Source organism: Anser brachyrhynchus (assembly GCF_964034855.1).
Source record: "Anser brachyrhynchus genome assembly, chromosome: 8".
Taxonomy (NCBI): domain Eukaryota; kingdom Metazoa; phylum Chordata; class Aves; order Anseriformes; family Anatidae; genus Anser; species Anser brachyrhynchus.
Genome location: NC_137702.1, coordinates 19,005,828 through 19,294,185, shown reverse-complemented (window position 1 = coordinate 19,294,185; position 288,358 = coordinate 19,005,828). Strand labels below are relative to the sequence as shown.

The 288,358-nt window shown below is 38.4% G+C and overlaps 3 protein-coding genes and 3 long non-coding RNA genes across 8 annotated transcripts in view; 3 read left to right on the top strand and 3 right to left on the bottom strand.

The window, feature by feature from the left end:
* The window catches only part of BRINP3 (BMP/retinoic acid inducible neural specific 3), a 245,326-nt gene extending 244,667 nt beyond the window's left edge, over positions 1-659 (top strand). For all 3 annotated transcript variants that reach the window (XM_080602066.1, XM_080602067.1, XM_080602068.1), the window contains exon 8: positions 1-659. This exon is cut by the window's left edge and continues 819 nt beyond it. In XM_080602066.1, coding sequence (XP_080458192.1) covers positions 1-298 — 298 coding nt within the window. In that variant the 3' untranslated portion in view covers positions 299-659.
* A 49,660-nt stretch (positions 660-50,319) lies between these two features.
* Positions 50,320-146,440, top strand: LOC308199439. The gene is made up of 2 exons (XR_013954652.1): positions 50,320-51,688; positions 140,284-146,440. It is a non-coding gene; the product is annotated as an uncharacterized lncRNA (long non-coding RNA).
* Positions 131,142-134,859, bottom strand: LOC308198773 (uncharacterized protein; the record flags this gene model as incomplete). The annotated part of the gene is made up of 5 exons (XM_080601765.1): positions 131,142-131,350; positions 131,530-131,599; positions 131,762-133,480; positions 133,643-133,771; positions 134,512-134,859. 5 exons carry the CDS (start codon positions 134,857-134,859, stop codon positions 131,157-131,159), a joined length of 2,460 nt encoding a protein of 819 aa, XP_080457891.1. The 3' UTR covers positions 131,142-131,156.
* A 3,010-nt stretch (positions 146,441-149,450) lies between the features above and the next one.
* On the bottom strand, positions 149,451-222,166 carry LOC308199431. The gene is made up of 7 exons (XR_013954641.1): positions 221,985-222,166; positions 220,081-220,188; positions 213,014-213,082; positions 212,435-212,561; positions 191,865-191,967; positions 150,814-150,899; positions 149,451-149,647 (listed from the first exon to the last, which is right to left on the bottom strand). It is a non-coding gene; the product is annotated as an uncharacterized lncRNA (long non-coding RNA).
* A 37-nt stretch (positions 222,167-222,203) lies between these two features.
* Positions 222,204-227,110, top strand: LOC308199432. Its single transcript, XR_013954642.1, has 3 exons — positions 222,204-222,340; positions 222,945-223,065; positions 224,701-227,110. It is a non-coding gene; the product is annotated as an uncharacterized lncRNA (long non-coding RNA).
* Positions 227,111-236,375: 9,265 nt separating this feature from the next.
* Positions 236,376-238,714, bottom strand: LOC308198636 (uncharacterized protein). Its single transcript, XM_080601395.1, has 3 exons — positions 236,992-238,714; positions 236,760-236,829; positions 236,376-236,580 (listed from the first exon to the last, which is right to left on the bottom strand). The coding sequence occupies exons 1-3, from the start codon at positions 238,429-238,431 to the stop codon at positions 236,387-236,389; spliced, it is 1,704 nt and encodes a 567-aa protein (XP_080457521.1). The 5' UTR covers positions 238,432-238,714; the 3' UTR covers positions 236,376-236,386.
* Positions 238,715-288,358: the final 49,644 nt, after the last annotated feature.

Here is a 288,358-nt window from a genome sequence, read left to right as displayed (position 1 = left end):
GTTTGGCTACAGCATGCACTTTGACCCAGAAGCAATTCGAGACTTGATTTTGCAGCTGGACTACCCCTATACTCAGGGATCACAGGACTCAGCACTTTTGCAGCTGTTAGAGATACGTGATCGTGTAAATAAACTCTCTCCACCTGGTCAACGTCGTCTAGACCTCTTCTCTTGCTTGCTCCGTCATAGACTCAAACTGTCTACCAGTGAAGTGGTGAGGATTCAATCTGCTTTGCAGGCATTTAATGCCAAATTGCCAAACACAGTGGATTATGACACAACCAAATTATGTAGTTAACCATAAATGTGAAGCACAACACAAAACCTTGAAGGAGTTTTTACAGTGCTTTTGTGGAACAGTTTATGTTTGGAAGAGTAAATTTAAATTGTCTTTTCAATATCTGTCTTATATCAGTCAATACTGTTGGATGGCAATTTACACACATGAACTTGCTGACAATGAATATATTATACCTGCAGTTTTGGTTTATGAATGAAATAAATACTGACACCAGTCTAGAAGACATTCTACTTTTTACAATAAATTTCATTTGTAATTTTATATGTTCCGTGGCAATGCTTTTGTGCATTACATCCTCTAGAGGGAACATAGAAGGATACCAATAAAATTTTGTAGCTGAACAGTTATTAAAAAGAAATGCTGTGGGATTCTTTCTTCTTACACAAAAGTAGTAACCTTGATATACTTTTGTGTGTTGAACACAGGTTGTAGGTAAATAAAAGATAGTGACTTATGGTTTTAACAAAAACCACGGAAAAGTCAAAACTATGGAATATTGTATTCTTAGGATATGAATCTAAATGTTCATGCTGAGCTGATGTGACAACTGTAGTGATGCTTTACTTGCTACACTTCTGAGACTTGAAAAGGCATGCCCTTTTCAAGTTGCTTAACATGACATACAGGCTCCCAGAGTGGTAATATTGAGGGTTTTAGGATGGTCAGGAGGTTAGTGTTGTGAGATGCACAGTAATGAAAGGTTGCATTAGCTCAATAGCAGACAGGTGAGAGCCTGCCTTTGAAACTGATATTACTCACCTACAAGAGACAACCATTTCCAGAAAAAGAGCTGTTCAGAAGTCTCCATAATCCTTTGCTTTGCCTATGTATTTTGTATGGTTCTGGAAAGAAGAAATAGTAAACCATATGTATATATTGTCCCTTCCCCCATGTACACACATTTTAGTATTAATATAGAATTATCTATTTTGAACTACTTACCTAAATATCATCCATGCTGACAAGATTCAAGTTCAATCAAGAAAATTCTCTAACAATACAATTGTTTAATAAGTGGATTTTTTTTTCCTTAGGTACAAATAATAACCTTTCAGTGCAAGATTTTTCAGTTTTAAATAACACATTCTTTTACATATACATGGCAGTTTTTGAATCTAGTTTAAAAAGCAGAAGGGGAAAATAAATGTAATTATCTATTAATGAAATGAATTAACTGTGGTGCATACTTGTGGATCAGAATTAAGTTCTTTGATATTTTAAACATTAAAAAAAAAAGCTTCTAAGATGGCATAACTTGGGACTCCCAAGAAATCTCTGCTGCATCTTGCAAGCAGTGAATACTACAAATGGCTTGGCTTTCAGAAGTCTTTCTAAGTAAATATAGGATAAAATGAAGGAAATTGATGCAACAATTGATGCAACAGAGGTAACACCTCTTTATGTGAAATCTGAATTCATGCCATTTATGTAAAGATTTTTTTTTTTTTAATGAAACAGAATTTAAATATAAAACCACTAATTATGTGCAAGCACATAAAGTAAAAAAATAATTGTAGTTAATTTCAATTAAAATTCATTTAATTTCAATTTAATTTCAATTTAGTTATTTTACAATTTAATTCTGAATTGCAGCCTAGTCTGAAATTAAGTTACACTCTTCAGTTTGTTTCTAGGTAGACCACAATAGCAAAAGTAATGCTATGTTTTGTAATTATATGTAAGCAAATTAAAATGCACGGTCAGAAACACTTCAAAAACTCTGCTACAAAGGAGACTCTTCTTTTTCTTCTCTCCACTCCCTCCTGATTTCATCATGTAGTTATAACATTTCCTATTTCACCAACACACATTCAGATAATTCCTTATACTTGCTATACCAGGAAGCCCAGCAGTACTAAAATTAACATCTTTTTCCCCAAATCAGCCTCTAGATGAATGCCTGTTTGATTTCTACTCACAGCTTTCTTTTGCTGATAAATAATGCATCTCGGTCTCTTTGTCTGTATCAAAATCCTGGCTTACATTACTAAGACCTTCTGAATTAAGATTCTTACTACTCCTGTTCCTATCTTCAGGTCTTTCATTTGGCATGTCTTTGGTAACTGTAATAAAATGCAGAATTAGACAATTTGATTTGACTAGTCAGTACCTCTTGTAGTCTTCTTATATAAACAGAAGACTATGGTGTAGCAAAATAAACAAAAAGCAAGAAATCCTATTATGTTCATAGAAAATAAAAATTGCAGTAGAAATGTGGGGCAGTGATAAATAAAGTACTCACATGTTATCCCTTTGCTAAGGAAAATACTGTTATGTTGTGGCAAATCACCTGAGATGTTTTCCCCTTTTTCAAATACCTTCCTAAAATAGTTCCTTTCTTTCCTTTTCCTTTTCCTTTTCCTTTTCCTTTTCCTTTTCCTTTTCCTTTTCCTTTTCCTTTTCCTTTTCCTTTTCCTTTTCCTTTTCCTTTCCTTTTCCTTTCCCTTTCCCTTTCCCTTTCCCTTTCCCTTTCCCTTTCCCTTTCCCTTTCCCTTTCCCTTTCCCTTTCCCTTTCCCTTTCCCTTTCCCTTTCCCTTTTCCCTTTCCCTTTCCTTTTTTCCTTTCCCTTTCTTTTTTCTTTTTTCTTTTTTCTTTTTTCTTTTTTCTTTTTTCTTTTTTCTTTTTTCTTTTTTCTTTTTTCTTTTTCTTTTTCTTTTTCGTTTTCTTTTTTTTCTTTTTCTTTTTCTTTTTCTTTTTCTTTTTCTTTTTCTTTTTCTTTTTTTTCTTTTTCTTTTTCTTTTTCTTTTTCTTTTTCTTTTTCTTTTTCTTTTTCTTTTTCTTTTTCTTTTTCTTTTTCTTTTTCTTTTTCTTTTTCTTTTTCTTTTTCTTTTTCTTTTTCTTTTTCTTTTTCTTTTTCTTTTTCTTTTTCTTTTTCTTTTCTTTTTTTTTTCTTTTTCTTTTTTTCTTTTTCAATATTTTTAATTTCTTGAGAACGAAAGTTCTTCTCTAGGCCCAAATATGTACACAGAGAAGATGAAACCAAGAGAGGATTAAGACAGACAATTATTATGCAACACATTAAGTGTATTTAACTGAAAAAAATCCTATTGACCAGTTACAGACTTTGGAATCAGGGTGTTCTTTTAATAGTAAGGGTTTTCAGTTTACCAAAATTAGATAAAGATAAAGATAAAAATAAAAGGAAAATCATAAGTGAATAGTGAAAAACAAAACAAAACAAACAAAAAAAATCCACAGAATTTATTAGGTTTTCAAGTTACAAATGGGAGCCACTGGTATTTCTCTTTTGATACTTTTCTATTTGAAATATTTCTATATTTTCAAAGAGAACTTCAGGGTGTATAAAAAGAGAAAAAAGAAAAAGTCTGGATAAGTCAAAATAGTCAAGAACTCAAGCCATAATTTTTTTATTTATTTAATTTTTTTTTTTTAGGTATGAATGCACTTGTGGATAAGAAGGAACTGTGGTTTTACATATGTACACTCATTTTCATTCAGACATTCAGACATAACATATTTTTCCTCTGCTTAGTGTTGATATACCTCAGATCCTCACTCTGTTTCTTTGCTGTCCATTCTCCATTGCATTCACTACCGCTTATTACATGCTGTTATAAACTGAAAAAAAAAGACAAGAAAATGATAGTAATATATGCAACGGCATGATAACAACCTGCAAAAATACTCAGAAAAAACCTTAGTGACTATAGGCACAATAACCAGATAGATATTCATTATAACACAGTAACCTTCCTGCTTAAGTGAAGGCAACTGCTATCCAATAAAAGTAAAAAGAAACAAACAAAAACACCACCAATGACAAACTTTTATAATAATCTTTTCCAAGGAAACACAGTTCAGACTTTGTTCAAAGACTAAGAAGCCAAACTAACATCTATAAGTTCTATTACAGGAACAAAGTGTAATAATGATTTGCTACCTTATCAATGCCTAAACCAGAATTATGGTGTTACTTCCTTTGCCACAGGACAGTTTTGTCTTTACAAATATTTGAAGGAAGCGCCTTTGTTTCCTAAATTATGCATAAGCTGACCACATTAATTGTGAAAGCAATTGACTCAGCAGATATTTTATTTGACTAAAGAAACAAAAGTAAGGAGTTTTTCCCAGGCTGGATAAGCAGCCAGGCAGTTTACACAGGAGGACAGGGATATACATGAAGGAGGGTGCTATAAAAATCAAAAGGTTATTTGCTTGAAAACATGGTGCATATTGGTACAAAACAAAACATAGCAGAGCACAAAGAAAGAAAATTGATCAACACACATTGCTGTCCTGCTGAGTTACGACATGTCTTACACGGCAGTAGAGGTGTAATAGGAAATGGGTAATGTGATATGATAATGGATTTTACAATCTAGTGGCTGTTGTTTCTTTGACAGGTAGATGGCAGAATCTGAACTATTGTTTGTTCTGGTACAGTCACTTTTATTAATGGGAGCATGCTCTAGGTTGTGTACCAGGGGTTCCTGACAAGATAGCTAGAGTGCAGTTTAGAACCTAGGAAAAAGTGGAGAGAGGGAAACAGAGTATCATTTTACTAGGCTTTTAAACAAGTGGAAGAGAACACCTGTATCTCACTGTAGTTAAGAAAAGAAGCCAAAATTACCCTGAGTGTGACAGAAGTTGGTAACAAAATATATCATGGCTCCTTTTTCGTGAGAATCAGTGGCATGATAGATCTTGACATACAGCTAGTAAAGTATTATTAATACCATATGCACTTTGTTGAGATTTACAGCACAGGCAGTTTACAGGCCTGTACAACTGACTTCAAATCCACACATTGACCTTCACATAGTAAGTAAAAAGTCTATTCTGGACGTAGCATAGTAATCTAATATTACACATACAGATCACTCCTGAAGCAACCTATAACTGTATATAATGTCAGTGTACCCATGTGTAAGTGGAGTGTATGGCTTTCTGAGAGATTATAGGATTACGCACATACACACACACACACACACCCATAATATATAGCCACACCACAGACTACTCTGTTTTGGGAGTACATGTATCTTGAGGAGCAGGACTCCTAATTTCTTTCTTTCCACTCATAACCAACATTAAGATTGGGTTATGAATAACTTCCAGGAATGGTGCAACTATTTATTTCCACACAGGTAAATTTATTTATTTATTTATTTATTTTGAGAGTAATGTGAATGTCAGTGTCTTTTTTTTTTTTTTCAGCACACAAAATGCTCTTATTTTATGGTACATTTTAGCCCAGCATAGATTAATAGAATCACATAACGGTTTGGATTGGAAGGGACCTTAAATATCATCTAATTCCAACCCGCCTGCTGTGGGTAGGTACACCTCCCACCAGACCAGGTTTCTCCAAGCCCCATCCAGCCTGGCCTTGAACACTTCCAGGGATGGGGCATCTACACCTTCTCTGGGCAACCTGTTCCAGTGCCTCACCACCTTCATAGTAAAGAATCGTTTTTTTCTAATCTAAATCTCCCCACTTTGAGGAAACGTTGGATGTGGTACTTAGGGACAAGATTTAGTGGGTGATATTGGTGGCTGGGGGGGTGTTTGGACCAGATGATCTTGGAGGTCTGTTCCAACCTTAATGATTCTATGATTCTATGATTCCAAACAACCATGCTGGTAAAGACGGATGATGGAGGCTTACCTGCTCTTAGGACACAGCTGCACTAGTTATTGTGTATCTCCTCGTCAACATACAGGAAACAGAAAAGAGAGAAAAGGCACCTGGGAAGCAGAGATGGTTTTGCTTTGGAAAAAATCACTCCTGTGAGAAGGTCCAGAATGTGACCATCTTTCAAATACACTACAAGAGCTTTTGTCATTTCCGAGCTGACCTGAAAGGAGAAAAAAAAAAAGGATTAAAGTAAAGCTGGGTGTGTGCATAACAATCTATGATTCTTCTGTAGGTGAAAGAGGAAGAACAAAGAATCTCTGAAGTGTCTTTGGGATCTCATCAGAAGTGTGTAACTCAGTCCAAGAACACTTAGATACAATAAGGATAAATACAACAGGAAACCTGAAATATAAAGATTAGGTACTATTGCTTGGTGTGATTGTGACATGAGATAATTTGCCAAAATTGGTTTTGAGACAAAAAAAAAAAAAAATTCTTATATATTTCTTTCCCTCTCAGTGTGGAAGAAATTTTAAGCATTAAACATGTGCATAAAAGAAAAACAAAAGATAATTAACGTTATAAAAGTGCATATGTTCTTTTATGTGCCTTTTTTACTGACATCTTCCTCCCCCCCTCCACTTTAGTCACTGGGTATGTAAGTTATTTATTAGGGCATAACTCTTTTACCTACAGAATTAAAGCACTGTAATATGAGAGAAAATCATTCTAATGTGAGTTAGTTCTCCATGTAATTTTAAATAAAATATATGACTTGCATTTAGTTACATATTTTCTAAGTAAGTCCTTCCTCACCACTAAACAAACAAATGAAAACCATCACCACCAACAAATGTAAAATGTAGTTAAGACAGTTTAAAAAAGGAGATGACATGATATAGAATGTATAAATTTTTGCTCAATGAAAAAAAAACAATTTAACCTGTTCTCTTAGAAACTGAAAGCATTTCATATTGTATTCCAACAACATAACAGTTATATCATTTAGTAACAATGCCAACCATGTGCTTTTAAAAGACATGCCAAAGAGTTATATGTTATATAAGATTAGATAATAATTCTATAATGTATTTGTCATCTGAAAATGAGTATATTTTTTTAACTGGCTTTGCTTCAGTGAAGTTCAATTAATCTATTTTATTGACATTCAGTGCTTAGGATTTCAACACCAAAATCAGCCTTTCTTGAAAGGAGTACTTTGACAGCATTATATATGAAAGTTCATGTTTAGCTGCAGGACAGATACATTACAGTTTTTGTTTGTTTGTTTTGTTTGTCTGTTTTTTATATTTGAATCTATGAAGTTAAGAAGGGGACCAAATTGCTAGGTGCTTTAAAGTGCTGACTTGTCAACACAATTGACAAAATGGAAATTCTTAGTTAAAATCTTATCTGGACCAGAGAAAACCTCAAAGTCAGACTTTAGTTATAAATCAGACTTTATTTACAAACACAGGAAATTACCAATTATTCATATACCATTTCTCAGTATTTACATTTTGAGAAATCAAAATGAACAGACACTACTGAATTAGAGTGAAAATACCAGTAATATTTCTAATAAGTCCTAGTGTAAATGTAGTATGCTCAAGAAAGGTCTTTTTCCTTCATCTGAAAAAAGTTAACAGCAATGAAAGTTCCGTCACATTCTCTTATTAAAATAAATTGGAATGGTTGTCACTTCAGTCTCATCTCAGGTTTATTTGAAAATCTTCATGTGAATATTTATTAAAATAGCTGGATTATACAAACATATATACGCACACAAGTACATTCAGGTATTCATTGAATTTGCCTAGCTACTTTTTTCTTTAAGAGGCAACTTTTAGACTCTGATAAAGTTAGTAAAAGCTATTACATAAAGAGCTGAGGTACACTAGGCAGTAATCCCCCTGCAAGCAAGAATATTTGACTTTAAGATTAACACTTGCCATTTCTACCTAAGCACTCTTGGAACAAGCAATATATGAGAAGCAGAGGTTGCTTTGTATGTAAGCTTTTTGCCACAATACTATAAGGTAATGTATATTTCAGATTGCTGAATCCATTCATATCTCTATGGAGGTATTCATTTCATAAAACGTAAGGCATCTAAAATTATTATTATATTTTTTTTTAAGATGAAAGCCTGGGCTTCTTCTAGTTATGATAAAGATCTGAAGAGAAATTTCAGACATCTTAATAGACTACACCTGGCCATCATTTACCCAAAAATCCTATGCTCATAACCTAGATTACATGTATAATGTTGGACAGCATGACTAATCAAGCCATGTTGGAAAATGAGCAGAACTTCTAAAGATCTTTTCATGTCATCAGTGCCAACTCTGTTGAAATTAGGGCCATTCCCTAGGAAAACCTGCAATATAAATAAGAAACTAGGGAAACACACACACACACACACACACACACACACACACACACACAAAACAACAACAACAACAAAAAAAACCCAAAACCTAACAAAACCAAAAAAGAACCAATTCAACGTTATAAAGCATCACCTGTGTAAGAAATTATTAAAGCCCATGTTTAGTCACTGCATGCTCATGAAGGAAGTTTCCTTATTCATTGTACTGAAATCCAGGAAAGTATAATGCAGCTTAATGTGAAGATTACTGTAGAATCAGGCCCTACGGAAATATTTTTAAAATATTAGGAGAAAATGTAAAATCTTATGAAATATGATGTTTTGATTTATAACTGATTTTCCCCTGGTAAATTCTCAGAAATTTCCCTAAATCAAATTAAACTCAGCAAATCCAGCCTACCTCATAAATCATGTATCTGAACTAGGCATGCTTCAGGTGATGCATGTCCTAATCAGAAAGCATCGGGATGAATCTGATGACATGAGATGACCCTGCTAGACCTGGATAAAACAGTGAAAATGCGCTTTTTATACTTATTTACATGACGCCAAACAAGGCCCATATTTGTAATATGGGATGAATTGTCCATATGTGCAAACTATATTGCCACATCCCACTTGATCTTATCCAAGAGCTTCTTGTACATTCACAGTAATGGAAAACCTTTCTGCTGAAACAATGCTTCAAGTTACTCTAAAGTTGACTCTGAAAATGCCCCCAAAAGTACCAAGTCCTGGGTATCTGCTTATCCACTGCTTGTGCTAGCAGACATCAAGCAACTAGAAAACAGACAAAATGCTGTGGATGAAGACCATTTATTTTAAGGAGTTTACCATTTCAATAAGAGTGAGATCTTTCTTCTCCTTAAAAAATGATCATAAATTCACAAGGTAAAGCTATAAAATATGACCACGCAAGAATTCATATAAAATGAATTAGATAGAGTGGAAAGCACCTGTTCCCAGCTTTCACTTCATAGGAAAGCAGCAAAGGCTTTCACTAGCTAATTGAACCTCATTTACAGGTGTTCAAGGGGCTCATACATAGCCTTTCAAGAAAGAGAAAGTGCCTGTACCCAGCTCCTGCAAAACTGGGACCTTTATCAGACTGAAGCTTCCAGAGATGCTAATATGTATATTAAGAAAGGAGCAGAGAGGAGAGGAGCGGAGCGGAGCGGAGCGGAGCGGAGAGGAGAGGAGATGACAAGCTAACTGTAAAAAGGATCCAGATATCAATTTTATACCAACCAAGTATACCAAGTTTTATTTCTCTCATTTTTTTTTCACCATCTTCAGAGAAATATGACACTGGACACTGTCAGTAGTAAAAAAATGAATTAGAGCATAGTTCTGAATCAGTTTGGCACTATTTATACATCTGTGATCATTTTTATTTAATGTAACAGTATTTCTATGATACTCTGTTCTACTTCTTGAAAACCTACTGATGAACCCCAAAAGACACATTATAAGCTGAGTATTATTTCAGTTATTTCAGTGGTACCACTATGATGGTCTAGTTTCCATTTAGAAGGAGATTGGCTTGCCTTTATTTTCATTTCCAGAGTGCTTCATTAAGTTTACAAATGTTTCATTAGGTTTTATTAAATGCATTAAGCTGAGAACAGGGAGCTGCACTTTGCACACTTGGTGAAATGCACTTCATGGAAAAAGCCTGTTATCAAGATTGATCAAGAGTCATCTATGAATGCTTTGGTTGCTTTGTGGCTTTGGGGAGGCACTTTCTGCTTGATGTTTATTTAAAAGAAAGAATTAACATTTTGCCAAACAGATCATACAGATAAAATAATTCACCATTTTTATTAGCTATTTTCTCTTGATTTTCTTTGAATTTCCCTGTAACAAATGTATATTCTCCTCTTAGCAGGCAGGCTGAACTAACTTGTTTGGGAAGTGCTGATGTTTTGCCAGCTCAGGGATTTTACTGTAAGTCTGCTGATACCTGATTAATGTTTTAAAGCCCAGGTCTTGGAGCTGTCACTAAGGGAGTTTTCATTACACACACTAAAGATGTTAAGTTTCTAGTCCTTATGTCTAGGTAGAAATAATTAGTAATGAAATGAGAATACACTAGGAAATAGACTTCGAGAAGGCGCGTTCCATACCAGGCTCATGCTAAAAGAAAAAAGTTTTCCAAGCTGCCAGAACCACCAAAGTTTCTGATATGCAACATCTCCCATTCCTGTGGCAGGTAACACCTTTTCACTGTACTTGTTTCTCTCAGTGCAACCTATGTGCAGCTGAAATTGTCTGGAGTGAAGGATCAAAACCAATAGACTTAAACAAATTTGAGTCCTTAATTTAACAATACAGTCACATGTTTTTAGGTCTGATTCAGAATATCATATGGTTGGTGTTTTTGTTATTATGCTAAGCATATGTAATTTATGCTAATACATCTCTCTGATTACTGATTTATTTGTTTTTTGATCACTAGGAAGCTCATAAGTAATCAATTAACCATTATTTCTTTGCTGCATGGAGCTTTAATTTCTATATTGAAAAAATTTTACTCTGTAATGTTCTTGGTTGCTTGAGATGAAGATACTGTTTCGGACCACACTAGAGCAGATATCCACAGTGCAGCCAATGGAGGACCCTATGCCAGAGCAGGTTTATCCTGAAGAAATTGTGCCCTGTGGATAGGACCCACACTAGAGCAGGGGAAGCTGTGAGAAGGAAGGAACAGCAGAAAGGAACTGTGATGGACTGACCAGAACCTTTATTCCCCACTCCCCTGTGTCACTTGTGGTGTAGGGTGGTACATGAACTGTGAGTGAAGGAGTGAAGTTGAACATGGGAAGCAGTTAGGGGGAAGGTGTTGATTTAATTTGTCTTTATTTCTCACTATTCAACTTTTATTTTTAATTGACAATAAATTTAAAATTATTTTCCCCAGCTTGCCTTTACATTGGGAAATATATGATATGTCTTCAATACACAGAACAAAGATCTGGCATTATCTGTGTTTCCTAAAGCATAAATTACCAGTAGGTCACTCTGCCACAAAAATTAATCCAAGTCATCATTCCTCAGATTTTACTGCTGAACCATACAGAGCCTACAGATAGCTGAAGGGTAAATCATGTCAAATAACTCTATCCCATTCAGAAATTCTTCACAAGACATACTTTCTAGTTTCCTGACTGATAACTCTTCTGAGAATCTAACAGGCAGGACATCCCTGAGCACTTTTCATCTAGCTGAAATAGGTAGTGAAGCAATGCATTTACAGTGGTTTTAAATACTATGAGAACGGCTAACAAGTTATACTTAGAATAGCTGTAGCATTACAAGGGCTAAGAATCCAGGAAGAGCTCAGCTTTACCTCCCCTGATATCAGTGGGACTACGTTTGATAGTCACTATTATGTGATGCACAGATTTTTGTAAAACCCATCAGTGATGTAAAACACATACTCTTTTGGCTTCTGCATTGTTATAAATTACAGTATCCATATGTTGAAGAGATCAATGTTAAAAACATAATAAAGACAACTGTGGAATTTTGTATTGTATTTCCAAAGTGTATAAACATTTCTACAGCATGACAGATTGTCTGAGCATAATGAGCTGCAACCGTAGTGCACCTCCATCTAAAATTTAAGAGATAAAAGGTTCTCACACATAAAATATCTATATCTATCATAAGTTATACCCTATATCTTACATCTTACACCTTACATATTATTATTATTAAAATATATTTCTCCAGCTTGTTGGCACTTGAGCTAAATGGAAGGTATTAAATTAGTGCTTTTTAATCATCGTCCATATCAATTTTTTTCTCAATCATTCATTCTTAGACCACCACATAGTTAACTTATAAACCTCACAATAATCTTATTATGAGGTTTCTAAACAATGATCCAGAAAGTTGAGATTTTCCATCAAGATCTAAATTGCCCGCAGATACAAAGATATATTAGAGAATAAATATGTATTTTGTTCATCTCCAGTAATTGTGAATATTCTTGTCTTTAAAGCATTTTCCAATGTGAGTAAATACATGGAGTCACTTCATTGCTGCTGAAGGCTCTGTAGACTTTTGCTGTCAGACTTTAACGGGGTAAATTCATATTCAGAGCTTCTCTCTCTCACTTTCCTCTCCCTCCATGAATCACTAAGCACCATTTGAGCCTGCAAGTCTTGCCTGAAAGAATCCGCATTAATTACTACTCATCAGTATTAAGCATGGTGACAGCTCCTGTTAGCAGCACTATTTTGTGACCACCTTTTCAGATCTGCTGTCAAATGAAGATTTTTTTTTTTAGTGCTCCCAAGAAAACAAGCTTTCTCTGTGACCAGTTGGTGAGATGGTGAGAGAACAACTCCACTATCCCTTTCCTTTCTAGTTCTAAATTTGCCATCCTTATTTCCTTGACAATGAAATTCTATCCTTATATTACGGGCCAATCTGGAATTACATATATATATTTAAGGCTGCTCAAAAGATAGGAGCTATATACTGCTACTCAGCCTAAATAAATAAATAAATAAATAATTCTTCTGAAATCAAAACTCCTTGAAGATCCATAAGGCAGAAGCTAAACTCAGTTAGGCCTTCCAGATCAACAGAGACTTTGATTTAAAATTACTCATGTTACGTATATTCAGTATATGACATTTTAACTGTCTTTTTGTCTTTTAAAATATCTTTATGTTTTAAGCCTTTCTTAATGATAAAGAACTTGATTTTCCATTGAACTCTTGTGTTATGTCTTCCTATTATAATGATTTTTTTTTCCTCTCGCCATCTATTCAGATCTGTAGGTATCTCCATACCTATGATACACTGACTGCCTTTTCCTATAGGCAGTCCAGTCAGTTGGACAGGCAACAGGGCTATGAATTGGGCACTGTATTTTTAGGAAATCTGAGCAAGACTTAAAAACAGATTGCTATGTATGTGTCACAATAAAACAGCATCCCTGCACGGAAAACTGATATTAATTTAATATACTAAGTAAATAGAAATATAAACAGAAGCCCAGGGAATAACACCTGTTTCTGTCTGACATATGAATCTTGAGTTACTTGTTTAATATCACCAGAATTATAGCAGTCACCATCAAACACACATACAGGAGAGTTTATAGAAGTATACAGATCATCTGCCTCTGTTGCATGGGAACTTTTTAGCTTAAATATCTCACCAGTTCATTTCCCATGGGGGACACTGCACTCCATTTAGGTCAATGTTCAGCCAGGACTGATTTAATATATTACTTCCTAAATCCTCTGTAAATTTTTGCTAGATAATGCGATCCAATTGTCAAAAAAATCCTCATTTTCTGTAGCTGCCTGTAGTTTCACTCTTGACAGAAATATTTCTTGTTGTAAAAGTTTGCTTAGAACTTTTTATTAACACACTCAATGTGAAAATCATTTCTGATGGAGACGCTATTCAGTAATTGCTAGCCATTTCATGTGTAAACTAACTCTGGAAAAAACGTGCCTGAAAAGCTATATATATATATATATTATTATATTTTTTTTCTGCAAATACCCCATGACAACATCTGAACTCTCTCAATTTTCAAATATTAAAATCCAAAAAGCTACCTTTTTTTTTTTTTTTTTTCTTGAATGGTAGGAGAACATTACAAATACTACCTAAAACAGAACTCTGTTTCTAAATTTCTATAAATTATAGAAGTTTTTATATCAGACATTTCTTAGTATTTTTTCTTTGCACAGGACCACTCTTAACAGTTGAAAAAATGGTTACTGGTGTAATAAAGAGGGCAGCAGTTTGTAACTCTTGCAGCTGGTCAAAGCTATGACTCTAAGCTGTTAGTTCTTCTTGGAAGAGTCACTGGGATGTGCTGTTTCTGGTTTATTGCTTTTCACGTGTGAGATCCATCAAAAGGCCTCATCCTACATATAACTCAGGTTAATAACTGTCTAACTTAGAAAGAAGTTTAGAAGTTTGTCTAAGGATAAAGAAGATGATCAAAACAAAACAACAGTCCCTGAATGAGACACCTCTGAATGAGAAGTTAAGTTTATTAATGAGTTAAAAGGTTTCAGAGATTAAACAGCAGAACGTGCAACTGTAATCACAATTTCAAATAAGTCTTTTTCACTGATACAATACAACATTATTTAAAAAATTAGAAAAGACTGTGATAGGAGTATAAAGCATATCTCTTGGATAGCTCCAGAGGATATTAAAGAGAGCAAGAGAGGAGGGGGTGGAGAGAGAGAAAGGAAAAATCAGAGAAATCTCTTAAAATGAAACAGTGTCATATTAATTATTTATTCCTATGCTCATTCATTTAGGAGCAGTGATAGATGGCTCAAAACAACATGACCATTTTTCCATTTTAATTTCTTAGGCCTCTCTCCTAAAAACACTGCACATTTCATTTAAACCAGGTAGAAGTTTCATCGACTCGAACTATTCTGCTCATTATACTTAGGTTAGTAAATAATGGTGCGGAGTATCAGAGTTACTGGCTAATCATTCTGTCAGAAACAATCTAGACAAAAAAGGATACTTATATGAGATCAGTTAGCTTGTCATATCACTACATCAATTTTATAATACAGATTACCTATAAAAAGAAAAGAAACACATTAGTTAAAATGTATTTCAACTGAAAGAGCCTTCGAGAACATAAAATTGAATGAACCCGTTGAAGATTAATATTTTTAAAGCTGAAAATAAAACTTGTATTAAACAAGGACTTCATAACATAAATGATGAAGATAGAAATGAAATAAATGAAATGAAATAAAATAAAATTAAACTAAATTAAAATAAAATAGGCATTTTTAACTCAATAAAGGGCATTAGTCAATAGGATTTCGAAGTTCTAAAATTATTAAGTAGCTGGTGGTTGGCAACTAGAACGCATTTATGTGCAGGACTTCCAGTTAGCAGTATGAACAGGAAAAAATAATAAATAAATCAGGAGGAGTAATGCACCAAGCAGCATGAGAGAGCCTTATCTTGAAGTACTTTAGTTTTAGTGTATTTTTGCAGTGAGAACTGAGAATTTAATTTGGTCGTTACCACAATGCTGCATCATTAACTTCCAAACACCTCTAGAGCTTTTCCATTTCCCTTGCTATATTGTTAGATTGTTAAATCTTGAATTAGGCTACATTAGCCTTCAGTTCAGGTGCAGTACTTACCTCAGCCTTACACAGCTGTTCTAGGATCATAGAATCAGAATGGTTGAAAGGGACCTTAAAGATCTTCTAATTTCAACCCACCTGCCCAGCATAGAATCATAGAATCACAGAATAGTTTGGGTTGGAAGGTACCTTAAAGACCATCTAATTCCACCCCCACTGCTGGGGGCAGGGACACCTCCCTCTAGACCAGGTTGTCCAAAGGCCCATCCAACCTGTCCTAAAACACTTCCAGGGATGGGGGCACCCACAGCTTCTCTGGGCAGCCTGTTCCAGTGCCTCGCCACACTGAGTGAAGAATTTTTCTTATATCTAATCTAAACCTGCCCTCTTTCAGCATAAAACCATGACCTCTTTTCCTAAAACTACATGCCCTTGTAACAACTCTCTCCTTCTTTCTTTTAAGCCCGGTTTCAGTATTGAAAGGCTGCCATAAGGTCTTCCTGGAGCCTTCTCTCCTCCAGGCTAAACAACCCCAGCTCTCTCAGCCTTTCTTCATAGGAGAGGTTCTCCAGTGCTCTGAAAATTTTTGAGGTGCTCCAGTGCTCTGAAAATTTTTGTGGCCCTCTTCTGGACCTGCTCTGATAGGTCCATGTCTCTGCTGCTGGGGCCCCAAAGTTGGATGCAGTATTCCAGGTGGGGCCTCATGAGGGCAGAGTAGAAGGGGAGAAACCCCTCCCTTGCCTTGCTGGCCACATTTCTTTTTGATGCAGCCCAGGAGTCAATGGCTATTTGGGGTGGCAAGCGCACATTGGCAGCTCATGCTGAGGTTCTCATCAGCCAGCACCCCCAGATCCTTCTCCCCAGGGCTGCTCTCAATCCATTTTTTTCCAAAGTCCATACTGATGTTTGGGATTGCCCCAACCCAGCTGCAGCACCTTGCACCTGGCCTTGTTGAACCTCAAAAGAGTTGCATGAGCCTATCTCTCAAACCTGACCAGGTCCCTCTAGATGTCATCCCTTCCCTTTAGATATCACCTGCACTACTCACCTTGGTGTTATCTGCAAAGTTGCTGAGGGTGCATTCAATCCCACTGTCCATGTCACCAATTAAAATATTAAACATTAATAGTTCCAGTAATACAGTATTGATACTGTAGTACTGATCTTAGCATTCCTAAAATCAGGGAGGAACTTCACTCCCCCAGTCCCTGCCTGAAAGTTTAGGGACTTGAGAGATTTAAGAGATGTGGTGGAAAGAGTGGCTGCCAGTGAAAACTGAATACCTCAGCCTTCTCCATGTCTGTTGTCATCAGTTCTCCCACCTTATTTATCAGAGGTTTTACACTCTTTAGTTTTCCCTTTCTGGCTAATGTATCTATTGGATCCCTTCTTATTATACTTTGCATCCCTTGTTAATTTCAGCTGCAGATGTGCCTTGGTTTTATTGATCCCATCCCTACACATCCAGGCAGTATCACTGTACTCCAAGGCCACCTGTCCCTGCTTCCACTGCCTGTACATTTCCTTCTTACACTTCAGTTTGACCAGAAGGTCCTTACTGAGCCATGTGGTTTCCCTGCCTTTCCAGCTTGATTTCTCACATGTGGGAATTGAGAAACCTTGCACTCTATGAAAAGTGTCCTTAAAGAGCTGCTAGCTCTGATCCGTTCCTTTATACGTAAAGATAGTTTCCTGGTAGACCCCATCCACTGATTCTTTAAGCATCTGGAATTTCAGCCTCCTAAAGTTCAGTGTCCTGACTTGAATCTTCACTAGGCCCATCCATATTCCTCCAGATCAAAAATACCAGTGCATGATCATGCTGCCCCGATTGCCTCTGATCCTAACCTCTTTAATGATCCATGTTGGTGAGCACAAGGTCTAGTAACACTTCTCCTCTGGTTAGGAGTTGTCCTTTGGTTCTAAGTCTCTTCCTTTATATAAATGTTCTATTTCTCCCCCTCTCTTCTTCCTGCTATTTTCTTTTTTCTTGAATTTTCAGGTAAAATCATGTGTATTTATTCTTCTGAAAACAGTTAACCAAGAACTGCAGGAAGATTCTGTTCAACAGCTATGTGAATAACAGAGATTGCTGGAGACCAGAAATACTATTTTGTGATTTTTCTAATTCTTTTTGCATTCCACTTCAGAGAAAATTTTTAATCATAGAATCATAGAAATATTAACGTTGGAAAAGACCTTGAAGATTATCTGGTCCAACTATAACCCTACTACCAATGTCACCTACTTAAGCATGTCCCTAAGCACCAGGTTCAACCTTTTCTTAAACACCCCCACTACTTCCCTGTTAAAAAGCTTTAAAAAAAAAATCACAATTTTGGAAAAAAAAGTCTATTTTTTGCTCAGAGAGGTCTGGTTTTCATTTCATCTTCTCAATGAGTGGATTTCAAAACCCTTCTGTGAGAAAGACTGTCAAAACAGACACAATTTCCTGAGATATTTAGCTTTTAAGGAAATGGAATTTTCTACTGAAAAGCTTTCTGAACTGTTTTGGTGAATAAAAGCAACTCTGACAGATCCCTCTTAAGTAGGGATATTTAAGAGACTGTATATGTCATATGTACATTCACCTCAGTAGCTCCTTGTTTTTGTAGTAATGAGGTCTTATTCTCTCAACACTGGCAAGAAAAGTTAGGTGTCAATGCCAAACTCAAATCAATAAAAAGCTGAAAATCTGTCAGAAGAAAACCTGTGCCAGAAGTAATGTTTCAATTAATCATTTTGAATTAATGTCTACTTCATTTCCAGGAAGTTCAGAGAGGCATGATGGACGTTTTGCACTATAAAACTATTACGACAAAAAAAAAACAAAAAACAAAAACAAAAAACAAACAAACAAACAAAAAAGGGTTTCAATGATTTGGATTACATACATGCAGGAGGAATTAATTAGGATGAACAAACACTTCCATGAACTAGTCTGATTCTGGGAACAAACAGAGAAAAGTGCAGTACCTTTTTATTTTCTTTTTGCAACCTGATGGACAAGCAGAGGAACAAGGACCATTGCTCCTGCACTGAACTACTACACCAGGAGCACAAAAACTAGCTATCAATTCAGTCTAAAAGTAATCTAGACTAGAGACTAGTAATCTAGTCTAGAGACTGGTGGAGTTGCGACATTGCAGAAGAACCACTCCAGCTGAGCTCTTCTTGAGGTTTTGGAATATTTAAGTGGTCATGTAGCATCACAATCAGAGAGAGGGAATGTTTCCTAAAACTGCTGGACACACACAAGTTCGTGACAGCAATTGGAAGAGCCCGGTCCTGTAAGCTCTAAATTCACACGCACCTTGGGGAAAATGAGCCACTTGTGCTCTCTTCTGCAAATACAGAGCATGGGTGCCTGCTGTCTTCCTCTCCTACATTCTCTTTCATAATAGGCTATTATAATCTGGCTGCATATAACAGCGATGAAGCTTTCTAGCAGCACTGCTGATAATGCTGTTATTATGCTGTAATTTCTTCCATTGTGAACACAGGAATGCAATGATTGTTTGCCTGATGCTTGATTGTGATTCTGTCAACATCAAGCTCTCAATTGCCAACCACCAAAAAAGTATCTGATTAACTCTTTTTTTCTTTACTACTCTTTTTTGCTTTACCTTTAAACATATTTGAGTCTCTGCGCTTTCTTGCTAGGCCAACTAGTAAGAGGGTTCCTCATTACTTCATTCATTGTTTAGTAACAAAACAGTTGTGGGAGTGCAAATGAATGTCTGAGTGGCAGAAACACTACTATATTGTTCCAGAACAGCACCTTTTGCACCTTGTCATAAGAAAATATATGTATACGATGCATGTTTGCAACATACTAAGATTACCATTGTGTAATTCAGTTATGTTGACTGTCAGAGCTCAGCAGTTCAATAGAATCCGTTATAAAGTTGCCACAAAAGAGAGGCAAACAGATCTGAAATGTAAGAACTCCACTGCAATTTCTTATTGAGTCACAATGAAAACTACCCATTAACACCAGAAAAGTGTGCGTTCTTTAAATATTTAAAGCTTCATTCTGTGAAGTCCTGTATACTTTTGCACAGTATGTATGTATGACAAATACATAAAAAATTTAGAAGACATATTACCTTTTGAAGCTGAAAGAATGCTTACATTGGCCAAATATTCTTAAAATTAATTTCCCTTATAAAGCTGTATGGCAAAGATGCCAAAGCCTGACATGTTAATGACTGATGGGGGGAACTTGCACAGTGCACATTGACGTTTGTTAAGAGGATTATTTTGTGTGAAGTATTTCCATGAACACTAAAGCTTTTATTAAGAACCAATTCTATATCAGGCTTTCTTTTCAAGACCACATGCTTACAAAGAAACCACTCTGGGTCATTAGATTTTCTACCTGCCAGTTTCTGGGTCTCTGGAAGAAGTAAATAACTGTATAGTATGTGGTGACAATCTTGCATAAAGATAGAAATAAAAGTTCCTGAAAGCTGCTGTTTGTTTGATTGATTTGTGGAACTTTAGTGGAAGTTTTTGCAAGGCTCTGTGAACAACTTCTGTTCAAGGCATTGGCATTTATGAACAGTATAAGTAAAATACTCTAGTTCATACTCACACTAACAGGAATATGAGCAGGGTTAGAATAAGCCCTAATATTTTCTTACTATTAAAAAATAATACTTAAAATATAGAAAAATACTCTCATTACTTGAAAAACAGATTGAGCATTATGTGTAATTTCAAGACTGTAATATATATTTTTCGTTATCTCACTGAAAGTTGGCAAATTATATATAGATAAAAGAATTTTTGGAGTAGCAATATTACTAAATCTAGAAGTTAATCCCTTTGTTACTCACTTTAATCAGGGTGCCATGCAATCCTAACACTACAAATGATCAGTAGAAAAATAAAATAGACAATGGAGGGCAGACATCATCTTTTTAATACTGTTTTCAAAAAATATATGTGGAACTTGCAGGTATATTAAATAGAAAATCAGCAACTTTCACTCTGCACTTTTACTGGGCACAGAGTTTGCATCTCATTTTGTATATACAGATGATACAAATATCTAATGAATAATTCATTGAAAAGCACCTATGGCACATGGGAGAGCTGGAAATTAAACCTATCAATTGCCACCTGAAACTTATATTATTAAACTTCAATATCTGATGAGGAGGGAGAAAATAAATTGTGTGACCCTCACTCAAGGACAACTATATGTACAACCTAAGATGCAACTTAGCTCAGTCCTAAAACGGCTTCACACTGAAAATCAGCATAAGTCTAACAAGGCCAGTGGCATTTCTTCACATTTATGATGTAGCCATTCATACCAGAACCTGGAAATAGGCATTCACAGAAGACACAGATATAATATAGTTTCACTATAGTTTGCAGCCCATAAGGCAATAAATGTCTTCTCCAGAACAGCTTATAAATGCTAATTCCCTCATTGTCCTGGTTTTGGCTGGGATAGAGTTTAGTTTCTTCATAGTAAGTGGTATGGTGTTGTGTTTGGGATTCTTGATGAAAATAGTGGTGATAACACACCAATATTTTAGTTGTTGAAGAGCAGTGCTTACAGTAAGCCAAGGACTTTTCAGCTTCTCACAGTGAGGCACCCCCCTGCTTCTCACACTGGCACCCCTGTACCAGTGAGGGTGCTGGGGTTGCACAAGGATCTGGGAGGGGACAGAGCCAGAACAGCTGACCCAGACTGGCCAAAGGGATATCCCATACCATATGGTGTCATGCTGAGCAATAAAAGCTAGAAGAAAGAAGTGGTGGTGGTGGTAGCAGGGTATGAATGTTCACAGTGTTCACAGTGCACATTTTACTTCCCAAGTAACTGTTACATATGACGAGCCCTGTTTTTCTGGAAGTGTCTGAAGGCCTGCCTGCTGACTGGAATTGGTGAATGAAATATTTATTTTGCTTGCCTGCACCGCTTTGGCTTTACCTAGAAAACTCTGTTTATCTTGACCCATGAGTTCCTGCACTTCTGATTCTCTTTCACATCTCATCATGGCAGGGGGAAGTGAGCAAGCGGCTGTATAGTGCTTGGCTGCCTGCTGGGCACAACACTCTGCTCCAGGGGGCATGTTCTGCAGTACTGTGGGAGACCACGGCCTATGAGGGGTGAGGGGGTGGGGAGGGTGGGATTTCCGAGGTGGAGTAGCTCCAGGGAGCGCAGAGAGCCCCCTGGGGCTGGCAGCTCCCGTGAGAGTGGCTGAGGAGGCATGGACAGAGCCAGCACTGTCGGCGAACACCCCCACCCTTGTAGGAAGCAGCCTGGGGGAGCATGGCTGGGAGGGTGCCTTTAGCAAGGAGGGGCATTCACCTGGCCAAATAGGTGACTGCCCCCCGACCCAGAAAGAATATTGTCACTTGTCTCATGCAAGAGGTAAGGCTTAAGCAAAATCAGAAAGAGAATCTGCATTGACTCTTTCATTGAGTCTGCTATTGCAAACAGGGCATGTCTCTATTCTAATTAAAAGCATGAAGTAATAAACAATTAATTTTGGCCCTTTATTTCTAATCCATAAAGATATGTCTCTTTGCTTTTTCATTTCTGTATGTTGTACAATATCATCACAAAACTTTAGTACATACAGAATCACAGAAAATGGTGCTGTCTGAAGTTCATTTTCTTGCAGCAAGGCATCACTAACTTTCCGAATGCCGTTCCTGGCAGATGGTGGTCTACTTCATTTGCACAGAGCTTCAGTAACAAAACCTCCCCAGCCTTCACATACAATTTATTCCAGCATTTCACTGCTATTATGTTAGCTAACAGAGCATGGTTTTAATATCAAATTCTAGGAAGAAAGATTAAGGTTTAAGCCATATGCTTCTACTCTCTTCATAACGGACAGAAAAAGTTGGATAACTTCCTTTCTCTTTAAAGTTTGTTATCAAGGCAATTGTTTTCTTTCTAGAATAAATATTTAGAAGAAAGTGACAGAATTAATGATTTCATAGTCCACCTAAGAACTTTGAAATAAGCTAGGTAGGTTTCAATAATTTAATTACTGAACCTCCTCTAACTAAAAAATGCTCATAAGAAATGCATCCTAATAACACAAGGGAAATTTGTCATTCCTAGTGAAAAAGTGTCCCTGCACCTTCAGAAAAAGAAAAATTAGATGAACATTTTAAAGACCTCATAAAAGTAAAAAAAAAAAAAAAATCTCTACAGATATAATACAGTTCTTTCTTAAATCTATTAATGCCAGTAATTCCAAAACAGTTTTCCTAACACAATAGTTAAAAAGACACTCTTTCTCCCCACTGCAAGTCCAACAAATTAGAATTACATCTACGGCGCTGTTTCCTGTTTTGCTGTTTTTAGCATAGTTTCTCTAGGAATTCTTTATCTTGCACATGGTCAGCATCAGCCATGATGTAGTAAGAATGGTGGGTGGGGAGGGGAAAGGGCAGAGTGGGACTGGGCAGGCTATACCTTTTCATTAGCTCAGACTGCGGAAGAGGTGGTGTGGCACAACTACCCAAATCTGTCACTACAATCAAGAGCATCACCTGCATATGCTACTGAATTCTTCAAATTACACCAATAAATAAATGAATAAATAAATTCATCCTCCAACAAGGCCAGAGTAGAATGTCACTGTCAATGGAAACAACAGTTTCCTTAGGCACTACCATAATGCAAGCAGTAATTTTTTTTTTCTTTTTTTCCTTAATGACACACAGGTAGAGAAGAAATTCATTACACTACAAAATACTGAAAAAGTGCTCTATTTAAAGCACAACTGATTTATAGCTTCTTAGTCATTGTAATTTCATTCTGGGGAAGACTTTTTTAGCAAAATTTTTCTTCCAGTACCAAAGAATACTTTTTTTTTTCTTTTTTTTTTTTTTTTTTTTTTCCAGTGGGAATGAGTGAAAAGCCATTCTGTGAAATGTCTGTTATTCCTATGTGCAAAGTGATTGATAGTGTTAGTTCTGTGTATTAACTTTCTCAATATACCTTAGGGGAGCTTATGGCCTTGCACAGGTGTCTCTGTATGCTTTGGTTTCAAAATATCCTGAAGTACATAAGAATGCATTCATGATTTTTAGGCTTTTTGATAAAGAAGGAACCTTTTGACTTTATTAAATCGTGTGCCTCTCTATTAACAAGGCTTACAGGCATTATGCTTTAGGTCTGATTGAAAATACTTTAAAGCCATGCGTGACTGACTTTTTTGTTGTTGTTTTTCTTTTGTTTGCTTGTTTGTTCATTTCCAATTTTAGCCTTTTGTTTTATTTTTAAGTGATGGGTTTTATTATGGAAAGGCTTTAAATAGTTTGATAAAATGTTCTTTCCCTTTATATTTAATGTCTTATTATTTATGGGTAAATCAAGGTAAAATATATAAATAAAGAAGACAGCATTTTATGGAAACTGTATTTTCTGATTTAAAACACTGATAAGGATATGGAAAGAATGATGGATGCTGTAAAATATGTAAGAGAAGTTTGTCGTACATTGAAGAAAATGTGCACATTTACAAGATTAATATCACTAAGATTATCTAAAATGTATATTTATTTATTAACAGTCCCAATGTAAAATTATCTTGAAAAGAAAGGAAACAAACTGGAAAAAAAATCCCTAATTAATAAAATATGTTAAGTTCCTAAGAAAGGAATTAATATATTTATTTATTTATTGGGGGGAAGTGTTTATTTTGCCTTATTCTTTGGATGTTGATGTATGCAGAGACCCACATTACATTCAGAAATGGTGAAATTAATAGTAAAGAATGGAGATGCAATGCTTCTTCCTCTTTGTAGCTTAAAAATCTCTCCTCAACAAGTTAAAAGTAATTCAAAATGCTCTGCTTTCACCTGAGAATCCTGCCTCTCTATTCACTTTTCTGCCACAGTTAATGTTTCAAACATTTCACCTCATTCTTCTCTTTTTAAATAAATCAAGATAGTTTATTCAGAAAAACAATGAAATTGGAATTCCTTTCAGTAGTATTAATGACTCATTTAGGGTAGTGGTTTTTCAAAGTGTACATGTAATAATCATATCTCACTGTAAATGCTTAGAATTTATATGTCCAAATGATCAGATACGTGCCATATACTTGTGTTTTTTCTGAAACATCAGATTTCCAGTGTGAAATACAATTACTGTGAATGCAGGTTAAAGATGTGAATATTTCCATATATTTTCAAAATACATCAAATCCATTTAATGATATTACAGCATGGAATATAACTTCCTGTAAAACCAGAGAATTGAGAACAAGCCAACATAAATAAACAGTGAAAAGCAGTTATTCTGGAGTTTAATGTTTGTATAGGTTTCAGGAACAGAACTGATCAAAACTCAGAGTGGTAGTCACTGAGATGTTTAGTATTCATTTCAACCAGTGTGGAAACTAGTCTCTATTCATAGGATTGCTCACGCTAATCTTTGTTGGTGTATTATTTAGTAAATTTGACTAAATTCCTCAGCAAATGATCTCTTTCTCAATCAATACAGAGAATACAGAACCTAGGCTATTAAAACAAGTAGAAAAAATATTTAAACTAAACAGGAAAATGGTCTGGAATTTAATCGTAAAATAAAGAAAAGTGTGTTATGGTTAGGTTCATATTTATTTATAATTGTAACGTTCTAACTTTAGCATATATTAGTTTAGTACAGCTTCTTTCTAATGCATTTAAAACAAAGTGATTTTTATTTCTTTTTTTTTTTAATTAAAAGGTTTTTTTTTAATAAAAATAAATATTCTAACTTCAGCTATAGTAAAAGTGGATCTTTGATTAATACAGTGCACAAAACTTTGGTTTCCTATGGCTTTGTGTTTTATGATTAGATTTCACAGTATCCAAAGCATGTGTAACCTCTGAATGAAAGTTTTCCAATAAGATGAAAAGTCCTGATAATCATTCTTTTATAACCACTCTTTTTTCTTTGGTGTCCAATACAGTTGTCTACTTCAGTAAGGCAGTATTTATTCTTCTGTATTCTGTTTTACCATCATTATTTTATCAACAATTTAATATTCTACTCTTCCTGGTTAAAACTGCTTAAGGTTGGCCAACATGTTACAATAGTATATGGACAATGGAAGCCATAAACATCTACCTAATAAGGACAGTGTAGTGAAGTCACTTCTTCCCTCTTCAGAGAGAGGAAACTGATTCTCCATTTCCACCTGTTGATCTCTATTAGGAAAGTGTAATGGGGATTTAGAGTAAGGGGGGAAATAAGAAAACAAAGACGGAGTTTTCCTTTAACCATCTCTCATTTAAACACACACACACTCTTTATCATTTTCCCTCGAATACCTGGAAGCAGGGAATTTTGTTTTCTTCAGGTTTTCAACATCAGCCCTATTAATGAGTTTGAATGGAATGGGGAAAAAAAGTTAGCTAGTTAGCCTACACTAATGTCTATGCCATAGCATTACCATAATATGTAGGAGTCTACAAGGTATTTGCAAAAATTGTATATGAACACAGGCTTCCTAGCATTCAGAGGTTAAACACGTAATGCACACGTATAATGCGTTTTAACTACATAGATTCATTTGTTGATCTCAGGTAATGGCAGGAACAATAGATGCAGTAGTTAATGCATTATACCTGTGCAAATTATTATTATTATTATTATTATTATTATTATTATTATTATTATTATTATTAAATTTCTAGGTCAGCTATGCCTTTTGGGAAATGTTTCTGCTATCGGAGAGTGGAGTCATCAGGAAGTTCTCCAGGACTTATGAACTGAGTAGAAGATACCCTATCATTTTACCTTGATTCACCATGTGACTGTGCTACAGCAAGGAACATCATGTTGTTTATTAACTAACAATGCAATAAAGCTGGAAGAAATAGAAACCAGACTTTCCTTCTTTCTAGTGAAGAGGAAACAGTTAATGTTAAGACAAAGTAGAATTAAAAAAAATAAAAAATAAAAAATAAAAAAATAGACGTTTCTGTGCTCAAGTAATATCACTTGAGTCTCTTTGGAAACTTTAGAAATTAGTGGACATCACTTGTTCCAATACTTTCCAAATAATGCAAAAGGTATGAGAGGTTCTAGATTCCCTTCGAGGGTCCGGACATTTACATATCAGGCATAGAGACCCTATTCTGCTAAGAAACCAAGCTCTTTGCTCGATTTAGACTCTCCTCTTTATTCTCCATTTAACATAGTGCTATTTAATGTGGTTTTTAGTTGAATAATGATTAATTTTTATAGGAATAATGCTTTTGATTTCTGTTACAATATTCAATATTTCTATAAAAAGATTATACAGAATTTATTCAAAATGTTCCACAAGATGTTTTAAATGCCAGGAAGTTTTTAAAGTTAAGGATTTAAGTTACATTCCTGGTTTCACACTCTTGTGGAAAAGAGGAAATTGAAGTTGCCTGGGTTTATATTACTTTAATTTTTGTTCTTCTATTTCTCTCATGTTAGTACCAGTCTCTACTTTTTTATCAAATTTAAGATCTTTACCAAATATGTACTAGAATAAACTCTAAATCAACTTTCTTACAAGAAGAAAATAGTGAATTGCTATATCTTTGCTTGCCAGGAGCACTGTTCAACAATGATAGCACTTTACTTCATTTGTATGGACAACTGCATCTTCTAATGAAGTACCAGGCAAATATTGATCTCTAACTGTAAACAAAATTCAATGCAATTTTCATTGAAACAAACACATAGAAACTGAGATGCTAGAACAGTAGAAAGTCTCTGACTTTATTAGACTCCTTTTAAGATAAAAGAGATTCAATCATCCATGATGACTGCAGTATGAGCCATTTACAGTCTCTGTCACTAGAGAACTTTTAATCTTATGGATGCTTGCGTATACATGGCTTAATCACTAGCATCAACATTATTGATGACTAACCCTATACCTACAACTGAGCACACAATTCAAGGTGCAGCCTCACCAGAGCTGAGTACAGAGGGACAATCACTTCCCTGGTCCTGCTGGCCACACCATTTCTGATACAAGCCAGGATGCTGTTGGCCTTCTTGGCTATCTGAGCACACTGCTGGCTCATACTGAGCCAACTGTTGTGCAGTACACCCAGTTCCCTTTCTGCCAGGTAGCTTTCCAGCCTCTCTTCCCCTGGCCTCTAGCGTTGCATGGGGTTATTGTGCTCCAGGTGCAGGACACAGCACTTGGCCTTATTGAACCTCATAGAGCTGGCCTCAACCCATAGGTCTGGCCTATCCAGATCCCTCTGCAGAGCCCTCCCTTGAGTAGATCAACACTTGTACCTAACTTGGTGTTGTCTGTAAAACTTACTGAGGATGTACTTGGTTCCCTCATCCTGAACACTGATAAAGATATTAAAGAGAACTGGCCCCAGCAGTGAGCCCCGGGGGACACTGCTAGTGACTAGATTCCAACTGGATTTTACTCCACTCATCATGACTCTTTGGGCCAGGCCACCAAGCCAGTTTTTTACCCAGCAAAGCATATGCCAATCCAAGCCATGATCAGCCAATTTCTCCAGGAGAATGCTGTGGGAAACAGCTTCAAAGTCTTTACTAAAGTATAGGTAGACAACACCCACAGCCTTTCCCTCATCCACTAAGCGTGTCACCTTGTCATAGAAAGAGGTCAGGTTCATCAAGCAGGACCTGCATTTCATAAACCCATGCTGACTGGGCCTGATCACCTAGTTGTCCTGTATGTACAGTGTGGTGGCACTCAAGATAATCTGCTCCATAACCTTCCCCAGCAACAAAGTCAGGCTGACAAACCTCTAGTTCCCTGGGTCCTCCTTCTGTTCCTTTCTTGTAGATGGGTGTCACATTTGCTAGCTGCCATTCAGCTGGGACCTCCCCTGCTAGCCAGGACTGCTGATACATGATGGAAAGCAGCTTGCTGAGCACTTTCACCAGCTTCTTCATTAGCCTTAAGTGGATCCCATCTGACTGCATAGACTTGTGTATGTCTAAGTGGTGTAGCAGGTCACTAAACAATTCCTCTTGGATTATGAGGGCTTCATTCTGCTCCCCATCCCTATCTACCAGCTCAGGGAGATGGGTATGCAGAGAAAAACTGGTCCTACTACTAAGACTGAGGCAGTTAAGTACCTCAGCCTTTTCCTCGTCTCTTGTCACTATGTTTCACCCCACTTCTGATAAAGAATGGAGATTCTCTTTAGTCCTTCTTTTCTTCTTTATGTATTTATTTTTTATTGTCCTTAATAGAAGGACATTTTCATTGTCCTTAATATAAGTAGCCAGATTGAGCTCCAGTTGGGCTCCGGCCCTTCTAATTTTCTCTCTGCACAGACTCATGATGACTTTGTAGACATCTTGATTGACCTGCCCCTTCTTCCAAAGGTCATAAACCCTCTTTTTCTTTCTGAGATTTAGCTAAAGCTCCCTGTTCATCCAGGCCAGTCTTCTACACTGACTCATCTTTCAGCAATGGGAACAGCCTGCTCCTGCACATTCAGGATTTCTTTCTTGGAGAGTGTCTAGCCTTCCTGAACTTCTTTGCCCCTCAGGACTGCTTCCCAAAGGGACTCCACCAACCGGGCTCCTAAACAGGCCAAAATCTGCCCTCTGGAAGGCCAAGGTGCCAGTTCTGCTAATCCCCCTCTTTACTTTTCCAGTAATTGAAATCTCCATTAATTCATGATTCTTATGCCCAAGACGGCCTTCATACCATTCACAGGTTCTTCCCTGTTCACAAACAAAAGATCTAATGGGATGCCTTCCCAAGTTGGCTCACTCACCAGCTGTGTCAGGAAGTTATCTTCCACACACTCCAGAAACCTCCAAACTGCTTCCTTTCCACTGTGTTGCATTTCCAGCAGACATCTGGTAACTTGAAGAACCCCGTGAGAACAAGGGCTAGTGATTGTGAGACATCTCCCAGCTGCTTACAGAATATCTTGTCTGCCTATTTCTCCTGGTTGGGTGATCTATAACAGACTCCAATCATGACATCTGCCTCATTGGCCTTCCCCCTGATTCTTACCCATAAATGCTCCATCTTGTTGTCGCTATTGTTCAGCTCTAGAAAATCCCAAAACTCCCTAACAGGAGAGACTACCCCACCACCTCTCCTTCCTGGCCTATCCTTTCTGAAGAGCTTCTAGCCATCCATTGCAGCACTCCAGTCATGTGAGTCACTCCACAATGTTTCTGTGATGGCAACTATGTCATAGTTTTCCTGCTGCACAATGGCCTCCAGCTCCTCCTGTGTAATGCCAATGCTGTGGGCGTTGGTATAGATGTACACATCTGTTACAGAGCTGATCTCCTAGATGAGTAAACAATTTCAGATGTCTCAGTGCCTGAGTGAGAAAGTCAGCCTGGTCTCATGGAGTATGTGTTCACTTCCACATTAGCTTAGTGCTTGGATTTGAAATTGAATACAGCTTCTCATTTAATGCTGTTTACTGTTAACTGAGCATCATCTGAATCATAACTGATTTGACAGATTTGCTTGGGAAGAAGCTTCAGCCCCAGGGGATGCTGCCTGAGATTCATACCTTATTTTTCCAGGCAACTGGAGTGTAATGAACCGAGCTAATAACAGCCAAGGTGTAGTGAGTTGGCCAGGAAATCTAAGGACATCTTTCACACATTCTTTCTTTTGTAAACATAATCCTCTCAGTTTTTAGAATGAAAAGCAAATATCAAGTTGAAGTTATCACAACAAAGAAAGAAAAAAATAGAAAACCATCACCAAGAAAAATAACAATCACACACCAAAAAATCGATCAATCAATCAAAAAAAAACAAAACAAAACAAAAACAAATAACAACAAAAACAACAACAACAACAAAGAAAAAACAACTGGAAGCAACTTGATAGGAGACCTGAGAAGTGTAAAAATGATACCTTTTCTTTATTAGAGAGTGTGGTTGTTAACTGCCATACCAACAAACCTAATCATCAAAGGGACAGTTTTTTAGGATAGACCAGTTCCCTCAACAAAATTGGTTAACTATCACAAATTCACTATTTTTTTCAGTCACATTCTTTACATCTATTCTTTACCCCTACACACTCCTGTTTTCTAGGAGAAATGTACTTGAGAGGGAAATGATTTTTCACACTCCTGTTTGATATACTTATGCTGGCAAAACCTCTGAGCAAAGCTTAGGCCAGAAAGCACTGGAGAATAGTCCCTGAACAAAGCATAACTAGAAAGGAAATTAATAATCTTTGTGTAGTTGAATTCAACAGAGGACAACAATTAAGTATGTTGCAGTGGAACAGCTAAAGGTATGATTGAATGTTTTTATACTATTCAAGGACCTTTAAAATAGCAAACATATTTATTGTTTAGTGAAAGACAACATAAACAGCTCACTGTTTTTAAAGGAAATCTTCACATGCACTGGCACAAACTGAAATTCCTTCACAGCTCAACCTTCTAGTTCCAGTTCAAAGTAGACTTCAAACACAAACTTAAAAGACAAATGTGAAATACTCTCCCCGCCCCCCCCCCCCCATTCAATAGGAGGAGCAGTATTTTATAAGGTCTGTTAAGGCAGCTCTCAGTTCCTTCTGCAATATTTCTGACATATGTTATTTTAATGTGTTGTTTCCATTTGCACTCTAACCCTTCAGCCAGCCACAAAAAATTGAAAAATGACTTTGTACAATTGAAGTGACAAATACAGATCCACACTACCAGCCTTCAGCAAGAATCAATGATCATAAATTTCATGTTTCCATTGTCTTCTTGAAAAATATATGATATAGTTTGGCTTACTTTTTAAATGAATGCTGAATACACATCGTCAGCAGAAGGGTTCCACAACTCTAAGCAATAACACTTTTTCTTTTCTTTTTATCTTGAAGATTTGTCCCAATGGTAAGGTTTGCAGCTTTACAGAAGCTGGTTGGACAACAATTTATTACTTTATTTAGGATCTCTAATACATTTTTATTGCGTTTTTGTTATTTATGATTTATTCTATACTATAAAGAAATGTGCTTCTAGAAGATGCCACTAGAATAGTGTCATGTTGTGCAAGGCAGTTTGGAAGTTAAAAATTATCTATATACTAAAATCTCCACAGTACAAAGATAAAATTAGAATCAGAAAAGCAATACATATGAAAATAGGATAAGAAAGATTTTCCTTTGATGAAAAAAGGGGAAAATAAAAACCAACCGACCAAAAAATATAAATACTCATAGATTTCACTTTCCATCTCTCTGATAATCATATTCATCAAATCACTTATCACCTTCAAGCTTCAGTTCTGTGTGTATAAAACAGGAAAAATGGATTTGCCCTCTCTTCCAACTGCAGATTTATGGTAGGAAGCTCTAACGGTTTTAGTCTTCTTTGCTAATCCTTCACTTCTCTTCCTTTAGTGACACAGGTAACTTACTCATTCCTGCTGACTCGTCTAATATTGCACATAAGACAAGGTGAAGCTGGGAAGAATTTGGATGATACTCAAAACCAGAGAGTATGTGCTTCTCTCCATTAGTAGGGCTACAATATTGATATATTTTGCCTTTAGTATAGTCTGATGCTGGATGGGATTCTGCCTTCTCACTGATAAGGGTTGTCTTTAGGTCTTGGTCATTTATGATCTCAACAATTAACTCATCATCTGCGTCATAAGTTTTGCCTTATTCCTGCCATCTTGACTGAGCATATTAGGAACTGCTAGCGTACAAGTATACCATTCTTTAATATCTTCCATTCTTTTTTATAAAATATGCTGTTCTTTATATTTGCCATTCTTTATATCTTCACATGTTCTGCGCCTTCATCATCATATTTACTACATGAGTTATACACCAACTTTTCATTTTTATCTCTCCTTGTAATCCAGGGCCACATTATTTTGTTTTCTACTGCAGTCTGGTATAGTGGGGGACCCCAACCCAACCAATTCTTTAGTTTGATTGCTTTCTATTGTTATAGGTATAAACTGAATAAAGGCTTTTAAGGCCTTTGACATTGTCTCACACAATATCCTTTTATCTAAATCAAAGAGAGATGGATAGACTATTAGATAGATAAGGAATTGGCTGGATGGCCATGTCCAAAGAGTTACAGTCAATTACTCAATGTCCAGATGAAGACCAGTGATGGTGAGATGGTCCTGGGTATCTCTAATGGGACCAGTACTTTTTAGTATCTTATTCAAAGTAGGACTTGATGATATGCACTTGGACTCAATGATTTTGTAGGTCCATTCCAAATGAACTATTCTAAATCTAATTTTTTTTTTTTTTAATGACACAGTGAGACTGAGTGCACACTCAGCAAGTTTGTGGAAGTCCCCGAGGCTGCCAAGAGGTGGTCAGGGCTTCTGCATGAATCGGGGGGTATGGCACCTGTCAATTCATATCTTCTGTATCAGTGGTATCTGTACTTAAGTTTTAAAGTATTTTCCTAGCATGCCAAAGATGCTCAAAACAATTCTTTCTATATTTCAGTTCCTGCTTTTCACTTTTTTTCCTGGTTCTTAAATTGGTTGATTATCTTTAGAAGGACTTCTTTGGTAATGCTTTCCTTTCATTCAACGCAATGCTGGTCATGACCTTGTCTTTTTGGGTGTTTGCTTTTAGATTAAAAGCAACAATTCACTGAATATTAATTTTAACAAATCATAGAAACACATAAAATAGGTGCTTCATGGAGCTGTTTTCTTCAACTGTTATTTCCAGTGTATCCAGTATCCAGGATGGAATTAATAGGATTAAAGAAAAAAAGTTAAGAGATGTACTGAAAAAGGTATAACTGATCATTTAAGTTGAGGATACATTTTTTAATGCTATCTGTGCTAGTTCTTCACTGTGAAAAGCAGTTCTACTGCTCATGAGAGAAAAGACCTGTTACTGGGTTGCACTTATCATGGCTGGGGAAAAAAGTGTAAAAAAGGAGGGAAAGTAGTTAGGTTCCACCTACGTTTCATCTAGTCCCAAACCCCCTGCCATGGGCAGGGACCCCTCCCTCAGGTTGCCCAGGGCCCCATCCAACTTGGACATAAACACTTCCATTTGCATCAACAACTTATCTGGACAACCTGTTCCAGTGCCTCATCACCTGCATCATGAAGAATTTCTTCCTCATAACTAATCTAAACCTACCCTTTCTTAACTTAAAACCATTATCCTTTGCCCTATCACAACACTTCTTGACAAAGAGTCTCTCCACATCTTTCCTGAAAGCCCTTGTAAGGACTGGAAGGTCACTAAAAGGTCTTACCAGCGCCTTCTCTTCTCCAGGCTAAACAACCCCAGCTCTCTCAGCCTTTTCTCATAAGAGAGTTTTTCCACTCCTCTGATGATCCTTGTAGCTCTCCAATGGACTCTCTCTAACAAGTCTATGTCTTATGCTACTACTGGTCCCAGAGCTGAACTGAGTGGAGTGAACTCCAGGTGGAGTATCATGAGAGTAGAATAGAGGGGGGAGAATCACCTCCTTCGACTTGTCTCTTGTCCCATTTTGCTGGGTCCCACTTGGCCAGGGAGAAAATAAATTTGATTGAATCTGTGGGTCATAAGACAAGAGAATATGAGTCTTTCAGGGTTTCAACAAGGTTATGATTTTTACTGATAATTTGGGCAGATTCAGAAGTCCTATGCAACCCTTTCTCAGGCATGTGTATTTTATATAGTGGAATATTCAAGAAATTAGTCTGGGGTAGTTCTCAGGGTACATGGTGATCTTCTATCTTCTCCCCCATTTCAGGTGCAGTCAACCACTTTTGCTGATGTGATGATATGAGGAAATAGGTCGAGAGACACTGCCCTGTCTCCATGATGCCCACTCCCTCACCTTAGTTCCCTTTTAAGGCAGATGGTTCACATGCAATGAAAACTGTTGTGATTGCTCTTGGGTTCTTTTTTTCTTCCAGATAGTCAGGTGGATGGTTAAGACATAGTGAAAACTGTATTGCGGGTGCACGGGGGAGCTAGACTCCACTACCTGCTAGCTAAGCTTCTTTTGATACAGTGCAGTATATGGTGGGCTTTCTGGGGTGGAAGTGCACATTCCCAGATCATCTCAAGCTTTTCATCCACCAGCAACACCAAATCCTTCTGCACAGGGAGAAGTGCTCTCTATCTACTCATTGCCTGGCCTGTATTCATGCTTGGGATTACATGACCTTGCACTTGGCCTTGTTGGCAACTGCATGTTGTTCACATGGGCCCACCTCTTCAGCCTGTCCAGGTCCCTCCAGATGGCATCCCTTCACTCCACCATGTCAAATACATGACTTGTCTTGGTGTCATCTGCAAACTTGCTGAGGGTACACTCAATCCCACTGTCCATCAGCAAAAAAAGATGTCAAATCATACTTGTCCTAATACAGACCGCCGAGGAGCACCATTTGTCACCAGTTTCCACTTGGACATTGAGCTATTCTAAGTGCTGTGTGGAGGGTTGGGTGGTAGAATTATAATTAAATAATAGTTGTATGTGATTCATCTGATTTGATAATTAGTGCAGTTGTACTAGTGTGAATGGTTTCCAGAATCAGTAATTAGAAATTTTAAATTAGAAATAGTGGTGGCTTTATTAGTTAATTTTGTTATTGATTATCCTTTTTTTTTTTTTAAATTAAGATTTTCTTAATACATATTGTAATATTTGAATAGGTTATATCTAATGCTTTCAATCTAAAGAGGGAGGGCTGGACATGAACAATAACAAGTTGTGAAGAATTTTTATTAAAAACAAGAAAGAAATTGTAAAAGTGTAAATTTTTGTGAAAGCGTACAATTGTTCCTCACAATATTTATTCATAGTCTCAATTCACTTAATGCTGTCATCTTCTATATTCAGGTATCTTCTGAGGTTTTGGTGTATTTTCTTCTATCCAAGAAAAAAAATCATAGTGTCAAAAATGTTACACAAATGGTAACAGTCATAAAACATGTTCTTTCCCCCTCTGAACAATCTGTCGGGGTCTTATATAGAGAATTAATTTTTTAGACTTGTTAAAAGCTTCAGATTCAATTGTATCCATCTCTCAAAAGCAGTGACTGTATATACGTATATATACATATTACTTAAATCTTGCAGGTGATTCTTGTGAGCCTGTAGAATGGAGAAATATTGTTCAAAAATAAGTAGGCAGAGAGTAGCTGGTGAATGAGTGTTGTTTTTGTTGAGGAATTTAAAATTCCATTCAACTATTTTGTTTGAAAAAAGAGAGGGAATGTTTAAAAGAGAAGGATTAGTACCTATGCAGGAGAAAGTAAGGCAGCAGCAATAAAGAAAGTATTACACCAATGAAATAATAAAGCGGGGGGAGGTGGGGGTAATGTCACCATACAAGTAGGAAAAGATATATCAAAGAGTAAGCCCCTGCAAATCAAAGTTTAACCAGAAACTGCAGAAACTAGAAAACCTTCTCAACAATGCTCTGAAAATATCGTGTTTTTTTTTTTTTTAAAATCTGTCCTGGAAATGAGTGCCTGATCAAGGCACTAAATTACTAGGATTTGCACACTGATTCTTATTCCATATTCTGGAACTGGTATCAGATAAATTTTCTATTTCATAAATACCTTGTTTTAAGGTCATGTCAAATTGCTCTCATGTGATAAGTTTAATATGTTCTTAGATGCTTTACAGAAAATGAACATTCCGCTTAAGATCTTAAGATAACATAGTCACATGTATACAAACTGCTCTTATTCATTTTTGGCTTTTGACATAGGGACATGTTAGTCCTACAGAGACATATTGGCTACATCTTAAAACAAACACACAAACAAACAAACAACAAAAAACCTACCATGATTCCAGAAAATTGTTTTAGACATAAGAACACTGTGATGTGTCTCATGTCAGTAGCCCAAAGAAGTCCTGAGCACTGCCTATGCTAAAGGATCATTATTCAGTTAGAACAAAATCAACATATTTTACAGTGTAGCATTCTAGTATCAAGTGTGCAGACAAAGACAAAATTGTCCTGAGCGTGTCTAATCATCCTGTGTAAACTGTTGCCAAAAATGTTATCCAAATAGCTAAAGAGCTCCAAATAATTATATTAATTCAATTAATTTTGTTCTGTTATTTCTTCCTTCCTTAGAGCTGAGGCTGTCCTTGAGATTGTGGGATGTCTTATTTGAATCAGTGATGACCATCAATGTAATTGGGTTCACTCACATCAACTTTTCCAAGAAAAGGAATTCTCAAATTACTGAAAAATCCCATGATACACAACTAAGGTTAATAAAGGTTATAAGATACACAACTAAGGTTAATAAAGGTTATAAGGTCAATATAGGTTATAAATTTATATATAACATATATAAAGACATCTTCCTTTGCAGTGTTGTAAGGGCTCCTGAAACTGCTACTGTAGTGAATTTATGTTTTCTTACAGTTCAATTCAGCTGCCATACATAGATGAGAAACAGAACTTAGTAGTATTTTCTAACAGTCATGATGTTTGGAGAAGAAGAATCATTTAAAATATGTTTCTAGATATATCGTATAACTTAAAAAAAATCCACTGATGAAGTTATTTCTGGGAACTAGAATAATTCCACAAAACTGATTTAAAGAGAATATTCTGAGCCATGATGTTAGTAAAAGGATCTTGGAGGTTGTTTCTGAAAGACTGCTGACTAGGATTTCTCTTGCTAACAATACATTTTCAGGCACAACTAAGCAAGACATCCAAACTTGCCTAACTTTAAACTTAGCAGATTGATCATTTTAGCCTCTTCTTTTCATGGTTCACTTTTATACAGCAGCAATTGAAAAGCTGTAGACTGCTGATAATTTTGGGGAGTGGGAGGATAGCAATATGTTTGTGTAATATAACTGAGAAAAATTGGTTACCTCATTCTCTTGTTTTAAATAAAAAGGAGGCAAAGAAAAACTGATATATGGGACATACTACCCCTGCCTTATGTTCACTTCTCACATAAGCATTGCCATTATCAGTGTCTTTGCTCCTGTACTTGCTTCTGTGATAACAATACAGACAGATTGAGAAGGTGCCAATATTGCTGTTGCAATCATTTTCTTGCTCTTTTTAGTTTATGAGGGAAGAGTGATGTATTGGGAGCTTTTGATGTTTTAATTCCTCTCTTGCTTCTTCTTTTGTTGTTGCTGCTGCTGTTGTTGTTCCTTCCAAATTAAAAGTTATTAGCTCTATTCTAATGATTAATATTTTATTCTCATTTCAGAAATAACACTTGACAATAATAATTGTCAATAAATTGTACTATTTTACCATGTTCTCCCCCTTTTCTGAGGCACTTTAAGAACTCATCAGAGCAGTCATTGCAGGGTATCAGTAAAGCAGGACAATTATCTTTAAAAAGTTCTCTGATATTTCTTGCAATTATTCTGTCTGAAAAGAGGATATAACAGAAAGTGAAGACCTCATAAAAACAATATTTGTGTGTCTGTTTGTGTGACTTGGCACTACTTGTAAGCATATTATAAATTAAAAACACCTCTATGTAACTCATAGACATGTTTTAATGGGTTGCTAATGCTTTTCACTTAATGTGATGCATAATAGGACATTTGTCTTTGCTCTTAAGTGTTTGACATCCAAAAAGCAAACAATACATTTGAAAAAGCAAATAACATACTAGATCTGAATGGATGAGTTCTCATCTTTTAAAGAAATATGTCCTCTGTGATGCTTATATGTAGATGAACCAATAAACTAGGAACCTGAAATATAGGGAATAACACTTTAAGATTACTGAAAATAACATTCTCCCATGTGCCTCTATGAACTGTGAATTCGAACACCAGCACACAAAGTTTTCAGCTGATCATCTCTTCAAACTTTCAATGGAAGCTTGATTTGTTTTACTCCACTTTGCCTTCAGATATTATCAGTTTCATGGGAATCTGTTCAAAAATGAAACCTAGAGGAATTCCTCAATAAGGAGGCCCTCAAACGTTTTCCCTGTTATAGGACAGGATGATCATTTGTATTTTGCTTAATTCTCATCATTTTGTTCTTGTCATCTTGGGATCTCAGTATCACAGAATCACAGAATTGTAGGGGTTAGAAGGGACCTCGAAAAATCGTCAGGTCCACCCCCCCTGCAAAAGCAGGTTCCTTAGAGCAGGCTGCCCTGGTAGGCATCCAGACGGGCCTTGAATATCTCCAGAGAAGGAGACTCCACAACCTCCCTGGGCAGCCTGTTCCAGTGCTCCGTCACCCTCACCGTGAAGAAGCTCTTTTGCATGTTGGTGCGGAACTTCCTGTGCTCCATCTTGTGGCCATTACCCCTTGTCCTGTCCCCACAAACCACTGAAAAGAGGTTGGCCAAATCCCTCTGTCTCCCACACTTAACGTGTGTCCATTCTGGATGTCCATTCTTGAAAACGTAAACTTAAAATACCCACATAAGTTTTTATGTTATTTAATTAAATATAAATTAAAAATACAAAGAATTATGCTAAAAGTGACTAGAAGGCTTACAGGTTAAATAATATAATTATTTAATGGAACTCTCAACCAAAACTTATGTGTGTATATATATATATATATATATATAAACTAGATGATATATACTGCAGGATACCATTTGACTTGACGGTTTGTATGATCTTTCTATCTTTCCCCCAACTTTTGTAAACGTATACCTAAAAGAATCAATGCTTTCCTATCTATAGTTCCTTGAGAATGTGTGTGCAAAACAGTTGCCCCAGTGAATGTTTAGAGGTGTACACTTTTTAATGGCGTTCACTGATGTGCAGCATTAGATATGTCAACATATTTCTGAGTTAAATGCAGCTAAGTCTATATTGTGGTTAGCATACAGTAACCAAAGAAATTGTGTATTTTAGTGACATCATTAGAAAGAGAATTTGCTTAAGTGCTTGCAAGGTCATAGCTCTATTACGTAAAGATGCGAGAAACAACTAAAACATTTTGGATATGGAGAAGGCTGAGGTACTTAAAGACTTTTTTTTTTGCCTCAGTCCTCACTGTCAAGAGCTCCATCCGCATGGACTGGGCCACAGAAGGCAAAGTCAGGGACTGGAAGAATGAGGAACCACCCACTGTAGGGGAAGATCACGTCTGGGACCAGTTAAGGAACCTGAAGGTGCAAAGGTCCATGGGACCTGATGAGATAAATTCGTGGATCCTGAAGTAACTGGCAGAAGTAGTTGCTAAGCCACTATCCATCACATTTGAAAAGTCGTGGCAGTCTGGTGAAGTTCCCACTGACTGGAAGTGGGGAAACATAACCCCCATTTTGAAAAAGAGAAAAAAGCAAGACCCGGGGAATTACAGCCCAGTCAGTCTCACCTCTGTACCCAGCAAGGTCATGGAGCAGATCCTTCTGTCAACTCTGCTAAGGCCCATGGAAAATAAGGAGGTGATTGGTGACAGCCAACACAGCTTCATTAAGGGCAGATTGTGCCTGACAAATCTGGTGGCCTTCTATGATGGCGTTACAGCATTGCTGGATAGGGGAAGAGAGAGCTGGGTATGTTCAACTGGGAGCAGAGAAGGCTCTGGTGACACCTCATAGCAGTCTTCCAGTACCTAAAGGGGGCTACAGGAAAGCTGGGGAAGGGCTCTTTATCACAGAATGTAGTTATAGGACAAGGGGTAATGGTTTTAAACTAAAAGAGTGTAGATTAGATATAAGGAAGCAATTCTTTACTCAGAGGGTGGTGAGGCACTGGAACAGGTTGCCCAGAGAAATTGTTGATGCCCCATCCCTTGAAGTGTTCAAGGCCCAGTTGGATGGTGATGGATGAACAACCTGGTCTAGTGGGACGTGTCCCTGTCCATGGCCGTGGGAGTGGAATTACATAGTTTATAAGGTCCCTTCCAATCTAAACCATTCTATGATTCTTATTCTATGAAATAGACAGTGAGATCGTGTGCACCCTTAACAGGTTTGCAGATGACACAGAGCTGGGTGGAGCAGTTGAAACAATAGAAGGAAAGGATGCCATCCAAAAGGACCTGGACAAGCTTGAGAATTGGGCACATGTGAATGTGCCTAATGAGATTCTATAGATCTATGTGCAAGGAGCTGCACCTGGGTTGGGGAAATCCCAGACATGAGTACAGACTGGGTGAAGTACTCATTGAGAGCAGCCTTGCAAAGAAGAACTTGGGGTTTCTGGTGGACTAAAACCTTGAAATGAGCCAGCAGTGTGCTTGCAGCCCAGAAGGCCAACTGCATCCTGGGATTCATCAATAGAAAAGTGGCCAGCAAGTTGAGGGAGGTGATTGTTCCCCTCTGCTGTGCCCTCATGAGGCCCCACCTGAAGTCCTGCATCCAAGTCTGGGGCCCCAAGCACAAGAAAGATGTGGGGCTGTTAGAACAGGTTCAGAGGAGGGCCACAAAGATGATCAAGGGGCAGGAGCACCTCTCCTACGAAGAAAGACTGAGAGCTGGGGCTGTTCAGCCTACAGAAGAGATCTCATTGCGGCTTTTCAATTGTTAAAGAAGGGTTATAAAAAACATGAAGAGCAACATTTTGCTCAGGCAGATAATGACAGGACGAGGGGAAATGGTTTTAAACTGAAACAGGTGAGATTTAGATTAGATGTTAAGAGGAAATTCTTCACTCAGAGGGTGGTGAGGCACTAGAACAGGTTGCCCAGAGAAGCTGTGAATGTTCCAGCCCTGGAGGTGTTCAAGACCAGGCTGGACGAGGCTCTGGGCAACCTGATCTAGTGGGTGTCATCCCTGCCATGGCAGGGGGGTTGGAACCAGATGACCTTTAAGGTCCCTTCCAACCCAAGCTGTTCTTTGATTCTGTGATTCCTGAAGGCCAGTCTTGCTAGTAACGTCTGAGGCAAGGCAGGCATTCAGTACCTCAGCCTTTTCCCAGTCCTGTGTAACCAGGTCTCTCTTTTTCTTCAGCAGTGGGACCACATTTACTCTTGCCTTCTTTTTGTCACTGATGTGCTTATAGAAGGTGAGGTTACACTCTTCACCATTGTCCAGATCATTAGTGAAGATGTTAAACATGACTGGACCCAGTTTTGACCACTGGGGTACAGTGCCGGTCACTACACTTTGTGCTGCTAATCACTGCAAAAGTTGGTTGTGCTTCAGCGCAGACTTCTTCATAGCTACACATTATTTATTTATTTATTTATTTATTTTGGAGAACACTTGAGAGATTGAAGGAACTTTCACATTTATAAGGGGAATTATAGAAAAGAGAGCAATAATTACTTATGTTAGCATACCTGTCATGAGACATCTGAAAGGTGCTGGAGTAATTGTGTTTTCCCTTGAGTAACCATTTATGACAGTCATAACATGTTGTTCCCACTATTACATTAGGTCAATGATAAAGTATACAAACTCAGAAAAACTGTTTAAGCATATTAAACAAGATCAATAAGCATATCAATTATTTACAGTCTAATGTGGAAGAATTTTCTTTAAGTTGGAAAGAATCTACGGCATAAATATAAAAATCAATATGCTGTAGTCATGAGGGAGAGTTGCTGTTTGCAGTGTGCTGAATATTTATGAGATCTCCAGAATGAATTAATTCTACAAACAGTGGCCTTGATCCATCAGCGATCCAGTCATTTGTTCTTGCAATTGAAGTATTTAGTGTAAAATTATGCTGCTGTTATACTCAGTAATAGTCAGATTTAACAAAACCAGTAACTGAAAAAAAGAAATCCTTCAAATGCTTTTTTTTTCCCCAAAATGCTTTCTTCTTAAACTATCCTTCCACAAATGGTTTTGTCCCCCCATACCATTTGTAACACAACATGATAGCTTCAGAATTTAAGCATTTTCATATGACAGTTTTATTTCATTTTATTTTTATTTTATTTTATTTTATTTTATTTTATTTTATTTTATTTTATTTTATTTTATTTTATTTTATTTTATTTTATTTTATTTTATTTTATTTTATTTTATTTTATTTATTTTATTTTATGTTATTTTATGTTATTTTATTTTATTTTATTTTATTTATTTTATTTTTTTAAATTTAATTTAATTTTATTTTTTTTACTTAAGACAAATATCTCTTGATCTAGGGTACCTGCAGATAAAAGGAGTTATTCCATAATTTCATGTTCATTCATAACTAACAAAAGAATTTTAGATTTTGCTGCTATGGTCCATTTCCACCATTTGACTTCCCAGGCCAACAGTGTCATAAGAACCTGTGCTTTGACGTACTTCAGTAGTCTGGAGTTACATACATAATGACAATGGGGTCTCTCTGGCATTGATCCAGCAAGCTAGAGATGTCAAATTGGTGAAAGGGCCTTTCAGTTGACAGAGTATCAGAAAGATGGAATTGCTGAGACCCTGTTATCAGTCATACATGCTGATGTGATCCTGGAGTCCAGTGCTACAAGTTCTGGCCTTGAGTAACCAGCTGGAAAGTTGTAGCCTGGCCTCACTCCCAGAATGCCATAGCTGTTATGGTTTTGACCTAACAGAAGCCTCTGCTGTGACATCAGGTCAACAGGATAAATGAGATATTCACAGAAATTATAATAAGCCTAATATGGCATTCAGCATTAAACAGCTTAATGTGACAATAAAACATCACAGAACTATGGTTCATAAGGCCAGTTTTCCTAACTAGGTAAATATCACTATGCCTGTACAAAATAAAAATCTTTAGCCATATAATCTCCATCAACTGTCCCAAGTCACTAAAAACGTGCAACTTGGGAGATTAAATACTTTTTAATACATCATTTTCTTTGCTTATTTCTGTTGGCTATTTTGGGGGTGATTTTTTTCCACACTGTCTTCCAGAAGTTGTGCAGCAGTTTGGGAAGGATGGGAAACGACTGCCATTTTAAGTCTTTCTTCCAGGAGTTTTCAGTAACACTGAGAACTTATCAATAGTTTACTGAGCAGTGACCAGGGTAAACGTTTCTCACATTCATCTGTATTTTAGCTGTGCTGGCAATTCTAATAAACAAAGAAAAAACAAAACAAAACAAAACAAAAACAATCAAGGAACAGACAATATTTAATTCATTTCATTCCATTTCATTTTCAGTCCCTTAAATTTTATAAAATAATCACTAAAATATATAATCCTTATGAAAAACATTTGATTGTCAAATCCTGTTTTTCGTTTGTGTGACCTGTACCAAACACCTACTGCTCTGTACACTGCCGGGTCATGTTCTGTCAAGCATAGATCAACACTTCCAGGTCCCTTGCTACCATCTGCAGCTGGAGGTGCTGAGCCATTGCAGCTTCATGTTTGTGAGGCTACTATTTCGAGCAACCCTTATCAATAATCAGTATAGCCATATCTGGTGCTTGTTCTGGGTGCCTACCCTCACTAGTGTAGATATGGTAAAACATGTTACCTAATCCTAAGGTACGTACAAGGCAACATAATATTAGAAAGCGTATGCAACAAACCATTTGTCATACGTGGAACACTACAAGGATTCCTTTGTTATACGTCTGCGTAGAAATTAGGAGTGGCAATAATTCAGCAAGTATTGGTGATCTGCTGGTGCCTGGTTCAACATCAATCTGTTTCCCTGGCATGCAGAAGTTTCCTTTCAGCAGCTGTAAAACCTTCTTCTGGCTTAACTTAATGGACCCTGATAGCAGTGTGAGGAATTCTTAAAAAGATTCTTTTGTTCCTTGAGCCCTGTCCACTCATGAAACCAGCCTTTTTAAATCCCTGCAATTATTCCCTTGTATTGATACCATGGGTTGTCACCAGTCTTAGAGTATACTATGAAAGTTCTGCTGGTTACATTAAATCATTTTTTTATTTTGTACACTGGATGTATATCCTCCCCCTGTCACAGAAGATTGCAAACAGTTCTTTTTATGAGTAAAGTTTTTGAAATGACTCTCAGATGATTTTATAATAACAGTAATGACAAGCCTAGTATGTGATTAATGTGATCAAGTAAATGAAATCAAAGTTAATCAGGTAAGGGGACATACAACACTATGTTGTAAGAGATATTTCAAGTTTACAGAGGTGAATGTTTTTATGCTTTCGATATGGCTTTAAATTCAGAAAAAAAAAAATAGAAAAAAAATCTTCTGTAGAAGGGTTAATCCCAACCTCAATGAATAAGAAATTTTCCATTAAAAACAAACAAACAAAATCTTTCTTTGGATATAAGCACTTTTCCATCCAGTTCTTAGAGTTCTTAGATATAATGTTTTCTCAGATTAGAACTTTCTTTTCAGACTAGGCTTTACTAAGAAAGAAGAATAAGCAATAATACAGGTACTGTTTTTTTAGTTGTCTATAGCAGTCCCTAAATACAGCCATTCAATGCAGTTTAAAACCACTTATCTGTTAGAGAAATACTATTATAAAAGATCAGAGTCACAGGAACAGTTTTGATAAAAATGCTTCAGAAAGTCATCTTCTTGCATCCCAGGGAGACTCCTGATGTATAAACTTCAGACGAAGGTGCATTATAAACTGATGCTTTCCTAAACAATTATCTTTAGTTGTTCATTTACCCTTTGTAAACCAGAGGCATATTATTACCTTTCCTGTTAAACCTTCCAGAGTATATATCCCCAGGTCTTTGAAAACATAACCTTATCAGAGTTACAATGCCAGGCAATAAAAAAAGACAGTCTTTACTGCAATTGTTTTAGCCTTGAAATTTCTGGCACTTCATTAACATTCCAGTCTGAGGGTTCTTGAATCAATTACTCAAGATTCTTTCTAGAAAATCTCTTTCAATTTTTTAAGCTTAAGAAGTATCATTTGAAACAATCCTGAAGAAGGAATAAACATTTAGACTTTCTAATGCATTCTTGACAGATACTTTAAAAAGTAAATTAACCTTCTGATACTTTTATAGAAGACAGTCTTCATTGGTTTTAAAAAGTTATTTTAGGTAGTCAGTAAGCAGAAAACAAGGAGCTGTCTTTCTATCATTAACTAAATTTATTTGCCATTGAATATAATGATAGAGAAAAAACATCTACCCATTTGGCAAACAACTTCTTAACACATACCCTCATGGAGAACTGCACAGTGCTAGAATAAGATTAGTTGTAAAACATGTACTTTGACACTTGATTCATTATGTATAATCAGAAGAAATTTTGATGAAAAAGTGAAGCTCTGACTTTTTCTTCAGATTTTTTTTTTCCCTCCACACATTGAAATTCCAGTTTCTGGAATCTTTCTTAGTCAGTTCTTATGGTGAGCTTTTCTTTTTTGTTGTTGTTGTTGTTTTTTTTTTTTTTTTTTTTCCCCCCATGTGTTTATCGATAAAACCTGAAGATGAACTCTACATCTTTACTTCTCATGAGAAATATCTATTGACAAATTATATTGTTATATTTTCTTGAATATGATAAGATGTAAGATGTTAATTCAGAAAGCTATTCCAAACATCATTTTGCAGCACGTATTAACCACAGTTGAATGCTTTTATTGTTGTCTTTTTTCTTTTTTTCTTTTTTCTTTTTATGTGGGTTAAGAAATAAGACTTATTTTGAATGCTTTTTATGTTTTATGCAATAGTTTAATTTTTCAGTAAGTCTTCTGAGCTTCATATATGCATAACGCTTGAGGATTGGAACTTCCATTCAATTATATTGCTGCTTAGAAACATGAGCAAATAAAGGAGATGTGAATTCACATGTAATCCAATAGAGGAAGTGAATTTTAAATGTATCATTTAACTTATTCTTTTTTTTTTTCTTCTGTAGTTCCTTTCTTCCCTCTTTCTTTCAAGCTAAAGGACTGCTACAAAGCCTATTCCAGTCAATAATAGTCTCTCCACTGATTTCAGCAGACAATGCTTCAGCAGTTGGGGGTATTACTAAGTGTTTTTGATGCATTTACTTCTTCCCAACTAAATTAGTTGCTTACAGCAAATTTATTGCAGTCATGAAAAAACAGCTACATTCCAATTCTTTGTTTTTATAGACAAGCTAGAGTTTTGGAATTAGAAGATAAAAGCCACTAAAGAATCAATTGGCTGAACAAGTAGAATGAAGGGAAAAACATTAAGAAAGCTCAATGCATGCACTACATAAACATTAAATGTCAATAAGAACAGAGAAGCAGAGTGCATGTGGTTTCCACTTATACATAAGGCAAACAGAACCCAAAAGCATGAGATACAATTTAAGGAACTTAACTCTGAAAATGTGCAAGTAAGGAATCCTTAACATAATTTCACTAACTTTTTTATTTTTATTTTTATTTATTTTCATTTTTTGTAATGCTTGCATCAGAACCAAGTATAAATTAAAAAAAAAGACAAAAAACCAATACTTTCAAGTTTCTTTAAACTACTGTTTCTAAATATTATTATTACATTTGTGAAAGTTGCCTTATCCACAGTTACCTACACACACATGCTTATCCTTACTATTTTCCATTTAGGGCATACAAGCTTTTATAATTTCTGTAATTAGCTGTAATGAGCTAATGGCAATAACCATCTGCTCTGACTAAGTGAATCAGTTTGAAGAGCTGCTTCTATTTGCTTTGTGCCTGCGAAGCTAACTTACGTGTTGTAGTGTGAAAATCCTTCAGAGGTACTGTTTACAACTCTACTGGTTAAAAGTATGAAAAAAAATACTTGAATCAGGTCTGTAAATAGACTTTAGAGTCTAACTATTGTTGGGTTTTGCACCAGGAGAATATCTATGACTAATCAAGAACATTTTTCCAATTTTTTGATGTGACTTTAGCTTTGTATGTAGGTAATAGAATAAACCTGCTAGTCTTTTCCTAAAACCCAATAAGTGGTCAACTTTATACTTCATTTTGTTCATTTTTAATTATTTCCATAAATTTCTTTTTTTATTTCATTATGTAAAGATTGCATTTTATATATATTTATATATAAACCTATATAAGTTTTACAAGTTTTATTTTTATAGAGAAAAGAGATATCTGCTAGATACAATTATTCAGGAAATTGAGTTAAAGTGTGGGAAGATTTTCATTTTATTTCTGGCCCTGTTAGTGGCCAGCAAAATGTTGAATGAGATGCTTTCTGTGCTTTAGCTTTCATACTCTGGAAACCTGAGATAATGTTTAATTTCTCTGTTAAACACATCTCTATTTATAGAAGCTAATACTGTCTTTCCAAAAACTGTAATGAAAGTTACAGTCTAATTTTCATTTCTCTTTTGTGCAAACCTTGTATTTTTTCTGTACCCAGAATTCTGGAGAAACTGAATGATGTCTAGATCCCTGGACAATCAAGTCAATACATAAGCTAGTCTTGGGCGTGCTCACTCTAATGAAAAAGATGAAAATAATCTCATTCACCTCTTCCCCCACCCTGCTAAGAAAAAAAAAGTGTGTGTGTGTGTGGGGGAGGAGGAATATAGTTTCTTGTCATTTCCTGATTCTTTCTTGTTATGTCAAGATTAGAATGATACCTGTCAAATACTATATCACCAGTGACAGCTGGGAGCTCGCCACTGTGCTGTAACAATTTACTGGGTGTCAGACATTAAGACTCTAGAACTACATTTCTACAACAAAATATTTTATTGCAAGACCTTTAATGAGTACAGAAAATAATTTGTTGGTGTTTTGTTTTTTCTTTTGTTTGTTCGTTTGTTTTTGCTTTTATTCTGACAAAGCACGTTCAGCAGTGTACTGGGTTGGGCTGGGACATTAACTTTCCCTGCAGCAGCCCATACAGTGCTGTGCTATGCACTTGTAGCTAAAACAGCAATGGTACCACACCAGTGTTGTGTCTGCTGCTGAGCAGTGCTGGCACAGCTTCAGGACTCTCTCTAACCCTCCTAGGGGGTGGGCAAAAATGTGAGAAAAGAAACATCACCAGGGCAGCTGACCTAAACCAACCAAAGGGATATTCTATACCATATGATGTCACACTCAACAATAAAAGGTGGAAAAAGGAAGAAGAGGGGAGGGGCGGGCTCTTGTGAAAATGTCTGTCCTCCTCCCGAACACTGGCTACGTGCATTGAGGCCCTGCTTCAAGGACGTGGTCAAGCATTGCTCATTTGTGGAAAGTAGAGAGTAATTTCTTTCCTCTGCACTTCCACATAGCCTTTACTTGTTTTGTTTAGTTTTCCCTTTCCCCCTCCCTTTTCCCCTTTCTTTTTCTTTTTTTTTCCTTTAGTTAAATTGTTAATTGTTTAGTTAAATTGCTTAGTTAAATTGTTTAATTAATAATAATCTTTCCTTAATAATTATTTCTTTTTTTCCTTTAATTAAATCATCCTTATCTCAACCCGTGAGTTGTTCTTTCCTTTACTTCTTCCCCTCCTCATCTAAGGAGGGGGAGTGAGAGAGCGGTTGTGGTGTTCAGCTGCCTAGCACGGTAAAACCACCACAAGCAGGAAAAATAAGAGTTGGCACTAAGAACTCCTTCTCATTACATTATTCAAAATGTATTTCTCTGGGCATTAGCTCCAATAGCCTGGGTTGCTGTTAATGAATATAAATTATTAATTCATCTCTATTGAATACAGTCATTAAAGAATCTAATTTACACACTTAAAATACATATGAAACAATACTCACATGGCAGATTTATTGCCAGCATTATATAAGTGAAATGAGGTTTATGGACTGTGTGAGCTGAAATTGTAACAAGCAATATTCTGCTTCAGGGCAGCTAATGTAAAGTCAGATCTCAACAGGGAAGAAGTTCTTTGTTGTCTCAGTTCGCCACCAGGAAAATATGAAATTAGAAAATTTCTTTTTTATGTGCTTTCCATATTTGATTGGTTTAAAAATCATTTGAGACACCCTTTATCTGTAATGTTCAAAGTACAAACTATTGCAGATGGAACCAGTGGGTGTAAGCGTTGTGGTGGTGGCGTGTGAATCTACACCCTTAAAGCAAAGTTTACTTACAGACTTGAAGATACACTTTTATGGAAGTAGTTCACATTATTCTATTATTCTATTACCTTTTTAATCATAGAAAATATGAAAGAAAAACAGGACGGCTCCCATTTTCAGCTAAAAAACAAACAAACAAAAACCACAAGAAATTTGGAAAAACGTGTAAAACAAAATGAATGTGTTTAGCCACACTCTAGAACAGGTAAAACTATAGCAAACTTCTAGTTGTTTGTTCTGAATTCTCATGGTTTTGAGTTGTACTATTCTGAAGTTACTTTCAAAGAATATTAATCATGCAATTTTGAATAATTAGTCACTGAAATACAGTTAAATGTATAACATGGCAATCTCATTTGCTAGCAAACCAATGCAAGTTGATATACAACACTGGCTTGTTGTCTGAGTAATATTTGTTATTGCAAAACTTCCAGTGCAAATTACTGTAACATCAACTAAAGCAGATGCCTGTCTGAGCTTTTAACAATTTATATCAAAATCTTGATATATGGCTAAGTGTATAATGAAGTAAAAATTAAATTTTAATTCAGGTCACAAATACAAGCTATTTGATAAAATTGAATATCAAGGTTGAATTTTAATATGCTTTTGGAATGATTGATACCTACAGGAACATGTGGGACTATTCAGTGCTTTAGATGACCCTTAAAAAAACCATAATTTTATGGAAAATAATTAATTAATTTTTACATCTTCTCCTTGTCTTATGCAGACCAGCCCGTTCAACTTTAAGATTCTGACATGATACTTTTTCTCAGCTGATGTGTTTAAAATCTTCATTGCTGAATTATTTGTACTTGTCCCAGATGAGATAGACATTTTCTTTTCTATGAGAAGAAGGCTATAAAAGCAGGGTTGTAAGTTATAAATAAATCAGGACAAGAGGGTACAATAAAGGCTTTCCTGCTGCTGTAACTATACTAGTCAGCTCTTCTCTTAGTACTATAAAAAATGATGTGTACAAGGAAAGAGAGTTATCCACCTACCTTATTAAAGGTATGCACTTACCTTATAACTTTATTTTGGACAGAATTCATAATTTGGAAGCCATCTGAAAGAAATTCTCGCACTCGCATTATTAGAAATTGAAATTAAAAAATTGTCTTGTTCATTTTTAACAGTAAACCTTGAACCTATTAAAAAGTAGTGGACAATGAAGACTTAATTATATTTCTCTGACAGCAATTAAGTTAGCAACAATTGCTTTTTGTAGCTCTGTTGAACATTAAACCAGTGGATAGATTCATGGGTAAAATTTGTGTATGTGGGGTCAGGATTTGATCATAGAATGTTTACGGTACTAATACAGGAAGGAATTTGTGTGTCAGGTAATATTTCATTAGACGCAGCAGCAATTCTCTCTTTACAGAACATTTAGGTTGCAAAAGATCATGTATTTCAGAGGTCTCACATTTTAAACAAAACATAATTTCACTGCAACATAAAAACTTCAAAAATTGCACAATTACAGAATCTTTGAGAGAGAATAATAATTGGAAACAACAAATACAAATATTTCTTAATGAAAATATTTCTATAAATGGGTAAGTATACCAAAGTGGCCTTCATTTAATGAAATGCTGGTCCTCAAGGAAGACATCAAGACACCCAAGATAATATTCCTAATACAAGTTTATTTACAATTTTAAAGATCAATATTAACTAATTTCATAGAAGTATATTATGTTTTTAGACATCAGATGTTCACTGTGTTTTCTTTACATTCTTATCGGATACTTGAGTCCAATTAGTACATCAGAAACCAATGTCCTTTAGGATTCAGTAAATGTTGCAGGCTGCAGAAATAGGTATTTGACTATTTTCATCATATATTAAAAAAAAAAAAAAAAAAAGAGAATGACTTTATTCTGGGAAACTATCAATGTTATTTTAAAATAGTCACATGATTTTTTTTTAATGGTAAGGAAAATCTTCAAAATTTGGGGATCCAAGGTTAAAGCATTATTTGGAGTTCATGAAACAAAACATTACAAGAGACAATTCATTTACAGTTTTCAGAGACTTTTGTTTTGTACTGCAAGAATCCTCATTAGCAGGTTAAACAGCTCTGGGTTTATGTGGCAAAGTTTTGATAGCAGAAGGTTGCAGGGGTGGCCTCTGTGAGAAGAGTCCAGCAGCTGCCCCATGTTAGATAAAGGCCATTTTCAGCCAGCTCCAAAGGAACCTGCCACTGGCCAGGGCCAAGCTAATAAACGATGTTGTTTGTGCATCTCTTAGAGCAGAGTTAAGAAAGGGGGGAAAAAATAAAAATAAAAATAAATAAAAATAAAAATAAAAATGCTGCACAAAAGCAGCTGGGAGAGTGAAGAGTAAGAAACATCCCTGCAACCACAAAGGTCAGTGCAGAAGGAGGGCAGGAGGTGCTCCAGGCACGCAGCAGCAGTTCCCCTGCGGCCTGTGGAGAGGCCCCTGGTGGAGCAGGCTGTCCCCCTGCAGCCCATGGGTCCCACCAAGGAGCAGATCTCCACGCTGCAGCCCATGGAGGAGCCCCCGGTGGAGCAGGTGGATGTAGCCTGGAGGAGGCTGCCCCCACAGGAGCAGGCCCTGGGCTGAAGCTGCAGCCCATGGAGAGGAGCCCATGCAGGAGCAGAGGGTCTGGGGGGAGGTGCTGCCCGTGGGAGACCCAGGTTGGAACAGTTTGTTCCTGACAGATGGACCCCATGGTCCCATATTGGAGCAGTTCTTGAAGAGCTGTTGCCTGTGTGAAGCCCACACAGGATCAGTTCAGGAAGGATGGCATCCTGTGGGAGGGACACTACACTGGAGCAGGGGCAGAGAGTGAAGGAGTGGTGGAGACAAAGCACTGTGGACTGACTGCAGCCCCCTGTACCGCTCTGGGTGAAGATGTAGAAGAGGGTGGATAGGGGGATAGTGTTTTTAGTTTTCTTTTAGTTTCTCACTGTTCTATCTTGTTGGTAATAGGCAATAAATGTTATTAATCTCCCTATGCTGAGTCTGTTTTGCCCGTCACAATAGTTGCTGAGTGATCTCCCTGTCCTTATCTCACCCTTGAGCCCTTTTCATAATACTTTCTCCCACTTTTCCTTTGAGGATGGGGAGTGAGAGAGCAGTTGTGGTGGAATTCAGCTGCCCAGTTGAATAAAACCACCATAATGTCTTACCAGAGCCATGGAATCATAGAATATTCAGAGGGTGAACAAGTCTTCTGAAGCTTCACTTATATGATGGGAAACATTTGCTTTTGAAGACTAGGAATTTAAACTGAATATAATTGAAATCTTGATCTGGGAAAGGACATCAATCATCATTAAATGATGATAGTCAAAAGTGCTTGCAGGGATATGCACAGCTGCATGGTTCACAGGTGATAATCTGGGGAGATAATCACACACCGGGTGATTTCCTTTGATTATTTAACTTTTTTAAGACCGAACACTATTTGATTTCAAACTGAAGATTTGTTAAACTCTATTCTCATGCCTGGATGAGCATCTTGGCTTCCACAGAAAGTTTACCAGTCTGCACACTTATTCTAGGATCTTGATCTGAACAATTAAGGTACTAGGAGCAGAAAGTATGCCATGCCTCACATTGTTCATGTTGCATGCATGACACTGTCATTATATATCTACATGATATAACTATCTGGTGCTGGATTCAGATTTGCTGCAGTTGTGATTTCTAAAGAGCATGTCCTTACATGTTATTAAAAGATCTCTTTGGATGTCTCCACACAGAAAATTCCTGTTCCAACATTGACTAGAACCAACACAGATTTGTCAATAAATAGTCTGGAAATACAAACCCCACAGTGTACTCATCATAAGAGAAGGACAGTCTGCTCTCCTCAGGGGTGTCACTTCATCAGAGAGAGCACCACAGGTGCACCTGCCTGGAAAAGCAAGTGCATGGTATGGGCACAACAATATACTTATTGTTCTGTTCCAGCTGTACTGGACAGATGCAAGGCTGTTTAAAAGAGAGTTACTTCACATGATTCAATTTATCTTATTTCTTTTTTCCCCCTTCATCTTCTCAAATAAGCAGATAAGCAGTGTTATTCTTTCCACATATGTCCTGGCTTTCCTGATTTTATACTCTTCTTTGGTTATATTGACTTTAGGCTTCCACCCCTGATTAGCAGGCACAGGTATTTCAGTATTATGTACATTCTTTACCCAAGAGGATTTCCCAACATTCCATTTACCAATTCTTCCCATTATTTTCTCATTAAAAAAAAGTATATATTTTTTATATCTTGTTTGTTACCATGCACAGAAAGCCAAAATTCTGAGTTGTCTATTTTTGCCCATACTGTCAACTACTAGTTAAAAAAAAAAAAAAAAAAAAAAAAAAAGGGCTAGATATTTATCACATGTAGATCTTTCTTTTAGCCTTTTTATTTTTTTTTTTCCCTTTGGCCTAAAGCTATCAAATTTTATTAGACTTTGCATGTGTTGTGGTGGGATGGGGGAGAGAATTAGAAAGGTAGAAGTGCAAGAACTCATGGATTGAGATAAAGACAGGTTACTAGGTAAAGCAAAAGCCACATGTACAAGCAAGACAAAGCAATGAATTCATTTGCTTCTTCCCATTGGTGGGCAGGTCTTCAGCCACTTCCAGGAACACAGGGCTCATCACGCCTAACAGTTTCTTGTGGAGACAAATGCCATCATTTCAAATGTCCTCCCCTTCCTCCTTCTTTACCCCATCTTTTATTGCTAGGCATGACGCCACATGGTATGGGTTATCTTTTTGGCCAGTCTGTGTCAGCTCTCCTGGTTCTGTCCCCTCACAGCTCCTGGTGCACTCACCAGCAGGGCAGCACAAGAAGCTGAAAAGTCTTTAGCTTAGTGTAAGCACTGCTCTGCAACCACTAAAACATCAGTAAGATATCACCACTATTTTCATCAAAGATACAAACACCACATTGTGTGAACACCTACAAAGAAAATTATCTCTGTCCAAGTCAAAACCATGACATTACGATGGCCCTACTCTCACTTAAACAAAAATCCCTTTAAATATTCAGTGTGCTCTTTGTCAAATAAACGTGGTTGGTCTTCACGGGCAAGTTTCTGGGAAATATCATTGCTCTCTACAAGCTGGTGATTTCTCTCATTAGATTAAATGTATACGTTCTACCACTTTTAAAACACAAAATAACACTTTAAAAATACAAGGCTTACATTGCAAGAGTTTTAGAAGATATTGAATCTACTTGTGAAATGAAATGTAAATCTAGCAAGAACCCTAGAGATTACTTCAATAAACCCATCCTATCAGTTTTGAAGGAAAATGGCATCTAGCAACACTGTTTACTCAGAAGACAGGATTTGTCATTTATAACTGGCCCAGATAAACACTGAAATGGCATAATCAGTCAGATTATTAAAGTCCTCAGGAAAAACAGATATAAGCTTTGCAGGACATTTTATTTGAAGCAAAAGAATTTCGTTACTGATAAATTCAGATCTGAAAAAAAAAAAATAGAAAAAGTGGCTGCTGCAGAAAATTCTTAAATAAACTGTAGAAAAACTTTTTTAAGGATATGTAGTAGCCAGGAAAATTTGGCTTTACTGAGAGCTCACCAAAAGTCTGAGCAGTTCTGGGCACCACAGTACAAAAAGGATGTGAAACTATTGGAGAACATCCAGAGAAGGGCTACAAAGATGGTGAAGGGCCTAGAGGGGAAGACATACAAGGAGTGGCTGAGGTCACTTGGCTGTTCAGCCTGAAAAACAGGAGGCCTCATCACGGCCTACAGCTTCCTCATGAGGGGGAGTGGAGGGGCAGGTGCTGATCTCTTCTCTTTAGTGACCAGTGATAGGACCTGAGGGAATGGAGTCAAGCTGCGACAGAGGAGGTTCAGGCTGGATATCAGGAAAAGGTTCTTCACCGAGAGGGCTGTTGCGCACTGGAACAGGCTCCCCAGGAATATAGTCACAGCACCAAGCCTTGCCAACCTTAAAAAGCGTTTGGACTATGCTCTCAATCATATGGTATGAATTTCTGGGTAGAGGTAGACCTGTGTGGAGCCAGGAGTTGGACTCAATGATCTTTGTGAGTCCCTTCCAACTTGGGATATTCTATGATTCACTTAAAAAAAAAAAAAAATATTTTATTATTAGGCATAGCTCGGCCATCTGAGACCTTGAATATTGCAGATATTTATGTATATGATGATGTGGTAGGTGACAGGAGGAAATTTTCAAAATCTCTGCAAAAGACTTAAGCACCTGAAGTAGAGTTTGATAAGAACTAGAAACCCCTATATCCAAAAATTATATTTCATGTGTATATATACGCACGACATAAATCTGAACTCCTAATCTTTAAAACTGTAGTCAGACATGCTGGCTAGAACTGTAAGAGATAGAGATGTCTATACCACTGTGTTCTGTGCAGGTTAGACACATACTAAGAAAACAAGTAAATCATAACTATTATGTCGTATATAAAGCACTTTGGGCAAAAACTAAATCTCAGGATTTACTCTTCCAAAACAAAACAAATCTCCTTCTCACTCAGTCTTGTTTTTCACCTCACCTTGTCTCCATTTTCAATTTTTATAACCGTGAAACTATTTTATTTATTTATTTATTTATTTTGTAAAATATGATAAAGCACATCTCCAGGAGAACAGGAAGAGCTACTTCCCATATACATAATGACTCCTGTGGCAACCACAAGCTTGAAACTCATCTGGCAGTGAAAACACCCCAGATCCACCAGCACCTGAGCAAGAAGTCTAAGTGCTCACTTGCAATATGAACAGTAAAGGGACTACCTCTGTTTGTGTTATTCAAATAAGAGTACTCTCCAGTGTATTTTTGAGAGACTTGGTTTAAATATTTTTTTGGGGGAGGTAGATTTTGAATGAGGAAATGCCATTTGTATTGTGCTCAGATACCAATTGTGGGGCATATCAGCAAGTAGTGATAGGATAATTGGCGGACTTAATTTCTTGTCCACAGTATTTTAGAATTTAAAGGGACAAACAAAACTGCATCAGAAGGTAATCTTGTTTAATGGAAATGGATATGCAATTAGAACACTGCTCAACTAAGCTGAATATGTATATTTTTTATCTGCAGGGGAAAAAAAGAAAAAAAAAGAGGAAGGGGGGATTAATTTTCTATCTCTTGATGCTCTGCTGGAGCTGTCATTACTCTGTACATTACTACTGTCATTACACTTGAAAACTGGAGTGAAAAATGATAATTTTTATGATTTATGGCTTTTATAAGAGCAAGACTGCTGTGCAGTAGTGACACAGTTAATACAATTCAAAATATAAAAATGCTATCAGTTTTCCTCAGATATGTTAAGGTCCACTTGATAGTTACAATGGAGCAACAGAAAACAGATTATCAATTATATTGATTATCTGTCAAAATGATATAATGCCAAGATAGCTTTGAGCCTAACACAGACTGTTATCTTAAGTGTTATAAAATTTATGAAATATTGAAAATAATGTAATCAAAAATATCAAGGTGAAGATTGCTTAATCTTTTTACTATGTAAATGTTAATGATTTAATGACCATTTTGAGCTATTATGAGGAATATTTAGTAGTACAATCAAAGAACTGTGCTTCTATGTAAAACAGGAGGATTCCTTGTACTACAAGTAATATAATTATTTCCTTGCAGGAGAAATCTGACTTACTTTACTTCTACTTAAATTGTATCTTAAATTAGAATCAAATGTAAAAAGTGGCACATAAATTCTGATAGCATATTCTGATAGCATAATCACATACTTGAAAATATACATCAACTCTTGTGTGGATATTATTAGACAATAAAACTAACACTCTGTAGTAAGAAATTTCCATAATTCATGTCATTTTTACCCCAAGTTGAAATGGCAATGAATGCAGTAAAAACATAAGAATATTTCCATCTCTCAGACTCAGACAAGATGTGTAAATATTATTTGGCAAAATCATTAGATAATCTGTAGTTACACCTAAAAATTATCTACCACTTTTATAATATCAAATAAGTAAAAAGTTGCGTCAGCAATTATGTGAATTCACTGTGATACAAGAATGTTTTATGATCCATGTGACCTGAAGTTCAGTTTCTCAGCTTGGTTATCAACCATATTTTTGATAGACTCTATGGTTAAAACTTATTATTTCAAAAAATCTGTAAGGTGTTTATAACCTATATTGAGCAGGTCTTTCACAATTACAGAACAAGAACTGATTTAGATTTCATTTAAAAATTATACTATTTCCTGTCAATGCTGAAGCCCAAGAAAATGTTTCTTGCGCTTTAGTAGAAACTGATTTTTATCATCAAACATATCAGTAGTTTTGTATGTATTTTTATTTATATAAACATTTCTTCATTCAGACTACTTTATTTCCTTATGTACTTCTGTTCATAAATCTCCATTTTTGGGAGAAAAATTCCCGAATTCCCACTAGAATTATTTTTGAGCATTCAGGAAGAACATTTCTTCTCAGCTGTAGTGAAAGCTTAAATAAAACTTAAAGATATATTACCTTTTTAAAAGGATTAAAAAAAAAAAAAAGCTGTCAGAGCACATTTTTATTCATATAATTATTTTAAATTTAGACAGAAACATTAATGCAATAAATACCATTATACTTCTTACAGAACTCAGAAGTTTGATAATATATTTCAAGTTGAATCTTTTGCTTTACTTGCTTGTTTATGAGCTTTTTCCCAAATCTGTTCTCTTCTGCATGCAGTTCCCAGTGCAATTAATTAAAGAATGCAAATTCCAGCAAACTAAAAAACCGTCTGTAACATAAAAAAGAGTAGTATAAATGAATCTGTTCCTCTGATTTTATTTTATTTTATTTTATTTTATTTTATTTTATTTTATTTTATTTTATTTTATTTTATTTTATTTTATTTTATTTTGTCATTTTATTTTATTTATTTTATTATTTTTTTCTATTTTAAAAGTTAGGGAAACATGAACAATTTACTGAAATAACCAACAATGATGTGTAGGTAAGTCTAAAAACACAACTTTCAAGAGGTCAATGAAAGATAAATTTAAAGAAACATTTAAACAGAATTTTCTTAGGGTGGAGGGGGAGGAGGAGGAAGGAGAGGAAAGCTGTCTGCTTAATCATCCTTTTCCCAAGTCCATAATTAATTAGAGTGTAACAACTAAGCAGAGCTGCAGAACAAGAAGTTTATAAATCCTAATACTGCAAATTCCTTCTCAAAAGCTTCACTCTCTCCATGCTCTTACTCTCATTAGGAATTTTGACAAATACAACATGAATAGAGAGAGGGGTTTCTTTCTTTCTTGTGCATACAACTACCTAATTTTGTCATATAGTTAAATAAATAAATAATATTTAATAATAATAATAGAAAAATCAAAACTCTGGCATAATACACCCTGGGTATTTTTGGATCTAGAGACATAGTAAGAGCTAATATTAATAGTTTTTTCCACATTACTTATTTTAATTGGCTGAGGAAGAAAATCAAAAGAGAATGAGAGAGAAACGATGATTAATTTTTTTTTCAGTTGTTTTTCTGTGTTTCTTAAAGTTCTCAGTTACAAGTTTTAAGCTTCTTTAGTGATACTGAGGCTGGAAACACCACACTTTAAATAAGAAGACTATCATCTTATTTAGATTGCACAGTATGTACTCCCTGTAAGAACATTTATTCTATAAGCAAGATCTTAATTGCTATCTTTATGCTGATGACACCCAAATATAATAGGTATATCAAACAGTTCATGATGACTTCGATAAATCTGTCTCTAGTCTGAAAATATATTAGATGTTCAGCGTTGAGTGTCTGCTAACATTTGGTGTTTAAAACAGAATTGATTTTCTTTGGCCCATCGCCTGCTAAATAGCAGTTCCTCATTTATGGTACCATTTTTTGGGAATATAAAATTGTCTTCTCACTAAATAATTTTGGTATTATGTTTAGCCCTGAGACTCATTTTGAGGGACACATTGTTAAGACTTCATATTTCTATGTCAGGAATTTAGCAAGGTTAAGAAAATTGCTGTTTCAGTAGGATCTAAAGCTTTTGATTTATGTCATACTGCATCAAGGTGGAAAAATATAATTTGTTTGTAGACTTATCCTAGATGTTTGCTTTACACACTTCAGCTGTATAGAATTCAATACCTACAGCATTTCCCAGAAATCCACAAGAGCACATCTGAGGAATATGTTGGCTGTCTGTCAAAATGATTTTGAGATACTTGTCCTCATTTAGAAGTTGTCACTCAGATATTAGCAAATTAGAAAGTATAGGTGGTTGATGACAACTAAAAACCTAAATCAGATTTTGAATAATTTTTTAATTAGTGGTTCTGTGTGAATTTCCAATGTTTCTCCAAATGAGTTCTCCAGAATTCACTGTTCTTCTCTAGAAAGTGATTTAAGTCATTCAGAGGAGATGCTTATTTTAATAGTTTATTTTACTTCTTCAGAAGTCTTTCATATGCACTGATAGAAATTGCTCAACTGCTTGAACTATTGTATGGCATTTTACTTGGAAAAACACTTATTTAATCTGACTGAGATCTAAGTATTTGATCTGAATTTAATTTAGTTTTTATGAAACCCTGTGGTTTTAGGAAATAGATGGTGGAATGATCAGCTGATACTCAATCCTGAAATTCAGGAAAGAGAAAGATGTGTAGTGATCCCCAGTGTCATGTTCACAGTGTCAATATTGATCTTATAAAGGTCCTGTATAAGATATAAGATACATAGTGTTATACTTACCAACAGGCACACTTTACTGCTCAGAACACTTTTCAATTTTCTTTTTATTTCCTAATAAACTGAATGAATAGACTCCTGTCATTATTCCCATTGGGTCCATTTACATTTACATTTTCTTAAAATGTGTATCTAACCTCTTTTCTACTGTCAGCACTGTTTACTATCAAGTGATAGAAAGTAATTTTACAGTAGATTAATAAGAGAAGAGGTTTGTGTTTCTGATGCTGAGAGCCAGACCACTACCACTTCTCTACACTCTTTGCAGAACCACTGTGTCCACTAAATTATAGGTATGTGTCCAAATGTTTCTAATTTTTCTATTCAAGCTGCACATTGTCACAAGTTTAAGGCAAGCACAGCTAAGTGCTAAAGTCTTGCATTACTGGGTCAAAACAGAGCCTATAGAATTTTACTAAATATAGCAAAAAATATATTTACTGGACTACAACAAATGAGAAGTGAGAGCGTGGTTGCAACCTTCTTTTTGAACAATATTGGCCAGAGGACAATTCACGTGATAAGGTAAATTCATTCTTCTATGTAGGTCAAAACCTTCAACGCAAGATTGCAGCAACAAAGCACTACAGCAAAGTTTGACTTCTTTCTTGGTATTCCTTATGATGGTATACAACTACAAGCAAAGGCCATTTTTCACACCTAAAGACAAGAATTATGATTTTCTAAATTAAGCTGGAGATATTCCAGCAATGCTGTATCTGTATGTCATTTGTTATTCATATTGAGCAAAATATTTGAAATAATGAGGAGAAAAAGGTAGTCTGAAAAGTTGTTTTATCTAAACAAAATTTTACCTAAATTACATAATTGGCATGTTTTTCAACTATTAAAATTAATTTTTAAATAAGTATTTAAAATAATGTGTTTAATTCAAACCTGTATTCTTGCTTAGTGACTGTAACTAGTGAACTAGTGACTGAAACAAAACGAATAGAAATGTCATCAACATTAATTAATGCTTATATGATTGTAAGTTTCATTTTGCTGCCATTACAAAGAATAAGAGTTTTCTTCATTTACATGCATTTAACTTCAATCTTTGAGTCAAGAATGTGTGCTTTTTTAGAAAAGACGTAACGTCTATCCATAAGTTAAACGTGCTTAACTTTTGCATTTTTTAATCCTTTTGAATTACATATGATCTAAGGATCAACTTTGTACATAACTTGATTACAGAAAGTGTTTTATGGCTTCCCTGAGCTGAGATATCAATATATACTTTTCTTAACATACACTTATGACCAAAATGGAAGACAACCAATATTTAAATGTTTTAAATGTCCTATGTAATATTTTTTTTTGAATTTTGTTTCAGTGAGTCAATACATTAGCAGTATTTGTTAAGAAAATGATTCTACTTAATGTATTTAACAATGACATAAAGTTTATATGAGGTCTGTACTCTTTTTATTTTCAGAAATACTAGTAGCATACTAAAATAAGCTAAGACTTTTTCTCCCATCCTTTTTCCACAGGAGATAGAGCACTGTGATCTCTATAAATGAACACAATCATTTTCTTTACAAGAACTTAAATAGAGAATATTAGTACTTAGTTATTCAGCAATGCCAGAAGCAATTCCACAGGTGCACTATTAAACTGTAGAGATGTGTTGTTCTTAACATCTTATAGAAGTTTCATTTTATTGACATTATATTCCACACTCAGTGTAACATTCTTGGGAACCCAGAATAAGATACAATCAACAAAGGCATTATTAAAATAAAGGTAAATATGACATACCTAGTTTTACCTTAATATTGAGAATACTATATGAACACTATAATGAGGGTAACATATGTTACTGAAAGTAATTCATGACAAATGAAATGAAATGAAGATTTTGGTAACCCACATCTTTCCATATTGTGGCTCACAGAAATAAATTTTAAATAAACAAATAAATAAATCTTAGAAGAGAGAAATACCTACTGCATTAATTAAATTTCCTTCTACAATAAAATGGGAAATAAAATACCTGAAAATGTACTTTCTCAAAACAGAAAAGGCTTTAAGTGGGATAACTGTATGTCAGTAAATCACTGCATGAGAGCTGTTAACTCATCATCATTCTCTGAAAAGCTGCTGACAATCTGAAGATGGGTTTCAAATATACCGTAGTTAAATATGGGGCATGGATATTGCAAGAACTCTGATGTATTAGAAGAATATTTATGTCCTCTGTGTAATTTTCTACCTCTGAATGCAACCACAGTTGAAAACTTGCGCTTTAACCTCTGATGTTAGACTAAACTGGACTACTAGAGATTACATGGTAAATATGGCAACCACCATATTTCTTTAAGGCAAAACAACCTCATGACATGCAGAAACTTGGATGTCTCACTACCACCAACAAAAGTAAAAAGTCTCCATGTCATGAAAAAATAGTCTTATACAATATTCATGATATAAAACTGAAAATGAGCTGGCAATGTGTGCTTGCAGCCCAGAAGGCCAGTCATATCCTGGACTGCATCAGCCAAGAGATTGTGGAAGACGGCATTTATGCTTTGTCTCAACAGAACTAGTCAAGAAACCTGAGCCATTGGAAAACTCCCTCCTTCATCCCATTTAAGTGGGGGGGGGGAGGTTACACTTTGGTACAAGAACTAGCTAAAATTCCCCCAGAACAGGGAGTCTCTCAAAGTCTATCAATATATCAAATATATATCAATATATCAATATATATATCAATCATCAATATCAATATATATATCAATATATCAATATATCAAATATATCAAAAGTATATAAATATATCAAAGTCTATCAATATATTGACGATGTCTTGATGGGAGGAGACAAAATTGTTCCAGTACAATAGGTGATACAGCAGAATACCATACAGCACTTAGAGTCTTTAGGGATTCAGATACCCATAGAAAAGATGCAAACTGCTGCTAGTGAGGTAAAATTTCTAGGAATATGGTGGAAGGGGGAATAGTATGTATCCCTTTCTGCGTTAGATTGGGTAAAGATTCCAGAAAATAAAAAGGAGTTACAACATGCCCTCAGGCTATTAGTATTCTGGAGAAAACATATTCCAGACTTTTCTATAATTGCAAGACCGTTGTACAACTTGCTGCAAAAGGAGGTGGCATGGAAATGGACCTCTCTTCGTGATGAAGCATTGGAGCTTCTGATATTTGAGGCGAACACCTACCAAGCCTTAGGTCCTATCCATCCCCATGATCTGGTGCAAATCAAATGGGGGTTTACACACTCTGGAATGTCACTATACCTTTGGCACAGAGGTCTGGAGGGCTCTATTCCTCCAATTGGGTTTTATTCCCGCAGCTTCAAAGATGCAAAAAAAAAAAAAAAAGTTATTCTACTTGGGAGAAGGGCTTATTTGTGATAAGCTTAGATACATAGCCCATTGTGTTGAGGGGACCTTTAAGGTAATAAAACCAGTGCTAGCAGGAACTCCTCCTCCTGATGGGGTGGCACAACGAGCTTCTATGTAAAAATGGTATGTCCAAATTGAACATTATTTTAACATATTTGAGATCATTGAAGGCACCCTGAAAACATTAAATATCCAAGAAGATGCTGCCTTGTGTGCTCTTCTATCTCTGTGCTTCCACATGGTCTTTTTTTTTTTTTTTTTAATCTTTCCCTCTTTCTTTTCCCTTTAATAAAATCATCCATGGAAGTCCAAGGGAACCTTACATTTATTCATCTATCTATCTATATTTATTTTTTTCTTAATTTACCATACCACTCATAGAACCATAGAATCTTTCAGATTGGAAAAGACCTCCATGATCATCTAGTCTAATCTTTAACCTAGTACTGACAAGTCCACTACTAAACCATTCTACTAAGTTCTAATTCAACATAGTTCTAGAAGACCTCCAGGGATGGAGACTCAACTACTTCCCTCAGCAGCCTATTCCCATGGTGTTTGGGAGAACAGCCTGATTCCCACCTCTCTTTACCCTTAGATGGATCCCATCTGGCTGCATAGACTTGTGTATATCTAAGTGGTGTAATAGGTCACTAAGCCTTTCCTCTTGGATTATAAGGGCTTCATTCTGCTTCCTGTCCTTATCTACCAGCTCAATGTCACTATCAGTGCAAGAAGTGGACGCAGAAAAACAGAACACAATTTTTTAACATATTGACCCAAAATAAAGAATTGATATTTCCTCAATTAATCTACACATTCAGCTCAGGAAAAAAAATAAATAAAGGAAGAAAACAACAACAAAAAAGTTTCTTCCAAATTAAATTTTAGAGTAAGAATGATTGCTTATTCATTACTCCATCACCTGTGAACTCTATCAAAGTATAACATCTGTGTCTTTCAGACAGGAAATATCAGCACTCATCAAGCTTCATCGAATCATTATTTGATTGTTCTATAAAAATCTAAGATGGAAATATATTCAGTCAGTATCGTTAAGAAAAGACATTCAACTGATTTAATGTGTTTTGTTGCATATCTACATTATTCCAGTACAAGAGGATCAGAATATTACCGAGGGAAGAAGCATATTGGATCATAACTTCAATTTAAATACTAACAATACTTTTTGGAAAGTATTTTTGGAAACAAGAGTGTCTTGTAAACCCAAAGATGTTATTGAAAATTTATACTTGAATAAATTTCCTCCTTGATATCTTCTGTGTATTACCATGCTTTTTTAGTCAGTCTGAATGAACAAGATCAGCAGAATACAGATATATTGAACAGGTTTTTCTAATAAGATTTTGCCACCTGTTACTCATCCTTAAGTACCATAACAATTCTCATTTTCTTAAATATTTGATTTTAAAACTCTTACTTCTTCATTCAACATCATATAATAGGTTGAGAAACGCAATAGCTATTTCTTATTATTTTTAAGATTATTTATAAGAGTTGACCCAGGAAAGAATACATTATTCTTTATCCTTTCTACACTTAATATGTTTTAAGAGAAAAATACAAGACTGACATGTTCACGGTTACGGCAGAAAGTGATCAGTTAAGTAAAAAAAAACAAAAACAAAAACAAAATAAAAAAACCCAAACATTTCTAAAAGCAATTAAAAGATTCTGTTCAGATTTAGTGATTCCCCACTCATCCTTCTTTGTGATGACAGCTTTTCTCATAGGTATTGGCCACCAGAAGGCCAATTGACCCTATGTCACTGCTAGGGAGTGGGGAGGTGAGAGTGACAGGATAGGCAGGAGCTGTAAAGGCACGGACCCACAGCAAAAAACAAGGTAAGTAAAGTGAGTCTGACAATGGCAGTCAGGGTCAGTGGTGGTCACCAGGAAACTTTATTGTGATAAGATAGAGAATGGCTTGGGTTGGAAGGGACCTTAAAGATCATCTAGTTCCAGCCCCCCTACGATGGGCAGGATGCCACCCACTAGATCAGGTTGCCTAGATTAATTGCAGCTCCCGGTGAAAAGGACTATGATCCCCAGCATGTCTCCATGAGGTCATACAAGCCAAATCCAAGATACAGCTGAGCTTGGACACGGATATCTAAACACCTAGGAAGAGAGAAAGGGAGACAAGGATGACAAAGCCTCCTGGTATGCATTGTCCACACTCTCTCCTGACTCTCGAAACCATCTAATGCAGTTAAAGGAGTAACCTTAATCTCCTTTAAATACACCCACAAAAAACAAAAACAAAAACAAACAAACAAGCAAAAAAAAAAAACAAAAACAAAAAACAGAGAGAGAGAGAGAGAGAGAGAACATTAAATAGAACTTGTACTCAGAATTGGTTCCGAGACAGATACGTGCTGCAGCGGAGCGGAGGATTGCGGTGGACAGGTGCTTTTCTGCATCAAGGCCACTCGAGGCAGCTGAGGGAGCTACCAGGACCTTGCAGCCCTCATGAGGGAGGCTGAGAAGGCTTTGGAGCAACCCCCCCAGCTGTACAAAGGCAGCCCCTAGGCATGAGTGAGCAGGAGCACTGCGACCAGGGCAGGCGACCAGGGTGTGGTGTGTCAGTCGTAGTGTGGCACAGCAGTTTGTGCAGGCAGGGCTAGCAGGGAGGGCTGAGGATCCCTCCTCACTCAGGAGACTGGCTCTCCTACTGGCTGCCTCCCAGACACCAAACCCAGCCAAGATCAACGCCAGGCGGCAAGTGCTTGCCAAAGAGCTCACCAAAAAGACCATGGCAATCCAGACCGAGTGCCTGCCCAAATATATGGCTGTTAGGTCTCTTGCTGCAGGGAGTGCCTGAGCCTGTTGCTGCCAATGGAAGGTGGCAGAGATACTGCCTGTGTGAGGTGCGAGCAGGTGGAGTATCTGGTCAGCCTGGTGGCAGAGCTCAAGGAGGAGGTGGAGAGATTAAGGATGATCAGGGAGTGCAAGCAGGAGTTAGACCAGTGGAATCACTCCCTGCCATGCCTGAAAGAAAGGCACTGGGGTGACACACCCCAAATAGTGGGGGACCCCCTGCCGTGTTGCTGTCAGGCAGAGGGAGGGGACCTGAGAGATGGAGAGGAATGGAAACAGGTCCCTGGTCGGTGTCACATGCGGGCCCCCTCCCTACCCACCTCGCCTCCCCAGATGCCCTTACACAATAGGCTTGAGGCTCTGGAGCTCGAAGGACAGGGTGGTGAGGATGTGGGGGAAAGTCCACACAGGAGGCTGTCTAGGGGAAGGAAATTGACTTATCACCGATTATTACCCCTTAGTGATAATTCAGGCTGGTGGCAATGAAATTGCTGAGAGAAGCCTGGAGGCTATCAAAAGGGACTTCAGGGGACTGGGGCATTTACTGGATGGAGTGGGAGCGCAGGTGGTGTTTTCCTCTATCCCTTCAATGGGAGGGATACTGAGCAGACCTGGAAGGCCTACCTCATCAGTACATGGCTGAGAGGCTGGTGCCATTGCAGGAATTTGGTTTTTTTTTTGATCTTGGGGAGGTTTACTTGGCACCTTGCCTGGTGGCTGCAGATGGGTGCCATCTGTCTCAAAGAGGAAAATGGATTCTAGCCCGGGAGCTGGCAGGGATCATCTAGAGGGCTTTAAACTAGGTACAAAGGGGAACAAGGGGGAAATGAGGCTCCATAGAGATGAGCCTGGGGGGGCAGTCCCAGGGTTGGGGGTGAGAGCAGTAGTGCAACTGAAGTACATCTACACCAATGCATGCAGCATGGGAAACAAACAGGAGGAGCTGGAAGCCATTGTGTGGCAGGCAAACTATGACCTAGTTGCCATCACTGAAACGTGGTGGGACCGCTCCCACAACTGGAGTGCTGCAATGGATGCCTACAAGCTCTTCAGAAAGGACAGGAAACTCAGGAGGGGCCGTGGCATGGCTGTCTGTGTTAGAGAGTTTTTCGATGCTGTTGAGCTCGGGGTTGGGAATGATAAGGTAGAGTCCCTGTTGGTAAGGATCAGGGGGTTGGCCAACACGGCAGACATCCTTGTGGGGGTCTGTTACAGACCGCCAAACCAGGATGAAGAGACAGATGAGGCATTCTGTAAGCAGCTGGTGAAAATCGCTCAATCGCCAATGCTTGTCCTCATGGGGGACTTTAACTTCCGAGACATATGCTGGAAATACAATACAGCCCTGAGGAAGCAGTCTGGAAGATTCCTGGAATGCATGGAAGACAGCTTCCTGACTCAGCTGGTTAGTGAGCCTACCAGAGGGGATGCCCCACTAGACCTGCTGTTCATGGACAGAGAAAGACATGGGAGATGTGGTAGGGAGTTGTCTTGGGAAGAGTGACCATGAAATAGTAGAGTGCTCTGTTCTTCGTGAAGTCAGGAGGGGCATCAGTAAAACTGCTACCTTGTACTTCTGGAGGGCAGACTTTTAATTGTTCAGGACACTGGTAGGGAGGGTCCCTTGGGAATCAGTCCTGAAGGGCAGTGGGGTCCAGGAAGGCTGGATGCTCCTCAAGAAGGAAGTCTTAAAGGGGGAGGAGCAGGCTGTCCCTGTGTGCTGTAAGATGAGCCAGTGGGGAAGAAGACCGGCGTGACTGAACAGGAAGCTTTTGCTGAGTGTCTGGAAGAAAAAGAGAGTTTATGTCCAGTGGAAAAAGGGGCAGGCAACTCGAGGAGAATACAAGGAACTTGCCAGCATATGCAGAGAAAAAATCAGGAAGGCCAAAGCTCCGCACAAGCTCAACCTGGCCATTATGGTCAAGGACAACAAAAAATGTTTTTATAAATATATTGATGGCAAGAGGAGGGCCAAAGAGAATCTCCGTCCTTTACTGGACGCAGGGAGGAACATAACTACTGAGGATAAGGAAAAGGCTGAGGTTCTTAATGCCTTCTTTGCATCTGTCTTTACTAGCCAGATCACTTATTCTCAGGGTACTCAGCCTTCTGACCTAGGATGGGATGAGGAGCAGAAGAACCCCCTCACAGTTCAGATGGAAACAGTTAGAGACCTGCTGCTCCACGTAGACTCTCACAACTCCATGGGGCCAGATGGGATCCACCTGAGGGTGTTTAGGGAGTTGGTGGATGTGATTGCTGGGCCACTTTCCATCATCTATCAGTGGTCATGGTCATCTGGAGAGATTCCGGATGACTGGAGAGTTGCTAACGTGATGCCCATCTATAAGAAGGGTCATAAGGAGGACTCAAGGAACTACAGGCCTGTCAGCCTGACCTTGGTGCCTGGAAAGGTGATGGAACTGGTCATTTTGAATGCAATTATGCAGCATATGCCAGACAACTGGGCGATCAGGCCCAGTCAGTATGGGTTCATGAAAGGCAAGTCCTGCCTGACCAACCTCATCTCCTTTTATGACCTGCCTGCTGGATGAGGGGAAGGCTGTTGATGTACTCTACCTAGACTTCAGCAAGGCCTTTGACGTGGTCTCCCACAGTATTCTCCCGGAGAAGCTGGCAGCCCATGGCTTGGACAGATACACTGTTTGCTGGGTTAAAAACTGGCTGGACAGCTGGTCCCAGAGAGTGGTGGTGAACAGAGTGAAATCCAGCTGGTGACCGGTCACCAGTGGTGTTCCCCAGGGGTCACTATTGGGGCCCATCCTCTTTAATGTCTTTATTGATGACTTGGATGAGTGAATTGAGTGCATCCTCAGTAAGTTTGCAGATGACACCAAGCTGGGGGGAACTGTCGATCTGCCGGGGGGTAGGAAGGCTCTGCTGAGGGACCTGGACAGGATGAGTCAATGGGCAGAGGCCAATGGGATGAGGTTCAACATGGCTAAATGATGGGTCCTGCACTTTGGCCACAACAACCCCATGCAGTGCTACAGGCTTGGGGCAGAGTGTCTGGAAAGCTGTGCAGAGGAAAAGGATCTGGGGGCGTTGGTGGATGCTCACCTGAACATGAGCCAGCAGTGTGCCCAAGTGCTAAGAAAGCAAACAGCATCCTGGCTTGTATCAGGAATAGTGTAGCCAGCAGGACCAGGGAGGACCCCTGCACTCTGCTTTGGTGAGGCCTCTGGTGAGGCTGTACTGTGTTCAGTTTTGGGCCCCTCACTACAAGAAGGACATAGAGGCCCTGGAACGTGTCCAGAGAAGGGCTACAAAGCTGTGTAGCTGGAACACAAGTCCTGTGAAGAGTAGCTGAAGGAACTGGGGTTGTTTAGCCTGGAGAAGAGGAGGCTCAGGGGAGACCTTATTGTTCTCTACAACTACCTGGAAGGAAGTTGTGGTGAGCTGAGGGTCAGCCTCTTCTCACAGATAACCAGTGATAGGACTAGAGGGAATGCACCAGAGGAGATTTAGGTTAGAAATTAGGAGACATTTCTTCTCAGAAAGAGTGGTCAGGCATTGGAACGGGCTGCCGAGGGAATTGGTGGCATCATCGTCCCTGGGGGTGTTCAAAGAAAGGTTGGACCTAGCACTTGGGGACATAGTTTAATGGATGACATTTGTAGTAGGGTGATGGTTGGACCAGATGATCTTGAAGGTATTTTCAACACTTAAGTGATTCTATGATTCTAATTTTTGTTGAAGTTTGCAGACGTTCTCTGAAGAAGATAACTGGAAAAAAAAAAAAAAAGATACCTCTTCCAACTGTTCAGGAAATCAATGCAGAGCACTGCAGGTTGGGAAAGTACCTGAGGAAGTTTCACTATATGCATTCCCAAGGTTTATGCAGTTTCTGAATCTTCTAGATTTTGATCACTGTTTAGAAATTTTCATCAGACTCTTCTTATGGCTGTGCTTATGTTCTTGCCATGATTTTCGTCTTGCCTTCTTTCTGCTCCTGAGTGCTCAGCTCTAAATATATAGTTTCTCTCTGTAAATCCATCTCAGCAGCTACTCTCCTTAGGCTTTTGAGAACTTTACTGCAAACCTCTTTTATTACTTTCTTACAAATACTTTTGAATTATACAAGTGTTAAAAGGAAGAAGTAAGGAAGGAATAATTGTGCCTTCTCTTACTGTCATATAGTTGCAGGTTTAGACAGAGACTTTCATATCAGAGTTCTGCATCATTTCATTGCCTCATTTTTGCAGTGGAATTTCTTTCCCTGTATTTCCAGACTAAGCCAGAACTTTCTAAGCAAAGCCTCTTTTAAGTAACTCCCCTTCCTCGCAAAGCTCAAAACACTCAGGACTGTACTGTTCAGTTTGAAGTGCAAAGAGAAATCTTGAAGCCCACTGCAGTTCTATTCATGCTCAGATAACTGCTGAAAATGTGGAAAGGTGCCAAACTCAGAGCCTGCCACAGTAAGACAATCCTGAAATGTTAGTTTAGGGCACTTAGTGTTAACTAATCAGACTAAGAAGTTAATTCTCTCTCTCTCTCTCTCTCTCTGATGCTTTCTAATCTGCTGTGGCTTTATTTTTAATTGTTTCTATTTTGTACGAAATTGCAATTCTTATGATAGACTAGCTGCATTTAGCTGGGCTGTATCTAAGGACCAAGGCTACTGTTATTGACTATTCTCAAAGGGAAATGAACTGCTGGTTGGAAGAAATTTACCTACCCCATACTTTTTAAAATAATGCTTTCTTAGTGCTGTTCAGAATTCTGTTGACTTTCCCATATGCCTCTCTCAAAGCAAAGCTGTTTATACTCAAATCTGTCAAACTCATGGTTTGCTGCAGAGTGGCTCATCAGTGCTTTGCTTAGCTCTTTCCACAAGCATTCAGTTTCTTTTCAACTTCTGTAGTCTTGCAGTGTCCCATATTACCTCTAACTGCTTTCCACAGGAAAGGCAATGCTTTCCTGAGGAGTGTCCTTACTATATTCTATAGCCATTTTGCTCTCGGATGTTGCTTATACATACCTACATATATTTCTTATTATGAATTTGACTACCCAAATAAATTTAAAAATCAACCTTATTGTCATACATATTTTATTGCTGATAGGATAATTTATGGACTGGCATACAGTTAGACCCTCCTCCATTTTGAGATCCATTTATTCTCACAGGGACTGTACTTAAGAAGTAGGGTTGCTGTGGGATATCTTGTACTTGTACTTAAATTTGTGGACATACCCAAAAGAAAAACATTGTTTCGTTGTTCAATAAACTCCCATAAGATTTCTTGCCATCGCAACGTCTACATAGCTGACATAGCTACCTTGCTGATGATTAATCCTTTACCATTCAAGTATTAATTTTGGGTACTTATGCTATATTCTGATTACAATCATGCATATTCAAGAAAGGAATTTTTTTTGCACACCTTATGATTGCCATCTCTCAATAAACATAATGTTTCCATTATTGGATCACAATACTTTTCCTTGATGTTAAAAGTCTTCTGTTTACTTAAATGAAAATAAGAATGCAATTATTTATAACTATGAATAATACACATCTTAATAGATAATCACAGATATATAAGGATGAATTTTGTTTTCTGGCGGCCCATATTCATGGCTTTCTAAAATTACCAGTAGTGTACTCATGTACATTCTTATAGTTAATATGCCATTCAGTCATTGGGCTTTTTAAGAAACAACTGCTTCTATTATCAGATGATAAGTGATTAACATAATAGACACTAATACTGATTGAATAACATTAATCTGATAAAATATTTTAAGTTACATATTTATGATTTCTGTGTTTATGGTTTTATTTACCTGCAGCAAAAACATTGGGAAGCTACTTTCTGTGGCTTTTATCTGATTATATTAATAATTCAAATTTGTTACATTGTAAATGTGAATGATACTTTCTCTTCTCTATGTAGTTGCTTGAAACTTTTTGTACAGCAGTTCTAAAAACCCAGAAAGTAAATGCATACAGTGGCAATAGGAAAATTGTATCATTTTTGAAAACTTTTTCTCAGTATTTAAGAAGTAATTTCAGTAGTGTTAATAATAAAACCTTTATGTAAAAATAATAAATTGCATGGTATAATAATAAACAATTTATATTGCAGTTTGTATTTATAATACATTTAAGGAAAAAAAAAAAGTAAAAAACTTACAATTTATTGTTTGAGCATGAGTCCAGCATAACAATTACTGATTGGTGCTTTTATTGGGGGGGGAGGGGGAAGGCAAAAGAAATAAAAAAAAAAGAATAAAGCAGTAATAAATGGTTCCTTTTCTGTTCTTTCTCTCTCTTTCTTTCTTTCTTTCTTTCTTTCTTTCTTTCTTTCTTTCTTTCTTTCTTTCTTTCTTTCTTTCTTTCTTTCTTTCTTTCTTTCTTTCTTTCTTTCTTTCTTTCTTTTTCCTTTTTCTTTTTTTCCCCAGAAGTTTTTATTCATTCATTTACCCAATATTCAATTTTTGGAACAGATCTAGACCAAAGAAAGGACTGAAAAGAAAGGAGCTTAGTACAGATAACTTCTGTTGTTTCTGGTGGTTCCCATTTTTTTCCTCTTAACTCGATGAAACCTTCCTGATACATTTGTTTGTTTATTTCATTAACTTTAATTCAGAAGGACCTTTTGGCAATTTATCCCGTGAGTATCCCATGAGTTTATCCCAAAGTTCCAACTTTATGAAATCTACTATTAAACAAAGGGTTTTCTTGCTCTTTCTTTTAGTGTTTATTTTGAGCATTACATCTTTTTGAACATAAAAATAAAACTTTTCATACTTTGAAGAGAGTCTGATATGGACTTGGGAATTTATAGGATTAATGTAAGTCTGCAGTCTAAAGCAAAAGCAAACAAATAATCATCATATGGTACCAAGTGTTTCGAAAAGAAACATTTATTCATGCAATATTACAATTAAAATAAGAGTAAGAATTGTCTGTGGTACTTCACACAGCGATCTTGTTCTGTAGCCAGACTCAGTATTTGCAAATTATTTTGCACTACATATGACTAATTCTAACCATAAGAAGAGAAAATGACTTTGCCATCCCATTTCCTTCAGCAGGAGCTGCTCATTGTCAGAACATTTGAAAATAAGGTCCTAACCCTACTGAGTTTGACTATATAGCATCTCACAATTTCAGCTTCAAACTTTATCCTTCAAATTTGTTCTACTTTGAGGGGGGAACTTGGTGTCACAGGTCATCCAAACTAATTGTTTTCTCTCTATTCTTAAGGCAGTTGACTATATCAACACACAATCTATGGACATGGTTTAGTGGGTAATATTGGTGGTTGGGGGACGATTGGACCACATGATCTTGGAGGTCTTTTCCAGCCTTAATGATTCTATAGTTGAATTTAGATTAACATATTGCATAAACCGTAATATATGATCTCTTTAGCAATATCAGTCTAATTGTAGCCTGAATGCTAAGAAAGTGTATATCTATATTATTCATTCTCACAACTCATCTCTCTTCCACTGCATGTTTTAGCATGCAACTCTTTCTGTTTGGAATGACATTATTTTAAATCACATTTCAATGCCAAAATAGCAGGATTAATTTCACCCGTTGTTTCATTGCATTCATTGTTGTTGTTGTTGTTATTATTATTATTATTATTATTTTGTTTTTCCAATTTTCTTTCAGAAATTTACTTGCTCAGTAACTTCTGCTAAAATGACAGATAGGATTTTGGATATATGCGTTACTCTCAGGTTATACTACTGGGCTTTATTATACTTTAGCTCATCTTGCAAAAAACATTAAATATCCCATTGATGCATGATGACTCACATATTTCTAGATCCTCTTCAAGGATCTAGAAATATTTGGAAGACACAAGATCCACCAGACTAAGGGGAACAAAAACACCTTTGTTAACACACTGGACAAGATGTCAAGTAGAGCTTTAAAGCAGGAACAATGAGGAGGGAGAGAATGGGCAGCTATCAGATGAGGAAGTGGTGGACTGTGTAGGGAAGCTGAGGGTGTTTGGTGATGTGGAGGATAATCAGCAAAACGTCAGAAGTGGTGCTACCCCAAGTGCTTGCACATAAATAAGGAAGTGTCTATCAGACAGTATTATGGGGAAGACTCTGATAGCCTCCCTGGAGAATGGCACTATTGGCTTGTTCACCAGTACATGCAACACGGAGAATACACAGGAGGGATTTGAAGTCTGTGTGTAGTTACAGATTATGATCTCATTAGGATCTATTTCAGCACTGTCTCCCTTAACATCCTCCTTGACAAACTGATGAAGTACAAGCTACGTAACTGTAAATTGTTATGGACTGCAAACTGCCCAAACAGTCAGCTACAAAGCATTCTGACCTGTGACATGAAGTCCAGTTGGAGTCCAGTAACTTGTAGTAATTCAGGGGTCAGTTCTCTGGCCAATACCTTTCAACATCTTCACTCATGACCTAGATGATGGAAAAGTTCACAGCAATTTCACAGATGATAAAAAAATTGAGACAAGCAGCTGAGATACCAGATGCTACCATTCTGAGGGACCTCATCAGGCTGGAGAAATGGGACAATAACAACCTTATACCATTCAAAAAGAGGAAAATAAAAAGTTCTTCACCTGGGGAGGAAAAACACAAGGCACTGGTAAAGGCTGGTGAGTGACCAGCTGGAATACAGCTTAACAGAAAAAGCCCTGGAGGTCCTCAAACTGATCATGAGCCAGAAATGCACCCTCACAACAAAGACAGCCAACAGCCTCTGGGGCTGCATTAGGCAGTTGCATTTCCCAGCTGGTTGAGAGAGGTGATGCTTCCACTCTGCTTTGCACTGGTGATGCCACACCTGGAGTGCTGTGTCCAGGTCTGGTCTCCCCAGTATGAGAGAGACATGGAGTGAGTCCCGCAAAGGTCAACAAAAATAATTAAGGATTTGGTGCATCTGTCATACAAGAAGATGCTGGGACTGTTCAGACTGGGGAAGAAAAGGCTTTGGGGATTGTGTATTGTGAGGGGGGCATTAAAGATGCAGCTAGACTCTTCTCAGTGGATCCCAGTGACAGAACAATGGGCAATCGACACAAACCAAAACATAGGGAATTCTATTTAAACATTAAAAAAAAAAAAAAAGTATGTTTTTTAACTGTGAGGATGATTGAAAGTTGGAACAGGTTGCCCAGAGTGGCTGTGGAGTCTCCATTCAGCAGGGCAATTAGATTAAGTGATATTCAGAGGTGACTTTCAACCTCAGCTCTTCTAGTGTTCAGTGACATTAATGATTTCATTATTGATTAAAATCACAATTTCAAGAACTTCATATGTCCATGAAATTAAGCAACACACCAGAAGTATGCTAAAATATTCAAAAATAAATTCTTGTTAAGATTCTTCTAACTTTTGACTAGATTACCAGGCACTTTACTGGCTCCTTTATGCTGTTCTTTTTGGATATAAGGCCAATTTGATTACTGCAATTCACCCCCACAGCATACACCCCTAAAAATTGCTTTTATATTTAGTGTTCCAATTTGGCAGTTATCAAATGTCATATATTTCATTTATATATATGGAATTATAAAAACTCTGCACCAATCTGTGAGTGTAATTTTCCATAGCTACATGGCCCCTCATAAAGCTAGGCTAATCAATATTTTCTCAGTCTTTTTTTTCTGTTGCAGACAAGTTATTTTTTTCCTACCTTGTCATTCAACTTCAAACTCTTAATACAACCTAACCTTTCAAAGGTCTCTGAATCAACTAATTCAATTGAAGCTCAAAGCATCTTATTGTCATGTATTACTGTGTTGAATTGATTTCCACTATGTAATGTTTACAAACATCATAATGTTACCCGACGTTCTTACTCAGGTGATTCAAACAAAAGGTTATTCAGTGACACACGGAGAACTTCAAGTTCTAAATTATATATGTTAATGTTATTTATCAAAAATAGATATTCTTTTAGCTTAAGCCTTCAATTTCAATTTTACATAGATTTTGGCAGGACACCAAAGTATTTGAAATAAATGGGAAAACATTGACTATGATGGATTATGATTTAAAATGCAAAAGATTAATCTGGAATAGTACACAGTACTCCTTCATCCTTAGTATTTTAATGAAATTTAATATTTTTTTGCTGTTGTTGTTGGTGGTTTTGTTTGTTTGTTTGTTTATGTGGGTTTTATTGTTGCTGTTGATGATGGTTTGTCTGTTTTGTTTTCCACACTGCAGGAGCTGCTATATCAACCCAATGGTTTAGAACAAATTTTTCTGCAAGTCTCAAAATGGATGAAATAAGAACTGTTTCAATAGATTAAGTATTAGAAGCAGGATCAGGTTCTTTTCTGTAGTTCTGGTTTATAAACTGAAATTAATTCTAAACATATCTAGGGAAGAGTCTTTCAAAACCACAAACACACACAGAGCAGTTCCCCTAATGATCACTGCAATATAAAAAGGTATGCCAGATAATTATTTGTGTTAGTTCCAAGCTTCAAAATATTTGAGTTAGATGAAACTTGATATTTTCTTCAGTTATCCTTGAATTGATATTTTTCCTCTTTCCACCTTATTTCTATATATATTGTGGTTCAGAATGGGGATAGCCCAAGAATATTCATTATATATCCCTGAAAGGCACAGGGTTGACTTTTCTGTACATTTTATTTCATAGACCAGATTTTATCAGCATCTGTTCAACCCTTAAAGCATCTTTTCAATTACAGTGAAATAAGGATTAAGGGAAGGTGAAGGTGAGGCTGGGCTGGAGACCTGGACTCAATTACTCTTGCAACCAGGGGAATTAAAAGCATTTTTTTGAAATCACCAAAGGAAGGTTAATATCTCTTGGATCATTACTCCGTACGTTGCTTGCAACAGTATATGCAGATTTGACTTTTTGGATTCAGACATGGATAAACTAGATTGAAAATAATTAGGAATCAAAATGCAGAAAATAGAAATATGCTGATAAATAGGCTCATTGTTGTTTTGTTTGTTTCCTTGCTTTTGGCTTTTTTGTTTGTTTTGTTTGTTTTGTTTGTTTTGTTTGTTTTGTTTGTTTTGTTTGTTTTGTTTGTTTTGTTTGTTTTGTTTGTTTTGTTTGTTTTGTTTGTTTGTTTTGTTTTAAATCAGCTTGCAGCTAGACTTAATAAACAGTATATGCTTATTGATATAATGGCAGTAAGTGTTCCAGCATTCTATCTGGTGTCATTGTTGATTAACCTGAAGAAAGCTGATGGCTGTTAACATCTAAAGATTAGGTTGAAACTACTTGTACATATGTATAACAAGAAAGAAGGGAAAAAGAAAAAAATAGCCTGAAGATAAAGAAAGAAGCTTGAGCTTTTTTTAGAAAACTACAAGCCTATGGGGCCTGATGACATGCATCCCAGGGTCCTGATGGAATTGGCTGATGTAGTCACCAAGCCACTCTCCATCATATTTGAAAAGTCTTGGAAGTCAGGCAAAGTTCTCTGTAACAGGAAAAAGGGAAACATCGCTCCCATTTTTAAAAACAGTAGAAAGAAAGAACTGGGGAACTATGGACCTCTGTGACTGGCAAGATCAGAGTTCACTAGACTGCAATACAGTGATTGGGAGGGTGTGAATCTAGTTTACAAGCATTTCTTCTTACATAATGATTCAGTATTTCACAGTTTTTTAAAATAAGTAACTATCAGAATTATTTTTAAAACTTTTCATGGATTTGACTTGGTACATACAATAGCCTGTTTTTGAATCATGTCTGAATAATGCTACCAAAAGCAGAAGTGTCACATAGAGTACAACGTGGCTTAAAGAAAGCTAGTCATGATGTATGAAAAGGAAGGAAAATAGCTTGGCTTTGAGGACACAATATAGAATCATAGAATAGAATCATAGAATCATAGAATATCCCGAGTTGGAAGGGACCCATAAGGATCATCAAGTCCAACTCCTGGCACCGCACAGGTCTGCCCAAAAGTTTAGACCATGTGACTAAGTGCACAGTCCAAACGCTTCTTAAATTCAGACAGGCTTGGGGCAGTGACTACTTCACTGGGGAGCCTGTTTCAGTGTGTGACCACCCTCTCGGTGAAGAACCTCTTCCTGATGTCCAGCCTAAACTTCCCCTGCCTCAGCTTCACACCGTTCCCACGGGTCCTGTCACTGGTGATAACGGAGAATAGGTCACCTGCCTCTCCACTCCCTCTCGCGAGAAAGTTGTAGACTGCGATGAGGTCCCCCTTCAGCCTCCTCTTCTCCAGGCTGAACAGGCCAAGTGACCTCAGCCGCTCCTCATACATCTTACACTTTAGGCCCTTCACCATCTTCGTAGCCCTCCTCTGGACACTCCAACAGTTTAATGTCCTTTTTGTACTGTGGTGCCCAGAACTGCACACAGTACTTGAGGTGAGGCCGCACCAGTGCAGAGTAGAGCAGGACAATCACTTCCCTCGACCGACTAGCAATGCTGTGCTTGATGCACCCCAGGATACAGTTGGCCCTCCTGGCTGCCAGGGCACACTGCTGGCTCATATTCAACTTGCTGTCAACCACAACCCCCAGATCCCTCTCTGCGGGGCTGCTCTCCAGCGTCTCATCGCCCAGTCTGTACGTATAGCCAGGGTTGTCCCATCCCAGGTGCAGGACCCGGCACTTGCTTTTGTTAAACTTCATGTGGTTGGTGATTGCCCAGCTCTCCAATCTGTCTAGATCTCTCTGCAAGACCTTTCCACCCTCAACAGAATCAAAAACTCATCCAAGTTTAGTGTCATCAGCAAATTTGCTCAGAACACCGTCTAGTCCTACATCCAAATCATTTATAAAAACATTGAAGAGGACTGGCCCTAAAATGGAGCCTTGAGGGAACCCACTAGTGACCATCCGCCAGCCAGATGTGGCCCCATTTACCACAACCCTTTGAGCCCTGCCCGTCAGCCAACTGCTCACCCATCGTATGATGTTTTTGTTTAGCTGTATGCTGGACATTTTGTCCAGTAGGATCCTATGTTAAACCGTGTCAAAAGCTTTGCTGAAATCCAAAAAGATCACATCAGCTGGTTTCCCTTGATCGACTAGATGGGTGATCTTACCATAAAAGGAAATCAAATGTGTTAGGCAGGACCTACCCCTCATGAACCCATGTTGGCTGGGACCCATGACTGCATTGTCCCCCAGGTGCGCTTCAATAAATTCAAGGATCATCCTCTCCATAATTTTACCAGGCACTGACATGAGACTGACAGGCCTGTAATTGCTAGGGTCTTCTTTCTTACCCTTCTTGAAAACTGGCACAACATTTGCCAGCTTCCAGTCCAATGGGACCTCACCAGATTCCCAAGATCGTTGAAAAATAATTGAGAAAGGTCCCACCATGACGTCTGCCAGCTCTTTAAGCACCCTGGGATGAATCCCATCCGGACCCACGGACTTGTATGGATCCAGCTGGAGCAGCAAATCCCACACACGTTCAGGGTTGGTTGGGAGTTTGTCATTCCCACCGTCATGGTCCTCCAGCTCAGGGTACCCTGGGTCCCGAAGCCCATCATCAGCGTTCAAGACAGAGGTGAAGAAGGCATTAAACATCTCTGCTTTGCCTATATCATTGTCTGTGAGGAGACCCTCCCCATCTAGTAGCGGACCTATGTTTTCTTTGGTTCTCCTTTTTCTGTTCACATATCTAAAAAAACCTTTTTTATTGTCTCCCACAGACATGGCCAGCTTCAACTCTAGTTGGGCTTTGGCCACATGAATTTTCTCCCTACAAACACGAACAGCATCCCTATCTTCCTTCATCGTCGCCTGACCCTCCTTCCAGCAGCCGTACACTTTCTTTTTTTCGCCTTAGCTCCAGTAGAAGATCCCCTGGTCAGCCAGGCCGGCCTTCTGCCCCGCCTGCTTGACTTCCAATATTTTGGAATCGCCTGATCTTGAGCTTTTAGGAGGCAGTGCTTAAAGATGGACCAGCACTGATGGACACCAATGCCTTCAAAAGCAGTTTCCCAGGGGACCTTGCTGACTAATTCCTTGAGCAGCCTGAAGTCTGCTTTCCCCATATCCAGGACTGAAGTTTTGGTGGCTGTTTTCCTTCTGTCACCATAAATTCTGAACTCAACCACTTCGTGGTCACTATAACCGAGATGGCCGCCAATTGCCACGTCTCCCACAAGACCCTCTCTGTTCTCCAGCAACAGATCTAGGAGGGCATCTTTCCTAGTTGGCTCACTTATCAATTTGAAGTATATATCAATTTGAAGTATATATCAATTTGAATTGAAATATATCAATTTGAAGTATATATATTTGAAGAATAAATATATATATGTGTGTATATATATGTTTAAATGACCACTTTTTGTATTGCATTGATGTAAAAAAAAATTAAAAAAATAGAAGCACAGAACACTGTAAGGCCATTTATAAATCCAGCCTTTAGAGTAAAACCACGTTAAAAATATATTTAATTTCAGTGATGTGTGGGTCATCAAACATACTATAGCAGGTTATACCAGCCTCTGAGACAGACTATATATTATGTAGCCTGTGGTCACCTATTCAATAAAAAGGAAAGGGCACACTGAAGAAAGAAACTAACAAACAAATAAAGTCAAAGGATTTTTAAGAGGACAGAGCCAAATAATAATAAAATAGGATTGACAGTAGACATGGGAAGAAGAGGGCAAAGGGTCTCAAACCCAGCATGTCTATACATGCTAAGATGACTCTCAGTCTTCCCAGTCAGGTACATTTAATTCATTCTCTATTTGTTATTCTATTGGCAACCAAGCCCCTACACCATGCATTTGTCAGCATTGAATTGCATTTGCTTCTTGTCAGAAAACTGTATATAAAAGCCTTTTGCTATTTTTTGTTGTCATTGTTTGCCACAGCTCTGAACTTTGGAGTAGTGAGTGTGCAGCGAACACTGGAACAAATATGTATATGTTTTAAAGCTTCATCAAAGTGAGGAACGTTGCCCTTTGAACTTATTAAGGAGTGATTTATCCAGGGGATTTCAGGAAAGCTGGTTTGTTGGATTCTGTTTCCTTTTCCATTTCCCTTTCAGTTTCCTTTTCCTTTTACCTTTTTCCTTTTTCCTTTTTCCTTTTTCCTTTTTCCTTTTTCTTTTTCCTTTTTCCTTTTCCTTTTCCTTTTCCTTTTCCTTTTCCTTTTCCTTTTCCTTTTCCTTTTTCCTTTTCCTTTTTCTTCTTTTTCTTTTTCTTTTTCTTTTTCTTTTTCTTTTTCTTTTTCTTTTTCTTTTTCTTTTTCTTTTTCTTTTTCTTTTTCTTTTTCTTTTTCTTTTTCTTTTTCTTTTTCTGTTTCTTTTTCTGTTTCTTTTTCTGTTTCTTTTCTGTTTCTTTTTCTTTTTCTTTTTTCTTTTTCTTTTTCTTTTTCTTTTTCTTTTTCTTTTTCTTTTCTTTTTCTTTTTCTTTTTCTTTTTTCTTTTTCTTTTTCTTTTTTCTTTTTCTTTTTCTTTTTCTTTTTCTTTTTCTTTTTCTTTTTCTTTTTCTTTTTCTGTTTTTTTTCTTTTTCTTTTTCTTTTTCTTTTTCTTTTTCTTTTTCTTTTTCTTTTTCTTTTTCTTTTTCTTTTTCTTTTTCTTTTTCTTTTTCTTTTTCTTTTCTTTTCCTTTTCCTTTTTCTTTTCCTTTTCCTTTTCCTTTTCCTTTTCCTTTTTCCTTTTTCCTTTTCCTTTTCCTTTTCCTTTTCCTTTTCCTTTTTCTTTTTCTTTTCCTTTTCCTTTTCCTTTTTCTTTTTCTTTTTCTTTTTCTGTTTCTTTTTTCTGTTTCTTTTCTGTTTTTTTTCTTTTTTCTTTTTCTTTTTCTTTTTTCTTTTTCTTTTTCTGTTTTTTTCTTTTTCTTTTTCTTTTTCTTTTTTCTGTTTTTTTTCTTTTCCTTTTCCTTTTTCTTTCTTTTTCTTTTCCTTTTTTCTTCTTTTTCTTTTTCTTTTTCTTTTTCTTTTTCTTTTTCTTTTTCTTTTTTCTTTTTCTTTTTCTTTTTCTTTTTCTTTTTCTTTTTCTTTTCTTTTTCTTTTTCTTTTTCTTTTTCTTTTTCTTTTCTTTTCCTTTTCCTTTTCCTTTTCCTTTTCCTTTTTCCTTTTTCCTTTTCCTTTTCCTTTTCCTTTTCCTTTTCCTTTTCCTTTTCCTTTTCCTTTTCCTTTTTCTTTTCCTTTTCCTTTTCCTTTTCCTTTTCCTTTTCCTTTTCCTTTTCCTTTTCCTTTTCCTTTTCCTTTTCCTTTTCCTTTTCCTTTTCCTTTTCCTTTTCCTTTTCCTTTTCCTTTTCCTTTTCCTTTTACTTTTCCTTTTCCTTTTCCTTTTCCTTTTCCTTTTCTTTTCCTTTTCCTTTTCCTTTTCCTTTTCCTTTTCCTTTTTTCCTCAATGACATAGACAATGGGATTGAGTGCACCTTCATCAAATTTGCAGATGACACCAAGCTGAGTGGTGCAGTTGATACCAAAGAAGGAAGAGATGCCATTCAAAGAGACCTGGACAGGCTGGAGAAGTGGGCCCTTGTGAACTGCACGAGGTCAACAAGTCCAAGTGCAAGGTGCTGTGCCTGAGTCAAGGCAATCCCAAACATGAGGACAGGCTGTGAGAATAACTCATTGAGAGCAGCCTTGTGGAGAGACACTTGGAGGTTCTAGTAGAGGAAAGGCTCGGATGGGGCTTTGGCCAACTTGATCTAGTGGGTGGCATCCCTGCAAAAGAAAATAATAAGAAAATAAGCTATAAACTCAGTCACTAAGTCTACCCAATATTCAGAAACCAAAGTCAATTATCTTATATGAAGTTAGCCTATATTGTAGCCTGGTTAGCCTATATTGTAGTGAATTCAAGTATAATACATGTGCCACTGCAGACTCAATGTAGAAAAAAATATCAAAGAGCTTGACAAAGAATTTGATACCAAGTAGCTTGATACTGGATATTCTGCAGTGCTCTTTATTTTCAGATGAAACAAGATGATGTGTAGAAACTGTAGAGAGTCCAGCAAGCTTCTGTTTTCTCTTTGGTAGTAAGAAAAACATCAGTGGGATTCATAGACTGTATCCACTTCAGATTTAGTAAGCTTCCAGTCAGTTGAGGAGAACTGTGAGAAAAAAAAAATAGGTAAAAATTCATGAGTTGAGATAAAGAGAGTTTAATAGGACAGAAAAGGAAGGGGAATAATAAAAATGATGATGATAATAATACAATGTACAAAGCAAATGATGCACAATGCAATTGCTCACCGATGTCCAGGTGGTCCCTGAGCAGTGGTCCCTCCCACCCCAGCCAACCACCCCAGTTTTATTGTTCAGCATGATGCCATATGGTATTGAATATCACTTTGGCCAGTTGGGGTCAGCTGTCCTGGTTCTGTTCCCTCCCAGCTCCTTGTGAGCCCCCAGTCTCCTTACTGTCAGGGAGGTGTGAGAACCTGAAAAGTCAGCGTAAGCACTGTTTTGCAACAATTAAAACACCAGCATGTTATCAACATTATTCTCATCCTAAATTCAAAAGACCATGCCAGCCATTGGTAAACACAAAACAAAACAAAACAAAACAACAACAACAACAAAAAACACCTCTGTCTCAGCCAAAACCACGACAAGAGAATTTCTTTGTATGGAATGTATGGAATTGCAAATAACTGAGTTTTTTACTTCTCTCATAAATTATTCTGCATATAACAGTTATTTAGATTACAAACTCTGTTTTAATGTAAATGTAATGTAGGGGTTTTTATTTTTTCCCTAAAATAAAGCTGATATACATAACAAATTTGTGATTCACACTGCAAGTGGCATTTTCTAGAAACTCCTGCCATTTAGTAGTACTAAAAATGATTTACCATCTGTCTGCTCTCTTCACTCATTTGTTTTGCTGTCTGGACTCATGCTATGTACTTATTGAAGGAAGAGAGAAAGTAAGCATAAGGAATGCAGATCATAGAATCATAGAATATTATATCCTCATTCCAGAAAGCACTCTCCACCTGCTGTGTCCTGTCCCCTGAATAAGCTTCTTTTGCATGAACTCACACATTTGGATGATGTATGCCATCAGTAATGACACAGAATAAATATAATTCAAATGTCAGGTTGCATCTGTTTGTCAAATAGTGTTAATTTTCTTTTTGTCCACTTTGAGCATGGCAAACCAGCCAGGCCATGGTACAGCACAGAAGTTTGCGTAGCAGTTCATGCAGGAGGGTGCAGGGAGGGCACTGAAGCTGGACTGGCTCGACCAGGGGGCAATGGTATCCACCCGGCAGAAGCCTCTCAGAGCTTGGCACCCACCACAATCGATGCAGCTTCCCAGACAGAGCTCCAGGGGAACACAGCACCACCCAGGTGTCAGGCTGCAGGTTGAGCCCTACTCCTACACCAGCACAGGAGTGAGCACAGCAGTGTTCAGGAGTGCACACAACCATGGGAGGTGTACCCAGGTGGAGGCACTCCTCTGCCTAGTGACAGAGCTCAGGGAGAAGGTGAGTGGGTTGAAGAGTATCAGGCAGTCAGAGGTAGAGACAGGCTGCTGGAGTTGCTCCTTACCTTCCATGGGACAGGCCCAGCAGACAGAAGGGACACACTGTTGGAGGATTTCCTATCCTCTCCCCACCTGGCTGCACACAGTGACCTAATGGACAAGGGGCAGTGGCAACAAGTCCCTGCCCGGCGTGGCTGGTGCATCTCCTCAGTGAATACCCCACCTTCCCAAGTGCAATAGGTATGAGGCTCTGCAAGTGAAACCAGATGATATTGAGGAGTACGGTTCATCTAGTTTGGAGGTGTCACTGAGGTTAAGTCAGCCTATGCCCTGCATCAAAACTGTTTGCACAAAGACAAAAGGTTGTGTCATTTTCAGAGGAGACTCCCTTCTGAAGGGAACAGAAGACCCAGTATGCTGACCAGACCCACTTCATAGGGAAGTCTGCTGCCTCGCAGGGGCCTGGGTTAGAGATGGAAAAAGAGAAAGCTTCCTTCTCTGGTGCAACCCTCAGATTAAGGGATCAGGAGCACAAGTAGTGTTTTCTTCTATCCCTCCAGTCGCAGAGAATGATTAGGGGAGAAACAGGAAGAGACAGTAGATCGATACCTGGCTCTGAGCCTGGTGTCACCAGCAGAATTTTATTTATTTATTTTTTGATCATGGGTCATTTTACAAGACAGCAGGCCTGCTGGAAATGGATGTAGCTCACCTGTCTCTAAGGGGGAAAAGGATCTTTGCTCAAGAGTTAACAGAGCTCACTGAAAGGGCTTTACACCAGATTCGAACGGGGAAAGGGATAAAAACAGGCTTGCTAGAGATAAGCCTGGGGGGCAGTATGCCAGTGGTTGTGTGATGGTGTGTTAGCAAGGTCCTTTGGTCTGCAATCCCAGTGCAGCTAGGGGATGGAGAGCCATGCAATAACAAAGGCACAAGGGATATTGATGGATTGATGGGTTAGAAATTATAGAAGTGTCTGAAATAGGAATTAGGGCTTCCCCTTCCTCCATCCCTCTCCCCCCCCCTCCCTCCCCCAGCTCTGGGTACCCAACCCCCTGAACTAGTAGATGGGGATGGGGAGCAGAATGAAGCCCTCATAATCCAAGAGGAAATGGTTAGTGACCTGCTACACCACTTAGACGTACACAACTCTACGTAGGCAGGTGGGATACAATTAACGGTAATGAAGGATATGGTGGAAAGTGCTTGCCAATCTGGTTTCCATCATGTATCAGCAGTCCGGGCTATCGTGGGAAGTCCCAGTTGACTGGCAGCTAGCAGATGTAATGCCCATCTACAAGAAAGGCCAGAAGGAGGATCCAGAAAACTACCGTCAGTCTGACCTCGGTGCTGGGGAAGGTTATGGAGCAGATTATCTTGAGTGCCACCACACAGTACATACAGGACAACTAGGTGATCAGGCCCAGTCAGCATGGGTTTATGAAAGGCAGGTCCTGCTTGATGAACCTGACCTCTTTCTATGACAAGGTGACACGCTTAGTGGATTAGGCAAAGGCTGTGGGTGTTGTCTACCTATACTTTAGTAAAGACTTTGAAGCTGTTTCCCACAGCATTCTCCTGGAGAAATTGGCTGATCATGGCTTGAATAGACATATGCTTTGCTGGGTAAAAAACTGGCTTGGTGGCCTGGCCCAAAGAGTCATGATGAGTGGAGTAAAATCCAGTTGGAGTCCAGTCACTAGTAGTGTCCCCCAGGGCTCAGTGCTGGGGCCAGTTCTCTTCAATATCTTTATCAGTGATCAGGATGAGGGAATCGAGTACATCCTCAGTAAGTTTGCAGACAACGCCAAGTTGGGCACAAGTGTTGATCTGCTCAAGAGTAGGAGGGCTCCACAGAGGGGTCCGGATAAGCTGGACTGATGGGCCAAGGCAAACTGTATGAGGTTCAACGTGGCCAGCTGTATGAGTTTCGACAAGGCCAAGTGCAAGGTCCTGCACTTCGGACACAATAACCCCATGAAATGCTGCAAGCTGGAAGAACAGTGGCTGGAAAGCTGCCTGTCGGAAAGGGACCTGGGGGTATTGGTCAATAGCTGTCTGAATATGATCCATCAATGTGCTCAGGTGGCCAAGAAGACTAACATCATCTTAACTTGTATCATAAATGATGTGGCCAACCGCATCAGGGAAGTGATTGTTCCCCTGTCATTGGCTCTGGTGAGGCCGCACCTTGAATTCTGTGTTCAATTTTGGGCTCCTCACTAGAAGAAGGACATCGAGGTGCTGGAGCGTGTCCAGAGAAGGGCAATGAATCTGGTGAAGCGTCTGGAGAACAAGTCTTATGAGTAGAGGTTGAGGGAGCTGGGGTTGTTTAGCCTGGAGAAAAGGAGGCTCAGGAGAGACCTTATCGTGCTTCTCCCAAGGATCAGGCTCTTCTCCCAAGCACCAAATGATAGGACAACAGGAAATGGTGACAAGTTGCACCAGGGGAGTTTTAGTTTGGATATTAGGAAACTTTATTCACCGAAGTGTTTGTGAGGTATTTGAACAGGCTGCCCAGGGAAGTAGTTGTCACCATCCCAGGAGGTATTCAAAAGATGCGTAGCTGTGGTGCTTAGGGATATGATTTAGTGGTATACTTAGCACTACTAGGTTAACAGTTGGACTAGATGACCTTAGAGGTCTTTTGCAACCTAAATGATTCTATGAAAAACAAACAAAGAAACAAACAAACAAACAAAAACCACTATGGTTTTATGATTTTTCCATTTGTTTTTTTGTTCTGCTGTCGTAGAGACATCTCAACTCTCTTGGCCCTCTTTGTCTTCATGGATCCTTTAATAACTTCCATATGAAAACTACCGCAACTTTTTGCAGGGTTAAAAAGAATTTTGCAAAAACATATAAACAAAAATATATACAGCTGATACTAAGTTGTGCAAGAGAGCAATTATTTGAATAATGTAGAATATATGTTGTATTTGTACAAGTAGCTTAAGAAAATATGGAAATCAAATCATAAAAGGATAGATTTTTAGGTGAAAAAATAGCATTCCACTGTCTGGCAATACCTCTTGTAATATATAAATATTAAAACTTAATGTAGTGTACTCTAAACCATCAAGCCTCCATTGTCTGGCTAAATTAGAATAGCTATTTTTAGAAAGTCATATTCATTCAAGCATTCAGAGTGACTAAGAATACATCTTTCATCTCTGCTTGTATTAATCACATTGTTAAAAAAATAAATAAATCTGTATTATTCCTCCAGTGTTGATTTTTCCTCGGTAAAAACATCACGCTCAGGAAGACTTTAAATGAAAATTATGATGGATTTATTAAGTTTTTTTGTTATACATTGTTAGATTATTTGTACATTATTTTTGTAATAGTGAAAGTATAATACAAATCTCTAGGACTTCTTCCTTTCGCTTCGTTGTGTTTTTTAAGATTAACTATGCACAACAACAGAAACAATAGTAGTTTAAGACCTGAAATTATTCTTTAATTATTTGCTTATTTGGCAATACAAAAGAACAATTATGGATGCTAAAATACATACAAATACAATTAAAATATATATATGTGTACGCACACACACATATATATAATTCACACTTTGCTAGGAAATAGGATCATTTCTGCAGCAGAATAGAGATTACTTATGATATATATACATAGATTTTAACCAATTCTTATCTACAGTATTCACTCTTTAATTGCAGTCTTTAATTACCTGCTTAGTATTTTACTAAAATTGGATTCTGTGGAACCCAGTTCAACCTGCATTTCAGCATTCCTTACTCAAATGCCAGTAACAAAACAAATTAGATTTCCTGTTGATGAACACTTATCTTCCTCCAATCTCTAGTTATTTCTGCAGTCTGCACTCAGTCACCAAAGAACCCAGTATTTTAAAATCTTATTGCATCCTGGTGAAGGTATTGTTTAACAGTTATCTGGTCCTTGAGAAATGAAGCACTGTGTGTAGGCAGATGAAACCAGCAAAGAAATAAATGAAGAAAAAATACAAATAGTTCTTTAAAACATATGACTTATAATAGATGATCTTTTTCATTTTTATTTTAGGAAGGTTGATTAGAATGCTTATTTTTAGAATAAACTGTTGAAATCAAATTGCAATTCACATTGGTACTGAGCCCAGAAGACTTTATCACGGTGATGTCATAATTTGATACAAATTTCAATCCTACATTTTGCCAAAAACATAAGTAAAACAAAACTCCAAAATCCTGGTCTGGCAGGAAACCACCTGATAAGCTTTGAAACACAGGAGCACAACCATGGTATAAATATGATGCTTTGCTCTGATTTTGCAACAGATTTGAGAATCAACAGACCACTTGCAAAAATGATGAACATGCAGTGATTGATGAGGATGTGTATGTAGAGTGTGATAATGAACAGCAATCCATCAGTGTAAACATATAATTTTGCAGTCATTACCTGTACATTAACATTTGATTTCATATTTTGTCAAACTCAAGTGGAAACACATAACTGAAGAGAATTTCATTTGGATGACTTCTCAGTAGAAAAAATAGCCTAAATCTTAAAAGAGCATGACAGGACACATTGATTCCACCCCTCTGCTCCACACACACATACACACACTCACTCCACCTTCCTGGGAGCTGTTTTGCTGAAAGCTATGGTAGTATACTGGAATATTGTTAGGACAGCTTGAACTGTGTGTGCCTTCTGCATGATTGCTGAACTTTATTCTCTGTTGCTGAGGAATAAGGTTCAGCAATAAGATTCAGTTAAACCTCTGAAAATGCCAGTTCATTTACAGTATCTGTAAAGTAAAAAATACGGAGGGGAAAAGCAACCAACCAACCAAACCAAACCAACCAACCAACCAACCAAAAAACACCATCACTGTCTAAAGCCAGTAGACACTGAAAATGTGAAGATGGATTTTTACCCTATGACCCTTCATTCATGGCAAATAATGATAACAATGAAAGTAAATAACAGATGGGATTATGAATGCTGAAAATCAGCTTCTGACACTGAACATACATCACAAATAATGTTAAAAATATATGTACAACTAAATACAGGGCTGTGCTGGTTTTACTCACCTGAGTAGCTGAAATCCACCACAACTGCTCTCTCACTCCCCCTCCTTAAAGGGAAAGGGGAAGAAAATACAATGAAAAGCGCTCAAGGATTGAGATAAGGACAGGGAGATCACTCAACAATTATTGTGACGGGCAAAACCGACTCAGAGTAGGGAGATTAGATAAATTTATTGCCTATCACTAGCCGACTAAAACAAGAGAAAAACTAAAAGCAAACTAAAAACACCTTCCCCACATCCAGCCTCTTCTCCTCCTCGTGTGAGCAGCACAAGGGAACAGGAAGTGGGGGCTGTGGTCAGTCCATGACGCTTTGTCTCTGCTGCTCCTTCACGGTCACTCTCTTCCCCTGCTCCACATGGGGTGCTGTCCTTCCCAAACTGATCCTGTGTGGACTTCACATAAGCAGCAGCTCTTCACGATCTGCTCCAACAAAGGGTCTGTACCACAGGCCGCAGGGGAACTTCTATACAAGTGATTTTTCTTGCAAGTAACTAGTAAAAATTTGAACAAGGGTAGATATCGGGAAAGAATGAAGGGAGGGAGGGAGGGAGGGAGAGAGAGAGAGAGAGAGAGGAAGGAAGGAAGGAAGGAGGGAAGGAAGGAAGGAAGGAAGGAAGGAGGGAGGGAAGGAAGGAAGAACACTGATTCAGAACTACCAAATTTTGGCTGTCAAAAGGCAAAAATTTTGACATCTTGATAAAAAAATATATATATATATATATATTTACAACCAGAATAACTTTAAAAGGGAATACTTAATGCCATCATATAATGTCTTGCACAGTAGGCTGTATTCACTTGGTTTTAAACTAAACTCCCATAATTTTTATGTTGATGCAGGGAAGACCAAAATTTGTAGTTTTATGTAATGGTTGGCACCCTGTGGAATAATTTCTTGATGAAGAACAAAACAACAACAACAACAACAAACTTTTTAAACATTAACATCATAAGAATATTTTATTTTTAGAAAATGATGCCAATCTGGGTTCTCAGTGAATGCTTTTCAAAATCAAGCCCTTCAAGAACCAAAATGAAGCCCAATCAACAGTCTCTTGTGTTCCAGCTTGTGCCCATTGCCTCTTGTTCTGGCACTAAGCACCACTGAAAGGAGCCTGGCTCCATATTCTTTGCACTCTCCCTTCAGCTATTTATAGACATTGATAAGGCCCCACGTGAGCCTCCATTGGACTCTTTCCAGTATGTCCACATCTCTCTTGGAGTGGAGGGCCCAGAACTGGACACAGTGTTCCAGATGCAGCCTCACTAATGCTGAGTAGAGGGAAAGCATCACATCTCTTGACCTGAATAACCCAAATTATCTGAATTTATGTCTCCGGAATGAAAGTTTAAAGACCATAATTGGGGATATTATTTCCAAATTCACCATCATTAATGCCTGAACAGAAGTTTTACAAATGACATTAAATGCACTATTTATTTGCCTATATTTTCAGAATACCATGGAAAACATTTCTCAAGACTGATTTATTTGGGAGAGAGTTGTTAAATGCATTTCCGTAGTGCTATCAGATGAAGGAACAGTAATAAGGAATTAAAAGCAAAGTTAATAAGGCTTTGTGAAAACATTCTTCTAAATAGGAAATTACAGCCATAAAGCTATTTTTTTAAGTAAAAATTGTTTTTGGAAAAAAAGAAAAAAAAGAAAAAATACAGATGTTACTAGTCTGTAAAACACTATATTTTAGGAGTATTGGAATGTCTTTGTAAATACTATTGCATTTCATAGAATCCCAGGGCTATGATTTGGAAACAAACATTTGTAATTTGTCATAGGTGGTTTATTGAAAAAGGAGCATCAGCCAGTCTGATTGATTGTTATTTCTGTATATTTTTGTAAATATGTTATAACCTATTTGGATTAAATATTGTATATAACTAGAAAACCATTATCTGGATAGGATTTCAAAGAAATATGGGTAAAAATGTAATGCACATGTATCAGTTTGTTGAATTCTTCTTCCATGGTACTTTTCCCAAGATCTGTGAAACACCTAGTTTGTTAGGTTTTTGAGGAAAAAAAAAAAAAAAAAAGGCAGAAGAGGGAAAGGAAGGAAAGGAAAGGTAATGAGAGTTAAAAGTGATTTCTTAATCTACAGTGTGTAGTTCCAGGAAGAACAGAAAATCCTTGAATTGCATATTTTAAGGCTCTTTGCAATGTACATTTAGGATTTTTAAAGCTTATTTTTTGTTTTTTAAAGAAAAACCAGAGAAGTTAGATTATCATTTAATACAATACATACCAAAAGTTTATTGTAAAAAATAAAATTAATTTGACTTAGACATACTGTTAACTGAATAGCAATGAGACCACACACACAGGACTAGTCTACAACAGTCAGCATTTGTACCAGAAAAAGTCTCATGTTACACGTTTCCCTTGGCAATCCTAGGAGAAGAAGAAAAAGTCTTGAACCCATAGACGAACTCAAAAAGTTATAGAAAGAGTCAGCAATAGTAGATAATTCTAGTAATAGAATAATAGAATAATAGATAGATAGTAGATAATTCTAGTAGAGAGAAAAGTAAATAATTCTTAACAATGTAGTGTATGTAAGAAGGTGATAGGAGAAGTTAATAAATGGTGTCAAGACTTTCAAAATGACGACTATGGCAAGACATGTATTTTAAGTGTAAATACACTTGATGTCAAAAGTGCCAAGAGAACAAATGAAAAAAGGGGTATCTCAAGCAGCAGTGTATAAAAAATACAAACACCCTAAAAAATAATAAACCATTTTGAAGATATTTGTTGGACCACTTCAAAATGTATTTTAACATTCTGCTTCATAAAAGCAATTGTGAAATTAAAAGTAAGAAGATATTCAACACCAAATATCAGTCAGGGTTCAAACAGACATATCCAAGGAAAAAAAATGATACAACAAATCTCTCCTCGCACACACCTTGTTCCCACTCCACACCCTTTTATCAAAATGTAATACTTCAATACTGACTAAAACATTATGTGAAGCAGAGTTCTGGAAGTTAAAGAGCACTTTGTAAAGAAAAGAACAGAAAACGTATTGCTCACATGAGAGGAAAATCCCATCATGAAATGAGGTGAAATGAGAAAGAAAAGCTGAAACAAAAAGTCAAAATTACAAGGACATATTGGCAATAGAGTAAAAAAAAATGTAGACAGGTTATAGAGCACAATATAAAGCTGGCAACTCTACACACTTATAGTTTCATATGGTGTATCAAAATCCAGTTAAAGCTTCCTGGCAGTTTTCAGTAGGTAGAGAATCCAAATGAATGGCTCAGTCAACAACAACAGCAAAAAAGACCATCCTAAATAGAACAGATTAAATAGATTAATGGATCATCACAGAACAAAAATATTTAAAAATGAAGGCCAATTTCCAGTAATGGCTTAACCTTAAAAGCATGAGAAAATTTTCCTTTTACAGATTAGCTATTATCCTGTCTTAATTTAAAAGCAATTTTAAATATTTTAAAAGTTGAATTAAAGATTAGGTAACCCCTGGAATTAATAAGTAGTAATTAATAAGCAAGTAATAATTTGAGTTAGCCATTATGCTTTTTAAATTATATTTCAGTCCTAAAAGTAATTCTGTTTAAATTTGCAAAAAACAACCAAACACCACCACCACCAACAACAAACAATCTTTTTCTGATGAGATCTCTGGAAAAAAATTCTTTCATATTCTTCCATCTCAAACACACTTAAGGGATTTTACTCATTTGAAGGTAGGATTTTGCTGGAACAATTTCCTAATTGTCCTCCTTTTAAAAGAAGAGTTTTTGCATCATGGCAAAGGATAGACAGGAGGCATGACACACCTTCTCTATGACAAATGTCATTATATTCAAAGGCTAAGAATGTGGCACAAGATAAAAATAGTCCTAATGTAACTAACAGCTAATATAATCTATGCCTTGTAAATGAGATCCTGTGTGAATTTTAATATATTTTTAATATATATTTGTAGTGATACATTAGAAAGGTCTAAGCTGGAAGTCCATAAGGGAGTAATTTATCTGGTTTATAATGTTTAATGAATGATTGACGCTATTTTTAACAAAATATACGGAAGGGAAAATTGTGCTTTCATTTTCAAATGTGTCTTTAGTTCATGTCTTTTCAGTATTGTTATCAGATACTTATTGTGTTTGTAGCAGTCACTTTGTTCAAAGATCTATGTATATGCTATGGCAAATTGCACAAATTACATATTCAGACCTTGTACCTAGTAAACAAGCCTTAGGAATTCAGACTTTCTTGTTAAAGAGAAATGATTACAACAAGCTCACTTTTTTCACCTTTTTAAAAATTTAATTTTTTTTTTATTTTATATTTTTCAAAGTGAGAAGGATTAAGAATAAAAGCATGACAGATGAAATCTTACAGTTTCCCGAATTACCTCAAATATTTTCAGCAACATGTTAAATGTTACCGCAGAAGAGTTGGTCACAGGAAGCATCCAAAAAAAGGTTGTGTGAGCCGCACTTTTTGTGAAAAAATATAAGAGCATTGGTTTAATGATCATTTATTCTGGAAAAAGCATATGTAACTATTGGCAAGTGGAGATTGTTGAAAAGATGATAAAATTACAAGGTCTAATCTACTAATCAGATATTAATTTGAAAAACCTTCATGTTAAATATCACAAGAAATAATGTCACTGGAAATACTTAAAGTGAAAGCACAAAACTCCCATGATTTATTAAATTGGAAAATGCCTCCTGTAAATTAAAGTAAAAAGAAAAGAAAAAAATGCAAAAAGAAAAAGAAAATGAGTTGAATTCTCTATGTCTGTTGCTATGCAACAGACATAAGCAGAGGTTCATTTCCATGTCAGAACTCATTGATGTGAAATTTAATCCCAACATATTCAATGACTTCAGTCTAAGGCTCTCAGGACTCAGTAGCATAAGCAAAGCTACTGTCTCTCTTTCTTTTCTCCCTTGAACAAGCATATCTACTCCAGGGCCTCTGATTCAATGCATGAACAAATTCTGTGAAACCTCTGCACTGTAAACACAACCAAAGTCTATAATAAAATAAATGTGGTAAAGACACAAAAATATCTCAGTTTTAGTATTTTAAGGAATGAAGAAGAGTATTTTAATACTCTTACTCACTAGAGTATTAAACTAATACTGAAATATCTCTTTAGCCAAGTATCCATCCATCTAGTGTCACATTCACTGTTACATTTCTTAGAGCAGAGCTATCTGAGGCCTGAGAACATCAAATCTTAATGTCAGAAAATGACAAGCTATGAATGATAGCTAGCAAGCTATCATTCTTCTTCCCTATTTTAAACTTGTTCTCTTCACTTTTTTGGCCCACAGCAAATTAGGTGGGGAATATCTCTCCCTCGTGACATCTGAGAATTTTTCCTTTTATGTCATTCCTTCTATATTTTTAGCACTCTTTTGTGTTTGGCTTAATGTTTAAGCTGCTTTATTCTTTTTCTTAATTCCTTTTAAAAACCATAACCCACTTAATGGTGAACATTAGATGTTTATACAGTCCAATAGACATTGCCACTGAAATTCCACAGGAAATTGAGATACATCTATGACTTACATGGGATCTAATGAGAAGTCATTGCAAATGTACAATACTATTATCCAAGTATTCCACACTACTGTGGAAATAATAAATGAAGCTGTGTGACATTCAGATATCATAGATACAGTTGGTGGTACAGGAATGTTCAAGCTATGAGTAATTTCGGATTGTGATCCTGCATAGTTCTAATTATAAAACATCCTTATTATTTTCTGTAACAGTTTTTGATATAACAGTATTTGGAAAATGACTGAATTGAGAGCATGACATTTGCTGAAGTGAATAAGCTTTTCATATATGAAGTCATTCCACTAAAGATTATTGTCCAAAACAGAAACTTCAAAACAGAACTGAGATAGAGATCAGTCCATTTCTTTTATGTTGTTAATCTATTTTATTTCATTTTATTAACTATTTTTATTTTATTAATTTAGGATCTTTCCACGTTGGTATCTTATTTCAAATGATAAATAAAATATAGATCCTGAAATAGTTTCTATTTACTTCAGTGAAGTTCAGTTTTATTCAGACTATTTCTATTATTATTATTTATTATTGATCTTTTTTTATTCTGAGGCACTCAATGAATTTTTTGTCTCCATCTTCACTGGCAAGAGCTCCATCCGCATGGCCTGGGCCATAGAAGGCAAAGGCAGTGAGAAGGAAGAATTATGATACACCCACTGCAGGAGAAGATGAGGTTTGAGACCAGCTAAGAAACCTAAAGGTGTACAAGTCCATGGGACCTGATGAGATACATCCATGGGTCCTGAGGGAACAGGCAGACAGAGCTGTTAAGCCACTATCCATCATATTTGAAAAGTTGGGACAGTCTGGTGAAGTTCCCACTGACTGGAAGAGGCGAAACATAACCCCCATTTTGAAAAAGGGAAAAAAGACCTAGGGAACTGCAGGCCAGTCAGTGTCACCTCTATGCCTGGCAAGATCTTGGAGCAGATCCTCCTGTCAACTCTGCTAAGGCCCATGGAAAATAAGGAGGTGATTGGTGACAGCCAACATGGCTTCATTAAGGGCAGATTGTGCCTGAGAAATCTGGTGGCCTTCTGTCCTGGTTTCAGCTGGGACAGAGTTAATTTTCCTCCTAGTAGCTGGTATGGTGCTGTGCTTTGGATTTATATTGATAATAATGTTGATAACATGCTGGTGTTTTAGTTGTGGCACTGCTCACAATAAGCCAAGGACTTTTCAGCCTCTCACACCGCCCTGACAGTGAGGATAGTGGGGGTGCACCAGGAGATGTGAGGGGACAGAACCAGGACAGCTGACCACAACTGGCTGAAGGGATATTTGTTTTCTGTCCTATTCAGCTGTCCTAATCTCAGTGCACAAGCTTTTACTTTTTTTTCCCTATTCTCTCCCCCATCCCACTGTGCAGGGGGAAAGGGTGAGCGAACAGCTGTGTGGTGCTTAGCTGTCATCTGGATTAAACCACTACACCTTCTATGATGAAATTTCACCATTGGTAGATAAGGGAAGAACAACTGACATCATCTACCTGGATTTGTGCAAAGCATTTGACACTGTCCCCCATGATATCCTTGTCTCTAAATTGGAGAGACAAGGATTTGATGGATGGACCACTCAGTGGGTGAGGAATCGTCTGGATGGTTGCACTCAGAGAGTTGCAGTCAATGGCTCAATGTCCAGGTGGAGATCAGTAATGAGTGGTGTTCCTCAGGGGTCAGTATTGGGACTGGCACTGTTTAACATCTTTGTTGGTGACATGGACAGTGAGATTGAGTGCAACTTCAGCAGGTTTGCCTCTGACACCAAGCTATGTGTTGTGGTCATCACACTGGTGGGAAGGGATGCCATCCAGAGGGACCTGGACAAGCTTGAAAGTTGGGCCTGTGTGAACCTCATGAGGTTTAACAAGGCCAAGTGCAAGGTCCTGCACCTGGGCTGGGGCAATCCCAAACACAAATACTGGCTGGGCAGAGAATGGATTGAGAGCATCCCTGAGGAGAAGGAGTTGATGGTGTTGGTTGATAAGAAGCTGCCAATGTGTGCTTGCAGCCCAGAAAGCCAACCATATCCTGGGCAGCATCAAAAGCAATGTGGCCAGCAGGACGAGGGAGGTGATTGTTCCCCTCTGATCTGATCTCACCAGACCCCACCACATTCAGCTCTGAGGCCCCCCCACATGAAAGGGACGTGAACCCTGGAGTGGGTCCAGAGGAGGGCCACAAAGACGATGAAAGATCTGGAGTTCCTCCCCAGTGAAGAAAGGTTGAGAGATCTGGGGATGTTCAGTCTGGAAGGGATGGCTCCAGGGAGACCTTATGGCAACTTCCAGTACTTAAAGGGGGCCTACAAGAAAGCTGGGGAGGGGCTCTTTGTCAGGAATGTTATGATAGGACAAGGAGAAATGGTCTTAAACTAAAAGAGGGTAGGATTAGATTAGATATAATGAAGAAATTATTTACTGTGAGGGTGGAGAGGTGCTGGAACAGTTCGTTCCAGAAAACCTATGGATGCCCCATCCCTAGAAATGTTCAAGTCCAGGCTGAGTGGGGCTTTGACCACCCTGGACTAGTAGAAAGTGTCCCTTCCCACAGCAGGGGGGTTGGAATTAGATGGACTTTAAGGTCCCTTGCAATCCAAGCTATTCTGTGATTCTATGATTCTATGATCATTTTTATTTCTAATTTTCCATGAACTAAGTAATCTAACATACCTGAAGGAAATTACAAGCACAGACTGTCTTTTTGTGTTAATTACAAATGTAATCAGGTCACAGTACTGGTTTCTTCTTAGCTTCCTACTGTAACAGTCCGCCTTCATGGAAGCTTTTTCTGTTTTTGCTAATTAATCACTGATATTCTTACACTTGCAGTTTGCATACAGAATATTGTAGCAGTCTTAGGCACATATTTGAGAGTTTATTTCTAATTCATCCATCAGTTATATATAGAGTTAAGCCTAATAAATATATATATCCATATACTAATTTCATTAAGCATTTAACATTAACTATTTATAATTTACAACCAATGTAAAAGAAAAATCAATAATTACTGTTTCTCTGTGCGTAACGGTTGAAAAAAAAATCTTCTAAACTCATATTGAAGTCAGTGATATTTGGATTTCTCTCAATGCATGTTGGACAGCAAATGTTTCTACTAAACTATATATCAGTATAAGCAATAATCCTGTAAATCTATTACCTTACAATCTTTCACATATTTATTTTATGTGATTTATTTTAAGTTAAAACTTATATTGCTACTTTCTCTTTACAGTATGAACCCTAACCACTTGATATTCCATCATTCAGCAGTAGTAGTACCTGTAGTACGTGGAACAGTTAGGCAAATTGACTTTATTTATATGTGTTTTTAAATAAAATGTTTGTTTAAATCTATTTCATTATTTGAAAAGTTTCTCCCTATACAGACTTTTTTTTTCCTAATGTTAGATTCTGCTTTTATAACCTAATTGTCTTCAACTTTCTTGGGCCTTTTTATGCATCTTCTTATTCTTGGCTCCAACTGCTGGCAATTGATAGATATTTTATTTATTTAATTATTTTATTTATTATGGCTTGTTTGTTCCATAGAAAGGTCATCCTATTCTACATTCTGTTGATATTTTTTAGTTCTGTTTATTCTTCCTTTATACAATCCTTCATTTTCCATTAGTTCATCTGCTCATTGACTTTGATAGAAAAACACCAACCCCAGTATTGTTTCTGAATAGGACTGGAAGATATTTCCAAATCCCATCAGACTGCAAAACATATAATTAATGGGGCTAAGCAGTGTCTTGAATTGCAGTGCTTGTGTTCAGTGGCAAAGCATCCACTGAGGACAGGTTACTTTGACAGACTGTCTCGAATCAATGTGTTGAATTCTGAGATTCCCCATTAACATAAATTTCTCCTTTTCATGTAAAAAAATGTAAAGATGATTAAATGTACATTTTATTTTTATTATATTTTGTCTAAAATTAGAAAAATAATACTATGGATATTTATCTGAATAAGACGTCATTTCTTTTTGCTTATGCTTACATAGCATTTACGCTCTCGAACAATATGAAATCCTAAGGCAAATATGTATAAGGATGTTCTTTTGATGATCATTTATTGATGGAATTAAATAATAATAATAATAATAAATAAAATTGGAGTTTTAACAAAAAAAATCATAACAGGGACTAGATTTCTTCTACTAGATTTATTAAATGATAACAATAGGGAAAATATCACTGACCTGTTTGGTTAAGCAATATTAACATCAAGAGTCACTAAAAAAATAATTAGGCAAAGGGACTGAATCACAGTATTGTACAGAAAGATAAAAATCAGTGCTAGTCCTGCTCTGTTCTTGTAGAGTGATTCAGTCAAGACTTGGCTTATGTTAAACAAATTCAGTTAATGAAATTTAACTTGCAATGAAGCTGAAAACATGCAGTGTTTGATTTGAATTATTGTGCTGGTTTTACTTGTGTGGGCAGCTGAGCTCCACCACAGCCGATCTCCCACTCCCTCTCCTCAAAGTGAAAGGGGGAGAAAATATGATGCAAAGGGCTTAAGGGTTGAGAAAAGGATGGGGAGATCGCTCAACAATTATTGTGATGGGCAAAACAGACTCAGAGTAGGCAGACAGTAAAATTTATTGCCAGTTACTAACAAGCTAGAGAACTGAGAAAAAAAAAAGGAAAGAAACCAAAAACACCTTCTCCCCATCCACCCTCTTCCACCTCTTCCCCCCAAGTGGTGGAGGGCAACGGGGAATAGGGGCTGTGGTCAGTCCGTAGCACTTCATCTCCGCCACTCCTTCTTGTTCACTCTCTTCCCCTGCTCCACACAGGGTCCCTCCCACAGGATGCCGTCCTTCCTGAAGTGAACCTGCGGGGGCTGCCCACAGGCAGCAGCTCTTCAAGAACTGCTCCAGATATGGGTCCTTACCATGGGGTCCATCCCCCAGGAGCCAACTGCTCCAGCACAGGTCCCCCACAGGCGGCAGCTCCCCCTAGACTCCCAGCTCCTGCGTGGGCTCCTCTCCACGGGCTGCAGCTCCGGCCTGGGGCCTGCTCCTGCGGGGGCTCTCCATGGGCTGCAGCCTCCTCCAGGCCACATCCACCTGCTCCACCAGGGGCTCCTCCACGGGCTGCAGCATGGAGATCTTCTCTGCTGTGGCACACCATGGGCTGCAGGGGAACAACCTGCTTCACCATTGTGCTCTCCACAGACTGCAGGGGAACTTCTGCTCTGGAACCTGGAGCACCTTGCCCCCTCCTTCTGCAAGGACCTTCGTGTCTGCAAGGTTGTTTCTCACTCCTCTCACTCTCCCAGCTGCTGTGTCACCGCAGGTTCTTTTTCTTTTTCTTAAATCTGCTCTCACAAAAGCGCAAACAACATCACTTATTGGCTCAGCTCTGGCCAGTGGAGGGGCCCTTACCTAACATGGGGCAGCTTCTGGATTCTTCTCGCAGAAGCCACCCCTATGGCCCCCTGCTACCAAAACCTTGCCATGTAAACACACTACAGTTATTACAACTGTAACACTTATACTTTCATATACCGTGAAGCCAAACCTTCCTAACATACAATTTTAGCAGCTCTTGTAAAGCATAGATATGCTTGAAATGAGGAATACCTTTGTTGTTTTGTATGTTACAATTATTTCAAAGTGAACTGATTTCTCACTCTTCATTTGTATTTTTTTCATTCTTATTTATCTATCTACTTATTTATTTATTTGTTTGTTTATTTATTTATTTAATTATTTTCCCCAAGTGCCAGGTCCTTTCAGGATTTCTAGACATGTATTTCCTTAAAGTTTATAGAATTTGAAGTTTTTAAATTTGAAGAATTTACATTCCATAATAATAAAAGGAGTAGTCAATTCTTCCTGTCAAACAATGACTAACTAATTTATTGGAATCATTAAAATTGTTCCAAGATTTATGATTGCACAAAGATGAATTTAAATGTCAGCTAAAATTGGTCTTAGTTCCACTGCTTGAAAAATAACATAGATACTCAGCACTGCCACTGCAGGAGTGCCATAAACTAGCCAAAACTGGCAATCAGAAGTTGTTTTTGCTAAAGGAGTTAAACCAGGGACTGCACCTATTCCCCTTATATCACTTAGACCGATCTGTCACATGCTTTTGTTTTCTTTCAAGGTTAACAGACACTTGGAGGCATAGAAACCTGCCTGAAGTTGCAAGATATAACCCCCTTTTTATTTATATATATATGTAATTTTCTTTTCTGATACTAACACAAATATTCAAATACTGACACAAATTTTCCTTTACTATCACTCAGCAGTGTGTTATATGTCTGAAAACTGAAAACTGTGAAAAGATTTCTTTTCAATCCAAGTCAGTCTTCATGATGACTTATCACAGAAACTCTGAACATACTTGTCTCAGGATCATCTGCTGGTTGCAACACAACTTTCCTGACACAAGGATTCACAGAAGTCCCCCCCTGTTTAAACTGCATGTAGATGATAGTACTATGCAATCAGATGCTAATGCAGAATCAGAAGGAAGAAAGGAATGAATACAAAGCAAATTTTCCATGTCCACCACAGTAACCTGCTTACATCAAGGCAAAATGGATTTTATGTTGTGTCTATTTCTTTTATGAAACACACAATGTAAGAGGAAAAGAGTTACTGATGATACTATTTAATGTACAGGCACTGCAACAGTGTAGGGTTGCCCAGCAACTGTAACTAGCACAATTTAGAGAGAGAGATGCCTGGCTAAATGGAAAGATGAATCAAAGGCATACTGAAACAAGCAAGAGAAGGCTGAATTCCCAGTGAACTTTGATTAAAAATAATGCAATGAGGCCCAGACATCTGCCTCTTGCCCTTAGTGCATAAGACAATCAGATATATGCTTCGTGTGAGGAGATTAAGTAAAGGGCAACTGCACAGTGGTTTCAAGTTACACTGCCAGGTTGGAGCTCATGCCCACATGCAATCAATCTTCAGGAAGATATTAGTGCTCAGAGATATATCTCAATTATGACAACACTTCTAATAGTAACTGCAGATCAAGCAACCTTTCCATACTACTTCTATAATGTGTTTCAATTTTGTCCTGTTGAGAAAACAGAAAAGAAGAAAGAACCATCCGTTTTCCACATCATGCAATGCCAAGTAGCCATCAATTATAGCTACAGCAGTGTAAAATAGAAAGCTATCCTTCAGACACAGAACTGCGCTTTTCTTTTCCTGTTCATCATTCTGACATGGATGTAAACTAATCCAAAAGTAACAAAGCAAGTGTAGCTCCAAGTGAGGGAAATCATTGAGTTTCTGCAGAAAGTTACCACTGAGCACAGTGCCACTAATGAATACAAAACAGGAAATTCTTCCATTCAGATATCCTTATTGAAAATATACATTATACATGAGATGAATAGAAGAGAAAGGAGCAAATAGACACAAAGCAGTAAACAGACTAAATATAGAAATTATATTTTTTTTGTCTCCTATTACTTGAAATTTAGTAGAGATTCAGTCAGAATGCCTGATGCAAAAAGATAGTAAGGAATGGGCTGGTTAAGAAACAAGAAATAATAAAATGTTTTCATCTTATATCTCTAGAAAAAAATATTTATTTTGAAGTGGCAGGAAGCAACATTTTAGAGAATATGGAAAGTAACACAGAGAAGGAAAAAAAGCAGATGGTCTAATATAAGCCGCAAGCAAAGCAGAGTTGAAATCAGTTAGTATAAAGGAAGAATGAATAAGGGAAGAAGAGTAGTGATGGTAAGAACAGTTATTACAACCAATTAGTGTCTCCTTATCTCCCTCCCAAGTAATTTTTCTGTCTAGTAAATATTCTGCATATGTGGAATTATAAATATTCAACAAAGATATGTTTTGCTGTTATATTCACACAAGTGCTGGGCTGCATCAACAGGGAAGTTGCCAGCAGGTTGAGGGAGGTGACTGTCCCCTTCTCCTCTGCCCTTGTGAGGCCGCACTTGGAGTACTGTGTCCAGGTCTGGGGCCCCAACACAAGAAGGATGTGGGACTGTTAGAGTCAGAGGGTCCAGAGAAGGGCCGTGAAGATGATCAGAGGGCTGGAGCACCTTTCCTGTGAAGAAAGGGTGTGAGAGCTAGGAATGTTCAACCTGGAGAAGAGAAGGCTCCTGGACGACCTCATTGCAGCTTTTCAATACTTAAAGGGGACTTATAAAAAAGATGGAGAACAACTTTTTCTTGGGCATACAATGACAGGACAAGGTGGAATTGTTTTAAATTAGGAGAGGGGAGAGTTAGGTTAGATGTTAGGAGGAAATTCTTCACTCAAAGGGTGGTGAGGCACTGGAACAGGTTGTCCAGAGCAGTTGTGGATGCCACATCCCTGGAGGTGTTCAAGGCCGGGTTGGACGAGGCCCTAGGCAACTTGATCTAATGGCTGGCGTCCCTGCTCACGGCAGAGGGGGATGGAACTGGATAATCTTTAAGGTCCCTTCCAACCCAAAACATGTGATTCCATGATTCTATGAAATGCTACTTAAATTATCCTGAAAGGACATTTATGAATTTTGTCTGAAATAGAAGTTAAAATGTGTGCTTTGTTGTTGTTGTTTTTTGTTTTGTTTCGTTTTTGTTTCCATTTGTTAGTATGCTAGTTTGTTTGTTTATTTGTTCATTTATATTCTGAATTACCCTCCTGGCAGTGCATATAGTGTAATTTCTGATGGGAAATCTCTGTTTTGGTGGAGATAAAACTGGTTAATCCAGAGCTAGATCTCATGATTTTAATGCAGGCCAGAACCAATTCCCAATACCTTATGACAGTTTAGATAATTGAAATAATTTGCGGGTTTCTGTAAAAATAGGTTAAGCACTTGATTCTTAGGAGAAGCAAGATGAATAGTATTACTCTTTTGCTTAAGTATTTTGCTAGATAAGGAACATTATGATAAATTCACCTAAGTCTGAATGGACAAAATAACATTTCTTTCCAACTACACAATGTCACAGATTTGGAACATAGCAAGATGTCCTCAGAAATTAAGTCTTAAATCAGCACTCAGGTAGGAGAAGATTTTAGTAAAAGTTTTCTTTCACACAGAAAGTGTGTTTCTGAATCTGCAAATCTGTATGTTCATGTAGAGGTGTCTATGTATTTGAATATATAAATACATTAATCTTTACACACACAAATACTATACATACACAGGTATACGTGCACAAAATGCTCCATTATTGTTAGTAAACATTTCGTTGGCCAGAAAATATTAGGCATAAGATAGAAAGGAAACCAACTACAGACACCTAACTTTCAAAATATTCAACATGGGTTTTGGAATGACCTTAGTAGATTTTTGAGTTAGCTTGAAAATTCTGTACCACATGTTTATAAAATACATCTTGACCCAAAGTTTTTTCCAGTGTGTGCTTGCTGACTACTCCTTACCCTTTGGGCAGGTGATGAAATTATTAAACAATATAGATCAAAGAGGAATTGCTATACTCAGGACTTTGGTCACTTGCTTTTTTCTGCTTTAGTTTTGTGGAACAGGAAAATGCAAAAAGTGATACAGAAACTCCACTGAGATTTCTGTTTGTGAAAATTGAAACAAACAAACAAACAAACAACAACAACAACAAGAAACACTGTAAGATTCCCTATTTCTGCTTCATCTATTTCAAGCTGGTAAGGGCAAGGAATGGGGGCCAATGCTTTTATGGAGGAGGTATTTGGAAGAAGCAGCATTTGACATTGCACCTTCACTGTATCTGCATTGCATTAAACTGTATATAATTATTTCCCACCTACTACAATGGTGACATGAATAATCATTTTTCCAGTCACATCTAGTGCTATGAGAGAAGAAAAATATATAATATTTGTTTGTGTTTGATATCCTGTTAAGCACTTCAACTCATTAGAGGCACTTGCTTTCAATTCAGCTTTAAGATCCTTGGTCAGTTTAAAAAAGTTTTGCCTTTCTGTCGTTTAAAAATATTTTAAAGCATTAAATCCAGAGAAAGCAGTTTTCACAGATGTACTTAAATGACCTAAATTGATGTTTCTGTTTGTTTGTTTGTTTCTTCATACCTCTACTTCTTCATTATTATCATTATTATTCTGCTGAAGCAAATTATCAAGCATTGCTACAGAGAACATGCTCCAATATGAGAAATATTAATCCAGATCCCAAAGGGTATTTTAAATGAGGTTAGACCATAGTATGGCATATGGTTACTTTTCCTGCTTCCAAATCCTTTTTCAGCATGCTTTTCATCCTTTTTCAGAAAGGTAATATTGGAGTGCAGGTGGCCTATAGAAATTCTATTTATTGAAATTTTTTTTTTCCTTTGAAAGCAGTTAATGTGAGTGTGGTTTTATTGAATTTTTATATTGAAGCATCTCTTTTAAAAGGTGTGAACACAATTTCAATTATGGTCTTAATCTTTCTGAGCACACGTCTTGTCAGCCTTTCAAAATGTCATATTCTGAAGCCAGTAATGCAGGACATTTAAGATGATTGTTTTCTAATGAGAAAGTATGTGTTTATTATTGGAAATAGTGTCTGATTTTTTTTTTCTTTTTTTCTTTTCTTGTAGTCTTATAACCTTGAAGCCATTATCTCTCTGTGAATCTCTAAAGCCATTTTCAAGATCATCAAGTCCAACCATCAACCTGACCTACCAAGTCCCATCACTAAACCAGGTCCCTTAGTGCCACATCCATGCACCTTTTAAATATCTCCAGGATGAGGACCCCACCACCTCCCTGGGCAACTTGTTTCAATGGCTAATCACTCTCTCCACAAAGAAATACTTTCTGATATCCAATCTAAACCTCTCTGTGCACAATTCGAGATCATTTCCTCACATTCTATCACTCAACACCTGAGAAAAGTGGCTGCCAGCAACCTTGCTACAACCTCCTTTCATCACTGTAGACAGTGTAGCTCCAGACTAAACTGCCCCAGTTCTCTCAACTGCTTCTCATAAGCCTTGTTTTCAGTTCCCTTTGCCAGCTTTGTTGCTCTTCTCTGCACACTTGAGCAACTCAATATCCTTCTGTGCTTTTAGCAACCTGGTCTAGTGGAAGGTGTCCATGTCCATATCAGGGGGGTTGGAACAAGATGATATTTAAGGTCCCTTCCAACCCAAATCATTCTATGATTCTACTAATTTTGAGTGACCTAAACTAGCAAGGACTGATTTCTCTCATTCTCCTTGCCATCCTCACTACATTAAAGTTAAAAAAGAACCAACTTGGAGACCATTACTTTAAAATTGTGATGGTGGTTCTGCATCATTCTCCTGCCTGTCCTGATTTATTTTATGTACCTTACATAAAATGCATCTTTGTTTTAAATTCTATGACAATACAACAAGCAGAAGATTTAATCTTTTCACTAAGGGAATCTCTTGTTTGGTTGGTTGGTTGGTTGTTTAGTTTTTGTCTTCCCTAGTGAAAGTTTAATTTTGTGAGTCAATAAAATGTATTAGGAAGCTCAGAGCAGATTTGTAGTTATTTGGTACTTTTTTGCAGTTCAAGTCACAAAGCAATATCAGTATATGTTCCCATCTAATTTTGTACCCTGTATACTCAGTAAAATTCTGAAAATTTACTAAAAAATACAAAACAAAAGGCAATGAAATAAAGAATTGGGAAATTAAGAACACCTTTTGTTTATTACTGCAAAAGTTTTAGATGTGCATATTGAACAAAGTAACATTCCCAGAGAGGGAATGACTGGATTAACTCAGAATGCTTTACTTTTCCCATGATGAATTTTAATAATCTAGAGAAAGATAAGCTTTATAAATCAGAAGATACAGGAATCAGATTCTGTCACTCTGTTTGTAATATCATTTCTAAATATGAAATTCTCCTTCTCTTTTTTTACACAATAAAAATTTCATATATATATATATATTATTTTTTTTCAATCAAAGAAACATTTAAGAGTCTGAATTGGCAGAAAGATGAGAATACTTGCCCAGGGAGGATATTAATTTCATTTTTATTAATTTTGCCCCAAATAGTCAAATTTATTTTTTTCCCTGTGTTCTTTATCACTTCTTATTGAAGCTACTGTGCAGGGTCAAGAGTTAATTTCATCAAAAGTTCAGGTTTATTAGAATAGTTATCCCAGATATTGTACTGTTTCAACCAGCCACTAGAAATTCTACCCTAAAATGTAAAATGTTGGAAGATAATGCTGCAGTTGTAGAAGTAAGTTTGTATAATCTATGTCTTTGTAAAGACAGACTTGCTTCCCGTAGCCAATTTGTTCATTTCTGCATCTTGTTCTACTTGTAAACACATTGAATAATGGGCCTTCCTCTTCTCTGGGAGTATCTCTAGCAGAAGTGACATTGTTTGGAGATTCTCAAAGCTTCTGAATTGTTCTAATTTATTTTGTCTGTAATTCAATAAAATAGCAAAGAACCAGGGTTAACTTAATGCACTGTTTAGCATAACTTTAAATTGTGTTTCATTTAAATGTCTTCAGCAAGATTTAATAGCATACTTAAAATTTTTCTGTAAGAAATGAATGTGGTGGGTTTATGTGGCAAGGTTTTTGGTAGCAGGGGGCCGTAGGGGTGGCTTCTGCGAGAAGAATCCAGAAGCTGCTCCATGTTAGATATGGGCCCCACGCAGCGCTATTGGCCAGAGCTGAGCCAATAAGTGATGTTGTTTGCACCTCTGTGAGAGTAGATTTAAGAAAGGGGAAAAAAAACACTACAGTGACATAGCAGCTGGGAGAGAGGAGTGAGAAACAGCCCTGCAGACACCAAAGTCAGTGAAGAAGGAAGGGGAGCGGTGCCCCAGGCACTGGAACAGAAGTTCCCCTGTGGCCTGTGGAGAGGCCCTTGGTGAAGCAGGTTGTTCTCTTGCAGCCCATGGTGTACCAAGGTGGAGCAGGTTTCCAAACTGTAGCCTGTGGAAGAGATGAAAGTGGAGCAGGTGGATCTACCCTGAAGGAGGCTGTGACCTGTGGAGAACCCCTGCCGGGGTGGATTCCAGGCCAGAGCTGCAGTCCGTGAAGAGGAGACCACGTAGGAGTAGGGGGTCTGGAGGGAGCTGCCGCCCGTCGGGACCCAGGTTGGAGCAGTTGGCTCCTGATGGATGGACCCTGTGGTATGGACCCACGTCTGGAGCAGTTGTTGAAGAGCTGCTGCCAGTGGGCAGCCCATGCAGTATCACTTTGGGAAGGATGGCATCCTGTGGGAGGGACCTAATATTGGAGCAAGGGAAGAGAGTGACTGAGAAGGAGCGGCAGAGACGAAGTGCTATGGACTGACCACAGCCCCCATTCCCCTGTTCCCCTGTGCCACTTGGGGAGAGGAGATGGAAGAGGGTGGATGGGGAGGAAGGTGTTTTGGGTTTCTTTCCTTTTTTTTTTTTCCTCACTGCTCTAGCTTGTTAGTAATTGGCAATAAATTTTACAGTCTCACTCTGTTTTGTCCATCACGATAATTGTTGAGCGATCTCCCTATCTTTTTCTCAACCCTTGAGCCCTTTGCATTGTATTTTCTCCCCCTTTCCCTTTGCAGATGGGGAGTGAGAGAGTGGTTGTGGTGGAGCTCAGCTGCCCACAAAAGTGAAACCACCACAATGAATTACATAGATATTTAAGTGCTTTGTTGAAATAAAAACTCTAATTTTAGTTTGATCAATCTAATTAATAAGATCAAATCTTTATCAGAATGTATTAGTAGTACTAGGAGAAGAGCAAATTAAAAAGAAATAAATATTTACCAGCCCACTTTATGTGACAATGTCATATTATTGATAATGTTTCTTATAATTACAAAACAAATAGAATAATAAGCTGTGTGTTGTTAAAATAGTTCTTATTGTGTTCAATATCTCTCTGGTAGTTCTCATGTTAATATCCTGAGCATGGCAAGGTTCTGATCTTATTTATGCTACTACAAAACTCAGACACTAGCTATGGTTCTCTTGGCACCAGAGAAACTAAAACTCAGAAGTACCAGTTAGGTTTTCCAACACAGGCATTGTATTGTAAGTTTTGAAGATATTCATTCATTCATTTAAGGTCCTAAATGTGATCTTCCACTTAAAACACAAAACGAGTTTCTAGTTCTTGTTGTTCTAAATGGAAATGAAAAACTAATTTTTGATTTCTATCATGAGCCAGGACAAAACAAACAGGACAAGACATAATGAGCTAGAAGAAAAGCAGGAAGACATTTGAACTGCTGGGTTAGTGAGGCATTGAAATAGGTTGCCTGTGAATATTACAAACCTTTCCAGTGACAAACTTATGACAAGGAATGAGCCATTTTTCTTGCAGTTTCCTAAAGGCTTTATTATCATTGTCTACAGATGATGGCATACTTCAAATGGAACTGTCTAATTTTCTTCTTGGGATGGTGGTTGTAGGGGATAGGACTTTGTTGCATTTTCATAAGCTAATGGAAAAGGAAAGGAAGAGAAAAGAAAGAGTGACTCTCAGGCAATTTATTCTTTTCATTAAAGCACACCATAACAATAGTATCAAGATTTGCAAATCCTAGGTCATGAGAACAGCACAAAAACAAAAGGGAAAAAATATTTCCACAGAGACTTTAAAATAACACTGCCAAGAAAATAGATGAGGAGCTGCAAGCCAAAGGTGGACTACAGAATGGTAAATAGCATGTGCTCAGCATTACAGAGGCTAAGGTTACCTGATGCACTGTTTAGCTTTGTGATGGACCAGATGAGGTCTCAAGGTCTTTTCCAGACTTATATTCCAGGTTAGAAAAACTTGCATGATTTGTATTTTCTTATTTAAAACATATTTGTAAGTCTTAAATAGTGTTTCATGTTTAAAAATTAAATTCAAATTAATTTAGAGCATGACGACATCCACAACATCCAAATTAAACTCATCATTTCTCAGGACCAAGCTTTTATAGAAGCTTAGCGGTGTCCAAATAGGACAAACAATCAGGTACCAGAGGCGAATCCAGCTGATCAATACGTGGCTCCCAGGCTGGTGCCACTGACACAGTTTTGGGTTTCTTGATCATGGGAAGGTCTACATGACATCAAACCTACTGGCTCCTGATGGGGAGCACCTTTCTATGAGGGTGGAAAGGATTTTTGCCCAGGAGTTAGCTGGGCTAATTGACAGGGCTTTAAACTAGATTTGAAGGCGGAAAGGGACAAAAACAGGCCCACCAGTGATAAGCTATGGGAATGCACGTCAGTTTTTGAGGAACTGCATGCTGGAGAGGCCCTTCAATCTGCCCCGTGAGGGTCTGAGTTGAATGAATGGCATCTGAAGTTTTCCTATACATACACATGCAGCATGAGAAATAAGCATTTCAGCTCCCTGAAATGCTTGCATACAAATGCACTTAGCATGGGTAACAAACAGGAAGAACTGGAGATCTGCATGCCGTCACAGGGCTACAATCTCACTGCAATCACAGAGGCATGGTGGGATAGCTCACATGACTGGAATGCTGTCATGGAAGGCTACGTGCTTCTTAGAAAGGATGGAATGCAGCCCAGGATACCGTTGGCCTTCTTGGCCACAAGAGCACACTGCTGACTCATGGTCAGCCTGCTGTTCACCGGGACTCCCAGGTCCCTCTCTGCAGAGCTGCACTCCAGCAGGTCAGTGCCCAGCCAGTACCGGTGCTTGGGGTTATTCCTCCCTAGGTGCAGGACCCTGCACTTGCCCTTCTTGAACTTCATGAGGTTCCTCTTGGCCCAACCCTCCAGCCTGTCAAAGTCCCTCTGAATGGCAGCACAGCCCTCTGGGGTATCAGCCACTCCTCTGAGCTTTGTGTCATCAGCAAACTTGCTGAGGGTGCACTCTGTTCGATCATCCAGGTCATTAATTAATAAGTTGAACAACACTGGACCCAGTACTGACCCCTGTGGGACACCACTAGCCTCAGGCCTCCAACTGTATTCTGTACCCCTAAGCACAACTCAATGCTCAGCTCAGAGAGCACAGCTCTCTGAATCATCAAGACAATTGTCAATCCACCTCACTGTCCGCTCATCTGCACAGCTTCCTGGCATCTTTATAGTCCTTCTTAGTGGCCTGCCCCTTCTTACTGAGGTTATAAACCCTCTTTTTCTTCCTGAGCTTTAGCCAAAGCTCCCTGTTCAGGAGTTTTCCACAGTTCATGATACATAGCAACAGGCCAGAAAACGATGAGATAAACTTTCGTAACTATTGGATACAGAACATTTCAGTAACAAAATTATAATTATTCCTAATTATACATGTATATAATTATTTACATGTTAATTCCTTAGTACAGAAAGATATTGAGGTAGTTTTACCCTGCTGGGCATCTGAACTCCACCACAACCACGCTCTCATTCCCCTTCCTCAGAAGAGGGAAGAAGAAACTATGCTAGAAAGAAAAATAAATAAACAAATACAAATAAACAAAAAGCGTCTCAGGTTGATATAAGGAATTAAAGGGAAAAGGAAGAGGGAAAAAAAAAAAAGACTGCATGGAATCACAGAGAGAGAAAAAAAAGTCTACTTCCCATCAACAAGTGATGTTCATCCATGTCCTAGGAAGCAAGGCCTCAATATGCGTAGCAGTTGTTTGGGAGGACAGACATCTTCATAACGAGAGCTCCCCCCTCTCCTTCCCCTTTCCCACCTTTTATTCCTGAGTATGACATCATATGGTATGGAATAATCCTTTGGTTGGTTTAGGTCAGCTGCCCTGATGATGTCCCCTGCCACCTCTTGCTCACACCCTGCCTACTGGCTCTGGGGGCTTGGAGAGAGCCTTGGTGCTGTGCCAGCACTGCTCAGCAATAGACAAAACACTGGTGTGGTACCAATGCTGTTCTAGCTACAAGTGGAGAGCACAGCACTGTATGGGCCGTTGCAGGGACAGTTAACTCCATGCCATCCAGAGCCAGTACAGATATATAATGACTAGAAATGACTATGTCTTTGTTTCTATGGCTTAAGCTTGGGTTTTGTAAAAAAATCTGTAATTTAGTTTATATTTCAGCAGTACGGTTTTGCTGTAATACACTGAGACCATATTTTCAAAATATTTACAAAAAAAAAAATTCTCAGGCTAATTAATAAATTTTCAGCTTGTTCAGCCATTTATTGATTTCTATTTAAAAGGAAACAAGAGTATAGTCAGCAGAAAAAAAATATTTTTACTGTGAGAATATACATACATATGGAAAAATAATATTTGTTAGGAAAATATCTTTTTTCAACGTTTTAGTAATGAAGATTGAGAAATTTTCTGCTGAATAAAGAAAAAAATATTGAAGAGAATTTAAGGTGAAAAATGAATGAAACTAAGCTGCTTAACCTCAGCTGAGAATTGGTTGTTTTTCTGGGTATGTTAACTGCCGTTACAGTTCTCAGAAATTTGTACTACCTACATCCCTTTTCTAGAAACAGAAGCTTGGCAGTATGTGGACATACCTAATTTTTCAGTCACTGCTGAACATCAGAAAAACTGAAATGGACATCTGTGACATAGGAAAAAAAAATGTCAGAATACATCTGAAACTCTCAATTCATGCTCATTTAACCATATATCACTTGACAACCACTTTCATGCTTACACTGGGACATAAGCTAATGTCCTCAAACATAAATGAGTATGGAGACATACAGTGCTAACTTTGGAGCTAGGTGTATGAACAGGGCAGTAGCAGAATGCAGCATTGCAGAAGCAGAACATTTTACAGGTGTACTCAGGTCAAAGATCCAGAGCTCTAATGATGTGGAGACAATCAATCACCTGAAACTTGTCTTGCTATCAATGTGCTAAGAGAAGTAAATTTACATAGCAGTTTAACACCAATTCTTATTCTGTCCGATTTTACCAAAGAATGATTTTTACAAGTCTTGTTCTAATAGTATAGTAAAAGAAGACCCAAAGCAACAACTATTTCCTCTTTTTTCCTGTTGTTAAGACTTTTTTATTGTTTGTTTTTTAAAGTTTACGCAGTGGTGGGACACGGTATATGCAGACACTAGACTTCTTGATAATTAATAGTATATCAATATAAGAACAGTACAGTGAAGTCAGTATATAATGCAAGATACAATTCAGAGTGATGAGGATATTAGAATATGATACTAAAGCACAGACTGCAATTATTCATGATTAGTACCCCAAAAGATTTCATCTACATGGGAATACATATGCAGTTCCTATTTTTAACTGTCTTGTGAAACTTCTGTCTTTTAGCTGATGTTTAAACAAAAGAGGCAAATGTGATTAAACTTTGAAAAAAAAAAAACACTTGATTCTGAGAAGTGAAACAGCATCTTACACTATCTCTATGTCTGAAAAAGTGAAAGTGAGCATTGTTAAAAAACAACAACAACAACATCAACAAACCTCTAACTCTTATCTCAATCCATAAAATATGAGCCTACTTGTGTTATGGAAAATTATCAAAGTGAAAACTGTTTGAGAAGAAACAGAAAATATATGTCTACATATCTGTATCTGTCTGTCTGACTGACTGACTATCTATCTGTCATAACAGCTGAAGGATTATCCACCTGACCTGTGGACACATGCAAAGATTGGCTCAGACACAACATAAAGGACAGGAGTTGTAAATCAATTGCTCTGAGAATTGTGCTTTTCCTCCTCTATGATCTCTTACTATCTGACTACAGTTGACATTTACCACTGGGAAGCAATTAGCATCACTTTAGTATTAGAAGTATTTCCATGTTAATTATTTTCATAAGAGGAATGTCAAGATTTCTTCAATATCCAATACTTTTTTTTTTTTTTTTTTTGGTACTGAATTACATATAAGAGTCTGTTAAAATGGCACGTCAGGTTTTTGGGCAGAGCTTTTCACAGGTGAAAATGAGAGATGGCTTCTAATTCTAAATGTCTCTCTCTTTTTATGTTGAAAAATAATATTATGTTGAATCTCTACACTCAGTTTTCATTCTAAGTTTTGTTAAATTTATCTGAACATACAGATAAGCACTACTAGATATGGTGTTCAAAATGACAGATTTTTATTAAGCAAGTTAACAGAAGTATGCATGATAAAACAAAACAAAACAAAACAAAACAAAACAAAACAAAACAAAACAAAGCTGTTTTCAATTATAAGGAAAAATATTCTTTTTTAGAGTTCTAATGATTTTTAACTCCTAACAAATAGCAGACTATTCTGTGTCAGGGAAAGGTAAGCTGACCTGAATACTTGTGTAACTGCATTCTCTTAAAACACTGCAATTTAATTTCTGTCTGTATCAAATCTCAGATACTAGAAGACCAGGTGGGTAATCTTTGAAACTGAGAGCAATGAACCAATACATCCAGCCCATTCCAACAGAAACGTGCTGCTTTTTTTTTCAGAACAACCACCATGCATTTTCCAAAGGTATCTGGTCACTAGGGTTATGAAAGAAGTAAGACTGCTCTTACTGTATGGTGACTTCTCATAGCTCACTGACAAACATTTAGGACAGCTCAAATTTAGTTCTCTTTCCTCTGTTATTTTTTTTCTCATTCTTTCCCAGCTGTCTAATTAAATTTACAGCATATTTTTTTTGTGCCCTCTTACTCTTTTATCTTTGTTTCTCTTCAGTCCAGGGTTAACATGTTGGTCTCTTGTCTATTGTTCTTTTAAGGCTTTTCTTTGCTAGAAGAAAAAAAAAAAGTCATTTACAATAAAATCATGTTGAATAAATAATCCTTAGAAGTCTATGGTAACTGAAGAATTAACATTATAAAGTCTGATTTTTTAGTGTTGAAGTGACTGAATTACTTCACCTTTTCCTTCTGGACCCAGAAGAATTACCCCAGGACGTAGATGTCCTGACTTTTTCTGTTCTGATAGAAAATCTTGGAATGTATCATATATTACACCAGGACCAGAACTCTGTCTTGTCTTTTATGTCTCTGTTAGCTCACAGAGGTGTGAGATACCTTGTTTCCTTCAGGATTCAGTAGGAAGCCTTGAATGGGGACGGAATTTAGCATATGTCTTCATTGGAAACACAGTTTAATGCAACCAGCAGGATAGAGAGTTCAGGCACAACAACTGGTCATCAATGGAAAATTTGTAATTCTTCAGTATTTTCATCTTCTAGCCCATGTATAGAAAGAATTTTTAGAAGATGAGAAAATAGAGTGCTAGGTTGGGGAAGGTGCAACATGATACATCTGGTCAAAATGGTTCAGTGTTCATACCTGGAAATAATCCAGAATTATTTAATTTAACTGTAACATGGCACATTAAGAGTATATATCTGAAAAATCTAATGATCCTGGTATGATGAATGTATGCCCAACACATTTCTGTGGAGAAAAAATAATCCTCCATTGCACTGATGGAACTATCTTGTTTTACTTTAATTGAGTAAGACAAAACATCCCATGAACTATGAAGTCAACAAGCCTCTTTGTAATATAAAAAGTTTTAGCATATTTAGAATCAAAGAAATAGGTTGCGTAATTTAATTACTAAGAGATAAGTTTGATCAAAGTTGAAGAATGTGAACTGCATTCTCAAATCTAAGAAGCTTCATTTAGAAAATGGACTTAATAACAAACACTTTTATTCATTGTTGGAGACTTATGATTAATATTTGATCTAAAGAATGCCTTATATCTAAGGTTCTTCCATTATTTACATTTATTATCCAGCTTTCTCCTGACACTGCCTTCTGGCTTCACGACTGTTAAGAAATATGCAACCAAGATAATCATATTATCTTCCATCAGTGCTGCAATCTGCTTAACTAAAAAAAAACATATGCAATATTGCAGTGCTTCTATTGACAGAGGATTTAAGTAGAACCGACTTTTTTGAGAGTAACTCACTCTCCTGACTTCCAAACAAAGAGTGCTGCAAACTTTGCCTTCATTTCAGAGGGCTGAAATTTAGCTATTCACAGCCCCAAAGTATGAAATGGTCAAGATAGTACAAGGGAACTAGAGTACATTTCTGTCTGATACATATAGTGATATAGACAGCCAACAGGTCACATAAAAGTGATGCACACTGAAGATGAATAGTATATTTTACTATACATCTAATTCCACTAATTTCACTAATTGTTTATTATGTTTGTGTTTTTTGTTTTGTTTTGTTTTGGGGGGTGTTGGTTGTTTTTGTTCATTTATTTGTTTTGTTTGATTTAAAGTATTTTTATTCTGCAAAGAAACATCAATTTTTAATGACCATGATACTACCAATTTTAGCATTTTTAAAACAATAAATATAATTTAAACTGTTTATTTAATATTCTTCTGGGATGTTTCAGCCTCATTAAAAGATAGCAAACATAATTGGAAAAATTAAGATTTATGTCAGGGAGGCTTTTCACAGCAATTTAACTGTCTTATGACTCTTGTCTAAAAGTTTTTTTGTAGCATTTTGTTGTTGGTTCTGGTTGTTTGTGGTTTTGTTTGTTTTGTTAAAGGTGTTCCTTTGTGTTTTGAATGCAATTGCCAAGAACAATCAGAATAACCAGAGAAAGTCAGTCTAATGTATAAATCTTCTTTTCCTTGAAATCTGCATGCTGTGTAGCATACGCAAGTCAGGGGTGAACGAAGTTCCTGATCTTAAAGAGAAAGCTCAAAGAGAAGGCAAGAGGTGACATTCAATTTTGTGGATTTCAACAGTTCCCCTGCTGATTTCTGTTTCTCTTCATTTTAAGCTGTTTGCTCACAACAGCTATAGAGTGCTACAGCCATTTCTTTCTTAGGCTCTACAATGCTTTATCCTAGTTATTGCTCCCAATGCAGATCAAATGGAGAAGGTGGGTTCTGAACAAGTCTGGCAAAGACCAGTCCATGTTGAATTGATGCTATAAGTGGTATAGATTTTTGAACTTCTTGAACTTTTGCAAAAATAGCTTTTCTAAAGTATCATGTGGGAGGAAGTGGAGTCCAAAAAAAACTGTCACCTCATGATGGGACTAAGTCATCCATTGCAACTTCAAAATCAATTTTGAACTGAGACAGAGAAGTTATGCAACTCACATTCACTCAACAAAATCCGTCTCCAGCATCTTTTACTGTTATTAGTAAAAATAGTAATTGCAGCTAAACAAGCAGCTATACATTTGGTTTTAACTTGTAGATAAAAGTATCAGTCAGTTTTATGCTCTGAAGATGTTTCACTTTGTATTTCTATTGATGGTTAATGGGGAAATTAATTTCATGAGGCAGAGAAAGAAATAGCATCTTTTGAGAAGCAAGCAATCGTCTAAGGTGCACTACAACTAGAATTATCAAAAAACACCTTTCAGCCTCTGAATATTTGTTATGATATAAAGATGATATAGGATGAACTTTATTTTCTAAGTCATATCTTGCTGCTTATGCTCAGAAAGAAATTAATCAGAAAGAACTATCCATTTGAGCTAAAAGAATTGGGAAGTAAGTTCTTAAACCTCACTGTCTCCATGTTTCTGACTGAATGAAAACAGGAAAGAAACAGCCTAATCTTCCCAAGGAACTGCCAGAGTTATATGTGAGACTATCCAATAATAGTAATATAGACAGAAAGAAACAGCTGTAAAGAAGTAATTGTATGCTGGAACTGCTGACAGAAATGAAAGACAGAAGTTTATGAAGACACGTAACTATGGAAAACGGGCTTTAATCGTGAAACATTTTGCAACCTTAACAGAAGCTCGTATCATTTTGTAAGGAGGTGGCTATTGCTGCTCTTGGAGACTTGGAGACTCTCTCTCTCTCCCTCTCTCTCCCCCTCTCTCTCACATAAAGTTTTTGTTTGTTTGTTTGTTTTTTGTTTGTTTGTTTTTCATAATACAATCAAAATAAACAGTAACTTAATTCTACCAACCAAGAGAAAGAAAAGGATCCATATTATTCCCCATATACGTGTTTTAATCTGTCAAGCCTGAAATATTTTATAACTTCTGTGAATTATTCAATTCTAAAAATTGTGCTTGCCATAGCTAGGGTTCCAAAAATAAAGTATTTTTAAATTTAGTGCTCAAGGAGAGGGTAACCATGGTATATCAGATCAAACTGTCAGGTACATTGCATTATAGAACATATTGAGATGAAAAATGACAAGTCATTGCAGGCTGACATTTCTGGAAACTGTTTTAAGGAAAACATGCTTTTTGTAAATGTTAAAGAATGATCTGGGGATAGGTACAAGAATTAAGAACTACGAGTTATGTTGAACACTCATTTCAGAAATTACAATCCTAGATTGCTACTCTCTCTCCTGAGAACTCTGTCTCATGTACCACTTATTTCAATACCTGCCTTTCTTTAAAGAAAACTTCTCTTGGCTTGAATTTGTCATCATTAATGTGTTGCACAGTATTCTTATAATGTGCATAATAATTTTACTATATTACTGTACTATTTTTTCTTTGCTTTTAAATACAAAGCAGAATAATTTTTACCTAATCTGAATCAATTCCCTCATAAAACCAGAAACAAAGAGTCTTACATACAGGTAGGTAGGGGAAACAAAATTAATTGGACTTTAAGACAGAGGGGATTCCTCCTCTGTGTTTGCTGTTGTTCCCATTTATACATTGAGCCAACAACAAGAATGAGCAGGTATTCCCACCACTCACACACACACACACACACACACACAAAAGAACATACCCACACAGAAAAATACCCAGAAACAGAGTTTAATAAGGCAATAAGGCAACAGGACAGTCTGTGGTGATCAGGCTCAGGGTATAGACAATGTACTGGCTGGCTACACATTACTGGTTCAATTTATCCCCCTTCTCTGCATTTTCTCATGGACGATCTTTTCCATGCACCCTAATCCCTCCCCTTCTCTGCTCTTATCCCCTCCCATATAAATAACCTGAATCTAACTGCTTTTCCCCCATTGTCTCCATGTATTGGGTTTACATGACAAGGTTTTGGCAGGCCAGGGGTGTGGGTGTTTGCGGGGGGGGGATGGGGGGTGGGGTGGAGGGGAAGGTGTTTCAGAGAGACCTCTGTGAGAGGAGACCAGAAGCTGCCCCATATTCTGGACACAGCCAGTTCCAGCCTCCTGCTGTGTCCACTGATCCCGCTACAGCCATAGCTGAGCCTATCAACAAGGCTGGTGGCACTTCTGGGAAAACTTATTTAAGAAGGTGCAAAAATACTAGACAGGCAGAGGACTGAAGAAATAAAAAATGTGGGAAACAGCTCTGTGACATCAAGGTCAGAGAAGAAGGAGGGGAAGAGGTGGTCCAGGCATTGAAGCAGAGATTGCCCTTTAGCCTGTGAAGAGACCACACTGGAGGAGATATTCCCCTGCAGCCCATGGGAGTCTGCCACACTGGAGTAGGGGAACATTTCCTGAAAGAACTGTGTCCCATGGAGGAACCCCAGGCTAGAGCAGGTTTATCCTGAAGGACTACACAATGTAGAAAGGACACATGCTGGAGCAGGGGAAAAGTGTGAGGAAGAAGGAGTGGCAGAGGGGAGCTATTATGGACTGACCACAAACCCATTTCTCATCCTTCTATGCTCCTCTGAGCAAGGAGGGAGGTAGAGAAGTCAGAAACAAAAAGGAAAGTTGAGCCTGGGAAAAGGGAGAGTGTGGGAGAAATGTGCTATTTTATTTTTGTCTTTGTTTCTCACTATCCAACTCTATTTTAACTAGCAATAAATTAGAAGAATTTTCCCCAAGTCAAGCCTCATAAGCTCCCTTTCTTCATCTCAACCCACCACATTTTTCATTTTATTTTCTCCCCCTGTTCTGTCAAGAGAGGGAGTGAGAGAGCAACTGGGTGGGCATCTGTCAGCCAGCCAAGGTCAACCCACTACCTCCCAGTTTTGCTACATCTGTACCTATATTTGCTATTTTAGATACTGTTACTGAGTTCAGCTTTGCCTTGGTATGGGTGACAGGGCTACCTCACTGCTGGTCTTGCACTACCTCTCTGCCTGGGAGGTCTCCAGTGCACCCCTCCTATTACCTGTGAAACTCTCATTTAAGTTCCCTTAACTACCCACAAAGTTTGGCCATTAAATACAATTTTCTTGTGCATTCATGAGACTCTCAGAGTCTATTCCCAATACTCAGGCCCAGGGTCAAGTCACCTACCTTTCTTTAACAGTGTTGAAATATTTGTGAAGATTACTGAAATCTTAGGCTTTGATGCAATTGCCATTTATCTACAAAGAAACATTTCTGGAATATAAGCAACATTTAATAATTTCTTTTGTAAATTCAGTATGCTCTTTCACATTAGAGATTTTAAGTTTTTAAGAAGCTTTGTCACCGGGCCCTGAGGACACTCACAGCCTTACCAGCCCTGCTCATTGGGCCCAGGACAGCATTTCAGCTCCCCACATGGACCGGGTCTTGCTCCATCAATGCTGTAGGATGTTGGTTTCCAACCCCATCTGTTCCCTGCCCAGAGATGGCATCTGCTGAGCCAGGTCCACCCAATCCATGGGCAAATGCCCAGGACTGTATCAGCCTTGTCCTCATGGTGCTGTCCAATGCCTTGGACTAGGGCTGTCCTTACCCTCGAGCTGCCATACTCCCTATCTGGAGTGGTGGTTTAGGCCTTGACTAGGCAGCCCCATGGGGATCCCACACAGTTTGTGGCTCTGAAGCTCAGCTGGGCCCCACTGGGACTTGGTACACAACTACAATGTATTTTGCTCTTCTTTCACAGGGCAAGTATATAATGTCCCACATTTATTTTTAAGACAATAAACCATTTAAATTTAATAAAATAATGTCAACAGTATTCTCATACTGTCTTAAATTTGTATTCTGGAAAGCAACTGCAGATCAAACTCTTAATGATTTAAGTGACAAGAACTTGAACTCAAGCCATTCTATGATTCTATGATTCTGTGATTCTGTGATTCTATGACTCTGTGATTCTGTGATTGTGTTTTCACTAATGAACAGTTCTTAAGCTAAGGAAATAGCAAATATTTATGAGTAAAATACATAAATCCTTGCTATTTCTTACTCCTGGGACTGAGATATTATTTTTCTGTTGCCACAGATTAATAAGTAATAAGTTTAATCATTATTGGCAACCTACCTATATCATGCTGCAGATTGACACACAGCTTCATGGGAAGTGAAAAATATTTTGTGTGTAGAAGGCAAAATAATGAATTTGCTATTTTTTTTTTAATATGTAGCTTAAAAGACATAATAAAAATAAAATAAAATAAAACAAAACAAAACAAAGCACCCTCATGAACAGAAAAACTAAACAAATCAAACCTGAAGTTTTTGTGTGGTTATGTTAATTCTCTGAATTAGCAAGTTCTAAAAACATTTGTTGAGATGCTTATAGAGGACACATCTAGGATTCCGTCCTCTAATTAGCATCCCGTTTTCACTCAAACTCATAGGCATTTGGTGAACTGTAAGAGCTCCATCACTACAAAACACCTAGTTGAACTTGGAAATTTTCTCCTCCCCTCCCCTCCCCTCCCCTCCCCTCCCCTCCCCTCCCCTCCCCTCCCCTCCCCTCCCCTCCCCTCCCTTTTCCCTTTTCCCTTTTCCCTTTTCCCTTTTCCCTTTTCCCTTTTCTTCCTTTCTCTTATTTTTTTCCCTTGATATAGAAACCATAAAAAAATAATAAAAAATAGAACAAACCTTCTTTGAAAATACAATAACATCATGAAAACAAACTTCCTTAAGTTTCAATCTAATAAATGTAACAGTATGATTCTTTCTTACAGAAGAAGGCTAGAACAGATAAATTCTAAAACTTATTGTACCAGCCTTGAAAATCTGTAACTAAGTTAAAGAAAGTCTAAGGAAATGAAAGTAATGAATGAAAGAACAAACCATTTCTGTGCAGTACATCATCCTACAATAACTAACATTTTTTATCACTACATATATTTCTCCAATTAGCTATCCAAAAATTAGGGTCTAAGTTAATTGATTCTGTTATACTTGTGTAAATCTCAGCTAATTCTATGTCCTTCAGAAGAGCTGATCTGGTGTAACTCGTGGCAGGATCTGGTTATCTCTACGGACTCCTTTGGTCATTCTTAGCTGTTCATTTATAAATGTATAATAGCTAATGAAAAGTACTACAAGTATTTATATGTGAAATATGTAAAATTGAACATTTGCTATCTTACTGTGTGAAAAAAATATCATCTAAGCACTACATTATATAAGTATATATAATGAAGTAGAAAAGTATATTTGCTTAGGAAATTTGTCCTTAAACTATCTGACATGTCTATCACAAGTGACTTTTTATTAAAGTTGAAAATACATGGGCAAGTGGAACAGTGTTGTATCAAGCATACAATTGTGAATTAGAAAAATCTGCTGGTGTTTGTGTTTTTCTTCTCGACTATAGACTAAGAGAGTTTGCAACAAGCAGTTTTAAAAGCATCTAAGTTATGTTATTCTGGGATAAAATACCTTTTGAAGAATACGCTGAAGAATTTCCCCCTTCAAGTATTGTTCTTTTATCTATAGTGGGAAAAGAAAACAGACATAAAAAATAATACCAAAAAAATAAACAAAACAAACAAAACAAATAATGCTTCTGAATTCAGCATATACAAATTATTCTTCTGACTTCTTTCTTTTTGACAGAAATATATTATGCTGGACTCAATAGTGATTAAATCTATCTCTAACAGTTCTAGAGACAGCTTAGGGCTTTTTAGTAGTCAGATAAAACTTAACTTTATGGTAGCAGCCAAGTGGGCTAAGAGGGAGATTTGTGAGAAAATTAACATCCAGTTAGTATGGATTTGGAAAGCGATGTGATGAATGGAGTTGAGATGGATGGTAAGGAACAGTTGTGGAGCAGAAACTGTGATGTCGTGGAGTAGAAACTGTCTTTCTCTTTTTTCCACCCCTCCAGTGGGAATCTGGGGGGCAAATTTTAATAATAATCACATGCAATTTTGAAACTGTTCTTCAACAACTTGTAATACAAGTATTATTTCATGACATGGTCTAGCTATGTAAGACTGATCCAGCTACTCAAAACCTCCTCCAGAATTATTGCTACTTCCATTTTAAAGGGAAACAGTTGCCTATATTTATTTCAGACAAATATATTAAAATTAAAAAAAAAACAAAAACACAGAGCTGTTAAACTTAAAATCTGAATGAGAGTTTTCTTCTAAATTCTAGCTTGCATATTATATTCAAAAAGACAAAAAAATCTTATGAAGAAGAATATCTTATATATTGATTTTCAGAAGGAGTGTTTCAGAAGATACGTTATACTGGCTCCTAAAAATGGAGGTTCAGAATATTAGGATCAGTGTCTTTTTTGTTCTGTGGGAAATTCAATTTTATTATTAACAAAATGTATATTTGCTGCTGTGTCTTTCTAACTTCCCCCCCCCCCCCCCCCCCCCCCCCCATGGAAGACATACAAAAAGGAAGAAAAAAAAAGTTTCTTTAACTTAAAATCGATTACAATAAGACCTATAAAAATCTCTTAAAAACCCAGATGAAATTCTCAGAGCTCACTAGGGTCAGTGAACTCTCATCTCTTATTAGGGTGGCCTCATCAGAGACTAAACATTTCTGCTACTACTTACAGCCGGAATTGGTTGGTCTGTTAAAGAGCATGAGGGTCACTTCTCATAAAGGTCAGAGGCTTGTGTATACAAGCGCGCACACACACACACACACACACACAGTAGTATAGTTTTAGTTTTGTGATATCCAAAACTTTCAAACTTATAAAATTCATAGAAAACTCAGATGACCAGATAGTAAACTAAACTCAGGTATGAAACATGCCAGGCAAATCCCTACAAAACTCTCATATTGCTAATACACAATAACTAATACCTCAATGTAGCACTATAATGTAATATTATTTTTTCTTTCTGCATGAGAAGAAAGGAAAAATTATCTGGTTTCCTAAAGCACACTCTGAAGGATCTGGCATTTTTTTGCTGTCCCCCTCAACGAGGAAATGGTCCTTTGACAAATTGCATTAGAAATTAACAGTCCTGTTAATTTGAGACCTGGTGCTTAAGATAAAACTGGGATTCAAAACATGTCTTTACATACCTATTTGCTGAATATCATGCTGCCATCTGTTCCCTTTGTCAAAGTCTGTTGTACCAGGTATTTCAGGGGGAAAACTTCATGAATTATCTATACTTTTGAGTCTAGCCTGTATTAGAAACTAAACTAAGCTAAACTAACTAAAATCTTCATTCCACTGCAATACAAATATCGATCTGTCAAAGGATAGAAGTTATTTGGTGAATGTTAACTAGGTCCATATATCATAAAAATGCATGTATGGACTTTTTTTCTAGGCCTAATATTTTCTTTCTAATTCCTTTTTTGTTTGCTTGTTTTTAATACTAAATCAGCATCTTCCCAGCAACAATCAAAAACGTACTGAGTAGGCTACTTACTCAATGTTTATGATGTCTAGGGGAGCTTATATCATCCCTTGGTAGGAAGAAATCTTTGATGGAAATATATATATATATACATACATATATATATATATATATATATATATATATAATCCTTCTTAATCCAAGCTTATATGTGGGATTTCTGTCTGTGGAGGTACTCACAGCTTCAGGGAGCAAGGTCCCTAGTGACGTGCACTAAATTTGAAGCTGGCCTTGTTTGGAACAGGAGGTTGGACTAGAAAGATCCTCCTGGCAATCCTGCCCACCACATTTATTTCAGGATTTTGTAATTATTTTTAGCGGTTTTAGAAAATATGCCATGACTTCTGGCCAGTACTTGTAAGGATCCTTAGCTTTTGTTTCAAGTCCTCTTTTTACAGGTCTGCTGATATTAATGGTCTGCATAGTCAGCTGATTAAAGTCAGCCAACTTTAGTGATGCCTGTAATATAATGTGTAAGCTGATTTAACCCCTACTGATAATTTGACCTTTGGTTATTGATACAAAGGTCTCCATCCAGATCCTTAAGTTAAACTTAGGGCTGCTTTATTTATACACTGCTAGTGGCAGTACAGTTGTAATGTTAGTCAGGTGGACTGTGTACAACATGCCACCATCTCTGTATAGGCTAGCTGCAAATCTGTTCACCATATTTATTTTCTAATGCATAAACAAGAAACCAACAGAGTTCTTAACAATTTTCTCTTTTCTACAGAAATATCAGGTCATCATTATTCACTCCTGTTATTTAAATTTTTACCAGAGGAGCTGTACCCTAGATGTACCTTTCTTCCTCCAGTTTTCACTGTCTCCAGGTGTTTAATTGGGTCACAGTACTCCTGCCATAAAAACAAAAAACAAGAGGCAATTTCACCCCTTCTTACTTTCTAATTGTCTTTTATTCCCTTCAGTTGATTTTGTGAAAAGAAAGACCACTATTGCAGTAAGCATGAACAATATTGAAAATGATATGCCTAATCTACCTGACTTGGCTGAAACAACAGCTTCGTTTTTAGCCATTATACTGCTCATGTTTGTTAGAAACCAAGTTGTAGGTAATAGTGTCAGTAACACATTCCAAATCTAACCAGAGTAGTGAGTATGTGAAGAGGCTCATTTTACGTGTGTTTTACACTTCACCCAACTCTGGATAAAATGTGTTTCTATAAAGTCATTGATGTGTACAAAAAACCTCCCTGCCCCCTACCCCCCCTACTCCCCCCCCACCCCCCCCACCCCGAGCCTTCCCAAACACTGCCTCTAAGATTTATTTTCCATTCTGTATTAATTCATCTGTCTAATGTGCTTGGTAAGCATCCAACTCCATGTTAAGCTGTATCCTCAGTTCCCCATCCCTCCCTAAAAGCTACATCTCCACTCAACGGTAATACACCATCCTCTTTCAACTTACACAGGGCCATTAGTACAACAATTATTTGTAAGTGAGAGCAGAAATGGTACGGCAAGATGACTTCCTGAACACACAGCTCAATAAATTCATGCTTATTCCGTAGTAAATTCATGCTTGGGTCATGAGACCTGAGTGAAACCCCCTGTGGATGTGGCCGGCTTTTAATAGAACTGTTGCTGATCCCACCAGCTCAGAAACCTATTGTTGCAATGTCTCTTGAAATCACATATTTCACAGTCTTCTTTGAACACTCCTACTACAGGCTGGAACAAGTATGTAGCTCATGAATTTCTCATTCTTTTAGCTATTTGAAGGTAAATACTTACTACTTCTGCTGACTTCACTCTTCTGCCTGTGCAGCAGGTTTTTTCAGTGGGCTGATGCTACTTTTACTCCCACTTCAAGCCAATATCTGTGGAAGTAGCTGCCAGCTCTGTTGGAAGCCGTAGTAGATAACTGGTAGTTCTATGTGAACAAAGAACCTTTGCATTCATACATAAATTTAAACATTCTTTCAGCAACATTATGACATTATGATGTCTTTTTTTTTTTTCTTTTTTTTTTTTTTTCTTTTGGTCCATTTTCAAACACCTCAAAGACAAAGACGTTTCTTCTTGCTTAAAAACATCTACAGTCATTCCAAAATGAACATCTGAAACCATTCTCGGACATATGTAACAACAATTCATGAACCCAGAAAACATCAGAAAGCCTTCAATTTGATTAAGTAATTTATTTTTCTAAACACTCTTTTCCCACATTGCACATGTTGAGGTACGGAAATTAAAAGAATAAAAAGAATAAAGGAGGTTTTAAATAGGTTTTGTTTTGTTTTGATGGAGGAGAATATATGAGATGTTAAAAACAGAAAGTGGAAAGAAGCAATTTTTTTCCCCTATTTTAATTATATTTTTTCCTATGAGACGTCAAGAAGGGAAAGGGTCTGAGTTTACCTAAGAATCAAAAAGAAATTTCACACTGCTCCAGGAAAGGTAGTTATAAAAACAAAACAAAACAAACAAACAAACAAGTAATTTGGTTAATGACAACCCACCCTTTGATATTTTCATCAGCAAAACAAATTGTCAGAAAGACATAACTTATTTAAACTTGTGTGTCAAAAGATTTCAACTCCCCACCTCCCCATTCAATACAGAAAGATAATTTTACAGTTGTAATTATTTATTGGTTGATTAGTATCAGTGAAGGTATACAGGAAGACCTTCTGATCTAGAGTATTTATTCATGCCCTTCTTATTTACTGAATTATTTATTTACTATTTTACTTGTGTAATGATTTCTTAAAATGATTCCTTGCAAGACCTGTTGTCACTGTCTTCCTGTGTATGAAGTGCTATGTTGAGTGATGTTATTTTAGACACAGAGGCAGGAAAACAAATGTTAGGTAGGCTGAATACTCTTTAAGGGAAAGTGATAAAAACAATCCTATGTTATGTGCAACTTACTGTGGGTATACTGCACATGAAATTGTCTGTATGTGTACAAAATATAGAGAAAGTGAGAGACAACATTTCTGTCTTTGTATTACAGGAAACTTTTTTTTTTTTTTAAATTGTCTCTGTGTATGTGTGTGTGTATGTGTACGTGTTTTCCTGTTCTTTCTTGTTAAAGAGAATGCCTCTTTTGGTTTACATTTAACAGTTATGTTTTCTGAGAATAATCCACATATGTTTAACTTTCCAGTGAAAATAAGTGCATTCAACACTCCTAAACAATTTTTAAGTAGGTACGCAACAGACAGTGATATTCTTAATTTCACGGAATTTACCATTTCATTAAATCTTCTTTAGTATGTACAGAAGATTAAATCAGATTGAAATCCAAAGCACAAGGCATTCATATTGAGGAATTGTCCTATATATAGTTTATTTTATAATGTAACATTTAAGCTAAAACTAAGTTTATTTAATAATAACCTAACACAGCTAAAATTAAAGAAATAATAAAAAAAAGTCAAAAGTAAATGGAGCTTTTACTGTTCTGAAAATTGTATTCCATTTTAAGAAAGTAGTCTTATTAAAAACAATATACAACATATACAATATAGCAATACATATAACATACAATATAACAATCTATGACACATATACATTTATCTTTAAGTGTCCATAATTAGAGTCAGAAAATACAGAGATTGAATGTATTCTTAGTAAGAAATGGAACTAGGGGAGAAATTTAGGAATATATTAATACTGAAATTAAATTTATTGTACTCAAAAGAAGTGATTGCAATTTGATTGTTTTGAAGTGAAATATGACAGTATATAGAAGTTTTACGTTCTCAGTTTGGTATATCAGCTATTGATTTATCCTGAAGCTGCTGAGTAGAATCAGGAGGTAAAACAAAACCAAAGTTAAAAAAAAAAAGGGGGGGGGGGGGGAAGGGAGGGAAATTATTCCTAGTCTTGGGCTTCTGTTGGCTTTCTTGACATGTTTTTCAAAAGCAGATCAAAACTATGCTGTATTTGAATTGTAGCAATAGCTGAAAAGAATGGAATTTTTAGAGGAAAAAGGACTGTGGATAAATCTATATACTCTGAGGCAGTGGCACCACTACTGGCCAGTAACTATACCCATGACTATGTGACAATGAACAGGGCTTCAGTCAAGTGTTCCATAACCTGGTGTTTAAAGGTAGTGGAATCTGGTTCTCCTTTTGATGCACTATTGAAAGTTTTATTGTAATTTAACTACACATATTTAAAGCCAAGAAACTGTTTCTCTTACATCAGAGAAATGAATAGTAATATTAAAACCAAGGTAACTTTCAAAGGCAATCTGTTAAAACATGACCTTTTTTTTTTTTCCTTTTTTTTTTTTTTTCTTTTGTGATAGTGTTGCACGCATGAAGATTTGAATTTCATCTTTATTGGAGAGATGTGTGATTGAGTTTTCAGATTATCTTTAGTTATGCCAAGTAAAGTCATAAACTATAACTAGATTTATGCTATCGGCATATGCTACATATGCAATGGCATGACTATTTAGGAAATGCTTTCGTAATGAGAATGTCTGAAAACCAAACTTAGAGATGAAAAATTCTTATAACTCATTATTTTCCAGGATAAAAGGTGAAAATTTTATAAATTCACCATTTATCATTTTAGGGGCATAAGTTTCCATATGGTCTTACAGATGATTTGCTAAAATATTGAGTCTTAATATTATCATGACAAAATTGCATATTCTTTGTCCAGTGTTTCAGACCACCGTCACATATGGACTGGTTCAGAGGGCAATTAATGAACTATTCATCTGGCATGTTTTTAAACAGCCATGTGTGACTGAAGCTACTGAGAAGTCTGAAATGGCATAAGTAGCTCTGCAAGAAATGCAAACTGGAAGACAGAATACACATGAAGCTGTCCCAAATATATGACAAATTTAATTTATCACTAGCTACGGACTTATTGCATTTTTTTTTTTTAATTATTATTTAATTATTTATTTTTACCACAATGGGCAGAAAAGGAGTGAAATAAGTTATTTAGCACATAACCAGGTAGATAGATGATGGAAAAGCTGTGGACGTGGTCTATCTTGATTTCAGTAAAGCCTTTGACACCACCTCCCACAGCATCCTCGTAGATAAACTGAGGAAGTGTGGTTTGGATGATTGGGTAGTGAGGTGGACTTTGAACTGGCTGAAGGGAAGAAGGCAGAGAGTTGTGGTCAGTGGGACGGAATCGAGCTGGATTCAGCGGGAATTCGTGGGGCCCCTTAAGGGTTGGTGCTGGGACCAGTATTGTTCAATATATTCATCAATGACTTGGATGAGGGAATGGAGTGCACTGCCAGCAAGTTTGCTGATGACACTGAACTGGGAGTAGTGGCTGACACACCAGAAGACTGTGCTGCCATTCAGTTGGACCTAGACAGGTAGAATTGGGCGGGAAGAAATTTAATGAAATATAATGAGGGCAAGTGTAGAGTCCTGCACCTGGGCAAGAACAACTCCAGACACTAGTATAAGTTGGGGACTGACCAGCTGGAGAGCAGCGTAAGGGAAAGAGACCTGGGGGTCCTGGTGGACAGCGGGATGATCATGAGCCAGCACCATACCCTTGTGGCCAAGAAGCCTAGTGGCATCCTGGGGTGTATTAGAAGAGGCATGGTTAGTAGGTTGAGAGAGGTTTTCCTCCCCCTCTGCTCTGCCCTGACCGCATCTGGAATATTGCATCAAGTTCTGGACCCCTCAGTTCAAGAAGGAAGGGAATCTGCTTGAGAGAGTTCAGCACAGAGCAACAAAGATGATTAAGGGAGTAGAGCATTTCCCTTACGAAGAAAGGCTGAGGGAGCTGGGTCTCATTAGCTTAGAGGAGACTGAGCGGTGACCTTATTAATGTCTATAAATATGTAAAAGGCTAGTGTCAGGAGATGACTTGCAGGGCTGTCCCCCAGCTCTCAGAACTTGCTGCCATTTGCAAGTTACCCAGGTTTTGCTGAGGATGTAGGATAACATCGGAGAGTCTGAAGGGCTCATGGTGTTTTCTCTGAATGGCGCAGAAGAGGTGGAGCCTACTGCTGGCAGAGTGGCAGCTGGGGGACATTTGCAGCTCCCACTGAATGCCAAGGTGCGGCTGTCAGTGTCGCTGCCTGCCTTGGGAGAGGCAGCAAGGCTGGCAGAGGCTTCCTCCCTTCACTGGTAGCACAGCCTCGCAAACATGTGCACCCTCTAGGCACTGGAAGCACGGAGATGGGGGCACCCTGCCCCGGGGTCTGACCCCAACAGCAGCACACGCAGCCCATAGACGCCCGTGCACACAGAACAGAACAGAAGAGACAGCCGTATCACTGAGCAAGCATTATGTACCATTGCAAGGTCAGAGTTTCCCCTTGCTAGTCTTAAAACAATGGCTATTTCACATCAGACCAATTTAAGCCTTTTATCCCTAACACAGTGACCCCAGCGTGGTCTCAGTCCTGGAGACACATGGGCACTTGCACACCCAGGGCCCTCCCAGAGCCACTCGGCCCTCCACCTCCCACACTCACTGGCTCATCCGGCTTGACCTTTGCCAGCTATCACACTGCCTTGCACACCCACGATCCCTCTAGGCATTGGCACCACAGAAATGGGGACCCACTGCCCCGGGGTTTGACCCCAGCAGCAGCACTCGCAGCCTGTAGACACCCGTGCACACAGAACAGAACAGAACAGAACAGAAGAGACAGCCCTCAGCTAGGAAAGAGTTCTGAACGATTTTATTCAGAAGCCCCGTCCTCGGGACCGAAGCTGCCATCTCTAGGGAGCTGCCTGGTTCTGGCAGCCTCATGCTGCTGCTCTCGGTCTCCTGTGATGCAGCTGCAGGAGAAAGCCCTGCGCAGAGCCCGAAGCGCTGTCCTGAAGAAGTTGGGCCATCGCCGGCGAGCTGCAGCATGCGGGAGGGCAGCGGTGCCTGTGGGGGACAGAGAGCTGTACGTGAGGGGCTGGGCAGGCACTGGGCACGGCCCTGCCTGCCCCCGCCACCAAGGCTTTCCCCAGGGAGGGGACAGTTGGGAACAGTCCGACCCTGTGCGTGGAGTGCTGCCAGCCTCCATGCTGCGGGCTGTGATGGCTCCACACTCGGGGACATACCTGGGCCTTCCTCTGGCACTGCTTGGAAGTGCGAGGAGCGCTGTGCACTGCCTCTGGGCTCGGAGGAAACCTGCGTGGGGAGAGAAAACCACAGACCTGTAGGCCACCGTTTGGCCATGCTCTGGGCCCTGGTGCCCCGGGCCAGGGGGATAAGTGATGAGGGGCCTCGAGGCCCACCGGCAGGGTCTGTGGCTTCCACACCTGTGGGACGAGGAAGGTGTACCTTGCTTACCTCTTGCAGAAGGCTCCCAACCAGGGGAGAAGGTGCTGCTTCTTCTTCCTCACATGCCGATGGGGTGAGAGGTGCTGTGCTGGCCTCCTCCACAGGGTCCACAGCCAGGGGAGGGGCTGAAGATTTTCCATCTTCGGGCATGCAGACAGGGGTGAGCTCCTCGGGCCCGGGAACTGCAGCCATAGGAGCAGCTGAAGGCCCGGCATCGGCCTCACCAGATGGGGCAGGAGACATGCTGGGTGGGACGTCGTCTGCTTCTGCCACAGCTTTTCTCTTGGGGCTCTCTTCCCACTCTTCCTGAACATCCTGCAGAGTGGTCTTACTTGTTGAGGGGCAAAGGTAGGGAAGGCGCTGGCCCGCGGTCCTCCCTGCCATCTCCTGGCTGCCCGATGCGCTGGGTGCAGTGCCGGCAGCTGTGTCACCATCATGTGCTGCCCAGATCCCTCGCAGTCTTGGAACCCTCACGCTGCTCGGCCAGGACACGTTCCACCAGGACAACCGGCGGCCTTCCCTCTCCCCGCTAGGAATGGTCCGCATTGCTGGCAGAAAGGAAGAGCGCCCATAGACATCCCAGTTGATCTTGACCCGGTCTTGCAATGTCGACGGTCTTCCCTGGGTGTTTGTGGAAGGGTCAGGCATAGCAGCAGGCAGGGGAGAAGGCGAATTAGCATCTCTGGGTGCTGATGCACCCAGAGGCTCCTTGTCCCCCTCACTGGCAGGACCTGCGGCCTGCGCAGAAGCAGCTGGCTCAGCATTGGTTGTCCCTGACAGGGCAAGAGATGCACTCTGTGCATGGCTGACTGCCTCTCCTGCAGAATCTCCGCCAGTGTTATGGGGTGAGCCAGGCCCCTGCTGGTGGGCTGCGTCTGGGTCCTGGTGAAGGTTTGAGGTGGGTTCCTTCTGCTGCCTCCCTCCTGACGGGTCCTTGGTAGCAGCATCTCTTTGCTCCTCCCTCTGCATCAAGTCCCTCTGTTCCTCCCTTGATGGTCCTGCAGCAGTGCTCTCCAGCTCTTCCAGAGGCTCTGGCTCACTGTCCAGACACTGTGCCACATCCCCAGGGTGTGGGGTCTCGCCCTGAGGGTGGCAGGCAATGCCGTCTGCCTGCGCTGCTGGGCCCAGTGCTGCTGCCAGGGAACATGGCTTGGAGGTCCCACCAGCAGCTCTCGTGCCCTCTTGAGCGTGGTCATCTGTTTCTGTCTGTGCTGCCGGTGTCTTTTCAGTCTTGGTTGCCGGCACTTGGGCTGTCCTTGCTGGTGTTGCCAGACTGCTGGGAGGGGCATGGTGCCTTAGTACCCCCTGCTGCACCCTGAGTCTTGGGCTCTTGGCTGCAGCATGGCTCGGGGGTAGCCTGTTGTGTTGCTCAGGTCTGGCCTGCAGAGGCGTCAGAATGGATGCGGGGACTTGCAGGGCTGTCCCCCAGCTCTCAGCAGTTGCTGCCATTTGCTGTTTACTCGGGTTTCCTTGAGGACGTGGGACGACCTCGGGGAGTCTGACAGCCTTGGTGCTCGCGATGCGGTCTCTGCATTGCGCAGAAGTGGTGGAGCCTACTGCTGGCAGAGCGGGCAGCCGGGGGACATTTGCAGCTCCCACTGAATGCCGGGGTGTGGCTGTCAGTGTCGCTGCCTGCCTTGGCAGAGGCAGCAAGGCTGGTAGAGGCTCTCTCCGTTCACTGGTGGCACTGCTGCGGGGCAGTGCCTGCCTCAGCTCCGGCCTGTCTGTCTGCAAGGGAAGCAAAGGAGAAAGGTCATGTTACTGTGGCCCTTTCCCACCTGCCCACTTCAAGCACCTGCCCACCTGCCCCCTCCAGCACATGCTGCCTCCTTGTCAGCAGCTCCCAGGGCTTGGGAAGGCATCTGGCCCCATCTCCCTTGGGCTCCCTACCTGTGTGTTCTGATTCCTAGAGGCCTGCGACCTCTCTGGGCAGGGGAGCAGTGGCAGCCTGACCCCATGGATGGATGAGGACGGGCTCTGGCTGCCCGGCAGTCCTGCCTGTGGTGGGTTGCGTCGTGCCTGTGGGGAGAAGGAGGTGTGGGATGGCAGTGGCTGCGCTGCCACCAGCATCCCTTGTGGTGCCGGCACACCCGGCCTCACCGCAGTGCCAGGTCCTTGGGGCAAAGAGCTGCCTGGCCCACGCGAGTCGCAGCCATCCCAGGCCTCAGCTCTGCCCCGGGGAACCCCCCAGGGCAGGAGGACCTGGGCCTGGGCCGCGGACGCTCAGGGCCAGGCCTTGCGCCCCGGTGCCGTGCCCCGCCGCCTGGCGCTCTCGCTGCTGTGTCGGCCCTCTCCCTCCCTCCCTGTCCCGCACCTGGCGGCGCTTTTGCACGCTCGGCAGCCCTTCGTCGGGCTGGGAGCGGGCCTTCGCCTCTTGCTCCTTCGACATCTCTCTGTCCTCTCGCAGAGACAAAGAAACAGGCACCCAGGGCAGCTGCTGCCTCCTGACGGCGCTGCACTCCTGGGAGTGGGCACCACGGGGGCTCGGGCCCCACAAGGCACACCGTCACCATGGGGACACTCGCCCTGTCACAATGGTCTTGTGGCCTGACGCCGCCCCATGTCACAAAGCCCTGGTGCTTGCTGTGGAGCCACCTTGCTCCTGGCAGCCTCCCGTCGGGACACTGGCTCACAGCAGTGTGGGGGTCAGGAGGCACCTCTGGGCTCCCCTACTCCAGGCCCGCTCCGTCATTTTGGCGGCCCTCCGCCAGATATTTCCCCAGAGGCACCATCACCATCCCTCACGGGCTCACTCTTGCCTGCACTGGGGCTGTTGGAAGTGCCTGGAACCACGCTGTGTCTGGCACGGGGCAGCCTCTCCTCTCCTCTCCTCTCACAGAGGCCACCCTGCGGCCTCCCTGTTGACAGGCATCTGCCTCACTAGATGTGTCAGGAGATGTCCTGGGTGGGATGTCATCTGCTTCTGCCAGAGCTTCTTTCTTGGGGCTATTTTCCCACTCTTCCTGAACCTCCTGCAGAGTGGCCTTACCGGCTGTGGGGCAAAAGTAGGGAAGGCGCTGGCCCACGGCCCTCACTGCCACCTCCCAGGTGCCCGATGCACTCTTCTGTGATTCTGTGATTTTGTGAAAATGGTTAGTGGGAATCATTATCTAGTCAAGAAAAGGGAAATGCCTCTCATTCAGTCCAAATTTCCTGATCAGCTTTTGGAGCAGATAATAACTAAAATTCTGTACCTGGATTTCTTCCCTTAAAAACAAACAAACAAACAAAACAACAAAAATAACCAACCAAACAAAAGTAGAGGAATGGATTTAGTGAGGAATTTTACCTTGTAACACAGAGTATAACAATAAGGAGCACAGCAAGTTAGTCTCATAACTGAATCCTGAACTTCAGAAACTGTTTCCTGTCACACAGACGCATTCACCAGGACACAGCTTTTAATGTGGAACTCAAACTTTTGTAAGGAGTGACATCAATAATTTCTGATAAGATGGAAACAGCCGTGTTGAGTTTATGTGGTAAGGGTTTAGCAGCAGGAGGGCTGCAGAGTTGTCCTCTGTGAGCGGAGCCGACAAGCTGCCCCAGGTTAGATCAGAGTCAGCTCCAGCTGGTTCCAAAAGGGAAGGGACCCACTGCTGGCCAGAGCTGAGCCAGTAGGTGATGCTGGGTGGGCCTCTGGGAGAACAGCGTCAAGAGAGGAGGGGGAAAAAAATGCTGTGCAACAGCAGCCGTGAGAGACAAGTGAGAAACAGCCCTGCAGCCACCAAGGTCAGTGCAGAAGGAGGGCGGGATGTGCTCCAGGAACAGAGCAGAAGTTCCCCTGCGGCCTGTGGAGAGGCCTGTGGTGGAGCAGATCTCCATGCTGCAGCCCATGGGTCTCATGGTGGAGCAGATCTCCATGCTGCAGCCCGTGGAGGAGCCCCCGGTGCAGCAGGTGGATGTGGCCTGGAGGAGGCTGCGGCCCATGGAGAGCCCCCAGAGCCCCCACAGGAGCAGGCCCCGGCCTGAAGCTGCAGCCCATGGAGAGGAGCCCACGCAGGAGCAGGAGTCTGGGGGGAGCTTCCGCCCATGGCGGGGGGGGCTATGTTGGAGCAGTTTTCTCCCTATGTTAATTCTGTTCACATAATAATTGTTTTCCCTGTCCTTATCTCAACCCTTGAGCCCTTTCCATCTTAATCTCTTACACTTTTTCTTTGAGGAGGGGCAGTGAGAGTGTAGTCATGGTGGAGTTCAACAGTGTGTCCAGCAGTGTAATACCACACAGGATGACCCAAACACCAAACCCTATGTCTAAGTGCCTATGAGAGGGCACTACTTTACTGTGACGGTGACAGAACAGGTTGCTCAGAGAGGTTGCGGAGTCTCCTTCTCTGGAGATATTCATAACCTGCTTGGATGCCATCCTGCGCAATGTGTTGTAGGTGACCCTGCTCGGCAGGGGGTTGGACTAAATGATCTCCAGAGGCCCCTTCCAACCTTGGCCATTCTGTGATTCTCTCTGAGAGCATTGTCCAAATGCTTCTTGATCCCCAGCAGTCTTCCAGACCTCCCAGAACCAAACCACATACTCTCTCTAACCTAGTGTTGCTAATACACCATATGAATTAAGACTGATTTAAAATTCATTAGCAAATATGTTAACTTTCTATTTGAATATTCTTCAACTGTTCCAAAGCATTGCAGGAAAGAAAAAAAAAAAAAAAAAAAAAAGGATACATGATTTCAGTCAATGACAACACAAAGCTATGCAAAATTATTCCTTAAGCAATAACCACAACATGTGTATGCTTGCTTCTAGTACATCCATACCATAGCTTAAATATAAGATGTTTGATTTAAGCATGTTCACGTTTTTACCAGCTTGTTTTTCCCCAAAGTTTTTCAACAGCCTTAAAATAATAAAAATAAATGATAAAAGAGTGTGCCATATACACCATGACCATGCTCAAACCTGTGACCTAAGTGACTACTAGCCTAGGAAAATATACCTTAACATAGAAAGGGTAATATCTACAAGTAAATTATGTTACTTTGGTGAAAAGGAGTTGTGATTTCTTTATGAGTCTTTCATTTGTACACGGGAAACCAGAATCTTCATGATAAGAGTTTCTGAATTGCTGCCCTGGAATAAATTATTATTATTATTATTATTATTATTGTTGTTGTTGTTAATGTTATTATTATTATTATTATTATTATTATTATTATAAAACATGAGATAAGATAAAGAAATTATAAATTAATCAGTCCTAAGGAGGTGAATACTTCAGGTGATTTTGTGATATAATAACATTATGCTAGATGTTTTAATGTATAATGTACAGCCTTCCACTAATAGAATGAAAAAAGGTGAAAGCTCACCTTGTCTGTCTTTTACCTCTTTACTGTCAGAAAAGGGAAGAAAATTGAAGAGTTCGCAATATAGTGCCAATGTATTTTAAAATGTTGCAAAGATTACACAAACAAAAAGTAAAAATAAAAAAGCTTTTAAAAAATGTGTAAAGGTGTTCCTTCCTCATAGAATATAAACTCTTCAGAAATATTATAAAGGTAATTTAATTAACCTAAGTGACTAAGGTATTACAAAGAAAATAACCTGTCTGAGGTGATGATTTGCAGCAGCGTGTTGCTCTAAAGTATCCGAGGGTCTGTTTCCTATAATTGACTTAACTTTTATACAAAGAACTCTATCCAAGAACAACTACTTAGATACAGTGTTGAGAAGAAATAAAGAGAATTAAAAGCACTCCTGTTTGAAAATACAGCTATACTTCACTGGTTTTCTACTGATATCTAATTATTTTCTTCTGGTGGAGGAGGAGTAGATCAAGCTGCATCTTATTTGCATATTGAAAGTACTGTGCAGTTTCTGTGAAGTGCTGAAAAAATAATTTTCTGATTTCTGATTTCTGATGAAAGGTCAAAGTTCCTTTAACTACTCGTAGTACTGTAACTTATCTGTAAACAATCTTTTCAAAAGTATATAAAAATAAGGATTCCCATGGCATACTGGTGGATTAGGAGACAGAATAGTTTTGCTACAAGTAAAGTATTAAGAAATTATCTGGACAACCAAAATAGGAAAATGCTTGCAATTTTGACAGTAAAGCTTTGAACTAAAATTGAAATGCTCCTCTTTTGCATCTATAGACATCAGGCCCTGAAATGAGGTAGGGCAAACTCCACCGAAGCAGATTCTTTACTAAAATGTTCCCCTTTCATGAAAGCTATTGCAGATGATGTTTGCTGTTCTGAAAATACCTAGATGGCCTTGTATGGCATACTACAATCCTGAAAGAACTGTAGTTGGCAGGGTCATCAGGAGGATTTCTCTAGTTCTGTATCCTTTTCCGAACAGGGCCAACACAAAAGCTAGTGCAGGTTGCTCAGGAACTTTTATCCTGGAGCTGTGAAGACCTTCAGCGACTGAGATCCCATACCCTCTCGGGATCTACTGTGCCAGTGCTGAACCATCCTCATGGTGAAAATCCTCCTTTTCATTGCTGCTGCTTGTTCATTTGCTCTTATTTGCTCAGAAGACTGTCTGTATGCCTAATGCCTATCAGGATGTTAAAGAGCACATTTTGCCCCTCTTCCTGGCCCATAGACTTCTCCTTTTCAGTCTCCACAAATGTAAATCTCTTAGGATATCTTTGTACTTCACATGCTATTTAGTGAGGCTTTTTGTTGATCGTCTGCTGAACTCTCTCCAGTTTATCATGAACAAGACAGGCCGCTTAAGGTACAGCCTCACAAGTGCCAAACAGACTGAGCTCTGTATTATGAATCCTAGGCCGTTCTTTTAAATTTCATCAAGAGAGTCAAGTCAGCTTTTTGACAATACCCCCCAAAAGAACATAAACTAATAAACATTCTGTTAAAGCATTATCTGCTAACAAGTATCTGAGTTTATTAATAGAAAGGCATTATCCTTCAAGTTTTTCTCATCAACAAAATCAATCTTTTGAATTTTGTTTTCTACTTAGCTACTTTTATTGATTTAATAATTACAGAATTTAGGTACTTCAACTTTTTGTCTCTTTGGAAAGGCAATTACAAAGAATATAATCTGCATAGTTTTAGAGACTATTTATAAATAAACACAGATTAAAAATGTGGGGAAAAAAGGCAATTTGGTTAATGATAAATATAAGCAATAGAATGAGCAGAGAAAAATTATAAATGATATTCAAAGGTTTTTTTTTGTTGTTTTGTTTTGATTTTTTATTTTTTAATCACCTTGACATTTTGACTGGTAAGCTATATATAAATCAAATATACAGGAATTTTCACCATTTCTGTGGAGAAAGAGGGATAAGTTAGATTACCAAAAGACAGAAATAACTTTGAATAGCTTTTGAGGAAGAAAATAGCACTCCTCATATTAATAACAGGGAATTTCTAATTTTGCTAGCAAGAACACAAATCTAAGACTTTGATCTTCTCTGTAAGAAATGCAGTGACAAAGCAGGTATAAACTGATGCAGCTTTTTTCTGATGCTTCATAGGCTAGTTTCATAGGCTAGCATTCATTGGACAACTACAAAAATCTTTAAATAAACTAATAAATAAAATTTACTGTAAAAATAATTGAATTATAGAAAAGAGGGAAGAAAACACATGCTGGATGTAAGAAAACAAATTACATTTTCAGTATGTTTCAGGTTTCCCTGAATGAGGGATGAACAAACATAAAAAGAAATAAGCAGTATTCCACAGCAAATGTGTTCTATGAAATGCTATGATGGAATCCATGATTGTGGCAGCCACATATTGCGGAAGGCTGGGGAATTGTATTTGCAATTCTAAATGAACAAAATGCTTATGAGGCAACGCAAAAGCATCTTCTTTGCAGCATGTTCAGAAGTGTGAAGTGAAATGAGGACAAAATAGCCATAATTTTAAAAAGAGTGAAATAAAATAAAAACTATATAAAGTATGAGAAATAACTTCTAGAGATTATATTAGATCATAAAATAGTAACAAAGAAAAATGTTCATGATATACACAGAGAAAAAGGAAAAAAAAAATCTAAAAGTACATTTGTTAATGTGGATAAAAAGTCCGGTTCTGCAAATGTTAAGAAGGTTGCTAGGTGGAAAGAAGTACGATGTTTTAGTGAGATTTCAAATTTTATTGGGCTTATGTGTCAAGGTTTTGGTTGTGGGCAAGCTGCAGAGGTGGTCTTTGTGTGAAGTGTCCAAAACCTGCCCTGTATTAGAGAAAAGCCAGTTCCAGATGTCTGTAAAAGGGATCTACCACTGGCCAAATCTGAACCAATGAGCAAAACTGGTTGTGCCTCAGGGAGAACAGATTTAAGAAAGGGGAAGAAAAAAAAATGTTGTGCAATATCAGCTCTAGAGAGTAAGACAATGTGAGAGGAACAAGTCTGCTGACACTAAGGTCAGTGAAGAACAAGGGAAAGAAGATGCTCCAGGTATAGGAGAAGTTCCCCTGTGGCCTGTGGAGAGGCCCCTGGTGGAGCAGGCTGTCCCCCTGCAGCCCACGGGTCCCACACGGAGCAGATCTCCATGCTGCAGCCCGTGGAGGAGCCCCCGGTGGAGCAGGTGGATGTGGCCTGGAGGAGGCTGTGGCCCATGGAGAGCCCCCGCAGGAGCAGGCCCCGGGCCAGAGCTGCAGCCCGTGGAGAGGAGCCCACGCAGGAGCAGGGGGTCTGGGGGGAGCTGCCGCCTGTGTTGGTCTCATGTTGGAGCAGTTTGCTCCTGACAGATGGACCCCATAGTACGGAGCCATGTGGGAGCAGTTCTTGAAAAGCTGCTGCCTGTGGGAAGCCCACTCAGGATCAGTTCGGGAAGGACGGCATCCCGTGGGAGGGACCCCACACTGGAGCAGGGGAAGAGTGAATATGAAGGAGTGGCAGATGATGAAGTGTTACAGACTGACCACAACTCTTATTCTGCATTCTCCTCAGCTACATGGGGGGAGGAGAAGAAGGTGGATGATATGGGAAGGTGTCTTTAGTTTGCTTTTAGTTTCTCACTGCTCTAGTCTGTTAGTAACAGACAATAAATTATATAAGTCTTCCTACCCTGAGTCTGTTTTACCTGTGATGGTGATTGGTCAGTGATCTCCCTGTTCCTATCTCAACTCTGGAACCCTTTTTCTTCATACTTTCTCCCCCTTTTTCTTAGTGAGCGATCTGTGTGGTAGAGTTTAGCTACACAAAGTGTCGGAAAGATTCCTAGGGTTTTACAGATTGCGGACAAGTTATTTTAAAATATATTATCAGCAGCCACAAAACTTGATGAGAAGTAACTTCAGGTCTGTGATATTGGTAGATTTGGACTGATTGATTCTGGAAAATATTGCAAACATTTTCTGCTACTTATAAGCTCTCTTTGACTGTCAATGACTCTATCAAAAATCAAAGAAAGTATCCCTTGGAACTGGTATTTGACTGAGATAGTTTTCATACTATGAAATCTTATTAGAACCACTATATGCACATTTGACCATGGCAAAAAAAAGTGTGTGTGCACAAATGCACACGTGTATGCGAGTGTGTCTGTGTACAATTTATATTTTTTATATATGCATATAATTTAAATGTTTCATGTATGTAGAAAGTCTATATTTCACAAATCATTTAGACTGAAAGGAGTCTCTGGAGATTTGTCTCCCATCTTAGGCAGGGTCTGCTAGAGCAGGCTTTCCAGGATTGTGTTCCATCCTGTTTTGAATATCTCCACAGCTGGAGAATCAATGATCTGTCTGGGCATCCCATTCCAGTGTTTGGATACCCTTACAGTAAAGAAGTGGTTTTTGGTGATAGTTAATTTCATGTGTTTTACTCTTCGCCCACTGCCTTTTGTCCTGTCAGTGGGCACTGTTGAGAAGAGTCTTGCTCAATCTTCCTTACAAAGGCAATACTCCACAACATATCAGCCAGCTCCTTCAGAACTCATGGGTGCAATCTGTCAGGCCCTTTCTATATAAGTATGTTTAATTTTTTTAAGTGCTTCCTAACCTGGTACACCTCCACCTTGGGTAAGTCTTCCCTGTTCTAGAGTTTTCCATGGTCTCAGGAGCCAGGGATACGTACAAATGGATTTAAAAATGCATGTATTAAAGAATTAACTGCTCTAGAACAATTTTTTACTTTGTTACAGCCACAGAAAGCTCTCATTTCACCGTAGTTGTAAAGGATGCCAATCAGGAATGAGAAATTTGAACAACTTTAGGAACCTGTGTCTTTTTATCCTGAAGAAGAGAAGGCTCATAATTCACTCAGTCATTCTCAGACTTTTCAAGATCCCCTAGATTGCACCAGCTTTGCTTTTTTTTTTTTTTTTTTTTTTTTTTTTCCACTAGCATTTTAAGGAAATATTCACAAACCTAAAATAGACCGGGTACACAGAATATAAGCAATGAAAACACATAAGAAGGCATATATCCCAAAATAAACCAAGGTAAAACAAACTGGTTATAAAATATCTTTAATTTTTTTTAAGGTATTTAAAACTAAGTTATGTTTCAACTTCTGATCACTTGAGCTTCAAAAGTCTGTAAGGCAAACCCTGTCTCACATTAATATTAATGTGTTTGAAGGAAAATGAAGATTAATACCAGTCTCATAAAAATAACTGATTCATAAAAATTAAACATACCTTTTGCTATGAATTTGTATTTTTTTTTCTGTTTTCTCTTTCTGTTAATGCAAGCCAATACTAAAATATTTTTATTTTTTCTGCTTTTGATACAGTGATGCAGAACAGAGCAGAACAGAGAATCTGACAAGTACCGGTTAGACTTACAGATTCGAGTTGAGATAGGCCTGTCTACTCAAAATGAAATGTACAGATTACATTTCAATGCTTCACTGCTTCTGGAGATAAGATAGTTCATTTAGCTTTCTCCTGTCCCATATTAATGTCCATTTTTCAGTTTCACTAGAGGCCAGTCCAGCCATAATATAACATTTTAAAAATAGACTGGGTGGATTATTTTGAGTTGCTACTATCTGAAGTGAGGTAAATCCAGAGATCTGAAGTATTAATGTCAGTCCGTGAAGAAAGCCTTCTACAGCTTGTGGAAAAACAGCGAGTTATTTAATGACTTGGAGATCAGTATTTCTTCCATTCATTTCCACATCTCTTTCATTTAATTTTAATTTTGTCTCCTTTTAATTTTCATCCAGTGTTTTAGCTTCCATTTAGAGTAAACCACAGTTTAGAATATTAACACAATAATAGATTGGAAAGAGCTATGTATAGCTTTTTTTTTTTTTTTTGTCTTTATTTGGAGGAAAGGAAAAAGAAATTGAATAGAAATCACAGTATCATATTATTTTCAAAGCTTTGCAGAAGAACTTTATATTGTGAAGTATGATGAAAAATTGAAAGCAGTACACATACATGTATTGCTCAGCAGCCGCACACAGTCCTTATCTGAAAACTAAAATGAACTGAGGTGCAGTGTTTAATAAAGTTAATATTTCCTAAGTTTCAGTGCTAGTATATCTATGCAAAACACTTTAAGCAATTTATATTAAAATAAAAATGATAATAAACAATTTCCTAGCAATATTATCAAAAGCTTTTTCATAAATTGCCCTTAAACTGTGTCATGTCCTTGAATTCTATTCTTCTTGTGAAACCACGTTACTTGAATATCTACTGTTGCATTCATAGGGTGTAGGGCTTTAGGGCTTTCTAGATATGTTGAGTCACTACAGTTCTTAACTGATTCCAAAACCCCTTGGGAAGAAAGATGTAACAGACTCTCTGAACTACAACAAAAAAGTAAAGAGATAGCATGTCTTTATGAAGCAAACAAACCACCACCACCACCACCACCACCAACAACAAAACCAAACAGGGGCCACAAGAAAATTAGAAAGAGCTTGTTTCTTTTCCTTTGTTTCATGACTCAGGTAGGAAAGCAGTCAACTACGAAAACAAGATCATCATAATACCATATGCTATATGCTGTTGAACTTAATAATTTAAATATCTTTACCTTTACTCAGTTAAGAAGGTTAATTCCTAAAACTTTTTATTTAATAAAATTCTTTGACAGTCATCATGATATTTGGTCCACTGACATAAAATCTGTTCCTGAACAGTTAGTTATTTTGCTAACTTGACCTTTTCTATTGTGAAACATTTTGGATATGATTTCATTTATAGTAGTGGCTACACCACAAGGTGATATTTCAATTGAATATGACAGATTTACTATGTCTCCTTCTGTCTAGGATATATTTTATGGACACAATGCAAAAAATAATTTAAAATGTATAATAAAAACAAAACTGAGCAACTTTGCCACTGAGATGTATTAAATTGCTTTAGACAGTGCCTATTAAAGAAAAATAGAATGTTACGAAATCCTGTATTATGTATTTTTTCCTGATAAATTTTAATGAGTTGAACGATCAAATTATTCAGAATAAGTACACTGTTGAAATGGAGTGAGGAAGCTAGGGAATGCTTGACATCTGTTCAACAGCTGTGTGCTCATGGGTGTCTCAGGGTATGTTCTCCTGTGTCTATGTAGCTCTCATTGACAGCAGAAGGATTGACAAAGAATAAAAAGTAGATATACTATGAATGGAATTATGGAAACATATTTACATATATAATTCATTCCTTGAGCAGTACTTTTAATGGTGTCTCCAAAAAACTTAAGACATACAAGACCAGGTTAAAACCAACAAGGTAGTGTACTATAAGGGGAATCAGGTATTGGACTAAACTGAAATCCAAAATGGCTATAGTTTTAACATAAGTATGAGATGACAGGTAAATTGAGCAAGGCCTGAATGTAATGAAAAATGCAAGAAAATTAGTAGAAATTATGGTAATATTTTTTTTTAAATGTTCGGAAGTGTATTCATCATAACTGCTGTCTTTTAAATTTCCATTTCATTTATTCAGAACAAAAACTTATTTATGCATCAAAATGCATATGTCCTAGTCTTAGTAAACTGAAGAAATTTGCAGTTTTGTATTCAAAATAACATTGATATTTTGACAACAATATGCTGTGACTTTTGAAAAGCACAATGAGATTTCAACATGGAGAAAAAGCTCCTGAAAATATTACTTCTCCCTAAGAAACATTTGTGAAGTGAAACACAGTCATATTTGTAAAGTTGTAACGACAAATCCTAGCCATTGGCTATATTTATGCTACATTATTCATTTGCAGACTATACCAAGGGATACAGGTTGTCATTAGCAAGATCTCTTGCCTTCAGGACTTACGTTAAAGTTTTTTATGGCAAGAAATTTCAATCAAGTGAATACAGAAAAGGTAACAAGAATAAATCTCACCCTGCACAATGGATCTTGCATAGTGTTGCATCACAACTTTACTTTTAACCTCAATTGCATTGTATTCAATTCAGGTTGAAATCTAAACTGAGTATCTGTTGACTTCAACACTTTTCTAAGTGTTTGAAATTAAATCAGAATTACAGCTATAACAGAATAATTCATGAATACTAGTCCATTTTAATGTAGTAAAAACTTAAAACAAAACAAAACAAAACAAACAAACAAAAAACTTTAACCCAGAATACAACCCAGAATAGAATTTAGCTTAATTAAGAGTTAAACAAAAGAAGCTATGTAAGAGAATATCTGGGAAATACTATTTATATTACTAATAATAGAACATTTTAAATTTTAGGAAGGTGGGAGTCAAAGGAAAGAAATGTAATAATGGGCAAACAGATAAAGAAATGAAGGCAGGCATGGGATGTGTCATTATCCTTATGAGAGTAGCTGTGATGATTTTCAGGGTTTTTGTCTTATTGTCAGCTTCTACTTTTTCCTCCCTCTAGAGCATTTCATTCATTTCTATGGACTACTTACTTTATTTTGATTATGAAGTTTTTGCATTACTATATTGTTAAACTCTTATATTAATTTTAAAAAAAAAAGGAGATTGGGAGATTGATTTTATCTATGCATCTCTGCCTGATATCAAGTCTTGTTGATAACATGATAGATGACGACAACCTGGGCTCTTTTCATACTCAGTCAAATACAGTTGAAGAACTCATTTCAACAGGGACACAACCAAATCTGTTCTTGGTTCACAGGACTTCAGACTTCATCTCTATTGAAAATCATTTGAAGACATGTTAACATAATCTAGAGTTTATAGAACTAGGGTTCTATAAAAGGCAGGAAAATACAGTGAAATATACCCAGTCACTCACTGAAATCATGAGTACTTTACACACCGAACAAAATGTACCCATTTAACAGTAGTCCTGTGATAATGCCTTTTCACTCGGCTGCCAGTTCAGAGTGGCAGTTCTGGAGTTCAGAGGCATTTCTAATCCTATGTCATAATAATGAAGTTAATCAACACTGTATCCCTGCGGAAACCCTAAAGAAGCCCTGGACTTCTGATGTCTACATTTATATCAAATATGTGCAGAATGATTAAAATGAAAACCAATAGATACTAGTAGAAAATAAGTTACATTACTTGAATGCATGACTTCATAATTCAACCATGTTTTCAATATATATACGTTTATTTGAGTACTTTTCAATAACAAAAAGGACAAAACCCTCAGGGTTTTTAGAAGTGCAGCTTTTAAATGTTTGACAGGTCAAACTCTTCTTTTAATTTCCAGCAAGACATGTTAACAATACTTGCATGGAGGAAAAAATGAAATGAGGACAGAATTGCAATTCTGACACACACACAAAAAAAAAAAAAAAAAAAAAAAAAAACCAACAAAGAATTCAAACAATATTGATATCAGTGCTGAGAAAAGCCTTACTGTTCTTTCTCCAGTTGTATTGTTTTGTATGTTGAACTCTCATGAAAGAATTACCTTAGCGTAGCATAAAGATGGTGTAATAACTCTCCTGAGAGAAAATGATTTTGATTACCAAACGCTGGCAACCAAGGCATAATCTGAGAGTTTTTTAAAATCACAGAGCCCAGTATGTCTTCTGTTGATAGAGTTTTATACTTTGAAAGATGACAGAAAGTGATATTTTGCATCATTTTTTAATTTTAGTTAAACATATGAATAACATGTAACTCACAAATTCAGCAAAGCATTGTTTTTCCAAAACAATGATTATTTTAACAACTATATTAAGAAAAGGAATAAATTATTCACATGAGTATTAACAAAGTGTAGCTGAAACACCTAGATTGGTGCAAATAATTCAATAAAAAATGAGGGTACAACTGTAAAAGCAACATGTTGTAAAATGCCAACACATTTACTAATGCTGTGTTAATCAAATGTTCTATTTTTATAGCCATGACAGTGAATAATCACTACTAATGTTTTACTCATCTAAAATACTTTACCCTGAAGTCTTTAAGCTGCTGAGATGGAAGCTGCTCTTCATAATGGAAGTTCATGACCTTGTGCGGGAAAAATCTTTCACTACACTCACTAAAGTGTAATGCCATTAAAAATGTGTTTAATACATTGATTTCAATTACATGGTAGTTTTATATAAGATACAGTGTAGTTACATGGTGAAAGAGTTATTTTTTGTAAGTAACTCCAGTTCACAGAATTGGAAAGATGTTTATATGACAGATGCCCTTATTATTTTCCATTTAATGGTTTTTTTTTTGTTTGTTTTTAATAACTATTAGAATTCAGGTTTTATTCCCAAGATTATAATTACGGCGGTGTTTTTTTAATTTATAATTGTTATTCTTTTTTTTCTTTTTTCTTTTTTTTTTCCCAGTAATATAATTTCTTTCTGGTCAAAAAGTATAATAATATTATATATATATATATATAAAATATATATAATATAGTATAATAATAATATAGTATAAATATAACTGTTCCGAAATTTCTGCTTGCACATTACAGAGCTCAATTTAATGTTTTGGTTGCTTACAAAATTATTTATGGTAATGATAAGAAGCAAAAAAGGAAAGAAGATCTAAAACTTTTTAAATATAAGACATTATATTCATACCCCTATTCTCAAATAATAGGAGGAGTAAGAACAACTACACTAAACAGCAGTGATTATCTTCGAACTAAACTGAAAAATATTTAACAGAACAATTAGATTGCTGTTCATCCATTGATTCTGTTTTTAGATTGACAGAAAAGGTATACTGAATCAAGAAACTATCAACAAACGGAGGCTTCCTTTGGTATTGAAAAGGTCATCTTACCTAGACAGTCCATTGGCTAAAAAGTTTTATCAGAAGTGGCCCATCTTAGAATTATGATGCCAAAATCAGAGCTGGTTTATTTGTGTGGAAGACCAAACTGAACATAAGTTACCATTTATAACAGGGTCAAACAAAAGAAGTTGTAGTAGAAATCCAAAGCCAACTATAATATCATTTGTCTGGAAAATTTACCAAGATGTTCCTGGAACTGCAGAGTGTTATATTCTAGAAAAAAATGTATTCTGCAGCTTATCCAAAAGGCATCAAGATTTGATGCACTTTGATGTTGCAGTTTTCAATGAGCAGAGAAGAGAGCATTTCATTTTACTAAAAACAAAACAAAACAAACGTATTTGTTGGATTTTATTTTTATTTTTCTGCTGTACAAATACCTTCTGGCAGCGTGAAAGCTGACACTGGAATCTACATCCCTGTTTGCTCTTTGTGTCGTGTTGAGAGATACAATATTTACTGGGAATAAAAAAGTCTTCAAAAAGTGTCACATCTGTTCAGCTGTCCAACTTATCTTTCACTGGCAGGTTGGCTGTCATCTGCTCTTTTAAGTATCAGCTCATGAGCCAGATGTTTCCACAGGATAATTTTCAAAGTGAAATCATATTAATTATTTTTCCTGCTTATATTCATTTAAGTTGTGCATCAGGTCACCATAGGTTTTCCAAAATGCTATTGAAGCAAGAGCAACTCAACATATAAATATAGAAACATATCACATACACAGAAACAATTGTGAAATGTGGAAATGGACCTAAGCTGACAGGTGAGAGTATGTTTCAGCATTTAGTGGGAGAAGAGAGAATGCGAAAGGAATAAGAAGGGAGAAACAAGCAGCATATTAAAGCAAGCCTGAAGTGCTTTTTACATTATTTCCCAGTATGTTTTCTTAAAGAGAATGTAATATAAGAAGGTATTGAAATAATAGTTGTCTTTCTTGAGTGTCTTTTAAATTTTAGATATTCATTACTACTACTATTTTTTCTTGACATACTATAAATCACTTCGTCTGTCCACTGATAGAAAATACTATATAGACCTGTGTGAGAGCTAGTTTTAGCTAAATAGACACTGCTGCTGAAAACCTTTGCATTTGTGTTTAATGGCTTATCATATTTTTTTTACTTATTTTTTTAAAAAAAAGATTTTGCAAGCACTCATTTCACCTGAAAACAGAACCTTTGAATCCTATAACATTTTTATACCGCATCACCTTTGATTTTTTTATATTTATTGATACTTGACTCTTACTACAAACAAACAAACAAACAAACGACTGTCTTTTAGTATCATAAAAGACACCTATTTGTATCTGTAGGTACCTAAATATCTTTGAAAAGCTTCTATCTAGGAAATGTAATTATAAGATTTCCCTTTAAATCTTTAATGGAAAATGTTTCCTCTTAACAATGTGTACAATTTTGCTTGTCTTGTTGGAGCTTTCCTCTTAGCTGCAGATCATAAATCATTGCAAAATTACTGACAGTTTTTATCACTAACATACTGTACCCTATTCTGGGATTTAATTATATCAGCATCCAATGGCAATACTATAAAAATAGGTTTGTCAGCATTTTCAGTAAATATCCATTTATTAAAGGTAGATGAAAAAATACGTCAGTAATTTCAAAATTGTACCTGCTTGAACAGACACAAAAGATGACAGTTAGGATATTATTTTACTTGTCCAGGGTATGCTTCCATTTTGCATATTTATTTCCAGTAGGAATTCAGGACAATACAGCAACTTGTGTGTATTTTTTAAAGTTCCTATAAAAACAAACAAACAAACAAACAAAAACAAAAAAATACAAAAAAAAAGAAACCAAAAAAAAAGCACAAAACGTCACCACTGGCAGCAAAATAAAATAAACTAAAATAAAATCTGTATTATCCACTTATTTAACAACTAATCATAGGTATGATAAATGGCTGTTGGATAATGAAGTGTTAAATATATTCAGTGCACATAAAGAAGTGCTCGAGGGTGGGAAGGAAAGTTATCAAAAATAATTACCTGCTAGCGGTGCCTCCTGGGATTATAGTAAGTGAAATGATATCATGAATTTTAGATAAATTTTTTTGCCTTTAAGAGTGTTGTGAAAAATACAGAAGTCTTTACAGTAACATGCATAATACATACCATATTTCTTGCATGTTTGTACATCAAGATTTTATTCATTTTGGATTTCTCCCTGGTATTTATTAATAGTTGTTGTTGTTGTTGTCATTCTGATGAATTTATATTGATATATACTGTAGGTGTTTCTAGTTTGGGAAATCATTATTTTAATTTAAACTGATTAAAACCCTTTAGGTATTTCTGTTGGTTCAATTTCTCTGAATGAGGCACTAGTTAGAAAAAATAAAAAACAAAAATTAAATCAGGGATTAAATCAGGTACCAGGGATTGCTTTACTATTAAAATGTCAAATTAATCAGCAAGACTCAGAATTTGACTGGTGGAAACGGTACTGATGGTGGTCACTACTAATTATTAGCTGTTGACAGGCAGGGTAAAATGTTACTTTCAGCATTAGTTGTAATAAAAGGAATCATATCTTGGGCATTCTTCTCCCACTTCATTCTGCAGCACCAAAGTCAATGAAAAGCATTCATATAGCTGGCTGTTGGCTCAATATAATATCCATCGGGAGCACTCTGACTGACATTGTTTTATACATGGATATCCTCCAAATTCAACTTAAGAAGAAAGATATCTCAGCATATTTGATAGAACCACCTTTTCTACCTTCCTCAATCAATTTGTCTTATGAAAAAGAACACGACTTGCCTCACAGTTATGTGGAGAACTCTTTTTTCTTTCTTCTGAGTATGGGAAAGCTTCTTTCTCTGAACCCTAATTACATTCATGCACAATATCAAGAGTCTTTGGCAAGGAAATTATGAGTCAGTATCTTTCTTAACTAACTTACCTTTAATATTCAGAAGAATTCATAGATTTCTCTTCTTTTTTTTTTTTTTTTTCTCTGTCAGCCCAGCTTCCTCTTAGGGATGTTTCCTATGCAAAACAAGCAAACAAACAAATAAACAAAAAACAAACAAAATTATATTGCCTTATTTGGAACTTACTCATATTCTGAAGCTGCAGCCTCCAATACTAGAATTCTGACCCATCTGATCGTATTTTCAGTGCTGTGTTTTATTCTGAATTTATGTTGCAGCTTTCAAAAGCAGAATTCAGCAAAATTCACGTTTTATTATAAATGCTGAAGTGTTTCATTTTCACCTATATTGGTCTTACAAGTGTTATTTTTCATTTCTTTTGCAATTACATTCACTTGTGAGTCAAAATATTAATTGGCAACACTACTGTATTATAGAGGCTTATTATATTTGAAAGAGCTATCCCATTCAGCTACAGTGTTTCATATGCTAATATAAGGAAAACTAAAACAACTTTTCAAAAAGAATGAATCATTGATAAAGATTTTACAACTAGAGTTTGAAAGCCAGGTTTCATACAGTTTTCTTTTATGGTAGTAATCAGCCTCATAAGGAAGTCTATAAAACTTAGGCAACAAAATGAGAGCACAGATGAATCCAAACCATGATAAATCACCAGGGATCAAATTGCAACGCTTATTTTAGCTGAACCAAACATGTCTGAGCTACTGAAAAATCAAATCAAGTGCTCGTGCATCTCAGGGAAAAAACCAACCAACCAACCAACCAACCAAACAAACAAAAAAACAGCACATCAAATGAAGCCCATAAAAGGTAACTAGACAGAGCAGCATCATATTCTGCTGTCAGAATACCTTTTTGGTTTCATCAAAAAACACATATTTCTTTCTTTCACAGAAAAATATCATCTTAGGAGAGATATGCTATATGAAGAAAAAAATCAGTTAATGACAGGACTTCATGTTACACATATTTGACACAAGAAGCACACAAGAGTCTTCCTGACATGAATTTGCCTCATAGGAAGAAATACACCAACAGACACTCTGACTTCAGTTCCTAATTCTGGCATTCTGTTTCAGATATAGTCCTGTTTCAGTTTAATCAATTTCCTAAAGTAAAGTGCAAGGACTTGAGATCTTGTTTTGCTCAGCATGAGAGCACTATGTGAAAATAAGACAAAAGCATAATCATAGAATCATAAAATGACTTGGGTTGGAAGTGACCTTATAGATCATCTAGTTCCAATACCCCTGCCATGATCATGGATGCCAGCAACTAGATCAGGGCATGTCGCGTTAAGGGGTGTAGCCGATTATTACAGCAACAGGTTCTTTGGGTTGCTGGTGATAGTTACTGTCTGCAAAAGCAAGCTAGCATACATGAAATACACAGGTGCGCAGCCTGGAAATTAACGCGTTAGAAGGCACAAAGACTCTATAGAGATTTCTAAGTTTCCTCAGAGACACACAGTATAACCAAGTGTTCAAATCTCACCCAAAGGCGTCCCAATGGGGAGGAAGAGAGGTTCAGCCCGTCAACTGATCCCAGGAGTCAGGAGGTCCTCGAGATGGTGTATTCCCTCGGGATGGTATCTTCCCTCACGGTGGTATCTTCCCTTGACATCCCCTCTCTCTTAGGCCAATTTATATTATTTTCTATCTTTTAGGTGGAGCTTGAGTGACTCTAGTCAAGCATATCTCAGTTATGATTGGTGATTTTCTTAGTTACTTTCACAGGACATCCACAACTTCTCCGGGAAACCTGCTTCAGAGCCTCACCACCCTCTGAGTAAAGAACTTCCTCCTGATATCTAATCTAAATCTCAATTTACATATATATATATATGTATATATATATATATTAGTTTAAAACACTTTCCCTATGTACTATCACTATTTGAGTGTGTAAAAAGTCACTCTCCATCTTTCTTTATGTGGGCCTCCTTCTTCAACTTACCCTGGTGCCTTTGAATGGCATATTCTCCTTCTGTTGTATCATCTGCACCACTCAGCTTGGTGTCATCTGAAAATGAGCTGAGGGTGCACTCCATCCCATTGTCTTTGTCATTGATAAAGGTATTGAAAAGCACTGTTCCCAAGACAGACCTCTGAGGGACATTACTAGTCACCAGCCTCTACCTGGGCATTGAGCTTTTGACTGCAACACTCTGTGTGTGGCCATCCAGCCAATTCCTTATCCACTGAGTGATCCACCCATCATATCCATATCTCTCCACTTTGGAGATAAGGATGTCATGTGGAACCATGTCAAAGGCCTTACAGAAGTCCAGGTAGATGACATTGGTTGGTTCTCCTTTGTCAACTGATGCTGTCACTCCACCACAGAAAGCCAATAGAGTTTTGGCATGATTTGCCCTTGCTGTCTGTCTCAGATCACCTTCTTGGTTTGCCTGTGCCTTGATATTGTTTTCAAAAGGATCTGTTCCATGATCGTTTCAGGCATAGAGGTGAGGCTCACTGGTCATCCTTTCTACCTTTTTTTTAAAAAAAGGGGAGTGGACACCCCTTTTTCCAGTCACCAGGGACTTCACCTGACTGCCATGACATTTCAAATATGGAAAGAAGCTTCGCAACTCCATCATCCAGTTTGCTCAGGACACTGGGCTGCATGGCATTGGGCCTCATAGAATTGTACCTGTTCAATTTCATCAGGTGGCCTCAAACCTGCTCTTCACTTACCATGGGAGAGACTTTTCTCAACCGATCCCTTTCTAGAGGTTCAGGGACTTGAGAAATGTGGGAAGCCTGATGGCCAGTGAAGACAGAGAAAGAAGTTGTTGAGTACTTCAGCCTTCTCCATGTCTGTTGTTACCAGTTCTCATTTCTCATCCATCAGAGGGTACACTCTCCTTGGTCTTTCTTTTCTGACCAGTGTACCTATAGAATCCCCTTCATGTTAGTCTTTTCATCTCTTGCCAAGTTCAGTTTCAGCTTAATCAAATTATATTTGCTACATTTTTTCTAATTCCTCTATATTTATAAGTACTAATCTTAGCAGTGCTGTGTTGATAATAACAGTCAAAGATTATCCATGTGGTATTTCTACAAAATCAGTATTTCAAAGGAGCCCAGATTTTCGACTGAAAATCACTCCATATAGAATGCCAGGGTTTCAAAAGAAATCAGATTCTCATTTAGGCACCTAAGCAGGAAGCTGCCTTCTAAAAGCGCTCGTCTCTCAGCAGCAAGTACTGATAGTAGACAAATTTTCAAAGATCTCTATGACCTAAACATGAGCTCATCTGAACATGCAGGATTAGATCTTATCCCACCTTGAAATCAGTGGGGATTTTGCCACTCAATACAAATGAATCAATCCCACAAAGAGATGGCATCCCTTTAACTGCTTGTGGATGCTGAGCTTTTTAAATATTTCTAGCTTTGTTACTTTTATCTGAAGGTCCCCTCTCTCTCCCCTGCCCTCCCCCCCCCCCCCCCCCCAAGTTTTATGAACAGTTTTCATTATGATTTACTGTACAGAAAAGAAAAAAAAAATCCTTATCATTTAGTAAACAATTGGACAAAGGTCCATAGAAAAATATAACTATGTTAAATTCTAGGTTATTTTAGAAAGTCAGTTTGTATGTTAAATTCTACATTATTTTAGAAAGACGGTATTATAAGAATCAAGAGGTTATCAGTGCCATCATTGCAATGGTGGACAGAAAACCATAACTTCCAAAACAGAACTTCCAAAGGCAAAACAAAAAGGCATATCAATATTTCAGGGTCATAGATGAAATATCAGCTTTACTAGAGTAACAGATCAGAGGTAGACTATTGTTTCCTGGCTATATGCAAGCAACCATAGCTACGGACCCATATACTAGAACTAAAAATGTGTCCTTCAGGTTTCTTCCCACCAGAATTGAAGACTACCTAATACATTTCCATTAGGACTTTAAAATTGTTAGAGACCATAAATTTTGGTGACGTTATTTATTTATATTGGGAATCTGTCATATATGTGGCTCTTCTTTTCTTACTGTAAGATTTGAAGGAGTTCTAATGAACCTTACACCTAATTAAAAAACCAGTTTCTCCCCCCCTAAAAGCACTTTCAGTAGGGAAAAAGCCATCTAATGCACTAGACAACTAAACTACTTATGCAAAGCTGTTCTGTGGGCACATGGCATAAATGGATCTGAGCCAGCACCCATAGCTCCATTATAATTTATATTTATTATCCTAGTACATGCTTCTTCAGTCCAGTTTCTAGACCTCTATTTTAAATCTTCAACTTGGGTGTTTTACACAAGGACTAGATTCAGACAAATGGCAATCCTGATGCCCGATTACAAAAGAAATCAATCAGATGTCATAACTGGAAAGGTACGTGAAGCAAGATAAATATAACAGGTACTACAGCACATGGAATTGCTTACAGCAGGGACACAGCTCCACTTTCATCTGTAAATCACGGGGGATTTTCCTTTTTCTACAAAACATAATTTGTTAAGGAGAAAAAATCCTATAGTTATTTAAATGTACCAGCATATTATGGTTTGAGTTTCATTTTTTTAAGATGCTATTAATTACCACTGACAACTTTCTCCCAGAAAAAGAAGTCTGTAGGGAATAGGTCCAGGACAAGAATGTTTCTTCCTACATTTATGGAAAATCAACTATGTCTCACACTACACAACCACTCCACACACTGTGAGTTTAAAACCCTCACAATGTAGTTAAGGAATTGTTTTCAAACTCTGAAAACTACAAGAATTTGTAGTGGATTGAAAATAGTATTTACATTTAAAAATTTGTACAAAAGTATAAGGAAATGGTGACAAAATACTTGGCATTAAGAAATTGCAGTCAACTGAGAAAAACCTTGTCAAATGCAAATCAAAACCTTGTCTAATGGAAATCGTTACTCACATACATAGGTAAAATTAGATTAGGTCTCCTAGTTGTATCCAGTTTGGGCTCAGTCTATCTGAATTTGCTGAGTGCAGCTGTGAGAGATCGATTTTATATTTCCTTAATCCCATTTTCTGTTAACCAGTGGCACAAGCTCCAGAATTATTTTGCAATCAGTGTGCGCCAGCCTGGTCTCAGAATTTCCACAAAGCCCTTCAGTTTATCTCCAGGACCAAAAACCAAAGGGACTGAGGAACCTGGGGTCTTCCTAGCAATTTCAGGATACACAGTTGAAAAGTATTGAGGTCACTACCATAAAATATGTTCCAAAAGGCAGGGCTGGGTCCTCTAATTTGTGTTGGAGAAGAAACATTTTGAGGTAAGAGATTGATTGATTGACTGATTTACTGAATGGTTATTTGAAAATTCATGACTTCTATAGTTTTTAAGAAGCTGAGCAAGACATGTGCACAGGTTACTTGAGGGAAAAGTAGATGGTAATTTATATTCTCTGACATAACTGTTTTTTATATGTCAATACTTCAAAATATTAATTTAACTCCAAGATCTGATTTAAGTGAAGTCATGATTTTGCCTAAGAAAATTCTTAGGAAACTTAAGGAAACAAAATAAAACTGAAAAAAAAAATAGGCTTTGTTTCTGAGAAAAAGTGATTTGTCTTTGATATGATGAGGCATGATGCTACAGTATTACACTAACAAGTGGAATCATTTCAGACCTGAGTAACAAAAGTGAGAGTTAGCATTTTGTAGCAACTGTCTGTAAGGTGACTTTTAAGCTGATTTCTCTTTTGAACTTGATGAATGCAATTCTGATAACTTAAGGAGTTAGTTAAGTTTATTATAACTTTTTTACTCTTCGGGTATCCATCCATGCCTGGCTCTAACATAGGACAGACTTTAGTCAGAAAGAAAAACACATAATTTGAGAACTGCAAGCAATCTTTTGTAACATTTTAAGTTCTCCCCAGTCTGGTAAGTAGTTGACTGTATTAATATATCACGACTTATTAATATAATTTGTTAATCTGTGTGGAAGACAGCATTTTTGCTCTGTCTCAAACATTGTTTGCAGAATTTCCTACCTAGCAACATAGACCTACCTATCTGTATGGCTAGCACATCTCTTCTTGATCGGCTGGTGCCTGAACAGACTGGAATGCATGGGCAGGACAAAAATGCCAGTATGGCATGTGCTAGGCATGTGGTACTGGGGGAGTCCCTGCCTAGTGGCAGTGGTCTTAACCTATCAGAAATAAGAACATCCATAATGTGATTGCAAGCTATCTCTTGCAATCTATAAGACACCTTTGCTTATATTTCATTACTTTTTCTATCACTCCCTCCTTGTCCTGGTTTCAGTTAGGATAGAGTTAATTCTCCTCCTAGTAACTGGTAGGGGGCCATGTTTTGGATTAGGATGAGAAGAGTGTTGATAACACCTTGATGTTTTAATTGTTGCAGAGCAGTGCTTTCACTAAGCCAAGGACTTTTCAGCTTCTCACTCTGTTCTGCCAGAGGGCAGGCTAGGGGTGCAGCAGGAGCTGGGAGGGGACAGACCCAGGACAGCTGACCCAAACTGGCCAAAGGGGTATTCCATACCATCTGATGTCATGCTAAACAACATATAGGGGTGGCTAGCCGGGGTTAGGGGGGCCGGCTGCTCAGGGATAGGCTGGGCATCGGTCAGTGGGTGGTGAGCAATTGCATTGTGCATCACTTGTTTCGTACACATTATTATTATTATTAATTATTATTATCTTCCTGTCTTAATAAACTGTCTTTATCCCAACTCACAGGCTTCACTTTGCCGTTTGTCTCCCCCGTCCCACAGAGGGAGGGGTGAGGGTGAGCGAACGGCTGTGTGGTGTTTAGCTGCTGGACAAGTTAAGCCACAACACCCGTTCTTAACTTTCACTTCTCTTTTGATATTTTCACACAAAAGTAATAAACTGGTGGACAATATTGGACCTTCCTTATGTCTTAATCTCACTGTGGGTGACTCATGAATGGCCCACTGAGCAATTGGAATGGGACAATCTGGTAATTCAGTTCAAGTTGGCACCCTATGTTTCTGAAAGGAATAAAATAAAAAGAGCATAATGATGAAAACTTATCATCTTGCCATCTGCAAATCTGAATGACAGAAAAAGTGAAATCCACACTGATGAATAGTTAGGTATCTCATGGTGATATGGTTACTATAGCCGTAGGCCAAAAGACACAGTGCACTGTAAAGATACTACCACAATTTAAGAAATATTAAACGAAGCTGTATGACTGGACTGCCTTGACAGCGCAGACAGCCTGCCTGTAATAAATATACAGCAGTTGCGAAATTACTAAGGCATTCAATCAATCACAGACATAAAGAAACCTCTAAATTTCTTCTTTTTGACTTAGCCAGATGGTCCTTCCTGAAAATAGGAAGCAAAACTGGGAGCCGTATGAACTGTAATATTTTTGTCTTGATTCCTTTATATATCATACTGTCAAAAAGGTACTCTTTTTCTTCTATGCAATAAATAGCCTTCAGTCCCCAAATCTGGGTACCTAAGAGGTCTACAAAAATATAGTACAATTTTCCAGAAAAGCAAGAGATTGTGTATACAGTGCTAAATCTAATGTCATTTGAAGAGGACCTGACAGCATTTAGATTTTTCTACTGTTGAGTTAGAACTGATAACCTAGGACAAACACAGAGAACTTGTACCACAAACTAATTCCAGCCTTCAGGTGGTTGAAAGATTTAGATTGTCAGAGCAGACCCCAAAACTTTGGAACTGACTAATAATGGAGCATCCCAGACAAATGAATATGGTACCAAAGGTAGCCTTTATTGTGGATGTTTCTAGTCACTGCTGCAGAGCCTGAGGCATCCACAGAACTAACATGAACTTTGGTTTCACAGTTATTAGGCCCACACAGCATATTTTATTTCTGAAACACCATTTTCCAGTATTTCCTCTACTGAGTCCTGTTTGTAACTTTTGAGGTGTGAGGGGATTTTACATATGTTGTTACCTAATGTAATCCAAAAGGATATTAAAACACTGAAATGACTTTCAAAATCTGTCCCCTCCATTCTATTTAAGCAACCCCATATCCACTGCACTTATTTATTTTCCAAGTAAACAACATAAGATGGTGCACCACTGTACTAGCATTTATTGCTACTAATAAGACAGAATTTCTACATACCATGAAAATTTATGTATTTTTTTCCTTTTAAATAGTCATTTAATATTTCATATACTCTAACGTGACCACCACTTATTTCCAAAAGTTGCTAAGATATTTTTTTCCATTGGCTTGATTGCACACAAACTACAGTGAAACATAGTTAAGAGGAATTGGGCTGCCTGTAAACTCAGTCTTGTTTGGGGACTGCATATGGTAACTGGTAACTCAGATTTACAAAATAATTTACTATTCTCATCTGGAAGAAGCAAAATACAGAGCAAAAGCTACATTGGATCAACAATATATGACTGATTCATATTTATTTACCACCCAGATGATTATATGGTGGAGTTAAAAAAAAAAAGTATGGATTTAAAGTTTTTAAAAATAAATTTACATTTCTTTCCCCTAATGTAACAAATTTCTACTAAATAATTACTTGGATGTTTCACAATAATATAGGATTAGTATATTTTGATATGGCTATTATGACTCTTCAGTTACAGAAGAAGATATTTTCAGAATAAAATGACTTACTGATAATAAACGATAGTAAGGTTAGAAGCAGTGACCATGTCGAAAAGTTCTACTGCCATCAAAAATAGAAAGAGAGAAAAACAGCAAGGAAGGAAGAAGGAAGGAAGGAAGGAAGGAAGGAAGGAAGGAAGGAAGGAAGGAAGGAAGGAAGGAAGGAAGGAAGGAAGGAAGGAAGGAAGGAAGGAAGGAAGGAAGACAGAAAAAAAAGAAAGAAAAAGAAAGAAAGAGAAAGAAAGAAAGAAAGAAAGAAAGAAAGAAAGAAAGAAAGAAAGAAAGAAAGAAAGAAAGAAAGAAAGAAAGAAAGAAAGAAAGAAAGAAAAAGAGAAAAAGTTATTTTCATTTGACCTGAAGAGGTCAGGCAGTTGGACTAGATTGTCTTTGAAGGTCTCTTCCAACTGATCTGTTCTATTCTAATCTATTAAAGTTGTACAATAATGCTTTATCAGAAAAAAAAAAAAATCATTTTGTGGAATGAAATACATTTCATTTTTTCTATATGTTCACTTTTTCTGTGATCAGTTTGTGTTTTTCCTAATGATAGAATGATTTGTGTTTGAAAGGCATTTAAAGATTATCTAGTTCCACCTCCACTGACAACGGCAGGGACACATTGCATTTGACCATGTTGCTCAAAGCCCCATCCAACCTAGCCTTGAACACCACCAGGGATGGAGCACACACAGCTTCTCTGGGCAACTTATTCCAGTGCTTCTTCACCTTGATAGTAAAGAATGTCTTCCATATATCAAATGTAAACATACCCTCTCTTACTTTAATACCATTAGCCCTTGTCCACTAACTGCATTCCCTAATAGTAGGTCTCTCTTCTGCTTTCCTGTAGGCCGCCTTTATGTACTGGAAGGCCGCTATAAGGTCTTCCTGGAGATTTCTCTTCTCCAGGCTGAAAAACCTCAGCTCCCCCAGACTGTCTTCATAGGAGAGGCAGTCTAGCCCTCTGATCACCCTTGTGAACTCCTCTGAACTTGTTCTAATACTTCCATTTCCTTCTTATATTGGAAGCCCAGAGATGAACAAAGTACTCTAGGTGGGGTCTCACAAGAGCAGAGTAGAGGGGGAGAATCTCCTACCTTGACCTGCTGGTCACACTTCTTTTGATGCAGTTCAGGATACTGTTGGCTTTCTGGGCTTCAAGCGCACATTGCTGGCTTGTGTTCAGTTTCTCATCAACCAACAAAATATATATATATATTTTCCCAGTTGTTACCCTCTTTCTCTAAATATTTGATTATATTTTTAAAAATCTTTTAATATTCTTCAGAAAGAGTATTCAATAAATAATTAGAAATGATTGTCCTGACCAATGCCAGTAAAATATCCACGCATTCGTGGAGCTCCTCTGACAAGAACTAGAGAGATATAATTAACTGCCTAATCATATTCAGATTCTTCATTTTTGCAAGTGTGTTCATTAGAAACAATTTAAACACCTAGAGTTAAAAATAAAACTTTTAGTTCTAGGAACTCCAATAGTAAAACTAGTGGGCCCAGAATAATGACTTTATGAAATTAAAAAAAAATAAATTCATTTTACTGCAGTGAGAAAGCAATGCTGCAACATATTTTTCAACTAATCTGTGAAGACCATGGTGTGTGCTTCATGATACATCTTTTCTGTTTGGAAATCCTTCACAGAAAAAATCTAACAACAGAGTTGGAAGCAATGGCACAATTAGAGAAATATAAATTGTTTGCTATCACAGAGATGTGGTGGCATGGATCACACAGCTGGAACACTGGAGTAGAGAACTACAAACTTTTCAGAAGAGATAGGCAGGGAAGGAGAGGTGGGGATGTTGCCCTCTATGTTAAGAAAGGGATAGATTGCAAAGAGCTGTCTCTGAGAAACAGCCACGGACAGGCTGAGCTTGTGAGTAAAAGGTTAGGACTGGACCAATAAGGGACACCTTGTGGTCAGGGTCTATTACAGGCTGCTTGATCAAAGGTAGTCTTTCTTGCTTCAATTACAAGAAGCATCACACATGCATGCTTTCATCCTGATGGGGGACTTCAACCACCTGGATGTCTGCTGGAAAAGCTACACAGCAGGCTGTGAGCAATGCAGGAGACTCCTGGAGTGCACTGAGAACTTTCTGGTCCAGGTATTAGGCAAACCGACCAGAGGAGAAGCGTTATTGGACCTGGTGCTCATCAGTGCAGATGAACTCAGTAAACAGGTTAAGATTAGAGGCAGTCTGGGGTGCAGTAACAACACCCTTGTTGACTTTGTGATCTCAAGGAATATGGGCCTGTCAAAGAGCAGAGTCAGGACCCTGAAATTCCGAAGAGTGAACTTCCAGAAGTTTAAAGACCTAGTGGATGACATCCCCTGGACCACTGTCCTTAGGGACAAAGGAGCAGAGCTGGCAATTCTTTAAGGATGTTTTTTCTTAGAGCACAAGAACTCGTGGTGAATGGAGTTAAATCCAGTTGGAGGCCGGTCACTAGTAGAGTCCCCCAGGGCTCAGTATTAGGGCCAGTTCACTTCAATGTCTTTATCGATGATCTGGATGAGGGGATCGAGTGCACCCTCAGTAAGTTTGCAGACGACACCAAGTTAGGTGCATGTGTCGATCTGCTCGAGGGTAGGAAGGCTCTGCAGGACAATCTGGATAGGCTGGACCGATGGGCTGAGACCAACTGTATGAAGTTCAAGGCCAAGTGCCGGGTCCTGCACCTGGGGCACAACAACCCCAAGCAGCGCTACAGGATGGGAGATGAGTGGTTAGAAAGAGAAGGACCTGGGAGTATTGGCTGATAGTCAGCTGAATATGAGCCAGCAGTGTGCTCAGGTGGCCAAGAAGGCCAACAGCATCCTGGCTTGTATAAGAAACAGTGTGGCCAGCAGGGCTAGGGAAGTGATTGTCTCCCTGTACTCGGCTCTGGTGAGGCCGCACCTCGAGTACTGTGTTCAGTTTTGGGCTCCTCACTACAAGAAGGACATCGAGGTGCTCAGGCGAGTCCAGAGAAGGGCAACAAAGCTGGTGAGGGGTCTGGAGAATAAGTCTTATGAGGAGTGGCTGAGGGAGCTGGGATTGTTTAGCCTGGAGAAGAGGAGGCTCAGGGGCGACCTTATTGCTCTCTATAGGTACATTAAAGGAGGAGGTGTGGATTGGTTTATTCTCTCATATGCCTAGTGATAGGACAAGGGGGAATGGCCTCAAGTTGCGCCAGGGGAGGTTTAGGCTGGATATTAGGAAGAACTTCTTTACCGAAAGGGTTTTTAGGCATTAGAATGGGCTGCCCAGGGAAGTGGTTGAGTCACCATCCCTGGAGGTCTTTAAAAGACATTTAGATGTAGAGCTTAGTGATATGATTTAGTAGATGACTTGTTAGTGTTAGGTCAGAGGTTGTACTAGGTGATCTTGGAGGTCTCTTCCAATCTAGATGATTCTGTGGTTCTGTGATTCTGTAACTCTTCATCCTTCCTGCTGTGTAAGAAAGTGAGCAGGGAGGGTAGAAAACTGGGATGGCTGACCAAGGATCTGCAGGTCAGACTGAGGTGCAAGAAGGAAATGCACAGAGAGTGGAAGCAGGGACACCTGACCTGGGAAGAGTAGAGGGATGCTCCCTGGATGTGCAGGGATGAAATCAGGAAAACCAAGGTACAGATGGAATTGAGCTTGGCAAGGGATGCAAAGAATAACAGGAAGGGTTTCCATAGGCACATTGCTCAGAAAAGAAAGGCCAAGGAGAGTGTTCCCCCTCTGATGGATGAGAAGGGTGAACTGGTAGTGACAGACATGGAGAAGGCTGAGGTACTCAACTTCTTTCTCTCAGTCTTCACTAGCAGGCAGGCTTCCCACGTCTCCTCTTTCCCTGAACCTGTAGATGAGGGCTAGGGAGCAAAGTCCCTCCCATAGTAAGCAAAGAGCAGGTTTGAGACCACCTGATGAACCTGAACAGGTACAAGTTTATGAGGTCTGATGTTATGCTTCACTTCTGTGCATATGAAGATCATTGAACAGACTCTCCTGGAAGCAATATCAAGGCACATGCAGGACATGGAGTTGATCTGAAACAGCCAGCATGGCTTCACCAAGGGCAAATCATGACAAAACTCTCTATTGGCTTTCTGTGGTGGAGTGACGGCATCAGTTGACAAAGGAGGACCAACCAATGTCATCTACCTGGACTTCTGTAAGGCCTTTGACATAGTCCCACATGACATCCTGATATGCATATGATGGCTGGGCCACACAGTGGATAAGGAACTGGCAGGATGGCCACACACAGAGAGTTGCAGTCAAAAGCTCCATGTCCAGGTAGAGGCCAGTGACTAGTAATGTCCCTCAGAGGTCTGTCTTGGGAACAGTGCTTTTCAATACCTTTATCAATGACAAAGACAATGGGATGGAGTGCACCCTCAGCTCATTTTCAGATGACACCAAGCTGAGTGGTGCAGATGATACAACAGAAGGAGAATATGCCATTCAAAGGCACCAGGGTAAGTTTGAGAAGTGGGCACACATGAAACTAATGAGGTTTAACAAGTCCAAGAGAAAGGTGCTACACCTAGCTCGGGGCAATACCAGACATGAGTACCCACTGGGGTACTTATTGACAGCAGCCCTGCTGAGAAGGACTTGCAGGTTCTGGTGGACGAAAGGCTTGACATGAGCCACTAGTATGCAATTACAGTCCAGAATATCAACTGCATCAACAGAGGAGTGGCCAGCAGGTCAAGGGAGGTGATTGTCCCACTCCACTCCGCCCTAGTGAGGCCCCACTTGGAGCCCTGCATCCAGGTCTGGGCCCCCAGCACAAGAAGGATGTGGGACTGTTAGAGCCAGAGGGTCCAGAGGAGGGCTATGAAGATGATCAAGGGACTGGAGCACCTCTCATGTGAAGACAGGCTGAGGGAGTTAGGGTTGTTCAGCCCGGAGAAGAGAAGGCTCTAGTGAGACCTTATTGTGGCTTCCAGTACCTAAGGGGACTTATAGAAAAGCTGGAGAAGGACTCTTTTTCAGGGAGTGTAGTGATAGGCCAAGGAGTAATGGCTTGTTCTACTCTAAGAGAGGATAGATTTAGAATAGGTATTTGGAAGCAATTCTTTACTCAGAGGGTGGTGAAGCACTGGAACATGTTGCCCAGAGAAGCTGTGGATGTCTCATCCCTGGAGGTGTTCGAGACCAGTTTGGATGAGGCTCTGAGCAACCTGATCTAGAGGGGGGCATCCCTGCCAAGGCAGGGGGGGTGGGTGGAACTAGGTGATCTTTAAGGTCCCTTCCAATCCAAACAATTCTATGATTCTATGATTCTACAATGATATGATCTCGTCACCACGGGGTGTACTTCACAATATGTCTTCTGTTTGGAAAGCCTTCAGAGCAAAAATCTAAGAAGTAGCTAATTGCACAGAAAGCATTCACATTGCTGCTCTTATTCAGGAAGAGTGACTTTCCTGAGCCTTCTATTCTGCTAGCAAATCATGAGCTGTATTTTTCCTAATATAAACCTGAGAAATAATTCTATTACAGCTTATCCTCTTGCTAACCAATTAAGTCTATTAACACAATACAAGTCTTGTATAATTACAATTAAAAGTGTGAACAAAGCTGAGACCACATGTTGGTGCAATGAAATGCATATCCTTAAAAGTCAAAGTCTAAAACAATGGGATGGGATTTTCTCCTGTAGCTGAGGAAGAGGGAACATCAGACATCCATGTCCAGAAGCCACAGAAAATGTCAGAATGGCAGAGAACATCATGGGGCTTTGTACTGGGTCTGACTTGAATGGAGTTAGCTTTTCCTGAAGCGGCCCAAATAGTGCTGTGCTCTGCACTTGTGGCTAGAACACCATTGGTATCACACCAGTGTTTTGTCTATTGCTGAGAAGTGCTGGCACAGCATCGACTCCCTCCAACCAACCCCCAGAGCCAGTAGTCTGGGGATGGGCAAGAGGTAGGGAGGAGACATCACCAGGGCAGCTGACCTAAACCAACCAAAAGATTATTCCATACCATATGATGTCACACTTAGCAATAAAAGGTGGGAAAGGGGAAAGGGGAGGAGCGGGGAGGTGTTTATTATGAAGACTTTTATTCTTCTGAACAACCACTGCATGTGTTGAGGCCCTGCTTCCTAGGACGTGGCTGAACATCGCTCCTTGATAGGAAGTAGAGAATAATTTTTTTCCCTTCTCTTTGTGCTTCTGAATGGCCTTTGCTTGGTTTTTGTTGTTGTTGTTTTTTCTCTTTCTTTTCCCTTTAATTAAATTATCCTTATCTCAACCCATGAGCCTTTATTTATTTATTTATTTATTTTTTTAACTTTCTTTTGGGCATACTTCCTTCTCCCCCTCTTCTTTTGAAGAAGGGGAGTGAAAGAGTGCTTGTGGTGGAATTTAGCTGCCCAGCAGTGTAAAACCACCACAGGCTTTTATCTAAAATTATCACAAACAAATCACTGCCTCATGTTTCCTTTGAATATAATGATGATAACAATTTATATTGTGTTGATTGTACAATATGAAATCAATTGTTAAAAGCAAGTGTAGGTTATGCCAGCAGTAGTTAAGTCTACTTGGAATTCAGATCTTGCTCTGTTTCTCCAATATTCGATCAGGTTACTGCTTCACAAATAAATATCTTTTGCTCCTCAAATTCTTTTTACAATTGCACTTCCCACTTTACCACTGCATTTATAAAGAATGGAGGGCAAATAAGAGTGCTGGTTGCACATAGCCTATTAAACACATCAAAGAATTTTTGAAATCTCTTTAGGTGACTATAGTGGTCATGAGGGTCATTTTAGGCAAATTAGCAAATCAAGCAATCTGAAATTCCTCTGCAAATTAAGTTCTTCAGTTTAGGAATGATCAGTCAGATTATCAATTTATCCTTTCTCTTTCTATTTCACTCTTGCAATTACCAGACAATCTAGAAAGATGAACAGGGCTGTGTGTGCTAAAAGTCTTTCACATTGCTGGTTTCTTCTCTCTTTTACATTGAATTTTCATAGTTAATGTAGAATGACTATTCTACATTTCACTTAGCAAATCAAAACCTGCTTTACTTTGAGTAGAGAGTTTAAATAAATAATAAAAAAAAACTGTGTTGATGGACCTTTTGATCAATAGTATCGACAATCTGCTTTCAAAATTCATTTTTATACTGTCAAAACAAATCATCTAAGAAAATAACACCATTCATTTCAGTGGAAATGAAAGTCTGTAATAGTATAAATGACATATCTCTAGATTGTTGCATGCCTTAGAAAATAGATCTGCAATAAAGCAAGTCTAATCCTTGAGAATTTACTTGTAGAAAATCCATAATACTGAAATACTGCAATACTGAAAACACTCTATCAAAACCAAACATAAGGCAAGGCCTGTCTAAAGCACATGTAGTCAAAGTAAAGTGTATTTTAACAAAAAATTACTTCTTTCTGAGTTGCCAGAAGGAAAAGCCTCCAGAGTATTTCTGCTTCTGGGAGGTGCAAACGTTTTTCTTTAACTGGAAGAGATGAAGATTTTTGTTAAGCTTTTACATTTTTCAGAAACCCTTTATTCATCAATGTTCATCAATGTTATGTTTTGATTTAGAGCTTTGCATTCAACATCTTTCCAATGTCATTCAACATCAATATTTTTTGAAAGCAATGTACTTGTTATATGTTTTTGATGATCTCTGCTATTGAAAATACAGACAAAATAGAGAGAATTCCCACTTTTTTTTTTTTTACGGGAAAAGTAATAAACAATCATTTTCTTTTACTTACATCTTCTTTATTTACCATGCATTTTACCCTCTGACTGGATCTGAACTAACAAAAAGATTTGTGGAGGGAAATGGTATCTTCCTTTTTTTTTATATATATATATATATATATATATATATATATATATGTATATATATATATTTTTTTTCAGTATGTCCTCAGGAGTAAAAAACAGAAAAAAGACAACCAACCAACAAACCAAAAATAAAACCACGTCTTTCACGATCCACAGCTTTTTAGAACAGAGATGAAAAATTACTTTTTTTTTTTTTTTTTTCCATAGTCCTTTTATATTCCTGGTATATTTTTAAGTTCAAAAGGTTTATATTAATATTTATGTAGATGAGCAGTACATGGTATTTCCTTAATTTGATTAAGCAATTAAGTGTGTAAGAGACAGAAGTTTTTGTTTTGTTTTGTTTTGTTGGTTTTTTTTTAGAATAATTAGTAGTCAAGCAGTTTACCTCCTGAATTCGAAGGTAGTGAGGGATGCATATGAAAATTAAACTGTTGTAATAAATTTGCTGTAGATGGAATGTGTTATCAGATTATCTGTTTTCTTTATCTTAAGGAACAATGCTTACCAATGAGGAAAACATGGAAAAAATCAACTTTTAACATACAGAGATTGTAAGGGGAAAAAAAAAATAAAATTGTTCAAATGTAAATTTATTATTCAGGAGGGCAAGCTAAACCTTTTTTTTTTTTTTTTTTTTTTTGCCTAAGAATTTACTTACATACATTATGGTCAGCATAGGTTAACTGTCCAGAACCAGGTCTGATTTAGACTTCAGACATGGCTCTTCTTGTAGTGTGATTGATATGTGTTTTCCACTAGAGATGTATCTTATTAACTGAATTCCATTTCAGCTCAGACTTTTCAAATTGCAGGTCTGGAATAAAAATGGTGTAATGAGGCAGTCAACTGCACTTTCAAATAGGGTACATATATAAATACTACATTATAAAGAAAAAAAAATAAATATTTTGAGTCTTAGTGTTCCCAGAAAAGTTTTTGGTTGTTTTTGGTTTGGTTTGGTTTATTTAGCTATTTTTTTATTTATTTTTTTAAGTCTTTCAGTGAACTTGTAGCTTTATTGCATCTATATTTATATTCAGCTAGCAAATTTTTTAAAATATATTCCTCTGTTTTGCCAGGAAGTATTTTATTCAGCGATAGAGTGGGTATCTCTTTAGCTTAGTTGCTCATATCCTAAAATGATTTAACTGGTCCTTGAGATGCTTTAAGAGCAAATGCTTTTGATTAAAGCAGCCAAAAACATTTAATTGCTTCCAAATTCCAAGATCCTAAAATGTCTAAGGTACTAAAACAATGGAAGTTGTTGTGGTCAGTTTTTTTATACCAGCAAGGTCTTTTTTTTTTTTATTTTTTCTTTTCTTTTTTTTAAATAAGCTTGGATTTTCTGTGACAGATAATTTTTTTTTATATATTATTTTATTTTTTTCACACCTGTAACTCATGCAGATCAATAAGGGACCGGATATAAAGAAATAGGAAATATACTTAGAAAATAGAACCACTATATAATTTAAAATGATTTGAATACAAAAGGCTATTTTTCCCCCACTAGATTTTAGCTTAAATTATAAGGGCACAAAGAACAGGAAAGAGATTAAGAAAATTTTAAAAAGTCAAATAAAAAAGAGAAGGGTATTGAGTAGAAGGAAAACTTTCTGTTATGTATACTGATATTGGGGAGTTCCTTGCTCATAGCTGCAGTGGCAGATATATTCTAGCTGAATAACATAACTGCGTAAGAGTAGAAATTTATCATCTGTGTGAAATTATTGAGGAAATAAGTTTCTCTAGACATGTGTGTTTGGTATAACATATATTTGCATTAATTTATTTGAAGGAATGGAGATTAGAATACTGCAATAGTGATGGATTGCTTTAATTTAAGACAAATATCAATTGTTTAAAAAGTTCCCAGACAATTTAGGTGGAAAAAATCCCTACTGCATGTAAAGTACATAGAATAATATAACTGTCTGCTGTTGCTTTTACAATATGCCATAGAAAACTACAATTAAAATAATAGGACTATATAATTCAAGTACCAGAGACTCTAGGGACTAGAAATATCTGGTTCTTCTATGTTCTTCTATGTATGCTTTCAAATTGTCTGATGTTGGCAAACATGACTATTTTGGATACTTTACATATTTTACATTTCATCTTTATACACTTTTAGACCTATAAACTCACTTTTTTTTTTTTAAATCCTGTCTCTATGTATGAAATTTTCTAATGAAGCTCTCATACTTATTAATGAGTAGAAATATCTAACCACTGAACAGTTGAGCTTTTACCAAAAATGTGTTATGTACTGTATATTGAAAAAAGTTTTATGTCTTCAATTCCTGAATTCAAAAGAACACATATTCATACTTTCACTCATACACATACCGTATGCATAAATTTGAGCATATGTGTGTGGTGGGAAGATAAAATCGTCTACAGAAAGTGTTTAGGATTTAGGATTTCTTTTATATTACTCAGATTATTCAAGTCACTTAAAATTAGTGTTAACTAGAAATCTACAAAGATAGCTATGAAAATAAACACACACAATGTTGTTTAGATTTCTCCTGAGAGCTGTGTTTACAATGACATATTTAATTCACCTTAGGCTTCTTGTGATAAAGCTAGACTGCAGTTTTGGGATGAAAGTTTCTGAGATTATGTCATAACAAAATCATTATTAGACAGTTTATAAATAAATTCTTCTTTATAATAAATGCTTTACTCGGAGGGTGGTGAGGCACTGGAACAGGTTGCCCAGAGAAGCTGTGGATGCCCCTGTCAGTGTTCATGGCCAGCTTGGATGGGGCTTTTGGGCAACCTGGTCTACTGGGGATGTTTCTACCCATGGCAGAGGGGTTGGAAATGGATGATATTAAAGGTCCTTTCTAACCCAAACCATTCTATGATTCTATGATTTACCATTCTGGAAAGAGTAGCTCTTGCCTCAAGGCAGTTTCAAAGGGATGGTTTTTTTTAGGTTTGCTTTACTTCATTATTATCTTAAGGAATATAAAATTGATTTCAATTTGTGCAAACATTTCCCAGGTTTGCTATTTTGGGGAGTGGCACTTGATCTCATCTCTTCCATAGAAACTAATCAAACACCTGTAAAATCTTGTTTCCCACAGTTCTTTCCCAAAGATTTTTAACTTGAATTTGCATTTGAAGTTTCAAACTATTGATTAGAACTAGAAAACTGAAGACCTGTACAAAAACTACATGGTTTTTGTAGTAACTTGACTGTCAGATTTCTTGACTGTCTGCTGAACAGGCTTCTTGCAGCACTTCTTATTTCCCACTGTCCAACTCGAATTATATAAAGGCACTCTCCTCACTGACATCTGTTTAGTTCAAGTGTATTGTAAATAGTGGTGTCAAAAACTGCTAGAATTTATTTTCATGAGGTACTATTCATGTCTGCTGTAGCTCAAAAGGACAAGGAAAAAAATGAAAACTACACTAGTATTTTTCTAACCCAGTCTTATCCCAAGAGCATAATGTCAGCAGAGGCTTGATACATTTACTGATTAACAGAGGAATCATAGACATCACAGGCACAGTTCTTTAAAGGTGGCCAAGACTCCCAAATATGTTCAGAATTTTAGCTGCTAGGAAAGTTGTAAGCAAATCCCCATTACCAGGACTTGAAAATATTCTTCCAGAGATCTTGGTAGGGTTAATAACAACCTATACTGATGAATGCATGGTTTGTGTTTGTTTGTTTGTTTGTTTGTTTATCTCTTAATAGGTAACTAAGTTTTTTTTCATGCTTTGTACTCATGTTGTTTCCAGAACAACATAAAATATAGCACAACTGGAAGTTGATCACAGAACTGATGAGGTATCAGTGACTCCTGTAAGATCAATGAGTCACTCTAAATGTTCAGGTAGCTTTTAACATAGAGTTAGGGCCCAAGTCCCTATTAAATTCAATACCGGGTAGTCAAACAATTCTACAGAAATTCCCAACATAATCTGTGTTATATATTGACCAAAAACTTCAGTTTACTGTCACTGTACATATTTAAAGCTTTGCATATAGATATATGAAGAAAAAAATAAACAACCTACTATCCTAGTTTTAAAACTGTATTAACGTTTTTGATATAGCATAGTTAACTTCAAAATACGAATCTTTTGTTTTTGGTTCTGAACACTGGATACAGGCAGAGGAAGGTCAGGAGAAGAATTTGTACTTAATCTATTTTTCTCAAGCCTATATTTTGATTAACTATGACCTCATGAAATGTCTTTTTAACGTATTCAAATGGTATGAGATGCGGTGAAAAGTATATAAAAAACAGGTACACTAATCCTGTTAATGGGATATTAACCCCTCCCTGTACTGGGGAAAACAAACAATTACAAACAATTACTAGATTACAATGGAAATAATTGCTGAAAATACCAATATAACTAAGTAACTGACTGCCTTTTTTTTTTTTTCTTTTTTTTTTTTTTTTAAGGCACTAGTTAGAAAAAATAAAAAATGAAAAAGGATTAAATCAGGTACCAGAGATTGCTTTACTATTAAAATGTCAAATGTCAAATGTCAAATGAATCAGCAAAACTCATAATTTGACAGGTGGTGACTACTAATTATTAGGTATTGACAGGTCAGGTAAAATGTTACTTTCAGCATTAGTTCTAATAAAAGGAATCATATCTTGGGCATTCTTCTCCCACTTCATTCTGCAGCACCAAAGTCAATGAAAAGCATTCATATAGCTGGCTGTTGGCTCAATATAATATCCATCGGGAGCACTCTGACTGACATTGTTTTATACATGGATATCCTCCAAATTCAACTTAAGAAGAAAGATATCTCAGCATATTTGGTAGAACCACCTTTTCTACCTTCCTCAATCAATTTGTCTTATGAAAAAGAACACGACTTGCCTCACAGTTATGTGGAGAACTCTTTTTTCTTTCTTCTGAGTATGGGAAAGCTTCTTTCTCTGAATCCTAATTATATTCATGCAAAATATCAAGTCTTTGGCAAGGAAATTATGAGTCAGTATCTTTCTTAACTAACTTACCTTTAATATTCAGAATAATTCGTAGATTTCTCTCTCTCTGTCTCTCTCTTTTTTCTTTTAATCTAGAATGTCCTAATTGAATCCCAAGTGCCATCCAACATAAGGAAAATATTCTAAGAACATAGAACATTATATGCAAGTACCCATTGAAGCAATAAGTGTTTGAAATGTCCTTCAGATATCTTTAATGGGAAAAGTTGATTCCTCTATGAGACTTAAATCTCACTCAGAAAATACAGTTCAGCACTTAAAGAATGGGAGGACACAATTGCTCGCTACCCTAAAAACATTTAAGTGACTTTCTTAGAATCTTATAAAATCTTACAGCACAGTCATGGAAAGAATGCAGTTCTCTGTGTATTTACAGTTTTATCTGAAAGTCTCCTCTTCTTGCATTTCCCTGATCTTTTATTTAGTTTTTCCAAAGTATAAAAGATATACTTAAAAGACAATAGTGTTCCCTAGAACAAAACAATCTCATCCCACATGCCTACCCTTTATGCACACTGAAAAAGTAGAATTTTGATATAAAAATCTATCAGTCTCAAAGTAGAATGAGCTTTTTTTTTTTTTTTTTTTTTTTTCCGTCTTCACTCAAATATTCTTCTTCAATGTGCAATTGGTTGTTGGTATTACAGGAAAGAAAGGCTTTGTGCATTCAGTTTAGGTATAAGTCTCTGCATCCTGGATGGCCTAGTACAAACAAGTCCTGCATAGACTCAGATAAAAGTGTTCAGAGGAAAGAATTTTATGACAAAGTCCTTTACTCCTGATTTTCCAAAGGTCCAATACCTGAATAGATTCATATTGATTTCAAAGGATGCATGGTGACTTCATTCTATGAATAAAGAAGATAAAAGTCTTAAAAAGAAAAGGTCTTGGAATTATTTCATTGTAAATGAAACATCCTGCATTTTGAACTAATCTCTTGCATTCAGGACTACTTGTTTTCAGATGTTTAGGGCAGAGGTTTGGAATACTCATTCCTCCTTGATCCATTATTTCTAATCATTTTTTCACCACAGTAAAAAGAACTAGAAAACTTAATGTAGCGTCTTCCATACAACAGCTGTATGATTATGTTATTTCATTGGACAGTTTAATAAACAGGCACTTTTTTTTCCAGTCAAACGATCAGAAATTATTATTAACTTTCCCTTTAATGAAAAGCAAAGCAAAATAATGGGCATGACTGGGATATATTTTCTGCCCTCTAGACATATTAACTGGTGTAAATTCTATGAATCTATGAAAAATAAGATTAACAGAAGAAGAAATGAAAAAAATGGTGTGAGAATGTATTTCAAATAGAAAGTAGGGGCAGGACTGCAACCATAGAAAAAGAATACATTAAGGGTCTGAACTTTATATCCCCTTACCAAGCAAAGTTGCAGCTAATACCATTTTATATTTTGTTGAGTAATTTAAGAAACAGGAATAACTGGGAAAGGCTGAGAGTGGTAAGTGGTATAATTCAGGGTAGTTTATGCTGGCTTTTAGTCCATCTGACTCTTTAGAGTCATAAATCTAGGCCTTTTTTTTTTTTTTTTTCCAGAGATAGCGCTTCTCTCTTACACCATGGATGTCCATTCAGTAAATTCAGAAATGAACACTGAAGAGCTACCAAGTGTTATACCCTATGTGAAATGAGGCCAATTTCCCCCTTGTTACTTTCCTGTTGCTCCAGCAGCAGAGGAAATTATGACTGCTTAATATACAGTTCTTGTCTAAAGCTTGGTACTAGAGGCTAACACATAGAATCATAGAATCACAGAATGTTTGGGGCTGGAAGGTACATTAAAGATCATCAAGTTACAACCTCCCACTAGACTACGTTGCCCATCCAACTTGGCCTTGAACACTGTCAGGGATGGGGCATTAACAGCTTCTCTGGGCAACCTGTTCCACTGCCTCACAGCCCACATATTAAATAATTTCTTCCTTATATCCAATCTAAATCTATCCTCTTTAGGTTAAAGCCATTACCCCTTGTCCTATCACTACACTCCCTGATAGAGTCCCTCTCCAACTTATTTGCCTTTCCCCTTGTGTAATTGATAAATAAACAATAAAATTATTGTACTTTGATTACAGATACTTCGCTTCTCTGTGAGGTGATTCTAACAAGGTTGTACTATTAATTTCACTTAGTATGATGAGCTTTTCCATATGCAATTTTCTGATATTTGAATCAGTCTTTAATTTACTTAGAGATTGTGATTTATGAATTAAAATCTAATTTTGTACCACTGATAGATACCACTGATTATGTATACTGTACGTTAAAGATATGAGGTATGTTAAACTAACATGAGAGGTTCACTGTATTCATCAAAATAATATCTTTGAAACAATTATCTTAAAAATTCAGAACTACAAGAGAAAAACAAAACAAAAAAAACAAAACAAAACAAAGCATAGATAGACACAGTGCTGGGCCAAAACTGCAAAATATAGTTAGGAACATTTATTTGAAGAAAATTTTATCACAGTGTATTTATCACTCCTACATGGACTTTTAAAAATGTTTGAGAATATAAAATAATGTTTTTAAGAATATTTATGGAGAATTGTTGTAAATATTTATGTGAATATTTATTAAGAAGTGTATCCAAATAACTCATGCAGCTGACTTAAATGCATTTTTGCAGTGCTATCCATCAGCAAGTAAAAGTGTCATGAACAGAAATCAGTTAAGAAGAGAGGGAATCCATAATGAAAATTTTGCCATAATAGAATTGATTAGTTCAAAAACCTGATCCAAGTATCTCTACCTAAAATAAAACTGAAGAATAAGCTCTGAAGCAGAGTCTGTGAACTAAAAACTGCTCATCGGGTTTGGTGAAAACACTAACTAAATTTTCACATAGTCTACCTCTTGCAGAGGTAAGCAATTCTTTTCACGAGTCACTTGAACTCTGTATCTCCAGTAATATGTCTTCAAAAGGACTGAGATGAGAAACACAGTGTGACTGAACAGCCCATAGACTTCTCCCATGCCCTGTGCAAGTACACCAGCAGACACCACTAACTCTGTTTTTCTGGATAGCTCTTAAAAGATGTTTCTACTAAATCAACAGGATTAACATTTACAGCAGGCAGCTAAAGCTAATTAACTTGCCTTTCCAGTAACATTTCATCATTAGCTGGAAAAAGCAAGAACATAAGCATTGAGTAGTTAAAGGATCTTTTCCATACTTTAAATATTGTATACGAAAGCAGGCTGTTCTACATCTAGATCTTATCAAAAAAATGAAGGATTTTGAGGCAATTAGGATCACAGCTTTTTACAAAAGTAAAACTTTCTGTGATAGTTTCATACATTATCAAACCCACACTTCATTGGGGTGTACCCTAATGCCTGAAAGACTTCTAGGAATAATATATATTTGAAAAAGAAAACAAAGGCATTATTTTTGTGTTTTTTAATGAAACATAAGCATCTGAATTGAGTGATAATAGTATTACGGAATTAGAAGTAGAATTAATTAGAATTAGAATTAGAATTAGAAGATTCTTATTCATTTACACCTGTATAGTTTTCAGCTGCATATTTGCAAGTCACATTTACGGAATGTTGCCAATACTGCAGTAGCCTGAGGAACATTTTGGCTCAAACTCATTGCGTAAAAATCCATGAGGTGGTTTTGTATTCTACATTGTCTATTACAAAATCTAGCAATACAGTAATTGAAGAAATGAAGAAATACGTGCCTTGAAAATCCATCAGCAGGTCTTCTTAAGTTAAAAAGTACATATTTCACACCGTAACTCTGCATATTAAAATAGAGCATTTCAACACAAAAAAACATAAATGTCTGTTTGAGGCCCATTAAGCACTGTTATTTTTTCTAATGTATCACAATTACATAAACACCTGTGCTAAATAACATTGTGTTGATCATTTCTGAGAGAACTTACAGCATTCTATAGCCTTCAAAACATCTAATTCCTTACTATTTTAAATCTTCAGGTTATTGTTCCTCCTCTTCTCTGCAAGACTGCTAAAGTTTCTTTATACTTATGTGCTAGGGCAAGCATACAGATTTTTCATAAAAGTTGCATATATTAGACAACATTTGAATAGTTTAGTTGGTATATGTACAAATAACTCAGCTCCTAAACTGTCTGAAGGGAATAATAATGATAATAATAATAAATCCTGATTACCTTATGATACTCTTTATGTTTTTCACCTATGTTTCAATAATGTTACTTCTATTAATTCCATGAACTTCCATTATTGGATGTGAACGCTTGAATTCTAAGACAGTTTTACGAGAGCTGGATGATGTTCTCAAGTGTTGTCACATCAGCAAAACCCTGCCCAGCTTGCCCATAAGTACTCCACAGCACAACCAGGCAGCCAGTGGCTATGTTCAGTCTGTTTTGAGCTGCATTAACAATGCACAGCTGCTACTCAGCCCTGTGGAGCAAATTCCATCCTGCATATTTTCAAGATAAAAATATTGCACCTTAGCATTCTCCACTGAATCTATCCATAGTACTTTGCTTCCTTATGTCTTCTACAAGCACAAAACATCAGACCACCTGCATTTGACTGCTACATTTGCACACACTCTCTACGCTAATCTACATCGGTAAAAAAGTTAGTACGTTCTTGAAGAGTAAAAGAAACCATGCCAAGATTTGCCAATGCACAGCCAGCTTATTATCTTCTTGAGAAACCAACTCAAATTGGTAGTTTATGTAAGACAATGTTCAATGGCTTTGGAATAGTCACCTCCTTCTTCATTTCTTGTATTGGAGATAAAATAGCATAGATTACAGAGTTTCATACACTCACTTCAATGTTAAAAAAAAAAAAAAGCAACATATTTTCCATTTTCAGTAATTACTATTATGAGCATCTTACTTGGAATGGCTCAGGGCATTTGACACAATTCAATTCTCTGTTCTGCAGAAGGTAGGACAGTTACTGTAGAAGTATTCCAAGGTAATTTAGATAAATAAATTATATTTTGTTTGGTTACCAATCAGTAGAATTTTAAACTTTGTATTACTTTTTGGTAGATGTGCCTGATTTTCCTCATTCAGTTATAAACCTCAAGGAGGTTTTGTCAGGGAAGGTCCCAGTCAACGGGTGGGTAGCAAGTGTGACACCCATCTACAAGAAAGTCCAGGAGGATCCAGGAAACTACCAGCCTGTCAGTCTGACCTCAGTGCCGGGGAATTCAGCAGATTATCTTAAATGCCATCATGCAGCACCTACAGGGCAACCAGGCAATCAGTCCCTGTCAACACGGGTTTATCAAAGGCAGGTCCTGCTTGACTAACCTGATCTCTTTCTATGACAAGGTGACATGATCAGTGGATGAGGCTGTGGATTTGGTCTACCTAGACTTCAATAATATTTCTGACAATGTTTCTCGCAGCATTCTCCTGAAGAAGCTGGCTTGGACAGGTGTATGTTTCCTTGGGTTAAAAATTGGCTGGATGGCCTAGCCCAGAGAGTCATGGTGAATGGAGTTAAATCCAGCTGGAGGTCAGTTATTAGTGGTGTCCCCCAGGGCTCAGTACGGGGGCCAGTTCTCTTCAATATTTTTATCAGTGATCTGGATGAGGGGATTGAGTGCACCCTCAGTAAGTTTTCAGACAACACCAAGTTGGGCACAAGTGTTGATCTGCTCGAGGGTAGGAGGGCTCTGCAGAGGGAACTGGATAGGCTGGACCGATCGGCAGAGACCAACTCTATGAGGTTCAACAAGGCCAAGTACCAGGTCCTGCACTTCGGACACAACAACACCATGCAACGCTACAGAAAGAGTGGCTGGAAAGCTTTATGTTAGAAAGGGACCTGGGGGTATTGGTCAATAGCTGGCTGAATATAATTAAGTGGTGTGCTCAGGTGGTCAAGAAGACCAACAGCATTCTGGCTTGTATCAAAAATGGTGTGACCAACAGGACCAGGGAAGTGATTGGCCCCCTGTACTTGGCTCTGGTAAGACCGTACCTTGAATTGTGTGTTCAGTTTTGGGCCCCTCACTACAAGAAGGACATCAAAGTGCTAGAGTGTGTCCAGAGAAGGGCAATGAAGACAGTGAAGTGTCTGGAGAACAAGTCTTTTGAGGAGCGGTTGTGGGAGCCAGGGTAGTTTAGCCTGGAGAAAAGGAGTGGAGACCTTATCATGCTCTACAATTACCTTAAAGGAGGTGGGAATCGGGCTCTTCTCCCAAGCACCAAGTGATATGACAAGAGGAAACGACGACAAGTTGCCCCAGAGGAGTTTGAGGTTGGATATTAGGAAAACCTTCTTCACTGAAAAGGTTGTGAAGTATTTGAAAAGGCTGCCAAGTGAAGTGTTTGAGTAACCATCACTGGAGGTCTTCAAGAAACGTGCAGATTTAGGACTTAGTGGCATGGGTTAGTGGTGGACTTTAGCACTAGGTTAAAGGTTGGACTAGATGATCTTAGACATCTTTTCCAACCTGAATGATTCTATGATTCTCAACAGGTTTTGGTGAGGTTTAGTTAACTGTAGATAATATAGGTTATCTACATTAATATAGGTTACCTTGACATTGTCAATCATGATATTCAAGAAATTAAACTAAAAACAATGTGTTAAAAGTAGATGTTCCTTATGGCTTGTACATGACTTTATTAATAAAACACAAATGCTTATTTTCAAAGACTTTTCAAAATTCAGACAAACTTTAAGGGAAACAGGTAGTGTTGCCAGCCATTTTTTTCATTTCATTCTTAGAAGAGTGTTTGATAAGAGTAATTGTTTTGAATTAGTCTATGAATCTTTAGGGGCCCCCTGAAATCTTGAAACAAATGTTTACTACGCAACATTGCTAATTACAGGGGATTGGGCACAGAAAAATACAGTAGTTAAGATAAATGATTCCTGTATCAGTGAAAAGTGTTTGCCGAAAGTGGGCATGATAGGCATGTATTGTAGAAAAGCTGAAAATTGGGGCTTCATGTGTACTCATGTGGTAGCAAACTTTCTGTAAAGATCTTTTAGCAAAAGGGACCTAAGCAGGACAGGTTTTACACCTACTTTACAGTGTAAATGATGGCTCTGGATGAAGGGTATCTTTTGTTTTCAATGTTTTCCTTGTAGGACTGCTTTCACTTGAACAAGTACTTTAGGAAAGATTTTGAAAATCTTCCTAGATATAGATGACCAAAGGAAAAAAATATATTGGCTGTTTACTGCAATCTTTATGCTTCTGAATCTCCCTTTTTCATTTTAATTGCTACTATAAACAAGAAAAAAAAAACAGTCTGGAATGGCAAATATAATGATATTTGATCATAGCATCAATCCCAGAGAATGTAGTTAGGGGGTATTAAAAAAATTTCATCATGAAACATTTGATAATGTTACTATGAGCCATGGCACTAAAGGGAAATCAGAAAAAAACAACTTCTAGAACTGATGGAAAAATTCAAAGATAAAAATCTGTTTGATACTGAGATGAATTAATTAATTCAAAGTTGATAATCAATGAGGTGACATTCCTTTCAATCCTCTGTCTATCTCTTTTATGAAATGGTAAACTTGGCACTTGAGGGAATTCTGACTGAAATGTCTGGAAAAAAAAAGATCTGGTATGTAAGAAGACAAGTGCACATGCTACATCCAGCACAGACCAAGTTAGTACAAGTTTAAGGTTAGGGTATTTGTAATTTACCAGTGCTTCTCGATGGATCTCTGTATTTAATATCGTGTTTGTAAAGCAGTATCATTCTATCCAGTATATAGAAATAGACAATATAATTCACTTGGAGTGTTGTATGACTTGTAGTGTGATCTATGTGCAGCATGACCAAACTATTCTATGGATACAAGAAATGGAAAACTTTTTTTTTTTTTTTTTAAGCTACTTAACTAGAAGAAAATCATGAAGATAAAATGATGTAGAATATTTAACAGATAAATACTACCATTCAGCCCGTGTAACATCTATTGTATATATATTAAAAAAAAAAAAAAAGGAGTTTCAAAGAACTATGATTTTGTAATGAAGACATTTTTAAAAATTATGGAAAAAAAAACACTTTTGTTTCATTATTTTGCTTACGCTTTTAGCAACAGCAGTTCTGGTACATAGAAAATAGAGTCATAGCTCAACATGTGAAGCTTTGGCAGGAATTTAACTCTAAAGCTTAGTCTGACAGTGCCTGTTTATAAACTTCCAAGTGGACTGGAATTTCAGGACCCAAAACAGAGACTTAAAAAATAGAGAAGCTATGTTTTTTAACTATTTCCTAATAAAAAATATATTTATTTTATTTTGTGTTATTATTTGGATTTAATGGCATGATTCTTATTGTGTCCTGTATACAATTTATGTTAAGTGTATAGTCTCCTGTTTTTGCCAGAAAGGTGTAATATGACTTTATTATAAAGATAAATTTTTAAAAATCCTAAAATATCTTAAACAAAAGGAAAAGAAAAGTGAAAAAGGGGAAGAAAATAAGAAGGTGATAACTGGAAAAAGTGTTGGCTTTCCTTCCTTAGAAGCCTTGGATGCTAAAAACAACAGCTAAATATGATCAAGACTGTACAGTCACGCTTTTCATGAAGAGTGAAAGGTCCTTCAACATAATGTAGCTTTAGTGTATACAATGATGAACCACAAAATCTGAAATACAATAGATGCAAGTGTGCAATAATTGCCTGAGGTGCTTAGAAATTAAATTTATATTCACATTTTAAAGAAAAGGTACAGCATTGAAGAAGCTTCAAGGGTGAAGTGTAGCTGCACTACATAGAAGTTCCCCAGGCCTCCAACATTAGATGTTGATCACACTGGGGGAACCTGGTGTGCTGACTCTAAGAGGAACAGTCTGGAGAGTGGAGCAGAGTGGAGAGACTGTGGCCAGGCTCTGTGATAAGATGGGAACTTGATTGTTCTTGTGCACACCGAGACTGATAAGCTGCACATTTGCTACCCTGAGCCAACAGCCTATCTTGTTTCTAACAAAATGCTCTCCTTTTGATGAACTTTGCCCATTATAATATCATTATAATGCCAAAACACACCTCCAGCCCAAAGGCTACCTGCCTCCAAGGTGCGACCACTCCTCACTGAGCATGCACCCTGAATTTCTCTGAGACTATACCTTTTAAAAAAAGCAAAAAAATTTGCTCCAATCATAACAAAGGTATGTATGACTACAGTCACTCAAGCTCCACCTAAAAGATAGAAAATAATATAAATCAGCTTAAGGGAGAGAGAATGTTAGGGAAGATACCATTGTGTAAGGAAAGATACCTTCTGACTTCTGGGATCAATCGATGGGCTGAACCTCTCTCCCCCCACATTGGGATTCTTTTGGGTAAGATTCAAACACTTGGTTATGCCAAGTGCCTCCCCAGGAAACTAAGAAATCTCTATAGAGTCACTTTATATCTTTTAACACATCTGTAGCCAGGAAGTGTTACTCATACTTTTGGTGTTTGTATGTGCTTTGAAGACAGTGAATTTATCACTGGCAATCCAAAGAACCTGTGTACCTGTTGCTTTAATAAATTGCACTACTCATTAATCTAGCCTTGATAGTTCTCATTGAATGCAACCACACTCTTTAAGTGTGGGCGTGGTAGTTCATTGAATGTGACTAGACTGAGGGTGTATTACATTATTTGTGTATCCATTATTGTGATAGTTCAGTACACTGAACGTGACCAGACTTATTATGACTAACTGGGCATCACTCCCAATTACTTTTACCTTTAATGCAATAGCAGGTGAAAACAATCAAACCAAATTTAATAAAAAGTGAAGTGGAACTTAAAAAAGGGGAGAACTATTTAATCTTTTCAGGCTGATATGGCTGCAGTTTTTCCTAATGCTTCTCTAGGTTTTTCACTGTTTGTGTGTTAAATACTATGGCTGTGTCCCATCAAAATATGATTCAATAATGCAAGATTGTATTTGAATTCACCTATTGAATTGGTCGTATTTTCAGATATGTTATGCAAACTCTTAGCATTGCATTGACAAAATCCTAAATATTCTGTTGACATAGGGTATGCCCTGCTGTATTTTAAAAATGGTTTTCCATCTATGATGTGAAAAATATATTGAGCAAGTGTTGTGGTTTAACCTGGCAGGCAGCTTAGCACCATTTAGCACAGCCATTTGCTCAGCAACCCCTCCACCCTCTGCAGTGGGATGGAGGAGAAAATTGGGAGGAAAAAAAAATGGTAAAAACTCATGGGTTGAGATAAAGACAGTTCAATAGGACAGAAAAAGAAGGGAAATAATAATTATAACGACTATAATAGAATGTACAAAGCAAGTGATGCACAATGCAATTGCTTACCACCCACTCATCAATGCCCATCCCATCCCTGAGAAGCCATCCCTTCCACCACAGCCAGCCACCTCATATTAATTGTTCAGAATGACATCACATGGTACGGAATATCCCTTTGGCTGGTTTGGGTCAGATGTTCTGTTTCTGTCCCCCCTACCTTCAGGACAAGCTGAAAAGTCCTTGACTTAGTGTAAAAACTGCTCTGCAACAACAAAAACATTGATGAGTAATCAGCACTATTTTCATTCTAAATCCAAAACAGCACCATACCAGCTACTAGGAGGAAAATTAACCCTCTCCCAGCTGAAACCAAGTCAGCAGGAAAGAGAAAATCACAGTGCATGCAACCTCTACCCTCTGATTACCTGTCTGATATTTCACTTTCCTTGGTTTTGATCACTGAAGTAAATGTAGACTTTTATAAACTTCTATTTACTAATAAAAAAAATAAATAAATGGTACAGTACAAGCAAATACTAGATGCCAGCTGCAAAATAATGTTTTTAATTTGTTTTGTGCAAGCCTGTTAATGTCTCGTGTATTGGCATCAAGAGACCTTATTAAGATTTGTCTCAGAAAACGTAGGCAAAGCCCACTGATAATACCTGATGGAATGCTGGGACTGTAATAGAGGATTAGTAAGATTTATACAAAAGCCTTGTTTTTTATATGTGACTACTTACATGACAAAAAACCTCTTTTTAATATACCCAGAGAAAAAGGTAAAAGTCTGGAAATATATATATAGATTGTTAAATTCACAAAATCTACTCCAAAGTGTTTTTTGTTTTTAATTCCTTTCCCCCTCAGAAATATAAGTTTTATTAATCTTTTATGGTCCGTGGCCTCTTACGCTAAGGTTTCAGCTAATTGACACACTAGTTAAACAGAAACATCTTTCCTGAAGATGAACGCATTTTTTATTTCAGCTTATTCTGAAAATCTAGAGGTCTTTGAGAAAAGAAAGTTTCAAAAATACTAATTTTTCTAGACCAATGCTGGTTTATTCATCAAGGAGATGGAAGGGCATTGAAATATCATGAAATACTGTGCAAGAGTGAAGACTGCGTTTTGGCACTCAGATTTATTGCTACAATGATGGTATTGGATTTCTTTCTCATCTGTACCTAGCATAGCAACTGTCACTAGATGAGTAAGGAAGAGCCATTTCAGAACCTGGATGAACTGTGAAGAAAGACACCTTTGCTTTCAGTACATCACAATGAAAATGAGATTTGTGACACTCATGGGTCAGAAAAAAGGTGCTCCCAGACAGATGGGTAAATAAAACAAGGTGAGGAAAAAAAAAAAAAATCTCCAGAAAGCCTTCCCCCAAAATGCCTTCAAAGAGCCTTAGGAGTTCAGAGAATCTTGCAGGTTTTCGATTATGCTCATTTCTGAAATGACCCCTTTGTGGGGATTGTTAGCCCCTGCCTCACGCCCAGGTGTCCTGCCTGACCCTGAAGTTCCACCCCTGGCCTTGACAAGTGACTGGCTGGGCCTGCCTCTGGAGGTGGGCAGCACTGTGTGCAGCCCCCTTCTTGTCAGCACCCTGGGCGTAGCAGAATGCTAAGTGTCAACTGCTCTACTCAGCATCGGGAAACAGCAATACACACAAAAATACGCCAATATACAGGGGTGTACAAACATGTATAAATATTAAAACTCAAGTCTCTGGGACATGGGCCTAGTCCTGTGACATAACCAAGGAGCCACTTGGTTAACCCAAACACAGCAAATGCAGAACAGAGATGAACCTCATGGCCCTGCCCAGAAGGCCCCCGCCTGGCCCCAGGCCCGAACAATCACACGTTGTCCCTGGGGCAGCCCCTGGGCTTCCTGCCCTGTTCCATGATGCTGGTCACACAGACATGCAGATCGAACGAGACTGTGTGGCCAGTCTGTGGTCTCTGTGTCAGAACAGAGACCACAGTTTAAAGACCATGAATATAATCAGGCACAGAGAAGTATTGTAGAGGATTAAGGCCATAAAAAATGCTTGTGGTGCCAATAATTCTGGCACAGACAAGCAATTCCAGACACAATCACAACAAAAGCTGCTAATTTTAAACTGACTTTGCCTCACTTTAAGTATCTTATTGGCTTACCATAAGATCTCAGATGTAAACTGCTTTTGTGAACCTGGTGGTTCAATGGAAATATTTCCTGATAGGTCAGAAGATGAGTCCCTGAAAAGGAACTCCAGGACACTCTGTTCCTAGCAGGCTGTGAGTTAGCAGCCCCACAAGTTTACAGGGAGGACACTTTACAGAAATGGACGTCAGCTGCATTGCATAGCCCTAAGGAGGTCTTTGACAGTTCAGAACTACCCAGGCACTCAAAAGTAGCAGGGGAGGCAGATAGGCAGGCAGCCCGATATGCTTGTGTGAAATGTGTGCGTCAGTGGGAACAGCTGGGCTAGGCAATATGTGGAAGAATATAGACATGTTCATTTAGATCAGATATTGCTACCTGAAGCTTGTAAAACACATTTTTCATTGTACAGATTCAGTTTTTGAAAACCTTGGCTACCTGTTTGAACTCAGTGACTATGTTAAATTCAATCTTGAAGCTGTCAGTTTCTACAGCTCTTTATAATCTCCCACTACTCATTTAAACAATATGAATGCAGAGAATTTTAGATGGTGTCATCAATCTTTGTAAAATAAAAGGGAGATGGTTTTTAATTAGACTTTCCATCTGGTTATCATTATTATAAAAGCTTCTGAAGGAGGAGGGGACACAACCCTACTTTCTATCCTCTGTTCTAAAACTGTAAAATCTAAATTATCTAAATAGATAATTGTAGTCTAATAATAATAGTCTGTAATCTCTGTTTTGCTGATAGCTTCACAGCACTTGGAGTGCTGAGGGTCTGGACAGACATGGAGCTATTGATCAGTGCAAATGTTTGTGCATGTCTGTGCACAGGGAGGTCATACTGAATTGCTTCTGCAATTCATGCAGTATGTGTCATCATCTTATCTATGGGAAGAAAAACAAACAAACAAACAAAAAAAAAACAGTAATTTTTAAGCCAAATGACAAATGACAGCCTTAGTTGTCATAAAGCCTGTTTCCTTCTTTTACATGATGACATTTGTTACACTGTTAAGGAGGTAAAGGAAAGTATTCAGGAAGAAAACGTTTTGTCAGCTTTGTCGAATACTGTAAAGTCACATCCAGGGCCTTAAATATTGCTCGATTCAAACCTTAAGCAGGTTACATGGACATGAGAATAGAGCGCTCTAACTGCAGAGGACAGTGCAGGTCTGTGGGATGTTTTCAACAGAATAAGGTCCTGTCTATTAAAGAACAAATTGATTGATTGGTAATGATTTTATGTGAGATGTGAAAGGCCTGTGTGGGAAAACATCACAATTTTAACGGCTGGAAATGAATGTTCTATGAAGAGATTTACACCAAAAAACAGCATCAGTGTTTGTAGCCTGTGATCAGGAATCCAGCATCAGGGCAGGATTCTATTTTATATGACGTCTTTGTTTTATATCAATTGTTTGCTTATGAATACAGTTTTGGGGCAGAAAAGGGAAAGGGAAGGGAAAGGGAAGGGAAAGGGAAGGGAATGGAAGGGAAGGGAATGGAAGGGAAGGGAAGGGAAGGGAAGGGAAGGGAAGGGAAGGGAAGGGAAGGGAAGGGAAGGGAAGGGAAGGGAAGGGAAGGGAAGGGAAGGGAAGGGAAGGGAAGGGAAGGGAAGGGAAGGGAAGGGAAGGGAAGGGAAGGGAAGGGAAGGGAAGGGAAGGGAAGGGAAGGGAAGCTATAGTGTCCATTAAGTCCTTCAACACTCAGGATTGCTTCCTATCTTCCCCTATGGACTTATGAAAGTTAAACTGATACAGCTGTTCCCTCACAATTTTGGTGGCCAAAGACAGAAAGTGACTGTTTCCCCAATTATGGGGGAGACACTATGCTATTCATACTTGTCATTGACACATAATAACCATGACAGGAACCACCAGATACTAAGGATACTAGTCTCTGTGTTATTTTGGTCTTCCGCAGGAAAAACAAACAAACAAACAAGCAACAACAACAACAACAAAAACCCTCACAAACTAGGGACGTAGATAAAAGCAGAGATGTTTAATGCTTTCTTTGCTTCTGTCTTTGATGGGTGGGCCCTGGGATCCCAGGAGCCATGAGTTAGAGGACTGTGACTTTGGGAACAGTAAATTCCCAGCCAACTTTCAACTTATGTGGGATCTGCTGCTGCTCCATCTGAATGCACATAAGTCTCTGAGACCTGATGGGATTCGTCCCTGGATACTCAAAGAGCTGGCTGACATTATCATGAGACCTTTCTCGAATATTTTTCAGTGGTCTTGGGAATCTGGAAAAGACCCAGTCAACTTGAAGCTGGCAAATGTTGTCCCAGTTTTCAAGAAGGGTAAGAAAGAAGATCCTGGTAATCACAGGCCTGTCTGTCTCACTTCAGAGACTGGTAAAATTATGGAGAAGATGAACAGGAAGAAGGGAGTTCCTGAAAAATAATTGAAAGACAATGCAGTCATTGGTCACAGCCAACACAGGCTCATTAGGGGAAAGTCCTGTTTAACTAATTTAATTTCCTTTTATGACAAGGTTACCCACCAAGGAAACCAGTTGACCAAGGCAAGCTAGCAGATTTAAATTTTCTGGATCTATGCAAAGCTTTCGGTACTGTTTCTCTCTGTATCCTTCCAGACAAAATGTCCAGCATAGAGCTAGATAAATACATAATACAATGACTGGACAATTGTCTCATGGGTCAGGCTCAAAGGGTTATAGTAAATGGGGTTACATCAGGCTGGCAGACACTCATTAGTGGGATTCTGTAGGGCTCCATTTTGGGGCCAGTTCTCTTCAATGTTTTTATAAATGATTTGGATGCAGGATTTGAATGCATGCTGAGTATGTTTGCAGCCACCACTAAATTAGAAGGAGCTATTGACTCCTTTGGGGGTAGAGGGGCCTTGCAGAGAGATCTTAAAGGATTAGAGGGCTGAGCAATCACCAACTGAATGAAGTTCAACAAGAGCAAGTGCTGGATTCTGCACTTGGGACAGGGCAATCTTGGAAAAACAGCTCGTTTAAACAGCTGGAAATTCACTCTTCAAAAGTTCAGGGTCCTAACTTTGCTCTTTGACAGGCCCATATTCCTTGAGATCATGAACTCAACCATGATGTGGTCACTGCAGCCCAGACTGACTCCAGTCTTAACCTCTTTACTGAATTCATTTGCACTTATGAGCACCACATCCAGTAATACTTCTCCTCTGGTCAGTTTGCCTAATAGCTGGACCAGAAAGTTATCCTCAGTGCACTCCAGGAGTCTCCTGCATTGCTCACAGCCTGCTGTGTAGCTTTTCCAGCAGACATCCAGGTAGCTGAAGTCTTCCATCAGGATGAGAGCACGCAAGTGTGATGCTTCTTGTAGTTGAAGCAAGAAGGCCTCCCTTTGGTCAAGCGGCCTGTAGTAGACCCTGACCACAAGGTGTCCTTTATTGGTCCAGTCCCTAACTTTTACCCACAAGCTCTCAGCCTGTCCATGGCTGTTTCTCAGAGACAGCTCTTTGCAATCTCTCCCTTTCTTAACACACAGGGCAACATCCCCCACGCCTCCTTCCCTGACTACATTTTCTGAAAAGCTTGTAACCCTTGATTGTAGTGTTCTAGTGTGTGATTCTGGGGTTTCTGGTCAACAGTAAATTGAATATGAATCAACAGTGTATATTGTCAGCCAGGAGGGCCAACCATATCCTGGGGTGCCTCAAGCACAGCATTGCTGCCCAGCTGAGGGAAATGTTTGTCCTGCTCTAGTCTGTGCTGTTGTAGCCCCACTTTGAGTACAGTGTGCAGTTTGGGGCACCATGATATAAAAAGGACATAAAACTATTAGAGAGCGTCCAGAATAGGGCAACAAAGATAGTGAAGTGTTTAGAGGGGAAAATGGATCACATGCAGCTGAATTTGCTTGGGGCAGGGAAGTCTGAGGGTGACCTTATCACAGCCTACAGCCTCCTCACAAAGGGGAGTTGAGGGGTAGATGCTGATCTCTTCTCTCTGGTGACCAGCAATAGGACCCGAGGCAATGGCATGAAGTTGTGTCAGGGGAGGTTCAGATTGGATATTAGGAAAAGGTTCTTCACCAAAAGGGTGATGGGACACTGGATAGGCTCCCCAGGGCAGTGGTCATGACACTGAGCCTGCTGGAGTTCAGGAGCTGGACAAGGCTCTCAGACACATGGTTTGGGCTTTGGGTGGTTCTGTGTGGAGCCAGAAGCTGGACTCAATGATCTTTGTGCAACCCTTTCAAGTTGCCTTCACAACACCACTATTGTAAGAGAACCAGACTAGTTGTAGTTTTCCCCCTTTTCTCTGGCTTATCCCGTCCTCCTGTGATTTTGTTGATGAGGGTGCAGCCACTGTCTCCTGGAAACATGCAAAAGGATATGTAACCATAGAGCACAGCACAGCACTAACATTTTTATAGCCTGCTGCAACAAAGTATATGCATCCCTAGAACTCTGCTATCTCTTTAGATGCAAGATCGTTGCCTTTATCACAATGCAGACCCTCATATTCATGAGTCACTTGGATGACTGCATGCTCTTTTCAGGTGAGCTGACCTCAGATGAGCAAATTGCTTACTTCACGTCATCAGGTCCCAAATCCTACAGCTACCTGAAGTTGAGGGAAAGGTCTTATCTAGAATCTAAAGACTTCACTCTTAATGCAATCAACAGCAATTTTGTGCCATTGTGAGAGTTCGTGTTCAGCATTAATCCAGACAATGATGCCCCTAGAATGATCATCACAGAACAGTGTCCCACAGTTAGGAACAAGGAAGAGTGGGGTGAAAGAATCCAGACCCCCCCAGACACAGAAGGTGGTCTATTACAAAAAGATACTATCTAAAGTTTCTACAGCTTTTTGGATGTGCTTTGGAAGCACCCTTTTTCTACATTTCTATTAGGGACTGGCAACTGCAGAAAAAGTTATTTTGAAATATTTTGGGGGAGAATGCCAAAGACTTTCTCTCTGTTTTGCCTTAGAATGCGATGTGGTGTTACAGATGTTGGCAGCTGTTATATGAGGGACTGATCTCTAAATATCTTTTTAGCAAACCTGTGGAGGACTTTCCGGAAAGTCTTAGCAATAAAGACTTATTTCCACCTAATAAAGTGCACATGGTTGTGATCAATGATCTTATGAATATTGCTTATGAGAGAAAATGAAAACTTCAAAAGAGTGCATCACAAGAATTTTAGCATATCTATACACTATCTATACACTATACACTGCCACGAGTGATTTTTTTTTCTTTTTCTTTTTCTTTCCCAGGGCAAGAAAAGCCATCACTTAGCAAAAATACATGGTGTTAACACTCTTCTACTCCCTCAAGTTACACTCGAGGTTGTATCCCTACTGAGATAGATGTATCACAGCAATATAATTTTTTTCCTCCACCTAGTAACCACGAATTATGCAAGACACTGGGAAAGAAAGTGAATGATTTTAAGAGCAAGAGAGAAAAATGATTAATTTCTTTGAGAGTGACCAGTGAGAGTGAAGAGCAAGGTGGAACAGATTAAATTTCACAGGGTCATGGCTTATTTTTCACAAAGGCTATAGCTACCACGTATCAGTTTCTGTATGATATGTCTTTATAAATATATTGAACAATATAAATGAATAATGGAAAGAGAATAATAAAATTTGAATATGGCTAAACTCAGTGCTGTCCTAATATTGATTGTTCTTTGAGGTTTCAGTAACACTGGCAGTGTTCAGCATTTCATGTGATCCGCTTGTTTCCATGGATTTTATGCAGAGATATACATAAAAGGAGAGGGACAAGCAGGAAAAAAAAAAAAAAAAAAAAAAAAAACGGAATTTACTTTCATTGATATGCTTTAAAAACAGTGGAGGACAAAATTACATCATAAAGATCTCATCAAATTAGGTACTGAAATGTTATTTCATGTGGCATAGGAATATGTCTGAAGAGAAGATCTGAAAAGGAAGACTCAGATCTAAATGCCAACTGTCTTCAGAGGTATGGATCCTGTCTGACTCTCATTTCCTTATTAGGTTTTGCTTTGTTTAGAAATTAGGAGGAAGTTTTTCACTCAGAGGGTGTTGAAGCACTGGAACAGGTTGCTCAGGGAGATTGTGGATACCCCATCCCTGGAGGCATTCAAGGCCAGGCTGGATGCGGCTCTGGGCAGCCTGCTCTAATGGTTGGCAACCCTGCCCAGAGCAGGGGGGTTGAAATTAGATGATCTTTAAGGTCCTTTTCAACCCAGGCTGTTCTATGATTCTACGATTCTGTGATTTAGCTAAAGAGTGTTTTTACCATTTTCTTCCATTAGATGTTTTTGTGTCTTCATATGGGTGTTTAGAATTTCGCAGGTGATAATTAATTGGAGTATTTTTATTTTTCTTCCACTGTGAAAATAAATTAAGTGGTCACTGCTGAATATGTTTTCTTTCCCTAATTCTGCAAATCAGTGTAACCCTTATCTCTTATAAAGTTGTAATTCTCCAGAATTAATGTCTTCATTTAGTCTATGTCATATTATAGATTTTAGACAGAAACATCGTCAATCTAACTGTTCGCATAAATGTTTACAGGATATCTGAATAGTATACAAAGGTTTGAATAGAGTATTTTTTTGAGAGCATGGTTATATATATTCAAAATATACTGTACGGTGACTGTGAAGCAGCTGGTTTGGCTTTCCACATGGATTCATGGGAAGCAGCTCTAAGTTATTCCATGAATGTTTTGTTGTTGCTGTTGTTGTTCTTGAATCATACAGTGTTTAACCATTTTTTTTTTCAGTAATGATACGCCCAATATATCTACATCTCCTTTGAGATTTTTTTTCTTCAAGCAACCAATAAAAATATCAAAAATAATTAGTCTATCACGAATCAGCCCCACCATTTTTGTTACTGTTTTGTTTTATTTCTCATTTTTGTTTTCCTCCACTAGTATCAAGATCCCATATTTTCACAGATTTTACCTGACCTCTTAGGTTAGAAATTTCACAATCTCTGTATTTTGTAAACAGATCAATCAGCTTCTAAAGATAAGAAATGTCTATGAAAATTTGAAAGCTTCAGAATAGTGATGTAATTGTAAAAAAATGACAGTAAGCAACTCAACAGAAGCCAAATCCTGCTAAATTTGTGTACTTAGAATACAAATGTACTTTTTTTATAGTTAGTAACTATTCCATTTGTTTGAAGGCCAAAACTGAACAGTTTGACTGAAATCAATAAGGTCACTTACGGAGGCTGAAGCACATGAGCTTAGGTACGAGTGAATCTGGATCAGAGGAAAGATCAACTTCTAGGAAGCAGGTATGTCCTCCTTGTCCATATATAGATGTTTTCTGTGAAAAAAGTTGCTTCCCTTCATTGCTTTGTCAAAAGGAACACAACACATGCCCTTTCCATATTAGGGAATATTAGTCTTTGGAGATATCCTTGGAAATGGATGCATGCATTTCTTATATATGCAGGGAAGCCAAGTGGACTTAATGCTGTCTGAGCTTCCATAACAATCTCTATAACAGACGAAGACTAATTTATAATGCTTCCATGCTATTAAAAGGCTATGGGATATGCTTCTGCACAGGATATTGTGTGGTATGAATTTAGACATTTCTGCAAGATTATTGAAGAAAAGAAGAAGAATGGAATGTTTTGGATCTGTAGTCATTCTGCACATGGGAAAAGTAATGCAGGGGGACATGTCCAGAACTTAACATTAATTCATTCCTTGTCATCTTGTAACGAACAAGTTACTTTCTCATAAAACACTGATTCAGATAATGATGTGATCTTTTATACTGCTGTAATTGAAGTAAAATTTATAATTTTCTTCATATCCTGTTGTAGCTGCATCACACATGCAGAGAGGAGGCAATTTAAGGTACATTTTTCTGTTTTATGCATATGTTAAAAGCATAATTAAGAATAAAATATACTCGGCAATTTAATAGCTCTATAACTTCCCATTAAAAATAACAGGCTTTGATAGTATACAAGGTGACCTATTCCCAGTGACAGACCAACCAAATGGCACCATTGACTAGAACTATCTGGAAATGCTCTGCCAAAGCAAATATCACATTTTAAAGTTTATGTTACCACTTTTGCTGCATGCCTTCCCAGTGACAGTAAAAATTCTAGTGGTGTGCAGCAAAGTCTAGGCTTCCTCAATCTACAGATGCCAGGAATCCTGAATTATGTATCACTCCAGTGTCAGCCCTCAAGTTTCAGTACTTTCACCCCAATACAGGGTACCCAGCTTCTACAGTTCTGATATCATTATGAATTTGCAGTTTTGGTGTTACTGTGAGCCCCACTGTGCAGCAAAATCTATGAACTTTTTAGCATGGAATACCATATCATTATAATGCAAGATGTGCACATCTTACCTGTAATATAGGTGAATATAAACAAAAGATGAATATAAACAAAAAGAAAGAATAAAGGTAAATACTGAGAACAAATTAGATCACAGTTCTCATTACTAATACTTCAGTAACAACATCAGCCTTGTGCATCTCCACCTTTCAGTTTACACTATCTAGCACCACTGATCTTCATTATCAACTGTTACAGGAAACTGCTATAAAACCGTAATCCCATTTCCAGCATTTTTATATATATATATATTTTTAATGTCCAGACAAGTTTTCCTGACCCTGTTGAAGCATGGCCCAACAAAGAAATATGCTGGCATGCTGCAGTGCAGAGGTAGTCTTGCAGACTACTGCTGCCAAACTGGGTGTGTTGTGAAAGCAAGGATTTAATGTGATTGTTAGAATGTAATCTGAACATATAACAACTTGTCATTAAATCTTACCAATATTTTGTAATTTTTTAAAAGAGATTAGAAGCAGAAATCTGAGGTAGCTTTGGATGTGTTTATTTTTAATTCCTCTGCAGTAGAGAGACAGCCTAAGAAAAAGTACCATAATGCTTATCTGAAAATTAAATACGAAATTAAAAACCTGATCAGTGACAAATACTTATTGGGCTTAGTGAAGGCAGGCACTCCTTATTTGATAGCAAGTGAAAAATGACAGGAAAAGGGGGAAGAAAATACAATGGGAAGGGCTCAAGGGCTAGGATATGGACAGGAAGCTCACTCACCAATTGTCACAGGCAAAACAGACTCAAAATAGGGAGATTAATGTAATGTATTGCCTATCAGCAGCTGACTAGAACAATGAGAAACTAAAACCTAACTAAAAACACTTTCACCCAGTCCACCCTCTTCTATATCCTCTCCACGAGTGGTGCAGGGGAAGGGAGAATGGGGTCTGCGGTCAGTCTGTAATACTTTGTCTGCACCGCTCCTTTTCGGTCACTCTCTGCCACTGCTCCATGTGGGGTCCCTCCCACTGGATGCCGTCCTTCCCAAACTGATCTTGCAGGGGCTGCCCACAGGCAGCAGCTCTTCAGGAACTGCTCCAAATATGGGTTTGTACCACGAGGTCCATCTGTCAGAAGCAAACAGCTCCAGCACGGCTCCCCCACGGGTGGCAGCTCTCCGTAGGCCCCCTGCTCCTGCGTGGGCTCCTCTCCACGGGCTGCAGCTCCGGCCCGGGGCCTGCTCCTGTGGGGGCTCTCCATGGGCCGCAGCCTCCTCCAGGCCACATCCACCTGCTCCACCGGGGGCTCCTCCATGGGCTGCAGCATGGAGATCTGCTACGCCGTGGGACCCATGGGCTGAAGGGGAACAACGTGCTTCACCATTGTCGTCTCCACAGGCTGCAGGGGAACTTTTGCTGCGTGCCTGAAGCACCTTCTGCCCTACTTCTGCACAGACCTTGGTGGCTGCAGGGTTTTTCTCACTCATCTCTCCCGGCTGCTGTTGCGCAGCAGTTTTTGTTTTTCCCCTTTCTAAACTCTGCTCTCCCAGAGGCCCAACCAGCGTCACTCACTGGCTCAGCTCTGGACAGCAGCAGGTTCCTTTTGGAGCTGGCTGGAGCTGGCTCTGGTCTGACATGGGGCAGCTGCTGGGCTCTGCTCACAGAGGCCACCCCTGTAGCTCCCGTGCTACGAAACCCTTGCCTCATAAACCCAATAAAGATTTCTATCCATTTGTATACAGTAGGACATGAAGCTCCCTTATATCCAGATCATCAAAACTGCATGCAATATGGGGATTTACTGATGAAAGATGAATTAGAAGATTCTACATGGTGCTAAAACATTCTTTATGAAACAAAGATGTTTATAACAAGGCAACTATGCTCCAATAAAATGAAATGTTAAATTTAGATCATGTAATGATTAATAAGTAAATGTCCTTTGGAGCTTAATAGTTTAAACAATCGTATAAAGCTGTCTAAGAGATGATCATTCAACATATGTAAATTGGCTCTGTTAAAGTGATTGACAGATGCAGGCTCTAATAAATTGACTGAGGATGTTGTTTATTAAGTTTGTCTTATATTCTCCTCATCACTGAAGTTAAAATAATGTTTACAAAGGAGCAGAAAGTGACTTTTTTTTTCTTTTTTTTTTTTTTTTTTTCCTTCTGGATACTTCTTTTGTCCTGTGAAACATAGAACTTTTTCAGATCATTTCTCTGTCATTGTAAATCTCTCCCAAAATATACAAATTTGCTATATGGAGTCATAGAATGCTTTGGTTTGGAAGGGACCTTCAAGATCATCTAATTCCAGCCCCCCTGCCATGGGCAAGGACACCTCCCACCACACCAGGTTGCCCAAAGCTCCATCCAGCCTGGTCTTGAACACTTCTAGGGATAGGGCATTTACAGCTTCACTGTGCAACCTGTTCCAGTGTCTCACCATCCTCTGAGTAAATAATTTCTTCCTAATTTCTAATCTAAATCTACCCTCTTTCAGTTTAAAGCCATTACTCCTTGCCCTATCACTACACTCCTTGATAAACAGTCCCTCTCCTGCTTTCTTGTAGGCCCCCTTTAAGTACTGGAAGGCTGCCATAAGGTCTCTCTAGAAGACTCGAGAAGCCTCTTCTCCAGGCTGACCAACCTCAACTCACTTATCCTGTCTTCACGGGTGAGGTGCTCCAGCACTTTGATCATCCTCATGGCCCTCCTCTGGACTCGATCTAATAGGTACGTCTAATTCCTGTGCTGGGGGCCCCAAAGCTGAATGCGGAACTCCAGGTGGGGTCTGACAAGAGCAGAGAAGAAGAGGAGAATCACCTCCCTCAACCTTCTGGCCGCACTTCTTTTGATGCAGCCCAAGATATGGTTGGCTTTCTGGGCTGCAAGCACACATTGCTGGCTCTTGTTGAGCTTCGTGTCAACCAACGCCCCCACGTCCCTCCTCAGGGCTGCTCTGAATCCATTCTCTACCCAGCTTTTATTTGTTCTTGGGACTGACCTGTCCCCAATACAGGACCTGGCACTTGGCCTTGTTGAACCTCATGAAGTTCATACAGGCCCATCTTTCAAGATGGTTCTTCAAGATGGTCTCTTGATGTCATCCCTTCCCTCCAGTGTGTCAACCACTTAGTGTCATCAGCAAACTTGCTGATGCAAACTTGCACTCAAGCCCACTGTCCATGTCACCAACAAAGATGTTAAATAGTGCAGGTCCCAATACTGACCCCCTAAGAAACACCTCTCATTACGTCTTCTGCTTGAGTTTGGCCAGGAGCTCCTTGTTCATCCACAAAGGCCTCCTGGTGTTTTTGCCTGATTTTCTCTTTGCTGGGATGCATCTCTCCTGAGTTTGAAGGAGGTGATTCTTGAATATTGACCAGCTTTCTTGGGCTCCTCTTCCCTCCAGGGCTTTGTCCCATGGTATTCAAACAAACAGATCCCTGAAGAGGGCAAAGTCTGCTCTCCTGAAGTCCAGGGTAGTGAGCTTGCTGTGCTCTCTCCTCACTGCTCTCAGGATCCTAAACTCCACCATTTCATGGTCACTGCAGCCAAGGCTGCCCTTAGTTTCACATTTCCCACCAGTCCCTCCTTGCTGGTGAGAATGAGGTCCAGCATAACGCCTTTACTTGTTTGCTCCTCTATTACTTGGAGAAGGAAGTTATCATCAATGCATTCCAAGAACCTCTGGATTTCCTATGCCCTGCTGTGCAGTCCCTCCAACAGATATTGGGGCGGTTGAAGTCCCCCATGTGAATGTGGGCTTGTGAATGTGAGGCTACTTCTATCTGTAGAGGGCCTCATCTGCTCAGTCTTCCTGATCAGGTGGCCAGTAGCACTCCCCCACTATAATGTCCCGTGTCCCTGTCCTCCTTTTAATCCTGACCCATCATCTGTCTGTCTGCTCCTCACCCAACCCCAGGCAGAGCTCCATGCACTCCAGCTGCTCATTGACATTGAGGGCTATGTCCCCTCCTTGCCTCCTGTGCCTGTCCTTCTTAAAGAGCCTGTGTCCGTCCATTCCAACACTCCAGCCATGGTAGCACTTCCACTATGTCTCTGCAGTGCCAAAGAGGTCATATCCCTGCAGGCATGTGTACATCTCTAACTCCTCTTGTTTTTTCCCCATGCTACGTGTTTAGCCTAGAGAGATTGCAGTTGGGCCACTGATGAAGCTCCCCTACTGGCTGGTGGAATTTCTTTGTACTGCTTTCAGGTGCTCTCCTGCTGACCTGTGACCCTTCTCCAGGCTCTGGACATCTATCACTGACACTGGCATCAAGCTGGGAGGAGTAGGATGGATTGAGGTTCCCCTTCCCTGGCAACTCTGTACCTCTGACTCAGAAGGGAGTCTCCACCTACTACTACACAAAGCCTCTTCTTAGTGGGACTGGTTGTTATGCAGGGAGCAGACCAAGCTGCCTTACTCAGCTCCACACCCCTGCCACGGGTCTTTCCTTTTCTGTCTGCAGGGAGGTAAAGCAATTCTGTAAGGGCATCTCAGGCTTCAGCATAAATTTTCTTAAACCTTATGTTATTGAACTTTCAAAAGGGAAGACAGAGAGCAAAGATGTCATACAATTTCATTTCCAAAGTTCTTCACAAGGATTTGATCTTATTTCTAGTCAATATCTTTAAAATGCTTATGCATACACTTAAGCACACAGAAAATACTTATATCTTTCAAATAATGTAGAAATATAGTTAAACACAAAAGTAATTGCTGTCATGAGGAAAACAATTGGGATTTATCTTGGTATGAATATTCCTTTCTAGTTTTTTGTTTTTTTTTTTTTTTTTTAAGAAATGTGATAGATTGGGGTCTTCTATAGGAACAATTTTCTTTACGCAGCCTAAGAAAGCACACTCTTCAGTTCTTTATGTTGTGTTGTGACATTAGGAAGATTGTATTCATGATCATTAGCTTTTAATTTGATGACCATAAAGTAGTTGCTAATCCCCACACATATCCTTATCAGTTCCCCACTTCTCGCAGTACAGTTGCGGGGTGGGGGGTCGGGGGGGTAGTCCCTGAATGAAAGAAAGTTAATTCTTTCATGGAAAATGTTAACTTTCATTAGAAGAGAAGCAGCATTCATGATTAAAGAATTAAATTTTTGGCTATCAAAACTCAATCTAACTCATTTATTATTCAGAATGTTTGACCTTAAAGAAAGTATGAGAATGCTTTAGGTTCATCTCACTATGCACAAGATTTTAGGAATATAATGGCATATAGCTCCTTCCAGGAAGGAAGAAATGAACTGAATAAAGATTTGATAGTAGACTAGAATATTGATTTCAGCTGAGAATCAGCTGTGAATAACTAATCTCTGGATCAATCCAGAAATAGAGAGGAGTGTGCTCAACAGAGTGAGAATAGACAAATTAGTGACAGGAGTAATGATTCAGCTGCTACACACTTTCATTGTAATCAGGACTTTTTGCATGGTTGAAAAAAATAGCAACCTAGAGAGCAGCACAGGAAATTTACAATTAATTGAAGATGGGTCAGAAAGGGATGCAAAAGCTCAAACTACTGAGAGGAGAAAATATAAATAGCATGAACAGAATTAGTATAATATGAAAAAGGGAAAATTCAGTATAAGATTATAATGAAAGAAAGGAATGCAATGAGAAATATACAGTGGAACTTATAATTGGATGCTGATTTGCTGTTTTGTTCTGTGGTATACAGAAATGCTTTTTCTGATAAAATCAATAGTTTATTACAGGCAACAACTGACAGGACAGGAAAGAAAAGGGGGCAGGAACAACAGGAGATCATATCCCAGAAGTCCTGCTGCAAGTAGATGGAATAAGTTTCTTTGTTTACAGGTGAGGACTACAAAGAAGTCCTCCCAGCTAAGAACATCTAATGGGATTTTATACTTTACTTGCTCCCCAGCTGTACAGCTTAAAAAAATGGAAAAGGTTGTTTAACAGATTTTTTGTTTCTTTGTTTCAAATAGATGAATTCTTAGCAGCCCAGTGTCTCTGGGCCTGCTTGCTTTGAGACAGTCTGGTAGAGGTTCATGAGATTAATTCTGTAAATAGTAAAATGTGTTGTTACCACACACTAACTTGTATCTACTTATATGTATATGTGTGTATAGATATATGCAATCAGCTGCAATAATTATTAAAAAAAAAAAAGAATATGTGAGGTGGCACTTTGAAGAGACATTGGATTTAGCCTTTCAGACAGCTACTGCAACTTGTTCACTTCTATCTCCTGCTGTCAAGTCATTCTTTTTTTTTTTTTTTCCCCCGTTTTGCAAACACTGACCTTTAAAAACTGTTCCTTTTTCTTTTTTTGTGTTCTGTTTTGTTTTGTTTTTTATTGAGTTAACTCAGAAGTGTCCTCCATTACGCTTTACCTTGAGAGCTGGAACCAACCAGGGTAGCTATGGAGAAACTACATTCAGAATTTGAAAGACAAACAAGTATTTACATTAAAATAGTTTTCCTTGGTATTAGGTCAGATCTTATACCAATTAACATCACATGAAAAACTTCCACTATCCTTCTGCTTAAAAGGATTTTTTTAAAAGCTGAATTTTAGTAAAACAATAGGCATCTTTATTTTAAAGAGAAAATATAGTATAAATGTTTCCCAGAGATTCCCAGAAAATATTCCCAGAAGTGAAGTTTTTTTATTTAAGCATAGTTATGAGATCTATTTTATTACTCATTCAGCAGTGTCTACTTTTTAGTAGCTGTGCCAGTGAAAGATCAAAATCAAAAAACAGGTAAAAGAACAAACAGAACCTCCTTGAAAAAAACATATTCCTCCCTCTTCCTCCTCTTCCTTTCTTTTTCTCTTTTTGTCTCCGCCTTCTCTCTCCCCCCCCCCCCCCAATCCCCCATTTGTAAATATGAGTACCTAATTCATTGCATGTCAGCCCCATAAACTAATCATCTTGAGGACGTTCTCAGAGAGATTCAGAGTTTCTGGGAAGGAAGAAACTGGCCTTGGCCATTTGATTAAAGAGTTCAGCAGGGCCCAGTTAAGTTAAAAGTCCTCACTCCACAGGGAATAATGAGTGATTATAAATTTGCAGATGTTGGAGACTGATGAATCTGGTAGCTCAGTAGATGTGAGGCTTGTCCAGCTGGATGAGCTAGGCATGTCCTAGAAACAGGCAGTTACATGCACTGATCAACAGAGAAAACAGTTCCTTTAACAGAAACATGAACATCATGGACAGCCTAGTCTTGTTTGTTATATGCACACATATATAAACATATGCTACATATCCCACCAGGAGCTGACCCTAGTCCCTGTTCTCCCCAGTTACTGGCACCTGATCACAACAGCATGTGAGCTAACTGGGTCTGCAGCCCCACTTCAACCACCAGCTGCTTCAGCAGAGAGGTAAGATGATATATTGGCTTTTACATGGCAAGGTTTTGGTAGCAGGGGGAACTGCAGGGGTGACCTCTGTGAGAAGAGACCAGAAGCTGCCCCATATTAGATCAGAGCCAGCTCCAGCCAGCTCCAAAAATGCAGGAAGGAGCAGGCCCCAGGCCGGAGCTGCAGCCCGTGGAGAGGAGCCCACGCAGGAGCAGGGGGTCTGGGGGGAGCTGCCGCCTGTGGGGGACCCGTGCTGGAGCAGTTTGCTCCTGGGGGATGGACCCCATGGGAGCCATGTGGGAGCAGTTCTTGAAGAACTGCTGCCTGTGGGTAGCCCCCGCAGGCTCAGTTTGGGAAGGACAGCATCCCGTGGGGGGGACCCCACGTGGAGCAGGGGCAGAGAGTGACCGAGAAGGAGATGAAGCGCTATGGACTACAGCCCCCATTCCCCGTTCCTCTGTGCTGCTCGGGGGGGAGGAGGTAGAAGAGGGTGGATGGGGGGAGGGTGGTTTTAGTTTGCTTTTAGCTTCTCACTGTTCTAGTTGGTTACTGATAAATTACATTAATCTTCCTATACTGAGTCTGTTTTACCCAGGACAATAATTGTTGAGTGAACTCCCTGTCCTTATCTCAACCCTTGAGCCCTTCCCATCATATATTCTCCCCCTCTTCCTTTAACGAGGGGGAGTGAGAGAGCAGCTGTGGTGGAGTTCAGCTGTGTAGCAGGATAAAATCACCAAACAACAAATACATTTGGAGCTCAAATATGTATTTATTTACCAAATAGAACATTCTGTAGAGACAGAGACAGTATGCACACAGCTTTTTTAATGTCTTTATCAGAGAAGCTGCACAGATTCTTTCACTAACCTTTCTTAAAGGTCTGCACATTTCTGTTTTATTTTGTTTGTATTTAGGGTATACGTGTTTGTTTATTTAGCCTTACATACTTTTAGCTGATTTCTTGGGTTATAATAGAAAACTAAAAAATTGATAAATTAAGCACATAAAGCTTGAAATCAAATGCTTTCTATCTTAATTATACCAAATAGTTTAATTATTTTTTGCAATATAAAGAATTAGAAAGAATCACCAAACTCTTTGTCACTTAGATAATCCATGTAAAAACATCAGCTGTCATGCTTTAGGATTTTTATTTTCCTTGTCACAGATTTATGAGGACTGAAAAGTAAATGATTGGAACATAAATTAGACAGCCTGTATGCAGCATGAGAAAAGCAGGGCACTTTCTTAGTGGAAGGAAACAGGATCTCCTCATGTAAGAAAAAAAAAAAGGTAGTAATATCTTGACATGTCATGTAAATACCTTAACATATTCATCAGTCCTGCTTCTATCATCACTGATCTAGCACAAATGCAACAACAATTATGAAGACCTCAAAGACGATTCAGCATCCATGTGTTTAGAAGAAAACAGAAAAATAAACAGACCTCAGCTTTTAGCTCACCTTTGACATAATAATTTATAGTCCTTTCATTAGAACTGGGTTTAGCTTTTTTCATTTTTCCAGAACACAATCTTGATTAAAAGAATACAGATTGTAATTTATTATCTTTACTACTTTGTTTCTATTTATTTTAATGTTGCAGGTTGCAAGTTTTCTACTTCTTCTTTGAGCCACATTTAAGTAGTCCCTATAATAAATCTTTTCATCTATATAGAAAACAGAGTTTAAACAGCTACCAAAATGAAAAGTGTGTGACTAAACTCTCAAGCAGTTTTCAAAGGCCCAATGTTCTTTAATTCATTCCTTTCAATCTGCTAAACAGTAGAGCCTGACAAGGAAGAAGTTTAATTCATCGTTCATAGAAGACTTGGCTTAGGATTTTAGTTATAAGAAATTAAAGTACACAGCAGCTTTAAAATTGCAAGAGTTAGTAAATAAATAAAGAAATAAATATTTGAGGTCTCTTTAGTTGTTTCTATTGCAGAAAGTTCATATTTCAACTTTTTCCTCCACAAATGGCTTTAAGGAATAATACAGGTAAGATTTGTCTATATTCTAGCAACCAGCAAAGTTACTTGCTCCAGAATAGTATTGGTCTAACCTTTATATTTCTGACTGAAATTTAGCCTCCAATTATCTAAAAGACAAATTTAGCTCATTAAGAAGATTGAAGATAGTTAGGACCAAATTATATGTGATCTCACACGTCACTGCTTTCTAATTTTCCCGTTACCTTACTGCCAGCACAGTAAAAAAACCTGCTTTAATATGAACTTCCAGTATCTTATTTTTATTAGCTCTGCAATAGTCTACACTGTTTGTATCATTATAAAATAAATATTTTTATTAGTTAGGTTTAAGAAAATATTAATTCCTATTGCTCAAATACACAATAAAATTTTTATTTATGCACAACTTTCTCTACTTTTTTGATTAAAAAAATCAAATTAGAGATAATCATACAATATACCATTGGGAAAGAAATACACCTACAGAAGAAACTAGCTTTTCACTCACTTATTGTCCTTTTATGGATTGAACTAAAGCCAATGAAAATATGTGCCTAGACTGCCTTCAGTGTAGTCCAGATCAGGTCTCTACAGGAACAGTAACGCCCATGCATTATAATAAATAAATAAATAGATAAAATAAAATAGATATAAATAAATAGATAAATAAATAATGATATATAGACAACAATAAATAGATAAAAGGAATTTTCTAAAAAATGTTGTAGTCCCTTAGTCTTTTTCTTTGATAATATAATCTACACTAAGATCCAAATAAGCATATTAAATGACTGTACAAAATTATCTTTACATTTCTGAGAGGCACGTTATTATCACTGTTGCTGTAATTTGCCATGATGAACAGATAAGTTATTCTAAAAAAGAATTTGTGTTTTGCCAATGGCAAATCAGTTCTGTTCTTCATGAACAAGTACATGCATGGAAAGCCATCATTAATAATTTCAGTCATTACACTGCTGCCAAGAAAAAAATGTAGAGTCAACACAATTCTTCAGAACTAGCCTGTGCCAAATTCATAACAAGGTTGGGTAATGAAGCTTGAATAGAGTTGCTTACTCAATTGGTGGCTATTTCACTTCTCTTTGAAGACTTTTAAGTCTAAGGTTGGTTTGAATGGATTAACGTTTGAATAAATGGATTAAACGGCTGATTTCAACCCAAAATATATTTTTTCCTGTGAACTTGTTACTTCTCATACCCAGAAAAGTTATTTTCTAATCATAATTTTTGTCTTGAAAAGGTTCAGAGGTAAATATCCTAGATGATACTCACAAACTTAAATTGTGGTGTTTTTTTGTTGTTGTTGTTCTGTTCTGTTTTTTTCATTTTTTTTTCTTTTTTTTTTTCTCTTTTAAGATAGTTTACTACTGAATTTAGAAAGCCAACAAGGGAATAGAGAGAAAAGAGAAGAGAATAAAAAAAGACTGATGAAGTGCTGTGAGAATATTTATGCTTTTCTCTAATCAACCACTGCAAGAGAACATAGACATACAGAAAAGTAGTAGAAGCAGGTAGGATTACCGTCACATTTCTGTGGGATCTTGAAAGTTGAAATTATTCATGAGCAGTCTATAGATGTGCAGCTTATATTTTATGAACTTTTTTTTCATATTGTCATAATGTTAGAAGAATTAAAGAAAAAAAAAGGAAAGCCTTTCTCCATTTTCCATTTTAATATGAGGAAAAGGACAAGAAATGTTTCTACACTCAAAGTGTGGCAAAGCACTAACAGTAATTTCTTGATTTTTCACTTGCATTAATGTTTACCAGTGTACCCAGTTGATAATTTCTTTTTCCTTAAAGTAAAATAAATGTCTAGGTTTCTTCAATTGCTTCACTCTTCAAAAGTATGGTTTGACTAAGATAGATGAAAAGCTTTTAAGATTTCCAGTATTTTTTTTTTTAAAAGAAAATACAGAAGGAAACTTACGTAACTTGTACATTAACTGCCGTGCATGGTTTTTCCCAACACAATTTTGATTCTGTTAGTTTTTCTGCTATTGATTTTGCTTCATAACATATGGTCGTTAAAATAACAAATGAACCAATAAAACTTATCTATTATATATAGCAAATAGGAAATGAGCGCTTCTGACTATAAATTATAAAGGGGATGGGAGGATACTAAATTCTGTAGAAAGTTGTCGTTGCTCTCTCACTGTTGTGTGTGTTGCTGATTATCACGACATATAAAATCCTGATGCCTACCAGCTCTTCACATGAAACTTCCCACTTAGATCTTACAGATTTGATATCACATCATTTTAGCTAAGACTATATCATAGTTTTTGACAGAATTCACCAAAAACTTTGTTCTCAAATGTTATATAAAATACATCAACACAATCCTTTACCCCATCCTTGATGAAAGTTATTGACTACATTTTTTTTTCCCTTGATTTTATGTCTGCCTAATAAAGGAGAAAACAAACTCATGCAATGAACTATACTTGATGCGTAATTAACAAGATTCTTCACAGCAATTAGAATGAATAAAATGAATGTATCAGAAAGCAACTATTTGGAAGTATATGTGTAGCCCTGAAAATCATAAAGATTCCCATCATCTTTCTTGACTGTTATGTAGTATGCAAATCCATTTACAGGAAGGAGGACACTACCCTCAAGGAGTTAATGAAGACATAATAAATAAGAGCTTGTGGTGATCTGAGTCTGTGGAAGGGTTTGCAGAAACCCTGTTGTAACGAAGAGGTCATAGGCAGGACTGAACCTTTCTCATGGGGCTTGCTTTCAGATGACCCTCTAGCATCTGGCCGTTTTAAGCTACAGCCACAATGCATAATACTGTGGCAGGCCTGTCTCTGGTCTTCTCCTGCCACATATATCCATGTAAGATTCAAGTTTTCTTCAAAAGGAAAATAAAAGCAACCCACATGAAAACAAACAAACAAAACAACAAGAAAGCACAGAAAAATAGACTTCTGAAATACTTGTCACATAAAAAAACACTATAACAAAGTTTTTTATTATTATTATTATTATATATTTATCTGTGATAAAATAATGCAGCTTATCAAAAGTGCTAAAAAGTATGTGGTAGATTAGACTGCTCCTCAACAATTGATTTATTTTTTTCTCCAGTAACACAGTTTATGCTTGATTGAAGAACACCATTTCAGCCTCTCAAGTCCCATTAAAATCCCTGCCAGCCACATGGCTGGTATGTGTCTTACATTATTTCTGAAACCCATGACAGGATTTTCTGACACTCCCTGGACATTTTCTCACCAAACAACATAAAGTGTAGTTAGAAAACAAGAGAAATCATGCAGTTAAATTACCTTTTGTTAGGGCTGTATATTACTTTAATGGCGTATACCTAAATAACCAAGATCTTCAGAATACACTGGTGTCTGACATGGATGTTGACATTTAGGGGGCATAATTATGACTGAAGGATTCCCAAAGATCAGTACTCTACATTATGCTGTCACTGGCCTCCCTTTCAAACCTCATCCCAATATTAGGTTAAAGAAATTAAAGCCTTTAAATTGTGTGCTACCCTTGAAAGGAAAAGGTTCATCAGTTTAATCACTCAGTTATGACACTACATACTCAGAAAAGATATATTTGATTAATCGGGAAGCATATTTGGTAGAGAAGTAGGGCTTGCCTACAGAAATTTCACTATGTATTTAAAACTATTGTTTTCCCGTCTTCTTTCCCTAGCCAACAGGTAATTTTTTTATGTCCATTTTGTGTCCAATTTTGGTCCCAAAGAAATCGTTACAGTCACAGAGAATTTTCCAGTCATAAGGCTGACTGTGGAGACTTCCTATATTTCTAATGTATGAATGAAAGGGAGTTGTACCATCAACTGCAATTTTCATCAGTTTCAGAATTAACAAAACAAATAAACAACCCCAAAAGACACACCCATTCTGGAATGACCATCTATTTATTCTGACAGTTTGTCTTCTACTAGGGTGATTTTAGAAAAGTAGAAGCCCTATTTTTATTTTAACTCTGTTAGGGACAAACTTTATGAACAGTAAAGCAAACAACTATGAAATACTTGGAGCCCTCAGTGGAAATACAACTATGTTTGCTTGGTTTAACTCACTTCTTCAGATTCCTTTTTTTGACTGTTGGATATATCACTTGAAGAAGAAAAAAAAAAAAAACACAAAAAAAACTCATGTTCTTTTGATGAACACAGTCTACTTAGTTTTCGTCTGTGTGCCCTAGCAAACAAACGTTTCTTGATTTAGACGGTTCAAATTCATTATATCATTGCATAGGAGTATGCACAAATCCACATTTGATAATTTTTTTTTCCGTCAGAAATTAAGAAAAAAAAAGTTGCTAGCAGATGCCAGTACTCTGTGCCAAAAGATAAATGCACGTAAATTATAAATGATGATAAATTATGAACATGGAGATACAGAACTGTGAACATGGAGATACAGAACTGTAAAGAATACATGGAGTAAGGCTCTCTTCCAACACTGATTTTTTGTTTCATTTTTACTCTTTTAGCATAGGAGCAATCTTATAGACTTTAGTCTAATAATTGTTTTTGTCTAACTACTGTCATGCACATCAGGCCAAATATGATAAGCATCATCTATATGTTGGAGTCATGTATTAGGACTCTACAGATTCAAAATACACCCTTACTAACCTACTTCAAACACACTAATAAACACTAAATATGTGTGAAAACATAAAATGAAAACAAAACCATTATTATTTTTTTTCCCATTTGTAAGCTAATGATTCCAAGCATTAATGAAGAACACAGGGCACAACCCCTTCATTGATGAGTGACGAACAAGTGACTTAGAAAACAATTACCTCCCTCAAAACCAAGGGGTTATAGAATCATTAAGGCTGGAAAAGACCTCCAAGATCATCTGGTCCAACCATCACCCTACTACCAATATCACCCACTAAACCACGTCCCTAAGCACCACATCCACCCTTTCCTTGAACATCCCCAGGGACGGTGACTCCACCACTTCCCTGTACAACCCCTTCCAATGCCTGACCACTCTTTCTGAGAAGAAATGTCTCCTCATTTCCAACCTAAAGCTTCTCTGGAGAAACTTGAGGCCATTCCCTCTAGTTCTATCGCTGGCTATCTGCGAGAAGAGGCCAACCCCCATCTCCCCGCACCTTTCTTTCAGAGAGTTGTAGAGAGCAATAAGGTCTCCCTTGAGCCTCCTCTTCTCCAGACTAAACAACCCCAGTTCCCTCAGCTGCTCCTCATAGGACTTGTGTTCCGGGTCCTCCACCAGCTTTGCAGCCCTTCTCTGGACACGCTCGAGCACCTCGATGTCCTTCTTGTAGTGAGGGGCCCAAAGCTGAACACAGCACTCAAGGTGCGGCCTCACCAGAGCAGAGTACAAGGGGACGATCACCTCCCTTGTCCTGCTGGCTGCACTATTCCTGATACAAACCAGGATGACATTGGCCTTCTTAGCCACATGAGCACACTGCCTTTATGTCACCTGACATAAAGAAGCAATGGGGCGCAAATGCAGGGGAAATAAAAAAATCGATTGGCAAATTGGTCCACTGAGTGTGTGAAATTTTTCAGTGTTGTACAGTTTTGGTTAAAAAAATATATATAAAAAAAAATTCACTGAGATGAAACCAATTAATGACTGATAAAAATGACAGTACCTGGCATGCACTTTTTCAAGCTATTGTCACAATTTAAAACTCATGAATGAGGAGACTGCAGTCTCCACAGACTCACAGGAAGAAACTGGGGAAAGAAAATTCTGTTATTAAATACAAGAGGGAAATACTGTTCTCCTCAGGGTCAAAGTAAATATGAATTGGGCTGTGAAAACTCAAGTGAGCTCTAGTCATTGAGCAAAAAAATATATTTACTTTTTTTTTTTTTTCTGACTGATGGAATTTGCTTTTCTTCCTAAAGTACTTCTTTAAAACAAAACAACAACAACAACAAAAACACAACAACAAAAAACTTTGAAAAGAATTGCTATTTTTTCCCATGAAAAGTATCCAGTACATCTGCACAAGACCCTTTCAAATACTGTCTAGTCTCTAAACGTATTTGTTGAAAGGGAAATAATTTATTAAAGATCATCAGCAGCTAAAATTCTCCTCACACTTTTCATCGCTCTTTAGCTTTACGTTTTAGGAATGATACTAAAGTACCAGAAATAAATCACGATTAAGAGGTACAGGTTTTACAGATATTTTCCTCAGGAAGTTGAAATATTTTAGGAAAGACTGTTTCTACAGAATATTGACATAGAATTTGCTGGTAAATTAATTAAAAAAGTTAAATGACATCTCTCACATCTTGTCCTTCTTCCTGCAGCTCCACTAATTACACACAGAAAATGAGTTTACTGGAAAGTTGCCATTGTCAAGGCAACACTTCTGCCTGATGTTGAAAACTAACTCCTATGAACAGGAACAGAATAGATTTTGAATACAGTAGGTGATGGAGTCTATCATGACAATATATCCAGGAGGCAGAAGCAAGTATGTTAGAGATTACTGATGATAGTTAATATTCATGCAACGTGAGAGAAAACAGATATGTATCAATGGCTTGACCTCAGAATGCTAGATCATCAGAGCAAAGCAGGATACTGTGCTTCAGATGATTCATGTGCCCCAAAATTAACAAAACAGACTACTCCCTACCCCCAAATCATGCTGTGAAACAAGTTATTGTATAACTTGCACAACTCCACTTTCTGCTAAAATATTGACACAAGCACGTCCTTTATCCTAATCAGAGTTTAAGGGTTTTCCTATATGCATTCTATAAATTATAAATCGTGTCCCTCCCTAGTCTGATTTTGGAGCTTTGATAACTTATCTAAACTCAATATAGTAAGGATAGATATTTCACAAATGTCTACCTAAAACAAAAAATGTAACACAAGCTCCTATGGCATTTATTTGTTACAATTATATAAATAAATCTCTAAATTAAAATGAGCAAAATACAACATCAAACTGTGGAGAAGTATATTTAGAAAGTTACTTTTATTAAGTTCTAAAATTCAACTAACCTTTATTAGAAAACCAATATCATTTGCTGTGTTTTCTGTAGCTGCTCTACCTAACTAAATTTACTGGGAAGTTTCAAGGTAGATGAAAAAGACTCTAATGTTACAAAACGATCTTGCTATTAACTACATGTTCTGTGAACTCTGACTCATAAATAATATGTATAAATAACAAGCTGAAAACAAGCAAATGCTATAATTACATTTTCATTTTAGCATTGATGCTCATGTGAACATGAGCCAGTAGTGTGCCCAGGTGACCAAGAAGGCCAACAGCAGAGGTTGGACTAGGTGATCTTGGAGGTCTCTTCCAACCTAGATGATTCTGTGATTCTGTGATGGTTTAGTGGTGATACTGGTGGTAGGGTCTTGAAGGTCTTTTCCAGCCTTAATGATTCTATGGTTCTATGATTTAGATAGCTACTTGAGGTAGTCAGATGACTGCAGTTCAGGCGCAAATTTCATTTCCAGAAGTTTGATTACGATGCAACGAACCCTGACTTAGGCATATATATATATATATTTGTTTTGTTTTGTTTTGTTTTTCTAATAAATCTAAGCAGGTATAGTAGACCCTGACAATCTTACCAAGGCTAAAATGGGAAAAAAGGAAAAAGTTTGAGGATGGTGATTCATCCTGTGAACACCTTTAAATATACTTTAAAATGTCTTGCTTTTGAGAACCAAAGTTTATTTTTTTTCTCTGTCCAGAAAAATTTTTCAAAATGGGAAAAAAAAATAAATAAGAAAACAGATTAGTCATTTTAATTTTAACTAACAAAAATAAAATAAAAGGCAAATTTGCAACAGCTTGACAAATAAGACACTTCTGAAAAATATACTCTGGTTTAAAAGACTTGTGCTTTTTTATTTGGTTTCAATTGAACTTCCCCCTTATTAAACAATAATCTTTGTGGTGAATTCCAATAAAGATGAAAAAAGAAAGATTCTGAAAAGAATGCATAAATAATTCTGGTTGCCTAGCTGTGGCAATGAATTCTTGTTTGTCTTGCCACTGAAGGGTGAATGCAACCCTTTGAGCAAATGGAATTCATTATTCCAGTGACTGAGAAATGATCTACTTAAAGAACCTAATTGGTTCTACAACAGTGATTTCTTTCAAAGCACAGTTTCCGGAAGAAACAACAAAAAGACAGTTCTTTGACTAGCACAGGGTCTACAGAGTACATTTGCCTTCCGAGATGTTTCAGCTTTAAAAAGAAAATGTCACAAATACACAGGACAAAAGAACAAAGAACTAGTGTTTAAAAGGGTACAAAAATGTAGTAGGTCTTCCACTTCTTTCTTGAACAGAAAAATTGCATTTCAATAAATATTAGTGCATACTCATTACACTTGAACTACCTGTAAATAAGAAAATACTGTACTGACCACAGTTTCAACTCCTTTCAAGAGTGATTATGAATAGACAAAAGCTACTTAAATACTTGACTATGCAAATGAAAAGTAAATCGATTTTATTTAGCAGTAAGCATTGTAGAATAGGTGAATTAATATGCACAATCTGATGAAGCAAATAGAACATTGTAATTTATTTTTAACCTAGTAAATTAAAATATTCAAAAGAGGAAGTCAGACACCGGTAGATACAGACAGTTCTCATTTACATCTCACTAGTTACACTGGAAGAATAAAAATCTTATACTGATAGTTGCATTTAAATGCAAAATCTTGTTTAAGATTCTGCATTCTGGAAAGGAGACAGGCCAGAAACAATTCTGATTGAGGTTAACGGACAGCTATCTAATTTACTTCAAAATGAGCTTCAGAACATGTTCCCACACAACATGAAATTTGCATTTAAACTGAAATCTGAAGCAAAACTTCCAGTTCTGTGCAGATTTGACAGATGACCCAATGTCATTTTTGAATTAGAATGAGTGATATAAAGAGAGTTAATGCATTATTTATGCATCACTTGCAATGTGCATCCAGACCCTACCCGAGATCCCAGTGCATCCAATACACAGATCAAAACAGAAATCTCACTATTCAATGCACATGCCAACACAACTGTAATAATCCCAAAGCAGCAAGAATAATTTCTATGTTCACAACCAATGCACCTCATTTTTTTTTTTCTGTTCAGTCATCAGAGAGTAGTTTAGATGGGTGGCAACAAGAACAGACCACACCACTAAGTAACACAAAATCTAAACATTATGTACTGAGCAGGATAGTGATTTCTATTCTAAAATTTGTGTTCTACAACACACTCACCTGCACACAACACACCAACCAAGGCCCTACCCCTTGGTCCAGTTTAGATCAGCATCATAGACACAGAAAACACTTGTCCAGGACACTAGTGTCCCATCTGGGAAGGTGTCATACCCTAGCTGGTGGCTTGGCCACTCCACATAGTGATTCTACCTCAAGTACAAACATTTAAGCAGTTTCAGAGGTCCGTGTCTGTCTTTCACCATCCCTTTTAACTTCAAGGGGCTATTGTTTTCATTGTACTTTACTTTTTGCATTAGTTTGTCAGCATAAACAGGCAATTGTTTTGCTAATTGCTTTAGTAATTGTCTTAGAGGTTTTTCTCACCCTCTGGTGTCCTCCTTGAAAACATTACAAAAAGTACAGTTTTTCCCCTATTGGTATGAATTCCACATGAGAATAATCTAGTCAGTTAGAGGTGGGCAGATGCAAACAATGTCTTGTCTGGATGATATATTGACGCTAGAAATGTCCTTCTATTTGCCCTACATTAAAAAAGCTACTGTGCTCTAAAGTGCTCAGTCCTTTCTGAGCTCACCTCTGGACTTTGGCTTCAGACAATCAATTTAGAGACACTGCCAGAGAACTCATGAAAATAAAACAACCAGATATATTTATTCTGTAACCTCAGTCATTCCACATAAACAAACTTCTAAGCAAATTATCTCTTAGAGACCACTGCCTTGACGGTGGATCAGCATTATGTCTAGAAACAGTCTAGCCAAAGTAGAGAACAGATGGCCTCCAAAAACATTGCAAAGTACACAAACCAACACCACAAACAAAAATAAACAAATAACAGAAAGCTTGAAACACCAAAGATGTAGCAACAAATCCGCATTATTACCTATCTTGCAAGTGATTTTTGCCATCCAGTTGGGTCTCTGAGGTTCCCAGAGGCCTGTCATACCACATCAACGTGGTACAACAATCCATTGAAATCACAAGAGTTTCAATGTGAGACCTGAAATATACTGAAAAATGCTTGGACTAACCATCAGATTTGATATCTCACTTATTTAACTTATGCTATATATCAGCCAAAAGGAAATTAAACTTAATTTGCTTTCATATCTACTGACTGAGAATATTATTAGGAAATAATTTTCATGTTTCAATTATTCTGTGACTGACAAGCAGTGTTGCATAAGAGTTCATCATCTCTGTAGCCGCATTAATATTTTCTCAATTTTCATCTGTTGCAATTAAATTATATCAATTCAGATAAGTTACAGAATGTACAATTACAATTTTCTTTAATTGTTACTGGTTACATTTTGAGGTAGTTCTGTATTAACCCAATCTTTTCTAGTAATTATTTGTCTAATAATTTCCTAGTAAAAGGTTTCTAAATTCTGTGATAGACTGACTTATTTGACTTGTTTTATGCTTCTTGGAAAAGGCCTGCTTTCAGCCAGCTGCTTACCTTAAATATGGTGCTTTGCAATTACATCTTCAGAGAAAGTGGTGCTTCAGTAGACAGATGAATGAATTTCTTCAGAAAAGGTATTGAAACAACACACACAAAAACAAACAAAAAAACACAAAAATGTGAACATCTATAGATGTCTATGTACTCTAAACATTTTGCTTATGAAAGCTTCAACTACTATAAGTGAAATAAATATAAAATCTCACCACCATTTCAATGACTACATATTTACTCTTTAAACGACTGCCAGATAAATGTTTTTAAAAAGTATGCCCCATATCCTCAGATTCCAAATTAGAATTGAGTTTTGTTTTGCAAAATTGCTGTTTTTACGCAATCATAGAATCATTAAGCTTGGAAAAGACCTGCAAGATCATCTGGTCCAACCATCACCCTACTACCAGTATCACCCGCTAAACCATGTCCCTAAGCACCACATCCAACCTTTCCTTAAACATCCCCAGGGACAGTGACTCCACCACTTCCCTGGGCAACCCCTTCCGGTGCCTGACAACTCCTTCTGAGAAGAAATGTCTCCTAGTTTCCAACCTAAACCTCCCCTGGTGCAAGTTGAGGCCATTCTCCTTGGTCATATCACTAGTTACCCGTGAGAAGAGGCCGACCCCCAGCTCCTCACACCTTCCTTTCAGGGAGTTGGAGAAAAAATAAGGTCATCCCTGAGACTTGTCCTCTCCAGATTAAATAACCCCAGTTCCCTCAGCCGCTCCTCATAGGACTTGTGTTCCGGGTCCTCCACCAGCTTTGCAGCCCTTCTCTGGACATGCTCGAGCACCTCGATGTCCTTCTTGTAGTGAGGGGCCCAAAGCTGAACACAGTACTCGAGGTGCGGCCTTGCCAGAGCAGAGTACAAGGGGACGATCACCCCCCTGGTCCTGCTGGCTACACTATTCCTTATATAAACCAAGATGCCATTGACCTTCTTGGCCACCTGGGTACACTGCCGGCTCCTGTTCATGCGAGCATCAATTAGCACACCCAGGTCCTCTACCGTTGTACAGCTTTCAAGCGACTCTGCCCCAAGCCTGTAGCATTGCATGGGATTGATGTGGTCAAAGTGCAGGACGCATCATTTAGCCATGTTGAACCTCATCCCATTGGCCTCTGCCCATTGATTCATCCTGTCCAGGTCCCTCTGACGGGCTTCCCTACCCTCCGGCAGATCGGCAATTCCCCCCAACTTGGTGTCATCTGCACACTTACTGAGGGTGCACTCAATTCCCTCAATTCAAGTCATCAATAAAGATATTAAAGAGGATGGGCCCCAACAGTGACCCCTAGGGAACACCACTGGTGACCGGTCACCAGCTGGATTTCACTCCATTCATCACCACTCTCTGGGACCAGCCATCCAGCCAGTTTTTAACCCGGCAAAGAGTATATTCTGTCCAAGCCATAGGCTACCAGCTTCTCCAGGAGAATACTGTGGGAGACCGCGTCAAAGGCCTTGCTGGAGTCCAGGTAGACTACATCAACAGCCTTTGCCTCATCCACCAGGCGGGTCACCCGGTCATAGAAAGAGATGAGGTTGGTCAGGCAGGACTTGCCTTTCATGAACCCATGCTGAATGGGCCTGATCCCCTGGTTGTCCCACATATGCTGTGTGATTGCATTCAAGATGAGCTGTTCCATCACCTTTCCTGGCACCAAGGTCAGGCTGACAGGCCTGTAGTTCCCCAGGTCCTCCTTATGACCCTTCTTATAGATGGGCATCACCTTAGCAACTCTCCAGTCATCCGGGACCTCTCCGGATGACCATGACCACCGATAGATGATGGAAAGTGGCCCAGCAATCACATCCACCAACTCCCTAAACACCCTCAGGTGGATTCCATCTGGCCCCATGGAGTTGTGAGAGTCCAGGTGGAGCAGCAGGTCTCTAACTGTTTCCATCTGAACTGTGCAGGGGTTTTTCTTCTCCCCATCCCAGACTTCGAGGTCAGGAGGCTGAGTATCCCAAGGATAAGTGGTCTGGCTAGTAAAGACAGATGTAAAGAAGGCATTAAGAACCTCAGCCTTTTTCTTAACCTCAGTAGTCGTGTTCCCCCCCCTGCGTCCAGTAAAGGATGGGGATTCTCCTTGGCCCTCCTTTTGCCGTTAATAGTAGTTAATAAGTAGTTATAAAAACATTTTTTGTATCCTTAACCATAGTGGCCAGATTGAGCTTGTACTGGGCTTTACCCTTCCTGAATTTGCCTCTGCATACGCTAGCAACTTCCTTGTACTCTCCCTGAGTTGTCTGCCCCTTCTTCCACCAGACATAAACTCTCTTTTTCTTCCAGACACACAGCAAATGTTCTGTGTTCAGCCACGCTAGTCTTCTTCCCTGCTGGCTCATCTTATGGTACACGGGGACAGCCTGCTCCTGTGCCATTAAGACTTCCTTCCTGAGGAGCATCCAGCCTTCCTGGACCCCACTGCCCTTCAGGACTGGCTCCCAAGCGACCCTCCTACCAGTGTCCTGAACAGTTCAGTCTGACCTTGAGCTCTGCCACCAGGCTGACCAGATACTCCACCTGCTCACACCTCACGCAGGCAGTATCTCTGCCACCCTCCACTGGCAGCAACAGGCTCAGGCACTCCCTGCAGTCAGAGACCTAACAGCCACATTTTTGGGCAGGCACTGGGTCTGGGTTGCCACGGTCTTTTTGGTGAGCTCTTCGGTGAGCACTTGCCACCTGGCGGTGACCATGGCTACATTTGGTGTCTGGGAGGCAGCTGAGGTGAGCCGGTCTCCTGAGTGAGGAGGGATCCTCAGCCCTCCCTGCTAGCCCTGCCTGCACAAACTGCCGCACCATGCCATGACTGACGCACCATGCCCTGTTTGCCCGTGCTGTTCAACGTGCTCCTGGTCGCTTACGTTCCCTAGGGGCTGCCTTTGTACAGCTGGGGGGGCTTCTCCCAAGCCTCATCAGCTGCCCTAGAAAGGGCCCCCGGGTCGTGGTGGCCCCCTTGGCTGCCTCAAGTGGCCTTGATGCAGAAAAGTGCCTGCCCGCCGTGATCCCTCGCTCAGCTGCAGCACGTGGCTGCATCAAAACCGGTCACAACTTTTTCCACCAAAATGAAATGTTTTACTTTATCCCCAGTGATAGGTATTTCAAATAAAACATTATTCATATAAATATAAATCATTAGTTAAAGACTTTGTCATCAGTATCCATAGCTGACTTGACATATATTGCAGTAACCTGATCACCAGAGCCTTGGATTACAGAAGAACTTCCTATTCTTTACAAGTTACACAAAGAAGCATTAATGACAGTTTTATTTCCACTGTAAAGATTGTATCTTTATGTTTTACTATTCATTGCAATAGCCATTTCTAGCAAACAGCCTAATACTTAGCAAGTTTTAGTCTTTGGAAATGTGTTTAGTGTCTAAAGAGGTGTATAAATGTAGTAATCCTAGATTTAGTTCAGGTTTTGTTGCATAAATTTAAATGTTTTTTCCAGAGTCTCTCAGTTTCCTTTTAGAGAACTGAATGTCCCAGACATTTTAAGTGGATTTGAGATCCCTACATGATGGAAGCTCTATAAACATGGAATACTATTAATAATACACTCTTATATAATATGCATAATAAATTTTCCACAATCCTGATACTGGTTCACACTCGTTTAGCATTTAATTGGCACACAAGGTAAAATCACAGCACGAAATCATTAGTGGCTGATGATAGCCCAGTCCCTCTTATCAGAACTAAATTGAAGTAAACAAGTTAAAATACACTTCAGGTCCCTCTGGACACTAGATTAGTAGGAAGTCACTAAGTATCATCTGTCCATCATCAAAATCCAGGCAGCTGTGCACAATTAAGCTTTCAAAAAAACTGAAGTGAAATCACATTGCAGTACAAACACATTATGCAGTCATTAGGAAACTTGCTCTGTAAAATTGTAATATAGGAGCACTGATTAGCATGCTTTGATGCATTTAAAATCTCCTTTTAATTTAATAGTATTTCACAGAGTACTAAGCAGTTGTAAAAAAAAAAAAAAACAACAAAAACAAACAAACAAACAAAAACCCACAGGAAGTCACAGAATCAGTCCAGCTTATCATGCCATTGAGAACCAGGGATATTCATAAAGTGACTTTCCAAAAAAAGTGCATAACCAGGTATCCAACAGTTAGTTACCATTTTAGGCACTTAAAAGACAGTCATTTTTAAAAATGTTTCAGCACTGGGGAAATTTTTTAGAAACTCTATAATGGGTTTTGCTCCACAGACAATTTCTGTTTACATTTGCAGAAGATTTTGATTTACAAATTATGTTTTATGTCTTCCTCCTCAAGGAGTTAGCACATTTTAAGCCTCCATGGAAATAATCTTTCTGAAGTAAATAAGATGTGTCAAATGTTTCCTGAATTATATACAATTTTTTATTCAAATGTGTTTTATTTTTTAATCAATTTTAAAAGAAATAGTAGCTGCTGGAATAGTCTGGGAAAAAAAAAAGTATTATGCCTTTAAATTGGTTGCATTTCACAGAGGTCAAAATGGACCTTTTTCATTTGTAAGTATTTAAATCAGAACTTGTTAAGATGTGACTGATTCTTTTCACCTAGCTATAATAGCTGGAAATCTTTAAAGCCTGTTGTATTTGGAAAGAGTATCAAAAACAGTTGTAATGCACATTGCATAAAGTAATGATGACATAAGCCTCACAGCTTTAATAAGATAGATACATTAAGGTGGGGTGGCAGGTGTTGCTTAGGTGAAGGCTGCAAAACATTTGCATTTCCACAAGTCTTAGAGAATTCTTTTGAACTTCATATTGTTCCGCAGTAGAACACAATAGTAAAACTAAAATTAAAAAAAAAAGTAGTAAAAAAAAATAATAATATTGTATTTATCTGTGAAACACATGGTTATAATGTTGAAATCAAATGTGGACATCTAGAACACTAGAGAAAAAACAATTTTTTAATGTATTACTAATCTGCTTTCTTTAGACATATCTTTACCCTTGGTTTTACATAGTCTAATGCTTAAAGGAAAACACTATCATATTCAAAAACAGATATTACTTCTTTCTTGTTTCAAAATTTCAGACTTATTTGTAGAACTACTGCTTCATTTCAACTTACAAAATATTTGTTTCTGAGCATTTTATTTCATTTAATATTACAAAACATACCTGCATAAAACAAACATCCAGAGAGAATTTGTCACAATGATTTGAAATTTAGATCTTATTTCCTTATCATTAGAAAAGTTACTTTAGTCTAAATTTCATTTTTTTTCAGAAGATATACAAATGAAAACTTAATCCAGTCTCATGAATTTCAATCCACAATACCTAACCTAAAATAAGAATACAAAGGAAAATAGTTTTCAGGAAAGGTACTGAAATTTAATCCTGTTTCACAGGTCTACAAGTTTCACTGTTGGAAACTAGGGGCTGTACATCTCTTTTTAATCACGAAAACAGTACAAAACATATTAATGAACACAATAATTTTCACTTTCTTTAGGCTTGTGTTCAATTATCTAATGTAAAGAACAAATGGTTTTCATGGAACCGTATTTGCCTTTAAGTACTTAATCTCCAAAGTGATAATGTTCCAGTGTTAATTAAATGCAGCTGGAAACAAGTACAGAAATTAAAATTATAAAAATCCTTTGTAGAGAACAGTTTGAATGGGAAAACAGTTGATGTCCATCAGTATTGCCTATAGTGTTTACAGGTGCTGATATGGTCCATGAACAGGGCTAAAAGTCTTTTCAAGAAACAGTTGTTTATAAATATAATCCCTGTTGTTCTGCTAAGCCCCTCTTGCTTATTAGGAGCATTAATTATCATGTGTTCTCCTAGAAATTGAAACATACACACATATGATTATTTCTTTGTTGATCTTTGTTCTGCAAAGATATTAATTATCAGGAAATGTCACAACAAATCCTGCTGGTAATTTAGTTTATGCAGATTCCCTTCACACACACCCCAAAAAGGACAAAAAAATTCACTTCCTCCTACCCAATCTGTTAAATTAGTCAACACTATTACAGAAAGAAAGCTTAAATATGAAGCTGTTACTGGAGGGGTTTAGTTTGGAAACTCAAGAGAAAAAGAAAACAAAAGACTTCCTTTGCTGTCCTCTTTCACATCAGAGTGCAACTAAAGATACTTAGATCATGCAAGCAATTGAAGCTGTAAACAATTTTTTAAAAGACAGAAAGCCAGTTCCTCTAGTGAGGAACTGTTGTGTTGACACGCTATAATCTGTAGATCAGTCTTATAGTGCATATAAATGGGGTTTAAGCCTTCCTCTTTTCAAGGACATTAATTGTCTTGCTAGAAAACACACTCAGTCTTTGCAAAATTGCACTATTGTGCATGATGCTATCCTCAAAGTATCTGCCCTCCAGTCTGTTTACAGAAGAGACATGGAATTTAACATTTTGCACGACACAATTACAGCTCAGAACAGCTCCCATTTAAACCACCTAAAAACGTCTGTTGACTTCTATGTAATCAGTTGAAATCCTTTGAGTTTTTATCTGTAGCCATTTTCCAGAGACACATGAGGGCCTAGATAGACTTAGTTGAATGACATTCTTCCAATTCATGAAGAAGCAAACATTTTAAAAATTTGATTTGAAGCTGGACTAATTTCCCAAATAATAATATTAAAAAAAGAATAATAATTTTCACAGTAGGAGAAAACCCTCGAAAATCTTCAGGAAGCTTACATTCTTGTTGGTTTAATCTGAATTCCTTTCCTTTTAAGTCATTCCTGCTTCTGGAAACCTTCACAGGGGATTTTAATATTTATTCATTCCTCAGTCCTGAAAACTCTTGAGACTTCCTGATTTCAGACTGATTCTGCAGCACTGAAAAAAAATGACATTTCCACACCTTTTAGATTCCAGGCTTTCTGTAAAGCTCCAGAAACACTGACACCAATGTACTCATGCTAGCCCCCTATGTCATGGACCTAGATGTTTCCTAAATCTAACTTGAAGTAAGACTCAAATTCTGATCCAGGACTTCCAAACGTCAGTAATTCATTCATGACTACAAGCCCAGAAAGCTCACCATCATCAGAAGATATCAGTTCGTCATCAATCCATTTCAGTTGAATAGTGTTTCTATGAGATTCCTGTCTTCGTTTCAGGGAAATATTGGGATGTTTGATAGGTACTTCTATTTTAAAATAATAAGAATAAAATATATAAGAAGTAAATTTGTTTTGTTGAATTTTTTTCTTTAGTAATAGTAACACAAATTCTCCTTTAAACAGTTCCTCTATCCATTTTAAAGCTCAGTCACACACACAAAAGGAAGGAAAATTTGAAGAAAGGTCAGTGATCTGTTTTAGATAAATGAAGGATATAAGACTATAAAAATGTCACTACTGTGTCAAAGCAAATGGTAAATTTGGCTTTATATTGTTCTCTTAGAACATTTATGACAATTTGTCAAGATAGTCTTGGTAAAAAATTTATAGCAAGTCCTTCAGTAAATTAAAAATCAAACACCTCCATTACTCCATTACCTCCACGTTGAGTGTTATTCTAGTAAAAACTCATTATAAATGGTTTCAATTAGAAGAATCTATTTTTCCTGCTGTATATAGGTCAGTAATATGAATATTTGTTTATATTTTTGACCTCGTTTCCACATAACAACATTATTTGTTCTACAATGGTTTCAGCAGAATAAATTCTCTTCCCTTCCAGATCATTCTTGTTTTGATTTACAACGTGTCTTGTAAGTGATGGGCAAAATAAGCAGACACATGACAGATACTCTATCAGTAGGAGCTGTTCTGTATGTGCATGCATTATTGTCAAAGCTGTCTTTCTTTTTTCCTTTTTTTTTTTTTTAATTTGTCCTTTCTGAAAAATATCTATAAACTTTTTACATATTTAAACTGTGCCAGTTTAACCATGGCATTGTCATGTTAGGACCAATAAGAGTTAATGGAAAAGTTCATGTAGCCATTTTATTTTAATAGATTGTAACTCACACTTAAGACTTTAATATAACACTTGTAACAATAGATTTGTGAAGTAAATATCATTGTTAACCTTGTTCTCTATACACAGACGCTTATCTGAAAACATGGTCATTATAATTTCAGTTTAAGTGAGACTTCAAAATGCTTCAACAGTTTTCTTATCTGAATCAACGTCAACAGAACTGTAACATTTCTCCAGAAAAGCAAAAGTAAAAAACTTCTTCAGAATGCCTATTTCCACACTTTACCAGTTAACAGAATGACATTTTCCCCTTATAGAAGCCAAACTTTGCTAAACAGTATAAATTAAAGAATTTCATACTGTTATTTCAAACATTTATTTTATTTTTTCTACCAAATTTATATTCAAACCACAGAAATGCAAAAGCATCAGAACCTTTGTGTGGATCCTACTCTGTGTGCTTATTGGTGAGGTGCACTGGGCACAAACCTATGGATAACTACGGATAATTGAGATTGCTCAGGTAACACCAGAAATACAGAGAAATAGTCAAGGTATTCAAAATGCATCATAAGAACTAGGAAGGAAAACACCACTTTGGCGTGGAAGGAATGTACTTCTAATGACTAATACACAGCCTTGTTAGATCAATAAATAAATGAAAGTACAGTAAGTACACAATATACAAAACGTGCTGCTCCTCTGCTTCAGTACAGCAGCATACAGTTCTTTGCCTGAGCTAGTTTTGGTTACAAAAACAAAGACCATTTTCCTATATATTTATGCAGCATTGTAGTAGCTCTGCAGTCTCTGCAATAGCACAGGAGCTGCAAATGCCTTGCAAATCCACCACTACAACTGTGTGCATCTTGCCATTCTTCTCTCCTAGATATTTTAATGCAGAGCCCAAATCCTGAACTGAGGTTACATGTTCCACACTAGAAATCCTTTCCTGGAATTTTATTTCCGGCATAGGTCATCTGTGAACTACAAACTGTATAGCCTCTTCCAACTTACAGACTATTTTAACCCCTCGGAGGAGCGCCGAGGCGGGGGCGCCGCAGCCGCCATACAGACCGGTCGGGACCGGGCTGGGCCGGGGGGCGCCGCGCGGGTCCCGGAGCGCAGCGCAGCGGGGTCAGCCCGAGCCGAGGAGTCGGGAGGAGCCGCGTGCGCGCCGCCGCCGCGGCCCAGCTCGATCACGAGGGCCGGAGTCGTCACGGGGCAGGGGCGGGAGCCGGGGTCTGGCGGTGACGCCGCCATGGGGCGCTGAGGCCTGCTTTTGGGAGAGCATACTTCAGGCTGCTCGGGGAACTAGTTAGCAAGGTTCCCTGGCAAACTGTTTCTGAAGGCGTTGGCATCCATCAGTGCTGGTCAGTCTTTAAGCACAGGATCAGGCAATTTCAAAAATATCATAAGTCAGGCAGGCAGGGCAGAAGGCTGGCTTGGCTGACCAGGGATTTTCCACTGGAACTTAGGCACAAAAAGAAAGTGTATGGCTGCTGGCAGCAGGGTCAGGCAACATAGGAGGACCACAGGGAAGTTGTTCACCTTTGTAGGGAGAAAATTTGTGCGGCCAAAGCCCAATTAGAGTTGAAGCTGGCCAGGTCTGTGGGAGACAATAAAAAGGCTTTCTTAAATATGTGAACAGAAAGAAAGAGGACCAGAGAAAATATAGAACTACTACTCGATGGAGATGGTCACCTCACAAACAAGGACATAGGCAAAGCAGAGATGTTTAATGCCTTCTTTGCCTCCGTCTTCAAGACCAATGTTGGGCTTTGGGACCCTCGGTGCCCTGAGCAGGAGGACCGTGATGGTGGGAATGATAAACTTCCAACTGACCCTGAACGTGTGTGGGATTTGCTGCTCCACCAAGATCCATACAAGTCCATGGGTCCGGATGGGTTTCATCCCAAGGTGCTCAGAGAGCTGGTTGACGTCATTGAGGGACCTCTCTCATTTATTTTTCAACAGTCTTGGGAATCTGGAGAGGTCCAAGTAGACTGGAAGCTAGCAAATGTTGTACCAATTTTCAAGATGAGCAAGAAAGAAGACCCTGGTAACTACAGGCCTGTCTGTCTCACGCCAGTGCCTGGTAAGATTACAGAGAAGATTATCCTGGGAGTTATTGAAACACACCTGGGGGACAGTGCAGCCATTGGTCCCAGCCACTGTGGGTTCAAAAGAGTTAGGTCCTGTTTGACGAATTTAATTTCCTTGTATGATAAGATCACCCATCTGATCGATCAAGGCAAACCAGCTGATGTGATCTTTTTGGATTTCAGTAAAGCTTTCGATACAGTTTCCCATAGAATCCTACTGGACAAAATGTCCAGCATATAGCTAGACAAAATCATCATATGATAGGTGAACAATTGGCTGACAGGCAGAGCTCAAAGGGTTGTGGTAAATGGGGCTGCATCAAGTTGGTGAGCGGTCACAAGTGGGGTCCCCCAAGGCTCCGTTTTAGGGCCAGTCCTCTTCAATGTTTTTATAAATGATTTGGATGTAGGACTAGAAGGTATTTTGAGCAAATTTGCTGATGACACTAAACTTGGAGGAGTTGTTGATTCTGTTGAGGGTGGAAAGACCTTGCAGAGAGATCTGGACAAATTGGAGAGCTGGCCAATCACCAACTGCATGAGGCTTAACAAGAGCAAGTGCCAGGTTCTGCACCTGGGACAGGGCAACCCTGGCTCTACGTACAGACTGGGCAACGAAACTCTGGAGAGCAGCCCTGCAGAGAGGGATCTGGGGGTTTTGGTTGATAACAAGCTGAATATGAGCCAGCAGTGTGCCCTGGCAGGCAGGAGGGCCAACCGTATCCTGGGGTGCATTAAGCACAACATTGCTAGCCAGTCGAGGGTAGGGATTGTCCTGCTCTACTCTGCGTTGGTGTGGCCTCACCTTGAGTACTGTGTGCAGTTCTGGGCGCCACAGCACAAATGAATGTAAAACTGTTGGAGAGTGTCCTGAGAAGGGCTATGAAGATAGTGAAGGGCCTAGGGGGGAAAACACATGAGGAGCAGCTGAAGTCACTTGGCCTGTTCAGCATGGAAAAGAGGAGGCTGAGGGGAGACCTCACTGAGGTCTACAGCTTTGTCATGAGGGGAGTGGAGGGGCAGGTGCCAAACTGTTCTCTTTAGTGACCAGTGATAGGACCTATGAGAATGGTGTCAAGCTGCGGCACAGAAGGTTCAGGCTAGACATTAGGAACAGGTTCTTCACCGAGAGGCTTGTCGTGCACTGGAACAGACTCCCCAGGGAAGTAGTCACTGTACCAAGCCTTAATTAAGAATCATTTGGACTATGCTCTCAGTCATATGGTCTGAATTCTAATTTATGTGTGGACCTGTGTGGTGCCAGGAGTTGGACTTGATGATCCTTATGTGTCCCTTCCAACTCGGGATATTCTTTGATTCTATGATTCTATGAACTGTCCTACAAATATAAGAGGAAAAATAATTCGTATACAAATGTGTTTTAAGCAGAAAAGTAATAATGGTGTGATGGATACGTAGTAATGAGAAACAGTCACTGATTAAATTAATGCTTATGGCAAGCCGATGACTTCTATTCTACTGTAAATTCTCATCAAGAGACCTCTGAATGTCACGATTTCTATTACTGCTCAGATCAAATTACCTTTCATTTCATTTCCTGCTGAATTCTCATTTCCCAGGAACTAATTTTAAAATGTCTTGCTTTCTTGTTTTCTTTCCTGTATTAGGCACACACTTACTCAACTTTTGGAAAAGCAGGAATTCAACCAATACAGTCTGATACCCACTGCTGTTTTCAAATTGACACAGAGGGAGATTTTTCTTTTTGTCTGCCATTGGCAACTGTGCCACAGTGTCACAGTGGATCAGCTATGCTGGGATTTAGTTTCATGCTCCTGAGATAAATTTTGTCTCTTCTGTGAGAAAACAGTGAGAAAAAGAAATCATCTGGCAGAATATCTGACCTACATGGCAAGCTGGATAACTAAACTCCAATCAAATCTTTACTGAAGCTGAATGCCAAGACCTACATTAGCTTTTCTCACCCGTGTAGATTTTCTGGTAGCTTGCAGCTGGAATTGTGTGACCATGCTGTCTTACGGTGCTTATAACCCACAAAGTTACTAATATCTTATGCATTTTTTCAAGTTCTGGAAAGAAAAGGAAAAGAAAAAAAAACTTTCCCTGGATTTGTTACTGTTGCTTTGTTGCTTACCTTGCATTCAAGGTAATCTGTTGTCATTCAGAGGAACGATAGTATTTCGTAATTGAACTGCTTGATGACTTGCAACATGAAGATCTGTGAAACAATGCTTTGTTCTATCATTTAAATGAATAATTTTGTAATGTTTTCTGAAGTGATAAATGCTCAACAGAAAAAAAAACAATCTTTCTTAATGAGGTCAAGCTACAGTATGTGAGGGATAGAATTATTAATTTTAACAGGAAAGAAGGAGAAGGGATTTTTTTTTTCATTTTCAAAAAAAAAAAATCATTTGATAATGTCCACTGACTGAAGAAATGACAGAAAAGGAGAAAAAATTGTTAATGCAATATAGACTGTTGATACAAAAACAAACAAATAAGCAAACAAAAGCTGCTAATGCAAATAAAGAGTTTCAAAAGTCTTTTCTATGTCCTGGTCTGTCATTTAGGAATGGAACAGGACATAAATTAAGAAAACAGAACTGCATAGGTCAGGTTGGTGTTGGTGTTGGTTTTGGTTTTGTACCAGCCTGCACACTGACTCTTCGTAGAGTGGGGTTAGTCACTGTTTTGGAGATTAATTCTGAAGCAGGAGCAATGTGTGCTTTGTTTACTATTTCAAGCAGAAAATCTCAAAACAATTGAAGAATTATTTGTATATATTTCACTATAATGAAACATTAAAGTTTTTTGTTGTTTTTTGTTTTTTTTTTTTTTCACTGATAAGAACAAACTAAAGTGTCATAGGTGTTTATAGGCATAAGCACACGCTTGTGCTACAAGGGAAGAATAGTTTACAGCTTGCCGATACATTAAGGTAGACTATATTAGATTTAATTTCTTGAAGATTTCACTTTTTCTTTTCCCAGTATTCGATCCCGAACAATAATAGGTTGATCCCAGCTAGCAAATAAACACGCATGCAGTTTTTCACTCCCTTGCCTTTCCCAGAGGATGGAAAAAATATATATATATATATATATATTTTTTTTTTTTTTAAAAAAAGGAAATCAAGAAAACTCATGGAGATGCAACCAATGAAACAAACCCTGCCTCTCAGAGAAATGAATAAACTACTATGATCTTCCTAAGTTTAGTATGATTGGTATACTTTGCATATGCAAAACAAACAATTTCCAATAGATTTCTATTAAAAATTAAGGAATACATAACATACTATTCATATAAGTTGACTAGAGGAGTGAGGGTAGATGGGTTGTTTGATTTATGTTTTTTTGTTTTTTGCTTTTTGGCAATTGGGAATAAGACTTTTTATGTCTGCGTAAAATATAAATGAACTGTAACACTGTTATAAATAACAAAATTCTCAAAGGCCTCTCATCAAATTGCCTACGAAGTGCAATTCTTAGAAACCTGTAGATTAGTAATATATGCTTGGTTCCTATGAGCTTTCCTATTTGGTGGTAATTTTATAACTTCCATCCTTTCTAAAAAAAAAAAAAAAATGCTTAATATATTTCTTTCTGAGCCTGGAAGATAGCTCTGCAAAGTTTGGTAATGACATGATAGACAAAAACATTTTGGTTGAACGAGGACATCATATAATCAACATTATGTTAATGCAAGTGGGAAACTTAATAATTACAAGCTTTGGCCAAAGGTGGTATTTTGTAGGCAGAGCGTGTTACAGAAAATATTTTTATGAGGGAGGAAAATATTTATGGTAACAAAGGCTGGCTTGGGAAGCCAGGAAGGAAGGAAAAAAGGAAAATAATTAAGAAGATATTACTTTGCTTGAAAGTCCCTTATTGCAGCCCTGAAGCAGGTAGATAAGGAGGAGGAGAGGAAGGAAAAATAAATCATTTACTGGTCATAAGAACAACAATAATGCACTCTGTTTCTATCCAGAAAATAAAAGAAGAAAAGAGGAGACGAGAGGAGACGAGGGGAGACGAGACGAGACGAGACGAGGGGAAGGGAAGGGAAGGGAAGGGAAGGGAAGGGAAGGGAAGGGAAGGGAAGGGAAGGGAAGGGAAGGGAAGGGAAGGGAAGGGAAGGGAAGGGAAGGGAAGGGAAGGGAAGGGAAGGGAAGGGAAGGGAAGGGAAGGGAAGGGAAGGGAAGGGAAGGGAAGGGAAGGGAAGGAGAAAAGAAAAGAAAAGAAAAGAAAAGAAAAGAAAAGAAAAGAAAAGAAAAGAAAAGAAAAGAAAAGAAAAGAAAAGAAAAGAAAAGAAAAGAAAAGAAAAGAAAAGAAAAGAAAAGAAAAGAAAAGAAAAGAAAAGAAAAGGAAAAGAAAAGAAAAGAAGAGAAGAGAAGAGAAGAGAAGAGAAGAGAAGAGAAGAGAAGAGAAGAGAAGAGAAGAGAAGAGAGAAGAGAAAAAAAAAGAAAAAAAAGTGCTAAGAAGAAAAATCTGATTAAGTAGGAATATTACTTTACACACAATTGTACATAAATATGCCAACTTCTATGGTCCAAGGAAGCCAATTATCATTAATTACCTTGTAAGTCATATGATTTCGAAATATCCTCAACATTAATTATTCTCTGTGTTGTTTTGAAATTATTTCAGATTTGCACTTTCACCAAAAGCTGAATGATGTTTATATCTCTTGTGTATCATTAGTTCTAGAATGATGGTGTGAATATGATATATTATTGCTCTACATCATTATTTCTCTTTTTCCATTAAACAGGCAGCAAGAAACCATAGACCAGGAAAATAAACTAGTAAAAGAAAGTTTTATTTGGTAATTAGACTTCTTATTTTTTTCACACTCAATTTTTGTTCCTTCTGCTTTATCACCAAAATGAATCCTACATTGATACAATCTTTCCTAAAAGTGACATCTCAAAAGGTACCCTTTTTCAGAGCCATTAAATTACAACATAAGACATGTTTAACAGATCACATACCTGTAAAGAAAAATGAAAAACTCTGACTGTTATGCATAACAGTAATACTTTGGGCATAGTCCAATATAAACAACATCTGGAAAAAAAAAAAAGTAACAAAAAAAGTAACAGCCACCATCTTATCAATTTCATTTCTTATGCTTCTCTTCTTATTTTAATGTGAATAACTAACATGTCATTAATCACTTCCTTATTAATGCAGAGGTAGAAAGTTCTCGCTTCATTTCCCCAAAATAATTAGACATGAGCAAAATTTCTGAGGTTTAGGCAAGATTTCCCTACCAAAATGAAGTTTAGTAGAATCAGATGTGCATTTGAAATACAAAACATCAGATTCAAAGGACCATTCCACCTTTTCCTTCTTTATACATCATCTGAATAAGTTGCCTTTGTAGAAAAATAAACACAGGACTGATGAATCAAAATGTCACAGTTTCAGAAGAAAATGGTAGCTGTGATGTGGCTGTGACTATTTCATTACATATAGGATTTCAAGAGAAAGATTTCCATGTTTTTTTTTTTTTTTTTTTTTTTTCTCAAGAGAAAAATTTGCCTAACTCACAAACTTTTCTGTCCATGTATATATGGGTCTCAGAAATATCATAACCTGGAGGAGTCTGAGTAAACTGCTTTAGCAGCACATGCTTTGGACTTTTTCTGAGACCAACAAGGAAGCATTTAAGGAATTGCACTTTTGCAGACAGCTATGCAGAGCAAACCAAATTCCTCCAGGAAATATTAGTCCTTCCTGGCATACTGTCCTTCCCTGTTAAAGAAAGATTAGCGTTGCTGTGTAACACAGCTATGCCTGGGGCATCAGCTCATAAAATGATGCCCAGTAATGGACTTAAACACTATTCTGTCCAAACAGAAAAAGAAAGATTGGTTATGCTCTGTTAGCACGTAGAGTGCTACTGCCTGCAAGGCTTTGCCTGGGGCTGGCAGGACACAAGTCTATCTACAGTCTCAGTGTAGTGCAGGGGCAGACCACTGCACCAGCACATGGCTCTCTGCTGGCTCAGGACTAAGTTTCCTTCCCACCTTACTCCAAGCTGCTTCATTACCTTGGATGCACAATTTTTATATTGATTCTTAGATGAACTGTCATGTAGGAGATCTAATTAGAAGGGATTCTCAGCTTGGTCTCCATAGCTATGCAGACTGCTACGCAGAAGGAACATAAAGGTAGAATCATAGAATAATAAAACCATAGAATATCCCGAGTGACCCACAAGGATCATCGAGTCCAACTCCTGACACCACACAGGTCCACACATAAATTAGAATTCAGACCATATGACTGAGAGCATAGTCCAAATGATTCTTAATCTCCGACAGTCTTGGTGCAGTGACTACTTCCCTGGGGAGCCTATTCCAGTGCACAACAAGCCTCTTCAGTGAAGAACCTGTTCCTAATGTCTAGCCTGAACCTTCTGTGCCGCAGCTTGACACCATTCTCATAGGTCCTATCACTGGTCACTAAAGAGAACAGTTTGGCACCTGCCCCTCTGCTCCCTGTTGTAAGGAATCTGTAGACCGCAATGAGGTCTCCCCTCAGCCTCCTCTTTTCCAGGCTGAACAGGCCAAGTGACTTCAGCTGCTCCTCATGTGTTTTCCCCCCTAGGCCCTTCACTATCTTCATAGCCCTTCTCAGGACACTCTCCAACAGTTTTACATTCATTTGTGCTGTGGCGCCCAGAACTGCACACAGTACTCAAGGTGAGGCCACACCAACGCAGAGTAGAGCAGGACAATCCCTACCCTCAACCGGCTAGCAATACCATGCTTGATGTACCCCAGGATACGGTTGGCCCTTCTGGCTGCCAGGGCACACTGCTGGCTCATATTCAGCTTGTTATCAACCAAAACCTCCAGATCCCTCTCTGCAGGGCTGCTCTCCAGCATCTCATCACCCAGTCTGTACATATAGCCAAGGTTGCCCTGTCCCAGGTGCAGGACCTGGCACTTGCTCTTGTTAAGCCTCATGCAGTTGGTGATTGGCCAGCTCTCCAATTTGTCCAGATCTCTCTGCAAGGCCTTTCTACCCTCAACAGAGACAACAACTCCTCCCAGTTTAGTATTGCCTGCAAGCTTACTCAAAATACCTTCTAGTTCTGCATCCAAATCATTTACGTAAACATTGAAAAGAACTGGCCCTAAAACGGAGCCCTGGGAGACCCCCCTGGTGACTGTCCACCAGGCTGATGTAGCCTCATTTTCCATAACTTTTGATCCCTACCCGTCAGCCAATTGTTCACCCATTGTCTGATGTTTTTGTCTAGCAGTATGCTGGACGTTTTGTCCAGTAGGATTCTATGGGAAACTGTATCGAAAGCTTTACTGAAATCCAAAAAGATCACATCAGCTGGTTTGCCTTGATCGATCAGATGGGTGATCTTATCATACAAGGAAATTAAATTCGTCAAACAGGACCTAACTCTTTTGAACCCACAGTGGCTGGGACCAATGGCTGCACTGTCCCCCAGGTGTGTTTCAATAACTCCCAGGATAATCTTCTCTGTAATCTTACCAGGCACTGGTGTGAGACAGACAGGCCTGTAGTTACCAGGGTCTTCTTTCTTGCTCATCTTGAAAATTGGTACAACATTTGCTAGCTTCCAGTCTACTTGGACCTCTCCAGATTCCCAAGACTGTTGAAAAATAAATGAGAGAGGTCCCTCAATGACGTCAACCAGCTCTCTGAGCACCTTGGGATGAAACCCATCCGGACCCATGGACTTGTATGGATCTTGGTGGAGCAGCAAATCCCACACACGTTCAGGGTCAGTTGGAAGTTTATCATTCCCACCATCACGGTCCTCCTGCTCAGGGCACCGAGGGTCCCAAAGCCCAACATTGGTCTTGAAGACGGAGGCAAAGAAGGCATTAAACATCTCTGCTTTGCCTATGTCCTTGTTTGTGAGGTGACCATCTCCATCGAGTAGTAGTTCTATATTTTCTCTGGTCCTCTTTCTTTCTGTTCACATATTTAAGAAAGCCTTTTTATTGTCTCCCACAGACCTGGCCAGCTTCAACTCTAATTGGGCTTTGGCCGCACAAATTTTCTCCCTACAAAGGTGAACAACTTCCCTGTGGTCCTCCTATGTTGCCTGACCCTGCTGCCAGCAGCCATACACTTTCTTTTTGTGCCTAAGTTCCAGTGGAAAATCCCTGGTCAGCCAAGCCAGCCTTCTGCCCTGCCTGCCTGACTTACGATATTTTTGAAATTGCCTGATCCTGTGGTTTTAGGAGGCAGTGCTTAAAGACTGACCAGCATTGATGGATGCCAACACCTTCAAAAACAGTTTCCCAGGGGACCTTGCTAACTAGTTCCCTGAGCAGCCTTAAGTCTGCTCTCCCCATATCCAGGACTGAAGTTTTGGTGGCAGTTTTCCTCCTGTCACCAGAAATTTTAAACTCATAGATTAGAATCACAGAATCATTTATGTTGGAAAAGAATAGAATCATAGAATCATAGAATCATTAAGGATGCAATGAGGTCTTCCCAGAACCTTCTCTTCTCCAGGCTGAACATCCCTTGTTTCTCTCAGCCTTTTTTCACAGGACAGGTGCTCCAGCCCCCTGATCATCTTTGTAGCCCTCCTCTGGACTCGCTCTAACACGTCCACATCTTTCTATTTCAAAGGAGGTTGTAACTGTCTATCTCAAAAAAGGTTGTTATGAGATGGTGGTCAGCCTTTTTTCCCAAGCAAAAAGTGACAGACAAGAGGATACAGCCTCAAGTTGAACCAGGGCAAGTTTAGGTTGGATATTAGGAAAAATTTCTTCACTGAAAGTGTTGTGACACTTTGGAACAGGCTGCCCATGGAAGTGGTTGAGTGACTATCCCTGGAGGTGTTCAAAAAACATGTAGTTGTTGTGCTTAGGGACATGGTTTGCTGGTAGACTTGGCAGGGCTAGGTTAACCATTGGAACTGATGATCTTAGCAGTCTTTTCCAACTTAAATGATTCTGTGAAATGGTTAACTCACTCTGTATACAGCAAGTTCAGGATGAAAGAAAAAAACAATAATGAAATCAGGTAAAAGATCCTAATTCTGGGGTTCTAAAGCACATTTAAGTATGAATTTTACTTTATTAACGCTTCATTATGTACCTAGCTGCTTTGCTAAGTCAACAACATAAATTGACCATACAGAGTAATAAAGTAAATTCAAGGCAGCCAAAAGCTGCTAAGCTTATTCCAGCAAGTAACCATGTTGACCTCATTGGAACTTGAAGAAATCAGATAGAATTCATTCTGAACATAAAAGTGTCAACAGTTGTTACATCATACTGTATGTGTGGAATTGGAGTCCAGAAAATACTAGAATGTAACAAAAAAGATTTATACTCCACCCCCCCCCCCAAAAAAAAAAAAAAAAAAGTGATTTTTAGCCAAGAATAGCTGGAAAGATAAAAAGATAAAAAAAAAAAAGATAAAAGAACCTCTGATTTTATTTGACATATGTCAGCAGCATAAAAATGCTCAAATAAAACAAAGTCATTATTCATGAAATGTCAGTCTGCTCCAGGCATTCTCTATGAAAGAACTTGTTCACGTGACTAGGAACTAGGACTGAGTATTTATCATAGAATAATTAAGGTTGGAAGTTCATGTTCAAGGTCATCTGGTCCAAACATCACCCTACTACTAATGTCACCCACTATGCTATGTCCCTAATTGTCAGGTCCAACCTTTCCTTGAACATCCCCAGGGACGGTGACTCCACCACTTCCCTGGGCAACCCGTTCCAATGCCTAACTGCTCTTTCTGAGAAGAAATGTCTCCTCATTTCCAACCTAAACCTCCTCTGGCGCAACATGAGGCCATTCCCTCTAGTCCTATCACTAGTGAGAAGAGGTCAACACCCATCTCCCCACACCTTCCTTTCAGGTAGGTGCAGAGAGCAATAAGGTCTTCCCTGAGCCTCCTCTTCTCCAGACTAAACAACCCCAGTTCCCTCAGCCACTCCTCACAGGACTTGTGTTCCAGGCCCTCCACCAGCTTCGTAGCCCTTCTCTGGACACACTCCAGGGCCTCTTGTAGTGAGGGGCCCAAAGCGGAACACAGTACTCAAGGTGCGGCCTCACCAGAGCAGAGTACAAGGGGACGATCACCTCCCTGATCCTGCTGACTGCACTGTTCCTGATACAAGCCAGGATTCCGTTGGCCTTCTTGGCCACCTGGGCACACTGCCGGCTCATGTTCACAGAATCACAGAATCATCTAGATTGGAAGAGTACTCCAAGATCACCTACTCCAACCTCTAACCTAACAGAAGTCGTCCACTAAACCATATCACTAAGCTCAACATCTAAACATCTTTTAAAGACTTCCAGGGATGGTTACTCAATCACTTCCCTGGGCAGCCCATTCCAATGCCTATCAACCCTTTCGGTAAAGAAGTTCTTCCTAATATCTACCTAAACATCCCCTGGCGCACCTTCAGCCCATTCCCCCTCGTCCTGTCACCAGACACATGGGAGAACAGACCAAATTCACGCCAGCATCGATTAGCACACCCAGGTCCTCTTCCTCTGAATAGCTTTCTAGCCACTCTGCCCCAAGCCTGTAGCATTGCATGGGATTGATGTGGTCAAAGTGCAGGACCCATCATTTAGCCATGTTGAACCTCATCCCATTGGCCTCTGCCCATTGATTCATTCTGTCCAGGTCCCTCTGACCGGCTTCCCTACCCTCCAGCAGATCGGCAATTCCCCCCAACTTGGTGTCATCTGCACACTTACTGAGGGTGCACTCAATTCCCTCATTCAAGTCATCAATAAAGATATTAAAGAGGATGGGCCCCAACAGTGACCCCTAGGGAACACCACTGGTGACCGGTCACCAGCTGGATTTCACTCCATTCACCACCACTCTCTCTGGGACCAGCCATCCAGCCAGTTTTTAACCCGGCAAAGAGTATATTCTGTCCAAGCCATAGGCTGCCAGCTTCTCCAGGAGAATACTGTGGGAGACCGCGTCAAAGGCCTTGCTGGAGTCCAGGTAGACTACATCAACAGGCTTTGCCTCATCCACCAGGCGGGTCACCCGGTCATAGAAAGAGATGAGGTTGGTCAGGCAGGACTTGCCTTTCATGAACCCATGCTGAATGGGCCTGATCCCCTGGTTGTCCCACATATGCTGTGTGATTGCATTCAAGATGAGCTGTTCCATCACCTTTCCTGGCACCAAGGTCAGGCTGACAGGCCTGTAGTTCCCCAGGTCCTCCTTATGACCCTTCCTATAGATGGGCGTCACATTAGCAACTCTCCAGTCATCCGGGACCTCTCTGGATGACCATGACCACTGATAGATGATGGAAAGTGGCCCAGCAATCACATCCACCAACTCCCTAAACACCCTCAGGTGGATTCCATGTGGCCCCATGGAGTTGTGAGAGTCCAGGTGGAGCAGCAGGTCTCTAACTGTTTCCATCTGAACTGTGCAGGGGTTTTTCTTCTCCCTGTCCCAGACTTCCAGGTCAGGAATTTTGCTTTTTTTATTATTTTTATTTATTTATTTATTTTTGCTTATGGCATAGTTCAGCTTAAAATATTTTAAAATTACTTGAACAGCAAAATATTTTATTATGATTCCCCCCCCAAAAAAATATTGCAAAATGTACCATGCCCCAGAAAAGTAGTTAGACAGTAGAAAAATGAAACTATTACATGGCAATAAAGCCAAATAAGAAATAAATGGATTATAGGTTATGAAAAAGCCTGGAAGAAATAATATAGGTTATAATCTCATAAAAATATTATTATAGTTATGAAGAGTATAACAGAACATTCAGAAGTGTCTAAAACTCAAACTAATCCTCTAAATTTCAATATATATTCAATAAGGTATTAACTGGTTGAAGTTCAACTACTGTATTGAATCAGCTGTGAACTCCACAGCACTCTATAAAAAATCTACAAAATCCGGATACCATTTAACAAAACAAATTCTCCATCAAAGTGATACATCTGACAATTATGTTGGTATCGCAGATTCATATTTTTCATGAGCTCATACACTTGCAACTAGTTTCAAAATTTGAAATAAGTAAGTGCATAAAATTAATTAGTGTTGTTGGTGATCAATACTGCCTGCCTAGAGGACACACATGGAACTTAGAAAAATTCCTTTTGGTTCAAAAATTTAGATAATGGAAAACATATAAAATGATAGATAAACTCTTTCAAGTTTATCAGACTCAGGAAGTTTGCTGATGACACAAAGCTGGGAGGAAATGCTGATGTCCCAGAGGGCTGTGCTGCCATTCAGAGGGACCTCAACAGGCTGGAGGGTTGGGCCTAGAGGAACCTCATGAAGTTCAACAAAGGCAAGTGCAGGATCCTGCACCTAAGGACGAATAGCCCCAAGTACCAGTACAGGCTGCGCAATGACCTGCTGGAGTGCAGCTCTGCAGAGAGGGATGTGGGAGTCCTGGTGGACAGCAGGCTGACCATGAGTTAGCAACGTGACCTTGTGGCCAAGAGGGCCAGTGGTATCCAGGGGGGGCATTTGGAAGAGTGTTGCCAGCGAGCCAAGGAAGGTGATGCTCCCCCTCTACTCAGTCCTGGTGAGGCCACGCCTGGAGTATTGTGTTCAGTTCTGGGCTCCCCTGTACAAGACTGTAGCGAGTCCCGAGGAGGGCTACTAAGATGATGAGGGGACTGGAGCACCTGTCATACGAGGACAGGCTGAGAAAACTGGGACTGTTTAGTCTGGACAAGAGAAGACTGAGGGGAGGGAGACCTCATCAATGTGTATAAACATCTGAGGGGAGGATGTCGAGAGGATGGAGCAAGTCTCTTTTCAGTTGTGCCTAGCGACATGACGAGGGGCAATGGGCACACACTGAAGCACAGGAGGTTCTGGCTGAACATGAAGGGGCATTCCTTATCTGTGAGGGTGACAGAATACTGGAATTGTGTGGATGGCAGCATTGTCTCAAGCTGGATGACTGCAGCCTGGTGCCGTATCACTGAGCAAGCATTATGTATCGTTGCAAGGTCAGAGTTTCCCATTGCTAGTCTTAAAACAATGGCTATTTCACATCAGACCAGTTTAAGCCTTTTATCCCTAACACAGTGACCCCAGAGTGGTCTCAGCCCTGGAGACACATGGGCTCACTGGCTCATCCGGCTTGACCTTTGCCAGCTATCACACTGCCTTGTACACCCATGATCCCTCTAGGCATTGGCACCACAGAAATGGGGACCCACTGCCCCGGGGTCTGACCCCAGCAGCAGCACTCGCAGCCTGTAGACACCCGTGCACACAGAACAGAACAGAACAGAAGAGACAGCCCTCAGCTAGGAAAGAGTTCTGAACGATTTTATTCAGAAGCCCCGTCCTCAGGACCGAAGCTGCCATCTCTAGGGAGCTGCCTGGTTCTGGCAGCCTCATGCTGCTGCTCTCGGTCTCCTGTGATGCAGCTGCAGGAGAAAGCCCTGCGCAGAGCCCGAAGCGCTGTCCTGAAGAAGTTGGGCCATCGCCGGCGAGCTGCAGCATGCGGGAGGGCAGCGGTGCCTGTGGGGGACAGAGAGCTGTACGTGAGGGGCTGGGCAGGCACTGGGCATGGCCCTGCCTGCCCCCACCAACAGGGCTTTCCCCAGGGAGGGGACAGTTGGGCACGGTCCGACCCTGTGCGTGGAGTGCTGCCAGCCTCCATGCTGCGGGCTGTGATGGCTCCACACTCGGGGACATACCTGGGCCTTCCTCTGGCACTGCTTGGAAGTGCGAGGAGCGCTGTGCACTGCCTCTGGGCTCGGAGGAAACCTGCGTGGGGAGAGAAAACCACAGACCTGTAGGCCACCGTTTGGCCATGCTCTGGGCCCCGGTGCCCCGGGCCAGGGGCATAAGTGATGAGGGGCCTCGAGGCCCACCGGCAGGGTCTGTGGCTTCCACACCTGTGGGACGAGGAAGGTGTACCTTGCTTACCTCTTGCAGAAGGCTCCCAACCAGGGGAGAAGGTGCTGCTTCTTCTTCCTCACATGCCGATGGGGTGAGAGGTGCTGTGCTGGCCTCCTCCACAGGGTCCACAGCCAGGGGAGGGGCTGAAGATTTTCCGTCTTCGGGCATGCAGACAGGGGTGAGCTCCTCGGGCCCGGGAACTGCAGCCATAGGAGCAGCTGAAGGCCCGGCATCGGCCTCACCAGATGGGGCAGGAGACATGCTGGGTGGGACGTCGTCTGCTTCTGCCACAGCTTTTCTCTTGGGGCTCTCTTCCCACTCTTCCTGAACATCCTGCAGAGTGGTCTTACTCGTTGAGGGGCAAAGGTAGGGAAGGCGCTGGCCCGCGGTCCTCCCTGCCATCTCCTGGCTGCCCGATGCGCTGGGTGCAGTGCCGGCAGCTGTGTCACCATCACGTGCTGCCCAGATCCCTCGCAGTCTTGGAACCCTCACGCTGCTCGGCCAGGACACGTTCCACCAGGACAACCGGCGGCCTTCCCTCTCCCCGCTAGGAATGGTCCGCATTGCTGGCAGAAAGGAAGAGCGCCCATAGACATCCCAGTTGATCTTGACCCGGTCTTGCAATGTCGACGGTCTTCCCTGGGTGTTTGTGGAAGGGTCAGGCATAGCGGCAGGCAGGGGAGAAGGCGAATTAGCATCTCTGGGTGCTGATGCACCCAGAGGCTCCTTGTCCCCCTCACTGGCAGGACCTGCGGCCTGCGCAGAAGCTGCTGGCTCAGCATTGGTTGTCCCTGACAGGGCAAGAGATGCACTCTGTGCGTGGCTGACTGCCTCTCCTGCAGAATCTCCGCCAGTGTTATGGGGTGAGCCAGGCCCCTGCTGGTAGGCTGCGTCTGGGTCCTGGTGAAGGTTTGAGGTGGGTTCCTTCTGCTGCCTCCCTCCTGACGGGTCCTTGGTAGCAGCATCTCTTTGCTCCTCCCCCTGCATCAAGTCCCTCTGTTCCTCCCTTGATGGTCCTGCAGCGGTGCTCTCCAGCTCTTCCAGAGGCTCTGGCTCACTGTCCAGACACTGTGCCACATCCTCAGGGTGTGGGGTCTCGCCCTGAGGGTGGCAGGCAATGCCGTCTGCCTGCGCTGCTGGGCCCGGTGCTGCTGCCAGGGAACATGGCTTGGAGGTCCCACCAGCAGCTCTCGTGTCCTCTTGAGCATGGTCATCTGTTTCTGTCTGTGCTGCCGGTGTCTTTTCAGTCTTGGTTGCCGGCACCTGGGCTGTCCTTGCTGGTGTTGCCAGACTGCTGGGAGGGGCATGGTGCCTTAGTACCCCCTGCTGCACCCTGAGTCTTGGGCTCTTGGCTGCAGCATGGCTCGGGGGTAGCCTGTTGCGTTGCTCAGGTCTGGCCTGCAGAGGCGTCAGAATGGATGCGGGGACTTGCAGGGCTGTCCCCCAGCTCTCAGCAGTTGCTGCCATTTGCTGTTTACTCGGGTTTCCTTGAGGACGTGGGACGACCTCGGGGAGTCTGACAGCCTTGGTGCTCGCGATGCGGTCTCTGCATGGCGCAGAAGTGGTGGAGCCTACTGCTGGCAGAGCGGGCAGCCGGGGGACATTTGCAGCTCCCACTGAATGCCGGGGTGTGGCTGTCAGTGTCGCTGCCTGCCTTGGCAGAGGCAGCAAGGCTGGTAGAGGCTCTCTCCGTTCACTGGTGGCACTGCTGCGGGGCAGTGCCTGCCTCAGCTCCGGCCTGTCTGTCTGCAAGGGAAGCAAAGGAGAAAGGTCATGTTACTGTGGCCCTTTCCCACCTGCCCACCTCAAGCACCAGCCCACCTGCCCCCTCCAGCACATGCTGCCTCCTTGTCAGCAGCTCCCAGGGCTTGGGAAGGCATCTGGCCCCATCTCCCTTGGGCTCCCTACCTGTGTGTTCTGGTTCCTCAAGGCCTGTGACCTCTCTGGGCAGGGGAGCAGTGGCAGCCTGACCCCATGGATGGATGAGGACGGGCTCTGGCTGCCCGGCGGTCCTGCCTGTGGTAGGTTGGGTCGCGCCTGTGGGAAGAAGGAGGTGTGGGATGGCAGTGGCTGCGCTGCCACCAGCATCCCTTGTGGTGCCGGCACACCCAGCCCCACCTCAGCGCCAGGTCCTTGGGGCAAAGAGCTGCCTGGCCCATGCGAGTCGCAGCCATCCCAGGCCTCAGCTCTGCCCCGGGGAACCCCCCAGGGCAGGAGGACCTGGGCCTGAGCCGCGGATGCTCAGGGCCTGGCCTCGCGCCCCGGTGCCGTGCCCCGCCGCCTGGCGCTCTCGCTGCTGTGTCGGCCCTCTCCCTCCCTCCCTGTCCCGCACCTGGCGGCGCTTCTGCACGCTCGGCAGCCCTTCGTCGGGCTGGGAGCGGGCCTTCGCCTCTTGCTCCTTCGACATCTCTCTGTCCTCTCAAAGAGACAAAGAAACAGGCACCCAGGGCAGCTGCTGCCTCCTGACGGCGCTGCACTCCTGGGAGTGGGCACCACGGGGGCTCGGGCCCCACAAGGCACACCGTCACCATGGGGACACTTGCCCTGTCACAATGGTCTTGTGGCCTGACGCCGCCCCATGTCACAAAGCCCTGGTGCTTGCTGTGGAGCCACCTTGCTCCTGGCAGCCTCCCGCCGAGACACTGGCTCACAGCAGTGTGGGGGTCAGGAGGCACCTCTGGGCTCCCCTACTCCAGGCCCGCTCCGTCATTTTGGCGGCCCTCTGCCAGATATTTCCCCAGAGGCACCATCACCATCCCTCACGGGCTCACTCTTGCCTGCACTGGGGCTGTTGGAAGTGCCTGGAACCATGCCGTGTCTGGCACGGGGCAGCCCCTCATCTCCTCTCACAGAGGCCACCCTGTGGCCTCCCTGTTGACAAGCCCTTGCCAAATGCACCCCGTCCAAGCGAATGCTCCAGGCCTCAGCCCTTTCTTCCTTTGGCAGCTCTCCATGCTCTCATTCAGGGCTTCAGCCAGCATGGCTTCCTGAAGGCAAATGGTGCCTAAAAATTAAGTCTTGCAATCAGTTGCCCTCGTTCTCATGGGAGACTCCAGCTTACCAGATATCTGCTGGGAATGCAACACAGCAAAGAGGAAACAGTCTCAGAGGTTTCTATCGTCTGTGGAAGATAACTTCCTTCACTTCTTGACACAGATGGTGAGTGAGCCAATGTGGTGGTTTTACCCAACTGGGCAGCCAAACTCCACCACAGCTGCTCTCTGCGCAGGCAGGGCGAGCAGGGAGGGCGCTCTCACTGCTGTTTTCCAACGGTGGTTGTAACCTGCTTGCGAAGAGCCCAGCCATGTATCCACCTGGCAGAAAGCCATGGCCTCAGCATCCCTTGTGGCCTCTCCAGCCACAGCTAGAGATATGGCTACCCAGACAGAGGTCTCAGGGAAACACGCGGCCTTGCAGGTCTTGGGCTGCAGGTTGTGCCCGAGTTTTCTGTCAGTGTCCGTGGGAGGTGTGCCCAGGTTGAAGAACTGCTCAGCCAGGTGGTGGAGCTTCGTGACGAGGTGAGTAGGCCAAGGAGCATCAGGGAGTCAGAGAGGGAAGGGGTGGAAGCATACGCTAACATCTCTGAGACAGACTCATGAGCTAGCCACCACAGAAGAAACAAAGTTTTCCCTATCCCACCAGGCAGATGCTACACAAAAGACAAAATGAAGGGGCATTCCTTTTCTGTAAGGGTGACAGAGCACTGGAACAGGTTGCCCAGAGAGGCTGTGGAGTCTCCTTCTCTGGAGATATTCAAAACCCACATGGGTGCTATCCTGTGCAATGTGTTGTAGGTGATCTTGCTTGGCAGGGGTTTGGACTAGATGATCTTCAAAGGTCCCTTCCAACCTTGGCCATTCTGTGATTCAGCGATGCTCCAGTCCCTTGATCATCTTAGTGGCCCCCTGTTGGACTTTTCATGTGTATCTTGTACTGGGGGACATACAACCGGACGCACTATTCTAGGTGCAGCCTCCAGCTGGTCAGGAAACAGGGCTGCTGTGGAGCAGGACCATGCCACTGGAACTCCTCACCTGCTACCTGCTAGGCTGTTACAATATGAACTACCTCTGCCTACCCCTCGTGAACTGCTGTGATTCTGTGATACTTGATGGAAAGGTATAGAGAAGGTGGAGCTATATTTCACTTGCAAGTGCACAGTGGTGGGACAACAGGTAACGGACACAGGTTGGAACACAGGAAACACATTATATATATTTATGAAAATTTCACAATAAGGTTAATCAAACATTGGAACAGGTTGCTTGGACAGGTTTTGGAAACTTCATCCTTGAAGATGCTCTTGGATAAACAGGATGGAAAAGGCCCTGAGCTATCTGACCGAAATCACTTCTGCTTTTAGTGACAGTTTGGGTGAGACAACTGGCATAGTTAATTCCCTTTTCATAGATCAGCTTGCGTTGGAATGGACCTTAAAGATCATCTAGTTCCAAACCCTCTGCCATGGGCAGGGATGCCACACACAACATTAGTGTCCCTGGGACTCATCCAACCTGTAGTTCCCAAGGTGTTCCATTCTACCCTTTTTAAAAATGGGAATGATGATTCCCTTTTTCCATTCATCTGACTGTAATGACTTTTCAAATATGATGGGGAGAGGCTTGGCAGCTACATCAGCCAATTCCCTCACCACTAAGGGTCTAAGGAGTATCTTTTTGAGTTGTCATAGACTGCATGCTCCACCGACTGGCCTTCAGTTCTAATAATGTAATTGGATACCTGGTGAAGAGCACTGCTGCATTTAATTAGTTTAATTCTCTGTTTTAAAAGGTTAAATATACACAACAGAACACTCAGTTTTCTAGAAAAGATTGGTCTATGTCATTTTAGAGTTGTGGTACATTTTCTTTTTGTTTATTGGATGTCAACTGTGTAATAGCTAGCTTTAGTTGAAATATGCTTAAAATCTCCTCCCAAACTGAGTCACTACATGGATGTTACAAAACATCTTTAGGGTTGTACACATTTCAACAAAAATATTCTCTAACTTATTGTGATAGATACATCAGTCATGAGCACCATAAGAATGATCAAAAACTTACTGAAACTTGGACTCTCAGACTTCACTAATGTCTATTGAGTTACTAAATCTTAAGGCTATGACATATTCAAAATATTGTATATCTTGAATGTGATGATCTATGTAATTCAATGTAGAACACAGTCTATTTTTTGTCAGCAAATGCAGCCAATTTATGTCATAAAACATTCATTGCTAAATTACCTATTGATATGTTTTTACCTAAAAGACATAATTAATTTATTGATTAATGTGCTGTAAATCAATACACAGGCAGATATCCTTAAATGAAGAAAAGAAAAACAAAACAAAACAAACAAACAAAAAAACAGTTCTATGATTTAAAGACTTTTAATTAATTGGAAAAAAAAAGTCTATTATTTTTTTTTCAATGCATTTCTTATTCAAGGAGAGAAAATTAATTTACCAGTCCTTGAACTGATTGTGTTCTCTGTACATTCATGTACATGTGTACAGTATAGCATAGGTGAATGGACTTAACTGGTTCTTAGCCTGAAAATCTTGATTGTTGCAAAGTTTTGGTTACAGAGGAAGATTAACTATGGATCCTTTCTGTCTATAATACTCTTGATCCAGCAATCAGTTCCAATCCCTTGCCTATCAAAGACAAAAATAAAATGTAAATAGTCTCATATTTAGACCAGGCCTGGATAAGTAAGCAATTAATCATTCAGTCTAAATAGGACTTACTACTGAAATCCTTTCTCTGGAAATTTATCAGCAGTGGAATATATAGGAAAAAAAATAATTGCTATCTAAAAATGGTGACATCACATTTAGAGAAAGTGGGCTCTGGAGCATTCAGGCCATTTAACTTAAGGCTTGCAAGTAAAGTCTACTGTCAAGGTAGGCTTGAGATCAATAGGCAAATCTATACTTGAGTTGTTATTGTCACAGAATTACAGAACGGTTGAGGTTGGAAGGGACCTCTTGCTTCAGCAGGGCTACCCAGAGCAGGTTGCCCAGGACCATGTACAGGCAGCTTTTGAATATCTCCAAGGAGGGAGACTTCACAAACTCTCTGGGCATCCTGTTACAGTGCTTCATCGCTCTCACAGTAAAGCGTTTCCTGATGTTCAGACAGAACTCTTTGTGTTCCAGTTTGCGCCCATTGCCTCTTGTCCTTTGCTGTTTTGCAATCCAGGCTTTTTCTGATGATATTGTCTTCTATTAATAACCTCTAAGTGTCTGCAAATGGCATGTTGTTTTTAGTCCTTCTGTTCTCTTTCTTTGTTTTCCATTATTCCCCCATTAGATTAAACCAATATAATTAAACAGTAATCTACAAAATAACCTTCTCTATAGTATTCATAAACTCTCATAAAGAAGTCTGTTTCTGTCACAGAATCACAGAATCATCTAAGTTGGAAGAGACCTCCAAGATCACCTAGTCCAACCTCTGACTTAACACTAACAAGTCCTCCACTAAACCATATCACCAAGCTCTACATCTAAACATCTTTTAAAGACCTCCAGGGATGGTGACTGAACCACTTACCTGGGCAGCCTATTCCAATGCCAATGTCACATCCAGTACTTCTCTGGAACTTACTAAGAAATGTCTTAAGTTTATATTACAGTCATTAAAGGACAGGGGGGTGTGTGTGTTTAAAAAATAAAATAAAATAAAATAAAATAAAATAAAATAAAATAAAATAAAATAAAAGCATAAGGAGTGCAAGCTAAAAGCAAGAGCAAACCAAAATTCTTTACAGCAGTTAACACACTTATTTCAATGAAGCGTCTGTGGTATTATTCTCAGCAACACTTCTTTTAGGTCGGATATTCTAGACACAGAAAATAGGACAGGCTTTGCAAATCGCAATGTTTAGGACACTTGCTTTTTTGAGTGATTTCTCCTGCAGGGAAAAAAGCCAAAGAAAATAAATTCTCACAACATAATACACTTTAGGGTGAAGTGATTCTAGTAAATGCTGAATACGTCTTTGCATGATTATGTCAAAAAATGTATAAAATTTCACTCCAGGAAGAATACTGCAGAAGCCCCTGTGCACCAAAACAGTAAATGTCTGTGATTGCCTGAACTGAACATTGAGTTAAAAGCAAAGGAATGAAACAGGCTCAGAAGTGAAAGCAACTCACTGGAAAAATGAAAACAGCTGCTCCTGGTAGTTTAATTGTACTGTGTTTACTTCAGAAACTAAAATCTCTCTCAATGGAAGCAAAATCACTGAAGATATATGAATTGCTGGCAGAATAGCTCATAATAATAGCTCAGTGTGAAGGTTTGGTACCTAAAGTAATAATCTAGAAAGAACTACCTAAGGTTTAATTGATTATTCTGACTCAGTATACTCATTATAATCACTGCTTCAGCACAAAGTTGAAAACAATATCAACAACACAGGAGCTGAAGAGGTGATAAAAGAAAAGCAATGATAAGAAAGATAAAATTTCCTACCTGATTTGAGGAGGAGGAGCGGAACGTCAGTTCTGTGATTTATGAAGGAATTTGATGGTCCAATTACATTCCCAGGATATCCCTGTGCCCTTAGCATCATCTCCACGCTTCTTTTTCAGCCTTTCATTACTTAAAGGGGTCTTAATAAAAAGATGGAGTGTCTTTTTACAAGGGTAGGTAGTGATAGGACAAGAGGAAACAGTTTTAAACAAAAAGACAGAAAGATTTAGTTTGGATATTATGAGGAAATTCAGGGGGTGGTCAGGCACTGGATCAATTTGCTCAGAGAATTTGTGTATGCCCCATATCTGGAAGTGTTCAAGGCCACGTTGGAAGGGGTTTTGAGTGACCTGGTCTAGTGGGAGGTGTCCTTGCCCATGGCAGGAAGTTGGAATTAGATATCTTTGAGGTCTGTTCCAATCCAAGACATTCTATGATTCCATGTTATGAAATTAATGGAGTGATATAAAATTCCACATATTCTGCTCATAGTGCACATTTTTTCAATACCATGAGAGTTTGTGTCACTACCAAGCCTTAATAATTAACATTTTGCTGTATATGTTGGCCCCATTGAGGACTTATGTGGTACAGTTTTTTTGTAATGGCCCTTTCATCCATTATGCACACTTGAGGAAAAAAAAAATTAGAGTTGGAAAATGTTATACTTGAAAACAGACTATTGGCAAAAGGGATTACTCTCCTAGATAAAACCTAAGAATCTACCAATAATCCAAATGTTTTAACAGTCAAATTAACTCAGGAAAACTTCAAAAATACAGTATGAATAAAAAAGTTTTAATATCTGTTTTTTCCTTTTTTTTTTTTTTTTTTTCTGGTGGTGCGTTCATCCTTTCAGCATCCCTATGGGACCTAACGATTTAGCCTTCCTCAAGTAGAATAGAAGTGAGATTAGCTGCGAACAGCTAAGGTCTTTGCTGCAAGGGCGTTCATGACATGAGTCCTTTCTTTCTCAGTCTTGGGCGTGCAAGGAGTTATTTTGATGCATGTCCTTCATGAAGTCTGCTGACTTCTCCCAATCTGCTTCCTGGTACCCAGCTGAAGTTTGAAAGCTGGACATCAGCTTCCCCTAACCTCAGTTGATATCAACAGTTACAAAGTCAATGCAGAGTAACTCCATGATTTTGTCAGGATGGTTATATATGTGCATTCATATATTTGAAGAAATTAAGTGTGAGAGGTAATAAACATTTGAATAGTAGAAAAATGCTACAGGAAACAAAAAACAGAAGAGGTCAAGGTGAGCCCAAGAAGTCCTGAGACTCTCAGGTCAGTAAAAAGATTACTCAGTAATAGCAAAAGTCCTATTTACTAAGCTACAAAGAAAAAGTATGAAATTATTATTATTATTATTATCCTGCAAAATTCTGAATATGAAAAGAAGAAATAAAGTTATGGTATACATCTACTTCATAGGACACATCTAGAGATTCATTCTTCAGATATGTTGGACAGTGTAAAAGTGATACATTAAAATAGCTGTGTTTGAGCCTTAGACAGAAAGTGACTAATAACAATGTGAATTAAAACTATTGGATAGCCATGGGGATTAGACTTCTAAGTGGGCAATCTTTCAGTGCTTAATGAAAATAAGTTAATTAAGTTTGTATAGATAACATGAAGATATCATAAAGCTAAATATTACATAACGAGGGAAGGTAAAGCCAATGCATTACATTGTTTTGTATGAGGAGAACTATTCCCATGCATTTGAAAACTGCAAAATTAGAGTTTCAAATAAAGATAAAGGAGAAGAAAAAAAAAAAGAAAGAAAGAAAAAAAAAGTATGGGAGACTTTTGATAAAGGGGGAAAGATATGATCATATAGGGTCATATTGGGTGTAGGTGGGAAAGTATGGGCAAGAGGAATGTTCCAGATATGCATTTTAACAGCCCCATTGAAGGACACAGTTGACCGACCAGCGATGCTGGTGGTACATTTGTGAAAATGCATTTAAGAAAGGGCAAAAATGCCAAACAGGCAGTGAGGAATGAGGGGGGGGAAAGCGGGATGAACAACCTTTCAACACCAGGCTGAGAAAAAGAAGAGGAGAAGGAGGTTCTGCAGGTACTGGAGCAGGGATTTCCCAGTAGCCTGTGGAGAGGACCACAATGCAGCAGGTGTATACTCCCTGAAGAAAACAACTACAGCTTGTGGAGAGCCCCCACAAAAGCAGGTCTATCCTGAAGGACTATAGCCTGTGGGAAGGACCTACAATGGAACACGGAAAAAGTGTGAGGAAGAAAGAGTTGTAGAGAGGAACTGTTATGGACCAACCACAACTCCCATTCCCTCTTCCTCTGTACTCAGTGCAGTGTGGGAGGTAGAGCAGATGGAAAGGTGTGAAGTTAAGCCTGGGAATGAGAGGCAATGGAGGAAAGGTGTTGTTTTAATGTCTATGTTTCTCACTATCCCAAACTATTTTAATTTTCAATAATTTATTTTTCCCTAAGGCAATTGTCTGTGACAGTAACTGGTATATGATCTCTCTCCTTATCTTCAACCACCAGCTTTTTCATCTTATTTTCTTCCCTGTTCTGTTGAGAAGATGAAGTGAGAAAGTGTCTGTGTGGGGATCTGGCAGCCAACCAAAGTCAACCCACCACAATGGTCTAAAAAAAATTTTTGTGGAAGATAGAGAAAGATAGCATTAATGCAATGCAGGAAGAGACCCAGGTCCTGATACTGACTAAAACTGAACTTCCAAATAGTATGAAATTGGTGTTTCTTTACTTACCAAAAGTATGTAATCAAATTTTGTGTGTCCATCAAATTTCATCAAAGAAAGTCTTCGTGAACTAAATGTGAAAAATAAGAATAGGCTACATCTCTCGTTGAAGTAAATTAGCCTGTTCTTCGTTTCCAATAGCCAAAGGGAAGCATTATAACATCCTGACATTTGAGATTTGCAAAGGTGTCAGAGAATTGCCAGAACAAAGTGATAGTGATTATAGACAGCAATATAACTGTGTTATTTTGAGCACAAAAAGAACAGTTTAAAATGGAAAAATATAGCAAATGGTTCATCAGTTTTCATGGGGGTTGGAGAGCTTCTCATTAAAAAAAAAAAAAAAAGGCATTATCAAAATGAATGCCATGGAACATAATTTGAAAACCATTTTACCATAACAATCAACAAAAAAGAAATGTAAATATTCCCATAAAAAATAGAACACTAGTCACAGCCTAATTGGCAGAAATTCGAAGAGACTGGGGAATAGTAACATTGAAGCTATTGGGAATGACTGGGAATGCTGGGAATACATCACAGCCAGCTGCATCCACTAGTGCCGACAGCCCAGGAACAGGCAGTGGAGCTGAAAGGATTGCCTAGTTACAATGGTTAGATTATTTATTGTAAATATAGCATCTAGAGAGCAAATGGAAACCAAAACGGAATATAGTGGGTAAGGCAACATTCTAAAGTAGGTAGCCAAAAAATATAAGAAATTGCAGAGAAATTAGGGCTTAGAGGAATGGTAGGAATAGGAATAATAAAAATAGTATCGTCTTTTGTTATGTCTATGACAGTTATGTCCTCCTACCTACTGACTAAGAGCTATTATGGTATTTTCTCACAGGAATGTTTGAGCAGTTTATCATTGCTATCATAAAAATTTGCAACATAATGGGCATTTTTTGAAAATCATACCTATTTATTACTTCACAGTTGTGAACTTATTTTTCTCTCCTGTGATTGTCACTTCAGGAAACATAAAAACAAACAAACAAACAAACAAACAACAACAACAAAAAAAACCAAAACAATGAATTCAGAAAGTCCCACATATGCTATTTTTAGCCCTCTGTCTTATTTTAAAAGTATAGGTTCAACCTGTATTACATAAGTTTTCACAAAACCTCATGCCACTTTGTCTTAGAGTGGCTCATGCTGGAGAAGCAAAAAAGGAAAAATAAATCAATGTAAATTTTTTTTTTTCTGGAATGTTTTCCCCCACATAAATTGTTGAGTTAAGGATTCATTGATCCAGAATTATATCCGTACTTCTGTGTTTAATAATCTTTTCTCCTAAGTATTTCTTATAATCTTTCAATGAACCTTTCTTCTATGAGTTTCCCTAATAATTATTTTAACTAAGGTGTACAGTTGGTACCGAAGACACCTACGATGATGAACTCCAAAACATATTCAATATAACTTCCTTTCTTGGCTCTAGAACTTCTATGCTTAATTTCATTGGATTCTTCTTATTTCTTGCTTTATTAAAAAATACTGAAAAATAGGTCCTCATTTACCTTTTATTTGAGAGTTTTTTAATGTCTTCATTATAATCCTCTTCATATCTTTCTGAGCAAAAGAATCTCAATTTATTTAAAGCATCCATTCGCAGAATGAAATGGATTAATTTTTATATTTGCAGTCATACTTGTTTTTCTTCTACATTCATTATTCAGTTCTTTTATGCTCCCGGGGTTTCAAAAGTTGTAGTGATACCTTCTGTCTTGTTCTCTATTCTTTTCCTAGTTCTTAACTGATACTTGCTTTCTGAACCACCACTGAGTGCTGGAGCTGACATTGTCATATATTTATTCAGTGATTGAAAGAGCATTTCTTCAGAGGGTTAATATAACTTTAGAATCTACCATATATATAGGCAAATCTGCTTTTCAACTAATGACTTAACTCTATCAGTGCTGAACCTCATTTGCTATGTTTTTGCTTTTTCACACATCGTTATGAAAGACTTATGAGACAATTCACTAAGGTTTTCATTCTTCATTGCACTAAGAATATTTGCATCACTCAACAACCTTTGCCACTTCTCTTTCCCACAGTAAATTCTATTCTTCTGTGCTGAGGACAATAAGAAGCAGATTATACATCAGTTTCATAATAATGAATTACTATTTCATATCTTCTAGTACTCCTCTTTGGACAATGCTCATATGCGTTATAGTAATGTGTTTTAAACTGAAAGTTCAGCTTGAACTGAATCTTTATACATCAGTTTCATAATAATGAATTACTATTTCATATCTTCTAGTACCCCTCTTTGGACAATGCTCATATGCGTTATAGTAATGTGTTTTAAACTGAAAGTTCAGCTTGAACTGAATCTTCTCACTAGTGCCCTGTCAAAGAATATCCAATGTAAGAAACCATATATTGAAATTGCATATATTGAAACATACATTTTTACTTATATTACTATGCAATTTGACTATACCAAACTTGTGCTATATCTATTTATATTTTAAATTATTTTTGATAAATGTCAATTTGATAAATTGATGAATGATAAATTGTTACCACATTTTTCTTTGTTATCACAAAAGTACAAGTATTCTTAGTGGTTTTTTTTTTTTTGTTTGTTTTGTTTTCCTATTCCCACAAAGAAAATTTGCTTTAAAATCTGAAAGCAGACTTTGGGTTTTTGTCTTATATTATCATCCTTAAACTAATATTTCTGTCCTTGTAGAAAGAGACAGGTTTGAAAGTCAACTCACTGCTATTTTGCACCACTTGGTAAAGTACTGTAGTCCATTTGTAAATATAGAACTGAGATTACCCCAGCATTATATACTCCCAGCTGGCTGAAGAATAATAATGCCAGCTTTCACATAGGTAATTGGACATCTGACATTGTGCTCTGCCATCTGGACTCACTGTTGCTAGCACTGCTTGCCGAGGTGTCTGTGAAACAGGGGCTGCAATGACTATTCCTCCCTCCCTTTTTTATCAAAAGATCTGCTACAGAAGGGAACTGTAATGGTGCATTAGACAACAACACAATTATCATAGCTACACACCGCAATTGAAATGAGAATAAGTTTTTTCTTGACCCGTCATCTTTAACAGACCGTCAAAATAACAGCAGCACATATGCAGAACCTTTCCAGTTTCAATTCTAACATGCTGCATATTTTTAAAACAGTCACAGTTATTTTAAAATAGCATTTCTTGAATAGAAGATAAATTATTTATTTTTCTTTTATTTCATACTTATTATTTAAAAACAGATGTGTTTGTAATGAGATTTATGTTTTTTCTTCTTTCCCTCTGTTAATATTGCAGTGTTACTTCTCACACCTGCTATTAATTCAGTTTATTTTCTCATTTTCACGTTTAAATAGACTGCAGTGACTTTTTTTTTTTTTTTAATATAAACATATAGTTGTTACATTCACTTTTCAGCAGCATCATTAGCTGTCGCCTGCTTTGTTTTCTCTTGGGTTCACTTGGTAATTTCTTTGGTACTTCAAAATTTCCATTTTTGGCTGATCTAATGATAGCTTGTACTATTGCTTCCTATTTGCTAAGATGAAGGTCATTAATAATTATGATAATTATTTAATCCTCCACTTGCTGTGAGGTTGTCTGGACCACATGGCAGCAATAAATTCATGAGCTCGTGCTCAGGAGGCCTTTGTGGAATTTGGGCCTCATGAGAACGGACATGCCAGGGAAGGACACCTTACAGAGCGTTCACTTGCTATTTAAATCGCCCTTAGAGATCAAAGCAACCTGGATCACTGCAATGAGGGGCTGCAGACAGAGACTGGGAGAGGGCTCATGAAGGTTCCCCAGGGTGCTTTTCAGGCTGCTGTTTGCAGCTGCTGTGTGCAGTCTGTGCAGCACTTCCCAATTTTTCTTCTTTATCTTCTGTTAACTTCTAGATAATAGGAAATGGGAAATGCTGGGAAAGTCTGACTCCTGGTTAGAGAGTGACAAGCATCCTTTAAGCTATCACAGGGGAGGCAGAGAGTACAGTACCTTCAGAAAATAGAAAACAATATTCAATCTCATGTTTAAAATTTACCAGAGGGGAAAAAAAAAACTAAATGTTTAAATTAAAAATTAAATTAAATGTTTATTTTGAAAATGAATTTGCAAATGTGTTTCATGATACCATAGCTCGGTATTCAGGGCCTTCTGCTGATGAATGATACGGTAAAAAAAAAAAAAAAAACATTTTCTACAGTAATTTACCAGTATTTTAACCTTAATTTTATTATGATTTGAAAAGCAATTTTGATGAGTGATATCACCTTTTGTGTCATCATTACAAATAAGCAGGTTTCTGTAAATAAATTTTAATGACAATTTAAAAGTATTTAATTAGTATTCAAAAGGAGATCTGAGCTGTCTGGGCATATAACTAGTGATTATATATAATTTTCTATACAATTTATGGGAAGGGGCAAACTTTTGTTGGCTATAACAATATGAATTTATTTTTAAAATACTCCTAGTGAGAGAGTAATACTTTTCTATGTCCTTTGTTTTTCAAATCTTAAAGTCAAGGTTAAAATACTTGTAACCTATTCCCTGACCAGCTACATGCAGAAGAAATCAAGACTTATAAAAGTCACACTAAATATGTTAATACAAAATAATACAAAATAAATTAATTAAATTCCTCCAAGATCTTACTCTATTGTTTAGTAACCAGATTTTCAGGGATCCAGCCTGTTTGATCTCCCACATAGCATCCTTTCGATATTTACTGTAAGGAGTAATGGGGCTACTCTTTCAGTAGTCCCTTGGTAGCAAATGGCGAAAGAAAGCACAGGAGCAAAGAAAGTTCAAAAACTTTTTAGTTTCCAACTAATTTCCAAACTTTAAAGTAATGCTAAATTAACAAAGACAAATGCACACAGAGACATGCAAGATATACGTTTATTATTTTTTTGGGACTATGGAAATGGGAAACAAGAGAGTCACACTTCCACTCTTTGTTTTCCCTGAGTGGTTACACAGCAGTCATTTCTTCATGAATGCATCAGGAGACTTCACCTGAAATCATTACATACGTGGTTCTACATCATTAGTGTAAACTAGTGCCTATTCTGTATAAAACAGACAGATACAGGCTTCTGGTTCTGGATTTAAAGAATAGAAGCTTATGCTAGCATTCATATTCATTATGAATGACAGTTTAGGAAATACAAAAGCATACAAAGCAATTGTATTGCAGATAAAGAATCTTTTTCCCCTCAACTGCATTTCTCAGTGTCATGACCAGAGGGATGCACCTGATTCTGTGCAGTGTACAATACTGAACAATTTAACTGAACATTTTCTTCTCTGTCAGGTCAGATATTTTTGCCCCAGCAAGGATGAGGCATAAAGGAAAAGCAGTGGGATTTCTGTTAACAGAGCACCCTCTCAATTGCACTACTCACTTTAACAAGCACACCAATTGATGCAAAAGAACTATCTAAGACCAGTGAGTCATGCACTCCTGGGCATGGGATGAAAATGTTCTATCTGTATCAGAGACTGTAGTATTCTTTCTGTACAGTACATGTACAAGTACATTAAATCAGGACTATTGTACTGTGACATTTCTATTCTAAACAATTGCAAGTTAAATCAATGCATGTTTTATCATGTCTTTGAATGTGTAGAAATGGGTTGCTGCACAGTAACTTATCAAACACTTCAGTATGAAAATATTTACTCTGCAGAGCTTTGTAATTCTGCATTGGATAACTTGGACTGTGTAAAAAAATATCTCCCAATTCAGAAAAAAAATGTTGGTCATATCCTACTCATGCTTCACCATGGGAGTAATCTAGTTATTCTCTCTTAAATCAGCAGAAAACAGAAAACGGACTAAAGCTCTCCCCTGTCCTTCACAGATCCATCACTGCATCACACTTCACCAAGGAGGTCTGCAAAAGAGAGCATGTGCTTTTGACAGCAGAACGGGATTCAAAATTTGAGTGGGATGTGCAAGTATCTGGGACTTTACTATCCATTTACCTTGGTACAAGGTCAGAAGCAGGGCAGCAGTGAATTTCTTATCCTTGCTTTTGTTTTATTTAGTCCTTAAACAGAACAAAACCCATAACAAAACTAAATAAAATCATATTTCTCAAGTAAATACAAATCACTGAAATTACAGACAATGCCAAGATACCTATAAAATATATACTTTATAGTAGGTCTTACATTAATTTATTTTCTGACAGAATTTAAAAACACCACATTAACATGAATCTAAAACATAACTTGTAACAGTCAGATAACAATGATAAGTTTGGAAGAAACTACAGACTTATTCCCATGTAATACATAATGGTAGAAAAATCATATAGACATGAATATAACATTTACTTCAGTCAATGATGCAAGAGAAGGAGTATGAGAAATGCTACAATTTCAAATCAGTAAATAAATTTAACCAAAAATAATTGACCTCAGTGACTGAAAGCAGTTATTTATGAAGGAATTTCTGTGTAAAGAGACTATTTGCATGAGGTTATTACAATATATTCTATAAAGAATAACAACAAAAGAGCACCAAGCAGATTAATATAGGTTTCTTTGGGCTTCCTTTCCTAATGATTTTTTAAATGACTTTGAGGGTTTATTGTCAGTCAAAATTAAAACCAATCCCAAATAGAACAGGAGACAATAATGTCATTGCAGAGGGAAGGCAGACATCATAGAGGAAGTATAAAGATGAATAAACACTCTCAGTATAGTTTTTCTGTACTCAGGCAGCATAAAGCCACAGCTGAAAAACTGTAGAATATATTTAGAAAATCCAGCAGAGGACAAAAAAGAGGTTGGAAACCATGAATCAGGAGAAATGAGTGAAGAAAATGTAAAATTTAAGGAAATGATTGATATGATTTTTAGAAGTCCTCAGCTATGCTTGATGGGGGAAGGATTTTTTATTTTATTTTATTTTTTTCTGTGTCCACATAGTCAGAACAGAAGGTAATCTAAAATGAGAAAGATACAGATAAGACATTAGGTAAAACAAAGCAAAACATGCAAACAAAAAAAAATATTTTACTAGAGAAGGTAATTAGAAAGGAAATAAATTACCTAATATCTGTAGACTCCAGCTTACTGAATATATTGGAAGAATTCGTCTTAAATCAAGTATATATTACTGATCCCAGTTTAGAGGAAAGGAATTAACTTGGTAATACCTTGAGATACTTTTCAGCCCTGCTTTTTCATAACTCTATTAGAAGAAAAAACTATAGAATAGAAAAATGATTATCATGTTTACTGGAAAGATTATTTGAAAATCGCATACTTTCTGACTTTCATTGTGGACTAGCAGGCCTCAATTTGGGGGTCAGTACAAATCAATCACAAATGCAGAGATTGTCCTACTTGAAAACAAACACACTCTCTCTGAATGTGTGTACTTGTATGAGATAGCATTTACTTTCTCTTTTCTCAAGATACTTTTTCATGTGTGTGAATATGTATGGTAATTTAGAGTATTATATATATATGCATATATATGCATATAATTTAGAGTAATTATATAAAAAATAGATATAAAAAGACCAACTATGTAGTTAAAGAGCAAAGTAGAAAGAATGAGACTGTATTTTCACTGGTCTGAGGTTTAGACTTAATTAGATTTGACAATTGTAATGACAGTGACCATGGCTGCAAAGACAGAAAGTCCACCTTGAGTATGGACCATTTTCCTTAAATCTTAGAGCATAGATCTGCTATGTACGTCTAGTTCAACACAACGAATTCCTAACTAAAGACATCTTCTAGCAAACGAATGCAAATGCAATTAGGTAGAAAATTAATACACTACTCTTGGATGTATTTATTTTACATTGTTGTAAAATGAAGTAGGTATAATGTCTTTTATTTTTTTAATTTTTTTTGGTTAGAACACAAAACTTGCTTTAAGGCTTACTTTCCCTTTGTTGAATGACAGAAACATCTGCTAATATGCTGTCAGTGTATTTCAAGTCTCATTTAGCTCTTGTCTGTTGCAATCAACTGACATCTTTGCCTATTTTCACTAAAAACTGATAATTCTGGACACTGGATTTTCTAAATTAAGTACGAAAAGCCAAGATTATTTAAAATGCAATGGATCTTTACACCTGTGACTTTTGAATGATGGCAGCAACTTTGAACTGTGATTCCCCTATTCTTTATAAAGGGTAAATATGAACAAATAGACATGTTTTAACAAAAGCAGAATGACAGTATTCTGGCTGTTGGTCTTTCTTTTCCTTTGTTTTCTATCCAAATATACAAACTGTAGTATTTCACTCCTCTGTGCAAAGAGTTCAAATATTTTTGTTCTCCTCTCCTCTCTCAAATATTTTTGTTCAAATATTTTGTTCTCCTCTATCCTCCCGCTGGGTGGCTGGGACCCAGAAAGAAGGAGGAGAATGGGACAGGTAAATGACTTGTTGAGGGGGTGGTGTCCAGACCACGGATTTGGGTATTTCGATCTTGGTCAGTCCTTTGAGAAGCCAGGTATGTGGGCTGATGACCAACTCCATCTCAGCAAGTGGGGCACAAGTGTGTTGGGGAGCAAGCTCTCTGGACTGGTTACCAGGGCTTTAAACTAGGTTTGACAGGGGAAGGGAGGGGAGCTACAAGTGACAGAGAAGGGCTGGGGGAAGTCGTCACTGCTGTCACTGTTGAAGGCAGAAGGGAAGCACCTCTGAGTTGTCCCATAGGATTGTCTGAGGGCTCCTCAGAGGAGGTAATGATCCTGATATCCCATCCGGAATCTTCTTCTTGCATCCCTCCAGAGGTAACTGCGCCCACTGCTTCCCTCAAGTGCCTGTACACCAATGCACGGAGCATCGGAAATAAACAGGATGAGCTCGAGATCTGTGTTCGGTTGCAGGGCCACGATCTTGTTGCAATCACAAAGACGTAGTGGGACAGCTCGCATGACTGGAACGCTGTCATGGAGGGCTATGTCCTTTTTAGGAAAGACAGGCTGGGAAGAGAGGCTGTGGGGTTGCCCTTTATGTGAGGGAGCAATTAGAGTGTACCCAGCTCCACCTGGGAGAGGGTGAAGGACAAGTGGAGAGCTTGTGGGTGAGAATTAAGGGGTGGGCTGGTATGGGGGACACTGTTGTGGGGGTGCACTACAGGTCACCAGATCAGGAGGACGTGGTCGATGAGGCCTTCTACAAACAGCTGGTAGTAGCCTCACGATCACGGGCACTGGTTCTCATGGGGGACTTCAATTATCCAGACATCTGTTGAGTAAGCAACTCGGCCAGGCACGAGCAGTCCAAACGGTTCCTACAATGTATTGAAGGTAATTTTCTGACGCAGGTGGTGGAGGAGCCGACGAGGCAGGGGGTGCTTCTGGACCTTGTCCTTACCAACAGGGATGGGCTTGTTAGGGACCTGAAGGTTGGGGGCAGCTTGGGATGCAGGGACCACGAGATGGTGGAGTTCAAGATGGAACTTGGTGGAAGAAGTAAGGCTAAAAGCAGGATTGCTACCCTAGACTTTCAAAGAGCCAACTTTGACCTCTTCCGGGACCTGCTTGGAAGTATCTCCTGGGCTAGGTTGCTAGAAGGCAAGAGTGCTTGTGAGAGCTGGGCTACATTTAAACAGCACTTCTTCCAAGCTCAGGATTGGTGCATCCCTAAGAGTAAGAAATCGGGGAAGGGGGCAGGAAACCTGCGTGGATGAGCAAGGAGCTAATCGATAAGATCAAAAGGAAGAGGAAGGTCTATTTAATGTGGAAAAATGGCCTGTCCTCTTGGGAAGAGTATAGAAGTGTTGTCAGGGCCTGCAGGGGTGCGACAAGGAAGGCTAAAGCCCACCTAGAGGTGAGGCTTGCAAAAGAGATAAAAAATAATAATAAGATTTTTTTTTAAGTATGTAAACAGTAAAAGGAAGACTAGGGATAATGTAGGTCCCTTGCTGAACGAGGGGGGTGTCCTGGTAACGGGAGATGCCGAGAAGGTGGAGATACTGAATGCTTTCTTTGCTTCAGTCTTTGCTTCCAGGACTCCCCCCCAGGACTCCTCGACCCTGGTTGGGGGAGAAAGGGGCTGAGAAATGGAGGGCTCTCCTGTGGTTGACCCGAGGGTAGTTGGGGAATGCCTGAGTGGGCTCAACGCACACAAATCCATGGGTCCCGATGGGATGCATCTACGTGTGCTAAGGGAGTTGGCAGAGGTGATCACCGAACCGCTCTCTATCATCTTTGAAAGGTCCTGGAGAACAGGAGAGGTGCCTGAAGATTGGAGGACAGCCAATGTGACTCCGGTCTTCAAGAAGGGCAAGAAGGAGGATCCAGGAAACTACAGGCCAGTGTCTCACCTCTGTCCCTGGAAAGGTGTTGGAACAGCTCGTTCTGGATGTCATCTCCAAGCAATTGGAAGAGAAGAATGTTATGAGGAGTAGTCAGCATGGATTTACCAAGGGGAAGTCATGCTCGACCAAACTCGTTGCCTTCTATGATGACATCACCAGCTGGGTAGATGGGGGCAGATCAGTGGATGTCATCTACCTTGACTTTAGCAAGGCTTTCAATACTGTCTCCCGTGACATCCTGATAGCAAAGCTGAGAAAGTGTGGGATAGAGGAGTGGACAGTAAGGTGGGTTGAGAACTGGCTGACTGGCCGAGCTCACAGGGTGGTGATCAGTGACGCAGAGTCCGGCTGGAGACCTGTGACTAGCGCTGTTCCCCAGGGGTCGGTGCTGGGTCTGGTTTTGTTCAACATCTTCATCGACAACCTTGATGAGGGAATAGTGTCTGCCCTCAGCAAGTATGCCGATGACACGAAGCTGGGAGGAGTGGCTGACACACCAGAAGGTTGTGCTGCCATTCAGCGAGACCTGGACCAGCTGGAGAGATGGGCAGGAAGAAACCAAATGAGGTTTAATAAGAGCAAGTGTAGAGTCCTGCACCTGGGAAGGAACAACCACATGTATCAGTACAGGCTGGGGGACAACCTGCTGGAGAGGAGCTCTGAGGAGAAGGACCTGGGGGTCCTGGTGGACGACAGGTTGACCATGAGCTGGCAGTGCGCCCTCGTGGCCAAGAGGGCCAACGGGATCCTGGCGTGCATTAAAAGGAGTGTGTCCAGCAGGTCAAGGGAGGCGATCCTCCCCCTCTACTCCGCCCTGGTCAGGCCTCACCTGGAGTACTGTGTCCAGTTCTGGGCTCCCCAGTACAAAAAAGACAGGGAACTCCTGGAAAGAGTCCAGCAGAGGGCCACAAAGATGGTACGGGGCCTGGAGCATCTTCCCTGTGAGGAAAGGCTGAGAGACCTGGGTCTGTTCAGCCTGGAGAAGAGAAGACTGAGAGGGGATCTTATCAATGTGTATAAATACCTGAGGTGAGGGAGACAGAGGGATTTGGTCAACCTCTTCTCAGTGGTTTGTGGGGGTAGGACAAGAGGCAATGGCCACAAGATAGCGCACAGGAAGTTCCGCACCAGCATGCGAAAGAACTTCTTCACAGTGAGGGTGACAGAACACTGGAACAGGCTGCCCAGGGAGGTTGTGGAGTCTCCCTCTCTGGAGATATTCAAGGCCCGTCTGGATGCCTACCTGGGCAGCCTGCTCTAAGGAACCTGCTTTGGCAGGGGGGTTGGACCCGATGATCTTTTCGAGGTCCCTTCTAACCTCTTCGATTCTGTGATTCTGTGATTTTCATTAAGCAAACAAAACCATAGTTTCCCCTGGAACAATTCTAGAAATTCCATGAGGATCATCAATAGTAATTGAAAAAGAAATCTTTTGTTAGCACCCATGTCTTCCGTCACTTTTAAGCCTAAAACAGCCTAGGGAAGTAACCAGAAGTCTTTCCTTAATGATGTGCAATCAAAGCGTGTATAACCATTGGCTAGCATAGATACAAACATGGACACCTTTTATAACTTGCAGCAGAAAAACAAAATACATAACAAAAGCCTCATGTATTTTCTAAAGTACACTTTTGATGAAGTTGATCATCAACACTGCGAGTATCCTCTCCAGTAACAATAAAGCAAAAATTGCATTTAAGGGAGCAGCTTACAGCTTTACAACAATGAATAATCCCTCTCTCTCTCTCTTTCTTCACAAAGGGAGGGAAAAAAAAAATGTAAAAAAAAAAAAAAAGTGAGCTACACAGAAAAATTGTCAGTTTTAAATTATTTGTGTCAAAATATACACCACTTTACAAGTTATAGTGACAGCTTGAAATTTTATTTTTGTATTCAACATGAACATTTAGAATTTGTGATCCATAGTTCAAACACTTTTAATTTTATGTTTTTGCTAGTTTAAATCATACCCAACTGAAACATTTGTATATGTTTCTGGTTGTTAGCCTTAATAAATACATATATTATATATATATTTACAATGAAGCAAAATTATGAGATTGACTTCATCTAAAAATCCCTACACATTTGCCTATCTTTGCAAGAAAACAACAGCAGCAACAGCAACTGGTTCATTGATGAGAAAAGAGTGATTCCTTGCACATCTTTATTAGCCTGGTACAATATTCCTGCCTCTCTGAAAACCTCCACTAAAGTCAGTGGGAGGTTGAATACCTGCAGACCAGAGCATTGAGCTTTCATTGCATTCTTGGTTTTATAGACTCCAAAAATTATAATAAAAAAAAAAAAGATTTTTTTTTTCTGTGCTAGACCCTCACAGAGACTTTCTTTACTGATTCAAATGTTAATTTCCTTTAAAAATGTTGGATGATATACTTGTACAGTACATAGTATACATAAAAGATTAGTGGATTAGTGACTTAAAAAGATTAAAAGCTGTTTTAAGACATGGTAGTTGAGAACAAATAACTTAGTTACCATTCTAATGGATAAAATCCCTTACTGCCTATGATACTGAGAGTCTGCTGGAAAAAAAAAATCAAAAATCTGCTGGTGTTCAGCTTCACACATAGTTAAACAGTCCAACTGTTTTCCAGTTATCTATATCACATTGTCAAATGCACTTTATATGATATTAATAGCCGTAGCCACTGCAAAGTGCATTTTTTCTCTTGGTTTCCGTGTTTTAATCAGGAAATAATGACTAGACTGTGCTGTAAGATATCAACACTCCGTGGTTTTGAGTTTCTTTTTAAAACACTCAAAGGTAATAGATTTAATTCATTATCAGTAACAAATTACTGAACGGTATTTTGCTAAAACAATTGATTTTAAAGTACCTAATCGGTGTAAACATCCTGTGAGTATCCTGGTTTGCAAGTCAGTTAATGAATGACTGGAACCTGCTCACCTTTTAGGTGTTCCAAAAAGGGGATTTACACCCTTAAAAGTTTCCCACCTCCATTGAAGCACAGCCAATGTCCTTTAACGCAAACGGTGGCATACACATATCTACTAACACATGCCTACTACGTATACATAAGAAATCAAGCAATCAGACATTTGGTGTGATGGCTGGCAGTCTGACATCTCCATACATTTTTTTGTCCTTGAATGCTGGTGTATCTATAATAGAATATCTATATCTGTATGTAAATAAACATATACATTCTATATTTTTGTACAGTCTGTGTTACATGTTCATGCACATAAGACGACTTCCTAGTCCTAAGGAAATGGGCAATGAACAATATGGCATTCAGAGAGGACAGGGGGTAAAGTAGTATCAGAAGTACAGAGAGTACAAAGGAAATTATCTGCATCCAACAGCCTGAGAATGGTGAGGCTGCTGCCTCTACATTTCCCCAGGTCCAAGCAGATGTGAGGCTGAAGATGTGTTCCCAGCAGGCACACACACAAAGCACATGTATCCATTAACATATACATGGATACAACAAAAACAACAGCCTCAATCTTGCTCTGCTCTCTCTCTGAAAGGATGAAGTCCACTCAGGAGAATACATAGACACAAAGGGATAAGGTGGATCCCTCCAGCAGCTGCACTCAGACCCTCAGCCTGCCCAGTACCTGGGCTTCGAAGTAGCAGGGCAGGCAATGATTTGGCTTCCCCTCATGCCATAGTCTCTCTGAACTCCTTGATGGGTTTACAGATCAGTTTTATCACAACACCTAACAGTCAATTAGTCAATTTCAGTCCAGAAGAAACAAGCTGAGAATTCTGAAAATGTAACTGGAATTTCTGCATTTGTCAAGTCTGAAATGATTTCCTATTTATATTGTTTTTCTTTTTCTTTTTTTTTTCCCTTTTTTTTGTTGCTTTAAATGAAGACTAAAAACGATAAAATGAAGCATCTTCTTTTATATTGTACTTTGTACAAGAAAATATTATTTACCTTTCAAAATTATTATGTTGCCTAAATTGTGATTTTTTTATGTTTATCTACCACAACAGATGCTTAAATTCAGCTGCATTACTTCATACATTTTCAAAAGTTTTAATTTATCCTTTACTTTAATATGCCTTTGGAAATATACAAACTATCTCAAGATGTAAATCTGACCATTCCTGAAAGAATTCATAGTAATTTATTCTGTTTTGCTGGCCTGAATGTCCTTATTATACAAATTCTGAAAAACTCAATATTTTAGGTTTGTTCCAACTTATTAAGTATTTCTTTTTGGTTATGTAACATTGCACTGGTTGGCACCACTCAGTCAAACACTAAACCTGAAGAAGTTACAAAGTATTACTTCCCAAATATCCATAAATCACAACACCCAAAAAGTTCCCATTGCTTTGTAAAGCAGGGGAAATTTGTTTAGTAAGGCATTAATTTGCGGGATAACCTCTTCAATGTCCTCAAACGTAAGGCAGAGATCAAGAGAAAATATAAACTAGATCTGACTCCCTTGGAGAAAGAATAAAATGAGCACATGGGGAAAAATCAGGTTAATCAAGGCAAAAACTGAGGCACAATTGAAAGGAATCTTTGAGTTTAAGGAGAAATCATTGGTAAATCATTATTAAATAACAGGAGAAGCATAGTATAGAGTGTTGATTGAGATCTAAATATTTAAGCAGGATTGAAGTCAAGATAGCAGCAGAGGCAACAAAAATGCCAAAATATGGAATTACTTTATTTTTAAATCACTCTTTTCTAAAATATCTAATATCTAATACTTTAATACTATAGACATAGTTACATCTATAACCTGATAAACTTTTAAATCTAGAGGAAAGATTTCAGTTTCAGATGGGGGGAAAAAAGAGAGTGTTTAGATACATTAGAAATTTTCTCATCAGCTTGATCTAATTTCATCTTGGAATACTCAAGAAAACTCAGTGAAGTATTTGTTGTTAATCTTTAGTGTTTAGCGTAAAAAAAAAAAAAGGCGAGGTACATGTCAATGTTCTTTGTCACTTTTTTTTTTCTCTCAAATATTTACAATCAATTAGTTTAAACAAGAACATGTTACTCACAACTTCTGTGCACACATCTCTACTCCTTACTATATCCTGACATTGTGTTCAGTATCTAACTTCATATGGACATTTTCTATACTTCATAGGCAGAGACATGAAGAAAAAAAAATCCAGAATGCGCAAAGCACAAGTGGAAAAAAATCCTAAAGTCAATAAGCAAGAACAGCAGAATCACTTGATTAATAATAATACAATAAAATGAATACAATTAATAAGTCTTAAATGCATCTTCTTTTACTTGACAACAGTTAAAAATTAATATATGTGCATATATTATTAAACTAGAAATGAATTACAAAAATACAATGTATAAACTTCAAGAATTAGTTAACGAGACATTAGGAACTTTCAAAAAATGGGATTGAGCACAAGAACTATTGTGCCCAAACAGAAGTATTTATAGCTTTAAAAGTGTTTATCATGTATTATTTATATAACAAAGAAATTGAATCTTTGTTGGGCTGTTGGAAGCTGAATAGAAGAAATTTCTTACCAAGAAAATAAAAATTGACAATGGGAGTTATATTTTGAAATACTAAGTTGTGAAACTTATAGCTACTCTTATAAAAGTTAAAAATCCAGGGTGACTTCACATCTTGTAATTTATTTGCCTGTGAAAGCTGTGCAAGACACCATCATATCAGGAGGTTCACCTCCATGCTCTGACTGCAACACCTGATAGCTATAGTTTAGTGCCATCTGTTTCCATGAAAGAAGTGTGAAAAAGTCCACTAAACAGGGGGAGGAAAAGTACTCTTATAATTAAAAGGTCTCATTTTTTCTGCTTGGTTTTCTGTTGACTTTTATCACCATTTAATCACATAATAAGAAAAAAAACTTTTTGATATCACAGTGATGACTTAGGCTAGATTTACTGCTTGAAAGCCTTTTGTATCAATCCCAGAGAGACCCTACATGGCAATAGTTAGTGGGTAACACATTAAGAGTAGGACTGTAGGTGATGTCTGAAGTTAAACAACCCAATACCTCTTTCTGCCTACTTTCAGTATGGCTATAAGATCATTGTGGATTTTAAAATAATTATTTTATCCACTACATTTATAGACTTTCACGTGAACTGGTAATTAATGGTTTATTAAAAATAGACAAAAAAGGGCAAACATCATTTCTATCATTTAATTCATGAAAGTCAAACTGAATTAAATGACAGAATGTATGTTTTGAGGGTGTCATTAGGAGCTTATTATGAAAGGATCACACAATGCCTACTCTATCTGGCATTGTCTTTTAGCATAGCAGTAGTATCAATCACAACTGCCAGTAGCAACTTCAATATGAACATGGCTGGGGAACTGTCATGCCCTTGGAGGACAATTAAGCAGAGATTTGTGTTTAAATATTTGGTGGGGAAAAAAAAAAAAAAAAAAAAAAAAAGATTTCATAAGCAATGCATTAAACAAAGTCCTACTGCTGTATGTGCTTTTACAAGAAGTCTGCCAAGACAAGGCCCAAGCTGTTTCCTTGCCACAACACTAATCCTGTGCACATACGGAGCACCTTAGCCTGGCACTGGACTCATACCCCAGCACAGCTCTGCTGTCTGGATGCAGTCTCTGGGCACTCACATTCCAGATTGATACAAGACAAAAACTTGCGGTTTCTCATCTTATCAGTGAGAGAATCTTCACTTCCTTATGTGGAGTCATGCTACTTTTGGCACTCCCGCTCCCTGACAGTTTAACTCCTTCTACAGCCAGGTCTTCTTGACCTTCATGCCACATAATTCCTCTGCAAAAAATTACCATTGGTGAGAAGTTACAATTTTAATTTCCCCTTCAACACAAATACAGAGTGATAATGTAACTTCTAGCATGAGTTCAACCACTTTCAACATCAGAAATCTAATTAGAGAACAATCAGTTTTGCAGGTGAAGCCTGAATTGTTCTAAGCAATTCGTCTGCACAAACAAGCCACATCTCTATCTCATTTATGTCATATCCTCTGTTATATCTCAGTCTCAGAGGGAGGGGAAAAAAAAAAAGACAAACTCTCAAGTGTGAAGGAGTTGCTCAGTTTCTCCTTTTGGAGATCATGATTCATTTACTGCATTGTATGGAACATTAGTTCTGTGTATTAAACGTGTTTCATAACTGAGTGCATTATCAAATATGTCTATATTAGTTTCTTAATCAATACTAGTGCTATAATTGGTACTAATGTCATATCAGCTTAAACCACTGCTAGAAGGATGGAGAAAATATCTGTTTGGAGCAATGAAGAGTATTTCTAGTTGATAGTTTTCAGCCTCTGTATAAATAAATCGCCTTCATGACAGAGAAGCACTGACTAGCAGTAAAGACAATTCATATATAACTACCAGCAAACCTAAGACCTGAAAGGAAGACAGTACTTTTGCATTACTGATTTTCAATTTCTTTAAATATGTTTGACACTCCTTCAAAAATGCTGTCTTCCATATTATTGACTGTTATTGCATAGATGAAACAGAAAATACACAGCATTAATTTGGAGACCACAGATGAGTTTAACCTTAAAACTTATCCATAACTGTGTGTATTGTTGTTGAGCACAATTTCTTTCCATCTACATGGATTACCAAACTGCAGACACATGTTTAGAATACTCTTTCACAAATTCCTAGCATATATCTCCCATGTAAAAACAGGTAGTGCCTCCCCACTAAATGTACAGAAGTCTGTATCTCCGTTGATGAACATAAATCTTCATCATAAGAAATTATGTATTTTTCTCAGTAGGACTAATACATATACCTCCATTGTTTTACAGACGTATTTTCAAAAGCTGAAAGTTATGTTCTTTAACAACAAACAAATAAACAAAACAGTCACTTAAAACTGGTGAAGTAAATAAGTTTATATAAAGTGACATGCAAGCAAAGACTACATGGTCTTGTAAGGCAAACTAAAAGAACTGTATAAAACTGAGAACTATATATACTTCAAGAATATCAGTGGCAGACTTCTACTTAAAACTTCTGCATGCCTTTTAAGCATCCAGAATAACGTTTAGGTTTATAATTTCTGTGCTTTTTACTTTAACCCCAGTTCTTTTTGCACAGAAATTCACTTTAATGAGGAAAAGCTGAATATGATGCATTGCATTTTATCATTTACTTTAACCACGTTTGTCATGTCACAGCCGATTTTCCTCTGAGAAGTTGTTTTAGACAAACAAATTTCCTGCGTTATGTTTTTTGTTCTACATATTTTTCACATACTCTAGCTTTGTTGATTCTGCTGACATACGTTATTCTTGGCTAGTGCTCCATTTGTCTTCTGTCCTAAGTTTTCACTAATATTCCAAAGCTCATACTGCATGTTGATATGCATACAAAAAAGTGCAAGTAAGCATATTTCTTTTAAACTATACAACACTATCATTTTGATCTAAGAAAAAGAACAGATTATCAAAACTTTCTTACAGTAGATGACCTAATGCAATAGTAACTTTTCCTTGAGATCTTTCCCTGCATGAGCTTTAGTTCATCTGTGTTAAGTAGCACAAATAAAATGCAGAGAGTAGGAATGGAAAATTTTAAATCTTTAAAAAGGCATTTCTTTTTAATTACTATTAATAGGAAAATTATTCCATGTAGATTTGCCCTGTCTGGAGGGAAAGAAGACTAGAAGCTGAAAACATTTCTTACTATTTTATTTCTATGATTTCTACTCTAGAATATCTTAATATTTAAGTTTAAAACAAATTTCCATAAATAAAATGAGTGTTGTTTGAATTGCTAAGTTTATACTGGAAGCAGATACAAAAATAGAACAATTTATATAGACCTTTAAATGCACCATACCTTTATGCACTATTATTCCTTTTAAGCCAACCCAACCAATTCCATGATGATTCAAATGCAAACAATAAAATTAATGTCACTGCACCACTTCTTTTTTTGACGTTTGACCCTTCTTCTCTACATACCTTGAAGATACTGTCTTCACATTGATATATATCATCAAGGAGGCTTAGTGAGCCCCTCCAAAATGCTTATCAGTCACAGAGTCATAGACAGTCTTAGATCAAAGGATCGTAGAGTCCATCTCCTGGATCCGCACAGGACTACTTAAAAATCAGACCCTGTGTCTGAGAGCATTGTCCAAATGCTCCTTGAACTCAAGCAGCTTGGTGCCATGACCTGGGGAGCCTGTCCCAGTGCCCAACCACTCCTCAGTGCAGAACCTTTTCCTAACTCCCAGCCTGACCCTCCCCGTCCCAGCTCCATGTTGTTCCCTTGGGTCTTGTTGCTGTCCCCAGAGCGCAGAGCTCAGCACCTCCCCCTCTGCTCCCCTTGTGAGGGAGCTGCAGGTTGCCATGAGGTCTCCCCTCAGCCTCCTCTTCTTTAAGCTGAACAAACCTAATTACCTCAGCCAACCGACATGTCTTGATGTCCTGACCTCTCACCACCTTCGTTGCTCTCTTTTGGACACTCCTTAACAGTTTTATGTCCTTCTTGTATTGTGGTGACAAAAACTGCCCAGAGTACTTGATGTGAGGCCACACCAGCATGGAGTGGGACAATCAGTAAAGAGCTTAATGTCTGGAACACAGAACAGTCAGGAAATTTCATCAGTCTTAATTTAGTATTGAAATTTGTAGTGCCACTCAATTCATGGTGCTAACCAGGGTTTTGTTATTTCCTCCCTCTGAAAGTTAACAAACACAAATGATACAGAGTAATGGCTGGCATATGGCTGTTTTTGAGATAGTAGCACAACCCCAAAGTAGATGCAGTTATCATCTGGGTTTCCTCTGTGTATCCAAAGGGCTGGGAATAATAATCTGCACTTTATGCAGATTTTCTTCCAAAGCACCGTAGAAATGTTCTCATAAATAGTCAGTGTTAATTTCATTCCGTTATTATACTCTGATATATTAGCAAGGCCAAGTATTTAGCATTGCTAAAAGTCATCAGTAATTAATCATGGTTCAAGTGACAGTGATGAATTATCTCTTTCCTTCACTGAACCTACCAAGCAATAAACAGGCTGCAATGATCTCATGATCTTAGCACAGGCAAAGTTACAATACTCTTATTGACAGGAAGGGCATTAGAACAAGTTCATATGCTTTTGCTTCTATATTTTAGTCAACATAGATAAGATTGTACCTATTAGTTCCTTGGAGAGTTTATAAAAGTAGAATATCTAGGTCGGATGGATGGATGCTCATTTTTGTTGTTGTTGGTTTTGTTTGAATATGATTATCAAATAAACAAGAAAAAATCAGCGATTTATAAGAGAAAAAACATATTCAGTCTGCATGGAGGACTGTATTCATCACACGAGTAACATCAACAGCAAAAGTTTTATTCAAATGTAATTTCTTGTTCTCTTTTACTTACTTTCAGTTCTTATGCTGTTATAGTCTTGTTCTAATACAGTTGAAAAAAACTTTGAACCAGAATTCAGAGAGTATTTTTGAGTCTTTGCATTTATTCTTAAATTACTATCATAATAATTATGTGCAATTTTCTTTCTCTTTATTCTATTGGAACAGCAAAATAGCTTCAAAAGAAATAAAGTGATTGTGGCTAAGGTGGATCTCAATGGAAGGGAGATTTGGTAACAATACAACAGTTTTCCAAACACAATAGTGGCATGATGGCACATATTAAAATGTATAGATGTATTACACATATTTGTTTTAAATCAATTAAATAATTTACAAATATGATATAATAGTGTATTATTTAAATGTCATTAAATGTTTTTTGTGGGCACTTTGCTTAAGAAAATTAAAGCTAATCTTCAATGATTTAATGCTATTTAGAAAGAAATTCAGAATAACTTTCTTACTTCATAGAATCATAGAATCACAGAATCATAGAATGGTTTGGGTTGGAAGGGACTTCAAAGATCAGCTAATTCAAACCTCCTGCTATGGGCAGAGACACCTCTCACTAGACCAGGTTGCTCAAATCCCCATCCAACCTTGCCTTAGACGCTTCCAGGGATGGGGCATTGCATCTACAGCTTATCTGGGAAACATGTTCCACTGCCTCACCACCCTCACAGTAGAGAACTGCTTCCTAATATCTAATTTAAATCTACATTCTTTTAGTTTAAAGCCATTACTCCTTCTCCTAGCAGAACACTCCCTGAAAATAAGTGCCTCTTCTGTTTTCTTGTAGCCCCCCTTTAGGTATTAGAATGTTGCTGTAAGGTCTCCCCAGAGCCTTCTCTTCACGCTGAACATCCCCAGATCTCTCTGCCTGTCTTCATGGCAGAGGTGTTCCAGCACTCTGATCATCCTCGAAAAACTTTTATGGTAATACACTATTTACAGTAGTGAGGCAAAACAATACAAAAGATCCAATACAATCCAAGAGATGCCAGAATTATCATGCTCTAATAAAGCAGTTGCTATTACATATACACTATGAATTTGGAAGTAAGAGCTTGGTATAAATAAAACTAAAACCAAAATAGGTCTTATGAAGAACCTTAGAAGACTGACATATGTATGGTCTGCATGGTTTTATTTATTTCTTATTTATCTATTTATTTATTATTAAAAAGACAACTGAACATTTTTTTTTTTCATAGGGCAATTGAATTTAACATATAGTGATTCTAAATTTATTGGTTTGCTTTTCTTAATCATCATTTGTAGACTTAAAAGTATAGGAAAAATCTCTGGATGTAAGCACTTTTCCTCTCCTCACGTTACTACCAAAATTAGTTCATGATCAGTGACAGAAAATACTACATATGACACAGGATTATATACTTGTGAAGAATGATTAAACAAACACTAAACTGAATTTTAAGTAGATTTCCTTTCAGCTCTCGTTTGTAAAGGTTACAGTGATCTGTAGGGGCAGCTTTCAAGTGAAAAGCAAGCAGAAACAAGGTTTCCAGCCTGTCACAGAAGGGCTACCATCAAATTACACTTCAGCTAAATCAGAAGAAAGACCCTTAGGTAAAACAAAACAAAACAAAACAAAATGAACAATAACAACAAAAAGTCTTTTTAAGTGGTAACTATATAATAAAGCACTATTATTTGTCAACAGCAAGTAATAGCGTTTTGATACCAGGACTTCATGAACATAAGTTTGACACAGACTAACATAAAGCCTGTTAAATTCAAATGAAAAGTAGATAATGCAAAGACAACAAAGTCTAAGTTAGTATTGACCTTAAGATTGTCTCACTTCTTACTAAAGTTTGAAAGGGACTGGTGAAAAAGAGGTCTTTGCAAGCAGTAAAGAATCACACAAAGCAGTTAAATACCTGAACAACAGGAGTTCTTCAGTAACTGCAGTTTGCTCTTTCTTGTGATCTTCCCACTGCCTCTTTCTCTATCTTTCCATACTAAAATGATTTTAGTGCCTCTCTGACAGTACCATTGCTTCAGGATGTTATCTTTGGTACTTTTTATTCTAGTGGGTTTTCTGTGTTTATTTGTTTGATCCAGATCATACAAAAACTGCTACTGGGCTGAATTCAGAGCTCAAGAAAAAGGTTTCATAAGCTCTTTCTTCCTGCAGTGAGCCATCAAAAGAAAACTCTAATAAAAATTGATTTTGATTCTTAAAAGTCTTAAAATTCTATGATATATAAATGTTATAAATATTTTCTGAGAGCATTTCTATTTTTCTTCCATATTAAGCAATTTTTTTTTTCTTGATAGAATGATAGATTAAGTAATCAAAGGAAAAATTGTATCACAGCAGGACCTAATACCTAGGAGAATTTTCCTATTATACTAGCTTTGTAATACAAGAATATCTTTTAAAGGTACTCTCAGTTTAATGCTCAGATACATTCTTCTACAGTATGATGAACGTATAACAGCCTTTCCATGGCTTGGGGGTATTGTCAAAACCACATTTCATGGATTAAAAGCAAATTAAACTAGAAATGTCTCCCCCCCCCCCCCCCCCCCCCCCCGGGAAAAAACAAAGGAAAAAAAAAGGGGGCAAAAAAAAGGGAAAAAAAAAGAGAGGATTATGTTTAAAATAAAAACAGAATGGTTATGAACTTGGGTGGAATTACCTCCGTTAAGTATTTTGCATGCTTTTTTTCTTATCTAAATATTTTCATAATAGAGATACAGTGATATACGCCATATAATCTAATACAACATTCCCAGTGAAATTATAATAATTATGTAAAAAATGCATTGAAATTTTCATGAAAATCCTACTAAATGTGTTTCTTTCATAATCTAAAATATTAAGAAATATATATATGTATATATGGAATTATTCTGGCTTGATTCTTAAGCACGTAATTCACAGAATCATAGAATCATGGGATGGTTTGGGTTGGAAGGGACCTTAAAAATCATCCAGTTCCAACTCCACTGCCATGGGCTAGGACGCCACCCACTAGATGCCACCCAGGTTGCTTAAAGCTCCATCCAACCTGGCCTTGAACACCTCCAGAGATGGGGAATCCACAAAGTCTCTGGACAACCTGTTCCAGTGCATCGCCACCATCTGAGAAAAGAATTTTGTCCTAATATGTCATCTAAATCTGCCAGTTTAAAACCATTCATTCTTGTCCTATCGCTATCTGCCTGTATAAAAGTCACTTTCCATATTTTTGATAAGCTCCCTTTAAGTGCCGAAAGGATGCAATGAGGTCTCCCTGGAGCTTTTCTTCTTCAGAATTAACATCCCCAGCTCAGCTCATTATTCATAGGAGAGGTGTTCCAGTCCCCAGATCAACTTTGTGGCCCTCCCCTGGACCCTCTGGTTCTGACATGTCTACATCCTTCTTGTGCTGGGGGCTCCAGACCTGGACGCAGTACTCCAGGTGGGTCCTCACAAGGGCAGAGCAGAGGGGGACAATCACCTCCCTCGACCTGCTGGCCACTCCTGTTTTGATGGAGCCCAGGATGTATTTGACCTTATGGGCTGCAAGCAAGCATTGCTTTCTCTTGTTGAGCTTTTCATCCACCAGAACCCCAAGCAGGGCTGCTCTGAATGAGTTCTTCATCCAGTCTGTACTCCTGTCTGGGATTGCCCCGACCCAGGTGCAGCACCTTGCAGTTAGATTTGTTGAACCTCTTTAGGTTCACATGGGCCCAATTCTCAAGCTTGTCCAGGCCTCTTTGGATAGCATCCCTTCCTTCTATTGTATCAACCTCACCACTCAAGTTGGTGCCATCTGCAAACTTGCTGAGGGTGCACTTGATCCCACTGTCTATGTCATTGATAAAGATATTAATCAGTACTGGTCCCAAGACAGACCCCTGAGGGTCACCACTCATCACCAGCCTCCATCTGGACATAAAGCCATTGATCACTACTCTCTGGGTATGGCCTTCAAGCCAACTCTTTATCCACGGAATGGACCACCCATGAAATTCATCTCTCTCTATTTGGAGTTCAGGATGTCATGTGAGACCGCGTCAAAGGCCTTTCAGAAGTCCAGGTAGATGACACTGGTCAGTCTTCCTATGTCAACAGATGCCGTCACTCCATCATAGAAAACCACCTGACTGGTTAGGCACAATTAACCCTTGGTGAACCCATGCCGGATGTCTTGGATCACCTCCTTGTCTTGCACGTGCCTTAACGTTGTTTCCAGGTAGATCTTTTCCATGATCTTGCCAGGCACAGAGGTGAGGTTCATCAGTCTGTAGTTCTCCAGGTCTTCCCTTCTACCTTTTTTAAAAATGTGAGTGATGTTTCCCCAGCTAATTCTCCCAGGACCCTGGGATAAGTAGGATAATTTTAATAATTAAATTAAAATTATTCTGTGTTTCTGTTAAGTTTTTATTTGCCAACCACTGACAATTCTTCTTGACTTGGATGTACATGTATTTAAGAGGCTGGGATTTCACAGGAATTATATGATCAATTATTACTGAAAGTTATCCTTTAGAAATTAAATGGCTCACAATAGAATAGGCTGTGTTCCTTAGGCTGACATGCAGAGAAAATCCAATATTAACTAGATTTAATTAATTAATTTTTTATTTACTATTACAAAATTTTTGCTTTTAATGTCATATTTCAACATAGACTTTTTTAGTACAGTAGCATTTTTTCTGACCTCAAATTTACCTGTTTCTGTTCTTCATCGTCTCATAGGGAATGTCTAAATCAGCACTATCATCATGAGAAAAAAAAAAAAAAGTATATTCCCTCTAAGAACACTACATTGTTTAAATGTCTAGTGTTCCTAAAATGAGGTAGAATGTACATTTGGTAGATTGCACCACATGATCACCACTGTGACAGCACGTTATGTTGACTCTTTTGTTTCTTTGCCTCCTTAGTGAGCTGGTTAAGTGTACCAAAACAGTAGAAATCTCAGTGAAAAATCATTTTCATTATTGGGTTCATTTTCTACTACAGGAGCACCACAAACAGCTCATTCAGGTGAGCACCCATGTTGAAGGTTTTGGGAATGTGAAGATGTTGCAGCATCACCCAGCCCAGGGTTGAGGCCAGGGGATCAGCAATACTAAGCAGTCTAAATTTAAAATGCTGTGAAACCACATAAGTGAGAATAAAGTTTGAAACACTAAAAAGAAAAGAAATCATATACTATGAACAATAGGATTACCAATCTGTATATTGAAATGTCCAAGTGTATTCTCCAGCATAGAATTTAAAGTCACATCAGCACACTTTTATGTCTTTCTCAAATACTTTGAGAAGTTACAGTTCTGTTTCTGACTACTGTTTATCTGGAAATATGAAGTAATAAGTAGTTTTGTTATGTGACTGGATATAAAAAAAAAAGTAAAACTGGACATCAAAAGACTTTTCCCACATCTTCACACCTGATAATACTAAGTTAATAACCTCATTTCTCATTTATTCATGTGACTTGTTTTATCATTTATTCATGTGACTGTTGCCTTTAATCCCAAAGCATCAGTATTCAGAATGTCTTGCTCCTTGACTTGAATGCATGTGTTAGGACAGTGAAAAGAACTTAAAGATCAAGTTGACTAATTAAATGAGGACTATGAACTTAATCAAATATGTTTAAATAATCTGAATATTTATTCAAAAATAAGCTCATGTTGCCCTTGGCGTTGTTCTACATTTGTAATTCATGACTGAATGAAGTACCATCTTAGTTTCTAATTCACACTTTGTGTTCAAGTTCTTTACATTTGCAAGATATTTTTCAGTCTTCCTTATAGGTGTGCTGGCTGCTGCAGCCTAACTGAGCCTCCCTCTGCCTCATTTCACAGATAATGACCCTGAGGATTACATGTGCAGATGCCATGATTGCAGTGAATTCCACAAGTAGATGCCATGATCTTTCAGACTTTTAATCTATCCCTTGGGATGCTTGAAATAACAAACATGGTTTTATGGTAGCTTCTGTGAAGCAGTGCTTGCTGCAGCAAGCAGAAATGTGACAGGTGCATCATTTATAATCAGAGGACAGTATTTGCTGTACAACTTTTTGTGAGGCATCTGAAAAATGCAAATGTCTCATTTTAGGAACAATAAATAAATAGAACAATAGCCATTATTTTTTAACTGTACATGCTACTTAGTCAGAAACAAAGAACAGAAAATTCCAACACTCCACCAAAAGTCTTTCCTAAAAAATAATGTTACTGACTCTCACACACACACATCATATCTTACCTTCTTTTCAGAATGATAGAATGGCTAGGGTTAGAAGAGACCTTTAAAGATTATCCAGTTCCAACCCCCTTGCCATGGGCAGGAATGCCACCCACTAGCTCAGGTTGCCAAGGCGCTCATCCAACCTGGTCTTGAACACCTCCAGTGTTCAAGAACACCTCCAGTGTTCAAGATATTTAATGCGTATTTATGTTATTAAATTTCTTAGAGATGCAGGCAGTATGAATGACAAAAGTTACTTCAAGGTAAAGGGCAAGACTATTTTTTCTGATCCGTCAGTGACAGGATTTATTTCTTTTCCTGAATATTAAAAAAAATAATATTAATCTTTTAGTTTTCTTTTAAAGAAACAGTTGGATTTAACACATTCCTCTTAAACACAGAAAAAAAAATGCAACAAGATACAAGGCAAAGTATTGTTTTTTTCTTCAGTGCAGTGGCTTGACTTCTGCTCAAATTTAATGTATTTTCTACAGATAAGAATAATCATTGAGAGTGTTCTTCAGTAAAATGTTGTGGAGAGATTTGTTGCTTGAGCTGTTCAGAAAGTTTACAATAAAAAAATAAAATAAAAATGACTCCTGACAATATAAAATAAAACAAAGCCATCTCCAGAGCCGTATGATCCCATTTCATGGGATAATAATGGGATAACACCATAAAGATTCTCTTGCTATGTATGATTCTGTAAAATAGAAGAGAAAGTCAATTGTTTACATTCTGGCCTACGCACTGGGTTTACGTGGCAAAGTTTTGTTAGCAGGGGGGCTGCAGGGATTTCTTCTGTGAGCACAGCCCAGCAGCTGCAGCCCGTGGAGAGGAGCCCATGCAGGACAGGGGGTCTTGGGGGAGCTGCTGCCCATGGGGGGCCTATGTTGGAGCATTTTGCTCCTGATGGATGGACCCCGTGGTACAGACCCATAGGGGAGCAGTTCTTGAAGAGCTGCTCCCCTATGGGTCCGTACCACGGGGTCCATCCAGCCTGTGGGCAGCACATGCAGGATCAGTTCGGGAAGGACAACATCCTGTGGGAGGGACCCCGCGTGGAGCAGGGGCAGAGAATGACCAAGAAGGAGCGGCGGAGACAAAGCATTAGGATCTGACCGCAGCCTCCATTTCCCATTCCCTTGTGCCACTGGGGAGGATGTGGGAGAGGGCGGACGGGGGGAAGGTGTTTTTAGTTAGCTTTTTTTTTTTTTTCTCACTGTTCTAGTCAGCTGCTAGCAGGAAATAAATTACATTAATCTCCCTGTGCTTTTGATGCAGTGAAAAGTCAATAACCAAAGTTATTAAGCAGGTATTCTTTATTACGGTGCCAGTTATGTGGGGGATCACTCTGCCTAACACACACACCAAGGGTTACTTCCAGTGTACTTATATTAATAGGATGTATACATATTCATATCACTTCCCTGTGTCTTGCATATTCATCAGGTCTCTGAAGAATCAGTAACATAGGTTCCTGCCCCTATTCGCATAGAGTCCTCAGGTGGTCATCCGGCATACTCTGGTGGACTTTTGATGAAGGCCAGAAGTCTTCCTTGCTGCTAAACTTCTGACCCTTCATTTCTTTTACAGACTTCAGCAATCCAAGCCAGTTCTTGCTGGTTCTATTATCTGTGTGCATGAGGTCTTTTCTTCCCTTATCTTTAGGGTTGTCCAGTCCTTGTACTCCCTGCCTCAGTCCTGCCCTTGTGGTTGATATACAACATACAGCTGTGTTAGCTAAAACCTGCAAAATCAACATCCTTTACCTTGTTCCCTGTCTCCCTTTTATTTTTATTTTATTTTTTTTTGACCATGTCCATGACAATAATTGTTATCTCCTTTTCTTCATCTCAACTCCTGAGACCTTTTAAATTGTATTTTCTCCCCATTTCCTTTGAGGAGGGGGACTGAGAGTGGTTGTGGTGGAACTCAGCTGCCCAGCAGTGTAAAAACACCACAGCCTAGAAAATAAATAAATGTAAGTACACACTGAGTTTTTGATGTTCCTCTATAAGACTATATGGAATATTCTCTGTCCCCTTTTAATGAAATAATTGGGTATTCTACATCAATACAACTGGGACTGACACATACACAAAAAATTTTAACATTTTTACTGCCTACAGAACAGAGTGCCTGATTCCACTACTTTTTCAGGATGCAGCAGAAATGTCATCTATCACATGGCACAAACTCCATCAACCAAGTATTCAGAAAACAAGCAATAAGAATTTGATAATCAGAAAGACTTTGCTGTGCAATGATGAATTTCAATGTAAAATATATATATATAATGTACAAATATATATGAAATAATGTATCAATTGATTTCTGTAATATGTCTAAACAGTCTACCAATACAGAAAATACAAATTACATTACAGTCTGAATATTTTCAAGAAAACAAACTATTATAAAAACAATTAAAAATGTTATATTTTTGTTCCAGGAATAAGATAAGACCACCGTCTAAAATAGTCCAACCTATACTATTTCAACATCCCTAATTCATTTGGCATAAGGAAACAGAATCTTAAAAAAAAAACACAAAAAAACCAACTATTTCTGATCCCTCACCACCTGTCTGCAACAAAACCTATCTGAAAACTAGCAAAGAAACAACTAAATATGGTGGGGAGAAAGGACCAATCTCCCTTTTTCTACAACTTCTTCGAAGTTCTGTTTTACTTCATGAAAAAGTAAAGATAGGGAATGAGAAAATTAGGTTTGTAGTGATACCTATTTCAAGCTATTTCCAGTTTGCTTAGAAGCAGAAATATAAAGCAATCTACATATAGATCCTTGTGCACCCTTTCTGTTTTATTCTTCTCTGAAGTTAGCAAATAGTGAAAATGTTGGTATTAATCATTGGTTGTAGATCAGCAAAGGTCAAATGCAGCTAAGCATTCAAGAACATTGATTGGTTTGGCAATGTTGTCCAGTAAAGTCCTAGTAATTCTAATGTCTTCTAAACAACTTCTCTTTGTTTTAGCTACTATTTTGCTATTCCAAATAATAATCTTTCAATTATTATCACAGTAATTCAAAGGTTCATCCAAAGACTAAAACATACTCTGAATTTTGGCAAAGCTTTCTCAGCTAGGAATAAAAGATTGTTAAACACATTTTTAAGTACCACTTCAATTTGCATACCCAGACATTGGCATAGCTCCAGTCACTTGTTCTACCCATTTGTAATAAAGATGGATTATCACCTCCTCATATTCCACGCATTTTTCAGAGTACATTTAATACAAACAAATGCATCTGGACATTATAACAAATTTATTATTATTATTATTATTATTATTATTATTATTATTATTATTTCTTTTAATTGCTAATCCCTTAAATTAGAATGACTTCACCTGTGGTCATTGAAAGAAATGACGACAGTCAAAGAAGAAATTACAACTGTGGAACTCACACTTTGGATTTAAGACACCACTTTTATCCTACAAAACATCAGGTCTGGTCTAGAACTGTTATAGCTTGTTAGTCAGGTGGAATCCTATAGGATTCCTACTTTCATTCACCTATATGATTATAACCAAGCTATTTTCAAAATGGCATATTCATTCATCATATACTTATAAATGATAGAGTTCCCATTTCTCAGCTTTTCTTTAATTTTTGGATGAAATCTGTGAATATACAACAGTCTGACAAGCAACAGGAATTTATGAATGATCTGGATGCAGAGGTTGAATGCATCCTCAGTAAGTTTTCTGATGATATTAGACAGTGAGATGCTGTTGACTCCCTGGAGGGCTGAGAGGTCTTCCAGATGGAGCACTGCGCAATCAGCAAAAGCATGAAGTTCAACATGAAGTTCAAGGTAAATATTGGGTTCTGCACCTCAGACAGCGTAATGCCAGACACAGGTACAGACTGGGGGATGAGTGTCTGGAGAGCATCTCAACAGAAAGGGATCTGGGGGTTCTGGTCAACATGAAGGTTCAACATGAGCCAGCAGTGTTGCCCTGGCAGCCAAGAGGTCAAACCACATTTTGGGGTGCATTAAACACAGTATAGCCAGACAGTCAAAAGAGATGATTCTGTCACTATATTTAGCCTCACCTTGAGTACTGTGTGCAGTTCTGGTCTCCACAATATAAAAAGGATGTTAAGGTCCTTGAAAGAATCCAGAAGAGGGCAACAAAGCTGGTAAAAGGGCGGGAAGGCATGTCCTATGAGGAGAGGCAAAGGACACTTTATTGTATAGTTTGGAGAAAAGAAGTCTAAGTTGCTACCTCATTGCACTCTACATCTTCCTGAGGAGGGGAAGTGGAGAGGGAGGTGTCAGTCTCTTCACCAGGGTAACCAATGACAGGACATGCAGGAATGGCACAAATCTGTGCCAGGGGAGGTTCAGACTGGTATTAGGAAAAATTTATTATTTTTTTGGGTAGACCTGAAGTGGTCATGCAGTTGGACTCAATGATCTTTTTAAGTCCCTTATAACTGAACTATTCTATTTAATAGAGGTCATAATATATTCTGGATCCTCACAATGTAACATATCTTCTTCAAAATCTAAATAACTTATATGCTCTCATACAGAAGCAATTATTTTATCTCATTTTGCTTCAGTTGCTTTAGGAGAAGTTCATAAAACCCATGAAGTAATCAAAGATTTGACAGGACAAAGAACTCTACATTTCTAAACAAAAAGTAGAACCTAAAAGGAAGCCCTGACCACAGACCATTATTGAGTTCTGTCGACTGATGTCCATGGGTATGCCTTCAGCTGAGAGTTTTACTTAATTTTTCTTTCCTGTTCAACGGACAGAGGTTATAGAGCTCAGCTCAATCTTTGTTTGTTTGGCTGGGTTTTAGTTTGATATTTACTCTTCTGATATAGGACAGGATGTCTTCTTGATTTCTTGATTGTTCTGGTTGACCATATCTGTCTTTCTTTCTCTATAGATAATGGGAGGTGTAGGGATGACGCTTGTTTGTGTCTTGACCTACCAGCCAAACAAAAAGTGGCAACAGCACAAACATAGGGACCAAGATTTTAGAAAACAGCACAGAGAATGACTGTCCCGGAATGTACAAGCAGTTATCAACACTATAGCTTTAACCAACAGATATTAAAATAAGACAATGAAATATATTTGTGGAGGCATACCAAAAATAGGGTCTAAGGATTTTTCAAGATTGTTTATTTAAGTTACCTTTTGGGAGTGGCCAGACATGCTGACCTAATTATATGTTCCCTACACAAGCAGTATGAAAATGGAGATGCTAGGTTTCCTACAACTTTTGTTTCCTGATAAAGCACCAGAAAGCAGTCTGACCCAAAGGCAATGTGAAAGATAAAAGAGAATAAGGATCACCACAACTATATATACCAAAACTCTGACTCCTAGTGGCAATGTCTAGTTAGCAGAACTGCCACCCTGGACTTCAGAGGGCACACATTGTCCTGTTTAGGAGCCTGGTTGGCAGAGTCCCATGGGAGGCAGTCCTAAAGGGCAACGAATTCTGGGAAGGCTGGACACTCTTCAAGAAGAAAATCCTAAAGGTGCAGTATCAGGCTGTCCCTGGTGTCAAAAGACAAACTGGCATGGAAGAAGAATGGCTTGGCTGAACAGAGAGCTGTGGCTAGAGCTCCAGAATAAAAAGAGCTTTTATGACCTTTGGAAGAAGAGGCAGGCAGGCAAATCAGGAAGACTATAAAGATGTTGTGAGGCTGTGCAGAGAGAAAATTAGAAGGGCCAAAGCCCAGTTTGAGCTCAATCTGGCTACTGCTGTTAAAGACAATTAAAAATGTTTTTATATATACGTAAACAAGAAAAGGAGGACTAAAGGAGAATCTCCATCTTTTATTGGGTGTAGGGGGAAACATAGTAACAAGCGATGAGGAAAAGGCTGAGGTACTTAGTGCCTTCTTTGCCCCAGTCTTTAGCAGCAAAACTGGTTGTTCTCCGGCTACCCAACCCCCTGAGCTGGTAGATAGGGACAGGAAGCAGAATGAAGCCCTCATTATCCAAGAGGAAATGGTTAGCAACCTGCTACTCCACTTTGATGTGCACAAGTCTGGGAGGCCAGATGAGATCCACCCAAAGGCAGTGAAGGAGCTGGCAGAAGTGCTCTCTGAGCCACTTTCCATCATTTATCAGCACTCCCAACTATCAGGGGAGGTCCCAGTCGGCTAGCAGCTAACAAATGTGATGCCCATCTACAAGAAGGGTCAAAAGGAGGATCCAGGAAACTACAGGCCTGTCAGTCTGACCTTGGTGCCAGGGAAGCTCATGGAGCAGATTACCTTGACTGCCACCATGCAGCACCTACAGGGCAAACAGGCAATCGTGCCCAGTCAGCATGGGTTTATCAAAGACAGGTCCTGCTTGATGAACCTGATCTCCTTCTATGACAAGGTGACATGATCAGTGGATGAGGGAAGGGCTGTGGATTTGGTCTACCTAGACTTCATTAAGGCTTTTGACACTGTTTCCCACAGCATTCCTCTGAAGAAGCTGTCTGCTCAAGGCCTGGATGGGCTTACACATCGTTGGGTTAAAAACTGACTGGGTGGCCAGGCCCAAAGAGTGAATGGAGTTAAAACCAGTTGGAGTCTGGTCACTAGTGATGTCCCCAAGGGTTCAGTACTGGGGACAGTTTTCTTCATTGTCTTTATCAAGGATCTAGACAAGGGGATAGAGTGCACCTTCAGTAAGCTCACAGACAAAACCAAGTTAGGCACAAGTGTTGATCTGCTTGAGGGTAGGAGGGGTCTGCAGAGGGATCTGGGTAGGCTGGACCGATGAGCCAAGGCCAACTCTATGAGGTTCAAGTGCTGGGTCCTGCACTTGGGGCACAACAACCCCATGCAATGCTGCAGGCTGGGGGAAGAGTGGCTGGAAAGCTGCCCATCACAAAGGGACCTGGGGGTATTGGTTGATAGCTGGCTGAATATGAGCCAGCAGTGTGCTCAGGTGGCCAAGGAGACCAACAGTATATGGCTTGGATCAGAAATGGTGTGGCCAGCAGGAGGAGGGAAGCGATTGGCCCTCTGCACTTGTCTCTGGTATGGCCATACCTTAAATAGTGTGTTCAGTTTTGGGCCCCCCACTGCAAGAAGGACATCCTGGTGCTGGAGTGTGTCCAGAGAAGAGCAGTTAAACTGGTAAAAGGCCTAGCGAACAAGTCTTATGAAGAGTGGCTGAGGGAGCTGGTGTTATCTAGCCTAGAGAAAAGGAGGATGAGAGAAGACATCATTGTACTTTACAATTACCTTAAAGGAGGTTGTATTTAGGTGGGAATCAAGCTCTTCTCCCAAGCACCGAGTGATAAGACAAGGGGATATGGCCTCAAGTTGCACTGGAGAAGGTTTAAGTTTAATATTAGAACAAATTCCTTTACTAAAAGGGCTGTGCGGCATTGGAATAGGCTGCCCAGGGAAGTAGTTGAGTCACCATCCCTGGACATCCTTAGTGCTTAGGGATATGGTTTAGCGGTGGACTTGTCAGTACTAGGTTAAAGGTTGGACTACATAATCTTAGAGGTCTTTTTCAATTCTATGATTCTATTAATTCTATGTGATTCTATGTGATTCTATGTGATTCTATTCTAGTGATTCTATGATTCTATTATTCTACTTGGAATAAAAACAATGGAAATATATACAACAAATATAGAAAACAAAACAAAACAGAAACAGTTAAACCTATCAGGTAGACACACAAAAATCTTTATTAAGCTAATAATTTATCTGTGGTGCTGTCCACTACCTGTAGCAGAGCTATTTCCCTGAATATTTTCATTATATTTTTTGTACTTTTTCCATTGTTATCTTTTAGATGAGAAATAGATGTGATAATCTTCTTAATGTCCACCTTTTATAGTAGCAGTGCATGTACAAGATTCTGATCTATCAAAAACTTTAACTGGGTTGCTATGTCTTTCTATGGTTATGAGCAGTAGGTCCCACTAGGTCAAAAAGATAAATAAAAGCTCCATATTTTATGTGCATTCCTCTAATGGCTTTCACCTGTTTAATGTATTCTTGCTCTACAGAAAAAAAATGGTTCAAATTATCTTTGGTTCAAATTATCTTCAGTAATAGAAGCACAGAATGCAGAAATAACTAAATAATTTTTGTGTTTTACAGCTTCTGAATACTTAGATTTTGACTTAATTTTAGTAAATAAAAATATTGCTGCTGGCTGAAATTAGATAAACTATTTCAGTCCAGAATGGTGGGTATTTTTGTGGAGTTTTTTTTTTTTTTTTTTGGCTGAATTGCAAATTTCAGATAACAGAAGCTTGGTAATGAAAATGTTGAAATAACTTTAACAACCCAAATGGCATCACTGCAATAAACTGCAGCATAAAAATTCAAATGTTCTTAGAGCTCATAAGCTTAGTTTAAATGGAGCAAATCCTTACTTAAGTATCATCTTTATACTTGTTCAGATTCAGCATATTTTACAAATAGAAATGTAAGACAATATTAAGAAAGTCGTGATTGTCAGGAGTTCTTCCCTTTCTTTAAATTAAAAACAGATTGAAAAGGATCTCAAACTCAAATAAACAAACAAAACAAAATAGAATACACCCTCAAAGCAATAGTGGAGTAACACAGCCATCAAGTAATACATTATCGGAATTAGTTCTTTTAATAGGTTTGACTTTTTATCTCTTACAAAGTCTCCCCCATAATGAGATATAGCAGAATGGATGTGCTCACTAAGGACCAAATTTTGGTATCTCCATCATGATGAGTAACACATTATCCCATAAGAATCCTTTTGCCCTTTAGCTGGTATGAATATAACTGGAGCAACATAGAGCAGGTGTTGAACTTACCTAAGTAACCTCAGAAAGGACATACTGAAAGCTACATTACCATAATACTGTGAACTTCAAATAGAGGAGTTTAGTCCTTTTTGAGCAGGACACACTATTTTCATTAGGCTAAAAATACACCCAATTTATAGTCCCTTTAAATTCCTGTGCAAGTAAAGATATTCTGCTAATAAAAGAACTACTCTAGAAATTACTTTTTCTTTGCTTATTTATTTATTTTTATTATGGTGAATTTCATTTTATTTTTCTGCTCTGGCTTGGCTAATTTCACACTCCAGTAGAGTGATTTAGACTTTGACCCACTTTGCTGTTTTATCTTTTTTTTTTTTTTTAGCAATTTCAACAATATGTAAATCAATTCCAATTAATGTATGATATCCTAAAGGCAGTTCATGAATGCAAGGATTCAAAAATGCTGGCAATAACATTTATCTGGACTATTGCATCTCAATTTTTTATTTGTTAAAAAAGAATTGAGACAAATGGGCAAATGTAACAGTTTTTTTTTTTTTTTTTTTTTTTCCTCCTCACTTAGCTTTATCGGCATTGTACAGATCTGTACTTTCTGGTGTCTGGAAGGAGTTAATAACTTCACAATAGAAGTAAAAGCAAATGTTGAAGATTCAGATATAAAGCAAGCTGTCTGCCTACCCAAGATTTTCACTGTGCTACTCTGTGGTGTCTAGATGGTATTAAGCTTATATTGAAAGGTATAAATTCAGACACTCTTATTTTTGTTCTTTTGTGTTAGATATTTATGTTTTCCAACATTTACAGCATGTGTTAGAATAGGAGGCTTGTTTAATCTGTTTTCTTTACAAAGATCTAACATTCAACTTGCAGTAGTTAAGCTGATACATAAAATATTTTATATTGTAGTTGTAATACAGGCCAGAGAAGTATCCTGTGAAATTTATTTCATATAATAAAGATTTAAAATATTTGAAACTTTTAATTAATATCCTTTATCCATAGTTGAGTGATTTGACCTTAACTGACAACTACCCATCTCTCTCACTCCACTTCCTCAATAGGTCAGGCTTTGGAGAAAGTGAGAGGAAAAAACTGGTGGAATGAGATAAAGACATGGAGATCACTTAATATTTACTGTCACAGGAAAAACAGACTTGATTCAGGGGAAATTAATTTAATTGATTGCAAATAAAGTTATATTAGGGTGGAGAGAAACAAAGACAAAAAATAAAATATCTTCTCCCCATACCCTTTTTTCTCCAAGGTTTACCTTCACTCCTTCATTAGCAGCTCCTCTACTTCCTCCTGCCCCAGATTTCAATGGAATGGGAAATGGGGGTTGAGCTGGTCTACTCTCTGCCACTCCTTCTGCCTCACACTCTTCCCCTGCTCCAGAGTGGGTCCTCCACAGGCTGCAGTTTCCTTTAAGGAACATCCAACTGCTCTGCCTTGGGGTTCTCCATAGGCTACAGTGTGAATACCTGCTCCTCTGTGGTCCCTGTTGCAGGCTGCAGGGGAATCTCTTATAGCACCACTTCCCCTTTATCTTCGTTGTTTTCCTCTCTCTTACCTTAGTGTTATAGGGCAGTTTCTCACATTTTTTTCTTCAGTGCTATGCAGAGTTTTGCTTTTCCTTAAACGTGTTTTCCCAGAGGTGCCACCAATGTCACTGACTTCCTCAGCTGTGCACTGTGGTGTGGTCATTTCAGAGCCAGCTGGAACTGGCAGGGTCCAATATTGGGCAGGTCAGGTATCCTCTCACAGAAGCTGCCCTGCAGCCCCACTGTTGCTAAAGCTTTCCCAAGCATATCCAATGTAATGCATATGCTTCAATATGCAAAAATAAATGAAGACAAAGTAATTTAGTTCAGACCCTTCCCAGTGTGAAGAGCTATAAATATACTGCAGCTATATTTTTTTGAGAAAAAGGACTGTTGGGGCTGGATTTATGCTGTGGTACATACATTTAAGTAGATTATAGAATCATCCGAAAATCAAAATGTAAAAATTTTCAGACATATAAAAATTTTTGTTTTACAAGTTAAACATGATATACAAACCCAAACTTTATACTCACATGTTCCAAGCTGAAATGATAAAAGGAAGTTATAAAACTCAAGTGTTTAATAGAGCTCAAATGAATTACTCATACATATAAAATTAGGCATGGTTATATTGAAAAAAATGTTTTATACTTGATAAAACTTTTGAATTGCTGTGATTGCTAAAACAACAAAAGTTACTTGTATAAGGTAGTAACTACTACAGCAAAGAAAGATCTGTAGTGTCATCAGCCCAGTTTATTTTATTTTTTTTCTAATCTTATTTTCAGATTTGAATATTTTTAGAATACAAATAATAATAATAATAATAATAATAATAATAATGCCATCAAACACATTGTCTTGTAAGCCTGATGAAAAATATTGATGTTTAATAAGTATTGATCTTTAATTTTTTTCAAATGCTTGTCTGGTTTTTCTTCTAAAAAAAAATAAAAATAAAAATTACTGAGACATCAGTAATTTTTTTTTCTTAAAGACAGGCCTCTGTTCTATGTCCTAGATGTGACCAACAAAGCTATCAACTCTGGAAAATGCTCTAATTCAAAATATAGAGAGGACTTAAGGGATTTCTCTAACCAAAGTGAAGGTCGTATTATTGGAGTTTCTGAATAATTTTAGCCTACAAATCCTTATTCTAGCCTATGACATTTCAGACTCATCTGCATCTAATCTAGCTTTCCTCATGCTTTGAGTTGTGATACTTCAAGTCATGAGAAAACTTCACCTGATAATCAAAAATTTATTCTTAATTAAATCCCATGCATTTTCTCTCAGTGTAAGAAGGAACTGAACCATCATTTTTAGCATATCACACTGAAGTATATGCTAGATTTAATATAAAGCTTCACATAGTTTTTTTACTATAGTTCCTATTAATGACAAAGACAGGTGGAGAGAGAATACTGTTACTTAATGTTTATGTTAGATATACACCCATTTGTAGTATTATGTCAGGGTCCTACCATACAGACCAAACCTGAAACTAAATAGGGTTTGTAGAATGTGGAAAGGAAAGGAGGGCAAAGCAACTGCATGTCTGAAACATGCACATTGTCTGCTTGTACTAGTGAGGGAAGGAGGAGAGGGAAAGGTCACTTTTTATCTCCATCATTAAATCTACTGTGTTAGCAAAACTGACACCTAGACACCATTTCTCAAACTTTCTGATGTTTCCCCTGTTATGATTAAATTGCAGGTATGAGTGCATGTGTGCACTGCAACAATCCATTTGAGCTTAAACAATATCCCTAGATATCAGTGAGAATGTTTCCCCTTTCTTCTGAGTCTCTTAATGGAACACGGCCTCTTTACAATAAAGGAAACACATACAAAGACATGCTAACCAACCTTACAGGAAGAAAGTCTACAGATATATGCTTAAGTATCTCTTCAGAGATAAATCTATCTTGTCAGAATAATCAACAGATCGTGAGGATTTACTGAGGTTAGTATACAACTATAAGGGTTGCTCTTCTTTAGAGATAAATTCATCCAACAGTTAAATCATTCATAAAATATACTGAACAAATAAGAGCTGTAGTAACAGGCCAGTATGTTATCTGACCTACGGAGAATGAGAATAAAGGCTAAAAGTAGACAAGGCTAGATCAGAATTTTTGATGAAGCAGTCTTGTGCATGTATACGTGGAGAAGAGTAAGTATGCTCACGTCTTTTATACTGTACTTGTGCAAACGTAAATTGGAAAAAGTGAGGATAAACCAACACAAAGTATAAGGAATACGGAAATAAAATGACAAATAAATAAATTTAAAAAGGAAAGAATAAGAAAATGAAAGTTCCTGTTTTTTAAACTATGTTTGAAACAAACAAACAAACAAACAAAAAATATGCAGATTATTACCCTCATGCATATACTTTACCTTAGCATATCCTTATAGCTAATAACAGGTCATTCATCTTTTTTTTTTTTTTTTTTTTTTTTTTTCCCCAGTAAGTTTTCTGGAAGGAATTTCTGGAATTTATGAAGGAATTGTAAGTATTAATATAATAACAAGATATCCCTGCACAGAAGCTCATAAATATATACTCTAAGTATCAGTAGTAGTAAGAAGTTTCTTTACAATATAAATTGGAAAGCAGCATTTAAAGGAAAATGTCTAATATTACCAATCACTATGTATGCTGGCTGCTGTAGTATATCAGGTAGTATCAGACTGAGAAAATGTATGATATCTTCTCTGAGCTTCTACTCACTACATGAGTAATGTAGGACTGCATCTACTTGTCTTGGCTTCCAGCTAACACAGCCCAGTCTGTAGCAAGGGCTGAATTATCTGAGTAAGGTCCTTCAAATATTTTGTGAAAGGCAGGAACTGGCATATAATTTGTTTACATTGACATTATTTCTTAAGAAACAGTAAATGTGTGCATTTTTGCATCTAGCTACCTTATCTTTATAATGTTTAGATGGATGTTTTTTGTAGCTGAGATATAGGAAAGGATATCGTTCATAGATCTGGTAAGGTATGCTTTTTGCTCCTTTTATTTTTTTTTTCCCCAAAGTCATAATAAAAAACTATTGAATTGTGAACTATTTACCTGCAAGGAAAAAAAAAAAAAATGGAATAACTGGTTTAAGTCAATCAAAATATTACTTTTAAATATATACATTTATTTATAAGATCAGAAAATTCTAACTTCCCATCTTTTCATTCACTGTAAGAAACAATGAATATGTCCTTTCACAAGCTAAACTTTTTCACAGGTCTAAGGAATTATCTTGGCTATGTGGTGCCTGGATACTTGTAGATACTACTTTATATTTCCAAAGTGCTGCATAAACATTAACTACATCTTGTTAGCATAGCCAGCGTAGAAAAGTTGCACTAAGCTGCTTATCAGATAAAAGTATAAAATACTATTTGATTTCTATGGGAATCAGCAAGAGAGATTTTTGATCAGCTGCTTGCAAAGTAAAAGGATGAGAAAGAAACCTATGAGTAAATATAACCTTTGTTATATTTGCACAGATATTTATCACAGATTTAACCATCAAAAGCTTTCAAAACAAATATATTCTGACCAACTTAAATATATGTATATAGATACATATAATCAATAAATGGGAGTATTGAATAGTAACTCCGTTATCCACAAGGATATATAAAACTAGTAACTCCGTTATCCACAAGGATATATAAAACTTTCTACAAGTGAGGGCTACATGTGACACCAGCTTCTAATCCAGCTTTTGTATATATCCAATTTGTGTATATATATATATATATATATATTACCACTTCTTAAATGATGTAATTTTGCAGATTTTATCCTTAAAAAAAATAAACCACATATCTACAAACTGTTTCTGGAAAGGAACTTTTTAGCACACAGGACACAGTAGACAAGAAAGCAAATAAACCTACTGCTCAT

What these genes read in the sequence shown, in the direction of transcription:
- LOC308198636 (XM_080601395.1), bottom strand. Translation starts at nt 238,431, where the DNA reads ATGGCAGCAACTGCTGAGAGCTGGGGGACAGCCCTGCAAGTCCCCGCA. An exon ending in TTGGGAGCCTTCTGCAAGAG is followed by an intron (nt 236,830 to 236,991) that starts GTAAGCAAGGTA and finishes CTCCCCACGCAG; the next exon opens with GTTTCCTCCGAGCCCAGAGG. An exon ending in AGTGCCAGAGGAAGGCCCAG is followed by an intron (nt 236,581 to 236,759) that starts GTATGTCCCCGA and finishes TGTCCCCCACAG; the next exon opens with GCACCGCTGCCCTCCCGCAT.